Source organism: Odontesthes bonariensis, chromosome 15 (genome assembly GCF_027942865.1).
Source record: "Odontesthes bonariensis isolate fOdoBon6 chromosome 15, fOdoBon6.hap1, whole genome shotgun sequence".
NCBI lineage: Eukaryota > Metazoa > Chordata > Actinopteri > Atheriniformes > Atherinopsidae > Odontesthes > Odontesthes bonariensis.
The window spans coordinates 35,230,152-35,517,431 of record NC_134520.1 but is presented as its reverse complement, the minus strand read 5'-3'; the positions used below and the strand labels follow the sequence as shown (position 1 = coordinate 35,517,431).

Here is a 287,280-nt window from a genome sequence, read left to right as displayed (position 1 = left end):
GGGGGTTACCGTGGTGACCACACTTGGGTCAGAAGTTCAGGATTTTAGGTGCGTGGTCAACGTGTGTCGAGGTGGTTTCCACCAGAGAACGTTTTGGCACCTCAACACAGGGAGTGGAAGTTAGTTAACTTGTTAATTAACTAGTTAATTAGTTAACTAGTTAACTAACTAACTTAGTTAACTACAGTCAAGTTAAATGTGTGGAAACAGGAAACGATTAAAGCGTTCAAACCTGCAAACAGGAACTTCTCAAAAAGTTCAAATACATCAAAACTAGGGCTGGGCAACGATTAAAATGTTTAATCTAATTAATCACATGATTTCCCTGATTAATCACGATTAATCGCTTTTGTACGCAGAATCCAAAAATTTATCCAAAAGTAGCGTATAGCTTTTAGCATTTAGTTTTATTTTAAATGTGCTGCCATATGAATGAAAGTGCCATAACATTTGTTGTGCAAACACACTTTTAACATCAGCATCTTTCTGTAGTTTTTATGTAGAAGCCTCGCTCCACTGTCTGTTTCCTTGAATGACTTGCTGCTATCAGTTGTGTGTTTTGCCTTTAAGTGATATTTTAGACTGGAACTACTACGCTGAGAAGACAATTCAACTTGGCTGTAAATGCAGGAGTTTTTTTTTCATTTATTTTGAAATACGTGCTTTTATGTTGAAACAAGTAAAACAGGAAGTAGCGCCGGTTAGCTCCGTTAGCTTCACACCTGTAGCGGTGATGCTACCTGCTAGTTTATCTTTATTTTATTCCTCCATGCTTCGTGGTGTTTGCTGTAACTGTGTGAATGTGATGCATTCAACAGACTTTTACAATAATAAAACCTACGTTAATGCGCGATAAAATATTTATTGTTAAATAATTAACGAGTTAACGCGATAATAATGAGTTAACTCGCCCCAGCCCTAGTATTCTTTAATGTTTAAATTGCCAAAGATGATGATAAACAGGACAAATCGAGGCTTGAGGGCTTAAAACTGCCGTTAGAGTTTCTGTTTAAAGGCTCCGAACTGAAAATGAGTCGGCAGATAAAAACATGACAGAATCAGAACAGCACTTTTCTTTTCTAGGAAGGCAAAATAAACGGAAACTGTGTGTGATGTCAGGCTGCTGGTTAGTGCAGCAAACTGGCTGCAGATGGCAGGACGAGAGGCCGGCGATGGAGATTAAAGAACTGAGAGGAGGCGCCCTGACCGGTGAGAGGGACGAAGGCCGAGGGGTCAGCCTCTGCTCTGCGTACAGATGTTTTAAACAGCAATTAGAAAGCAGCTCCTCCAGCTCAGAGCCACACTGACCCCCAATCATCCTCAATGTTTTCCAGCCTGCGACTCTCTGATGCTCGTCTCCTCAGAGCCGCTGTTTATGTTTTACTTCCTGTTTCCAGTGTGTGAGGACGGCATGGATGGCAAAGCTGCTGTGCACGTGTTCAGCCGTGCACGTTCAGAACGAGTCATCGAGCTTCGGCGAAATCAATCTGCGTGTTTTCGGTCAATAATGGTGATAAACGAGGGACGTTATCCCAGTAAAACATGTGCGAGGAAGTTTTAGAGAAGCAACATTTAGGTATCAGACGTCGGGCCAAAAGAGGAGAGAATGCTGTAGCCTCAGCCTGGTGCCGAGATATCGGTGTCTCCTGAGGGACAACCCCAAACAATGCAGTCAATGGGACCAGCCGCGGCTATTCAGAGACATCACGGGAAGCCGGACAGCCTCTCCCATTCTCTGGCCAAATTGCTCCATCTTCAATGTTAAATTGACGATAAAACAGTTATTCACAAAACACAAGATATGCCCAATACTGCATTTACTTTCATAACTACAACATGTTGTCCTGTAGCTTAATGAAGTGATTTGTTCTGAAATCGCCGCCGTTCACTGAGGAAATCATGTTATGAAGCCGCCACTAACAGCCGGGCTTCCGAGCCGGGGGCTGCCCGGCTTCAGGAGAGTCGAGTTTTTTCTACAATTCTAGGTCATCATTGGCTAAATCGACAAAAAACTCATCACTTCCGAGGCTGCCCGGCGTCTCTGGGGGTAGATTAGACGTGGGCGTGTCAATATGAGGGGCTGTGTCGTGATGTTCGGAGTTAGTGTTTGTCCATCATGAGAGATTCTGTGGCAGCCGAACTTTTAAGCGGGGAGAAGCACGCTGGAACTTCAGTCCCAAAGCAGATACCAAAGAGACTGGTTATCTGTGAAAGTGCTGTCGGCGTTTCACTCATTTCCCATCGTTTCCATTTCCATCCTCACACACATACACTTTTGTAAATATTACACTGTAAATAAGAAACACATCCTTGTTGTTTAGAAGTTTTGTCAATCATATTCCTGTTGTGCATTTGTTTGTCGTGTTAGCTAGTAGTTTCGTCACAATGGCGTAATATGGGCTTCCCCTGTTTTAAAAGTCAGCAGTCGCCACTGGTTGGGACTGATGGCTTTATTACACATATATGAAAATGTATCGAATATACACGTCCAAAATAGAGACAGTTTCGGGCAAAGCCAAAACATGTGACTGAGGCCAGCTGGGTCCTGCCTGCATCTGATGCAAGTTGGGTCTAAACCAGGATAGAGTTTGGCTAGTTTACCTGCAGATAAATGGAACCTGTGTTAGTGGTATTATAGCAAAGTGGAAGTGGTTGGGAAAGACAGCAGCTCAGCCAGGAAGTGGTCGGCCACGTAAAATGACAGAGCGGGGTCAGAGGTCGCCAACTTTCTGCAGAGTCGGTTGCTGCAGACCTCCAACCTTCATGTGGCCTTCAGATTAGCTCAAGAACAGCGAGTAGAGAGCTTCATGGAATGGGTTTCCATTAGTGATGGATGTTAACACTAACTGTGTTCAGCTGCTGAAATGTTTGCAACCATCTAAAAGTCCTGGGACACTCCTTGATTTTGCATCTATTTGATCCATTCATCCATTTTCGTGGCATCTCTCATGATATCCTGCTTTGTTACATTGCAGGCCTAAAAAAACTATCTACAGCAGACTTATTCTAACCTTTAAAGTGTCCTAATCAACAGGTCTGCAGCTTCCTGAAGCTCTTTCAGAGTTTCTCTTTGGACATTTTCTGCTTCTTCCCTCATCTTCAGTCCCATTTCTTTAGCTGCATGTGTGAAAAACAGCAAAGATAACACAGTGTGACAGACAGAAAACAGGATTTCTGCAGCAACAAGGTGATTCCCAAAGAGCTGTCAGCTGAAAACTTGGCATATCTCAGCATGGTGTGCAGCGTGTCCTTAAAACATTTGAGGAAACTGGACAAGTGGAGGACAGAAGAAGAAGTGTCAGGCCTAAAGAACTATCTACAGCAGATGAACAGGATCTGAAAGTGATGTCCTTAAGAAAGAGGAAAACATCCAGCAAAGACCTGACACAGGAGCTGAGAGATGCATCTGGACCTTCAGCTGATCCATCTGCTGTTGGCCCAAGCCTTATCAGAAATGGGCTCCATGGAAGGGTGGCTGTCAGGAAGCCGTTCTTAAGGAAGGGAAACAGGGAGAAAAGGCTGAGCTGTGCCAAATGTAGGGTTGCAAAATTCACGGAATTTTCAAAGACATAAACTTTCCATGGGAATTTATGGGAATTTAAGGGAATTAACGGGAATTTATGGGAATAAACTGGGAATTTTCAAAATTGAAGGTTGGCTCTTCTAGGGAACTTAAATATAGTTGAGGAAAGTATATTTTAGCATAATCATGACTTGAATCTGAGGCCCTGGCACCTGTAGCCTCCATCATCCTCCAAATCCCACACTTTTGAATGAGTGGGGTTAGGGGATGGGTAATATTGAACCCAACACTCCTGTTTTTGTTCATCCATGAAACAAGTAATTAGAACGTGTTCTACTCTACTTATAAATAAATCTGTTGAAAACATTTTGTATGGATGTTTTCTTATGACTTCTGTTTATATTTATGCTTGGATGTAATATATTCCCAGTTAGTTCTCCTAAATTCCCATTAGTTCCCATAATTCCAATTATTCCCATGGAAAGTTTCCAATATGGAATATATCCAAAATTCCCAAGCTTAACTTCCTGTGGAAATTTACCGAAAATTTTCCGCCCCTTTGCAACCCTACCCAAAGGACACAAGAAGTGGGCTGAAAATCAGTGGCAGCGGGTCTGATGGAGGGATGAATCCTCCCCAGAGCCCGGAGCTCAACATTACTGAAGCAGTGTGGGATCATGTTGGCAGAGAACGCAACAAAAGGCAGCCCACATCCAAAGAAGAGCTTTGGGATGTCCTTCAAGAAGCCTGGAGAACTATTCCTGAAGACTCCTTAAAGCGGCAGTAGGCAACTATTTTTTAGTCATATTAGCTTGAACTGTCATGGGATTCTGGAAGTAGAATATTAAATAGGCTGTTTAGGAAAAATAACGAAATCTGTAGCTCCCTCTGAAGCCTGTAATCATGCTTGCAAAAACCGAGCGCTCCCGGCTGTTTTTAACCAATCACGTTAAACGGGTGGAGGAATCCTACCTGTCAATCACAGCTTGTGCACACGCTGCTGAGCGTGAGTCTGCCCCGGCTTGTGTGCGCTCACACTGGTGTGAACTCACGTGCACAACCTCGTCCACAGAGGGGGAGGGGTTCGGGGGACGATTCGTAGCTTGTTAGAGGTTGGGGGAGGGACCTGAAAGTTGTATCAGTTCGAATTTTCCGACTTTAGACTCGTTATTTTGAAAACTTGCCTACTGCAGCTTTAAAGAAAGGACAGAAAGCTCGGATCCAGACTCACACAATCCTTCATCTAGCAATGGGAAACGTGTTAATCAACATGCTTTAGATAGATAGATAGATAGATAGATAGATAGATAGATAGATAGATAGATAGATAGATAGATAGATAGATAGATAGATAGATAGATAGATAGATAAGTACTTTATTCATCCCAATTTGGGAAATTGTTGTGTTGCAGCAGCATACAGTAAAATATATGTAAACAATTAAAGTAAAAACAAGCAAATAAAATTAATAAATAAATAAATAAATAAATAAAATAAAATAAAATAAAATAAAATAAAATAAAATAAAATAAATAAAATAAAATAAAATAAAATAAAATAAAATAAAATAAAATAAAATAAAATAAAAATAGTGAATAAACATTAGCTATAAATGTATTACCGGGCCCAACACCTCTCTTCTTTCTTGTTATTCTAATTGGGTTTAAATTGGTTTTACCTAATTTTTCTGAAGCTCAAACCTATCGAATGTGAGAATAACAGCCTAACCTGAGCTCCTCCACCATCATCACCAGAACATTTCCCCAGACTTGGCTGTCAGTCCGTGTTGCACCAACCTCACGCCAAGCCCCGTTAATGTTGTTGGAGGGCGTCCCTGCTGCGTCTGAACAGAGGTCTGTGCTGCCCGCTCTGAGGATTCCCACCTGCTGGAAGGAGAAACAGGACCAAACAATGCTTCCCTTTCTGACCTGCCGACCGGCTCTGTTTCCCCTGGCTCTCAGTTCTACGCACCGGGGAGCTTGGACGTTTCAACGGTCTGACGTCCAAACGTCCGAGCTCATCCCGGGGGCCGAGCCCCAGCTGCCGCCCCAGCAGCCAGCAGGGAGTATGGGTGTGAGCCAACAGCAAGGCCGGGCTGTCACTTTGTGTTGAGGTGAAAAATGTGAGCAGTCAGGTGAGACGGGGGCTCTGACAGAGAGACACATGGGAAGGCCTGAAGAGGGTCCTGAAGCTGTGAATCTGAAGCCTCCTTCCCAGCAGAGCTCTTAGATCCAAGGACTCAGGTCAGCTGGTCCAGTCCAGAGTCCAGACTAAACATGGAGAAGCAGCATTTAGCTGTTCTGCTGCAAACAAGTGGAACAAACTGCCAGTGGAGATTAAACTTTCACCAAATGGAGACATTTTTAAATCCAGGTTAGAAACATTTCTGTTCTCATGTGTCTATGCATGAAATATCTTTGAACTTATCTGGACTGTTGCTTGTTTTTAAATTCATTTAAATTATTTTATTTGTTTCTCTTTATGTTATTTTATGTATTTTTAATGCTTCTTCCACTCCCTGCTGCAATGCTTTTATTTTATGTGAAGCACTTTGAATTGTTTTGTACATGAAATGTGCTACAAATAAATTTTATTTGATTTAATTTAATTTAATTTAATTTAATTTAATTTGATTTGACCTGATTTGATTTGATTTGATTTGATTTGATTTGATTTGATTTGATTTGATTTAGGTTGTACTCTTTCCTCTGATTAAAAGTTAAACTGCACACAGTTTCAGACACTTCTGATGGTTGGATCTGTATTCATGAAACATCTTCAGATATTTGATTGTATCAAAATATTCCACAGCCAGACTCATGTAAACACCTTCAGCCAGAGATGGGGACTCGAGTCGACTCGAGTTGCTGTTTTGATGACTTGTGACTTGACTTGACAAAAAACAAAAGACTTGAGACTCAACACGGACTTGGAAGTTAAAGACTCGGCACTTGACTTGACTTGAGACACGATGACTTGAATGACTTGAGTGTTAAGCATCTAGCATAACTTCCAACTTTGTTCGTCATTTGAAGATCCATTCTGACCAGTAAGTGCTCGTCAAATTAGCTAATATTAGCCTGTTAGCCTAGTCGGTAGTTAGCTAACGTTAGCTTGATATGATACGGGGTGGACAGGTTGGACACATTGGCCAATGATGTTTACTGACAGTTACTTATATCTTTGTGTTTTCACTTTATTAAGATCAGATTCTGCAGGTAAAATTGCAATAATAAGGTGACTTGACTTGTCCAAGAAAAAATTACTTGAGACTTGAAAGCTAAGACTTGAGACTTGCTTGAGACTTGAAAGCTAAGACTTGAGACTTGCACATGTGTGACTTGGTCCCATCTCTGCCTTCAGCCTGCAGAGCCCTGGACTTAAAGAGGTCCTGTCTCGCTTTTCCTTTATTTCATCATTATCACCACAGAGCCTTTATCATTCTCAGCTGGTTAGCTTATGAAAGGGCATGTTGTTCATGCTAGTAATGTTGACTTAAGCATAACTTGCAAACGCTATTTAATATTCTATTAGTTCTGGTAACGTCATGGCATATGTGCCGTTTTGTTAATAATTATTTCTCGGTGGACATTTTTAATAAGTGACATATTGCAGAAGTTCAGAGTGTGTTTGGGATTTCATTGTTCAGGAGGAAAGCAATCATTTTACTTTTGTTAAAGCATGTTCAGTAGCTATTTATTTTGGCTATCATATATATTTTTAATTATTTATTCTGAGTGTAAAGGTTGAAATACTTCACTGCAGTTCTCTGGCGTACGTTTGTCCACCATAGTGTAATAGCATATACCATGTAGTGGCATGTTTAGTTTAGTTTAAAATAATATAGTATTTTAAATGTGTAAGTCAGTCATTAATGTGTTCACTGTTCAAACGTTGATGTTGGACAGAAAAGTAGCTTGTTAAGCTAAAGCCAACATGCTAACAGAATGTGCTCATACTCGCTCTGTTGTAATTTGCTCAAACAGCAGAAAGGAGCAAGCTGCTGAAAGTTAAACCATAGTGAGACCCAGCTGGAACATTATTCATCTCTTTCCCAGATTTTTGTAGATTTTCGCCGTGCTATCGGTTCACTATCGAGGTATTTATGGCAGGTATCGTATCCAAGTCACAATGTTGGTATCGGAACAACACTAATCATCACCGTTATTAGTTTTGAATAAACATAAGTTTTATATTCCCCATTTGTTCTCCAGCCTTTCCTTTGTGTGATGACATCATGGAACACATTTGCATATGGCCGGCTGGTTTGGCGCACAGAAAATAAATGGGTTGCGGCCTGTAAACAGGAGAGAGAGAAGTTGAAAGTAAAAAAAACAATAGGGCTGGGCAACGATTAAATTTTTTATCTCATTAATCACATGATTTCCCTGATTAATCGCGATTAATCGCATTTGTACACAAAATCCAAAAAAAGTGTATAGCTTTTAGCATTTAGTTTTATTTTGTAAAAGTCTGTTGCTCACAGGCTTTTATTTTGTAAAAGTCTGTTGCTCACAGGCTTTTATTTTGTAAAAGTCTGTTGCTCACAGGCTTTTATTTTGTAAAAGTCTGCTGCTGTCTGCTGTGGAACAGGAAAAGAAAGTAATCGGCGGATCCACCAAACATGGAGAAGGGTACGGAACTTTTACTCGGCCATTTTCATGTTAAAGTTCTTCCAGACGGCGGAGTCGACAGAACCAAAGTCATCTGTAAACACTGCCAAGTTGAATTGTCTTCTCAGCGTAGTAGTTCCAGTCTAAAATATCACTTAAAGGCAAAACACACAACTGATAGCAGCAAGTCATTCAAGGAAACAGACAGTGGAGCGAGGCTTCTACATAAAAACTACAGAAAGATGCTGATGTTAAAAGTGTGTTTGCACAACAAATGTTATGGCACTTTCATTCATATGGCAGCACATTTAAAATAAAACTAAATGCTAAAAGCTATACATTACTTTTGGATTTTGCGTACAAATGCGATTAATCGTGATTAATCAGGGAAATCATGTGATTAATTAGATTAAACATTTTAATCTTTGCCCAGCCCTGCCTGTAATTCTATATTTATTATATATTTATATAACTTCAGGTTCAGCTGTCATTTGACATGTTTCCAGTGCAGAGAAACCAATCTACGAGCACTAACGCGCATGTTAACGACGCACGTCTTTCTTTAATTTGGCGGAGGAAACCGATGCGATTGTGAGGCTGCCCTGCTAACTACTGCACCATTTAAGCCTGTAAAAACCAGTAAAATGCAGCTCTGATGGAGCGTTATTTGCGCTGGGTGCCATGACTCAGAAGGCAGACGGATAAATATTTAATTTCTCCCTGTACACGGGGTCCCAAACGGCCGGTGCCCCCCTGACAGATGCGGCTGATGGATGGACGGAGCCGGAGACACTTGCTGATCCGGGCGGGTTGCGGGGTTTTGACTCGGGACTGACCCCGGCTGAACCCGACTAAACACAGTCAGAATGTTTGAGACTTTTTAAACAGGCAATCACATAATGTGATGACAACTGATCCAGAGAGCCCGTAAAAAGAGCTCCAACCCAGGTCTGGATGCTCGTTAGAGGGGAAAAGAGCTCAAATAAAGACGCAGCTGTCTCCAGCGTGGCCGACAACAATTTGGCCCCAAACTGGGATTCTTAATCAAATTATTTTTAGCTATGGCACATTTAATCCGCTGTTGTTTTATTCATTAGCCGTTCCACAGATTTATTGTGGCTCCGGCGGCCCCGCTGTCTCTCATCTCGGCCGTTTCCCAGAGCGAACGCACCCGCACATCTGGTCCCAATCAGGCGGCGGGAGTGGGAGAGAAATGCCTATTAGCAGCCTCTGGCATGGCTGCACCCTGAGAACAGCGGACTTTCTGCTACTACACGAGCTGGGGCTCAGCCCCCCATTACCTGGCTGCACCAAACCGAGCGGGGGTGGTGGATGCGGGCCGGTTCTGGGCCGGTTCTGGCCGTCCTGGAGGCGAACAGCCCCGCGCTGAGAGCAGGGCGCACAGATTTATGGCACCGAAATGTCAGGCCTCGGCTGACTTAATCACATTAAATCCAAGTCTGGGTCGTGTTTGTGGACATGCAAAGCAATAATGAGTCATTGTTCCAAACAAAGAAGCTGTGATTATTACAATAATTTACGACCCTCCCTCGTTAGGAGGTTTTTTATGTTCTTCATAAACAATTACATAAAACTGATTAGATTATTTTGAAAATCAGATTTTATTACGCTCACTGGATTGGAAACCTACACAAATGTGGGTTGAAGACACTTTAAAGCGGCAGCCAGGCGGTGAATGCTGCTCCGAGACTCTTTTGTCTTTCGAACATCTGCTTGGATTCGAAACTGTTTAGACACTTTTTTGATTTCTTATACAGAGAATCAGACGTCTGGAACAAATAAATGATCAGAAGACGTCATGAACTGAGTCCAAAGAATGAATGTTTTGATGGTGATGAACTCTCAACCCCAACACCACAGTGACCAAAACCACATCCACTCACACAATTCTTCTGCTAACCTCTGACCTTCCACCCAAGCCAAGTCAACTCCGGCTCTTTGGAGGCCAGACAGAACACACTCCCACTGTCATTATGGCCAAAATGTATTTCAAAAACCCATCCACACATTTAATGTAACGAGTTTGATTCATTTACTCAAATCATTCAGTTCATTTCATGCATTCAGAATGAAAAACATCACATTTGAAGAGTGTAAGTGATAAAACTGGATGAAAAAGGCCAATTTAATACACTTATTTCCTCTTTTTAAGCATTTTATTGTTATCGTTCACTGTTACTTTCTCCAAAACTGTTTTCACACCCAACAAATGTGTTTATAAACACTTCATTTTCAATAACTTCCCATTAAAAGCAACGATATTACCTTCCCATGTGGTGTCATGTTCCCCAAAATGGGGAGAAATCTGAGTTCCCTCCTCACAATCACTTTTAAAAGTTCAATGCATGTTAAAAAATTGCATAATGTGAAATGGACTAATTTGAATTTCAATTAATTTGATTTTATTGAATCATATTCGGATGACAATGAGCATTCATTAACTTCCTCTTATCAAAGGTCGGATGGTGGGGAACACAGCATCCCTCAAGATCTTCATGGCCTGAAGAAGCCAACAGAACCACATCATCTGCATAAAGCAGAGCTGGAACCCTGAGGTTCCCTCCTCCCCCGGACTGCACCTCCCTTCCTTTTCCCTTCCTTAAGAACGGCTTCTTGACAGCCACCCTTCCATGGAGCCCATTTCTGATGAGGCTTGGGCCAACAGCAGATGGATCAGCTGAAGCTCCAGATGCATCTCTCAGCTCCTGTGTCAGGTCTTTGCTGGATGTTTTCCTCTTTCTTAAGGACATCACTTTCAGATCCTGTTCATCTGCTGGAGATAGTTCTTTAGGCCTGACACTTCTTCTTCTGTCCTCCACTTGTCCAGTTTCCTCAAATGTTTTAAGGACACACTGCACACCATGCTGAGATATGCCAAGTTTTCAGCTAACAGCTCTTTGGGAATCACCTTGTTGCTGCAGAAATCCTGTTTTCTGTCTGTCACACTGTGTTATCTTTGCTGTTTTTCACACATGCAGCTAAAGAAATGGGAACAAATCTTAATTCCAGTCTAAAACCCACAAAGAGCTTCTAGATTATTCATTTCTGGTGGCATAAAGCAGTTTAATCATTTCATTTATATGAATTGTTCCATAATTAGTCATTAGATTATATCTTATATTCCTTTTTTTAAGATTTAAATTGAATCTTGTTTACTTTTTCTTGATGTTGAATAACATATAATTCTTATTATTGTCTGTTTTTTTCCTACTTTTAGACGTGATAACGTTCATTATTTTGGGATCAGGATTTTTTTTAAACTGAATTTCTTTTATTAATTTGACTCTTTTGGTAACTGAAAGCAGTTTTAAACGTAAATGTACAAAAAAGTTGAAACTATGAAGCTGTTTTTCACAGATGCAGCTAAAGAAATGAACAAATGATGTGTCTCTGTGACAGGCTGCTGGGAACAAAGTGCCTAAAGATCCAGTTTAAAATGTGGACACAACACTGGTTCATCCCTTGAGTTAGGAGCCTTTTTCCTGCCTGAATGTTTCATAGCTCAGAGTTAAGTGGCTTAATGAAGAAAAACTGGACTGAAAATGAGGAAAAAAGCAGAAAATGTGCAAATAAAAACCATGAAAAACCTTCAGAAAGTGTTGAAACAATTGCTGAAGATCACTTAAGCTGCTTGGATGCAAAACATAAAGAAATAAGAGGTGTCTCATGACCAAAATGCTTCAAAAACCACATAAAATACTTAATATAGCTGTCAAAATCATTCAAATGTGGTTGGAAATGAATTGTTATACAAGAAATTATAATTAAATGTGTGTTTCTGTTCATTTTAGGCCACTATCAGAGTTAAGTGGCTTAACAAAGATGGGGGGAAGGGGGGACGACGTAAAAGAGCGACACTGATCAAGACATTCATTCACAAACACACAGTTAATTGGATCCAGAGGCCAGATCCACCGAGCTTTCCCCCTCAGAAACCACCTCCATATTTTGTGGGCCTGTTTCTAAACACCAGGCTGCATTTCGCTTGGTGCGACACATTCCTGAGCTGCATCATGGAACCGCAGCGGGCCAGCTGATACCGGCGGACTGGGAACGTGGTGATGTGATGCCATGGGAAGCAGTCGCAAAGATCACACTCGTGCACTCGCTCGTGCACACCAGAGACAGCAATGAAAACAAACTGAAGCAGGGCCGCGGGCTGTTTGTGTGTTTATTGTTCATGAACATACTTAAGCCTCCACTCTGGGCAGCGTGCCCGTTTGAAACCAGGCTCGTGCACGCATTCAGATGCCCTTTAACCCCTTAACGCCTATTGTTGCACATATGCTACAAACCGTTTGACTCAATCAACCAGCTGAGATAGCATCTTTATTCCCCCAATGCCGGTTAGTCCATATTCACTACGGACCTAGGAACCTTTATATAAATAAAATGTAAAAAAAAAAAGGGTGAATAAAAAAAACATTGTTTTTTCACTGTTATATTACTGTGTTGTTATTATCTTATTATTTTTTTATTTATTTTTATGAAGTGTATACAGGAATAGAAGTAATTTTCTTTTTTCTTTACCCAAACAACTTAAGAACTTGTGTACAACCCACCCTCCCCTCCCCTAGGTCTTTTACATGTTGTAGGATTTCACAGATAAGTAAATAGTTAAATAAAGACAAAAACAACAACAATTAAGAGCGCCAAGGATAATTAAAATAAATAAATAAATAATAAAAAAGGAGGTAGACAAATAAATACTATAATAATAATAACAATACGTAATAATAATAATAATAATAACAATAAAAATACATAGGAATAATACTACTAATAATAACATAAACAAATACAAACGACTAAATAAATGATACAACGTGCTAATACTGATCTTTACATATACTGTTATCTTATTATTGTCCATTATGCCTGTCGTCGCAAATTTGCCACATACCAAAATTTCTATTTATTTTTTGTGCAAAAGTGAAATTAATAATCTCAGCATTATTTACTATCTACTTAAAGGCTAAAACACACACAAAACATTTTTTTTACATACAGCTATATAAATTCAGGCGTTAAGGGGTTTAAAAAAAAGATCAGGAACAGTGAAATCTGCTGCTGCTTCTGTTGTTTTATGAGTTTTTACAACTTTCTGTGTTATCGATCGACTTGTTGTGAACAGTTTGGAGCAGCACGGAGCCCTGGAGAACGCAGAGAGACGTTTGTTTATCTCCTCTGAGTTACAGCCTCGTAAATGTATCTGCTGTCGCCACCGCAGCAGTTTTTCTTAACACCCGTCTAAATTTATTCATGAAATGAGGCGTTTGAATCTGCGGCCAAAGGCCTTTCATCAGCGCGTTTGTTGGTGTAGATCGTCTCTCCCCGTTTGTCTCCGTTTTCTTCAGACACGATTACCACGGCACCACATCAGAGCTCAGTTATGTCCCACATTTAACGTAAACAGGAGGGGTTGCCATGGCGAGGCTGGCAGAGCGGCCCGCTCATGCCCGCTTTCTTTCCTACCATCATCATCATTATCACCTCGAATGTTCCACCACGGCTCCTGCCAGAGATACACAACCATTACTTAGTTTTTATGTCACTCAAACACTCCTGATACAACGCTTTTTAAATCCAGTGGGCCACAAAGTTCTGCTCGTTCTGTTATCCAATCTGATGTCATGGCAGAAGACTTTTCAGCACTGAGTCATTAGAGCTTGTCCACGCAAATGTTACATATCTCGATGTCTTTAGGAGGATTTTCACATTGCTTTTTAGAAAGTTAGTTCCTTTGAACAACCATCGGAAGATGGGAAGAAGAAAGCCGGTTAATTCAAGAAGAACAATACAACAACTAAGTGATTCAAAGGGTTTCACAAAGAGCATGAAAGTATTAAAAATGAATTTTCAAGAACATGGTATGACAGAGTGAGAGGTTTAGTGAAAGTCCTTTCTGAAGATCTGATATGAAACCAGTTAAAGCTTCAGAAACCAGCAGAAGATCTGAGATGAAACCAGTTAAAGCTTCAGAAACCAGCAGAAGATCTGATATGAAACCAGTTAAAGCTACATAAACCAGTTAAAGCTTCATAAACCAGCAGCAGATCTGAGATGAAACCAGTTAAAGCTTCAGAAACCAGCAGAAGATCTGAGATGAAACCAGTTAAAGCTTCAGAAACCAGCAGCAGATCTGAGATGAAACCAGTTAAAGCTTCAGAAACCAGCAGAAGATCTGAGATGAAACCAGTTAAAGGTTCATAAACCAGCAGAAGATCTGAGATGAAACCAGTTAAAGGTTCATAAACCAGCAGAAGATCTGAGATGAAACCAGTTAAAGGTTCATAAACCAGTTAAAGCTTCATAAACCAGCAGCAGATCTGAGATGAAACCAGTTAAAGCTTCAGAAACCAGCAGAAGATCTGAGATGAAACCAGTTAAAGGTTCATAAACCAGCAGAAGATCTGAGATGAAACCAGTTAAAGCTACATAAACCAGTTAAAGCTTCATAAACCAGCAGCAGATCTGAGATGAAACCAGTTAAAGCTTCAGAAACCAGCAGAAGATCTGAGATGAAACCAGTTAAAGCTTCAGAAACCAGCAGAAGATCTGAGATGAAACCAGTTAAAGGTTCATAAACCAGCAGAAGATCTGAGATGAAACCAGTTAAAGGTTCATAAACCAGCAGAAGATCTGAGATGAAACCAGTTAAAGCTTCAGAAACCAGCAGCAGATCTGATATTAAACCAGTTAAAGCTTCATAAACCAGCAGATCTGAGATGAAACCAGTTAAAGCTTCATAAACCAGCAGAAAATCTGAGATGAAACCAGTTAAAGCTTCAGAAACCAGCAGAAGATCTGAGATGAAACCAGTTAAAGCTTCATAAACCAGCAGAAGATCTGAGATGAAACCAGTTAAAGCTTCATAAACCAGCAGAAGATCTAAGATGAAACCAGTTAAAGCTTCAGAAACCAGCAGAAGATCTGAGATTAAACCAGTTAAAGCTTCATAAACCAGCAGATCTGAGATGAAACCAGTTAAAGCTTCATAAACCAGCAGATCTGAGATGAAACCAGTTAAAGCTTCATAAACCAGCAGAAAATCTGAGATGAAACCAGTTAAAGCTTCATAAACCAGCAGAAGATCTGAGATGAAACCAGTTAAAGCTTCATAAACCAGCAGAAAATCTGAGATGAAACCAGTTAAAGCTTCATAAACCAGCAGATCTGAGATGAAACCAGTTAAAGCTTCATAAACCAGCAGAAAATCTGAGATGAAACCAGTTAAAGCTTCATAAACCAGCAGAAGATCTGATTCCTTTGTGTAATCTGAGTCAGTTTGAGCAGGTAAATGATGAATAAAAGGGGTCCCAGAATGAAACCCTGAGGAACTCCACCTGCTTGTTCTTGTCTGATCAGATGTGTGATCACCCGGAGACACAAAGTAGTCTGTTTGTGTTTAATATGATGCTTTTTAATGACTTTAACAGGACGAGTCTCAGTGCTCAGAGTTAGTTTAGCTTTACCTAAGATGGGAATGTTTGATATCGGCCTGGAATCATTCTTGTGTTGATGTTTTTCCGTTTTAAGGATGTTTTATAATGTTTTTTTATAAAAGATCTTTTAGAATTATCTGCAAACGTATGAAAGTGGCCTCACCGTGGTCGCACCTTCACCTCCTTCTTCACGCTCCCACCATCAGACCCTCATCACGCCGGTCCTCTGGAGCCGCTTTAATGAGCATGCGTTAGTAATTACATCCAGTGACTTAAAGGTGCCCTGGCACAGAAGCACTGGCAGCCGCCGCTTCTACCTTAATGTTTACGCCTCCTCCCGTCCCTCAACACGCCACCACGCCAACCCCTGCACCCAAAATAGTTTAATGAGTAGCTTTTTAATGCCTTTATTATCACAGAAACTGGCACCGGCACCCGGAGCCCAACGCCTCGCCCGCAGGACTCGGGAGCATTTAAGGCCCGTGCTGCCATTTTGTTTTTTTTTATATTTTAACCCTCGACCGCGCTCTCCCCGTTACCTTTGCTAACATCTTGCTCACGAGCCAAAAAATACTTTCACGCACAAACACAATCCCATACACAGCTGTGTGATCAGGCATCCTCAGGGGCGGTGATTTACGACCCAGGACTATTTTATTAGTTTAATTAGACATTTACAGTCATTCCTCTCGGAGCAAAACAGGGAGAAAAGTGCTGCCTGTGTGTTTTTGTGCAGAGGCAGCCAATCATGTTTTATTTTACGGCCGAGAGAGAAAGATGTTGTTTTATTTTACGAGTGGCCCGGAGGTTTCCTTAATGTGTCAGAAACACAAAGGGTGTGTCCTGTAAAGCAGAGCCCTTTAATGCTGTTTTGTTTGCTTTATTCTCTTTAAACTTCCACCAACCCATCGACGGAAACGACCACTCGCTGTAAAACAAACTCAAGAAACTCCTTTTCTTTCATTTCATTTTTCAACTCGGGCTTTCTGTCGAGGTTTCTAATCAGGTAGCTTTTATGTGACCTGAAGAAGAGTGGGTTTGAGTCACAGTGGAGTCCCCCAGGGGTCAATTCTGGGACCTCTTCTGTTTAACTTGTATATGCTCCCTTTGGGTCAGATATTGCAGAACTTTAACATCAATTATCACAGTTATGCAGACGATACACAACTTTATGTGTCTGGAGGAAGTAAACACCTGGATGAGAGAGAATTTTCTACAATTAAATGAAGACAAAACTGAGATAATTCTGTTTGGGAGCAAAGAGAAGAGGGTCAGCGTTGGTAAATATCTTGAGACTCGGGACCTTCCAATCACTGACCAAGTTGGTAACCTCGGAGTGTTGATAGACTCAGATCTGACTTTCAGCAGCCACATCAAAGCTGTCACCAAGGCAGCTTTTTACCACCTCAGAAACATCAACAGAATTAAATCCAGTCAGTTACAGAATAGATTTTAAAGAAAATGAATTTTACCAACATGTAGTTGGTGAGAGTTCATGAAAGAAGTCGTACGAATGTCGTGCTGAATGTCGAAGCTCTCAGAAAAACTTCTGTTCTTCCTCTGAGGCTCAAAACTTGTTTTCCCCAAATTCCTGTTCCAAACCCACTCAAGTCCCATCAGCTCCCTCTGACGTGAAGAACGAGTCTGACAGAACAGAAAAGACTTCAGGGCGAAAGAAGGCGTTGCTGAACTCGTGCTGCTGGTCCTGATCCTGAATCCCAAGCAAAGAACGGGCCCATCACACCAATCATCTCATCACCTTCCTCCGTCGGGGCCGGTCACATGTGCCTGCCGCTAGCATGCGCGGATCTGTCGTTAGCATGTGGTCGTTAGCGCGCAGGGAGGTTGGTCTGTGGTGGAAAACACCAGCCGGCCGCCAGCGTCTGACAGAGCTCATTACTCACGTTACCGGCTGACGATGGCAAGCAGCCTCAGCTGCGAGTCAACCCGTCCAGCATCGCCTGTTATTCGGGGCCCTTAAAGTGCCGGGGCAGAACACACACAGACGGGGGCCGAACACAGCTAGCGAAGCCAGCAGGAATGTGTTTTTGCCTTATTTCTGTCCATGTCTAAAAGCAGCATCTGTGTCAGTTTTCCCTGAAACCCAATCCGTGCTGAACAAGCTTTAATGCTTTCATTACCCGGGACGTCTCATTGGTGCAAATCAAATCCACTGGCATGGAGAGGGAAACAGATACGGCAGACGGTCTGCAGAAGTGTGTACAGTCTGAGGGCCGGAGGGGAAAACAGAGGGACTCATACACTCAGGGATGGGGCTTACTTTGAGTCCCACCGGCTGACGTAGGAGGGATGCTCCCCCAACACGGACAGCCTGGCAGACACTGGAGGTATAAGGCAGCAGCTATGCCGACCATAGAGCTTAACAATACGGAGCCTGAATCACGGTCTGTGGTTCTGGTTTCTTTGTTTCTTTCTTGTAGTTTGTACTTTGGTTTCGGTCCATTTTTCAGTTTTTCCACTTACCTGCACTGGAAAAAAATGCCCCTCCAAAAATAAGTAAAAAAAACAACAAATAAAAGACGTTTTTGAAATAAGCAAGAAAAATCTGCCAGTGGAACTAGGGAAAATCGGCTTGTCAAGATTTCTTGAAGTAAAATGTGATATTTAGGACTTTTGAGATAAAAGTGATCTTGAAATTAGCTTAAAAACCTCTTCAAATGTAAAAAAAAAAAGCTTGTTTCATATGATATGTGACTCAAAACTATTTGTTTAAGACTTTTTCATTTAACAAGATATTCCAGATGTATTGTATTAAAACAAGTCCCTATATCTGGCTGAAATGGTGCTTGTTAGGCAGTTGTGTCTGATATTAAGTGTAATGAGATATTTTGACTAGAAATGAGACAAATATACTTGGTAAGACTTTGATTTTTTCCAGTGTGAGTTCCCTGGTATTTTCCCTTCTTACTGCCAGGTCCTGGGGTCCGTTTCTCCTGCCCCGTCACCAGACTGGTTTTGGACTCGTGTCACGTCTACTTTAGTGAAAGTTCATTAATTACAGTTGTTGCTTTCCTTTCCCGGGGCTCACACCTGTGTCCTCAGCCCAACTCCACTGTGACACGAGGCCGTTTTCACCAGCTTTTCTCAGGATGGGGGACAGATTCTGATCAGGCATCCCTGAGGCAGGCCTGAGAGGTTGTTTGGGACCAAAAGGTTCACAGGCGGTCCTGGCTAGATTTACGCCCTGGGCGAACCATCCCTTGCTGCCCCCCCCCCCAAAAAAAAAAGACTTTCCCCGGCACCAACACAACAACATATTATATTATTTGTATTATTGTATTATATATAATCTTAAATACAAAAAGAACTGAGAAAAAACACGATAAATAAATGAAATACAGAATATAAATATCAATCACAAATCCTTAAATAACCTCAAAATCCTAAAAAATAACTGAAGAAAGCTAAAAAAATATATAAATAAATAAAGGCTTCTCTATGGAGCATAAAAAAAAATATTCCTGCAGTTATGATACCAACAGAGCTCAGACTGTAGCAGCTGTTTTCACCCTGTTTACAGCTGGCTTTAGAGGCGGTCCTAGCTAGATTTACGCCCTGGGCGAACCATCCCTCTTTCACCATGATTGTAGGAGCTATTTGTTATTTTGTAATATTTGGCTCACTCATTATTTAGTTATCTTTTGGGGGTTTAGTTTGGGGAATAAACCTTTTTTGGTCGTTTATGATATTTAGTATCGTTTGAGTTAATTTGGGTATTTCATTATGCTTTTATTTTGAAAGCACTGGTTAGCTGGGGCGCACTGGGAGAGTTTATTTAGATGAGCAGGCACCTGGGAGGGCAAATAGGTTATTTTACCAGGGCAAGAGAGGCGGCAAAGGCCCATTGTTCTTTGTTTGTTTGCTTGGTTGGAGAAATAAACCTAAAGAAATCAAATTTTTTGCCTGGACAATGGACTCAATTTACCTGCGTAAATTCCCTCCCATGGTGTCTCAGTGGCCGTTTGATTTCATTTAGTTTATTATGGTTTTGACATTTTTTTAGTTTTGATTATTGACACAAGAGGACGAATAGCCACTACATAAAGTAAAAAACTATTAGCCCTACCAGGTACATTTTCGTGCAAATGTCCAGTTTTCTTTTCTATAACGAGTTAACTCGCCCAGTCCTAAAAAAAGATGCCGCTGAGGCCGCTGGGAAACCGGGCTTTTCAGGAAGAGTTCCACCCTGTCAGGTGGAGCATGTAAATATGCGTCGACAGACAGCTTCCAGCCGGCCTTTTTATTTGAACTTTAAGATCGCATCAGGGGGGCATTTATTAGGTTAATTATGGGGGCTTTCAGGCACTTTGTCCAACCAGAGGGCAGTTTGGGCCACGCCGCTCGGTAAGTGAGGTAACTTTTCCTAACTTGCACAACAGAAGAGCACTTGTGTCCTTATTTAGGCCGAGTTTTGCTCCCACTGACACAGAAAAACAAACAGAAGGCGCCCGCCAGCTCTGCTGCGATGGCAGGAACCATTACACCGAACAACAACACCTGCTAACATTCATACGTGTTGCTGTGTGTGTGGAAGGCCTGAAAAACCCTTTCCCACCATCACAACATTACTCATTTCTGGCCCGCAGAAGGCAGATGGTTACGAGAGTTCAGCTTAATGAGAACAGACACGCATGAAGCCGTCACAGGAAGAAGGAGTCGCAGCATCCTCTGCGAGTCAAACGCGGGATATGCTTTATGAGGACGGGGGGGAAACGAAAGCACATGGGCCCTGTTTGATTCTATAATTGGAGGATTGTTGAACGGTCACAATAAACACACTTAATTCCACCAGTTTGCTCCCGACTAGCTTTTATCTGCGATGGGAACACATGACACCAGGTTTAAAAATCGCTGCTTTGGCTCCCCGTGAAATAAATATTAAATATTTATTTTTTAATTATTTTTAGGGCTTGGCGAGTTAACTCATTAATTATTTAACGCAGATAAATATTTTATCGTGCATTAGCTCACAGGCTTATATTTTGTAAAAGTCTGCTGCTCACAGGCTTTTATTCTGTAAAAGTCTGTTGCTCACAGGCTTTTATTCTGTAAAAGTCTGTTGCTCACAGGCTTTTATTTTGTTGCTTACAGGCTTTTATTCTGTAAAAGTCTGTTGCTCACAGGCTTTTATTTTGTTGCTTACAGGCTTTTATTCTGTAAAAGTCTGTTGCTCACAGGCTTTTATTTTTGTAAAAGTCTGTTGCTCACAGGCTTTTATTTTGTTGCTTACAGGCTTTTATTCTGTAAAAGTCTGTTGCTCACAGGCTTTTATTTTGTAAAAGTCTGTTGCTCACAGGCTTTTATTTTGTAAAAGTCTGCTGCTGTCTGCTGTGGAACAGGAAAAGAAAGTAATCGGCGGATCCACCAAACATGGAGAAGGGTACGGAACTTTTACTCGGCCATTTTCATTTTAAAGTTCTTCCAGACGGCGGAGTCGACAGAACCAAAGTCATCTGTAAACACTGCCAAGTTGAATTGTCTTCTCAGCGTAGTAGTTCCAGTCTAAAATATCACTTAAAGGCAAAACACACAACTGATAGCAGCAAGTCATTCAAGGAAACAGACAGTGGAGCGAGGCTTCTACATAAAAACTACAGAAAGATGCTGATGTTAAAAGTGTGTTTGCACAACAAATGTTATGGCACTTTCATTCATATGGCAGCACATTTAAAATAAAGCTAAATGCTAAAAGCTATACGCTACTTTTGGATTCATTTTTGGATTCTGCGTACAAATGCGATTAATCGTGATTAATCAGGGAAATCATGTGATTAATTAGATTAAACATTTGAATCTGGCCCCCCTGCTTCCTGTCTCTCTGAACTTTCATATCCATTAAAGGCACATAAGCCCCCCCAAAAAAAGAAATTAAAAAAAAATATATATTTTTTTTTTAAAACCTGCGTTAATGAGCGATAAATTATTTATCGGCGCTAAATAACTAACGAGTTAACTCGTCCAGCCCTATTGATTTTACTATGTAAAGCACTTTGTGCTGCTTTTTACTATGAAAAGTGCTTTATAAATAAAGTTTGATTTGATTTTATTTGATGGGAAAAGTTTGGATCAGTGTGTGTTTCAGGAGAAGGTTTCTGAGTGAAAAGACATCCACATGGTGTGTTTCTGAAAGCTTTAAAGAGCTTTTCTGCTCCACTCTGTCAGAATGAGAAAGAAATCGTGTGAGACTGTTGGCTGCTCCCTCTCATGGCAGAACAAAGGCGTCATCACACCTCATCCATCCATTAGAAGGCTGCTGGACAACTGCCCCCCCCCCCCCCCCCCCCCTCTCAGGCTCAGGCCTCATCCAAGCCATTTCTGGGCTGGTTTTCCACATCCTCCAAACGTCCAGATGTGCAGAAAGTGAAACTCAGATTACAGGGAGGAGAACATGTTGTTGTGGCCATTTATGTTTGCAAACATAAGTTCTATCAATTTAGTTTCCTTTGGGCAGTTAGAATATACTTCAGTTAGTTTGGAATTAAAATCTGTAATTCATTTGAAATTGTTTAGATTATTTTGGTAACTTTTAGACCCTCCCATTAATTAGAGAGATTAAGAACACACCGGAGGGGCGTGTTGGAGAAGCTTTTTGTTTGTCTAATGTCGGGAGGTTGTGGTTAAATGATTTTTGACCACTTTTAGAGCTTGTTAAATCAGATTAAGTTAACTTTCGTTTTTCATCTAAATTGTAGGAGATTTTTAGTTATTATTTTGTTCATATTTTTTGTTGGAAATAAACTACATATATTTTTTAAAACAATCAAGTCTGAAGTGGGAGAATCAAACCACCTGTTGCCCCCCACGGCCTTTCTTAGAGGCTGGAACTCTGCTCACAGGACGCAGCAGGGGGTAAGAAAATGTTCAGAAATGATGTTGCTGATATGGGATGTTACACAGCTTCATGTCAGAAGAGGCGAACTGTCCCTTTAACTAACCAGGTCTGCTCCTTAAGGCCTCGGTATGCTTCTCCGTCGCTATCCACCAATCCGACTCCGTGGTCCCTCAGAGGCTGTTAAACCTTTCGAAGTTCTCCGTCGGGATGTCGTATACCCAAGGCAGTTCACCTCCCGATCAGTAGGCGGCGCTATGTTAGACGACCCAATCTCTTACGTCTATGGTGAAAGTGGTTGATTGGTTGTTCACCCTCCGGCTCCGTTCCTCCTCGCAGTGAACGATGGCGACTCTGTAAACTTTAGCAACATTTGAAACATTTTCAGGTGAGAAAGTAGTCGTTTAGATCCCCAACGTGTTGAAAACCTGACAAAATACCGGCTGTTTACAATTTTGTTCCCACGAATTCGGCGCTACTAAAGCTAGCCGCAGTGAGCAACGCACTTCCTGTTATTTTCACAAAATAAAATACCCGTTGCCTTTTATCATAGGGAAAGCCATTACCATACAATTGGTGCTTTTGTTTTGAAAACAGGAAGTGAACCTACCCTCGTTGTAGCTAGCTTGAAACTGCCGTTTTGACAGAAAATGACGATCGACGACGTCACGTTACGTTGCATCTTGGGTAGTTTGAGTATGAGTAGTAACCTCATGATGCACACCCAACATTTAGGAGAATCTAGTATGCATCCGGGATCTTCTGCTTACTCAAACTCGCATACTAACTCAAAAAGTTAGTATGAGTAGTAGGAGAAGTATGCGGTTTCGAACACAGCCAAAGACTGTTGTTGGAGTTGGAGCTTGTTGATGTTGAAATGCAAATAATTTTGACCAAATGTTGACCGGCACACAGTAAACTCTTTCAGAAATGGTGGTGTTGTTGTTCTGAGAGGAAGGAGCTAAACCGGAAAAGTGATTCAGGAAATTATGCTGTTAGCCGACCAATCACAACCCTTGCAGTCTCCGCGAGTCTCCGCCTCCTCGACGGATAGATAGAAATGTTGGCCGACGCACGCAATAGACGGAGAGCGTCTCGGGGAGGGTCTCCGAAGCTCTCCGACGCTCTCCGACGCTCTCCGTGGCCTTTCCCGGACGAAACTTTTTGCAAAGTTTGGTCAGTTCCTCCTCTGCTCTGCACAGATCTATGAACACCGCTGTTTCACCCACCTGAACGACCTGCATCCGGCCCCTCGACCCCAGAATCCTGCATCTGTCCACTTCAGAAGCCACATCCAGAGGAGAACCGGTCCACACCACACCTGGAGAATCCTGCAGAGCTTGTTCTGGCTTAACTTTAAGAATAATTATTTACCTGCTGATCCCCCTCTCCTGAGTCGCTGTTTCACCATTCTGTTCTCTGCTCGATCCGTTTAATGGACGAGGAGCTTCCAAAGGTCCTCACTGCCCTGAATGTGAGATGTTAGATGGATCTGTTGCCGTCTCATATTACCAAGTTTAGCACATCTGGGCACCACTTCCACAGTTGTGTAAGTCTCAGACACCAGAGGCTTGGACAAAAACAACAGTATTTGTCCAGATGATGCAGATGTGGCCTAAAAAAACACAAATCGCATCAGTGACAACTTTACTGCCACGTCCTGAAGTTTGAGGTTTGAATTGAATTCAACTGAGATCTGATCATTTAAAGGATTTATTAAGTTATCAGGACAGCTCCACTTGCACCAAAGTGTTGATAATAACAGAAATGACATGTTAGTTTAAACATTAAATGCAGTAAAGTTGCATCTTTTCTCCATCAGCACCACCAGGGAAAAATGGAGAAAAGTGTCTCTAAAGAGCTAAATATTTCAGGTAATATTTCAGGTAATATTTCAGGTAATATTTCTTGTTTTTCTGGCATTAAACCCATTTAAAACTTACTCTGGTGAACAGGCTCAGTCAAACGTTTGGGAACACGTTTCATTCTGAACAGCTGTTCCCATCGCAGTGACATGAAGCTCCTTAAACCTTTTCAGAAACACCTTCACGATGATCCTGCTCAGTCTGAATGAAACGATCTGAATCATGGCATCGCAGAGTTTGGGACAGTCGAGGTGTCAGAGTGTTTATTCTGGTTAAAAAACAAAAGGATAAATCCTCCTCTAATGCCAGCTGATGCTTACACAAGCATCCGCCTGCAGCTCGGGAGGAAGAGCAGCCACCGACCAATCAGAAGGCCCGTGGTCAGACTGCGAATGTGCATGAGCGCGTGCACGAAAATGTGCTGTGTCAGCGGACGTGGCATGGAGTGTTTTTTTTTAAATATTTCTTTGGGGCTTTTGTGCCTTTAATGGACAGGATAGTTGAAGAGAGACAGGAAGCAGGGGGAAGAGAGAGGGGGAACGACATGCAGCAAAGGGCCGTCCGATAAGGGACTCGAACCAGGGACTGTAGCGCCTGCTCAACTCACTACGGCACCAACCACCCCCATTTTGTTTTGACATCTTCTGATAGTTTCAGGCAGAGATGGGGACTCGAGTCGCTGTTTTGATGACTTGTGACTTGACTTGACAAAAAATAAAAGACTCAAGACTCGACTCGGATGTTAAAGACTCGGCACTTGACTTGACTTGAGGCTGAGAATGGCGTCATGATTGGATCCCTACCCTGTCAGTCAGCCATGCCCTCTACATACCTTAGTGTTTATTGGAGAGAATAAACTCACATCAGATGTGCATCAACATGTCAGCGGGACTGAGAGTCGTTGTCTTCGGCTTTCATAATCACCATTTTGACGGCAAAAGACGAACAGCTCAGTGCAAGACATGCGGCATCAACATCTCAGACAGCCACACGACAACTTCCAACTTTGTTCGTCATTTGAAGATCCATTCTGACCAGTAAGAGCTCGTCAAATTAGCTAATATTATCCTGTTAGCCTAGTCGGTAGTTAGCTAACGTTAGCTTGATATGATACGGGGTGGACAGGTTGGACACATTGGCCAATGATGTTTACTGACAGTTACTTATATCTTTGTGTTTTCACTTTATTAAGATCAGATTCTGCAGGTAAAATTGTAATAATAAGGTGACTTTACTTTGACTTGCCCAAGAAAAAATAACTTGGGACTTGAAAGCTAAGACGGGAGACTTACTTGAGACTTGCACATGTGTGAATGAAACTATCTCTGGTTTCAGGCCACGCCCACTGCAGGCCACGCCCCCTCGTGCACTCTGCTGTCACACCTCTGTTGTGTTTGATTCCCTCAGAATGAGCTGATCACCTGCATGTATTCTGACGCGCTAACTTGCTTCATGATTTGAAAAGTCAAAGTATATCTGAGCTGAATGCACGGTTCTGTGCACGTGTTGCGCGTGCACGTGTGCGTGCACATTGTTGGTTGGCTGCACAGAAACCTCAGCAGAGCGGTATTGCATCACTGCGGTAGGAGCTCGCTCCTCACCACATCTCCCCAGTGATGATGGTGGATCTCATGCTTCTTGGCACTGTGCGTCTCCATGGGAACCCCACAAAGTCTGGCAACCTCGCAGAGCGCAGCAGTGCCCCCTCATTTTTACAAGAATAAAAGCTTTGAGTTGTCAAAAAAAAGCGCCCATCTGGAGCCAGAGAAAGAGGCTCCATTGTTCTCCCTCGCTCCACCTCTCCTCCGCGACCCCATCTTCCTGTTGTGCTGGCTTGGCGGCGAGGAGGGGATTTTTATTTTGGTTTCTCTGCTGGAGGTCAAAGTTCCCGGGGATGTGGAATCAGAGGAGATGTTGCCATGTTTCCCCCTGACTCCCTTTTCAACCCTCCCAGGAGGCCGGTCGGGGCGGCCGTGGAGCACATTCAGTCTCCTTTGAAAAATGGCATCGAACGTCTGGGCTGAGGCCGCTGATCTCACAGCAGGCTGCTCGCCATCACACGTGATGCACGTGCGTGCAAACAATCCGATGTTCACACTCACATCCTGCAGAGTGTTGCACTGATTCATATTATTGTTACGGTTCAGTTTTAGTTGTGGAAGTTTTGTATCACAGCGGCTTTGAGGTGAAAAAACCCCAAACCCCAAATGTTACACTTACAGGAACTAAATTCCAACATTTTAGAAAACACCAACAACCCAATGTCACGTCCATGGGGGTTTCCCCATGTTTTTAGTTCTTAGTTTTGTGTTTTATCATGTTTTAGTTGATTTCATGTCTTGGTTTTTAGTCCAGGTATTTAGTTTAGCCATGTTTTCCCCACAGTTTATGTTGCTCATCCATCACCTGTAGTTTTCCATCAGCTGCACTCATTCACCAATCACCCAGTCAGTATGTAGGCGGTGTTCCAAACCGCATACTTCTCCTACTACTCATACTAACTTTTTGAGTTAGTATGCGAGTTTGAGTAAGCGAGAAGTTCCCGGATGCATACTAGATTCTCCAAAATGTTGGGTATGCATCATGTGGTTACTACTCATACTCAAACTACCCAAGATGCAACGTAACGTGACGTCGCCGATCGTCATTTCCTGTCAAAACGGTAATTTCAAGCTAGCTACAACGAGGGTAGGTTCACTTCCTGTTTTCAAAACAAAAGCACCAATTGTATCATAATGACTCCGTCGTCTGGAAGAACTTTAACATGAAAATGGCCGAGTAAAAGTTCCGTACCCTTCTCCATGTTTGGTGGATCCGCCGATTACTTTCTTTTCCTGTTCCACAGCAGACAGCAGCAGACTTTTACAGAATAAAAGCCTGTGAGCAACAGACTTTCACAATAATAAAAGCCTGGGAGCAACACAATTTTACAAAAATAAAAGCCTGTGAGCAACAGACTTTTACAAAATAAAAGCCTGTGAGAAACAGACTTTCACAATAATAAAATAAATAGTAAAGCCTGCGCTAATGCGTGATAAAATATTTATCGGCGTTAAATAATTAATGAGTTAACGCGTTATTATCGCGTTAACTCGCCCAGCCCTAATAATAATAAATGCATAAGTGTGTAAAATGATGCTTTTGATCATGGAGCGCATGCAGCAGCAGGGATTCAGTGTCTCTGCAATTAAGCTGCTGTGTGAAATGTTATCTTAACCAATAAGAATAATGAGGAAAACCAGCAGATCTTTACAAAAACACCATTTTTCTCTGCGTCTCTGGCAGTGTGTGATGGAGCTCTTTAGGGGCCCGGACCAATTACATCATTATCTTAACCGAGCCGACCGAGGGGAGGCCTTGGGACCTTTTCCCCCCAACACAATCAGAGCAGCATTCATCACAGCGGCCGGTCCTTCCATCTTGTTGCCTGCTGAGGTGACGCGCCTCCACGCGCTGCCAGGTGAGCAGGAGGCTGCAGACGTGGCCGTCAGCAGCAGCGTCAGCAGCAGCGTTCCAGCTCAGATGACTCGGCCTTGTTGTTGTGCAGCAGAGGATGAGTCATTAAGGCTTTTTAGGAGGCCGGTTTAGACGTCTGCCCCCCCACCCCCCCACCAGCGTCCTCCTGCTTCAGCCCGGCTGCTCACTGAGAGTTAGGGGGTTTAATATTTTCCATGCACTGTGTCCAGGACATTTACAGTTGGCGTCAGGGTACGCTGTTGGTCTGAAGGGAGGCACTTTGAAGTGTTTGCGGTTTTGCCACATCTGCAGGCAAGATGTGCACACAGGGCTGGTGGTACGAGGGGGGTGGAGAGAAGGGGGCGGAGGCTTTCTATCGGCGCTCCTAATGTCATGTGACAATGAACAACATCTCTTAACTCTTTCCCAGGATCGCTCATACATGGAGGCAGCCAGCGGTGCGGCAGACATTTAAAGGGACAGTTCGCCTCTTCTGACATGAAGCTGTGTAACATCCCATATCAGCAACATCATTTCTGAACATCTTCTTACCCCCTGCTGCGTCCTGTGAGCAGAGTTCCAGCCTCGTTTTGGTGTTGATGAAGGTAGTCCGGCTAGTTGGCTGGGGTTTAAAAAATAAAGCGTTTTGCTTCTCAGAACAATATGCGTTCAACAGAGTAATACATTTGCATCACAAAATGGTTCTCCAGGAAAAAGTCAGACCTCACAATCGCTTGGCCCTATTTTCTCTCCCTTCGTATCACTGCTGTCACGTCCATGGGGTTTTCCCCATGTTTTTAGTTGACAGCCGCGCCTGTTACGGTGTTTCCTGCTCGGTCTGCACAGCAGGCAGTGATACGAAGGGAGAGAAAATAGGGCCAAGAGATTGTGAGGTCTGACTTTTTCCTGGAGAACCATTTTGTGATGCAAATGTATTACTCTGTTGAACGCATATTGTTCTGAGAAGCAAAACGCTTTATTTTTTAAACCCCAGCCAACTAGCCGGACTACCTTCATCAACACCAAAACGAGGCTGGAACTCTGCTCACAGGACGCAGCAGGGGGTAAGAAGATGTTCAGAAATGATGCTGCTGATATGGGATGTTACACAGCTTCATGTCAAAAGAGGCGAACTATCCCTTTAAATTCCCATCTCCAGACAGACAGACAGACAGACAGCAGGAAGAGGAGGACCATGAGGCTGAGCTGGGACTTTCCCAACATGTGTCTCCGCCGTTCTGCTGATGAATGCTCCGCTTTCAGCATCCAGGCTCCACACAAGAAAGCTGCTCGACCTGATTAAACGCTTGTTAGTACAAGTTACCAGCAGAGTCATTATTTTCAGATTGTTTCACACATTCTAAATATAGCAGAAAAAGCTATAAAAGCCGAGCAGAAACATCAACACGGTGGGTTCATGCCTCCGACCGCAGATCAGGATGGCAGCCAGGGTGGTGCCCCATTAAAGCGGGCCGTGGCCCCCGTTAAAGCTCTCATCAGACTCCCATTAAAGCGGGCCGTGGTCCCCGTTAAAGCTCTCATCAGACTCCCATTAAAGCGGGCCGTGGCCCCCGTTAAAGCTCCCATCAGACTGTCTCGGCCTGCTCCTCTTCTTCTGCAGAAGTAGGCCACAGCTACATCGGTTTAATCAGCAGTTTATGGAGCTGGATTTGGTTGAGCCTATGGTCGCCGCACCCACAAGTATTTCCACATTTCACGAGCTTTTTGCCAGGGTGGAGGACAGAGGCAGAGGGAGCCGGTGTTGATCCCGGGCGCAGGAATCCTGACTTCTTTATTTTCCACTTTCATTCCTCACCCTCGCGTGCTCCCAGATGCTGGCGCTGCCATTTGCAGCCATTATTAAAGTCATATTTCACAGCTTAGTTCATAAAATCGCCCAACTTGCTTCAAATTAGTAGAATTGCTTTGCTGCTGCCTCCGCCGTCCACCCCCAGCCTTAAGTCTCTGCAGCCCCTCCCTGCAGACGGCGCAGGATGATGGGCTGGTTCCACAGGGCTGGAGCTGCCATCTCAGGTCAGGATCACTCAGCCCACATCAGGCTCAGGTTCGAGTCCTGGCTTCTGTACACAAGGCAGCAAATTTCCTCACACCATAAATATGGTGGTGATTGAGACTGTAAGTGTGACAGAGTTGCTGCCTGCACGCACGGACACAAGCCTGCTGCTCAGGCTTTCTCCAACCTGCCGCACGGTGGAGAATTTATCCCCGAGAACAACGCTTTCTCACATTTCATGTACAAACAGTTCAAAGTGCTTCACATAAAATAAAAGCTTTGCAGCAGGGAGTGGAAGAAACATTAAAAATACATAAAAGAATATAAAGAGAAACAAATAAAACAACTAAAATTAATTTAAAAACAAGCAACAGTCCAGATAAGTTCAAAGATATCGTGCAGATTTCATGCACAGACACATGAGAAAAGAAATGTTTTTAACCTGGAATTAAAAATGTCTCCATTTGGTGAAAGTTTAATCTCCACTGGCAGTTTGTTCCACTTGTTTGCAGCATAACAGCTAAATGCTGCTTCTCCATGTTTAGTCTGGACTCTGGACTGGACCAGCTGACCTGAGTCCTTGGATCTAAGAGCTCTGCTGGCTTTATATTCTCTGAACATATCACAGATGCATTCTGGGCCTAAACCATCCATCCATCTATGAATCTGAGCGAGTGGCCATGACTTGTGGAGTCCCCCAGGGGTCAATTCTTGGACCTCTTCTGTTTAACTTGTATATGCTCCCTTTGGGTCAGATATTGCAGACCATTAACATTAATTATCACAGTTATGCAGACGATACACAACTTTATGTGTCTCTGTCACCATGGCGACTGCAGCCCAGCAGACGTACTGTGTCAGTGTCTGGAGGAAGTAAACACCTCACAGATGGATTCTGGGCCTAAACCGTTCTGGGGTTTGTAAACCATCAGCAGGCTTTTAAAATCTATTCTGTGACTGACTGGAAGCCAGAGTAAAGATTTTAAAGCTGCTGTGATGTGTTCAGATCTCTTAGTCCGGGTTAAAACTCCAGCAGCAGCGTTCTGGATGAGCTGCAGATGTTTAATGCTCTTTGTGGGAAGTCCAGTTAAAAGAGCGTTACAGTGATGGAGTCTACTGGAGATGAATGCATGGATGAGTTTCTCCTGGTCTGTTTGGGAGAGGAAACCTTTAATTCTGCTGATGTTTCTGAGGTGGTAAAAAGCTGCCTTGGTGACAGCTTTGATGTGGCTGCTGAAAGTCAGATCTGAGTCTATCAACACTCCGAGGTTACCAACTCGCTCAGTGATTGGAAGGTCCCGAGTCTCAAGATATTTACCAACGCTGACCCTCTTCTCTTTGCTCCCAAACAGAATGATCTCAGTTTTGTCTTCATTTAATTGTAGAAAATTCTCTCTCATCCAGGTGTTTACTTCCTCTAGACACATAAAGTTGTGTATCGTCTGCATAACTGTGATAATTGATGTTAAAGTTCTGTAATATCTGACCCAAAGGGAGCATATACAAGTTAAACAGAAGAGGTCCAATAATTGACCCCTGGGGGACTCCACAAGTCATGGCCACTCGCTCAGATTCATACAAAAACCTTTCCTCATCTAGACTCTCAGCCGAACTCAGTCTTATCTTTACAGCTTTTATAAATTAGAACTTTAGAAAGATAAATACTCTGGAATGAAAAAAAGTTTTTAAACACTTTCGTCAGAAAAAACAGCATCAGTGCCACATTACAGGATTTACATGCACACTTGGAGCGGAACAAACCATCCGTGATCGTATCCAAATCAGACAGGTTACTCTGATCACAAACACCAGTCAGACATGGATACTTTGATCTGTTTAATTCAGCTTTTGGCTTATTGGCTGAGTTATAACAGTATGCTCCAGCTGGAGCCTGAACAAGAAAAAAAAAAGCTGCACAAGGTTCCTCTCGGTGTTATTTATATGTTGGCATCATGCTGGTGGAGAATATATTTGAAAAAATACATCAACTTTCCTAAAGAGTTCCATCTGAAATGCTCTGGTCAGCTCTGTGCCTGTGACATCTTTCATTTTTATGGCTTTTTCTGCACTTTTTTTTATTAAAACCTTGACAGCTAAGTTGTATTTTATATCATATCTTATTACAATAGGGTGATATAATACGTGTAATGTATCCTCGGTGATATGATGTGATAAGAATACATTAGCTGAAGTACATAATGCACTTTTTGTGAGTTATTATTCAAACATCTGTGGATCCAGTACTGCAAACCCACACCAAAAAAGTGTGGTCGGATGCTTGTTCCAGCTCGACATCTTGAAAGTCAGTGTTGGGGGGCCGTCGCACACAATGCTGCTTGTTCAATCCTCAGCTTCCCCAGTCTACATTACGAGGTATCCTTGGGCAAAATACCCAAGGATGAACATCAAATGCTGAAAATGCCGGTGAAAGACAGCTCGAACCACCAAGAGGACGACCACAACCGATTTACCCACAAAGAAGAGCAAAGACACATGGGTGATAAACACAAAGAATGACTGAAACTGACCATTTATGCTTATTTTTACACAAAAAAAAGCACAAAGCATTTCCATTTAATGGCTTGGCAAAAGTAAAGAACAATAGCAGCCTTTCTGTCAGGTTGGTCCACGTGTTTTTGAGACTGTCCTAAGTGGAACAGGAAGCTACAACAGGAACATGAAGGTTAGCAAAGCTGAGCATCAACATTAAAGGACTAGACCATTTTTTTGATATTGGGCCCTTGATTTCACATTATAACATGATGTTCTACTCACCCCTGCTTGTTGTTGAACATTTGGAGCTGTTCCGAAGATATTCGAGAGGCGTCTGGCTGCTCTCTTGAGATATTCGGCCATGAAACGGTTTCCTATGGGCAAGCTTATACAGGCACAAACTATGCTGTTTATAATTTATTAATTACTCTACACTAGCACTGACAACGTGGAGGTGCGTCGCTTACTTAAAAAAATCCGGGTTACTGTAATTTAGAATTTTTGTCGTAAAGTGGGTGTTACTGACGTCCTCGTCGTGCTACTGCCACAGACAGCCCACAGACCTGCTGCCTATTTATCCATTCGGCTAAAATTCAAAATTACAGTAACCCAGATTTTTTTAAGTAAGTGACGCACCTCCACATTATCAGTGCTGGTGTAGAGTAATTAATAAATTATAAACAGCATAGTTTGTGCCTGTATAACGTTGCCCATAGGAAACCGTTTCATGGCCGAATATCTCAAGAGAGCAGCCAGACGCCTCGCGAATATCTTCGGAACAGCTCCAAATGTTCAACAACAAGCAGGGGTGAGTAGAACATCATGTTATAATGTGAAATCAAGGGCCCAATGTCAAAAAAACGCTCTTGTCCTTTAACCCAGAACAGAAGCAGAACCCCTTCTCCTTCATCCAGTCATCCTACTTCTCCTACGACTCCTACTAACTTTCTGAGTTAGTATGCGAGTTTGAGTTACGTCAACGTAACGTGACGTTTCAAGCTAGCTACAACGAGGGTAGGTTCACTTCCTGTTTCCAAAACAAAAGCACCAATTGTATGGTAATGGCTTTCCCTATGATAAAAGGCAACGGGTATTTTATTTTGTGAAAATAACAGGAAGTGCGTTGCTAACTGCGGCTAGCTTTAGTAGCGCCGAATTCGTGGGAACAAAATGGTAAACAGCCGGTATTTTGTCAGGTTTTCAACACGTTGGGGATCTAAACGACTACTTTCTCACCTGAAAATGTTTCAAATGTTGCTAAAGTTTACAGAGTTTAGAGCTTAAGGGAAATCAGCTTCAGGCCGGCTGATTTCAGCTCGGGCAGGAGCGAAATGCATTGTGGGTAAACGCTCTGCATACTGTCTGATCCATGAGTATGTAGTATGTGGTATGCGGTTTCGAACACAGCCTCCGTCTCCTCGACGGATAGATTGGAGAGCGTCTCCGGGGGTCTCGTCGACGACCATAAATCAGCCTTAAGGCCTAAAGCTATTTATTTTGGTCATGAAATGACTCCTGAGGTCCATCAGGCTGGAGCTTAAGGAGTCCAATGTGCATAAAATGGTCATAAAATGGTCGTGATCAAGTGCCCTGATGCACCTAGTGGTTTGCATTAACCCATCTAAACAGTGGGGTGATCGTTTCCTTGCCATTGCTGCTCCTAGACTGTGGAACAAACTGCCCCCTGACATCCGCACCATCACTGATCTCGGCCTTTTTAAATCGAAGCTTAAGACCTTTTTAGACTGGCGTTCGAACTCCGATTAGGACCACTATGCATCCATTCTATGCGCTCTTTTTTAATTATCTTAATTTTATCTTAATTTTATTCAATTCATTTTATTGCACTTGTGGAAGGCTTTTAATGCCCTGCAGCACTTTTAGCACTTTTACCATTTCTGAATCGTGTTTTATGTTTTGTTTTATGTTTTGTTGTTTTTATCCTGTTGTAAAGCACTTTGAGCACCAGTTGGCTATTGTAAAGGGCTATATAAATAATGTTTGATTGATTGATTGATCAAGTGTCTATTCTTAAAAAGTGGCCACGTATCTTTCTGTGATTTAAAACTAGCGGGACTTTAACATTCTCCTTTTAACAGCCTTCAGCTTCTTTCTTTATTTCCTTCACGTGTCAGAAATCCAACAAACCGTTTGTGACTGTTTCTCAGTATCAACAGGCAGGAAACAGGTAGTTCTTCCCCACATCAGTCAGAATGTCAGCTGGGAAACATGTTGGAGCACGTTTTACCATCACAATTAGTGCCGCTTATTGTTTTAGTGACATTTAAACCGACTCGAACGCTCTTCCTGCCTTGGATAAGTTGGCCCATATGAGAAGCAAATTACTGTTAGGTTTGACTAAAAAATGGCACCCACGTGAGTCCAATAAATTTCCTGCTCACATCTTAACCGCCTGGGTGTTTCAGCTTGTATACAAGTCCAGGAACACAACTGAACAATGTGTCCCAGCACCACAAACTGCTTTAGTGTGGTCTTTAAAGTTCACATCCTGTTTTCCTCTGAACACAAAATGCTTGAGGTTTGGTCTTTGCAGGGAAAAAAAAAACACACAAAAGACATTTTAAAGATACTGTCTGTTTCAGTCTGAAGAGGTGCTCGCTGTCTGCTCTCACAGCATCCACTCAAACCCCAAAACACCAAAAAAACACCAGAGTTTCTGTTAATCTGAGAAGCAACGCGTTGCAGCCAAAGAGGGAGGAGCCAAAGAGGGAGGAGCCAAAGAGGGAGGAGCCAAAGAGGGAGAAGCCAAAGAGGGAGAAGCCAAACCAAAGAGGGAGGAGCCAAAGAGGGAGAAGCCAAAGAGGGAGAAGCCAAAGAGGGAGAAGCCAAAGAGGGAGGAGCCAAAGAGGGAGGAGCCAAAGAGGGAGAAGCCAAAGAGGGAGGAGCCAAAGAGGGAAGAGCCAAAGAGGGAGAAGCCAAAGAGGGAGGAGCCAAAGAGGGAGAAGCCAAAGAGGGAGGAGCCAAAGAGGGAAGAGCCAAAGAGGGAGGAGCCAAAGAGGGAGGAGCCAAAGAGGGAGAAGCCAAAGAGGGAGGAGTCAAAGAGGGAGGAGCCAAAGAGGGAGAAGCCAAAGAGGAAGAAGCCAAAGAGGGAGAAGCCAAAGAGGGAGAAGCCAAAGAGGGAGAAGCCAAAGAGGGAGAAGCCAAAGAGGGAGGAGCCAAAGAGGGAGGAGCCAAAGAGGGAGAAGCCAAAGAGGGAGGAGCCAAAGAGGGAAGAGCCAAAGAGGGAGAAGCCAAAGAGGGAGGAGCCAAAGAGGGAGAAGCCAAAGAGGGAGGAGCCAAAGAGGGAAGAGCCAAAGAGGGAGGAGCCAAAGAGGGAGAAGCCAAAGAGGGAGGAGTCAAAGAGGGAGGAGCCAAAGAGGGAGAAGCCAAAGAGGAAGAAGCCAAAGAGGGAGAAGCCAAAGAGGGAGAAGCCAAAGAGGGAGAAGCCAAAGAGGGAGAAGCCAAAGAGGGAGGAGCCAAAGAGGGAGAATCCAAAGAGGGAGGAGCGATGATGATACAACCTGTCAGGTATGAGACCGCTGTGCACGGGATGCAGGAACCCATGGCCGTCAATTAGGTATGGCAGCTGCAACACCTTGGCTCCAGGGGAAAATGTAAATGTCCGTTTTTCTTTCTTTTAAAATACATTTATGGAATTACTCTGTGTCAATTTGTATTGATTATTCTATTGTTTAATACATATAAATGAACTACAAATGAAATTCTGAACACAATCAATTTATCTAAGTATCATCTTCCCCAACACTTGTATCCCCTTTTGAAATGTGGTATCTCCCAGCCCCCCCCCCCCCCCCCCCCTCCTCCCTCCCACGAGATGACGGAGCCTGGAGGTCAAAGCTGATGTTATTAGCGGGATTTGTTGTTTACTAATTAATGTAAAATATGAAAAGGAAACAGAAAACTTTTGATTTATTTATCACCAAAAAAAGGGCAGGTGATGATGGGTCCAATGTTGGCCCAGCGGCAGAGGAAGGAGGACCAGGTAGTGAAGGCGGATTCAGGCTGTTAGCCGCTAATGCTAATTTAAAAAAAAAAAATTCATTTAAATTATTTTATTTGTTTCTCTTTATATTCTTTTAAGTATTTTAATGCTTCTTCCACTCCCTGCTGCAATGCTTTTAGTTTATGTAAAGCACTTTGAATTGTTTGTACATGAAATGTGCTATATAAATAAATTTAGATTTGATTTGATTATGCTAATGCTAACAGGGAGACGGAGACGAGTCCATTGTTATGCTATGTGAGTGAGACTGCATTTGCACACAGATGAGCTACATAGCAGACTTTTGTGGTGATTATTTGCTGGGCATGTATATTTATTGTTTGATACTGTGGTCATGTGACTGTAGTGACCTTGCCATACCTTAGCTTTGGCTGAATTGACGCTGCTGCAAGAACCACCCGTAAGTCCTGACTGAGCAGTTTTTGTGCATCCCACCATGCTTTAATCTCCCAAAAAACCCATGAATCATGCAGGGAAATCCCCGAGGAGGAGAACTGAAGTGCAAAACAAAGTGGAGAGAGCGTCTGTCAACTCAATTTGGGATAAAATCAGAATTGTTTTACATATTAGTGAAGCTAAATAGGAGAAATTACAGTGACATCAGTCAGATTTTTCCTAAAAACTGTCAGCTGGGGTGGTAGAAGGACGCGGACTTTCAAAAAAAGAGGCTTGATTATTTATTTAAAAAACAAGGTTAACATAAATTGCGGCTGAGCCGGAAGACGAGATCCAGACTGTGGAAAAACCAAAAACATGACTAAGACAAAACAAGACAAGGAACATGACGTGGCAGAACTGGAAAGTACTTATCGTGGCTGAGGTGAAGGATGTAAGGATCTCACAATGAATGTGAGAAACCAGAGAGACTAAATACTGAGGGAACTGATGAGTGACTGGATGCAGCTGATGAGAACTTACAGGTGAAGTGAAAGAACTGATGACCTGAACATGGGGACTGAGGACACAGAAACTGTGGGGAAATAATGGCTAAACTAAATACAAGACCTGAACTAAGAAAACTAAGGCATGAAATAAACTAAAACATGATAAAACACAAAACTAAGACTCAAAACATGGGGAAAACCCCATGGAAATGACACCAAAAATAACGGCGGTACATTTTTATTCAGTATAGTATATAAGCTAGGGCTGGGCAACGATTAAAATGTTTAATCTAATTAATCACATGATTTCCCTGATTAATCACGATTAATCGCATTTGTACGCAGAATCCAAAAATGAATCCAAAAGTAGCGTATAGCTTTTAGCATTTAGCTTTATTTTAAATGTGCTGCCATATGAATGAAAGTGCCATAACATTTGTTGTGCAAACACACTTTTAACATCAGCATCTTTCTGTAGTTTTTATGTAGAAGCCTCGCTCCACTGTCTGTTTCCTTGAATGACTTGCTGCTATCAGTTGTGTGTTTTGCCTTTAAGTGATATTTTAGACTGGAACTACTACGCTGAGAAGACAATTCAACTTGGCAGAGTTTACAGATGACTTTGGTTCTGTCGACTCCGCCGTCTGGAAGAACTTTAACATGAAAATGGCCGAGTAAAAGTTCCGTACCCTTCTCCATGTTTGGTGGATCCGCCGATTACTTTCTTTTCCTGTTCCACAGCAGACAGCAGCAGACTTTTACAGAATAAAAGCCTGTGACCAACAGACTTTTACAAAATAAAAGTCTGTGAGCAACAGACTTTTACAGAATAAAAGCCTGTGAGTAACAGACTTTTACAAAATAAAAGCCTGTGAGCAGCAGACTTTTACAATAATAAGATAAATAATAAAACAGGGGTGGTTTGTGGCGTAGTGGGCTGAGCAGGCGCCCCATGTACAGAGGCTACAGTCCTCGCTGCAGCTGGTCCCGGTTCGAGTCCCACATCGGACGGCCCTGTGCTGCATGTTGTTCCCCCTCTCTCTGCTTCCTGTCTCTCTGAACTTTCCTATCCATTAAAGACACAAAAGCCCCAAAAAATAATAAAAATTTGAAATAAAAAATAAATAAAACCTGCATTAATGCGCGATAAAATATTTATCGGTGTTAAATAATTTACGAGTTAACTCGCCCAGCCCTAATAAATCTAAATAACTCTTAACCTGAACTTAACCTAAAGTATATATAATATAATAATAATAAAAATAATAATAATAATAATATATATATATATTTTAAATGAAAAAAAAAAACCAAAAAACTTAATGTGTTAACGCGATAATAACGAGTTAACTTACGCAGCCCTACTAATCAGTAATTTCCTGTCCCATATATCTCTTAGTTTGTCCAGGAGTCTGATTCCTCTTCTGCACCTTTGAACAGAAACCATGCAGTAGATGTGAGCCATTAAAGTTTGTTTTATGAAATAACTGCCTGCTGACTCTAAAATAAGCAGGAAATCAAACTAGTTTGTATTAATTTGATTCATCGTTTGCATAAAGAGAGAAGTTGGTTAGTGCAGCTGTGAGGAGGTGTTTTTTCTTTTATTAACAATGGCTGTATTATGCTGCAGTTGTTTTCCAAGAATACTGCGGTAACACTTGATTAAAAAATGGCCGTAAATAATGAAGCATGTTGCAGTTTGTGTAATGTGAGGTTTTACAAAATCATCCAATTACAAAAGTTGGCAGGCGAGGCTCTCGCTGTAGAGAGCGTTCACACGCACACACACACACACACACACACACACACACACACACACACACACACACACTCTGGGCACCGCAAAATGAAACTGAATAATAAACTGTTGGCATCAAACCGCCACTTATTACGAGGACCGAACCCCCGCCGGCAAAAACGAGCTCTGCCTCCCAAGATCAAGAGGCAGGAAATACCTGCCGCTGAAGGGCCGGCGCGCTCAGGTCCCGGCAGATTTACTGCTGCAGCTAATGGCTCCAGCAGCAGTTTCCCTGCCCGGCTTCTCATGAATGCATCACACGTCACTCACAGCCAGCACAAACACACACAGACGTGTTAAAAAAAGGTTGTTCAATTATAATGTTTTATGCATCAGAACATGAGAAAAAAGAACTCAAACTAACAACACACACATGTTACGCTGAGTCCTTATTTACTGGATAAAAACTGAGACAAAACTCTGATTAACTGATCATCAGTCAGTGGCTGTGTTCCAAACCGCATACTACATACTGCATACTACATACTGCATACAGCGTACTGCGTACTGCATACTGCGTACTGCGTACTGCATACTACATACTGCATACTACATACTGCATACTACATACTGCATACAGCGTACTGCGTACTGCATACTGCATACTGCGTACTGCATACTGCATACAGCGTACTGCATACTACATACTGCATACTACATACTGCATACTACATACTGCATACAGCGTACTGCGTACTGCATACTGCATACAGCGTACTGCATACTGCTTACTGCATACTGCATACTGCGTACTGCGTACTGCGTACTGCATACTACATACTACATACTACATACTACATACTGCATACAGCGTACTGCGTACTGCATACTGCGTACTGCATACTACATACAGCGTACTGCATACTGCATACTGCGTACTGCGTACTGCATACTGCATACTACATACTGCGTACTGCATACCGCATACTGCGTACTGCGTACTGCATACTGCATACTACATACAGCGTACTGCATACTGTATACTACATACTACGTACTGCATACTGCATACTGCATACTTCATTCTGCATACTGTATACTTCATGCTGCATACTGCATACTGCATACTACATACTACATCAGGGCCAGTTCTTCCTACAGGCCACGAAGGCGGCTGCCTAGGGCGCCAAATTGGCAGGTGGCGCCCCCTTGTTTTTTTTTTTTTTTTTTTTTTTTATTTATTTATTTATTTTTTTTTAAATTTTTTATGCCTTTAATGATTGTAGACAGTTGGAGAGAGACAGAGAGATGGGGAAGACATGCAGCAAAGGGCCGCTCGGAACGGGGCCAGCTGCAGCGAGGACTGTAGCCTCTGTACATGGGGCCCCTGCTTAACCCACTACGCCACCGACCGCCCCATAAATCTTTGTTTTAACAACATTGATTAACTAAACATTTTTTAAAAAGCATGGGCAATAAAACCCTCATTGAATTAAATGAAAATGCCCCAAACCATATTTCGAATGAAAATGTAATATTATATTACATAAAATATGTGCATGGGTGTCGTCATGACGATGCAGTTGCAAGTCACAGCCACACTAGAACTAGATCACGCTAACGGTCGTAGAAGGTCAACTAGCGACATGAAAAGGACCAAACTGTCTGGTGCACAGGGGCGAAAAGGAAAAAAAGATGAGGAGGAGAAGAAAGCCCATTATAGAGGTATGTATTTTCATCTCAGACATTAGTTCTAAAGTTTAATCAAAATTGTGTTTTCTGTCACTGTTCATGGTTGACGTTTCATTGTAGAAGCTAGCTATCGCTGCATAACGTTACTCCGCTAGCATTAGCTATTTCTAGAAAGCTTGTGGGCTATCGTTTAGCCTGCTAGCTTAATCCACAAGCTGTCTTTCACAGGCAACAAAATCGTTTTTTTTAAAGGAAACTAAAAACCCAGAGTTAGTCTTGTAACCCAAACTACTTTAAGAAATAGCCTAGCTAGTTTTCTTTTGTTTTATCATTTAACATTTGTCGAGCCTTCCAGCTAGGTAAACATTCAAAGTAATCAGAGAAATTAGTTAATTTGCTTGGAAATCTTATGGAAAAATGGCTTATGTAGAATCTGCTACGGTCATGTAAATAGTAGATACATGTGAATACACAATTGTAATAAATGTGATTGTGTTGGTGAGTGGTGTGTTATGCTCATATTATTTTATATTTTAAAATGTCTAGGTGCACTCCAGAGATTTTTGCAGAGACCCTCACCTGAAGAAAGCTCAGCTGATCTCCCAGGTTCACCTCTCTCTGAATCTTGTAAGTTTATTTATTATAGTTTTTGGTAATAATAGCATTTGTTTTAGTAGTAGTGGGCTATACATAATAAAGCTATAATCATCTGTTATAGGAATATGTTAATACAGTCAAAATATGAACTCACACTTCCAGTCATTGTAAAACTAATTCCCTGATTTGTCAAAAGCTGGCATGACCACTATGGATCTTCTAACTTTCTTATACGAGAAGAAATTAGGAGAAATCTTTCCAAACATCAGAGTTGCTGCTACCCTTCCAGTAACAGTAGCTTCTGCAGAGAGAAGCTTTTCCAAGTTAAAGTAGATAAAAACATACCTGAGGTCAACAATTAGCCAAGAACGTCTCAGTGGGCTTGCTCTTATAAGTGTAAACCAAGACGTGTCAAGCCAGATATCATTCGATGACACCATTGATGAATTTGCGATTAGGAAGGCTAGGCGTGTTTCATTGTGAGCAGTTGGTTGTAAAAGTTCCAAAGTTTCTAAAAATAAAAATGTTCTGAGACCATTACCTTGCTTGTAGTTCATGTATCAAATATAAATATACAGCATAATACATATAACATAGTGTACCTATATCAGAATGATTACATGTATTTTCTCTTTTGCTTTTTCCCTTTTTCATTTTCATAATTGTACTTTTACGTTTGTGTGTTTTGTTGGCTTATCCCTTTAAGGGTGGGGGGTGGGATTGCTGCTCAAAAGAAAAATTGCAAAATGTAAGACTGAATATATGTGTGCTGAATGGCTTTCTTTTGTGATATAAAAAGATACTTTAAAAAAAAAAGAATGTGGTTGCAAAATGTAATTCTCGCCTAGGGCAGCCAATGGGCTAGAACCGGCCCTGTACAACATACTGCATACTTCATACTTCATACTGCATACTACATACTACATAATACATACTGCATACTACATACTGCATACTGCATACTACATAATACATACTGCATAATACATACTGCATACTGCATACTGCATACTGCATACTACATACTACATACTGCATAATACATACTGCATACTGCATACTACATACTGCATAATACATACTGCATACTGCATACTACATACTACATAGTACATACTGCATACTGCATACTTCACACTGCATACTTCATACTACATACTACATACTTCATACTGCATACTGCATACTGCATACTACATACTACATAGTACATACTGCATAATACATACTGCATACTGCATACTACATACTACATAGTACATACTGCATACTGCATACTTCACACTGCATACTTCATACTACATACTACATACTTCATACTGCATACTGCATACTGCATACTTCATACTTCATACTGCATACTTCATACTGCATACTGCATACTGATTAGCATGTTAAAGGTTAAAGGTCACCCCAAGGTCAGAAACCCAAGAGCTACATCTCAGAGGCTGTGTTCAAAACTGCTTACTTCTCCTACTAACTTTTTAAAATGCTTGAAATGCTCCAAAACTTACAAATATTGTTTTTAAATGTTCTGACTCAGGCACAGCGCTATATCAACAACTCACAATCTGAACAATATACGGTCAAACATAAAAAAATAAAGGTATTTCCATCGCAAATGACCGGCTAACTCAGAACTTTAGTTTAATTTAGTTGCGTTTTGTTGCCGTAAAAGCTGAGCCAGGTTCAACTTTTCTGCCAGAAGACAATAAAAATCCCTCTCTGCCAGAAACCTGCTGGGAAGTGGCCCCACTGGAATGGCTTAGGTGGCTCGATTTTGTTTTAATACACGGCCGTGCACGAGGTATGTGTCAACGTATCAATTTCAAAACACTTATTTCAAAGAAAATATGTCTAATTTACCTGAAAATTAGTCTTGTGCTTTTAAATCAGTAGAAGAAGAAATGAAAGAAGAGCAGAAAGGGGGGGAAAAGGAAAGAAGGGAGAATGAAAAGTAACTTTTATTGAGTTAAACAAGAATAAAGTCCTCAACATTAAATATCCCCGGCAGAAACGGAGCTGCTCTCTGGCCCTGATCCTCAGCACACACTCCCTGAAGACACACAGCGAGCTCCAGGCCTCGCCTCGCTCTGACTCATGTAGGAAAAAAGATTTAATCATGAGTAAATTGGCTCGCTGGAAAATGATTCGTCGGGGCATAATGTGCATGTGTGAGCCATTTTGACTCATTACGCCGTGATCTGAAAGGTTATGGAATTGAAACCAGCACGAAGGACGAAGCTTCCAAGGGCACCGGGAGCGCCGGGGCCCCGAGAGCGGCTCCACATGTTGTCAGACAACACGCTGCCATGGCAGCGTGGGAGGGGGAGGTGCATTCTGGGTAAATCTAATTGAGTGGCGCTGCTCTTAAAGCTCACCCAGCAACGAATGAAACGAGGTGTTTGTTGTACCAAATTACTCACGATTAATGGATGCAGTTGCACACACATGTGGTCATATTTCCATCACTTCAGTCCACTTTACATGCACTTACATCTGTACCTCGAAACTCATTTAGACTGTAACACCTCCCTTTAAGTTCTGTTTGTTCCTGTTGTCAACAAATCCCACGAAAAGAACAAACCAAATTCTTGCTGTGCGTCTGGGACTTGATAAATGCTGATAAATGCTGCCACCCATCACTCAGTGGGGTTACATGGCTCTGAAAGGATCAGATTATTGGCTAAATTACAATCAGACTGAGTTATTAAGTGCATGTAGACACCTTAATCTGACTAAGAATTGGATCGGATCAGATTATTGGCTAAATAACAATCAGACTGAGTTACTAAATGCATGTAGACACCTTAATCTGACTAAGAATTGGATCGGATCAGATTATTGGCTAAATAACAATCAGACTGAGTTATTAAGTGCATGTAGACACCTTAATCTGACTAAGAATTGGATCGGATCAGATTATTGGCTAAATAACAATCAGACTGAGTTATTAAATGCATGTAGACACCTTAATCTGACTAAGAATTGGATCGGATCAGATTTTTGGCTAAATAACAATCAGATTGAGTTATTAAGTGCATGTAGACACCTTAATCTGTCTAAGAATTGGATCGGATCAGATTATTGGCTAAATAACAATCAGACTGAGTTATTAAATGCATGTAGACACCTTAATCTGACTAAGAATTGGATCGGATCAGATTATTGGCTAAATAACAATCAGACTGAGTTATTAAGTGCATGTAGACACCTTAATCTGACTAAGAATTGGATCGGATCAGATTATTGGCTAAATAACAATCAGACTGAGTTATTAAATGCATGTAGACACCTTAATCTGACTAAGAATTGGATCGGATCAGATTATTGGCTAAATAACAATCAGACTGAGTTATTAAGTGCATGTAGACACCTTAATCTGACTAAGAATTGGATCGAATCAGATTATTGGCTAAATAACAATCAGACTGAGTTATTAAGTGCATGTAGACACCTTAATCTGACTAAGAATTGGATCGGATCATATTATTGGCTAAATAACAATCAGACTGAGTTATTAAATGCATGTAGACACCTTAATCTGACTAAGAATTGGATCGGATCAGATTATTGGCTAAATAACAATCAGACTGAGTTATTAAGTGCATGTAGACACCTTAATCTGACTAAGAATTGGATCGGATCAGATTATTGGCTAAATAACAATCAGACTGAGTTATTAAGTGCATGTAGACACCTTAATCTGACTAAGAATTGGATCGGATCAGATTATTGGCTAAATAACAATCAGACTGAGTTATTAAATGCATGTAGACACCTTAATCTGACTAAGAATTGGATCGGATCAGATTATTGGCTAAATTACAATCAGACTGAGTTATTAAGTGCATGTAGACACCTTAATCTGACTAAGAATTGGATCGGATGGGATTCAGACCCCGAGATAACTGGGTTAAAGTCACTCTAAACCTGCTTGTAGACGCTGAAGCACGTGGTGAATCAGACTTTGCGTTCTGCGCATGCTCCAGATGTTTTCCCGGGGTCGTGACCCGGAAGTCAAAGGAGACGATATTCCTGTTGTTGTCGCCGTCAGAAAGAAACAAACAACGCGATGGAGAATGCTCCGTTGGGCATCGAGTTTGTGCAACAAGCAGCTCATCACAGACCAAATGTAGAGGGACGTAGCTTCATCTGGCTCTGCGTTCTCCATCTTTCTCCAATGCCTGAGTTTGTTGTTGTTGTTGGTGGTGAAGAGGTCAACAGGAAGTGGCTCTATTAGCAACAGCTGGAATGGGTACAGCGCCACCTATCATACCGGGGTATGACACGCTTTGTGCCTCTGATCCCATTCTTTCACCGCCATATATCCAAGGAGAATTACCCCCGCTCAGCTCATTCTGATTGTAATTTAGCCAATAATCTGATCCTTTCAGGGCCATGTGACCCCACTGACTGAGCCATGTTGTGCTCCATGTTCTCGCATTGTGAATAATTTGAGCTCTGCAGGTAAACAGCACCGGTCGCTCTCCGTGTCCCGGGGACAAACAGAGTGGTTCTGATGCTGAAAAATGTAGGACTCGTTAAAATATAAGAACCAAGCTGTTCAAACCTCGTCATTAGCGCCCCATAAAATATGAGCAGAATACAGGCTGTTATAAGCAGCTAATGCAGCCAAAAGTTACACAAAGTGAGTGATCTTTAAAGAGAAGATGTCAGGAGGAGCAAATGTTTCAAGTCATTTGGTTCGGCTTTTAGAAAAGTCACTCAAATCTCTAATGAATCAGCATGAATACATGTTACATGATACACAGAATGTTTTAATCAAAGGATGTTCATGTGCTGGGAAACAGATCCTCGTGTTCTGAAGTGATGAACAGAAGTGTACAGATGTTCTGGTGTCTCGGTAGGAAGCTCCACATGCACACAGCTATTTTTAAAAAATGCATATTTTTCTATGTGTTTGGGCAGCTGTGTTCTATACCACAAACTGTAGGACGCTCACAACAACCAAAACTATGAGCACATTCATAGAATTAGAGGAAAAATAAAGCAGTAAGCAACAAGTAAGCTAACTTTAAAGGTTTATTCAGCTCCCATGTTCTTCCTCTGACAGCTGGACGGTGATTGAAAAGGAAAAATAAAACCAGCCGAACACACGGCTTCCTTTTTCATGATGGTTTCATGTTGATACCAACAATGTTACCTGGAGGTCGGCGTGTTATGATGCCAGCCTTCTGCAGATGGCACCTTAGGCCCTGATGTCAAATCTGAGGAAGACCTCTGATTAGAGATGGGAATCAAAAACCGGTTCTTGTTGAGAACCGGTTTTCAGTGTTTCAATTCCTTGGAATCGTTTGGTGATTTTGCAAATGATTCCCTTATCAATTCCAGTGGGCGCGAATGACGTCACCACGCAGCGTTGCGTGGCGAGTCCAGCGCAGCCAGCAGCCAACAGTAAACATGGCGCCCAAGCGGTACAAACGCTCGAAAGTTTGATTACACATCCCTAAAAAAGACGACAACAGGGCAACTTGCAAAGTTAATATTTCACCAAAGGGAGGAAATACTACCAACATGCAATAACTATGAATGAATGATTAACGTTGGTGAATCTGAACCCAGCAACGTTAGCAACGTTAGCATGTCCTCGGCTAACACTGCAGGTCACTAACTAACTAACTAACACTGCCTATCATGTTAGCACCATTTGCCTGATTGTAAAAGCTGCTGTTAGTAACGGTTAAGGTTAAATGAATGCCTTCTCAGGCATTACATTTAGATGAAATCATGAGAGACAGAGCCTGACTGGCTCAGAGCCAGAGGCTGGTGGTACTACCCCCAGTTCACCTCTACCTCCAGCTTCTCCTTTCACCAGAGCAGGAAGAGCTAAATTACCCAGGCCAGGATAGACCAATGTGGACCTCACCGTTGTTGGGTTTGTAAGGTCACGACTCGTGTTACTTCTAAACTAAACAAAGTTGATGCTGATCGACCGGTTTGTTGTCCTTTTTCTCCAAATGAGAATCGATAAGGGAACCGACAAAGAACCGAATCGTTAAGCAGAATCGAAAATGGAATTGGAATCGTAAAAATCTTATCAATTCCCATCCCTACCTCTGATACAACATCTGCAACATCTGCAGCATCTGCAGCATCTGCAGCATCTCTGCACACCTGAGGGTCACCTGGGTGTAGGGATGTCCCGATCCGATCACATGATTTCAGACTTGATCGGAATCGAACGTTTCATCCCGATCAGCGATCGGATATGTAGCCTATCTATAAATGTACATTTATTCTCATTATTTATTTTTATCAGAACTATAATATTTCAAAACAAATGGGAATAAATAACAGCTTAGTATTTCCTGGTATGTGGTGGTACAGAGTCAGACCGTCTCAACCACAGACATAATATATGTAGACGCCTCATAGACTGACGTATCAGCGCAGCCGCCATCTTGGATGGACTGAGGAAGGTGTTTATCCCCAACTACAATAATCATAACTCCCTGAATTCTTATGTCTCTGGTCTGAACTCCACACAGAAACCACGCATGACGTCACACGGCAGCAGCTTGAAGCTGGGGGCCGAATGTCCGCGGTGTGGAGGGATTTTAAGGACATGGCTAACATCCCTGATGAAAACAGGAACAGGATCCAACCTGACATGGTAGAGATGTTGGCTTTCATCAAGAAAAACGTACATTTCCTTCTGTGCAGCCAGAGGAGGAGAGTAAGAATTAGGAGTTAAAGCACATTACTGCCTTCCTTTAGAACACTGTGGCACTTTTATTTGCTTATTTGTTTACATGCCTGCAGGTTTTTCAGGTTTTTATATTAGATATTGTTGCACTAAACTACAATGTGAAGAATTTGTTTATTACTTTTTTTGTTTGAGCTACCTCACAGAAGTGCTCTGTTTATAAGTGTTAAATGATAAAATAAGTGAAGAAATGAAAAAATCATGGACATCCTGGATCTGTTTCTTCGCCGTTCTTCATATTTTTAATGTAATGTAGACATATAACTATCGGATCGGGACTCGGTATCTGCAGATACTCTAAATCAAAGGACTCGGAGGCAAAAAGACCTGATCGGGACCTCCCTACCTGGGTGTTGGTGACCTTCAGCCTGGCTGATGTCAGAGAAACTTCTCTGACCTGTTCCCATGCTGGAGCCGTGCAGCCGGGGTCCACTTTACCAACATCTGAGCAGCAGAACTCAGAAACCCAACGGGCGGTTCTGGGGTTTTTGTGTTTGGGACGTCTTGGTTTTCCGTCTTGTTATTTCCTGTCTTACTTTGGTAGATCCTGTTCTTTCGTTCACTTCATTTAGTTTCACAGCTTCTGTTTTCGTTGCCTCACCTGCCGCTCATTTTCTAATCAGCATCTATCCTCCAGGTTTTCCTTTGAGCTGTGCCAGGTTGTTGTTTTTGTCTTGTTCTGTTGGTCTTTTCTGTTTAGTAAAGCTTCTATGACCACTTGCTAATCACCACTTCTGTGGCCTCGTCCTTCTGGTGGTTCTGCGTTTGGGTCCAGATTTCAGTGAAGCTCAAACCGTGACGGTATCTTTACCAACTGGCCCGATCAGTCATGAAACTTCTGCTGCATGAGTACAAAAGCATATTCACTTTGGACATCCGTCTGTTTTCTGAGATACCCAAACCTTTTTCGGCAACTACTCAGATCCAAGTATCGGCATCGGTACTCGGCAGAGATGGGGACTCAAGTCACTGTGACTTGGACTCGAGTCGACTCGAGTCGCTGTTTTGATGACTTGTAACTTGACAAAAAACAAAAGACTTGAGACTCGACGCAGACTTGGAAGTTAAAGACTCGGCACTTGAATGACTTGAGTGTTAAGCATCTAGCATAACTTCCAACTTTGTTCGTCATTTGAAGATCCATTCTGACCAGTAAGTGCTCGTCAAATTAGCTAATATTATCCTGTTAGCCTAGTCGGTAGTTAGCTAACGTTAGCTTGATATGATACGGGGTGGACAGGTTGGACACATTGGCCAATGATGTTTACTGACAGTTACTTATATCTTTGTGTTTTCACTTTATTAAGATCAGATTCTGCAGGTAAAATTGCAAAAATAAGGTGACTTTGACTTGCCCAAGAAAAACTTACTTGAGACTTGAAAGCTAAGACTTGAGACTTACTTGAGGCTTGAAAGCTAAGACTTGGGACTTACTTGAGGCTTGAAAGCTAAGACTTGGGACTTACTTGAGACTTGAAAGCTAAGACTTGAGACTTACTTGAGACTTGAAAGCTAAGACTTGGGACTTACTTGAGACTTGAAAGCTAAGACTTGAGACTTACTTGAGACTTGAAAGCTAAGACTTGGGACTTACTTGAGACTTGCACATGTGTGACTTGGTCCCATCTCTGGTACTCTGTATCGGCAAGTACTCAGATCCAAGTATCGGGATCGTATCGGTTTGAAAAAGAGTGGTATCGCTGCATCCCTAGTAGAAACACTTAAAACAGATTAACTTTTGGCTTGAAAAGAAGTCCTAGGACACCATCAGTCTCAGGTTACAGCATACATGGAAAGCTCCTGCTCTAATTTCTCAGAGGTTTCGCTTTACTTATGAAACCCCCAAACTGATTCACACACATTACGGTACGTAGAAGAAATGTTGCCCCGGTCCAGGCCTGAGGAATTAGGCCTTAACTCATAGCCAGGAACTCGCTGGCCCGGCGTTGCTCCATCATAGTCACAGTGAATCAGACACACACTCACGCCATCGCTTTCAAGCCAGGTCCAGATGGGGAGAAATTCCTGCTCTTTGGTTGTAATGAGCAATGTTTTCCATCAATATCTGCTCAGCAGGAAGGTCGACGTCGGGAGTAGAAGCGTTTCTCTCCCAGGGGGCGGTTTTAATCTTTATGGTGTATTAGGCAGAAGTTAGGGCATTCTGTGTGCGCTCCAAAGCGGTCAGGATGTCGTCATCTGTCATCGTTTGTTCGGCTCGGAGATTAAACCCTTACAGTCAGCAGCACCTGATCCAGGCTGCAGGATGAAATATTACATGTTCGGGACCTGGGCCTGTAAAAACTCTGAAACTAATCCCTGCCCTCCGAGTCGAGGAGAGCTGAGTGGGGCAAAAAGAAGCAAAAAAAAAAAAAACCTCTGAGACCTTAGACAACATGTTGAGAGAGTTAAAAGCCTGAAAAAAAAAAGCAGCCAAAGAAAGAGCAGCCCGAAACTCATCAAGTGTATTTTTTTTCACTGACATGATTTACTGTGAGAACTGGAGATGAAGAGAAAGCACATTCCTTGGGTAAGAATCCTCTCAGGGAATGGAGGTTAGGCTGAAACCGTCCCGGCTCCGGAGGCCGACTGGCTGAGGTTTCCCTCAACAAGACTCCACAAAGGCCGATTCTGCTGGGAGCTGGAGCTGCCCGGCTGATCCGGGGGGTGCTGACCGTCTGCACGGGAGGTGGGAATCCACCGTGAAGCCTCCGCACGACCAACCTGAAGCTGCTGTAAAAAGGTTAGAGCCTTGTTAGCAGCCTCTAGGGACCCCAAGTGGTTATTACATCCTCCGAGACTATGCTGCAACACAACAGAGCCTCACAGGGAAAGACGTGAAGAAGAAAACCGACACGTTAATCTGAGGCGGCGCGCAAAAACACGGGGGAAGACACGCTTCAGTTTCATACTGAATACACATATATATATAGATATATATATATATATATCTATATATATAATATATATATCTATATATATATATATATATATAATATATATATCTATATATAATATATATATCTATATATATATATATATATATATAATATATATATCTATATATATATATATATATATAATATATATATCTATATATATATATATATATATATATATATATATATATATATATATATATATATATATATGTATATATATATATATATATATATATATATATATATATATATATATATATATACATACATATGTGTGTGTTATATCATTCACATATATATAATGTGTGAATGATGTGGGTAATTAGCCAAAATAAAATGAAATAAGTTAAAATAAAGGTAAATAGAAAATAATTAGTGTCGAGATCAGCAGATTTTCTCAAAATTTTGTCTGAAAAATTACTTAAGATTTTGACCTAATTTCCAAAAGATTGGGAAGTTTGTTAAAATAAAAAAGTCATATCTTGTAAAAATGAATTACTTTACAATTTGGTATATTATAAATAACTGATGAAAATGAATTAAAATGTTTATATTTTATCTAAAGAAGTGATGCAGTATCTTCAAATTTTGAGATTTTATTTAGAATAAAGAAGTTTGTCTGTTAAAAATAATGAATTAGAACCTGATTATGATGAGTAATGATAGTTAGAATGTTGTTAAATATTATTGTTAAATATTGATTTAAAACATGAAAGTTATTGATGGAAGATAAGGCAGCATCTTAAAATGATAAGTTTACCAGAATAATGATGTGTCTCAACATTTTGAGTAAATATTTGTTTTAAAGTATCTCTAAATAACGAGTATTTTAAAAAGAGTGTTTCTTAGTATAATGACTAAGTATCTTAAAATTAAGTAAAATAAATGTGAGTAAATCAAAATAAAAACGTTATTTCCAATACAAGCTCCTCCTGACTATCGAGTCCATAACCTGCCCAAAATCGCTTCAAATCGCTCCTGAAAACCGTCCTGTACAAACTGGCTTTCCTTTAATGTGTGTGGTTTTTTTTTGTTGCACGTGTTAAGCGTCTTTGAGTGTCCAAAAAAGCGCTTTTTTATTATTATTATTATTATTGTTGTTGTTGTTGTTATTGTTTTATTATTATTTTGTATTTGTAATTGTGTTATTATTGTTATTATTTTTATTCTATTATTGATTATTATTATTATTATTACTGTTGTTATTATTATTATTTATATTATTATTGTTGTTATTTTTTGTTTTTGTATTTTTATTATTGTTGTTATTATTTTTATTTTATTATTAATTATTATTATTATTATTATTATTATTATTATATCTTAATAATTATGTATCACTAAATAACAAGTTAGTACATCGAATTATTGATTAACCACAGGAAAAGTGACTTGTTTTTAGTACAAAATAATCTAACATGTGAAAAGTAGTGACTGTGTTCAAAGCTTAAAATATTCTTCTTCTTCTTCTTCTTCTTCTTCTTCTTCTTCTTCTTCTTCTTCTTCTTCTTCTTCTTTCGGCCTCTCGCTTTTTCAGGGGTCGCCACAGCGGCTCGACCTCGCGTCATTGATTTGGCGCACATGTTTCACGCCGGATGCCCTTCCTGACGCAACCCACATTCACCCGGCCTGTGGAAACACACTGAAACCAGCTGAAAACGAGCCACTGGTGCAAAACATGACTTATTATTTTGTCTGTCAACACTTTAATTTGTTATTTCAAAGTAAGCGTTAGATATTCATTTAACACATGGAAATGGGCAAAATAATGACGCAGCATAAATCCCATTATATCTCAACAATTTTAGATGTTATTGTCTCAAAAATAATCAGTTATCGGCTTAAAATCTGAAGTCTGGGTCTGAGAAAACAGGGCCTGACCTCAGTGTCATGATTAGCAAAAAGAATAGTCAGAACCTTTTAGACACAGTCTAATATATATTATATACAGTTAACTCATTATTATCACGTTAACTTTTTCATCAATATTGATATTAATATTTAATATTTTATCACGCATTAGCGCAGGTTTTATTATTTATTTTATTATTGTAAAAGTCTGCTGCTCACAGGCTTTTATTTTGTAAAAGTCTGCTGCTCACAGGCTTTTATTTTGTAAAAGTCTTGCTCACAGGCTTTTATTTTGTAAAAGTCTGTTGCTCACAGGCTTTTATTCTGTAAAAGTCTGTTGCTCACAGGCTTTTATTCTGTAAAAGTCTGCTGCTCACAGGCTTTTATTTTGTAAAAGTCTGCTGCTGTCTGCTGTGGAACAGGAAAAGAAAGTAATCGGCGGATCCACCAAACATGGAGAAGGGTACGGAACTTTTACTCGGCCATTTTCATGTTAAAGTTCTTCCAGACGGCGGAGTCGACAGAACCAAAGTCATCTGTAAACACTGCCAAGTTGAATTGTCTTCTCAGCGTAGTAGTTCCAGTCTAAAATATCACTTAAAGGCAAAACACACAACTGATAGCAGCAAGTCATTCAAGGAAACAGACAGTGGAGCGAGGCTTCTACATAAAAACTACAGAAAGATGCTGATGTTAAAAGTGTGTTTGCACAACAAATGTTATGGCACTTTCATTCATATGGCAGCACATTTAAAATAAAGCTAAATGCTAAAAGCTATACACTACTTTTGGATTCATTTTTGGATTCTGCGTACAAATGCGATTAATCGTGATTAATCAGGGAAATCATGTGATTAATTAGATTAAACATTTTAATCGTTGCTCGGCCCTATTATGAAGTCAAGCGATGGGAAAAAAATGTGGTAAACAAATAGTGTTCTGACAACTAAAACTAAGAACAGGGGAGTCGTATTTATTATTGGCTTTTTAACAGTGACTTTAGAGTTCTTCTCAAATTGATTGATTTTTTTTAATTTATTTAGCCCTAATTATTAATTATACATAATATATATTTAATTTAATAACCCTTTGTAGTGGATTAGCTGTTGTACAGTGTGAGTTAGGGCAGAAACAGGCTCTCATAGCTCACTGCTGCTGGTGGTTTAATCCAGAAGGTGATGGGGCAGGAAGCGGTGGTTCCCATGGTAACGTCCTCCCGGCCTGCCCTCTCACACCGGCAGCGGCGGATGATGATGACGACGTGCGGACACTTTCTGGGACTCCGAGCAAAGCAGATGAAGTCAAACAGCCTCTTTTTATTCTGAACAGCGCCATTAGAAGACAGCCGATCATTTGTGATTTGCAGCATTTTGATGTTTTCTTTGGGCCGGTTGATGTTTCTCATTAGGAGCCGAAACTGTTTCCAGCCCCTGAACCCGGTGTCGGTCACCACCTCTGTCTCTGATACACTCATAAAAATAAAAAAAAGCTCTGCCTCTGCCTGACGTGACTGGACAAATTAGTGTAACTCCATCTAATGTATTGGCGCGGCTGCAGAGGACGTTGAGCGCTATTAGAGATGATGGCTGTGAGTGTCAGCGGCGCTAACCGCTCCTGAAAAGGTGACAGCAACGTTTGGCCGGCTGAGAAGAAAAGCACCTCCAGGTTTAAAGCCGGAGCATTTGGATCTTTAATTCATATGGGATGTGGAAAATGTGTTTGGTCTGTTCACGTCTGTAAAGGAGCATCTCACGCCACCGCGCCTTTAACACTTTGATGGGTTTTTGTGTTTTCTCAGCACCAGAATTCCTTCTAACAAACTGTCCTTTCATGCAAAAAAAAAAAGCTCAGGGAGCAACAAGACCGCCGCAGGCCCGCCGGGCGCTCACGCACGCACAGGCTGAATATGTTGTGGCGACTCCTGGACGTGTTTTCCGCAGACAGCATGTGACAGGCCTGAAGTGAAGCCAGGGCAGATATGAAAACAGGCAGAGTCTGTCAGAACCAGGAAATAATCAGGCCCCACGTCCACCTCCGGGGCCCAGCTGAAAGCCATTAGCCCAGAACAATGTGCTGCTCCTGCTGCTGCTTTTAGAAAACAGAATAACAGTGATGATGCTTGGGAGGATCACTCTGAGAGGATCTAAGTGATCTGGTGGCTGTGATGTGTGTTGATGGGCTGTAGGACCGTTCAGGGGAAACTGGCCGGCGTTTATGTCCCAGCCTCAGCAGTAATTACCCATCTTTAATCCTGTTGGCCTTTATGTGAGACGTGTGATGAGAAACTTTATGCCCGTGAACAACCAATGCAACCGCATCCATGTGCTTCTGAGTGTAAAACCCAGTTTATACCAGTTTTACACCAGTTTTACACCAGTTTAACTCAAGTTTAACCCCAGTTTACCCGTTTTACCCAAGTCTTACCCCAGTTTACACCAGTTTTACCCCAGTTTTATCCTAGTTTTACACCAGTTTACACCAGTTTTATACCAGTTTTATACCAGTTTAACCGATTTACCCCAGTTTTACCCCAATTTTATCCTAGTTTCAGTTTTACACCAGTTTTATCCTAGTTTTACACCAGTTTTACACCAGTTTTATCCTAGTTTTACACCAGTTTTACACCAGTTTAACCCCAGTTTACCCGATTTACCCCAGTTTTACACTAGTTTTACCCCAATTTTATCCTAGTTTCAGTTTTACACCAGTTTTACACCAGTTTTATCCTAGTTTCACACCAGTTTACCCCAGTTTTACCCGTTTTACACCAGTCTTACACCAGTTTTACACCAGTGAGTGAACAACCAATAAAACCGCATCCAGATGCTTCTGAGTTCTGAGTACATGAAAGTATTTTACGGTCCAATGCACCAAAACACAGCAAGTAAATCACATTTATTTAACACATTCAAGCTTTACACAGGCACATGTGTAAAAATGACACATCCATTAATGAGCAATATCAGAAGCAAAGGTAAAAAACACATTATTACATAAAAACCAAGATATTTACACCTGATGCATTCAATTAATTCAATGGGAAACAATAGAAACGACCTTTTGTGCTGAGAGGGGACATTAAAGGACCAGTGTGATGGATTTAATGACATTTAAAGCAAAAACTCTAAGTTTTGTCCCTTCTGGGCCACTGTAGTTGCATGATAGAGCATGAAGGTGAAGCCTGAGGCTTAAATTCTGAATTTCACAGGATTCAACACCAATGAAAACATGCTAAATGTTACATTCAGATGTCGTCTGTGTCTGGATATCTGTGTCCAAGCTCTAAGGTGAGTTACGGCTCAGTCATTCTTGCTTTAAGGCAAAGATTTGCTGCCATTTAATCGCCTTTAAACACCGTCTGCATCAGACTTTCAGGAGAAATCTTACTTCTGGAGGCAGTGAAGCTGCCGGGAGGTTTCTAACTCAACCTTTCCAGCGCCACCAACCTTCATAGAGAGGCTAGAGGCGAGATCTGCTGGGCCCAGCAAATCGTTTGGTGATAAAGGATCAAAATCAGTGACCTGTTGTGTCTGGTTTCTTACACAGAACCATCACCAAATGGAGACATTTTTAAATCCAGGTTAAAAACATTTCTGTTCTCATGTGTTTATGCATGAAATCTGCACGATATCTTTGAACTTATCTGGACTGTTGCTTGTTTTTAAATTATTTTCTTTGTTCCTCTTTATATTCTTTTATGTATTTTTAATGCTTCTTCCACTCCCTGCTGCAATGCTTTTATTTCATGTAAAGCACTTTGAATTGTTTTGTACATGAAATGTGCTACAAATAAATTTGACTTTGACTTTGACAGTGGACAGAGATGCATCTAAAACCTTCACCTCATCAGAATGGATGGACTGAGCAACTCAGAGGAACTATTCACAAAGGCCACTTTGGGAAAATTAAACCTTTACCTCGTCTTTTAAATGATTTTCAGATTAAAAGCCTCGTCACTCGATGGTAAATTTAAGAAAATGAATGTTACCAATATGTATCAAATCAAATCAAATTAAATTTATTTGTAGCACATTTCATGTCCAAAACAATTCAAAGTGCTTCACATAAAATAAAAGCATTGCAGCAGGGAGTGGAAGAAGCATTAAAATACATAAAAGAACATAAAGAGAAACAAATAAAATCATTTGAATGAATTTAAAAACGAGCAACAGTCCAGATAAGTTCAAAGATATCGTGCAGATTTCATGCATAGACACATGAGAACAGAAATGTTTTTAACCTTTTTAATTAATCTGGACTGTTGCTTGTTTTTAAATTCATTTAAATTATTTTATTTGTTTCTCTTTATATTCTTTCATGTATTTTAATGCTTCTACCACTCCCTGCTGCAATGCTTTTATTTTATGTAAAGCACTTTGAATTGTTTTGTACACGAAATGTGCTACAAATAAATTGGATTTGATTTAATTTGATCAGATAAGATCCCAGAAACCACTGCCAGCGGTGCCGGCTGATAGAATCTAACTCAGAGAACGTTTACAATTAGATCGGCTCTCTGCAGATATGGATTAATGTCTTAATCTTACTCTAGATGCAGAGGGGGGTAGTAACGAGTCACATTTACTGGAGTAAGTTTTTGAAAACATTATACTTCCAGGAGTAGTTTTAAATCTCTATACTTTTTACTTTTCCTTGAGTAGATGTGTGCAGCAGAAACTGTCCTCTTACTCCGCTACATTAGGCTACAATGAGCTGGTTACTTTTCTTCTTACCTCTTTGGTATTCTACGCCTCATTATTTTTATCCCCCTGCGTACGCCTCATTTTAATGTTTTATTCTGACAGAGAGAGAGACTTCCGCCAAAGGCTCTACCACCTGACTGTGTTCCACCAATCAGACGCAGCCGTGCGGTCTGGTCACGTGACCGTACTCGATCTCAGCGGCGGGACGGGTTAGCTTTAGCATTAGCAGTCGTAGCAAACAAAGAAAGAAACAGATGAAAAATGTCAGAACCAACGGTGGGAAATGAAGACGCAGACGAGGCCTCATACTGAAAGCATGTTTACCTTACAAAGAGTGAGAAACAGCAGCTACATTATGTGTCTTCTGTGTCAACCAAAACAAACGCACATTTCAGCAGAAACTCAACATCTAACTTGAGGAAACATGTAGCGCTAAGTTTCCTAAACTCGTTTTTCCCCCCATGGATAGGTGAATGTTTGTTTTTTAGGTTACATATGGGTTACATATGTTTTAAACATTTCCTAAGTCTCTTTTATTTTTTATTGAAGTTCTTGAATTTACCTGGATTATTCTAATTTAAGATATTTTGTAATTAATTAATTCATTTTAATTTATTTTATCAATTGGATGAACTCTAATTGGCCTAAAGATGATTATTTAGTATTTTTGTCTGTCTGATTGAATGCTTGTGTTAACAAATAAATCAGACGTTACTCAACAGTTACTCAGTACTCGAGTAGTTTTTTCACCTTTTTTGCTCTTACTCAAGTAATTATTTGGATGACTACTTTTTACTTTTACTTGAGTCATATTATTCTGAAGTAACAGTACTTTTACTTGAGTACAATTTTTGGCTACTCTACCCACCTCTGTGTTGAGTTGAACAGATTTTGGCATTAATTACCTTAAAGTAGCATCTTTGTTTTTGATTGATACGCAAACCTTCTGACAAACTTGTTAAATGCGCATCATGAGTTGCCATAACTGCCAAAAGATGGCCGATAAGTGCATTTTTCACCTCATCATAGGCTCAGTTTGATGTTATTGACCCGTCTCACCATCCCTGGATTTTCTACCTCTCGTTCCAAACTCAGATCAAGGTATTAGCATGTTCAGAAAGGTAGTCCAGGTTTCACTCAGCAACATTTTCCATGTCCTTAAATGGATTCTTTCCCGCACATTCTGGATCTATGACAGGGTCGACTATCAGTTAGGAATGCCTGTAAGTCCTGTAAGTGGAAGGGCAGCCAAGACGGATCGGGTGCTCCACGCGGGGCATCGAAAACGACGACCCAAACATCCAGAAAATCTTCTGTTTTCTGTCAACCTAAAGGTGCTGTGACCCAGATATCCAGACACATCGTGCACGCTCAGCGAAACAACCTTTAAACTCTAACCTGCCCCGTCTAACTGTCCAAAGTCTAACGTGAAATAGTGTTATGCCTTCGTTCTGTAATGTTTGATTTAGCTCGCTGCTACGAATAACTCACTCAGAGGTCAAATCCTACACGCTGCTCCGGTAATCCTCGAGTTTCAAACTGGAACAAACCCCCCCCCCCCCCGGAGCCAGGAGGCTCTAATCTTTAATGTCATCGAGATATAAACCCTGGAGGTGTTGGGCTGACGGTAACTCTCAGTCTGCTGCTGAAGGAGGTAAATATCCTGCTGAAAGCTTTATTTCATCTCGGCACAGAGCGGGGAAAACCACCTGGGTGCCATCAGCTCGTCCAGGATTTATCTCTTGATGACATCGTGGAGATTTCTTACCATGTTGTTGTACTTTAGATGCAATCGCAAATCAAGTTTAGGAACCACAACAACACGTGAGTTCGGCTTGGGGTTGGATTTTCTTCTCGGTGAGAGCGTTCTCGCTGCAGATGCGTGAGCTTCTACTTCATGGCGATCATCCACACGGGGATGATGGCCTCGGGGAAGCCGTCCTGCTTCTCCACGGCCAGGATCTCCAGGCCCGCCTTGGCGATGATGACCCTCATGATGTCCAGGTGGCGGCTGATGCTGCTGTCGATGGGGTCCAGCTTGCAGCCCTGCCGCGCCATGTTGTCCTTCATGATGATGACGCCGTTGGGACGCAGACTCTTCTTACAGTTGAACAGGAAGGTCATCAGGTCCTTGTCTGTCAGATGGCCTGAGCAGAAAGGCAGAAAAACAGAAAAACAGCCACGTGACATCACTGGCAGACGGGTCCCAGGAAGGTTAAACTGATGCTGCTCGGTCTGACCAACAACAACCTGCTGGTCAACACAGACGGACACCAGTTTAACCCCAGTTTTACACCAGTTTAACCCCAGTTTAACACCAGTTTAACACCAGTTTAACCCCAGTTTAACACCAGTTTTACCCCAGTTTAACACCAGTTTAACCCCAGTTTAACACCAGTTTAACCCCAGTTTAACCCCAGTTTAACACCAGTTTTACCCCAGTTTTACCCCAGTTTTACCCCAGTTTAACCCCAGTTTTACCCCAGTTTTACCCCAGTTTTACCCCAGTTTTACCCCAGTTTTACCCCAGTTTTACCCCAGTTTAACCCCAGTTTTACCCCAGTTTAACCCCAGTTTAACCCCAGTTTTACCCCAGTTTTACACCAGTTTTACACAAGTCTTACACCAGTTTCAGTTTTACCCCAGTTTAACCTAGGGGTGTGCAAAATAATCGTCATGACGATGCATCGCGATTAACAAATAATCAATAAATACAGTTATGAATTGATTTGCTTTGAGTTATGTATCAATTGAAGACACTGTCCAGATCATACACAACCAGTCAGCCACTGGTAATGGCTGTATATTTTTTTTTAAGTATGTTCAGTGAAAATATCGCAATGCATCGCAATAATTCACGTATCGTGATGCATCGTGATAGAATCGCATCGTGGCATGTGAATCGTGATTCAAATCGAATCGTGACTTCTTTGCCAATACCCACCCCTAGTTTTACCCCATTTTAACACCAGTTTTACACCAGTTTTACCCCATTTTAACACCAGTTTTACACCAGTTTTACCCCATTTTAACACCAGTTTTACACCAGTTTTACCACATTTTAACACCAGTTTTACACCAGTTTTACCCCATTTTAACCCCAGTTTTACACCAGTTTTACACCAGTTTTACCACATTTTAACACCAGTTTTACACCAGTTTTACCCCATTTTAACCCCAGTTTTACACCAGTTTTACCACATTTTAACACCAGTTTTACACCAGTTTTACACCAGTTTTACACCAGTTTTACCCCAGTCTTACACCAGTTTCAGTTTTACCCCAGTTTAACACCAGTTTTACACCAGTTTAACCCCAGTTTTACACCAGTCTTACACCAGTTTTACACCAGTTTAACACCAGTCTTACACCAGTCTTACACCAGTTTAACCCAAGTTTTATCTCAGATTTACCCCAGTTTTACAACAGTCTAACACCAGTTTCAGTTTTACCCCAGTTTAACCCCAGTTTTACACCAGTATTATACCACATTAGCCCCAGTTTTATCCCACTTTTACACCACTTTTACCCCAGTTTAACCCCAGTTTTAAAGTAAGCTGTTGGATTTCATGACTTGTTTTTGACCTGAAATGAGTGGATCGTCTGAACCTTTTAAACCATATCCAACAGGCTTTAGTTAGGCTTTAGACAGTTCTCAAACATATATAAAGTAAAACATATGAAGTATATCTGTACAACAGTTACTCATCAGAAGACAACCCTAACCCCATCATACTTACATGCCACCCACTGCATCCAGACGACATCATATTTGTTTTTGGGGGGCGTGAACTCCTGCAGGTTGTAACAATAGTAGGTCTCAATGCGGTCAGCGTCGTCGCCCAAATACTCCTCGTGTGCGTGGAGCAGGAAGTGCTCCATCATGTCCGCCAGCTCCATTTTCTCAAACACGGGCAGAAGGACGCCTTTGCTCACGCGTCCGATCCCGCATCCACAGTCCAGAGCAAAGTGTGTGCCGGCCTTCCCGGGACCCTGACCGGAAAAAGAAAGGTCAAGGGTTTCATAAATGTGTCACATTTAAACCTTTAGATGTTTTTATCTGGAGGATAAAGTTAGCCAAAAGCCTCAAAGTGAAGACGATAATCTGTAATAAAACTAAGCAGCCAATAATACTCACATTGTATATGTAAAGATCAGTATTAGCACGGTGTATCATTTATTTAGTGGTTTGTATTTGTTTATGTTATTATTATTAGTATTATTCCTATGTATTTTTATTATTATTATTATTATTATTATTACATAGTGTTATTATTATTATAGTATTTATTTGTCTACCTCCTTTTTTATTATTTATTTATTTATTTATTTTAATTATCCTTAGCGCTCTTATTGTTGTTGTTTTTGTCTTTATTTAACTATTTACTTATCTGTGAAATCCTACAACATGTAAAAGGCCTAGGGGAGGGGAGGGTGGGTTGTACACAAGTTCTTAAGTTGTTTGGGTAAAGAAAAAAGAAAATTACTTCTATTCCTGTATACACTTCATATTTTTGTCTTGCATTTGATAAATAAAATAAAGAAATAGATAAAAAAAATTTAAACAAACTGAGGAATCCCTCAGAAATAAGACGTTAAGTTTAATTTCCCCGCTGAATGTCATATCCAGAAGTGATAGATGGCTCTGTACATTGTTTTTTTGTGTTAGCAGATGTCAGGCTTCAGCGCTTACGAGCACCGACAGCACAAACAAGTCGACCTCAGTTCCTCGGGGCAACAAGGCAGTGAACTTTACCACAGGGGAGCAAAGAGTCACCTCACTACAAACAGGCTGGTTTTTACTCTTTTTCATTTGGTATTCTGACCTCAGTCCAACCCCTCCACATCAGGGGCCCCAGAGTGGGATTTTATGAAAGAAGGGGGCCCCGAGGAGCTCTGTTACAGGAGGCTTCCTGGTTCTGGTGAATTACTGCCACATTGCTCTGTGCGTATGTACATCTGTTTGAATCTGGATGTATTCTAAATCTTCTCCTGCCACACTTTTTCGTTTTTTCGTGGAGATGTTTGCTTTGAACAGAAGATGATCTTTCTGCTTCATCTTTGCATTAAAGAGAGCGATTAAAAGGGAATTTCTGGATACACACAAACAAGTTTCCTAATTTAACTCCAGTCGCTTTTATGGTTGGAGCCTCAGATGGGGAGCATTAAGTGGGGATTCTCTAAAGAGACAAAAGAGAAGTAAAAATGTGAAGAGAACTGTGTTTGAACTTGATTATGTGTCACTGGACAACATTAAAAGATCATATCATTGGGTGAGGAAAGGGGAATCGATTAATACAGCACGATTAAACGTAAAAGTATAAAAGTAAAACAGAGGGAGGTCAATTACTCATCAAAGTCCTTCAATTCAATTAAAAATCAATCAATTAAATGCAGCGTTGAACAGGAAAGTCTTCAGGTTTGATTTAAAAGAAGAAGAGTTGGCTCAGACCTGCAGTTATCTGGACTTTGTTCCAAATATATGATTCATAAAAACTGAAAGCAGCTTCTCCATGTTTGAATATAACTAAAAAAAGCAAACCTGTTCCTGAAGCTTCATAAACCAGCAGAAGATCTGAGATGAAACCAGTTAAAGCTTCATGTACCAGCAGAAGATCTGAGATGAAACCAGTTAAAGCTTTATAAACCAGCAGAAGATCTGAGATGAAACCAGTTAAAGCTTTATAAACCAGCAGCAGATCTGAGATGAAACCAGTTAAAGCTTCATAAACCAGCAGAAGATCTGAGATGAAACCAGTTAAAGCTTCATAAACCAGCAGAAGATCTGAGATGAAACCAGTTAAAGCTTCAGAAACCAGCAGAAGATCTGAGATGAAACCAGTTAAAGCTTCAGAAACCAGCAGAAGATCTGAGATGAAACCAGTTAAAGCTTCATAAACCAGCAGAAGATCTGATATGAAACCAGTTAAAGCTTTATAAACCAGCAGCAGATCTGAGATGAAACCAGTTAAAGCTTCAGAAACCAGTTAAAGCTTCATAAACCAGCAGAAGATCTGAGATGAAACCAGTTAAAGCTTCAGAAACCAGCAGAAGATCTGAGATGAAACCAGTTAAAGCTTCAGAAACCAGTTAAAGCTTCATAAACCAGCAGAAGATCTGAGATGAAACCAGTTAAAGCTTCATAAACCAGCAGAAGATCTGAGATGAAACCAGTTAAAGCTTCATAAACCAGCAGAAGATCTGAGATGAAACCAGTTAAAGCTTCATGTACCAGCAGAAGATCTGAGATGAAACCAGTTAAAGCTTCAGAAACCAGCAGAAGATCTGAGATGAAACCAGTTAAAGCTTCATAAACCAGCAGAAGATCTGAGATGAAACCAGTTAAAGCTTCATAAACCAGCAGAAGATCTGAGATGAAACCAGTTAAAGCTTCATGTACCAGCAGAAGATCTGAGATGAAACCAGTTAAAGCTTCAGAAACCAGCAGAAGATCTGAGATGAAACCAGTTAAAGCTTCATAAACCAGCAGAAGATCTGAGATGAAACCAGTTAAAGCTTCATAAACCAGCAGCAGATCTGAGATGAAACCAGTTAAAGCTTCATAAACCAGCAGAAGATCTGAGATGAAACCAGTTAAAGCTTCAGAAACCAGCAGAAGATCTGAGATGAAACCAGTTAAAGCTTCAGAAACCAGCAGAAGATCTGAGATGAAACCAGTTAAAGCTTCAGAAACCAGCAGAAGATCTGAGATGAAACCAGTTAAAGCTTCATAAACCAGCAGAAGATCTGAGATGAAACCAGTTAAAGCTTCTTAAACCAGCAGAAGATCTGAGATGAAACCAGTTAAAGCTTCAGAAACCAGCAGAAGATCTGAGATGAAACCAGTTAAAGCTTCATAAACCAGCAGAAGATCTGATATGAAACCAGTTAAAGCTTTATAAACCAGCAGCAGATCTGAGATGAAACCAGTTAAAGCTTCAGAAACCAGTTAAAGCTTCATAAACCAGCAGAAGATCTGAGATGAAACCAGTTAAAGCTTCAGAAACCAGCAGAAGATCTGAGATGAAACCAGTTAAAGCTTCAGAAACCAGTTAAAGCTTCATAAACCAGCAGAAGATCTGAGATGAAACCAGTTAAAGCTTCATAAACCAGCAGAAGATCTGAGATGAAACCAGTTAAAGCTTCATAAACCAGCAGAAGATCTGAGATGAAACCAGTTAAAGCTTCATGTACCAGCAGAAGATCTGAGATGAAACCAGTTAAAGCTTCAGAAACCAGCAGAAGATCTGAGATGAAACCAGTTAAAGCTTCATAAACCAGCAGAAGATCTGAGATGAAACCAGTTAAAGCTTCATAAACCAGCAGAAGATCTGAGATGAAACCAGTTAAAGCTTCATGTACCAGCAGAAGATCTGAGATGAAACCAGTTAAAGCTTCAGAAACCAGCAGAAGATCTGAGATGAAACCAGTTAAAGCTTCATAAACCAGCAGAAGATCTGAGATGAAACCAGTTAAAGCTTCATAAACCAGCAGCAGATCTGAGATGAAACCAGTTAAAGCTTCATAAACCAGCAGAAGATCTGAGATGAAACCAGTTAAAGCTTCAGAAACCAGCAGAAGATCTGAGATGAAACCAGTTAAAGCTTCAGAAACCAGCAGAAGATCTGAGATGAAACCAGTTAAAGCTTCATAAACCAGCAGAAGATCTGAGATGAAACCAGTTAAAGCTTCACAAACCAGCAGAACTTCTTTTCTACTCTTGTTTTAGATTCATCAAATCCAAATTCAGTTAACATCTGTTACTCCATCTATTTGTGGTCATGTTAGTTTATTAATCTATTTAAATTTAAACTAAATCACGAGTATAGAAGGTTTCTTCCCTTAAAACTGAACATTCTCTGGAACATCTTCAGCATGAACCAACTGAAAGGATTTGTTTCTTTGCTGTGATAACGTCCTGTTCATGGCAGCCTGTTGTGGACAGAAGAAGACTGTCAGAGCATAAAACTGACATTTGATCATTTCGGCGTGCCGTATTGTGTCAGCCAGCAACAGTAAACACTGCGCCGCGGCTCGGCTGCGTTAAATCCGACACCTTCTGTTTACGTTAGCGCCACAGGAAAAGCTGTTGTTGGCGGTTTATATTTAGAGCGCCTCTGAAACTGATCCTCCATGTAAACGGGGTCTCTGGGCCAAACATTTCCCTCTGAATTAGCAACAACATCTATAAAAAACCTCTCCAGCTCGTGCTTTCAAGTGTAATGTGCACATGTGCATATAAATACTAGGATATAAATGAGTTTTAAACGTGCAAGATGATGCATCTTTGGTTCATTTTGCACATATAAAAATTTAGCTGCAAGCAGCGATGGGGGAGCCTACCTCAAGAAGGCGCCACGAGTCTATGCACCAAGTTAGGCATCGTTATATCAGTGCATCGCAGAGATACGGCCTCACTTCCTGTTTGCGAAAGACGCACAAAACACGTCCACAGGAAGGCGGCCATTTTGGATGGAAGGTGAGTTTTCGTGCCATTTTTGACCGATTCCACACCTTGCATATGATCGAACTCCTCCTACAGATTTAATGCTACAGACTTCAAACTTGGCCAGGTTACTCTTAAGACATGGGGGGAAAATTAAAGCTCAAAGGGCGTGGCAACGCCTCAAAGTTCGATGACTCGCCATCACTCGCCCCAAAAAATGAAGTCGCTTATAACTCCCACATACATTATCCAATCTGTCCCAAACTTCATACGGTGAATGCTGGACCCAGCCTGAATACGGACATATTATCATAGTGACATCCACCTATAGCGCCACCTGCTGGTGGTTGGAAATCCTACAAGCTTCAATCTTGGCCAGGTTACTCTTAAGACACGGGGGGAAAAAATCATGGAGAAACTTTTCCAAACTCTGAACGGTGTGGGCGTGGCCAGGCGGTGAAAATCGTGTGATGGCGTTTGTGGTTTGAAAGCCTTATCATCATCGCAAAGTCATGAAACTTTGCATAGTATGTAGTTTCGAACACAGCTATAGACTTCAATTGCAGTCGAAATGGATCAATAATAATAGGAAAAGCTACTAACACCCAACTATGGATGTTTCCAAATGAAAGCTTGTTCAGGAGACCTTACAGAGTGACGGGCAGCTGATGGCTGGGTGTTTATGGGCTGAGCTACTATTAAAAACTGCACATGAAACAAGGTGAAATTCCTTTTGTACAGTCAGGATGATGAGCTGCTCAACCTAAAAATAGACGCTGGCTTGTTTAATCAGAGTCAGCCACACCGGTGTAAATGGATACTGTGGTGGGCAGTAATCAGAGGCCACAGCAAAGAGCCGACGATGGAGCGGCAGCAGAGCTTCTCCGGTGTTACCGGGTTCGGTTCCCCAGAGAGACTCACCACAAACCGCTTCAGAAACTGACGGGAACCCTCCAGATCAACGTTGGATAGGTCAACAAAATCTCCCATCATGCCTTCCTCCGAGGCGGGGACGTCCTCGTAGAACTTCTGAGCTCTGTAGTAGAACTGCTTCTCTCCTTTGATGTACTCGCAGGTGACCGGAAACAGCTTCACTGCGGGAACACACAGACAGACGTGGAGTTTATGAGCTCCGAGACTAAACACAAACACTCAGTGGGGTTACATGGTGCTGAAAGGATCGGATTAAGGGCTAAATTACAATCAAACTGAGTAATTAAATTCATGTAGACGCCTTAATCTGACTATAAATTGGATCGGATTAAGGGCTAAATAACAATAAGACTGAGTTATTAAATTCATGTAGACGCCTTAACCTGACTAAGAATTGGATCGGATCGGATTAAGGGCTAAATAACAATAAGACTACTGGCGGCCTGTCCAGGGTGTAACCCCGCCTCTCGCCCGATGACCGCTGGGATAGGCTCCACCCCCCCGCGACCCGACTGACGGATTCAGTGGGTATAGAAAATGGATGGATGGATAACAATTAGACTGAGTTATCAAGTTCATGTATACACCTTAATCTGACTAAGAATTGGATCGAATCGGGTTACTCGCAGTCGGATTAAAGGCCTCGGTATGCTACTCCGTCGCTATCCGTCATTCGGACTCTGTGGTCACGGAGAGGCTGTTAAACCTTTCGAAGTTCTCCGTCGGGATGTCGGATACGCAAGGCAGTTCCCCTCCCGATCAGTAGGCGGCGCTACGTCAGACGACCCAATCTCTTACGTCTATGGTGAAAGTGGTTGATTGGTTGTTCACCTTCCGGCTCCGTTCCACTCCTCACAGCGAATGATGGCGACCAAGAGAGAAAGACTGTTGTTGGAGTCGGAGCTTGTTGATGTTGAAATCCAAATGATTTTGACCAAATGTTGACCGGCACAGAGTAAACTCTTTCAGAAATGGCGGTGTTGTTGTTCTGAGAGGAGCTAAACCGGGAAAGAGATTCCGGAAATGATGTTGTTAGCCGACCAATCACAACCCTTGCTGTCTCCGCGAGTCTCCGCCTCCTCGACGGATAGATAGATAGGAATGTTGGCCGACGCACGCAAGCGACGGAGAGCGTCTCCGTTGGCCACCATAAATCAGGATTCAGACCCCGAGATAACTGGGTTGAAAGTCACTCTAAACCTGCTTGTAGACGCTGAAGCTCGTGGTGAATCAGACTTTGCGTTCTGCGCATGCTCCAGATGTTTTCCCGGGGTCGTGACCCGGAAGTCAAAGGAGACGATATTCCTGTTGTTGTCGCCGTCAGAAAGAAACAAACAACGCGATGGAGAACGCTGCGTTGGGCATCGAGTTTGTGCAACAAGCAGCTCATCACAGAGCAAATGTAGAGGGACGTAGCTTCATCTGGCTCTGCGTTCTCCATCTTTCTCCAACGCCTGAGTTTGTTGTTGTTGTTGGTGGTGAAGAGGTCAACAGGAAGTGGCTCTATTATATTTGATAATATTGTAAATTGTATTGATTATTATATACTCCATATTATTCTGAAGTAACGGTAATTTTACTTGAGTACATTTTTTTGGCTGCTCCACCCACCCCTGCTCAGATCCCACTGGACCACTTGTAATCGGGATACTTCAGTGAGGAAAGATGGTTGAAGATGTTTGGTGACAGTGAGTGATTGATAAGGAATGAGAAACAGAGATTCACAACATGACAGCAGGCTGCTCTGCGTGGAGAGAGTCACCATCTCAGAGAAATGTAGGACGTTAATTAGATCAGCAGAAACTATAAATAAGCCTCTGCTGCTCAGCTGTCACACCACACAATTCAACACTTCGTGTCCAGAGTTGTGCATTCATTGATGTTTTCAGATAAAATAAGTGACCAGAAGCTGAGAATAATAATAATAATAATCATGTTTTAAGAGGCTTACATGGATGTCAGCGACATGGTAAAAGTTAAGAAGCGGCTTCAGATACAATCCCAGCCCTTCACCGCCTCTGTTCTGCTGAGCTGAAATAAATCCCGCAGGATGGAAGCAGCATTTCTGACAGCTTAGCCGACACGTTACACCGCCGGGGTCCGGGCAGGAGGTGGGAACGTCAGGCCTCTTGTCAAAGATCACCAGAGACAGAATTCATGACACCACAGTGAAATATAAAGAAGGGGGATTTTTTTTTCCTGATGGAAATATCAGTGGAAAAGGGCTAAAAACGAGACAGACGGAGCCTGCTGGGACTTTCAGGCCCGCGTTGACTGCTCCAAATACGTTCTGAACACCTTGATTGGGTCGGTACGTGTCATGTGACACCCCAGGATGGCATTTGGAGGAAGGGTATGTATAGAAACACGAAGCAGGACAAAGACGGAGGGGCGACAGCGTGATGACACCACTAGCACCAACATCTCCATCCGTCTCCCGGCTTCAAAGTTGACCCGCTCATTAGAGGCCGACCTTTGGACGTCTTTGGACTTTTGTCCAACAGAAAAAGACCTTTGATTGATGACAGCGGCTTAAACTCACATCTCCTTCAGCGTTGGTCCTTTACCAGATTAAAATAAAGTGAAAATGTGTTTCGTTCAGCGCACTGAAAGCTGTAAATAACCTGACCGCCGTGTTCATCACTGACTGACATGATGTGGGCCTGCATGCTCGTATCGGGTCGGCGCTAAGAACGTGGTCAACGGGTCGGGGTCTCCGGTTTCTGCTGCTCGCGGTCTCATGAGGGGCAGAAGAATGTTCTGGACTCTGGGACTCAGACTGTTGTGATAATGGTTGTATATCTAAGTATTCTTCAGCAAACACTACCCAGATCCGCCCTCTGAGGACATCACCTGTTTCGTCCCAGCTCCTTACGCGCTCATTGGTTTCCTAAACTGTCTTTGTTTCCTAAACTGTCTTTGTTTCCTAAACGGTCTTTGTTTCCTAAACTGTATCTGTTTCCTAAACTGTCTTTGTTTCCTGAACTGTCTTTGTTTCCTAAACTGTCTTTGTTTCCTAAATTGTCTTTGTTTCCTAAACTGTCTTTGTTTCCTAAACTGTCTTTGTTTCCGAATTTGTCTTTGTTTCCTAAACTGTCTTTGTTTCCTAAACGGTCTTTGTTTCCTAAACTGTATCTGTTTCCTAAACTGTCTTTGTTTCCTGAACTGTCTTTGTTTCCTAAACTGTCTTTGTTTCCGAAATTGTCTTTGTTTTCTAAATTGTCTTTGTTTTCTAAACTGTCTTTGTTTCCTAAACTGTCTTTGTTTCCTAAACTGTCTTTGTTTCCGAAATTGTCTTTGTTTCCTAAATTGTCTTTGTTTCCTAAACTGTCTTTGTTTCCTAAATTGTCTTTGTTTCCTAAATTGTCTTTGTTTCCTAAACTGTCTTTGTTTCCTAAATTGTCTTTGTTTCCTAAACTGTCTTTGTTTCCGAAATTGTCTTTGTTTCCTAAACTGTCTTTGTTTCCTAAATTGTCTTCGGTACCTAACTTACTGCACTTACTATGGCACTAGTTCTGCTCTTAGCTGTTTGGTTTTGGAAGGAAATGCACTTATGATTTCTTGTGACTTGAAGTTCTTTTGCCTACCGATGTTGAACACACTTATTGTAAGCTTTGGATAAAAGCTTCTGCAGAATGACCGTAATGTGATGTGATGTAATGTGATGTAAGTCACCTGGTGTCCAAACAAAGGAAGGAACTGGAAAACTTTATGTTACCTTCCCTAAAACCCCCAATGAGGACGTACAGTCTGTTAAATCTGGTTGACAGTTCACTCCCTGGCATCGTCAGTGATAGATTTAGTGCTCTGGAGTCGTACCAGCACATATCTTCAGCTAACTAAGAGGTGACGTGATTAATGTTGCTTATCTCGTTAACTGGGACCAGTGGGGAAGTGTGGGCAGCGATTTAACATCAGTTTGGGAAGCAGGAAAGAAAGAAAGAGCATCTGTTCATCAGCAGTTTACCTGAAGGCTATGAAAGAAACAGGCATGGATCCTAAGCTGGGATCATTTTGTACTATTTAACAGAGTTTAACTGGAGGTTTCTGTAGCTTCCAGTGTGCTTTTCAGAGAAATTAAACCTTCTTATCTCTGTGTGCATCTTTGCCCGTGATGGAACCACTGCCTTCTATGAAAAGATGAGGAAAAAGTGGTCTATTGAATCCAGTTTTCCTTAATTTAAACTTCAGCTTGTACCACCAACCCCTCTTAGAGACGTTCACTGATGGCAGTGACCTCTTTCAACTGATCCATTCTTCCTCTTAAACAGTTCAGGATGGATTTGAGGAACACGACAAAGCATTTGTGTCGTTAGCTTCCAACCGACTGACTTCACAACACACAAGATCTGACCTGACAAGTGAAAATCTTACATGTTATACAGGGAAGGTTTTATCCATCCCTATAATATAGATCAGTGAGCAGTGCTGACCACCATATCATTGGGGTCATCAGGTGGGAACCTCCTTTCATCAGTGTTTCGTCTAGTTGGGCCCACGACACCTCCAGGAGGCTAGAGAGTGATCACTGGTGTCCCAGAGTCACCCCCCTAATGCCAACCAACACTGCTCCTCACACCACAACCATAAACTACCCCAGCCTCTCACCAACTGCACACCAGTCACAGCGGGTCATGTTCCTTGTTTTGTTTTTCCTTAGTCGTGTTTTATTTTCCACAGTTTGGTTTTTTGTCAACTGGCCTTTTGTTGAACTTTTGTTTGTAAAATAAACCAAGTTTAGCTTTTTACACCTCTGAATCCGCATCCGTGTCCTGCCAACCCACCAACAATTATTGCTTCTTAGGGTCAAAGTGAACATAAAAAACACAAATAAAAAGTATGGCAGACCATGTCAGGTTCAACCCATTTTTGAGACTTTGGCTGTGTTCGAAATTACATACTTCATACTTCCATACTGAATACTCCTCGATCAGACAGTATGCAGAGCGTTTACCCAGAATGCATTTCGCTCCTGCCCGAGCCGAATTCAGCCGGCCTGAAGCTGATTTCTCTTAAGCTCTAAACTCTGTAAACTTTAGCAACATTTGAAACATTTTCAGGCGAGAAAGTAGTCGTTTAGATCCCCAACGTGTTGAAAACCTGACAAAATACCGGCTGTTTACAATTTTGTTCCCACGAATTTGGCGCTACTAAAGCTAGCCGCAGTGAGCTAACGCACTTCCGGTTATTTTCACAAAATAAAATACCCGTTGCCTTTTATCATAGGGAAAGCCATTACCATACAATTGGTGCTTTTGTTTTGAAAACAGGAAGTGAACCTACCCTCGTTGTAGCTAGCTTGAAACTGTCGTTTTGACAGGAAATGACGATCGGCGACGTCACGTTACGTTGCATCTTGGGTAGTTTGAGTATGAGTAGTAACCTCATGATGCATACCCAACATTTCAGAGAATCTAGTATGCATCCGGGAACTTCTCGCATACTCAAACTCGCATACTAACTCAAAAAGTTAGTAGGAGTAGTATGCGGTTTGGAACACAGCCTTAGGCTCCCCGACTATAAGGACCCAAGCTCTCTCTGAGCTCCTTACCCACGGGGGTCTTCTCCAGCAGGTACAGGTAGCTGGCGAAGAACTCGCTCCTCAGCGTGTGGTGCAGGTGAAAGGACATGCTGTGGCGACACATGCTGTCATCCGTTCCTTTCCAGCGATCCTTGAACGCCTGGTGAGCTCCTTTGTACTCTAAGTTTGCCGATTTGTTTTCATCTTCGAGCGTAATCTCCATTCTTTGGGCCTGTTGTCCAGACGCAGAGCGAGCAGAGGGTGAAGGACACGAGGACTCTGAGGACGCTGCAGCTCCCGTTTGGGACTCTGTTTCTGCAGCTGCTGCTATATCTGTGTTCGACACAGCTCTGCCAGCGTTCAGCGATCAGCACGGATCCTTTACACCTGCTGTGGACTCTGGGAATGAGAAAGAGGAGTGGCTGAGTGGCTGAGCATGGAGGGAGAAGCCTTGTGTCTAAAAACTCTCATGACCAGCGAGCATGAAGTCAGCGGTTGCACGGGCTTCAGATTCCACCGCAGAACATGAGAATCCATACATCTGACCTTAAGCACCGGCCCCCATAACTTTAACACGGCCTTAAACTCAGCTGTGTCATCCTGTGTGTATATACGGGACTTTCTTTTCATCCCGAACCACCTTTCCCCCTGAACAGATGAACAGATCAAGGTAAAAAACCAGGTGATTTATTCCAGCTGCAGGAGGTTCTGTGCACTTTCCACCAAACTGAGGTCAGAGGTCGCTTTGCCTCCTCCAGACGGTTCAGAACTCGTCTTATAGACTCACAACTGAGACTAAAAAGGCACAAACCCATCACTCCTGTGCCTCGCTGTAACATTTGCACTGATTTTTAAACTTTTATTACATCTCAGACCTGATTTTATAGAAGTCTGAAGCCTCTGTGCGTCCTGTTCATAGAACCTTTTGGGTCAGCTGTGCTGAGGCTGCATGTTGCACATGTTTACACTGCAGAGGTTTATGGGTTGTGGGGATTTTCCTGCAGATTCTCTCCTCAAAACAAGCGTCCATGTTGCTCTGCTTCTTAAGTAGAGTTAACTCGTTATTATTTAATGCCGATAAATATTTTATCGCACATTAACGCAGGTTTTATTTTCTTTTTAATTAAAATAAACAACTATATATATATATTTTGGGGGTGCTTTTGTACCTTTATTTGGATAGGAAAGTTCAGAGAGAGGGGGAACGACATGCAGCACAGGGCCGTCCGATGCGGGACTCGAACCGGGGCCAGCTGCAGCGAGGACTGTAGCCTCTGTACATGGGGCGCCTGCTCAACCCACTACGCCACGGACCGCCCTGTTTCATTATTTATTTTATTATTGTAAAAGTCTGTTGCTCACAGGCTTTTATTTTGTAAAAGTCTGCTGCTGTCTGCTGTGGAACAGGAAAAGAAAGTAATCGGCGGATCCACCAAACATGGAGAAGGGTACGGAACTTTTACTCGGCCATTTTCATTTTAAAGTTCTTCCAGACGGCGGAGTCGACAGAACCAAAGTCATCTGTAAACTCTGCCAAGTTGAATTGTCTTCTCAGCGTAGTAGTTCCAGTCTAAAATATCACTTAAAGGCAAAACACACAACTGATAGCAGCAAGTCATTCAAGGAAACAGACAGTGGAGCGAGGCTTCTACATAAAAACTACAGAAAGATGCTGATGTTAAAAGTGTGTTTGCACAACAAATGTTATGGCACTTTCATTCATATGGCAGCACATTTAAAATAAAGCTAAATGCTAAAAGCTATACACTACTTTAGGATTCATTTTTGGATTCTGCGTACAAATGAGATTAATCGTGATTAATCAGGGAAATCATGTGATTAATTAGATTAAACATTTTAATAGTTGCCCAGCCCTAATTAGTATCATTACTTTGTTCTTTACTATCACAAACAAACTGAGGAATTTCTACATATGTGTTTTTCATGGCCGGCACCAGAACGATGGCAGTGTTGGCGTTTGCATGAGGGACGGCCATCTTTTGGAGGTCTTATTTCTGTGTTAGGGTTTCTGTCGCCCTGTTGCCGGGCAGAATCACCTAACGCACTGTGTGGGGTCTGATTTGTGACCTCACACGTGATTATCTCCGGTTCAGAAAGCATCGCCGTGACAGCAGGCGCGTTCAGGACCAGAAACAAAGACACAACAACCAAAAACAGGAAGAAAAAATGTCCGTTTGCATCAACAAATTGTAAATGTGAAAATTCAGCATGTCACCAGTGAGTGGAACTGATATGGTAACACGGTAAATCTGCAAGCATTTGCTTGTCTCAGCACCAGTCAGGCCCCCTGTGTGACAGCTGATGTCACTTCTCTATATTTAGCATGTGGCTCGTGGGGAATATGGCAGAAAATGATTTGTGTGAAGGGTCAAAAATAGCCACAAAAAGCTCGTCTTTAGCACTTTTGTGCTTCGTTTCAGGACAGATTTACAACAATTACGGTTTAAACTTGTTTCCAGCGAAGCCGGGAATGGAAACAACTAACAATGCTTGTTAACACTGAAGATGTGACCATGAAGAAATGAGTAAAAGTGACTCAGAGCAGGAGGGAAATTAACTTTAGATCTGACCGAAGCAAAGATTATAACCTTTAAAGGTCGAAACTTTTGCTCTTCTCACGCAGAGCTGCAGCAAAGGGGCGCTTTGGTCTGCTTTCCCTCATGAAGTCCGACCAAAAAGGGTCAGAATAAGGCAAATTAAGTGTTAAATAAGCATGCTGCTACTGCAGAAGAAGCACGGTAATCTTTAAATCCGCCTCACAGACGCACATTTATCACTCTAAAGAGTTGGTGCTCTAAAACATAAATCAAATCAAATCAAATCAAATTTATTTGTAGCCCATTTCATGTACAAACAGTTCAAAGTGCTTTACATAAAATAAAAGCATTGCAGCAGGGAGTGGAAGAAGCATTAAAATACATAAAAGAATATAAAGAGAAACAAATAAAACCATTTAAATGAATTTAAAAACAAGCATGGCCAAACTTTTCTAAAAATAGGAATAAGAAGTCGATAATTTGAGTAAAATTTTTCATAAAAATGTTACAAACTGCTTTACGTGAAGAAATAAAGGTAATTTCAGTCAAATAGGGGTTCACAAATTTAAATCTAGATTTAAAAAACGTCTGATTTACTGTAAACAAAACAGTTTTCAACTATGAAATTCACAGTTCCTAAAAAAGCATGCCGTAATATCTTATACGGTCACCATATTTATTACGGTAGTTTACTATAAAATAGTTTACAATTTACCTGTTATTTTTACAGAAAAAACTGTAAATAGGTTCATGATATATAATTTTATATATATATTTTATTTATATATATATATAATTTTTCAGTAGTATTTTACTGTAAATAACACCATTTTCAACCTTGAAATTTACAGTTCTATAAAACCATTCCGTAATGTCTTAAACATGGTCACCATATTTTTTACGGTAAAATTCTGGCAACCACAGCTGCCAGTACTTTACCGTAAAATATTGATCCGTGCCCGGATCAATCCAGATTAGGACTGGGCAACGATTAAAGTATTTAATCTAATTAATCACATGATTTCCCTGATTAATCACGATTAATCGCATTTGTACGCAAAATCCAAAAATGAATTCAAAAGTAGCGTATAGCTTTCAGCATTTAGTTTTATTTTAAATGTGCTGCCATATGAATGAAAGTGCCATAACATTTGTTGTGCAAACACACTTTTAACATCAGCATCTTTCTGTAGTTTTTATGTAGAAGCCTCGCTTATTTTACAAAATAAAAGCCTGTGAGTAACAAACTTTTACAAAATAAAAGCCTGTGGGCAACAGACTTTTACAATAATAAAATAAATGATAAAACAGGGGTGGTCCGTGCTATAGTCCTCGCTGCAGCTGGCCCCGGTTCGAGTCCCACATCGGACGGCCCTGTGCTGCATGTTGTTCCCCCTCTCTCTGCCCCCTGCTTCCTGTCTCTCTGAACTCTCCTATCCATTAAAGGCACAAAAGCCCCCCCAAAATAATTTTTTATAAACATTTTTATATAAAAATTTTCAAAAACATTTTTTATATTAAAATTTTTAAAAACATTTTATATAAACATTTAAAAAAAAGAATTTTAGTATAAAAAAATTTTTAAAACATTTTTATATAAAATTTTTAAAAACATTTTTTTGTAAAAAATAAATAAATAAAACCTGCGTCAATAACGTTTATCGCGATAAAAACGAGTTAACTCACCCAGCCCTAATAATAATTAACCATTTTGTTCTCCAAATAAGACAAATTTCCTTGTTTTATTGGTGAATAATACACTAAATTACCCGATAAGATGAAGGTTTTTGTAGGTTTTAGTCATGTTTTCTGCTGATAAATAAACCAATGCTGTAAGTAATAAACCCTGAGGCTGGATGAACTTACTGAACTCCCAGTAAAAATATCCCAAAGAAGATTTAAACCCCACGGATCCTTTTGGCCTCCCTGAGGTCATGCACGGTGATGCCTACAGTAACCCCGGCTCACCTTCCCGACCTCTGGGACTCCAACCTGCCGTCGGATCGTTCATCACAGCTGCAGAAGGTGAGGAAGTTTGGCTTCGCTCGTTGTCACTAAGCAAATGTTTGTGGCTTCTTCTGTGGTTCACATTTATTAACAGTGGTGGGCTGAACGTGCCCTGTAATCTTTACCCATAAATCTGCATGTATCTATCATTAAAAAGAGCATCTGCTGCGTATTAATCAAAGGAAGTGGAATGTGTCCTGTGTACTTACTGGAAGCAAACATTTTAAATGTCTGGTCCTGTTTACTTATTGCAGAACAATGTAATACAGTGACTCTAATGTTGAGTAAAATAATTCAGGGAGGGCATTCCTGGTTCCCACAGGATGAGTTATGGTGACTTCTTCGTTGGTTTTGAGTGAAACATCTGAACCATGATTGGTTGGTTTTAATTGCCACAAAATTTGATGAATGTTCCCAAGAGACTGAAATCTTTAAATCTCCTACAGTTGTACTTCTTTCACAACAAATCCTGCAATTGAAACACCCCTCAAATACGACCCTGAGGGATGTCCCTGTAAGAAGCGTCGCCAAGACTTCTCCACCCAAACACGACCCCTTATATTAAAAAATATGCAACCTCTTCGTGGCTTCTTGTCCAGTTTCCTCAAATGTTTTAAGGACACACTGCACACCATGCTGAGATATGCCAAGTTTTCAGCTAACAGCTCTTTGGGAATCACCTTGTTGCTGCAGAAATCCTGTTTTCTGTCTGTCACACTGTGTTATCTTTGCTGTTTTTCACACATGCAGCTAAAGAAATGGGAACAAATCTTAATTCCAGTCTAAAACCCACAAAGAGCTTCTAGATTATTCATTTCTGGTGGCATAAAGCAGTTTAATCATTTCATTTATATGAATTGTTCCATAATTAGTCATTACATTATATCTTATATTCCTTTTTTAAGCTTTAAATTGAATCTTATTTACTTTTTCTTGATGCTGAATAACATATAATTCTTATTATTGTCTGTTTTTTTCCCACTGTATGACCCGAAATGATCAGATTCCTGTTCCTCCTCCTGGCCTCCAGGGGGCAGCAGTGGCGGTCAGCCGTACATGAGCAGCCAACAGCCGCCTGTTCTCCTTGGCAACAAGCTGGAGAGGAAAACAACATCCGCCCCGCCTTCATCTGCATCAGCTGTTATCAATCGGAGAGAGGAAAAAGCAGAGTGATTAGGCTTTGATATCTAAGATAAGATGGAAAACTTTCAGGCGGGAGACCCGCGGTACCTGAAGAGGTAACGGCTGCTAGCATGATTTAATGTTAGCATGATTTAATATTAGCAGGATGCTCAGCTGTCGGGTTTTTAAATTAATTACATGAAGCTAACGGCTTCTCATGGAAGCAATTCTGATTTTAGACATATTTACAGTTGATTTTCAGTCAATAAGGGCCGTGATGGTTGAGTTAGCTCACGGCTGCTACCCTTAAATCTCTGTAAAAGAGTGTAAATAATCCATTAACTCTGATTCTCCTGGATGTTAACGGATTGTTAACTGATATGACGTTTTGAAATGTGTTGATTTTAAAGCTGCTGTAGTATGAAGATGTGTTTTATTGTGTTTATAATGTTTTAAAAGTGTGAGCTTACTCACTGATGACTGGATCGTTTGAGGTTCTCGGGTTTATCGTCTTATTATCATCTTATTATCATCCTCATCAGGTCCTAAAATGAGGTGAATCCAACCTCAGAGTAACAACAACACACGTGTTACACTGTGTCCTTATTTACTGAAGAAAAACTGAGACAGAACACAGAAGCAGTGAGTGAAAAGACAAAAGTTGTGTCATGTAGGACAGCTGAAATTGGGCTAAAAACTGGGCTGACACTGGGCTGAAAATGGGCTGAAACTGAGATAAAAACTGTGCTATAAACTGCTGAAACTGGGCTAAAACTGAGCTTAAAACTGGGCTGAAACTGGGCTAAAAAATGGGCTGAAACTGGGATAAAAATGGGTTGAAACTGGGCTAAAACTGGGCTGAAAATGGGATAAAAACTGCTGAAACTGGGCTGAAAATGGGCTGAAACTGGGTCAATGATCCCAAACTCAGCAGAAAACGAGTCACCGGGTGGATTTAGTTGGATTAATTTTTTCATTCTTTTATGAAGAGCCACAGTGTTTCTTTCAGCCGTCAACGATCTTCTATTAAGCAGTGGTTGGCCCAAACTTTTAAATGATGACTGTACTCATTGTGTTTGGGGACGCTGTGACGGCCGGCTTTGGCGCCTCGTCTTCAAAGCTCAGTTCAACCGTCAGAAATCTGGGAGTGACCTTTGACCTTTGATCTGAGGTCGGACAAACAAATGAACAATGTCGTCAGGACTAGTTTTTTCCAGCTGCGTCTCCTGGCCAAAGTTAAAATGTTTTTAAGTCGTCATGACCTTGAGAAATAAGTTGAAGGTCAGACTGTTTTAATGCTCTTTATGCGGGCGTCTCCCAGTCTTCTCTGTCGCCTTCAGCTGGTGCAGAACGCTGCTGCCCGTCTTTTAACCAACACCAACAGACGTGTGCGCATCACTCCTGTTCTTAACTCCCTCCATCGGCTTCCTGTCCTTTATAGAACTGATTTTAAACTTTTAATGTTTGTTTTTAAAGTCTAAGGCTAAAATCTGGGCTAAAAACCTACTTATTTAGGATGGCTTTAATACCCAGTAGTATGATGACACTTTTATCTTATTTTATCTTTTTAGATTTTGTTGTATTTTATTGCTTTGACTGTTCTTTTATTGTTTTTATTTGTTTTTACTTATTCTTCTCTTTATTTATTACCTGCTGTAAAGCACTTTGGTACACCGTAAGGATTGTCTGTAAAGGGCTGTATAAATAAAGCACATTTACATTTATAAGTATGAGATTGAAGCATAATTTGGCTCTCCTTTATGTTCTGCCTTTGAGCAACAGGAGAGTGAAGGGTTGCACGCTGGATGTCCACCCGACCGAGAAGGCGCTCGTCGTTCAGTACGAGGTGGAGGCAACTATCCTGGGCGAGCTGGGCGAAGCCATGGTTGGAGAACGCAAAGAGTGTCAGAAAATGTGAGATCCATCATTAATTTTACGTTGTGTAACCTCCGAGTAACAACAACACGTGTTACACCGTGTCCTTATTTACTGAAGAAAAACTGAGACAGAACACAGAAGCAGTGAGTGAAAAGACAAAAGGTTTGTCATGTAGAACAGCTAAAACTGAGCTGAAACTGGGCTAAAAACTGGGCTGAAACTGGGTTAAAACTGGGCTGAAACTGGGTTAAAACTGGGCTGAAACTGAGCTGAAACTGGGCTAAAACTGAGCTAAAAACTGGGCTGAAACTGAGCTGAAACTGGGCTGAAACTGGGCTACAAATGGGCTGAAACTGGGCTGAAACTAGGCTGGAACTGGGCTGAAACTGGGCTAAAACTGGGCTAAAAACTGGGCTGAAACTGAGCTGAAACTGGGCTGAAACTGGGCTAAAAACTGGGCTGAAACTGAGCTGAAACTGGGCTAAAACTGGGCTGAAACTGAGCTGAAACTGGGCTGAAACTGGGCTACAAATGGGCTGAAACTGGGCTGAAACTAGGCTGGAACTGGGCTGAAACTGGGCTAAAACTGGGCTAAAAACTGGGCTGAAACTGAGCTGAAACTGGGCTGAAACTGGGCTAAAAACTGGGCTGAAACTGAGCTGAAACTGGGCTAAAACTGGGCTGAAACTGAGCTGAAACTAGGCTGAAACTGGGCTAAAACTGAGCTGAAACTGGGCTAAAAACTGGGCTGAAACTGAGCTGAAACTGAGCTGAAACTGGGCTGAAACTGGGCTAAAAACTGGGCTGAAACTGGGCTGAAACTGGGCTAAAAACTGGGCTGAAACTGAGCTGAAACTGGGCTGAAACTGGGCTACAAATGGGCTGAAACTGGGCTGAAACTAGGCTGAAACTGGGCTGAAACTGGGCTAAAACTGGGCTGAAACTGGGCTAAAAACTGGGCTGAAACTGGGCTGAAACTGGGCTAAAAATGGGCTGAAAATGGGCTGAAACTGGGCTGAAACTGGGCTAAAAACTGGGCTAAAACTGGGCTGAAACTGGGCTGAAACGTTCCAATCCTCAATGTTTCCTCTGTTTAATTATCTGTCTGCTTCCTGAAGTATTCGCCTGAAAAGCTTGAACGCCAACACGGACACGTCCTCGCTCGCTCGGAAGGTGGTGGAGGAGTGCCGTCTGATTCATCCATCGAAACTCCGCGAGGTGGAGCAGCTGCTCTTCTACCTGCAGAACCGCAAGAACTCAAACGGTACCGAAGCGCTCAGCACCGAGCTGTCGTTACGAGTCGCTGCGGGAGAAGGTGGTCATGATGGCAACTCTTTGTTTTTGACAGACAACCAGGAGAAGAAGCGCGTCTCGCCCCGAGACTTTGCTGCTTACGCCGGAGTGGAGGTGGGCACCGGCTTTGTGTGAGTGCTGTGGTCCTGATGCTGAATCTGAATCTTCCCTCTCTAACTCGGGACTTTTGCTCCAGCTGGACGAGGAGGCGAGCATCGGCAGCATCGACGAGTACGTGGAGCTGCTGTACGAGGACATCCAGGAGAAGATCAGGGGAGCCACGCTCATCTTCCAGCTGGCCCGGAACCCCGACAACCTGGAGGAACTCATGGAGAACGGTAACTGCCTGGTGTCTTTTCCAAACACTTTACCTGAGATGTTGAGCTGTGGAACAGACTGAGTTATTAAAGGGACAGTTCGACTCTTTTGACATGAAGCTGTATGACATCCCATATCAGCAACATCATTTATGAACATTTTCTTGTTTCTTGTTTTGAGAAGCAAAACGCTTTATTTTTTAAACCCCAGCCAACTAGCCGGACTACCTTCATCAACACCAAAACGAGGCTGGAACTCTGCTCACAGGACGCAGCAGGGGGTAAGAAGATGTTCAGAAATGATGTTGCTGATATGGGATGTCACACAGCTTCATGTCAAAAGAGGCGAACTGTCCCTTTAAAGAGGTGTACTGTCCCTTTAAGTGCATGTAGACACCTTAATCTGACTAAGAATTGGATCGGATCAGATTATTGGCTAAATTACAATCAGACTGAGTTATTAAGTGCATGCAGACACCTTAATCTGTCTAAGAATTGGATCGGATCGGATTAAGACCCCGAGATAACTGGGCTGAAAGTCACTCTAAACCTGCTTGTAGACGCTGAAGCACGTGGTGAATCAGACTTTGCGTTCTGCGCATGCTCCAGATGTTTTCCCGGGGTCGTGACCCGGAAGTCAAAGGAGACGATATTCCTGTTGCTGTCGCCGTCAGAAAGAAACAAACAACGCGATGGAGAATGCTCCGTTGGGCATCGAGTTTGTGCAACAAGCAGCTCATCACAGAGCAAATGTAGAGGGACGTAGCTTCATCTGGCTCTGCGTTCTCCATCTTTCTCCAATGCCTGAGTTTGTTGTTGTTGTTGGTGGTGAAGAGGTCAACAGGAAGTGGCTCTATTAGCAACAGCTGGAATGGGTACAGCGCCATCTATCATACCGGGGTATGACACGCTTTGTGCCTCTGATCCCATTCATTCACCGCCAGATATCCAAGGAGAATTACCCTTAATAACTCAGTCTGATTGTAATTTAGCCAATAATCTGATCCTTTCAGGGCCATGTGACCCCACTGAGTTAGGCTCTTCTCCTCAGTGATTACAGAATCTGGTCACGGCTGCATTGTTGAACCTTCCTGATTGTTTCCTTCACAAGTGATGTAACATTAAGACGTTGTCGGTCTCTTAAAGGGAGCCACGGTGCAAGATGTTCCGTTCACATCGAGTGAGGTGAACCCCTAAAGAAGCTGATACATTTCAGGGTCTCAGCAAGGCGATCTTTGACTTCTATCTGCAGACTTTTACCTTTTTATTTTGAGCTTATGTATATCTGATTATCCCAGATTCAGAAAACTGATGTTTCTGTCCTGACTCCGTCACTCAGGTATTTTACAGTCGCTGCCCTTATCAAGTTTTCTTCTACTCCACAGATTTAAACAAATCGGTGAATTTATGGAGCAGTAATCTCCCGTAAATCTAATCTGACGGAGCACAGGGGCTCTGCCAGGATGAGGCTCCCACATCTTGTTTTTATTGTTGTTTTTGGAGCTTTCTGATCGGTATTGGCTCGGCTGCAGGGACGATGACTCATCAGCCGTTTCAGCCATTTAATATTCGTCCAGTCACACGGGCCAGGATTGCCAAAAAGGCTCCGGCTCCTCCAGCTTTATTCGATAACTCGACCTTCGGTCTTCTCAGAAAGTGATTCCCATAAATCTGTGAGGAAAGTGATGCAACAGCATCTGCTGAGAAAGACCCCGAAGCAGGACGGGGAGCTTCATTAAAAAGCTTTTCATTTTCGAGTCGCTACACTGGAAAAAATCAAAGTCTTACCAAGTATATTCGTCTCATTTCTAGTCAAAATATCTCATTACACTTAATATAAAACACAACTGCCTGACAAGCACCATTTCAGCCAGATATAGGGACTTGCTTTAATACAATACATCTGGAATATCTTGTTAAATGAAAAAGTCTTGAAAATAAATTGTTTTCAGTCATATTTCATATGAAACAAGCTTTTTTTTTTACATTTGAAGAGGTTTTTAAGCTAATTTCAAGATCACTTTTATCTCAAAAGTCCTAAATATCACATTTTATTTCAAGAAATCTGGACAAGCCGATTTTCACTAGTTCCATTGGCAGATTTATTTAGCTTATTTCAAGCAAAAAACGTCTTTTATTTGTTGTTTTTTTTAACTTATTTTTGGAGGGACATTTTTTTTCCAGTGTATCTTTGAGGTTTTCTGGAAGTGGAATTCTTTTCAAAAAATATCGAGACGGCTCGAGGTGATTCTGCACTCGGATGAAAATTGTTCGGACGGCTCGGAGTTGTTCCAGCGGGTGTTATCTGCTCCTCTTGGACGTGGAGAGAAAACATGGCTGGTCTCCATGACGACCTGAGGGTTTTTTCCACGCCGGCGCGGATCCATCATCCTGCGCAGCCTTCGCCGGACGGCCAGCTTCGGTTACTCCTGACGGGAAGCACCGCTCGCTCCCTCCGTCTGTCGCACGCCATCAGCCGCTGCCGCCCTGATGGGAGCCGAGTGTCTGCGGGGATGGAGGGGCCGGGGGTCGGCGTGGAAACGGGATACGGGTCCCGGGACGCACGCCTCTGCACTGAGAAGCACCCGCGGCTACAAACATCCGCAGCAGCTGACCTGCTGCTGGACCCCTCCACTCGCACTCTGTGTTTTCCTCTTTCTCGTCTCCGTTAACTCGTGTTTTTTGTTTCTGTTCTCAGAGGCGGCCCTCGGCGCTCTGGCCAGAGTCCTGAGAGAAGACTGGAAGCAGAGCGTGGACCTGGCAACGACCATCGTCTACATCTTCTTCTGCTTCTCCAGGTGAGCGGGCTGTGTCCTTTTGGTGCAGGGTATCACGTTGCTGAGGGTTCGGAGGGGGATCAGAAGAAGATCTGCAGGTCGAACATGTGATAAGCCAGCCAGGACCGACACGATGCTCCATCCATCCACTGAGCAACATGCTGCATCTGCGTCAGAACTCTAATGACCTCTAATGACCTTAAATGATCTCTAAATTACCTGTAATGACCTCTAAATGACCTATAATGACCTCTAATGACCTCTAAATGACCTATAATGACCTATAATGACCTCTAAATGACCTATAATGACCTATAATGACCTCTAAATTACCTATAATGACCTATAATGACCTCTAATGACCTCTAAATGACCTATAATGACCTATAATGACCTCTAATGACCTCTAAATTACCTCTAATGACCTCTAAATTACCTATAATGACCTCTAAATGACCTATAATGACCTATAATGACCTCTAATGACCTCTAAATGACCTATAATGACCTATAATGACCTCTAATGACCTCTAAATTACCTATAATGACCTCAAAATGACCTCTAAATGACCTATAATGACCTCTAATGACCTATAATGACCTCTAAATTACCTATAATGACCTCTAAATGACATCTGATGACCTCAAATAACCTCTTAATGACCTCAAACTACGTCTGATCTCTAAATGACTTCTAATGACCTCAAACTACCTCTAAATGACATCAAATTACCTTAAATGACCTCAAATGACCTCTAATGATCTCTAAATGACCTATAATGACCTCTAAATGACCTTGTAGTGATACGAAGGGAGAGAAAATAGGGCCAAACGATTGTGAGGTCTGACTTTTTCCTGGAGAACCATTTTGTGATGCAAATGTATTACTCTGTTGAACTCATATTGTTCTGAGAAGCAAAACGCTTTATTTTTTAAACCCCAGCCAACTAGCCGGACTACCTTCATCAACACCAAAACGAGGCTGGAACTCTGCTCACAGGACGCAGCAGGGGGTAAGAAGATGTTCAGAAATGATGCTGCTGATATGGGATGTTACACAGCTTCATGTTAAAAGAGGCGAACTGTCCCTTTAAATAAACTGGAGTATCTTTAGAAATAAGAAAAGTGTGTTTTTAGTGTTCCTTCTTTCCATTTGAAGCTCAAACCCGGCTTTTCCAGTCTGAGCTCCGCAGACTTTCTGCCTAATTGTTTCCTTTGGTGGAGCGTCTGACTCGGCGTTCCCTTCGTTCTGTCCGCGGCGCTCCGTCTCTCCTACGGTCGCCGTCCATCTGTGGCAGCGTGCCAATGTCGGACTGAAGTTTCACCAGAATCAGCTCTCGGTGGAATAAAACATAAACGTCTGTCAGAGCTGATTCAGGCCGTGAGAGGACGCCTGGAAACGGATAGTCGTGGTTGGCTGGCCTCCACCTCCGTGTTATGTTTGATTGTGGGACGGTGCGAGCCTGGCTGATTAGACTTTGACAGGTTACTTTGTAAACCACTTCAGGGGTGACGGACGGGGTCGTTTCAGTGACAGCTCCCGGCTGGAACACCGTTTCTGTTCTGAAAGTCCACTCTTGGATAAATGGAACTCTTTTTTTTCCCCTCTCTCCTTCAGTTTCTCCCAGTTCCACGGCCTGGTCACACATTTCAAGATCGGAGCCCTCTGCATGAACATCATCGAGCACGAGCTGAAGAGGTTCGACCTCTGGCAGGAAGAGCTGCAGAAGAAGAAGGCGGCCTATATCCTTCAGCTGATTTCCCTTAAGCTCTAAACTCTGTAAACTTTAGCAACATTTGAAACATTTTCAGGTGAGAAAGTAGTCGTTTAGATCCCCAACGTGTTGAAAACCTGACAAAATACCGGCTGTTTACAATTTTGTTCCCACGAATTCGGCGCTACTAAAGCTAGCCGCAGTGAGCTAACGCACTTCCGGTTATTTTCACAAAATAAAATACCCGTTGCCTTTTATCATAGGGAAAGCCATTACCATACAATTGGTGCTTTTGTTTTGAAAACAGGAAGTGAACCTACCCTCGTTGTAGCTAGCTTGAAACTGCCGTTTTGACAGGAAATGACGATCGGCGACGTCACGTTACGTTGCATCTTGGGTAGTTTGAGTATAAGTAGTAACCTCATGATGCATACCCAACATTTAGGAGAATCTAGGATGCATCCGGGAACTTCTGCTTACTCAAACTCGCATACTAACTCAGAAATGTAGTATGAGTAGAAGGAGTAGTAGGAGAAGAAGATGCGTGTAATCTGTTGCTGAGGAAAACTTTGGGATGAATCTCAGTTGTACTTTTGAGTTCCTTGACCTATCGTCACGTGAAGAATCCTCAGAGAACCAAAACCTGAAGAAGGAACATGAGAAGTCTTTCAGGAAGTACCAGAGCCTCCTGACCAAGCAGGAGCAGCTTCTCAGAGGTGCTGAAACCTTCTGCTTCCTCTTGTTCTACTTAGATTTATCAGCTGGGTGGCATAAAACAGTTTCATTTATATTAACTGTTCCATAATTAGTCATTAGATTATATCTTATATTCCTTTTTTAAGCTTTAAATTGAATCTTATTTACTTTTTCTTGATGTTGAATTTAATTCTTATTGTCTGTTTTTTTCCTACTTTTCTACTTTTAGACGTGATAACATTCATTTTTTGGGATTAGGATTTTTTTAAACTGAATTTCTTATATTAATTTGACTCTTTTGGTAACTGAAAGCAGTTTTAAACGTAAATATAGAAAAAAGTTGAAACTATGAAGCTGTTTTTCACACATGCAGCTAAAGAAATGGGAACAAATCTTAATTCCAGTCTAAAACCCACAAAGAGCTTCTAGATTATTCATTTCTGGTGGCATAAAACAGTTTAATCATTTCATTTATATTAATTGTTCCATAATTAGTCATTAGATTATATCTTATATTCCTTTTTTAAGCTTTAAATTGAATCTTATTTACTTTTTCTTGATGTTGAATAACATATAATTCTTATTATTGTCTGTTTTTTCCTACTTTTCTACTTTTAGACGTGATAACATTCATTATTTTGGGATCAGGATTTTTTTAAAACTGAATTTCTTATATTAATTTGACTCTTTTGGTAACTGAAAGCAGTTTTAACGTAAATGTAGAAAAAAGTTGAAACTATGAAGCTGTTTTTAACACATGCAGCTAAAGAAATGGGAACAAATGATGTGTCTCTGTGACAGGCTGCTGGGAACAAAGAGCCTAAAGATCCAGTTTAAAATGTGGACACAACACTGGTTCATCCCTTGAGTTAGGAGCCTTTTTCCTGCCTGAATGGTTCATAGCTCAGAGTTAAGTGGCTTAACGAAGAAAAAAGGTACAAGGACTGGACTGAAAATGAGTGAAACAGCAGTTAATGTCCAAAGTAAAACTTTGAAAAGCCTGGAGAACTGCTGATCAGGACCACTTTAAAAGATTATAAGAAAGTCTGGCTGCTTGGAAGAAAACAGAAAGAAATATTTTGTCCTCCACTTGTCCAGTTTCCTCAGATGTTTGAAGGACACACTGTATTGAATGTGGCCTGCTCCCAGCTACGGTTCCAGTCCCTCTGCACTCAGATTAAGATTTCAAAGTCTTTTTAACTCCAGCTGAATTTTTGTAAGCACTGGAAAAAATGCCCCTCCAAAAATAAGTAAAAAAAACAACAAATAAAAGACGTTTTTGCTTGAAATAAGCAAAGAAATCTGCCAATGGAACTAGTGACAATCAGCTTGTCAAGATTTCTTGAAATAAGATGTGATATTTAGGACTTTTGAGATAAAAGTCATCTTGAAATTAGCTTAAAAACCTCTTCAAATGTAAAAAAAAAAGCTTGTTTCATATGATATGTGACTCAAAACAATTTGTTTTCAAGACTTTTTCACTTAACAAGATATTCCAGAAGTATTGTATTTAAACAAGTCCCTATATCTGGCTGAAATGGTGCTTGTTAGGCAGTTGTGTCTCATATTAAGTGTAATGAGATATTTTGACTAGAAATGAGACAAATATACTTGGTAAGACTTTGATTTTTTCCAGTGAGTGTGCCATAGAAATACTCTGTCCATTAATGCATGTTTTTCCTCACTCCATCAGTAGATGTTTCATTAAAAATTTAAATAAAAATATTTATATAATTTTATTTATATATTATTATATTTATATATAATTTATATGTATGTATTATTATATTTATATAATAATATTTATATATTATTAATAAAAATATTTTTTTATAAAAATTTAATTTGAATGATAGATGAACATTCGTTTCAGTTCATCTTTAAACCCTTTATCCTGCAGTTGCTCTGTGCCTGCTGCTGAATCTGGCTGAAGACACCCGCACGGAGCTGAAGATGAGGAACAAAAACATCGTCCACATGCTGGTGAAGATCGTGGATCGGGAGGACGAGGAGCTGCTTCTGGTGGCCGTCTCCTTCCTGAAGAAGCTCTCCATCTTCCTGGAGAACAAGAACGACATGGTGAGAAAGGAGGCCGTCGTTTCACATTGCAGGTGAACGTGATGGACCGTAGAGAAGTTTAATTTTCCCTGAAAACATCGTTTTGGAAGTTTCTTTCTTTACTTCTTCCAGTGAGTAAAACAGCTCTAATGTGTGTCTGTGCGACACCAAGCAGTTTGTTCTGACTCGGACTCTGATGACACTGACTCGGACTCGGACTGACTTGGACTCGGACTTGGACTCTGACTCTGCCTTGGACTGACTTGGACTCTGACTTGGACTGACATGGACTCTGACATGGTATGACTTGGACTCTGACTTGGACTCTGACTTGGACTGACTTGGACTCTGACTTGGACTGACTTGGACTCTGACTTGGACTGACTTGGAGTCTGACTTGGACTGACTTGGACTCTGACTTGGACTGACTTGGACTGACTTGGACTCTGACTTGGACTGACATGGACTCTGACATGGTATGACTTGGACTCTGACTTGGACTCTGACTTGGACTGACTTGGACTCTGACTTGGACTGACTTGGACTCTGACTTGGACTGACATGGACTCTGACATGGTATGACTTGGACTGACTTGGACTCTGACTTGGACTGACATGGACTCTGACATGGTATGACTTGGACTCTGACTTGGACTCTGACTTGGACTGACTTGGACTCTGACTTGGACTGACATGGACTCTGACATGGTATGACTTGGACTCTGACTTGGACTGACATGGACTCTGACTTGGACTGACTTGGAGTCTGACTTGGAGTCTGACTTGGACTCTGACTTGGACTGACATGGACTCTGACATGGACTGACTTGGACTGACTTGGACTCTGACTTGGACTGACTTGGACTGACATGGACTCTGACTTGGACTCTGACTTGGACTGACTTGGAGTCTGACTTGGACTGACTTGAACTCTGACTTGGACTGACATGGACTCTGACTTGGACTGACTTGGACTCTGACTTGGACTCTGACTTGGACTCTGACTTGGACTGACTTGGACTCTGACTTGGACTGACTTGGAGTCTGACTTGGACTCTGACATGGACTCTGACTTGGACTGACATGGACTCTGACATGGACTGACTTGGACTGACTTGGACTCTGACTTGGACTGACTTGGACTGACATGGACTCTGACTTGGACTCTGACTTGGACTGACTTGGAGTCTGACTTGGACTGACTTGAACTCTGACTTGGACTGACATGGACTCTGACTTGGACTGACTTGGACTCTGACTTGGACTCTGACTTGGACTCTGACTTGGACTGACTTGGACTCTGACTTGGACTGACTTGGAGTCTGACTTGGAGTCTGACTTGGACTCTGACTTGGACTGACATGGACTCTGACATGGACTGACTTGGACTGACTTGGACTCTGACTTGGACTGACTTGGACTGACATGGACTCTGACTTGGACTCTGACTTGGACTGACTTGGAGTCTGACTTGGACTGACTTGAACTCTGACTTGGACTGACATGGACTCTGACTTGGACTGACTTGGACTCTGACTTGGACTCTGACTTGGACTCTGACTTGGACTGACTTGGACTCTGACTTGGACTGACTTGGAGTCTGACTTGGACTCTGACATGGACTCTGACTTGGACTGACTTGGACTCTGACTCGGACTGACTTGGACTCTGACTTGGACTGACTTGGACTCTGACTTGGACTGACACGGACTCTGACATGGACTGACTTGGACTCTGACTTGGACTCTGACTTGGACTGACTTGGACTCTGACTTGGACTGACTTGGAGTCTGACTTGGACTCTGACATGGACTCTGACTTGGACTGACTTGGACTCTGACTCGGACTGACTTGGACTCTGACTTGGACTGACTTGGACTCTGACTTGGACTGACACGGACTCTGACATGGACTCTGACTTGGACTGACTTGGAGTCTGACATGGACTGACTTGGACTCTGACTTGGAGTCTGACTTGGACTGACATGGACTCTGACTTGGACTCTGACATGGACATCTAAAAGAGACTTAAGGGATGGTCCGTGGCGTAGTGGGTTGAGCAGGCGCCCCATGTATAGAGGCTACAGTCCCGAGTTTGAGTCCCGCATCGGACGGCCCTTTGCTGCATGTCTTTCCCCCTCTCTCTGCCCCCTGCTTCCTGTCTATCTCAAACTGTCCTGTCCATTAAAAGGCATAAAAGCCCCCCAAAAAAACAATAAATAAATAAAAGAGACTCAACAATGGAAACCAGGCTACTGACGATGTAAACATTCAAACTGAGATGTTTACGTCTTTACCAGGAATAATTTGGCCCCTAAGATTCCCACCATGTAGAGTAGTTTTAACTGAAATTTAGGACCAAAAGTCGTTCAGCCATCTCTGTTGAAATGAGCCTGAAACTGTTGCTAATCCGTCCCCTGATGAGGAATGGCTGTAACCTGGGTTCGTTCGGCTTCCTCATCAGTCACTTATGGCCAGAAAGCTATGTTTGCTTCATCTATCAGGACTAATGTGGATATTAACCACAGTTCTTACATGAAAAGATGATAAAACCTACTAACATGTGTGGCTACAGCCCACTTTTTCTTTTAAAGACGCTCACTGACCAACTGTAACATCCCAAAATGGCTGCTCTGAAACTGACGGCAACAACAGAAGACTGGCTGATTTTACTGTTAGATGTTTTGTTCTTATCAACGCCGATCAGAGCTGGAGCAGATGCATGCCAGCTACTACTGCAGAGTCATCTGAGGTGGGAAGGATTGTAGGCTTTCCCATTTCCCTTAAAAGCCAGATGTAAGCAGTAGGGCTGGGCAACGATTAAAATGTTTAATCTAATTAATCACATGATTCCCCTGATTCATCACGATTAATCACATTTGTACGCAGAATCCAGAAATTAATCCAAAACTTAATCGTAAACATGAAGGGCAGTGGGTCCCGATGACCGGAATTGAGAAACACTGCCTAGGGTTAATTATTGGACCTAAAGGTACCTATATGTACCCTTTGGACCCTCAAAAAGGTACATATAGGTACCTTTTACCACTTGAGTACCTATATGTACCTTTTTGAGGGTCCAAAGGGTACATATAGGTACCTTTAGGGCCAATAATTAACCCTAGGGGGTACATTAGTATAGATTGTACCTCAGGGAACAAAAAAGGACTCGTACTGTACCCCTATTTCCTGAGAGTGTATAGTTAATGTTCACTTTAACGGGAATGTTTTGTTTTTATTACCCGATTAATCATGGGAAAAAATAATATTTATTGGGTCTATTGAAACATTCCCAAAGGTCACTTTGACAAATAGCTGCTGCCATCTGCAGTGCAAGTACAAACGACGCTTATCAGATTTCAGCGTCTGAAATGCTTGAAAAGTCCCAGAGCGCTCACCGTGTCGGCTTCCCCCCCGATCCCGACCCACCTGCTTCCAATCTCACTCAGTTCGTGGGGTCTTTATCAAAGCCAGACCCCCGTTAGGAGCTGGTTTTATCTCCGTGTTTCCCGGCGTGTCTTTTGATTGAGATTAAAGCATCCTTCAGCTCCGGGTCCAGCAGGAAGATGTCGGCCTCGACACTTTGACTCGGTGTCGGTTTACACGAGGGACAGACGTGGGTGTCTCATTAAGGAAAAAGAGCGATCACGTTATGATGCGGAGCTGCGTGTCATCAGGATTTGTTTACTCAGCAAACATGCTGTGACTTTCTCTTCGTCAGATAAGACTGATTCGGTTTGTCTGCCAGCTGCTGTCACTAATGGAAGGGGGATGTTGGCGGTAATTGACGTAGGCTGCAGTTGATTAAGCGGCTGGAGGTCTGGTTTGTGACGGTGTGACTGGAGCTGGTTGTACACAGTAGCAGCGAGTGCGTTTTTAACTGGGACCAGGTTGCGTTGTGCAGGGAGACCACAGGAGACGGAAACATGTCGGCCGGTGTTATGCCGAAAAGTGCATTGCCTGCCTGTAATGGCAATTCGTCCTCTTGTGTCAATAATCAAAACAAAAAAAAAATCAAATGGCCACTGAGACAGCTAGGGAGTGAAGTAGAATTATTTTTATTGGATTATTTTATTATTTTTTTTATTTTATTATTCTTAATTGGATTATTTTACAAATAATTATGATTACAATTAATTGAATTCCAATTGGCTTGAATTGGACTTTATTATCTAAGTGCCTTGAGATGACATTTGTTGTATTTGGCGCTATATAAATAAAATTAATTGAATTGAATTTACGCAGGTAAAATGAGTCCATTGTCCAGGCAAAGAATTAGCTTTCTTTAGGTTTATTGCTCAAACCAAGAACAATGGCCTTTGCCGCCTCTCTTGCCCTGGTAAAAAAAAAACATTAGCCCTCCCAGGTGCCTGCTCACCTGCCCATCTAAGTAAACTCTCCCAGTGCGCCCCAGCTAACCAGTGCTTTCAAAATAAAAGCATAATTAAATACCCAAATTAACTCAAACAATACTAAATATCAGGGATGCACCGATACCGATACTGGTATCGTGTATCGGGCCAATACTATTCTAATATACTCGTACTCGTTAAAGTTAACCGATACCATGAACTGATACCAATTTATTGCATGAAGACCACGATCAGAGGGTGTTTTGTTGTATTTTTTTAGATTGGCAGCTTGGGGAGATGTCGAGCTAAACAAAAACAGTGAAGTTAGACTAGTGAGACCGAAACCTGTCTTCCATTTCATTGCATTTTTTTTGTGGTAGAAGTATCGGCATCGGTACTCGGTATCGGTAAGTACTCAGATCCAAGTATCGGTATCGTATCGGTTTGAAAAAAAGGGGTATCAGTGCATCCCTACTAAATATCATAAACAACATCATGTACGCAGAATCCAAAAATTAATCCAAAAGTAGTGTATCTAAAGATACTTCTAAAGCTGCTGTACTTGATGATACATCACTGATGATAGTGGGAAGGAGAGCAGAGCTCGGACTCTTAGTCAGACTGGCTACAGCGCTGAAGAGAAACCTGGGATTGTTCTTATTCTCTTCTATCAATGATGAATAATAAGCAGTTCTAGCTTTACGAAGGGCTTTCTTATACGTTATTAAACTGTCTTTCCAGACTAATTGAGACTCTTCTAAAATAGAGGAACGCCACTGTCTCTCATGCTTTCTTGCAGTCCGCTTTAAAGCAGCTGAATTATACCAAGGAGCCAACCTCTTCTGACTGATTACCTTCCTTTTCAGAGGGGCAACATTGTCCAGTGCTGTCAACAAGAGAGTCAAGTGTTGCTGGAGTAAAGTTTAGGTAGTCGTCCTCTGTCATATCTGCACATGGCAGTGAAGGATGATGGAAAAGGATGATGGAATTAACTCTTTAATCTGGTTACAGCATCCTCTGATAGACACCTTCAAAATGTAAATTTCTTCTCAGAAGCTGTATAAAGTTAATATTATGGCTGTTATTTTCAACATTTCCAACTTTATCTGTACTCAGCACTAACTGTGATTCAGAAACTCTGAGAGTTCAGACAGAAACTCAGAGTAAGGGCCAGGTGGACGATGCACAAAAACCAGTAGAAGCGTTGTTTTTTTTTACATTTCATGCAGACAGTTAGCAGTTTTAGCAGCTGGACTGCTGTCTTGTGAGTTTCACTGCTGTTTGATGCATTTATTTCCTGCTCCTTTTCCTCTCCAGGCGGAAACCTTTGCGGTGGAGAAGCTGGCCCGGCTGGTTCCCTGTGAGCACGGGGAGCTCCTGAGCACCACCTTACGCCTCCTGCTAAACCTGTCCTTCGACACGTCCCTGCGCAGCCAGATGGTTCAGGCCGGGCTCGTTCCCAAGCTCTCCTCTCTGCTAGGTAATCGCTCTGTGTCTTTGGTTTGCTTCTGTTCCTGTGGATGTTTACCCGGGATGCTTGTTCCTGTGGATGTTTACCCGGGATGCTCGATCCTGTGGATGTTTACCCGGGATGCTTGTTCCTGTGGTTGTTTACCCGGGATGCTTGTTCCTGTGGATGTTTACCCGGGATGCTTGTTCCTGTGGATGTTTACCCGGGATGCTTGTTCCTGTGGATGTTTACCCGGGATGCTTGTTCCTGTGGATGTTTAACCGGGATCCTTGTTCCTGTGGTTGTTTACCCGGGATGCTTGTTCCTGTGGTTGTTTACCCGGGATCCTTGTTCCTGTGGTTGTTTACCCGGGATGCTTGTTCCTGTGGATGATTACCCGGGATGCTTGTTCCTGTGGATGTTTACCCGGGATGCTTGTTCCTGTGGTTGTTTACCCGGGATGCTTGTTCATTTGGATGTTTACCCGGGATGCTTGTTCATTTGGATGTTTACCCGGGATGCTTGTTCCTGTGGATGTTTACCCGGGATGCTTGTTCCTGTGGATGTTTAACCGGGATCCTTGTTCCTGTGGTTGTTTACCCGGGATGCTTGTTCCTGTGGTTGTTTACCCGGGATCCTTGTTCCTGTGGTTGTTTACCCGGGATGCTTGTTCCTGTGGATGTTTACCCGGGATGCTTGTTCCTGTGGATGTGTACCCGGGATGCTTGTTCCTGTGGATGTGTACCCGGGATGCTTGTTCCTGTGGATGTTTACCCGGGATGCTTGTTCCTGTGGATGTTTACCCGGGATGCTTGTTCCTGTGGATGTTTACCCGGGATCCTTGTTCCTGTGGTTGTTTACCCGGGATGCTTGTTCCTGTGGATGTTTACCCGGGATGCTTGTTCCTGTGGATGTTTACCCGGGATGCTTGTTCCTGTGGATGTTTACCCGGGATGCTTATTCCTGTGGATGATTACCCAGGATGCTTGTTCCTGTGGATGTTTACCCGGGATGCTTGTTCCTGTGGATGTTTACCCGGGATGCTTGTTCCTGTGGATGATTACCCAGGATGCTTGTTCCTGTGGATGTTTACCCGGGATGCTTATTCCTGTGGATGATTACCCGGGATGCTTGTTCTTGTGGATGATTACCCGGGATGCTTGTTCCTGTGGATGTTTACCCGGGATGCTTGTTCCTGTGGATGTTTACCCGGGATGCTTGTTCCTGTGGATGTTTACCCGGGATGCTTATTCCTGTGGATGTTTAACCGGGATCCTTGTTCCTGTGGTTGTTTAACCGGGATGCTTGTTCCTGTGGATGTGTACCCGGGATCCTTGTTCCTGTGGTTGTTTAACCGGGATGCTTGTTCCTGTGGATGTTTACCCGGGATGCTTGTTCCTGTGGATGTTTACCCGGGATGCTTGTTCCTGTGGATGTGTACCCGGGATGCTTGTTCCTGTGGATGTGTACCCGGGATGCTTATTCCTGTGGATGTTTACCCGGGATGCTTGTTCCTGTGGATGTTTACCCGGGATGCTTGTTCCTGTGGTTGTTTACCCGGGATGCTTGTTCCTGTGGATGTTTACCCGGGATGCTTGTTCCTGTGGATGTTTACCCGGGATCCTTGTTCCTGTGGATGTTTACCCGGGATGCTTGTTCCTGTGGATGTTTACCCGGGATCCTTGTTCCTGTGGATGTTTACCCGGGATGCTTGTTCCTGTGGATGTTTACCCGGGATCCTTGTTCCTGTGGTTGTTTACCCGGGATGCTTGTTCCTGTGGATGTTTACCCGGGATGCTTGTTCCTGTGGATGTTTACCCGGGATGCTTGTTCCTGTGGATGTTTACCCGGGCTCGTTGTCTCAGGCAGACGGCTCGCCATCAGACGGCCTTGTCCAAACCCCGCTGGGGTTGGAGCTTTTTCATTCGTTACTGCTGAGGCGTGTTGCAGGTTCTGGTTTTAGACGAGCGTCGAGCTTAAAACTCTGCCATTCGTGGCGCGTCATCTGCTCTAAAGGGTCGTGCGACACGGTCAGCAGCATCACTGAAGGCGGCTTTGAAGCCTCGGGGGGGTGGCTCTGGTAACGCAGCATAATTAATATAATATATTTGTTAGAATAACATGCCAGAGCCTCTGCACAAATGTTGTTTTTGCAGGAGAGGTGCAGGAGAGGTGCAGGAGAGGTGGAGGGGTCTTGGGAGATTTGGGCAGGGCTGTTTTTTTGGGAAGTGGCAGGAGGGGGTTGCTCATTCAGGAAGCCCGGCACACACGCATAATATAACTTAACACTGAAATATAAGGCCTGCTCACAGTTGTGACACTGTTGAGTTTGCCTGTATTTGCGTGTGTGCTCTCGGCTCTTTATGCGAGCGGAGGGTTCATTAATCATCCGCTCCCTGCCGGCTGTCCGCTCTCCGCCTGACGCGCTGCGTGAAGGCTCTGCAGTTATCTCTAAAGGTAGAAGACGCCGTTCTCCGGGTCCAGACCTGACCCCGGGGTCACGGCGCCTAGCGATAAGATGAAAGCGGCGTCATCTTCACCTCCTGCCACGGCCGGTCGAGCACATCTGAAGTCCGTTCTGAAGCAGGCGGCTTAATCAGCTGACAGGATCTCAGCAGCAGCTCAGTCAAACCTGGTTTTTCAGCTTTGAACAGACAGAAAACAGGACATCTGAAGGGTTCTGTTCCATCATCAAAAACAGTTTTCTTTCTTCTAGTTCAAGATTAAATGTTGTAATCAGAAAGTTACTCAACACATTTATAGATGAAGCCAGTTTAACTGGCCATTGCTAACTCAGGACACGTTGGAGACGTGCAGTCATAACAACGAGCAGGAAATCTCAGACAACCAGAGCCTGAGTTGTTTTTGGAGAGACTCTGGACATACCTGCAGAGAAAGCTGGAAAATATTCCCTTTTTCATGCTGCTGTTATCAGAACGTCAGATTCTGGTCTGATAAATCACATCTCTGGTCCTTCAGATGGACGCAGAGACCAAAATAAAGATCCAGATGTGTTACCTTTGGGCTGGGTTTTATTCAGTGGGGTCACATGGTCCTGAAAGGATTGGATTATTGGCTAAATAACAATAAGAATGAGCTGAGTAAGGGTAATTCTCCTTGGATATATGGCGGTGAATGAATGGGATCAGAGGCACAAAGCGTGTCATACCCCGGTATGATAGGTGGCGCTGTACCCATTCCAGCTGTTGCTAATAGAGCCACTTCCTGTTGACCTCTTCACCACCAACAACAACAACAAACTCAGGCATTGGAGAAAGATGGAGAACGCAGAGCCAGATGAAGCTACGTCCCTCTACATTTGGTCTGTGATGAGCTGCTTGTTGCACAAACTCGATGCCCAACGGAGCATTCTCCATCGCGTTGTTTGTTTCTTTCTGACGGCGACAGCAACAGGAATATCGTCTCCTTTGACTTCCGGGTCACGACCCCGGGACAACATCTGTAATTTAGCCAATAATCCGATCCTCTCAGTGCCATGTGACCCCACTGAGTGTCTCTTTAGGACAACTTCAGCAGAGTAGAAAGTGCACAGCAGGATCTCTCAGTTTCCAGTTATCGTGACGTTACGTAACAGTTGATGCACACAAGCGAACTCTGCTCACAGGATGCAGCAGGGGGTAAGAAAATGTTCATAAATGATGTTGCTGATATGGGATGTCAGGCGAACTATCCCTTTAATAACTAGAACTAGTAACTTAGAACAAATCGTCTTGAGACTTGCATCCAGTTTTAAGTGGATAAAGATCATAATTTATCACTAGAAAGAAGTTATTTTTCAGTTTCCAACCTCTGAAATCACATGTTTGTACATTTCATGTATAAAACAATTCAAAACGCTTTACATAAAATAAAAGCATTGCAGCAGGGAGTGTAAGAAGCATTAAAAATACATAAAATAACATAAAGAGAAACAAATAAAATAATTTAAATGAATTTAAAAACCAGCAACAGTCCAGATAAGTTCAAAGATATCGTGCAGATTTCATGCATAGACACATGAGAACAGAAATGTCTTTAACCTGGATTTAAAAATGTCTCCATTTGGTGAAAGTTTAATCTCCACTGGCAGTTTGTTCCACTTGTTTGCAGCATAACAGCTAAATGCTGCTTCTCCATGTTTGTAAATGTAAAATCCTTTGGTCTTTGTCATTAATTTAGTGTCACTTTGGGGGAATCTGCTCATTTTTGTGCTGCTGATTGTATGAAACATGAACAGAAAGCCCCATCAGTGACACTGACATCACTGCCTGCCTTTAAACTGCACAAACAAATGAGTTTGCTTCAGAACAGCTTGCTCTGGATGGTCTGTAAAAGCCTCTCGGCTTGTTTTGTGGTGAGCAGAGCCACCGAAGACCAAAACCCAGCCTGCTTATTTACCCAGAAACTGCAGTAACAGCGTCCCACAAACTGAGGCCAGACGCGCCTTAATGTGCGCGGGTGTGACTTTACGGAGGCGGGGCGGCTTTAAACGGGGCCGGGGTGTAATTGGGCTGCAGCTCTCCCACTAACTGCCCTTGAACGGTCTAGTTAATCCCTAACAGCTCCCCTCCACCGGCTCTCTCTGCTGGTTTTTGAACATTTAATGGGATCTCTCTGCTCGCCCATAAAGGATCCTCCGCGCTCCTACCAGCAGAAGCAGGGCGGCTGTTTTCAGGCGCTGGCTGGGCTGCAGCTCTGCTAATGAGAAGCACATGTTCTGGTCAGCGGACGGGGCCAGAGCGGCGAGCGGCGTGGCTCTAACTTATTAAAGGCAGTAAAAGTGATGCTTCCTCCTGTTTTCCCAATTAAAGCCTGGAGTCGCCTCTCCCCATCTCCCTCCTGTGATTCCGACGGTTCACCGGCCACATCTGGATTTGATGCCGGGCGATAAGGCTGCCTGTACGGCCCGAGCGCGGCTGGGACCGGTTTTAACCGGACCCGGCTGGTGGGCATCACAGGAGGTCTGTCAGTGGTTCTGGTCCAGCGGAGAGCCTCTTTCTTAACACTTCCCTTAATGAAAACTCCCTGGGTCAGACTCCAGCCTGAACTCTATTAATTCTCCTCCTCCTCCCGGCCTCCGGCGCCCCGACCTGGGTCAGAGGTCAAACTCATAAAGGTCCTGGGCTCACTGACAGTCTAACACTTAATCCATCCCACTTTCAGAGGGTTGATCAGCACGCAGATCTGCAGCAGCGGGGGGGGAAATGAGCTCTTATTGTTGGACAAATCCAGAAAAAACAGATGAAAATCAGTTCAGATCGATTCTTATTGCAGATTTCACACTAATTTAGTTTAATCCAGAATTTTAAAGGTGAGTGAACATGTAAAAAAACAACACTTTTAGAGTCTAGTGCACAGATGACAAGTTAAAAAGTAGATCTAACAAAACATTAAAATGTTAAAGAGTAAATATTGTGATATTAGGGAAGAATTAATGAAATGTAGGAGCAGTACGGTGCTTAAAAGTCTAGATATAGATGGAAATTTAAAAAAAAACAACACTTTAGAGTCTAATGCTCACATGAGAAGTTAAAAAGTAGATCCAACAAAAAGAAGTGAAATGTTAAAGAGTAAATCTTGTGATATTAGGGAAGAATTGATTAAATGTAGGAGCAGTACGGTGCTTAAAAGTCTAGATATAGATGGAAATAAAAAAAGAACAGGATACTTTATCATCCTTATTTGTATTCAGTTCAGTTTTATTTATATAGCGCCAAATACAACAAATGTCATCTCAAGGCACTTAAATAATAAAGTCCAATTTAAGCCAATTGGAGTTCAATTCATTGTAATCATAATTATTTATAAAATAATCCAATTCATTCATATAGAGCCAATTCAAAAACAGTTTCCCAGCTAAGGAAACCAACAGATTGCACAGAAACTTGGGGAAAAAACACTGTAACACCATTCAAAGGATACCTGTTGGAACAGGGAAACACGAATTAATGACCACAATAATGTCACATTTACATAATATCATCTGAGAAATGAGTAAAGTGAGTGTGCATGTAAAAAACTAACTTTTAGAGTCTAATGCTCACATGAGAAGTTAAAAAGTAGATCCAACAAAAAGAAGTGAAATGTTAAAGAGTAAATCTTGTGATATTAGGGAAGAATTGATTAAATGTAGGAGCAGTACGGTGCTTAAAAGTCTAGATATAGATGGAAATTAAAAAAGAACAGGATACTTTATCATCCTTATTTGTATTAGATGGAATAAATGAACTCGTGGAGAATTAAACACCAGACGTTTGGTTTGAACTCTGAGCTCAGGAGGCGGCTCCGGCACATGTTTTACAAAGATGGAGGATCTGAGGCCGCCTCCGGGCTCATAACCCGAGGCGTTTCTGAGGCCTACGACGATGCAGGCAGCGCTCCTGACAGGTAACCTGTGTAAAGACTTCAGAACGGATTCAGCATGTGAGGGATCTGAGCTCCTCGGGAGCCTTGGAATTAAAATCTGACTCCAGAATCGCCCAACGATCCATAACTTGGATTTATTAAACCACAGTGGTTAGTTTGTCCTGACCAGGCAACGTCTTTACGGTCCTGGTTTCCCTCAGGAGTTCTGGGGTGTTAGCTTCTGCTCATGGACAGCAGTGACGTCCAGACTTCGTCTCATTGTTGCTGTTAGAAACACCAGAATCGAATCTGTTTCTTACTTTGCCGACGATCCGACTCTCTACCAAGTTTCAGGCCAATCGGCAGCTTGGTGAAGCGTCTCCTCGGACAGTGATACTCGCTATTATTTCACAAGAGCCACATTGGCAGCAAAATCAAGGGAAGAGCCACTTTTACCACAACATACTAAAGTCCCCTTTTACAAATATGCATTTCTACATATAAAACATCCCACAAAAAAGAAACAACACAGCCAATACATTTTCAATTCAGACCACATTTAGCTTAATACTGGGATGAGCGGAAGCTGGCGTGCATGTCCTCGACTTTCTTCATGTTGTATTTGTAGTTTGTTGTTGTAATCATAGTGAGACATTCAGGATGAGCATGGTCTTTGTGCTGGTTTTTGCCTTTTTTTAATTAAAAACCGATCCATTGTGCCTGCATCTCGCGCTGGCTAAAGGAGCAAGCGTGTGCTGGCTAAAGAAGCTAGCGTGCGCTGGCTAAAGGAGCTAGCGTGCGCTGGCTAAAGGAACTAGCGTGCGCTGGCTATAGGAGCTAGTGTGCGCTGCCTAAAGGAGCTAGCGTGCTCTGGCTAAAGGAGCTAGCGTGCGCTGGCTAAAGGAACCAGCGTGCGCTGGCTAAAGGAGCTAGTGTGCGCTGCCTAAAGGAGCTAGCGTGCTCTGCGGTCAAGTGTGACGGTGGTTTAAGCGGGCTGCGTTGCCAGGTTTAACAGTTCCCCCTTTAGGAAACACCATTAAGCCTTAATTAATACTTAATAAAATAGTTAATACCACAAAAACGCAAACTTGATAAAAATATTTAATACTGTGCAGTATTCGCTGTGTGTCATTTGAAAAAATGTATCGTTATTGTTACCATATTATAAGCTATTATGCAATGAGTATCTCTGGTGTAGAAAATCAAACACCTGGATGTGGATGTTTGGTTTCCAGCAGACGCAGATATTATCATATTATCAGTGGCAGAACGATGGCGGCAAAGTTGGAAATGTGCCTTTTTAGCTTAAATTTGGGGCGAATTGTCCCTTTTTTAAGCTTTCTCAGTTGTTGTACGTTTGTCTGCTTAGCTGCCGGCTGACAAACCGCAGTCGACCGATTCCACCAGCTTAAAAAGGCCTTTCAGCCCATTAATACTCCTGAAAAACAGGCGGCCCTGCCTGATGTGGTCATTGGCGTCCTGCGGAGCGTTACGGCACAACCGGTCATTCATGCGTCGCCTTCCCTCCTCCCCCTGTGTTTATGTTGCAGCTGACGAGGCCCAGAGACAGCTCAGCATGTGCATTCTGTACCACATCACCATGGAGGACAGATTCAAGTCCGTGTTTGCCGACACAGACTGCATACCGCAGGTAAGACTGGCTAATGTACGCCGCCAGCAGACCAAAGCACACACGTTTGCATCAGCGGTTAAAGATAGCTGTGGACGAATGAATGGGAGGGAGGGACGCCACCAGAGGACGGCTGTTCAGTCTTCTGCCATGACAACTCTGTTTTCCTTTCCACCGAGTCCCTTAAAACGTCCCCGTCTTATTAATGCTTCACTGGGAGGAAAACTTAGTCATATTCAAATGGTCTATTAAGACCTATTATCACTGTATAAACCTTAATATTTCCTCTCGGATGAAAGTTTTTTTTATCCAAGTTAAATAATAGACCTTAAAATATTCCCATTAATTTATAGATCATCGAACGGCTTTTTAAATGCTTCTTCTTAGAGGAAAGCTTATCCATGTTTCTGATCTTATTAATGCTTCACTAGGAAGCAACAATTCAAATGGTCTATTAAGACCTATTACCACTGTATCAACCTTAATATTTCCTCTCAGATGAAAGTCTTTTAAAGATTTGTTATCATTCATTATATCAACCGTTCTATTATTACCTCCGACCAGGAGGTTATGTGATCGCCCGAGTCTGTTGGTTTGTCTGGATGTTTGTCTGTTCGTGCTGCAATCTTGCGACCTGCCACAAGGTGGCGACAAAGCTTCCTTGGCGGAGGTCTGCACTCTCTGAGTGCATTTCTAGTTAGCTATATTTTTAAATGACTCCGCTTAGAGGAAAGTTTATCCATGTTTGTTAGCTTTTAGTTATACCGATCCTACTATTAGCTAAATTTACTTTAGCTCTGTTATAGTTATACCAATCTTACTGTTAGCTAAAATTACTTTTACTCTGTTATAGTCATACCAATCTTACTGTTAGCTAAATTTACGTTTGCTCTGTTATAGTTATACCAATCTTACTGTTAGCTAAATTTACTTTAGCTCTGTTATAGTTATACCAATCTTAATGTTAGCTAAATTTACGTTTGCTCTGTTATAGTTATACCAATCCTACTATTAGCTAAATTTACTTTAGCTCTGTTATAGTTATGCCAATCTTACTGTTAGCTAAAATTACTTTTGCTCTGTTATAGTTATACCAATCTTACTGTTAGCTAAAATTACTTTTACTCTGTTATAGTTATACCAATCTTACTGTTAGCTAAATTTACGTTTGCTCTGTTATAGTTATACCAATCTTACTGTTAGCTAAATTTACTTTAGCTCTGTTATAGTTATACCAACCTAATGTTAGCTAAATTTACGTTTGCTCAGTTATAGTTATACCAATCTTACTGTTAGCTAAAATTACTTTAGCTCTGTTATAGTTATACCAATCTTACTGTTAGCTAAAATTACTTTAGCTCTGTTATAGTTATACCAATCTTACTGTTAGCTAAAATTACTTTAGCTCTGTTATAGTTATACCAATCTTACTGTTAGCTAAAATTACTTTTGCTCTGTTATAGTTATACCAATCTTACTGTTAGCTAAAATTACTTTTGCTCTGTTATAGTTATACCAATCTTACTGTTAGCTAAATTTACTTTAGCTCTGTTATAGTTATACCAATCTTACTGTTAGCTAAAATTACTTTTGCTCTGTTATAGTTATACTAATCTTACTGTTAGCTAAAATTACTTTTGCTCTGTTATAGTTATACCAATCTTACTGTTAGCTAAAATTACTTTTGCTCTGTTATAGTTATACCAATCCTACTGTTAGCAAAAATTACCTGATTGATGTTCTGTATCTGTATTTCTGTGTTTGATTTTTTTGATGTTTTCATTTAAAGCACTTTGGATCGCCTTGTTGCAGAAAAGTGCAATATAAATAAATTTCACTTTCACTTCACTTCACTTAAAACGTCCTTTTTCCATCTGCGTCGGCACGGAAACGGACCCGTTAGCTCTCCTCGTTGGGGAAAACGATCCCCCTTCCCTCCCGATGGAGCCAACCCGCTGCGATTAGCTGGATGTGCGCTGTGTTTGTTTGCTGAGTTTGGGTGTAAATGTGGGCCAGATGTGGCGGTGAGTGGGCTGTTTGTCCAGAAGGTCAGATCTGAACCTCGGGGTCTGTCAGGGCCGAAGGGAGGCAGGCCAGCAGCGTGACCAGGATGTGACCTCCGACCCCGCCCTGATGTCCACTCAGCTCTCTGATCACTGGAGCACTCGGCCTCCATGCTGAGCCACATTATTAAACCGGTTATTATCATTATCTTAATACGCCGCGGTCCACCCGAGCATTTTCATCCCTTTACGTCCAAATTCTCTTTTTACGTGCGCTCAGTTTACTGTAATTTCACTTTTCTTGTGTTCATATCACAGGATTGGGTTGATTTGAGGTTCCCTTTTTGGCTTCTGGCTGCACTGAAGGCTTTAAATCTAATTAATCACATGATTTCCCTGATTAATCGCGATTAATCGCATTTGTACGCAGAATCCAAAAATGAATCCAAAAGTAGTGTATAGCTTTTAGCATTTAGTTTTATTTAAAATGTGCTGCCATATGAATGAAAGTGCCATAACATTTGTTGTGCAAACACACTTTTAACATCAGCATCTTTCTGTAGTTTTTATGTAGAAGCCTCGCTCCACTGTCTGTTTCCTTGAATGACTTGCTGCTAACAGACGAGCTCTAACAGCTCTAACAGACAATCTCTAACAGATGAGCTCTAACAGACGAGCTCTAACAGCTCTAACAGACGAGCTCTAACAGACGAGCTCTAACAGACAAGCTCTAACAGCTCTAACAGACGAGCTCTAACAGACGAGCTCTAACAGACAAGCTCTAACAGCTCTAACAGACGAGCTCTAACAGACAAGCTCTAACAGCTCTAACAGACGAGCTCTAACAGACAAGCTCTAACAGCTCTAACAGACGAGCTCTAACAGACAAGCTCTAACAGCTCTAACAGACGAACTCTAATAGCTCTAACAGACAATCTCTAACAGACTAGCTCTAACAGATGAGCTCTAACAGCTTTAACAGAAGAGCTCTAACAGATGAGCTCTAACAGACGAGCTCTAACAGCTCTAACAGCTCTAACAGACGAACTCTAACAGATGAGCTCTAACAGATGAGCTCTAACAGACGAGCTCTAACAGATGAGCTCTAACAGCTCTAACAGACAAGCTCTAACAAACTAGCTCTAACAGCCCTAACAGATGAGCTCTAACAGACGAGTTTTAACAGGAGCTCTAACAGAAGAGCTCTAACAGACGAGTTTTAACAGGAGCTCTAACAGATGAGCTTTAACAGACGAGTTCTAACAGATGAGCTCTAACAGATGAGCTATAACAGACGAGTTCTAACAGATGAGCTCTAACAGCTCTAACAGACGAGTTTTAACAGGAGCTCTAACAGATGCGCTTTAACAGACGAGTTTTAACAGCTCTAACAGATGAGCTCTAACAGATGAGCTCTAACAGCTCTAACAGCTCTAACAGATGAGTTTTAACAGGAGCTCTAACAGATGAGCTTTAACAGACTGGCTATAACAGATGAGCTCTAACAGACGAGCTCTAACAGAAGAGCTCTAACAGACGAGCTCTAACAGCTATAACAGAAGAACTCTAACAGACGAGCTCTAACAGAAGAGCTCTAACAGATGAGCTCCAACAGACGAGCTCTAACAGGTGAGCTCTAACAGACGAGCTCTAACAGCTCTAACAGAAGAACTCTAACAGACGAGCTCTAACAGCTCTAACAGAAGAACTCTAGCAGACGAGCTCTAACAGATGAGCTCTAACAGCAGAACTCTAACAGATGAGCTCTAACAGATAAGCTCTAACAGCTCTAACGGACGAGCTCTAACAGATGAGCTCTAACAGAAGAGCTCTAACAGACGAGCTCTAACAGCTCTAACAGAAGAGCTCTAACAGATGAGCTCTAACAGACGAGCTCTAACAGCTCTAACAAAAGAACTCTAACAGACGAGCTCTAACAGCTCTAACAGAAGAACTCTAACAGAAGAACTCTAACGGACGAGCTCTAACAGAAGAGCTCTAACAGAAGAGCTCTAACAGAAGAGCTCTAACAGACGAGCTTTAACAGAAGAGCTCTAACAGATGAGCTCTAACAGATGAGCTCTAACAGCTCTAACAGCTTTAACAGACGCTTCAGGAGTGTTGACGCAGCTCTGACGTCTCACTTCTTCTGTGGTTTCCTGGTGAGGTGGTGTTTTTCATACCTGTCAGTCAGACGCTCACCAGAGGGCTTCAGCTGACCGCACGCCGCCTCGGACCATGTTTTATGTTTGCTAGTGAAAGGAGGAGGAAGAGAGGAGCAGTTCATGATATTTCTGTATTTGGTGCGGACGCATGAAAAACAAACCAGAAGGTATTTAAAGGCCAGCGTCGGTCCACCTTTCTTCTTCTTCTTCTTCCCTTATTTGACCTAAAGCCACAGATCACCCCTCCACACACACCTGATATCTTCATGCCCCCCCTGTGTCCCGGTGGGTAAATCCCACCCTTAATTAACTGCTTTGCCACAGTTATCGCCCCCTCTTCATCCTCTAAGCCCCCCTCTATTTTCTCACTTTCCCAGGCCAGTGGCCGGCCTGCCCCTTTGCCCCTCTGGGTCTTTTAACGGGGTCACCGTTTGGTGCTGGGCTCTGCGGGGAGGGGCAGTTCCAGAGGTGGAGGTCCGACTGCGGCGTGGCGCTGCGGGCCTGACGGGGGCCTCCAGCGGCTGTCTGTGGTAAATAAGCAGAGGCAGGTGCCAGAGAGTCTAGACGGGGCTGATTTGGGGTCCGGGGCCCCTGGTATGTGATACCTAACCCAGGCCCAGCCCAGCGTTTCTCTGATTCCTGACTCCTCGCAGGGCAGCAGTGCAACTTTGCCCCCCGCCACCACCCTCAGCTCAAAGCCTTTCCTGTTTAATGTTGAATCAGCAGAGGGGAGACGGACGGACTGAGGGGAGGCCGGGAGGGGGGGGCCGAGGCTCTGCGACAGAAAAATCACAAAGTTTTGAGCAAAAAGTGTCTGAAAGCCCCCCCGGTGTAGCTTCTTCACACCTCTGACCTGCACTGGAAAATTTGCCTCTCCAAAAATAAGTAAAAAAACAACAAATAAAAGACGTTTTTGCTTGAAATAAGCAAAAAAATCTGCCAATGGAACTAGTGAAAATCGGCTTGTACAGATTTCTTGAAATAAGATGTGATATTTAGGACTTTTGAGATAAAAGTGATCTTGAAATTAGCTTAAAAACCTCTTCAAATGAAAAAAAAAGCTTGTTTCATATGATATGTGACTCAAAACAATTTGTTTTCAAGACTTTTTCACTTAACAAGATATTCCAGATGTATTGTATTAAAACAAGTCCCTATATCTGGCTGAAATGGTGCTTGTTAGGCAGTTGTGTCTGATAGTAAGTGTAATGAGATACTCAATGAGAAAAATATACTTGGTAAGATTTAGATTTTTTCCAGTGTGATTAAGAGTGCCGATGGAGCAGAATCAGGCACGTTTATTCCTCTCTCATCCCACAGCTTTAAGAAAACCCAAACCAGACGATAATCCACCACTTCTGGAAGACTCAAAGACTAAAAGCTGCGGCATATTTCCACACAGGGAACACATTTCCCTCCAAAAATAAGTTAAAAAAAACAACTAGGACTGGGCGAGTTAACTCGTTATTATCGCGTTAACTTGTTAATTATTTAATGCCGATGAATATTTTATCGCGCATTAACGCAGGTTTTATTATTCTGTAAAAGTCTGTCGCTCACAGGCTTTTATTTTGTAAAAGTCTGTTGCTCAGAGGCTTTTATTTTTGTAAAAGTCTGTTGCTCACAGGCTTTTATTTTGTAAAAGTCTGCTGCTGTCTGCTGTGGAACAGGAAAAGAAAGTAATCGGCGGATCCACCAAACATGGAGAAGGGTACGGAACTTTTACTCGGCCATTTTCATGTTAAAGTTCTTCCAGACGGCGGAGTCGACAGAACCAAAGTCATCTGTAAACTCTGCCGATATGCCGCCCATTGATTGGATGCGAGACTCCGGTTCTTTTCACAGATGTTTATTAACGCCACATCAACACCCTAGAACTAAATGTTCGAGTAAACAAAGTAAAAGACGATATTAGTTGTTGTAATCATTAAAGAAATAGCATTCTTAGCATTGTCGCTGGTACCAATAAATAATCAAAGTAATACTGGCCACTTTAGCTGCTTCTCAACCAACGGCAGGGTCATTCCCCAGAGGCAATCTGCAGGGTCAGAACTAGGATTCTTTAACTTCCACTTCTCCTCTGCATCACATTCACACAGTTACAGCAAACACCACCAAGCATGGAGGAATAAAATAAAGATAAACTAGCAGCTAACATCACCGCTACAGGTGTGAAGCTCACGGAGCTAACCGGCGCTACTTCCTGTTTGACTTGTTTCAACATAAAAGCACGTATTTCAAAATAAATTTTAAAAAAAAGAGTCCTGCATTTGCAGCCAAGTTGAATTGTCTTCTCAGCGTAGTAGTTCCAGTCTAAAATATCACTTAAAGGCAAAACACACAACTGATAGCAGCAAGTCATTCAAGGAAACAGACAGTGGAGCGAGGCTTCTACATAAAAACTACAGAAAGATGCTGATGTTAAAAGTGTGTTTGCACAACAATTGTTATGGCACTTTCATTCATATGGCAGCACATTTAAAATAAAGCTAAATGCTAAAAGCTATACGCTACTTTTGGATTCATTTTTGGATTCTGCGTACAAATGCGATTAATCGTGATTAATCAGGGAAATCATGTGATTAATTAGATTAAACATTTTAACAAGATTATTCATGTGTTTATTCTGCATTCATTCAGGTTATTTTACTGTGGGATCTTTCAGTGAATCCCTCCAGAAATAACAGGAAGGTTCTGTGTTCATTTTCCTCTCTCCATGTTAAAAGTTCCCGTCTGTCGGCTCACATTTCTCTAAAGATCTTTATTCCACCACCACGAACACACGCTTTCCTGCATTAAGTGTCGGTTTGATGCCGTGAGCTGCTAACTGACCGACAGTCTGTGACCCACAGCTCATGAGGATGGTGTTCGACTGCGGGGAGGAGAAGATGGACGTGGAGCTGGTGTCGCTCTGCATCAACCTGGCTGCCAACAGGAGTAACGCTCAGGTGGTCTGCGCAGGTAAAAGAAGCAGAGGAACACTTTTTAATCTCAGTCTCAGACCCTGAATTTATCCCGTTCCCCTCCTCCCTGCTGCAGGTAACGGGCTGAAGATGCTGATGAAGAGGGCTCTGAAGCTGAAGGACGTTCTGGTGATGAAGATGATCAGAAATCTCTCTCAACACAACGGACCGACCAAGGGCTTGTTTCTGGTCAGTATGCACACCTGATGCACACCTGGCCCATTCTCTGGGACCCAAACTGTCATTAAAATCATGTCATCAGAACCTGAAAACACAGTTTGAATTAACCAATTAAGATGTTTTCAATGGCACAATATGCAGCTTTATTTCATGTAACTTTCCCCCTTTAAATGTGGGCTTTATCTTCCTTTTAATGATGAAAAATAAAAGGGCTCACTCCCATCGTTTGGGCATAGAAAGCTGACCTGTTCCCTCCATACTGACAGAAGCAGCCCCTCACTACTGGCTCTGCTTCTGACATATTTTAAAAATGCTCATAATTCTCAGCACGAATCTGATCCATTCAGGTCAGTTTCATGAATGAGTTGCTGGATCATCGAGCATCTCAGGGAACTTTCATCTCAGGTCTACACCATACTTTTCATTATATTCATTCTAATAATCTTCACTCAGTGAGTAACCCTACCTGCCCTCTCTGGACCTGTGGGCTCATGGCTGCTGCTCGGTGCTTCTGACTCTGATTCTGCTTGGTGGCGTCGCTTTAGCCTGGCTGACGCGTCCACATCTCGATGAGATGGTGGTCTGGGAACTAGGTGTGCATTTTCTCGTATTTGAGGCGTGGTTTACGAATGCCTAGAGCCGTTTATTGGGCGCTACGAATGTCTATCAAATGGCGTCTGGTTCTTCCCATGCTGCTTTGCGCGCGATTCATAGCCAATTGTATCACTTATACCAGATGACGTATGTAGAGCGACAGAAATTCGACCGAATGAAATCTTTCAACGCCAAACGTTGCTCTTTTTTAAAAGTAAACTTGCGTTCTAAGCTACTTAAACACTTTCTAAGGCTGCATCGAACGGTAACGTTGTGTCCGCTGCCATGTTGGATTAACACTCTACGAGCTTCGGTGTCGCGCTTAGACGTCGTCATCGTCTTGCTGCCCCCCCGTTCTGTGATTGGTTCCCTAACTCAGGCAAAAGTAAGGGCGGTGGTTTCCAGGCTGACTTTGCAGTGTGAATGAAATTGCGCGCAAAGCAGCATGAAAATTCCCAGGCTAGCGTCGCTTCATACTTTTATTTAAATTATATAACGTCACACAATTCATTGCCTTGATAATTAATTAACATGAACGGTGGTTTGCAGGCAGAGTTCCACATATTTCCCGTTTCTTCGTCCTTATTTGGCGTTAAAAACCGCTCGTTTTAGGGAAAAAGTTTCCAGTTTTTGCATATTTAGCTGCGTCTGTTTCCAGAGCTTTCCTCGTTTTAATTCTGGCCTTTTCCGCGCCAACCTTGCCTTTTCTACTTTCCATCTTTCAAACACCACTGACCGAGCGCACTGGCGTTTAACGTCAGAGGGCTGGCTGCTTCCTTCCCAAGCAGCCGGGGTTTCTGAATGTGCAGAAAAATGAGCTGTTTCCATCTAAAAGGTGTAGCTTTTCTGCGCCTGAACACGGTGTAATCCCTGAGGTAAAAGGGAAATCTGCTGGAATCTGCCCACAGGACCACGTTGGAGACCTGGCGGCTCAGATCAGCGACGACGAGGCCGAGGAGTTCGTGATCGAGTGCCTGGGAACGCTGGCCAACCTCACCATCCCCGACCTGGACTGGGCGCTGGTGCTGAAGGAGTACAACCTGGAGCCCTACCTGAAGGAGCGACTCAAACCAGGTGTGTGAAAGGACATCCAACACATAGTTAAATTAAGATGAGACGGGTTTGAACCGCACAGATAACCTCCACCTGCCTGAGAACCAGACCTCTCCCAGGCCCCCCGTTAACCTCCAGCTCCTCGCCCTGAATCACTTATCAGCCACTCGGCCCTTGATGATGTGAGGACAGAGGCCGCACATGCTTTTTAATCTTATCTTCGCCTCTCATGGCCGCTGACCTCTGAACCCTGGCTTCTTCTGTTTAATCTGGCTGCAGAATTTAGTCGGTTTGAAGCCGTTTGGTGTCGTTACCTGATGCCGAACAGTCAGAATGACTCAAAGAAACATCTTTAACCCTCCTGTTGTCCTATTTAACCTTCCTGTTGTCCTGTTGTCCTGCTTAACCCTCCTGTTGTCCTGTTGTCCTGCTTACCCCTCCTGTTGTCCTGTTTAACCCTCCTGTTGTCCTGCTTAACCCTCCTGTTGTCCTGTTTAACCCTCCTGTTGTCCTGCTTAACCCTCCTGTTGTCCTGTTTAACCCTCCTGTTGTCCTGTTTAACCCTATGTTGTCCTGCTTAACCCTCCTGTTGTCTTGTTTAACCCTCCTGTTGTCCTGCTTAACCCTCCTGTTGTCCTGTTTAACCCTCCTGTTGTCCTGTGTAAACCTCCTGTTGTCCTGTTTAACCCTCCTGTTGTCCTGTGTAAACCTTCCTGTTGTCCTGCTTAACCCTCCTGTTGTCCTGTTTAACCCTTCCTGTTGTCCTGCTTAACCCTCCTGTTGTCTTGTTTAACCCTCCTGTTGTCCTGTTTAACCCTCCTGTTGTCCTGTTTAACCCTCCTGTTGTCCTGCTTAACCCTCCTGTTGTCTTGTTTAACCCTCCTGTTGTCCTGTTTAACCCTCCTGTTGTCCTGTTTAACCCTCTTGTTGTCCTGTTTAACCCTTCCTGTTGTCCTGTTTAACCCTCCTGTTGTCCTGCTTAACCCTCCTGTTGTCTTGTTTAACCCTCCTGTTGTCCTGTTTAACCCTCTTCTGTCCTGTTTAACCCTCCTGTTGTCTTGTTTAACCCTCTTGTTGTCCTGTTTAACCCTCGTGTTGTCCTGTTTAACCCTCCTGTTGTCTTGTTTAACCCTCCTATTGTCCTGTTTAACCTTCCTGTTGTCTTGTTTAACTCTCCTATTGTCCTGTTTAACCCTCCTGTTGTCTTGTTTAACCCTCCTATTGTCCTGTTTAACCCTCCTGTTGTCTTGCGGGTCAAAAGTGAGCCACTACCATGTTTAGCTGTAGAAAAAATACCTTAAACTATCTTTTTCCAACTTGAAATGTTATGACTTTTCCTAAAGGGACCCCATCATTAGAAAAAGTCAGACTTTATTTTTGTTTATGTTTCCATGTGGGCTGTACACCACTAGGGTACAAAGATTGTCTTATGGGTCATTTTTGACCCGTGAATTATAAAAACATTTAAACACCAGAAAAAAGTTCACAGTTTTTTTCCCTTTCAATATAATTAATTCAGAAGTAATTACTTCACATTTATATAATAGCAATAATAAACCTTTATTATGTAAAAGAAAACTGAGAAAACAAGAAAACTGTTGGTCCAACTGACAGTTGGTTTGAGGTTAAAAAAAAAAAAAGTGTAATCCTGAAAACTGGTGATTGTCTTTTTTGTATTGTGTAACAAAAAATATATAAAAAATGTATTGAATTGAGTTGAATAGATAAATAACAGGTGGTTTGATCATACAAAATAGATTTGGGATTTAAAATTCAATTAAGTTGCTTTATTTTGGGGCTTTGGTAGGACAAAGGGGAGTAAACACAACGTTAAGACCGCACATAACAACGTTAGACGAACGGTTTCCTGCATCTTTGAAATGAAAGTGGTGCATCTGGGCACAGATTTAAGAGGGAACAGAAGATGTTTTCTCTGATGTCAGGCCTGGCGGAGGACGACCTCATCCTGGAGGTGGTGATCCTGATCGGCACGGTGTCCACGGACGACTCGTGTGCAGCCATGCTGGCCAAATCCGGCATCATCCCGGCGCTCATCGAGCTGCTCAATGGTGAGAAACTCCAGGTTCTTCTTTAGTTCTGCTGCACACCAAACTTTATCTCAGAGGCTGATTGCTTTAACTGAGCCATGTTACACCGACTGGCTTTCACACTTTGGATGCTTTTTTTTTAGGAAAAAGGTTGAAAAATGCTGGTATTTTCCTTTAAAGATTGATTGAAATTGCAATGTTTAAATGCTAATTCACTCTAAATGAATGTTAATGTTGCTCGCCTTTTATTTGAGCCGATGTTTGGTGGGCAGAGGAAGCAAATGTGTTCGTTTTGAGGCTATTTTACATGTAAAAGAGAGAAAACTGTCACAAAATTAAGTAAAAAGTAAGTTAATTTATACATGTTTGTTACTGTTTGTCTTTAGAGAGATAATTTAATTATTCCTTCTGTTTCTGTGAGTGAAGTGAAGTCAGCACACTTCTTTAAGGCCTGAACAAGGTTTCCTGATGGGTCTAAAATGGACAGGAAGGATGGAAAAACAGTGAATCTCATTAATAAACGATGGTTTCTGTCGTTGTTTACATCTCATTGATTGAAATTGAAGGTAATATTTAAATGCTAATTCACTCTTAAATGATTATTAATGTTGCTCGCCTCTTATTTGAGCCGATGTTTGTTGGGCAGAGGAAGCAAATGTGTTCGTTTTGAGGCTATTTTACATGTAAAAGAGAGTAAACTGTCACAAAAACGGGTTAATTTTCACATGTTGGTTACTGTTTGTCCTCATAGAGATAATTTAATTATTCCTTCTGTTTCTGTGAGTGGAAGTGAAGTCGGCACACTTCTTTAAGGCCTGAACACGGTTTCCTGAAGGATCTAAAATGGACAGGAAGGATGGAAAAACTGGGAATCTCGTTAATAAATGTCGTTTTTTGCATCTCAGCCCAGCAGGAGGACGATGAGTTTGTGTGCCAGATCGTTTACGTCTTCTACCAGATGGTTTTCCACAAAGCTACGCGGGACGTCATCATCAAAGACACGCGTATCCTTTGCTGCCCATCAGTCTGACCCGGCGCTTCCTCTGGAGCTGCCCTGGACACGGGTTTATGTTTCCATAGCAACGTCTTTAACCCCTTAATTAGATTTTTCAAACTCTCCCTGTAATCGTACACAGTTGTGGTCGGTGGCAGCTGGTGACAAATTACAAATATGCTCCGTGTCAGCGTGTTCTGATGGATGTTCAGCTTTCTGTGAGGAGAGAACTCGCTGCTTCACGTGCTGATGGGCGGCGGCGGCGGGGGGGGGGGGGGGGGGGGGCAGGCAGTGTCACTTTACAGCAGAAAGTTGTTCAGCCACAGAGCATTTATCATGGTTAACATTTGTAACCGGAGCAGCATGGAGCTCCAGGAGGAAAGCTTTTCTTTCCTTATTCCTGACGCCAGAGGCCCCGGCTTACCTCATCGACCTCATGCACGACAACAACGCCGCCATCCGCAGAGTCTGCGACAACACGCTGGACATCATCGCTGTGAGTATCTGAGCATCCGTTCACCGGTTTACCGCCGATAAGGTCCTGTTGAAGTGAACGGGATCAAAGCAGGACTTCAGCTGCAGCAGGACGGTCGCTCAGTCAAAGATTCATGATGAAAATCTACTAAATCTGCCAAACTTAAATGGTTTGTTAAAGTAGAACCTTAAAGAAAACTCAGTTCAAACTGCACAGAAGGTCAGTTTATTTCAGGTGATAATGTGCAGAAGTTAGCAATAATCAAGCTAAATGATCATTAAATCCATCACAGTGTGTGGGACTCAGTCAGATCAACACTCAGTGGGGTCACATGGCACATGGAAAGAAAGTGAAAGGATAGAAAGCGAAAAGGTAGAAAGTGAAAGGATAGAAAGCGAAAGGATAGAAAGCAAAAGGAAAGAACGCGAAAGGATAGAAAGCGAAAAGGTAGAAAGCGAAAGGATAGAAAGCGAAAGGATAGAAAGCGAAAAGGTAGAAAGCGGAAAGGATAGAAAGCAAAAGGATAGAAAGCAAAAGGATACAAAGCAAAAGGATAGAAAGTGAAAAGGTAGAAAGCGAAAGGAAAGAACGCGAAAGGATAGAAAGCGAAAGGAAAGAAAGCGAAAAGGTAGAAAGCGAAAGGATAGAAAGCGAGAGGAAAGAAAGCGAAAAGGTAGAAAGCGAAAGGATAGAAAGCGAAAAGGTAGAAAGCGAAAGGATAGAAAGCAAAAGGATAGAAAGCAAAAGGAAAGAAAGCGAAAAGGTAGAAAGCGAAAGGAAAGAACGCGAAAGGATAGAAAGCGAGAGGAAAGAAAGCGAAAAGGTAGAAAGCGAAAGGAAAGAAAGCGAAAGGAAAGAAAGCGAAAGGATCTGATCCCATTCATTCACAGCCATATATCCAAGGAGAATTACCCTTGCTCAACTCATTCTTATTGTAATTTAGCCAATAATCCGATCCTTTCAGGCCATGTGACCCCACTGAGTGAGGCACACCGAGCACATTACCAACCACAGGAGGTCAAACCAGAATCAGGTCTCATGACCTCTCTGCGTCTCTTTAAGCTGTTTGGACACACTGAATCAGAAGTATAAAACAAGCACATCTGCACTGATCATTTGATCTGAATGACCCGTTAAGCAGCAGTTAAAGTCCAAAATAAAACCGTTATTGGGTGAATCCTCCTGAACAGAAGATGCACAGGAACACGTCCGATATGTCTGAGATCAGATGGATTTATTCTGCAGATCGGTGCAGAAAAACCTGAGCAGGAGGAGAGTTTCTGTCTGATCCTGCTGTTAAACATCATGTGTGAGTTCACGTTTTCTCTCATTAACGCGACTCGCTGGCAGTCAAAGAGCCTCTGTTGGGATCCGATCTGCCACCGGCGATTAGCGGGCCGCTGACTGACAGGTGTGGTCAGCGTGTGATGGCTGCCAGACCTCAGGCCGGCGTAATTACTGCAGATTACAGGCGGGCAGCGCGGCGGGGCGAAAGGAAGTGTTTCATTTGGATTATCAGCCGGTCCTATTAAGCTGGGAGCCACATGAAAGGCAGCCGGCCGGCTCTGGAGTCTGTCAGCGGGGGGGCGGCGAAGGTGCGAGAGAAAGCAGAGCCGAGGACTCGCAATCAGGAGTCCTCAGGCCGTCACCGTGCAGCCCTGCAACGCTTCGAGCGTCTGCGAGGCCTCATGAGGAGCTTCTGTGGAGGCTCCGGGTGGGACCAAGGCCTGACTCACAGCGACATCCTTTTGTTTTTTGTAAATATGTTTTATTGATTTTCTGGACATTTTTACCCCACAAGAATACAGCACATGTACATGTTATTTCCATTTACCAGAGATGGGGACTCAAGTCACTGTGACTTGGACTCAAGTCGACTCGAGTTGCTGTTTTGATGACTTGAGACTTGACTTGACAAAAAATAAAAGACTTGAGACTCGACTCGGACTTGAATGACTTGAGTGTTAAGCATCTTGCATAACTTCCAACTTTGTTCGTCATTTGAAGATCCATTCTGACCAGTAAGTGCTCGTCAAATTAGCTAATATTATCCTGTTAGCCTAGTCGGTAGTTAGCTAACGTTAGCTTGATATGATACGGGGTGGACAGGTTGGACACATTGGCCAATGATGTTTACTGACAGTTACTTATATCTTTGTGTTTTCACTTTATTAAGATCAGATTCTGCAGGTAAAATTGCAATAATAAGGTGACTTCACTTGACTTGCCCAAGAAAAAATGACTTTGGACTTACTTGAGACTTGCACATGTGTGACTTGGTCCCATCTCTGCCATTTACAGTCATTTCCAAAACACAGGGTACAATGTTCATCAGTTACATTGGACAATTGAGTTCACCCTATCCTTCTTACCCCCCCACCTTATAGGGCTACAGGTTACCAAACACACCTAATTTACTTAAGCAACCAAATGAAAACTAGAAAAATAAAAGAAGACAACCAGGAAACAAGAAAAAAAAGGTAAATAAATACATACAAACCTGAAATAATAGAAGGGGGAAAATTCCACCAATGAAAAAGGTCATTTATATGTTCAAGTCTACTCATTATCAAGGGGTTCTTTGTAAGGAGTCATAATAATCAAGAAAGGGCCTCCATACCTTGAGGATCCTTTAAGTGTGGACTTGATTTTTTTCTAACTTTAAGAAGTACATGACATCTTTGACCCAGTGAGAAAAGGATGGAGGTGTGTGTTGCTTCCATTTGAAAAGGATCAAGCGTCTCGCAAGGAGTGAAAGCTATGACAACATAGGCTTTAGTTGGTCGGGCAACTAAAGGGAAAGCCATTAGGATACAATTGGTGCTTTTGTTTTGAAAACAGGAAGTGAACCTACCCTCGTTGTAGCTAGCTTGAAACTGCCGTTTTGACAGGAAATGACGATCGGCGACGTCACGTTACGTTGCATCTTGGGTAGTTTGAGTATGAGTAGTGACCTCATGATGCATACCCAACATTTCGGAGAATCTAGTATGCTTCCGGGAACTTCTGCCTTACACAAACTCGCTTACTAACTAAAGTTAGTATGAGTAGTAGGAGAAGTATGCGGTTTCAAACACATTTTTTACCGAACATTTTCTTTGTGCGCTCGCTTGATTGACAACGATTCATTCTTGTGCTTCTGTTCCAATGCATCTTTTCTGTGCTCCTCAGGAGTACGACGAGGAGTGGGGCAAAAAGATCCAGACGGAGAAGTTCCGCTGGTACAACAGCCAGTGGCTGGAGATGGTGGAGAACCGTCAGCTGGACGAGGCGGCCGAGGCCTTCCTGTACGGCGAGGACGGAGAATCCTTCCTGGGGAACGGAGACGTCCTGGAGAGACCCGACCTGTTCTACTCTGCAGGTACTGAGCGCACCAAAGGCAACGTTATAAAGCCAGCAGAGCTCTGAGATCCAAGGACTCAGGTCAGCTGGTCCAGTCCAGAGTCCAGACTAAACATGGAGAAGCAGCATTTAGCTGTTATGCTGCAAACAAGTGGAACAAACTGCCAGTGGAGATTAAACTTTCACCAAATGGAGTCATTTTTAAATCCAGGTTAAAAACATTTCTTGTGCTGTGTGCTGACTTCACTTCCGCTCACAGAAACAGAAGGAATAATTAAATTATCTCTCTAAAGACAAACATGCAACAAACATGTGAAAATTAACCTACTTTTTACTTAATTTTGTGAGTTTTCTCTCTTTTATAATGTAAAATAGCCTCAAAATGAACACATTTGCTTCCTCTGCCCACCAAACATCGGAGCAACATTAATATTAATTTAGAGTGAATTAGCATTTAAATATTACCTTCAATTTCAATCAGTGAGATGTACACAACGACAGAAACCATCGTTTATTAATGAGATTCCCAGTTTTTTCATCCTTCCTGTTCATTTTAGACCCATCAGGAAACCTTGTTCCGGCCTTAAAGAAGTGTGCTGACTTCACTTCCACTCACAGAAACAGAAGGAATAATTAAATTATCTCTATAAAGACAAACAGTAACAAACATGTAAAAATCGACCCGTTTTTATGACAGTTTTCTCTCTTTTACATGTAAAATAGCCTCAAAACGAACACATTTGCTTCATCTGCCCACCAAACATCGGCTCAAATATCTTTGAACTTATCTGGACTGTTGCTTGTTTTTAAATTCATTTAAATTATTTTATTTGTTTCTCTTTATATTCTTTTATGTATTTTAATGCTTCTTCCACTCCCTGCTGCAATGCTTTTATTTTATGTAAAGCACTTTGAATTGTTTTGTACATGAAATGTGCTACAAATAAATTTGATTTGATTTGATTTGATCGCCTCTCATGTGCTGTGCCCTAACTCTCACGTGAGGCCCTGAGTTTTGACCCTAGTTTCTCCTGTTTGGTTCAGATGGGATCATCTCAGCAGACGGTGCCATCAGTCCAGACTTCTACGATGACTTCCAGAGCGGAGATCTGGGACGGGCCGGATTCCTGAGCAGGTACTGAGTCCCAGCAGCTGCTGTCACACATCATCACACCTTTCTCTTTCTGCCCGTTTCCCTTTAGCTTCTGTTGACTGTTTAAGGCGAGACACTACAGGTGAATAGGGTAACATTTTAAAATAACAGATATCACCATGAAACTTCCTCAAGTATGGAAAAAAAAAATGTGTTACAAGTTTTAGAAATTTTTATGTTTAATTATGCAAATGAGGCATTATCTCATTAAATATGCGCACATTTGCATATATTTACAGAAGCTAGATCTGAACATATGATAAAGCCAGGTGCAAAATTCTTTTTTCATTTTGTTTACACACAAAATGAAAATAAAATTATGGAGGGATTTCAGGATATCTGCTTTCATTTCCTAGGAAATCAAAATATACTGTCCATAGCCTAAAAAACATCGATTTTCACAAATTTTTTTTATTATAATGTGACATAAATCAGGCCAGGAATGATTTATCAACAAATCCTTCTGTAAATATCTTCAGAATACTGCTAAGTGTATAACTGTAAAGTTTGGTGTTAGTAGGTGCTCCATAGGCTGAGATATGGATACTGGAAAAATACAAAAAACTGATTTTAAGAAAACGGCATTTAAAGATTTAAATAGGGGAATTTAATATATTTGTATTGGAAACAATTGCTCAAAAACAGAATAAATGCTCAGGCCCTTAGTAATACTAATATTGAATAAAATAATCTTATTAATAAAGAATACAAGCTCAATAACATACAGTAAAAGATCACTGTCATTAACTCCCCTCGGTTTCCTAACGACAGTTTACGGTCAGCTGTGCTGCTTCCCGAGGCTTCATCAGCTGATCTAATAGATTTTCTAATAGATTTTCTTTTATTGCATCTTGCAAAGCGCAGTTGTTGCTTTCTTTTCTTTGAAAGTTGCCGTTTTATGGGGCATTTTTGGAGCGTCAGAGTCCACCACGTGATGCGTCTGAGCGAATCACGTTAGCAGAAACGAGCAGCAGCCAATTAGATTCTGTCATTCGCTATAAATCCGCCTTTAGACATTCACGATTGGTTACTGATAGAAAGGAAATGCCGTTATTTGGGTGACATATCATTGGCTGTGTTCGAAACCGCCTACTACATACTTGCATACTACATACTGCATACTCATCGATCAGACAGTATGCAGAGCGTTTACCCACAATGCATTTCGCTCCTGCCCGAGCCGAAATCAGCCGGCCTTGAAGCTGATTTCTCTTAAGCTCTAAACTCTGTAAACTTTAGCAACATTTGAAACATTTTCAGGTGAGAAAGTAGTCGTTTAGATCCCCAACGTGTTGAAAACCTGACAAAATACCGGCTGTTTACCATTTTGTTCCCACGAATTCGGCGCTACTAAAGCTAGCCGCAGTGAGCAACGCACTTCCGGTTATTTTCACAAAATAAAATACCCGTTGCCTTTTATCATAGGGAAAGCCATTACCATACAATTGGTGCTTTTGTTTTGAAAACAGGAAGTGAACCTACCCTCGTTGTAGCTAGCTTGAAACTGCCGTTTTGACAGGAAATGACGATCGGCGACGTCACGTTACGTTGCATCTTGGGTAGTTTGAGTATGAGTAGTAACCTCATGATGCATGCCCAACATTTCGGAGAATCTAGTATGCATCCGGGAACTTCTGCTTACTCAAACTCACATACTAACTCAGAAAGTTAGTAGGTGTAGTAGGAGTAGTATGCAGTTTCAAACACAGCCTCAGAGCTTTACAACGGTACCGGTCATGACAGACTTCAGTAAATAGACAAAGCTCGGCATGGCACGTTGGAATGCTAACTTTTTGGTAAATTCGGGCGAAACGTGCTTCCGCGAGTAAACAAAATGTCATAAAATAAACATTTTAATTTATGTTTTCAACGTTTTCTTTATAGCAGGTTGAAAGAACACATATTGAAGGAGTAGATTGGCCCAAAATCTCAGAATTGACCCCCAGAAACTGTAAAACTGCCGTCATAAAGCCACACAACAGGGACCCCGTGGATCCCCATGTGAGCCTGTGATGGAGGCTGTCAGCAGGGCAGGTTGTTTCTGTCCAGAAACACTGGCTGTCAGACAGGAAACACTAAACTGCCGGTGTTTACCCACCAGCCAGCGCTGCCCTCTCACATATTGATATTCTGAGTCCCCATTGGCTGAACCGGGCCGGTCCTGAGTCAACAACCCTGGGCCAATCCCAGAAAGCATCGCTCCACCCTCAGCAGCAAACACTCTCCGGCTGTCTGAGGCTCCACGTTCTCCTCTCTCTCTCTCACAGCCTCCATATTTTCCTCAATCCCCTGACATCGACCGCTCCGGTCCCAATCCGGCTCCGACATTCCACGGTGAAACCTAAAACTGGAGCCCGGGAATTAAAAAATCAGTCCTGTTGTCACCGAAGCCGGCCGAGTTTCCTCTGCGTCCGACTCTGATCCCCAGAATCAGGCAGCCGCTGATTGGATGCAGCGCTGAGATGATGAACAGCGAGAGAAACGCAGAGTCGACTCAGAGTCATTCGTCTTATTTATTATCAAACCGCTCCTTGCGTGCGATAAAACTCTCGTCACTGGATCCCCCCGCCCTCGCCGGCAGGAATGTTTAGCTTGGCTGCTGTTGAACATCTGCGACAGTCTGAGGAGACGATCCAGAGAGAGGAACCCCAATCAGTGCTCACCTCGCCCGGTTTCCCTCTGATTCTATAAAAATATTCTATCTATTCTACTGACTCTCCCTCTGATTCTATTGAATTCTATAAAATATTCTATTCCACTGATTCTCCCTCCGATTCTAATGAATTCTATAAAAATATTCTATTTTATTCTATCTATCCCACTGATTCTCCCTCCGATTCTATTGAATTCTATAAAAATGTTCTATTCTATTCTATTTGTTACCGATAGCTTTCAAACGCGCCACGAACATGGGAGGGTTCTGAGCACTCTGAGTGATCCGGGTTAACACAACAATCAAAGCCGCTTTAAGCTGTGTGTGAAGCGTGGTGTGAAAGTAAAAAACCCGACTCGCTCCCGTAGAGTCACCTTTCTGCGTAAATGTAAATGTACTTTATTTCTACAGCCCTTTACAGACAATCCGTACGGTGTACCAAAGTGCTTTACAGCAGGTAATAAATAAAGAGAAGAATAAGTAAAAACCAACAAAATCAAAAAAGATTAAATAAGATAAAAGTGTCATCATACTGCGGGGGAATGTTTCAGAGACCCGTTTTTTGTTTCAGCACTAAACTAATCTGCATGAACACCAAACTATTTCAAATCCCTTCTGTCTACATACAAGCAGGAAAAGATGACCGGATCAGGTAGAACGTGGAGCAAAGGCTTTCATGGTGCCCTACATGTGAAGCACGGCAGTGGTGGCGTCATGATTTGGGCCTATTTTGCTGAGTCAAGGCCAGAGTGGCTTTAATGACACAAATTACATCAGCGAATATTAAACACAGACGTCAGCACATGAAACTCCTAAATAAGAAATGTGGTCTTTTAACCAACTACAGTAATGTTTTGGGTAGGGCTGGGCAAGTTAACTCGTTATTATCGCGTTCACGCATTAATTATTTAACGCAGATAAATATTTTATCGCGCATTAATGCATGTTTTTTTTATTATTATTTTAAAAAAAATTAATGGAAAAAAACAAACATTTTGGAGAAATAGTTCATGGGTTCGTAATATTACTCAACAAAAGAAAATGATGTTGGATCAGAGGTCAGAGTTGAATCGTAGAACATATTTCTACTTTATCACCTTTTATTTTGTGCCTTATTTAAAAATGTCCGTCCTGAAACTCTGGGTTTGGAACAGAATCTGCGTCTGAATCTATAGAAATTTGTACAAAGCGTTGTGAAAAACGGCGTCCGTCCAAAAGAAAGGGGCGTGAGGAGCGAACAGCGTGCGACTGTGAACACGAACACGCCGACGGGGGCCTCAATGAGCGCTTTGAGACGTGGTCAGGATGCGATGAGGCGCCCGGGACCGAAGGGAGGCGAAAATAAAGGAAGGAAAGGAGAAGCGGAGCGGCGCTGCAATCAGGTGAGACGTGGAGGGGGCGGGGCCGGCGTGCTGCTGGGACATAACCTGAGCGGTGACGGCGAGGACGGATCAAAGCGAAGGGGGAGGGAGGGTCGCTCCGAGGGAGGAAAAGGGCTCCGTTCCCTTTCCTGTTCACTCCAGAGGAATGTTGGCGGCGGGATCGCAGTCGCCGCTCAGCCCGCTGCCTCCAGCGCCGGCTCCTCTGGGGCCGAGCCGGCATCTGTGGGAACAGTGGGGCCCTTTGTCTCCGGGGCCCCCGGCCGGCCGCGCTGCTCATTTAGCTGGCGTGTCACGCCACGTAGCGAATAAGGTGGCAGACAGGTTGATCTGCATGTTTCATGATGAGAAATATCAGAGCTGACAGCAGCCGTGTCCAAAGCTGCAGGAATGGAGTCCAAACACGTCCTAAAGGGGTTCCCCAAAGAACCCTGAACAACATGAAGAGGAACCCAAAGCAACCTGAGCAACATGAGGAGGAACCCAAAGCAACCTGAGCAACACGAGGAGGAACCCAAAGCAACCTGAGCAACACGAGGAGGAACCCAAAGCAACCTGAGCAACACGAGGAGGAACCCAAAGCACCTCTGAGCAACACGAGGAGGAACCCAAAGCAACCTGAGCAACACGAGGAGGAACCCAAAGCAACCTGAGCAACACGAGGAGGAACCCAAAGCAACCTGAGCAACACGAGGAGGAACCCAAAGCAACCTGAGCAACACGAAGAGGAACCCAAAGCAACCTGAGCAACATGAGGAGGAACCCAAAGCAACCTGAGCAACATGAGGAGGAACCCAAAGCACCCTGAGCAACATGAAGAGGAACCCAAAGCAACCTGAGCAACACGAGGAGGAACCCAAAGCAACCTGAGCAACACGAGGAGGAACCCAAAGCAACCTGAGCAACACGAAGAGGAACCCAAAGCAACCTGAGCAACACGAAGAGGAACCCAAAGCAACCTGAGCAACACGAGGAGGAACCCAAAGCAACCTGAGCAACACGAGGAGGAACCCAAAGCACCCTGAGCAACACGAGGAGGAACCCAAAGCACCTCTGAGCAACATGAAGAGGAACCCAAAGCACCTCTGAGCAACATGAAGAGGAACCCAAAGCACCTCTGAGCAACATGAAGAGGAACCCAAAGCACCCTGAGCAACATGAGGAGGAACCCAAAGCACCCTGAGCAACATGAGGAGGAACCCAAAGCACCCTGAGCAACATGAGGAGGAACCCAAAGCACCTCTGAGCAACATGAGGAGGAACCCAAAGCAACCTGAGCAACATGAAGAGGAACCCAAAGCACCCTGAGCAACATGAGGAGGAACCCAAAGCACCCTGAGCAACATGAGGAGGAACCCAAAGCAACCTGAGCAACATGAGGAGGAACCCAAAGCAACCTGAGCAACATGAGGAGGAACCCAAAGCACCCTGAGCAACACGAGGAGGAACCCAAAGCAACCTGAGCAACACGAGGAGGAACCCAAAGCAACCTGAGCAACACGAGGAGGAACCCAAAGCAACCTGAGCAACACGAAGAGGAACCCAAAGCAACCTGAGCAACACGAGGAGGAACCCAAAGCAACCTGAGCAACATGAGGAGGAACCCAAAGCAACCTGAGCAACATGAAGAGGAACCCAAAGCAACCTGAGCAACACGAGGAGGAACCCAAAGCAACCTGAGCAACACGAGGAGGAACCCAAAGCACCCTGAGCAACATGAGGAGGAACCCAAAGCAACCTGAGCAACACGAGGAGGAACCCAAAGCACCCTGAACAACATGAGGAGGAACCCAAAGCAACCTGAGCAACATGAAGAGGAACCCAAAGCAACCTGAGCAACATGAGGAGGAACCCAAAGCACCCTGAGCAACACGAGGAGGAACCCAAAGCAACCTGAGCAACACGAGGAGGAACCCAAAGCACCCTGAGCAACACGAGGAGGAACCCAAAGCAACCTGAGCAACATGAGGAGGAACCCAAAGCACCTCTGAGCAACATGAGGAGGAACCCAAAGCAACCTGAGCAACATGAAGAGGAACCCAAAGCAACCTGAGCAACACGAGGAGGAACCCAAAGCAACCTGAGCAACATGAGGAGGAACCCAAAGCACCCTGAGCAACATGAGGAGGAACCCAAAGCAACCTGAGCAACATGAGGAGGAACCCAAAGCAACCTGAGCAACATGAGGAGGAACCCAAAGCAACCTGAGCAACACGAGGAGGAACCCAAAGCAACCTGAGCAACATGAGGAGGAACCCAAAGCAACCTGAGCAACATGAAGAGGAACCCAGAGTCTCGTATGATCTTATTTATCTCTGTGAGACGGTGTTTGCTGCATAAATACACCTGAAAGGTCAAAGGTCATCTTAGATTTCCCCCAGTTGTTATCTTCCAGCAACGAACCTTAAAAGTCACACTTCGTGATTTATTTAAGCTCTCCTCCCTAAATGTTGCAGTCTGAAAGGGAGACTCCCGTAAGTGCACGTGCAGCACAGCACGTGCACGTTTTCAAGGGGTTAACGGTCACTTTGCCTTTTTATCAGCTGGCCCTGAATAAAATATAATATCAGTTTAAATCATAATGTGTCCCACAGAGGTGCAGTTCTGCATTTACAGAGTTATATTTAAGCTATAAAAACCCTTTGGGTTGGAAATTGGGTTTGATCGGCGTGTTTCTCTCTGGAGTTGTGGCTCTAGCAAGCTGCATATTTACAGCAGCGATGTCAGCCATTCGTCTGTCTGCACGTTCTCGGAACACACGCGCTCTTCCAAGAGCCTGATGCGCTAAAGCATCCGAAAGTAGCAAGTCAGCCGCTGGTTACACTTCCCATTGACCTTGTTATATCCAGAGTCAGATTAACCTTCAATTAGTGCATAATTTAAGTCCAACAGAATAATGTCAGCATCATTATGGGGTATAATGTATATTTATTTATGTTTGCTTCAAAGTAATTAAATATACAATCCATTTGTCAAGCAAACTTGATTTGAATAACAGCGGACTATTTTAGGAAACTCCTACAACAGGTCTGGATCACTTGTAAATTCCGCTCGTACCTGAAAGAAAACGTAAAATACGAAAAGATTGGTGAATGCACAAATTGTACGGACGATTTAAGAACAAATCTGTGCGTACGAACGGTTCTTGCATGAGGCCCGATGTTCTGAGAAGCAAAACGCTTTATTTTTTAAACCCCAGCCAACTAGCCGGACTACCTTCATCAACACCAAAACGAGGCTGGAACTCTGCTCACAGGACGCAGCAGGGGGTAAGAAGATGTTCAGAAATGATGCTGCTGATATGGGATGTTACACAGCTTCATGTCAAAAGAGGCGAACTGTCCCTTTAAGTACGAGCTGTAGCAGCAAGAATATCTCTGCTCAGATTTGGAACATCAAAAAGACAAACTGACAAAGAAAAACCTGTTGAAATTAAGGTAATTAAGCTGATGTTCATGATCAAAATCAACAAACTGGCTTCTGAAGACCCTCAACTCAGTTTTATTTAAAAAGCGCCAAATTACAACAAATGTTATCTCAAATTGCTTCAAAGGTAGTCCAATTCAAGCCAATTACGATCTAATTCATTGTAATATTATCAAATTAAATTAATTAAATTCCAAATTAGTCCAATTCACACAGAGCCAGTTAAAAAAAAGAAAATGTTCATCAATGATGTTGCTAATATGGGATGTCATACAGCTTCATGTCAAAAGAGGCGAACTGTCCCTTTTAAGATCCAAACTGAGACCGCGTTCAACCTGGTAAAGTTTTATCTCGCGGCCTCGTGTACTGGCATTAACCTTTTTTTAGTTTATTTGGGTTAAAACCTGCGTATCGGAGCTGGGACCAAACATGGGGACTCAGTCGGGTCCTGAAGGTCTGGAGTGAAAGCAGAAAGTCGGAGGCTGGCTGGCAGGAGGAGTGACTCAGATCTGCAGTGTTCCTCCTTAGCCTGCCTCTCAAATCCCCCCCGACAGGCGTAGCGTGCGGAGGAGAAAAAGACATATTTCTGCCCAGAGAGGAGGGAGAGGAGAGGGCGGCAGGGGGCAGAAGGGAAAACAGAGGGGGTGGAGGTGGAGGGGTACGCTGCGAGATGTGTAAGTGATCGCTGGAAGTGATTTGGCTAAAAACAACACGTCATTACAGGCGCTTGCTGGGGCAAAGCAAACAGCTCGTATTTTAGAGGCCGCCAGGCTCGGGCCGCGCGCTCTCTTCCAGAGAATGTCAGGATCCGTGTGAGATGTGGCGTCATCCATCACGCGCCACGTTATCCTGATGAGGCCGCCGCGCCCACAGCGGTGACCCCGTCAGCGCGCAGCTGCTCAGAAGATGGAGCGTGAAATCCTCCTCCGCCCTCCACCTCCACGTCCCCATGGTAACTGATTTATACGCCGCAGATACGGGCGCTCCATCATCCCCCTGAACAGGCCCCTGTTGCTGGGTGGATGTCGGCCAGGTCCTCCAGGTCTGGCCGTCCGCCTCCATCCTCATCACGGCGTTGTTGTGACATGGCTCCGCCCTTTATGGCCCCGGCTGCTCCGCTGTTTACCCCCGGCTGCTCTGCTGTTTACCCCTGCAGCCATTAGCAGTCTGTAACTCCCACACTTATTGTGGAAGTCCAACACCTGCAGGAGTTCATACGAATATTAAGTTTTTACGAGCCTCTTTCTGTCCAGAGACTGAGCGACCGGTCGGGCCCTCGGGTGGCAGGGGAGTTCATCTGGGGATGGGTGGTGTCAGAGCTCCACCTGGTGGAGCTCCACATTGGCACTCAGCCACTTTAGTTATGTACTTATTTCCACCTGTGTGTGTGTGTGTGTGTGTGTATATATATATATATATATACACACATATATATATACATGTGTATATATATGTCGCACATTTCACTTATTTTTATGCACAGTTAAATTTGTTTTGGTTTTTTTATGCACAATTTTTCTACTTTATCTTCTTCCTTGGTTTTCATTCACCCTTCTCAATTTATTTAATGCTGTTGGCGACGCCTCGTCACCAAGAATTTCAATGTATGACCCAGTGTCTCTGTACAAATGACAATAAATCTTGAATCTGAATCTGGTGGTGTCAGAGCTCCACCTGGTGGTGAGGAGTCTTTAGCCCTGATTTTTAGGGACCGAGCAGTGAAACTTCAAGGACCCTGTTGTATCTGTTGGAGTTCTTCTTCTTCTTTGCAAAAGGTGCTCAAAAACTCATGAAATTTTGCGAGCGCCACCTGCCAGTCGACGACATGAAAGAATCTAAACTTTACATTTTTGGGAGTCGCTCATTGACTCTGTAGTGCCCCCTACGATGCTTAAAAATGGTCCCGCATTGGGATTCGTTTCGCGTGGGACGTCGAAATTGGGTACACTCATTCATCATGCCCAGACGCACAAAAAAGTCTCATGCCGCCATGGTCCCACGTCCACAGGAAGGCGGCCATTTTGGATGGAAAGTGCGTTTTTGTGCTATTTTTGCCCGATTCCACGCCTTGCATAAGATCGAACTCCTCCTACAGATTTAATGCTACAGACTTCAAACTTGGCCAGGTTACTCTTAAGACATGGAGGGAAAAATTCATGGGAAAACTTTTTCAAAACTTAAAGGGCGTGGCCGTAGCGACGCCTCAAAGTTTGATGACTCGCCATCACTCGCCACAAAACATTAAGTTGCTTATAACTCCCACATACATTATCCAATCTGTCCCAAACTTCATACGGTGAATGCTGGACCCAGCCTGAACGCGCACATATAAAATAGTGACATCCACCTATAGCGCCACCTGCTGGTGGTTGGAAATGTCTTCTTTTTTTTTTTCACACTTCACATATAATCGAACTCCTCCCACAGATTTAATGCTACAAGCTTCAAACTTGGCCAGGTTACTCTTAAAGGATAAGACCGGTTTTTTGACATTGGGCCCTTGATTTCACATTATAACATGATGTTCTACTCACCCCTGCTTGTTGTTGAACATTTGGAGCTGTTCCGAAGATATTCGAGAGGCGTCTGGCTGCTCTCTTGAGATATTCGGCCATGAAACGGTTTCCTATGGGCAACGTTATACAGACACAAACTATACTGTTTATAATTTATTAATTACTGTACACTAGCACTGATAACGTGGAGGTGCGTCGCTTACTTAAAAAAATCCGGGTTAATGTAATTTTGATTTTTTTGGTCGTAAAGTGGGTGTTACTGACGTCATCGTCGTGCTACTGCCACAGACAGCCCACAGACCTGCTGCCTATTTATTCATTCGGCTAAAATTCAAAATTAGTAACCCGGATTTTTTTAAGTAAGCGACGCACCTCCACGTTATCAGTGCTAGTGTACAGTAATTAATAAATTATAAACAGCATAGTTTGTGCCTGTATAAACTTGCCCATAGGAAACCGTTTCATGGCCGAATATCTCAAGAGAGCAGCCGGACGCCTCGCGAATATCTTCGGAACAGCTCCAAATGACCAACAACAAGCAGGGGTGAGTAGAACATCATGTTATAATGTGAAATCAAGGGCCCAATGTCAAAAAAACGGTCTTATCCTTTAAGACATGGGGGGAAAAATTCATGGAGAAACTTTTCCAAACTCTGAACGGTGTGGGCGTGGCCAGGCGGTAAAAATCTAATGATGGCGTTTGTGATTTGAAAGCCTTATCATCATCTCAAAGTCATGAAGCTTGGCACACACGTCCAGCCTGACGACCTCGTACGTATGTAAAGGGTATCGTGTGTGGGCGGAGAAAAATGGCTCAGTGTCGCCCCTAGAAATTTTGCGCGACTACGGAGTCCAGCGCATGCCCCTATGTGCGCACATCTCGGTCCCGCTCAATTATTATTTATTTTAGTATTATTATTGTTTTAAATTATATAGCTGTTTTATGTCTTTTAAATTCATTCTTGCATTTTATTCTGTTAATTTTTTGGTTTTATTTTTCAGCACTTTGGTCAACTGAGGTTGTTGTAAAGTGCTTTATAAATAAAATTGGATTGATCCTAAACCTCCTTTTCTCTCACACATGTGGCTGAAAGTATGTGAACCCCTTCCATCCCAGATCAGAACTGCAGTCCCATACTTATGGAAATCTTTCTTCCCTTTTGTCCTTCAGTGCATCGGATCAGCGCGTCCCATCGGCTCAGATTGCTGCAGATCGACCCGTCAGTGCCTACGGCTTCCGGCCCGACGAACACTTCTTCTTCAACTGCTCCGCCTCCTCCCGGTAAACCTGGAGCCTCTTTGCACATCGTCCTGTACGCTCAGCAGCTGTTTCCCTCGGCCCAGCATCTAAGAACTGTTACCTCTCGTTTCCTCTCACTGCAAAGAGCTTAAGTGTCCATCTTTAATCAGCTTTACTGAATTCTGTTTGAGGCAGAGCGAATAGATGGATGAATACACGCTGTGAACTAATCCCATATGAAGAGAATTCAACGTTTCCTCACACTCTAAGGCGAAGCTGAAACTCAAAGGAACGCCACGGTGTCTCAGACAAAGTGCCTTAAATGCACTGATGGTTGTTGGGGTAGGTTAAATGAAGCACTGACTTTTACCACTAAGCCCAATCTGCACCCAAAAAACACCAACTTACACAGTGAATTCCTTCACGCCGGCTGATGTCACCAATTTGAAATAATTTTGGGGCGTCGGCCTCATTGCAAGAAGAAGTCGACACGAGGCTTTAAAAGTTTGGTAAAAATCCGTTTCTCGTCTAACAAAGATGAGATTTTTGAGGCTTTTTTCCCCTCGAGATTAAAAATTTCCTGTAATTTAAAAAGAAATGGAAAGAAAACGCTGTCTCCTTTAATCATCCTGGGACCCCTCTGGGGACCATCCTGGGACCCACTGAGTTACGTTCGAGTTGCATTCGTTTGAATTACAAAAGGATTTGTTCAAGTCTATCCAGTAAAACAGCTGCACAAACTGTAATTTGGTGCTAATTGCCAGGAAAAGTACACGATTCAGCATGTTTGAGGAGTAAAGTCGAACAATAAGTTCCAGAACTTTCTGTTTTCCTGATAATTTTGGCCTTGTTCCACACGTCTTTCAGCACATTTGGGTGTAAGGAATCGATTATCTCCACGTTGGGTTGGTTTAGGCATCATGTCGTTCAACTTTAATCATCCTGGGACCCCTCTGGGGACCATCCTGGGACCCACTGAGTTGCATTCGTTTGAATTACAAAAGGATTTGTTCCGTCTGTGCAGCTGTTTTACTGGATAAGCTGTGTAATTCGGTGCTAATTGCTGGGAAAATACAGAAAAGTACACGACTCAGCATGTTTGAGGAGTAAAGTCGAACAATAAGTTCCAGAACTTTCTGTTTTCCTGATAATTTTGGCCTTGTTCCACACGTCTTTCAGCACATTTGGGTGTAAGGAATCGATTATCACCACGTTGGGTTGGTTTAGGCGTCATGTCATTCATCTTTATTTATCTGAATGTAAGTTAAGGAAAGATTCTAGCTGCCTTTACTGCGTCGTGTTTGATAAATGTGTTTTAAATGTGAGCACTTTTTATTCTTTCCTCGCTGTGCCTGGAGCTCTGCTGAAATGTGAAACTCAATCTATCAAATTAATGGAACAAACGTTGTTTTTGGTGTTTAATCCGTCTCAGATGCACGTCTGTCATGTTTCTCAAAGCGCTCTGTGTGTGTGTGATTGTTTAAAAGTTGTTGTGGACCATAAATAAATGATCAAACCAATCCTGCCGCATTGGCTTTTTTGGGAAAATTGAACTGTTTATCGTTGGTTTTATTCTCCAGGACAGAGAGACAGAAAGTTTGTTACAGACTGTTTTTATTCTGAATATTTTCACACGGTTTCCATGCAGCTACAGTTTACAGAGAAACGTTCCGGGTAACAGGCACTTAACGGAGAGGATGCAGGTGTCCACGGACCCCCGGACCCGTCTCCACGGCAACAGCATCCACGTGCCAGAGGCTGGACCCCTTGTGTTGTGAGGTCTCTGAGAGAAACCCTTCATCAGGTTAAAAAAAAAAAGTCTGTTTTAGTCCCAAATGATCGAAAAGAATTTATTTCCAGAGGATTTTAGAGAAGATAACCAGTTAATTTGTTTAAATATTAGATGTTCAGATGGATTCAGTGCTTCCCAAGCTTAGCATAAAGGCTGTAAACCTTAAACCTCCCATTAAATCAGATCAGATGCGTTTGTATGTGCAGTCTGCATCCCTCTGACTCTGGTTTCTGATCCAAGCACCCAGGGGCAGCTGAATATTTCATGATACGGAAACGTGTCGACGTGTTAAACGCTGCAAAGCCACAAGGGAGTGTTTGCTGGAGCTGCTGTGAAATTCCCTCCTTTTCTGAGTAGCTTTTAGCTTCTTTTAGCTTCAGCCAACCTGTCAGGAAACCCGATTCCATAAAGCAGGGATGTCCAAAGTTGGTTTTAGGTGTTTTTCCTGCTTCAGCACACCTGATTCAGCATCATTAACAGGCTTGTGGAGAACTTCAGAGATGCATTTCATCTGAATCAGGTGTGTTGAAGCAGGACAGCGGCCCTCCAGGACCGACTTTGGACATCCCTGCTTTGACTGCTCATAAGTAAAGCCCACAGCCCAGTTTAAAGAAGGTGGGCATGAAATAAGACTCTGAAAGCGCTCTTCTGGGTAAAATCCTTCCCTGTACTTTCAGCTGGTGAAAGCAAAGGTTAATGGAAGTTGATTCTTGGATCCTTTAACTGTGGCGAAGCTGCCAGGCTTCCAGTCTTCATGCTAAGCTGAAGGCTGGAGGCTGAATGGAGGATGGAGCTGGAGGTTATGTGCATCAGGGCGCTGAGGGAAAGCTCAGCTCCTCCAGATGAATTAAACTTCACCGCAGCACGAAGCGAGTCCCAGAAACTGTTCTCCGTGGGGGAGAACAACACGAAAATCTCAGGTTTCTGTGATGTTTAAATATAAAATCGTCCGGAGTCACTGCGGGAGGTGGAGCAGCAGATATCTGGTGATCTATAAATAAGTTGCCATCATGCATATTTGGTTAAAAAGGTTTTTCTGTGTCTGCTCTCTGATATGAACTTTACTCCTCGGGAGCTTCATCTGGATAATGCTGCACCGGCTGCTCCACCTCGATCACCTCCACCACCAGGTTACGGATCTCCTTGATGCAGTCCAGGGCCCGGAGGCCCGGACTGGGAGGATGGGCTTCAGCAGCGGGGACCGACTCCACCCGAGTCTCCAGATTCTCAGCGGCTTCACGGTCAGCGACGGTGCCCACATCTGAGCTCGCAGCCTCCGCCTGGATCGGAGGGGACGGGGTGGCACCTGCGGTTTTGTCCTCAGCCGTTTGGTCTGAGCTCGGGGCCGATTCAACGACCTTCAACACATCAGAGGTTGATGAGACTTCACCTGAAGCCCCCAGCTCTGAGGGAGGAGACTCACTTCCCACCGACACGCTCAGAGAACTGAGGTCTGAGACGGGTTCTGCTGCCTCTTCACCACCAGAGGGAGCCTCTGCTCCAGGCTGGGATCCCTCTGCTGCAGGATCAGGACTTGGTGCTGGAGCTTCTGCTGCTTCAGACTTGATCCTTTCTACAGAAATCGGAGGCTCTAACAGAGGGATCACTGCTTCTTGTAGAGGATCCGTTCTCTGCATTTCAGGCTCAGCAGCAGGCTCGGCAGCAGGCTCGGCAGCTGGCTCGGAAGCTGGCTCGGAAGCTGGCACGGCAGCTGGCTCGGCAGCTGGCTCGGCAGCTGGCACGGCAGCTGGCTCGGAAGCTGGCACGGCAGCTGGCTCGGCAGCAGGCTCGGCAGCAGGCTCGGCAGCTGGCTCGGCAGCTGGCTCGGCAGCAGGCTCGGCAGCTGGCTCGGCAGCTGGCTCGGCAGCTGGCTCGGCAGCAGGCTCGGCAGCTGGCTCGGCAGCAGGCTCGGCAGCTGGCTCGGCAGCTGGCTCGGCAGCAGGCTCGGCAGCAGGCTCGGCAGCAGGCTCGGCAGCAGGCTCCTCTGTAGGGACAGAAATCACTTTCTCCTGGGACCCGGTCTCTGGAGCTGCTGCTTCCTGAGTCTCAGCTTGGACCTTATCTTCTGTTTCCTGAGCTGGAAGCTCCGCCTCCTCGCCATCTTCCCCTCTTTGTTGGACCTTCCCCAGCGGCGTCTCCATCACTGTCACACCGGTCAGAGCTCTGCTCGTGTTGTCCTCTGGCTCCTGCTGCTCCTCCTCCAGGGGACTCTGCAACAAACCGTTGACCGCCAGAGGAGATGGAGGCTGGGGCTCGGTGGAGACTTTAACGGCGGAGGCTTTAACGGGGGAGGACAGCGCGGGGCTGCTCGGGGTGGAGGCGTTTGGGGAGGAGAGGCTGGACTGGCTGAGCAGGTCTCTGCTGTCGGTGAACAGGTTGTGCTTCTTCAGGCTGGCTGCCTCCTTCACCACTGCAGGAAACAGGAAGCATTAGATGGAGGGATGGAGGGTGTGTGGTTCTGCTGCCATCAGCAGGGTGTGTGTTCTACCTTTGGAAACCTCCTTGTCCAGGATCTGCAGGAGAATGCCCTCATAGACGTTCTCAACATGGAGGAAGCTGGAGTGGTCGGCGTAGATCGTTGTTTCCAGACTCTGGAGCTCCTGCACAGACGGACAGAACCATGAGGGTCATGGAGATGTTTTAGGGTCATGGAGACGTTTTAGGGTCATGGAGATGTTTTAGGGTCATGGAGATGTTTTAGGGTCATCGAGACGTTTTAGGGTCGTGGAGATGTTTTAGGGTCATGGAGACGTTTTAGGGTCATCGAGACGTTTTAGGGTCGTGGAGATGTTTTAGGGTCATGGAGATGTTTTAGGGTCATCAAGACGTTTTAGGGTCATGGAGACGTTTTAGGGTCATGGAGACATTTTAGGGTCATGGAGACATTTTAGGGTCATGGAGACATTTTAGGGTCATGGAAATGTTTTAGGGTCATCGAGACGTTTTAGGGTCATGGAGACGTTTTAGGGTCATGGAAACGTTTTAGGGTCATGGAGACGTTTTAGGGTCATGGAGACGTTTTAGGGTCATGGAGACATTTTAGGGTCATGGAAATGTTTTAGGGTCATGGAGACATTTTAGGGTCATGGAAATGTTTTAGGGTCATGGAGACATTTTAGGGTCATGGAGACATTTTAGGGTCATGGAAATGTTTTAGGGTCATGGAGACGTTTTAGGGTCATGGAAATGTTTTAGGGTCATCAAGACGTTTTAGGGTCATGGAGACGTTTTAGGGTCATGGAAATGTTTTAGGGTCATGGAGACATTTTAGGGTCATGGAAATGTTTTAGGGTCATGGAGATGTTTTAGGGTCGTGGAGACGTTTTAGGGTCATGGAGATGTTTTAGGGTCATGGAAATGTTTTAGGGTCATGGAGATGTTTTAGGGTCAAGGAGATGTAGACATTTTAGGGTCATGTAAAATGTTTTAAGTTCGTGGAGACGTTTTAGGGTCGTGGAGACGTTTTAGGGTCATGTAAAATGTTTTAAGTTCATGGAGACGTTTTAAGTTCGTGGAGACGTTTTAGGGTCATCGAGACGTTTTAGGGTCATCGAGACGTTTTAGGGTCATGGAAATGTTACAATTACTGCGGTTTAATGTATCTTTTTTAATCATTTAATTATTATTTCCTTTACTGCCATATGTTTTGGATGTTGTTATATTAACATGAAAAACCAATAAATATGTGTTATATATATATATATATATAAAAAAAAAAAGTTTGAGTCAAATGTTTCTTCCAAACTTGTAAATCTGGTGTGACTGAGCCGGGTTTGGTCTTTATTTCCTCTGCTTCTCACATGATTCCACAGTGACTCATGCCTATAAAACACATCCATGTGTCTGTAGGGGGGTCAGAAGCCTCAAAAATGTGTCTGTAAACTGTTTTAGTGAGGGGGTGGGGGGGTGTTTGCACGTGGTTGTGTCATGTTGGGGGATGAGGAGCGAGGGAATCATGTTCTGTTTGGGATGTCTGATGTCCACCAGGAGCAGTTCTGAACCTGACCACCGGGGGGCAGCATGAACACGGTCAGAGAATAACCACGGTTCAGAAGATGATCGCCATCTTTGGCTGCAGGTGATGTATATTTTTCAAGGCAGACACACAGAACATGAAGGTAAGCTGCATCGGTTCTGATGAACATCTGGATCCGGCCCAAAGTCGGACCTGCTGGGTTTATTTAAGGTTTTAAAGAGCAACAAAGAATCAGTTCTGACAGGGAAATGTGACGCCATATTAGAGTTATTATAATAATATAACAATTATAATAATTTATTTATATAGCACCTTTCATACACAAAATGTAGCTCAAAGTGTTTTACAAATAAGATCAATATACAAAGTAAATAAAGTAAAATAACTACAAGAATAACAAAATAGAGTACAATAGAACATGTTACTCGGGGGGAGATAGATATAAATTAAAGATAAAGTACTAAAAATAGAAAAATGAATTTAACAATAAATGTAACATAAATAATAATAGAATTTATAAAACTAGCAGAAGGCGAGGGTGTATAGATGTGTTCTTAGCTGCTTTTTAAAGTTTGTAATATCTGTTGACTGACACTGGTAGAGAGTTCCAGATTTTTGGTGCATAAAAACAGAAAGCAGCTTCACCCGTCTTTTTATATTTCATTTTAGGAATATTTAATAAAGTAGCACCTGATGATCTCAGAGCTCGATTTGGAACATGTTCTGTGAGTAGTTCTGAAATGTACGGAGGTGCTAATCTATTCAGAGAGAATATTTTCCGTTATATTAACGGTAAACACGAAGATGGAAGTGTTAATCTGGTGCTTGGGAGCGGGAGCCTCACCGTTTTGCAGGTGGGAGCCAGGTTCCTCTTGATGAACGGCAGCGTAATGGACACCAGCGCATCCTGGAAGATCCTCTTCCTCACCGTGCTGCTGTCGTAGTCGTATTGCTGCAGGAAGACGGGTCAAAGGTCAGTGCAGCAGGACTTATTCTACATTTTTCACTTTCTTTACTCTGTCACATTCCAGGATAACTTCTGATGCATCGTCACCTCGGGGTCACACAGAAGTTAATAAAGCTGCATTTCAACTCCAGGAGCCAAACTGTTCAGGGAAACTTTAGTGATTGAAAATGTATCTCATGTTTAATATGTATGACGGCATGTAAAATCCCTTTAAACTGTAAAGCAGCAACAGTCTGTCTGCAAACTGCATTAAAACTCTGTTAATGTGGTTTTAAACTGCTGGAATCAGGGCAATAAATCACTCTGATTCTTCCACAGTGGCCTCAACAATCCTGCTTTGCTGATTCTACCCTGTAGAGATAAAGTGATGCTGACGAATCCAGAAAAACAGTAAAAAAAACGTTAAAACTCCAACAACACGCCGTTTTCTCAAAATCAGTTTTGTGTATTTTTCCAGTATCAATATCTCAGCCTATGGAGCATCTACTAACACCAAACTTTCCAGTTATACACTTAGCAGTATTCTGAAGATATTTACAGAAGGATTTGTTGATAAATCATTCCTGGCCTGATTTATGTAACATTATAATAAAAAATATGACGAAAATCTATGTTTTTTAGGCTATGGACAGTATATTTTGATTTCCTAGGAAATGAAAGCCGATATCCTTAAATCCCTCTGTAATTTTCTTTTCATTTTGTGTGTAAACTAAATGAAAAAAGAATTTTGCACCTGGCTTTATCATATGTTCAGATCTTGCTTCCGGAAATATATGCAAATGTGTGCATATTTAATGAGATAAGGCATAATTTGTATGATTAAACATACAAATTTCTAAAACTTGTAATACATTTTTTTTTCATACTTGTATAAGTAATCAACTGAGGAAGTTTCATGGTGATATCTATTATTTTAAAATATTACCCTATTCACCTGTAGCGTCTCGCCTTAAATGTAATGAGATACTTTGACTAGAAATGAGACAAAAACACTTGGTAAGACTTTGATTTTTTCCAGTGTAACTGGTTTCTGCTGATGGCTGCAGGCACAGGACAGATGTTTAGTCCTGAGGAGATGCTTTAGGAGCGTAACGTCCCATCAGAAATGGGTTTCTGACCTTCAGCACTCTGTGTTTGACCTTCTCGATGGCGGACTGGGTGTTGTCTGGGTTATCCTGGATGGCTTTGTAGAGCAGCAGCCTGAAGGTGTAAGCTGCGTTCTCCATCAGCTGAAAGCAGAGTGATGAAAGTGATGAGTGAGTGAGGAAAGGCGTCGGCCCGCTCTGTAAGTAAAGCAGCGAGCTGCCGCCCACCTGCTGCAGGTCGATCTGAGCGCTGTGGATCACAGCTGAGATGTTGGAGAAGCCGAATCTCTGCCGCAGGTGCTGCAGCCTGTCCTGCAGCGAGCCCATCTTCAGGTAGCAGCTCAGCAGGTTCGGTTTCTCCATGTTGGCCAACGCCTGAACAAGGTGGAAGAAGTTCAGCTCGGCTAAAGAAGGGGAACAGCTGAATGTGGCTGTTTAATATCAGGTGAAACAGACTGTGGGCGGGCTTAATCCGATCCGATCCAGTTCTTAGTCAGATTAAGGTGTCTACATGCACTTAATAACTCAGTCTGATTGTAATTTAGCCAATAATCCGATCCTTTCAGGGCCATGTGACCCCACTGAGTTGGAGGGATACATCTTTAGCTTCCCCCGTACTTTGGCTGTGTTCCAAACTGCATACTTCTCCTACTACTCCTACTAACTTTTTGAGTTAGTATGTGAGTTTGAGTAAGCAGAAGTTCCCGGATGCATACTAGATTCTCTGAAATGTTGGGTATGCATCATGAGGTTACTACTCATACTCAAACTACCCAAGATGCAACGTAACGTGACGTCGCCGATCGTCATTTCCTGTCAAAACGGCAGTTTCAAGTATGTAGTATGCAGTATGTAGTATGCAGTATGTAGTATGTAGTATACAGTATGTAGTATGGAAGTATGCAGTATGTAGTATGCAGTATGTAGTATGGAAGTATGCAGTAAGAAGTATGTAGTATGCAGTATGTAGTATGCAGTATGTAGTATGCAGTATGCAGTATGCAGTATGTAGTATGTAGTATACAGTATGTAGTATGGAAGTATGCAGTATGTAGTATGCAGATTGTTGTATGCAGTATGTAGTATGTAGTATGCAGTATGTAGTATGGAAGTATGCAGTGTGTAGTATGGAAGTATGCAGTGTGTAGTATGTAGTATGGAAGTATGCAGTAAGAAGTATGCAGTATGTAGTATGCAGTTTTGAACACAGCAAGAAGTTGGACCCTGTGTGTGCCGCCGCCTCAGAGCAGCGAGGAGGAACCGACCTTCTTCAGCTGCTCGTCCTCGGCTCCCTGCAGGAAGTCCTGGCACACCTGGTCCATGGCGGCTTCGCTCAGCTGCCGTCCCTCCAGGAAGCCGGAGCTGACCGGCTCCATCAGCTCCTCCAGGACGGAGCCCAGGTACGGCTGGACGGACTCAGAGCACAGCCGCTCCGCCGGCTCCGACACTTTAGCTGGAAGCACAAAGAAACCGCGTGAGAAACCGAGCTTCCTGCCTTCAGCGCCGCAGGCGGGCCGGAGCAGAGCCGGAGCAGAGCCGTACCTCGGATGTTCTCCTCCAGCCGCCGCCTGGAGTGCAGAATCTGGTCCATGTCGGAGTGGATCTGCACTTCCTGCTGCCGCGCCGACGTCCGGCACTCCTCCTTCAGCGCCGACAGCCCCTCCAGCAGATGCTCCTGGACCAGGATGTACGCCGCCTCCACCGTCTGGGAAACAGCAGCAGAGATGGGACCGAGTCACACATGTGCAAGTCTCAAGTCTTAGCTTTCAAGTCTCAAGTAAGTCTCAAGTCTTAGCTTTCAATCTCAAGTAAGTCTCAAGTCTTAGCTTTCAAGTCTCAAGTAAGTCCCAAGTCTTAGCTTTCAAGTCCCAAGTAAGTCTCAAGTCTTAGCTTTCAAGTCTCAAGTAAGTCTCAATTCTCAGCTTTCAAGTCTCAAGTAAGTCTCAAGTCTTAGCTTTCAAGTCTCAAGTAAGTCTCAATTCTCAGCTTTCAAGTCTCAAGTAAGTCTAAAGTCTTAGCTTTCAAGTCTCAAGTAAGTCTCAAGTCTTAGCTTTCAAGTCTCAAGTAAGTCTCAATTCTCAGCTTTCAAGTCTCAAGTAAGTCTCAAGTCTTAGCTTTCAAGTCTCAAGTAAGTCTCAAGTCTTAGCTTTCAAGTCTCAAGTAAGTCTCAATTCTCAGCTTTCAAGTCTCAAGTAAGTCTCTAGTCTTAGCTTTCAAGTCTGAAATAAGTCCCAAGTTTTAGCTTTCAAGTCTCAAGTAAGTCTCAAGTAACTCTCAAGTAAGTCTAAAGTCTCAGCTTTCAAGTCTCAAGTAAGTCTAAAGTCTTTGCTTTCAAGTCTCAAGTAAGTCTCAAGTCTTAGCTTTCAAGTCTCAAGTAAGTCTCAAGTCTTAGCTTTCAAGTCTCAAGTAAGTCTCAATTCTCAGCTTTCAAGTCTCAAGTAAGTCTCTAGTCTTAGCTTTCAAGTCTGAAATAAGTCCCAAGTTTTAGCTTTCAAGTCTCAAGTAAGTCTCAAGTCTTAGCTTTCAAGTCTCAAGTAAGTCTCAAGTCTTAGCTTTCAAGTCTCAAGTAAGTCTCAAGTCTTAGCTTTCAATCTCAAGTAAGTCTCAAGTCTTAGCTTTCAAGTCTCAAGTAAGTCCCAAGTCTTAGCTTTCAAGTCCCAAGTAAGTCTCAAGTCTTAGCTTTCAAGTCTCAAATAAGTCCCAAGTCTTAGCTTTCAAGTCTCAAGTAAGTCCCAAGTCTTAGCTTTCAAGTCTCAAGTAAGTCTCAAGTCTTAGCTTTCAAGTCCCAAGTAAGTCTCAAGTCTTAGCTTTCAAGTCTCAAGTAAGTCTCAATTCTCAGCTTTCAAGTCTCAAGTAAGTCTCAAGTCTTAGCTTTCAAGTCTCAAGTAAGTCTCAATTCTCAGCTTTCAAGTCTCAAGTAAGTCTCAAGTCTTAGCTTTCAAGTCTCAAGTAAGTCTCAATTCTCAGCTTTCAAGTCTCAAGTAAGTCTCAAGTCTTAGCTTTCAAGTCTCAAGTAAGTCTCAATTCTCAGCTTTCAAGTCTCAAGTAAGTCTCAATTCTCAGCTTTCAAGTCTCAAGTAAGTCTCTAGTCTTAGCTTTCAAGTCTGAAATAAGTCCCAAGTTTTAGCTTTCAAGTCTCAAGTAAGTCTCAAGTCTTAGCTTTCAAGTCTCAAATAAGTCTAAAGTCTTAGCTTTCAAGTCTCAAGTAAGTCTAAAGTCTTAGCTTTCAAGTCTCAAGTAAGTCTCAAGTCTTAGCTTTCAAGTCTCAAATAAGTCTCAAGTCTTAGCTTTCAAGTCTCAAGTAAGTCTCAAGTCTTAGCTTTCAAGTCTCAAATAAGTCTAAAGTCTTAGCTTTCAAGTCTCAAGTAAGTCTCAAGTCTTAGCTTTCAAGTCTCAAGTCTTAGCTTTCAAGTCTCAAGTAAGTCTCCCAAGTCTTAGCTTTCAAGTCTCAAGTAAGTCCAAAGTAATTATTTCTCGGTCAAGTCAAGTCAAAGTCAAGTCAGCTTATTATTGCAATTTTACCTGCAGAATTTGATCTTAATAAAGTGAAAACACAAAGATATAAGTAACTGTCAGTAAACATCATTAGCCAATGTGTCCAACCTGTCCACCCCGTATCATATCAAGCTAACGTTAGCTAACTACCGACTAGGCTAACAGGATAATATTAGCTAATTTGACGAGCACTTACTGGTCAGAATGGATCTTCAAATGACAAACAAAGTTCAAAGTTATGCTAGATGCTTAACACTCAAGTCATTCAAGTCATCGTGTCTCAAGTCAAGTCAAGTTCCGAGTCTTTAACTTCCAAGTCCGAGTCGAGTCTCAAGTCTTTTATTTTTTGTCAAGTCACAAGTCATCAAAACAGCGACTCGAGTCCCCATCTCTGAACATGAGGGATAGAAACGGCGCCCGTGGCGCCGCATGGTAACAGATGTCTGAGGGGGGCTATAATGAGGAGACCACTCACAGCGAACCAGACCCTCTTCTTCTCATTCTTCTTGGCTTTGAGGCGAGGCAGGATGTCCTTCTCCAGAGAGGGCAGCAGGTGCTCCATCACCAGGTTGGCCATCACCTGCACAGAAGTTATCATCATCTTTAATTCATGAACTTTGTTTAACAAACCATCCGATTCACTGTCAGATGCTCTTATTATACGTTCAAAGTGAAAACTTATTTCTCTATGACGTCACCGCAGGAACAACAATCTCCAGCTTCTTCCTTATGGAGGACTGTAACCGTACATTTATTTCCTTTGTTCTCAGTTTTAATTCTTATTTTAATTGGAAAATATAACTTATTCAAGTGTTCTTTTTAGGGCTGGGCAACGATTAAAATGTTTAATCTAATTAATCACATGATTTCCCTGATTAATCATGATTAATCTCATTTTAATCTTTATTTTACAAAATAAAAGCCTGTGAGCAACAGACTTTTACAAAATAAAAGCCTGTGAGCAACAGACTTTTACAGAATAAAAACCTGTGAGCAACATACTTTTACAAAAAAAAAAGCCTGTGAGCAACAGACTTTTACAAAAAAAAGCCTGTGAGCGACAGACTTTTACAGACTAAAAGCCTGTGAGCAACAGACTTTTACAAAATAAAAGCCTGTGAGCGACAGACTTTTACAATTATAAAATAAATCATAAAATATGCGTTAATACGCGATAAAATATTTATCGCCGTTAAATAATGAACGAGTTAATGCGATAATAACTAGTTAACTCACCCAGTCCTAGTTATTTTAATTGGAATATATAACTTATTCATTTGTTTATTTTAATTTGTATTATGCAAATGAGGGGGGCGGTCCTTCAGACAAACTTCCTGCCTTCAAAAATCAGAGAAAAAAAAACATTCAGATTTATGAGTCTGCAGCAGCTGAGAAATATTTGTCGTTTCTGGAAAAAAGTCCCTGATGTTGAAGGATAAAACACACACACACACACACACACTCTCATACTTATTGCGGAGTAAGGACCGAGTAAAACCACTCACAAAGTGAGGACCAGTATTTCTAGTTCACTTTGAAACAAACAGTGTCATTCCAGACACTCGGTGGCATAGTGATCCAATACACTGCTTCAGATTTTGGGAAAGCACAAAAGATTCAGAAAAAGATTTTAATCTGTGTTAAACTTTAGGGGTGAAAAATTGACACTGAGGACATTCTGACATTCCTACTGAGAAAATTAGAGGATAGCATCTATATAACCAGAGGAGGTCATCGAGAAGGGAAACAAAGTGAGGACCGGCCAAAATGTCCTCACTTTGTAAAAATGTCCTCACTCTGTTGGTTAAAAACTTAACTTGGTCCTCACTCAACAGTAAGTGCAAGAACACACACACACACACACTTCCTATAAACTCAACAGTCCGGTCTGTAACTGGAGTTTTGCAGCTGTGATCATAAAACTGAGTGAAAACATTTGTGTTGCATTGCTGACGCCATTCATTTCTCAGCTGTGTGTGTGTGTGTGTGTGTGTGTGTGTGTGTGTGTGTGTGTGTGTGTTAAATGAAAGCTCGTGCGCTGCCATGAACAACAGGAAACATGCGACTCCGCACCGGCTTTACTTTAAATGGTTTGTGTTCATGATGCACTGATGAGGGCGACCTCAGCAGAGACTTCCTGCAAACTTCCTCACGAGTTCCAACAAACAATGCGAGCGACCAGCAGCAGCACAATGGAGCGTTTAGCCGGCATGTGGGCGGGTTCCGGCGCCGCGGACCATCAGAGGAAGCACAATCAAAGCAACCGGGGGCCAAAGATGAAGGTCCGAGCGAATAAAAAGCTCCCCTGCTGTCGGGCTCAAACAGAAGTGGCTAAAGAGCTGCCACAGCCTCCATGTGAAAGTCATGCAAATAACGCCCTGCAGGATCCCACCGAGGCCAGAGTTTCAGCCTCAGAGATTCTTTCACTCATGCCTGACATTAAAGGGACAGTTCGCCTCTTCTGACATGAAGCTGTATCACATCCCATATGCCGACAGCCGCGCCCGTTACGGTGTTTGCTGCTCGGTCTGCACAGCAGGCAGTGATACGAAGGGAGAAAAAATAGGGCCAAGAGATTGTGAGGTCTGACTTTTTCCTGGAGAACCATTTTGTGATGCAAATGTATTACTCTGTTGAACGCATATTGTTCTGAGAAGCAAAAGGCTTTATTTTTTAAACCCCAGCCAACTAGCCGGACTACCTTCATCAACACCAAAACGAGGCTGGAACTCTGCTCACAGGACGCAGCAGGGGGTAAGAAGATGTTCAGAAATGATGTTGCTGATATGGGATGTCATACAGCTTCATGTCAGAAGAGGCGAACTGTCCCTTTAATGGAGCATACGTGTGATTTAAGGGTCCAATGGTTAGTAATTAGCTTACATTCTGAGTCCTGCAACCTTACAAGTGTTAACCCTTGTAGGGTCTTCACTTTTGGGACCCTCTGGTGTCCCTCGGGTCAAATTGACCCGGGACATATTTGGGGCTTTAAAAACAATTCTAACATAAAATTTTATTTCATAAACCATTAACATATATCGTCTTTATCTCAATTTCAAACAACTGAGATGACATTTATGTTTAATGAACACAATCAGTCTCTGCTGGAAGCGTGACTACTGTTTTTGTCATCAGGTCATAGTTGATGTTAAAATCCACTATGCTCAGGACTTGGGTGTCATAAATCATGCTTATCTTGGACAAAAAATGCATCATTATTATTATTATTAGAGTTTATATTATAAAAATGCGTTGTAGGCTGAAACATCCAGCATGTTGTAAAATGTTGTAAATCTGACAATGTTTAAATCCAGGCTGAAAACAGTTCTATTTAGCTGTGCATATGACACCTGAAAGTATTTTATCTGCACTCTTCACTTTTAAATTAATTAATTAATGATTATTTTTAATGTTTTTTTATTTATTTATTTATTATTTTATTTTTATTTTTTTATGATTTTATTGCGTTCTTGTGATTTTATGTAGCTTTTTTTCTTTTTTTGTACATGTTTATCACAGAAAATAAGCTAAGGCCGTCGAGTTTCAGGTTGAAAAAATGTATACTTGTAGCATTTTTCTTCTTTTAAAAATTTGAAACGGGTCAATTTGACCCGAATACCATGCAGGTGTTCAGAAACTGCAGATTTGAGCTGAACTGAGCAGCAGGTGTGTGTCTGAGCTGCTGCTGAGCAGCGTTCAGGCGAGGCCGTACCCTGACGTCGCTTCCTATCAGCATGTCCCAGGACTCGTAGCTGCCGCTGTCCTGCCGGTGCAGCTGCACGGCTTTCAGGAAGGCCTGAACCTCACACGTCTTCTGCCTCAGGAAGTCTGGAGAAGAAGAAGAAGAGAAGAAGGAGAGAAGAAGAAGAAGGAGAAGAAGAAGTCTGTTATTCTGTTATGAAGCATTGCTCACAGAGACGTGACCTTCACCGGCTGAATGAAACGCTTCAGTGACACAGACTCGGCTTATCCGGGGTGAGTCTGTTGCCATGGCAACTGCCTCGGGGAAGCGTTCCGACTGATGTCGGGGATTGAACGCCGCCACACCAACCTGAGTAACGACCGTGATTCTCCTCTAACGGAACGTTTCCCGTCCGCTGAACCGCAGCCGACAGATTTAATCGCAGCAACACATCACAGAACATGGAAATAAGCAGAAAATACGAGGCCTCGCTCTGGATTAAACAACTCAAACTGAAGCAGACAGTGGAGCGAGGCTTCTACATAAAAACTACAGAAAGATGCTGATGTTAAAAGTGTGTTTGCACAACAAATGTTATGGCACTTTCATTCATATGGCAGCACATTTAAAATAAAGCTAAATGCTAAAAGCTATACGCTACTTTTGGATTCATTTTTGGATTCTGCGTACAAATGCGATTAATCAAGGAAATCATGTGATTAATTAGATTAAACATTTTAATGGTTGCCCAGCCCTAGTGTAAATATTCGCCGGCTTGTGATTATTGTCCGTGCGGTTGTACCTTGGTTCTGGTGCCTGATGCAGTCCGACAGGATGGACATGAAGGTGGCCTGTTTGGCCTGCTGCCTGAAGCAGAAGTACGAGTCCCTCCTGTAGGGCAGGCGCAGGTAGACCGGAAACTCACCCGGCATCCCCGACAGGGGGGGCTCAAATTCCTCCTTCACACCTGAAACGCAGGGAAGGGCAGAGTCTGCATTTATTCATCAAACCACAGGATGAGCAAAGCTTAAAGCAGGTGGAAGCAGGAGAGGCAGATTTATCCACCCAGCATCAGGATTACAGTCAGACTCATCTGGGATAACTTCAAACTTCCAGGATTTATTCACACGAGACAAAGAATCCAACATATTTACAGCATTTACAGGAGGAAACGTGAGACTTTCAGCTGAGAATCCTCTTATTTTGAGAAGATGAAGCGCAGAAGAAATCAGATTTATTGAACTAAAAAGCTGTAGCATCTTATTAAAACGTTCAGATGGAGACTTAATGTCTGCGTTTTACTTAGTTTATTATTATCAATCATCTCTGTCACCAAAACACAGAAATGTGCTCCGACATTTACAAGAAAATAAGTTTTTACTGTTAAATTTCTAATAGTATCTTCAGATAAGAAGCTATCTGACTAAACACCCAGAACGGACTTCCATAAAAAAAACTGATCCACCCATAGAACAATACTTGACAAGGATACAAAGAAAGAGAGCATCCTAGGAGACCGATATCTGGTGTATACAATACGCTGTCGAGTATGAAACCAGAAACTGCTCATTTTGCACAAATATCATCATAGTACAATATAATGTAAATTATCCATATACCCTATATTTCTTATTGGTTCAGTCTGCTCAGTTAAATGTATTTATTTTTACCTTTATTGTTAAATATGCAAATCTGTTTTTATTTAGTTTACTGATGTTTATTATTATTATTTACCCTACTCTTCATACTGTAGACTTGTTTATAGCTGATGTTTATTCTCTATTTTTATTCTATTTGCTTGTTTTTCTGTACGCTGCTGCAACACAATAATTTCCCAAATTGGGATGAATAAAGTATTTACATATTAAACAAAAATGGGAAACAGAACTTGAACTAGAGATAAGCATGGAGGTCTGGGACAGTATTTCGTCAGAAGTGCATAAAGTTAAAGTTGAGCAAACCTATGGAGAGAGTTCCAGTGGAAAACAGTCCATAGATCCTTAATGGATCCCAGTCAAACGGGTTCATGCTGGAGATGAGTCTGCTAACCACACACATATTTTGGAAGTGTTCCCCTTTTAGACAATTTTTGGAGGGAGAAATTTGATTTATTGGACAAAATATTTGCTTCTCAGCTGCCTAGGAATCCCCGCTATTCTGTTTCCCAGTTTTATCCCTACGATCCTGCTACATTCTGAGCAGGAATGTACTTTATGAGAGCCTACATTTGCTAGGTGTTTATTTATTTATCTATTTTCCCCTTTTGGGTGGATCGGATGCATATGTACTTGCGAGTATGCACTTATATATGGGTACATGTGTATATGTCTGTATAAGTATGGATATATTTATGTGCGGGAGTATGAGTGCATCCATGTAACTAGGAATGTGCAGGTGTAAGAACATGTCTTCTTTTGTTTTTGGATTGAAAGTACACATATTGTGAGTTTACATGTTTAAGAAGGTATATACATTGTTGTGTTTTGTTTGTTTGTTTTTGGCCTTGTGGGAGTGGGTGGGCGGGATTGGTGTATTGTTTTGTGTTCTGTAAATTGAAAAAGGTCTATAAATAAAGATACATTTTTAAAAAAAAACAATACCCCCCAACACTGGATACATGGCAGTCAGTAGTTAGGAGAATTTAAATAATGGACAAAATAACTTTTATGTTGAGACTCCAAAATACACAATTTACAGACCGTTGGGGACCTTGGCTCTTACTCTTAAACCCACCCCTCCGGCCCTACCCTTCCCCCCTTCTTTTCTCTTGTTAAGCGACCTTGGGTACCCTGAAAGGCGCTATATAAGTCCAAGTTATTATTATAATTATTATTATTATTATTATTATGGCTGGAACGTGGTTAGGTGAGGGTGGAAAACTCTTAAAGTAAGAACACTTTCTTTTACATCGTTGTTGTTGTCTTTGTTTTATGATCTAGCAGAATGGGGAAAAACAAACAAAAAAAAAAAAAACTGACTCCTCGGACTGTGACGGTGTTGTTCAATAAAAAATAAAGTTAAAAAAATAATAATTCTAATCGAATTTAACATGATTCACTCAAGTCCAAAATGATCATTTCACTCTGAGCCGTTTGAAAGCAGAAGTAAAGCTGAAGGGATTCTGCAGCTGTATTTCAGGTATCTGCAGTAAACATCTGGCTCTTCTTTAATGGCTCCAGCTGACCGTCCTTCAGGTATATTTACATTTTATTTGCCTTTATGCTCCCCGCCGGCTCCGATAAGCAGGAAGCTTGGTGTCAGTGATGTCTTCCACATATCCAGAAATATATCTTCCACTGACCCCACCTGACTTTAAAAACAACATCCGTCAGATGTTTTATTCTTCTTTCAACTTGATTTTTTTTCTTTTACTCAGAAGAATAATGAACAAATGATCATCTCTGAAATGAACTTGTTTACTTAATCAGATACAAAGCTCAGCGGGGCTCTGACGTGGAAAACTGGACTCAGTTTCTGTGCTGGTTGTTGGAACCATGAGAGAGATTCTTTACACCTCTCCTCCAGGTGAGACGCTGAACTCCATCCGGTCACACGGCTGTCCAACAAAATCTGTGAAATATTTCCGTCAGTTGGACACAGGAACGTGGCGGGAGTCGGCAGCATGAAGCTCAGGCTCTGACTCGTGAGGCGGAGGAAAAGTACCGGCGGTGTCGGGTTGCAGAACACCTGCAGGAACACGCAGGTGAGGGTTCCCCCAGAGCCCGAGGAACATGGAACAAACACGGCAGCATTAAAGCCTTCAGACGAGCGACACAAAGCAGCAGAAATATCCCAGGAAGTTACAACAGGTTTCAAGCCACTTTAGTATTTGTAAAAATATAGGTTGATGGGTAGCTTAATTTTGTGCAACAGGACAGGCTTAAATGTAAGCATTACGCTTCAGCCTGTGAACACACAGGACGGCCTTAAAATGGAGCGTTTAATAACCTCTCCTTGTGTTTACTTCATGCTTTACGGACGCGTTTCTGTCGGCTCAAAACGTACTGAAGCGACTGTGGAAACAGAACCTGGGTCAACATTTGTGTCTGAAGCTAAAAGTAGCTCCAGAGGGAGTCTGAGCAGCAAAGACGAGCGAAGAAGCAGAAGAAGAACTGGGAGCCGTCCCAAAAGCATTTTTATTTTAAGGTTTTTCTCCAAAACTGCAGACGGAGGAGGTGTTTCTCCATAAAAATAACCCTTTCATGCCCTAAAACAGCTCAGATTGTCTTTGTTTTTCTATTCACAAACATATATCTGGTTCTGTGTGAGCAGATTAATACAGATCTGGTTCTGTGTGAGTGTGAGCAGATTAAAACAGATCTGGTTCTGTGTGAGCAGATTAACACAGATCTGGTTCTGTGTGAGTGTGAGCAGATTAACACAGATCTGGTTCTGTGTGAGCAGATTAACACAGATCTGGTTCTGTGTGAGCAGATTAACACAGATCTGGTTCTGTGTGAGCAGATTAACACAGATCTGGTTCTGTGTGAGCAGATTAACACAGATCTGGTTCTGTGTGAGCAGATTAACACAGATCTGGTTCCGTGTGAGCAGATTAACACAGATCTGGTTCTGTGTGAGCAGATTAACACAGATCTGGTTCTGTGTGAGCAGATTAACACAGATCTGGTTCCGTGTGAGCAGATTAACACAGATCTGGTTCCGTGTGAGCAGATTAACACAGATCTGGTTCTATATGAGCAGATTAAAACAGATCTGGTTCTGTGTGAGCAGATTAACACAGATCTGGTTCTGTGTGAGCAGATTAACACAGATCTGGTTCTATATGAGCAGATTAACACAGATCTGGTTCTGTGTGAGTGTGAGCAGATTAACACAGATCTGGTTCTGTGTGAGCAGATTAACACAGATCTGGTTCCGTGTGAGCAGATTAACACAGATCTGGTTCTATATGAGCAGATTAAAACAGATCTGGTTCTGTGTGAGCAGATTAACACAGATCTGGTTCTGTGTGAGTGTGAGCAGATTAACACAGATCTGGTTCTGTGTGAGCAGATTAACACAGATCTGGTTCCGTGTGAGCAGATTAACACAGATCTGGTTCCGTGTGAGCAGATTAACACAGATCTGGTTCCGTGTGAGCAGATTAACACAGATCTGGTTCTGTGTGAGCAGATTAACACAGATCTGGTTCTGTGTGAGCAGATTAACACAGATCTGGTTCTGTGTGAGCAGATTAAAACAGATCTGGTTCCGTGTGAGCAGATTAACACAGATCTGGTTCTGTGTGAGCAGATTAACACAGATCTGGTTCCGTGTGAGCAGATTAACACAGATCTGGTTCCGTGTGAGCAGATTAACACAGATCTGGTTCTGTGTGAGCAGATTAACACAGATCTGGTTCTGTGTGAGCAGATTAACACAGATCTGGTTCCGTGTGAGCAGATTAACACAGATCTGGTTCCGTGTGAGCAGATTAACACAGATCTGGTTCCGTGTGAGCAGATTAACACAGATCTGGTTCCGTGTGAGCAGATTAACACAGATCTGGTTCCGTGTGAGCAGATTAACACAGATCTGGTTCCGTGTGAGCAGATTAACACAGATCTGGTTCTGTGTGAGCAGATTAACACAGATCTGGTTCTGTGTGAGCAGATTAACACAGATCTGGTTCCGTGTGAGCAGATTAACACAGATCTGGATCAAAGAAACCAGCTTTGCTTTGTTGCTTTGCTGCTAACAACACATGCAAACCTAAAGCAGTTTTATATTTATATCTCAGAGGAAAGAAAGAGCTAAAATGCTCTAAAAGCACTTCGTCTCATGTTTAATTTGATAAATAATAACCAATTAAATCAGTAAACTGATTTTTTTTGTCCCATTCTCTTTTTCCCAGATTTCCCAGAGGTCAGTGAGTGCAGCTGAGCCTGAACAGCCATAGGTCGTACGTTTGGAAGCTTTTCTGTTGGATCCATCATGATGCAGAGCAGCACAGTTAAAATCAGCAGCATTTCTGAATCTTTAACTCATTTTCAAGCGGTTTGGGCGGTTACGAATGCCAAACATGTATTTGTGATAAAAAACAACCTCTGAGTGATTTCTCAGTCCATGTTACAGACTCAGTGAGCTGATAATCTTCTCCTGAACGACTTCTCTAAGGTTAGAAACTCTTCTGTTCACAACCAGCAGCTGTGAGCTTTGCACCATCCTGAGATGCAGGACCGACTCTGAGACACTTTGAATCTGGAGTCTGTCAGCGACGCTCTGCAGCTGCAGGATGGAAATCACTCCCGCTTCATCCTCTCATGCACTGAAAAAAGAGACTTTTTTGGTGAAGTCAACTCTCTTACAGTAACTGTATTTTTAAGATTCAGTAAGAACTCGAGCTTCTTAAGTAAAATTAAACATTTTATTAACGTAACACATGAATTATGGAGGAAGAGTAAGTTTTACTTAGGTTTCCTCATACAATTTAAATGTTTAATAGTTGTATGTACATAAACCTAGAAATACTACATAAACTTTACTCTGAAAGTGTATCGTTAAAATCTACTAAGTTACTTCATAACAGCAAATACTACAGATTTATAAAATTTACTTAAAATGTTGAGTAAAATGATGTTCCTGCCTATGAAAAACACTTTACTTAATTTGTTTAAATAAATATAACTTAAAACTTAGATGTAATTAAGTAAATGTTACTTAATATCTTCAAAACTGTTATGTTTTATGGTAAGTAAAATTAAATATTGCTTAAATCATTTGAGTGCAAATACTTACTAAGTGTTTTTTAAGTAAATCTTACGAGTTGTTTTTTTTTCAGTGTATAAAAACACAGCAGGAAATCTCTGTAGTGAAGACTTGGAATGAATTCATTCCCCGACATTAAGCCTGTTTTCAGTCATATAAATATAGATCCTGATAAGACTTCTAAAACATGGCTGCCTCTCGGTCCTCTTCCACCGGCAGCATCACATCTGACCGAAGGAGACTTAGGGTCACCACCAAGTGTTTGAGCAGAAAATCCTGAGGTAATCATGAATGTGATGGCAAGCCACACCCTTCCACAATTTGGTTTCTTTAACTTACTTTGTAATTATTACTTTGAATATTCTTTAATTATATAATGTGTTGTAGTTTGTTACTTTATTGCCTTGCAGTGCATATGGAGTGCACACACTCCATATGCACTGCAAGGTAAATTCAGTTTTACGTTGTATTAATACTTTCTTTCTTTGTTGGAGTTACCTGGGTTTGGTGTTTGGCTTCCCCTTCCTGATGGGCAAAAGGTGTGGCTACAGGCTGAGATGCAGGAAGTACTGCTGATGGCCTGATTGGACTGAACCAATGCTTCATGTCAAGTGGGGGGAACTGAAGGGGGTGTTTAGGTTCATCTCAGTGTGGTTGTGTTAGTATTTATGTGGCAGCCTTTTTGTTTTCCCCTATTGTGTGTGAATGGTTTAGTTAGATAGTATCTAAGGGCCCCTATGTGTCATTTCATTAGGTCAGTTTTTTGTCTGTCTGTCTGAGTCCTGTCAGAGTCCTGTCAGTGATGTTTTTTGACTTAGTATCTTGATTTGACCTCTTTTATTGGCATGCCGGTTCAGTTGTTGATTTTGTTAATCTTTTTTCATGTTTTGGGTAAATAAAAACCCACATTGAGCTCAACACCTGTGTCCTCCCCTCTGTCCTGCTTGGTATCCTGCACAACTGGTGTCAGAAGTGGGATTCAACTCACTGCGAGACACAGGTGTTAATGGTTTCCCCTTTTGCAATTTTTTGGGATCTTGTTTTTTTTCCCCCCTCTCTTTAACGAAGAAGGATGGCCATTTGTAGCGAAGGGGAGTAGAGTTGCGCCGCTGGGACTCGAACCCCGGCCTTCTGGGTACTAAAATGGGGCTCTGACCACTACACCAAAGAGCCAGGCTCATTGGCGTGACAGTCAGAACACACCCACAACCCTAGTGATGGTCACTCCATCACAATGAAAGATAGCATTTATCTCTAAGCTGTTAAACATCTTTACACGAATAAAACAATCGGGTCAGATTCTGTCACAATAAGGAAACAGATTATTGAGTCATGGCCAAAAACTGTTGAAACTGATCAGTTCACGGCTGTTTCCATGACATCATGAGAACGGGGGGGGGAGCTGATTCTAACTAAAGGCAGGCAGGTCTGAACAGGCTTTGAGCCGAACTGTTTCCTCTGTGTTTGTTTAGTTTCCCACAGAGTGGATGCCTGAATGAGATGATTTCTCACTCCTCCTCCTGGTAATTACCTCCATCAGCTCAGCTGGTCCTCACCTGAGGCTAAAACTATCAATAAATACACTAAATGATGAGTTTAGAGGCAGGCCAGTATGATGACTGCAGGGAGAAGGTTTTAACTAAATATTTTAACTTCTTAATAAAGTTGTTGAGACGTTTTTAGTCCAAATTTAACCCCTTAACGCCTGAATTTATATAGCTGTATATAAAAAATGTTTTGTGTGTGTTTTAGCCTTTAAGTATGTGGTAAATAATTATTAATTTCACTTTTGCACAAAAAATAAATAGAAATTTTGGTATGTTGCTTATTTGCAACATCAGGCATAATGGTCAATAATAAGATAACAACAACACAGTAATATAACAGTGAAAAAACTGTGTTTTTTATTCACCCTTTTTTTTTTTTTACATATATATTTATATAAATCTGCAACAGGAAATAAGTCCGTCACTTTGCGGCCGTAGTGAATATGGACTAACCGGCATTGGGGGAATAAAGATCCTATCTCAGCTGGTTGATTGAGTCAAACGGTTTGAATCATATATGCGACAATAGGCGTTAAGGGGTTAAAATGTGTTTTTGTGACCTTTCATGTCTGATGATACTCGTGTGCAGAGGTGGGTAGTAAAGACTTACATTTACTTGAGTAAAAAATTATACTTCTAGGAGTAGTTTTAAATCTCTATACTTTTTACTTTTCCTTGAGTAGATGTGTGCAGCAGAAACTGTCCTCTTACTCCGCTACATTAGGCTACAATGAGCTGGTTACTTTTCTTCTTACCTCTTTGGTATTCTACGCCTCATTATTTTTATCCCCCCGCGTACGCCTCATTTTAATGTTTTATTCTGACAGAGAGAGAGACTTCCACCAAAGGCTCTACCACCTGACTGTGTTCCACCAATCAGACGCAGCCGTGCGGTCTGGTCACGTGACCGTACTCGATCTCAGCGGCGGGACGGGTTAGCTTTAGCATTAGCAGTCGTAGCAAACAAACAAAGAAACAGATGAAAAATGTCAGAACCAACGGTGGGAAATGAAGACGCAGACGAGGCCTCATACTGAAAGCATGTTTACCTTACAAAGAGTGAGAAACAGCAGCTACATTATGTGTCTTCTGTGGCAACCAAAACAAACGCACATTTCAGCAGAAACTCAACATCTAACTTGAGGAAACATGTAGCGCTAAGTTTCCTAAACTCGTTTTTTCCCCCATGGATAGGTGAATGTTTGTTTTTTAGGTTACATATGGGTTACATATGTTTTACACATTTCCTAAGTCTCTTTTATTTTTTATTGAAGTTCTTGAATTTACCTGGATTATTTTAATTTAAGCTATTTTGTAATTAATTGATTCATTTTAATTTATTTGATCAATTGGATGAACTCTAATTTTCCTAAAGATGATTATTTAGTATTTTTGTCTGTCTGATTGAATGCTTGTGTTAACAAATAAATCAGACGTTACTCAACAGTTACTCAGTACTTGAGTAGTTTTTTCACCGAGCACTTTTTTACTCTTACTCAAGTAATTATTCGGATGACTACTTTTTACTTTTACTTGAGTCATATTATTCTGAAGTAACAGTACTTTTACTTGAGTAGAATTTTTGGCTGCTCTGCCCACCTCTGCTCATGTGCTTCGTATAAAAGATGGACTGAAACTCATCAGGAAATGTTTAAAACCACTGATGGCCAATAGGTGCTGCAATCATTTAGAATCTTTTATCCAAATTTAGTCACTTCTGCCTGAAAATAGATGAACAAGCAAACACAGAAGTCGAGGCTTCACAGCTGCAGCTGAAAATCCAGCAGGAGACAAAACAGTGGCTTCATCTTCTTCTTCGTTCACTTAATCTAAATCTACTCCCGGCAGGCTACAGTCGGAGCTCCATGATGAAAACAAAAAACTTAAATATTTTCACCTGAATTCCTTAATACACAGAGAGAAATGCACTGAAAACACAGGAAGACTGAGCAGGTGTAACAGCTGTACTCACTGGTGTCACCAGGGAAGCATTTGTCCACCATGGCCATGTAGGACTCATCTGTGGTGAGAACAGTGCCCCCTGTAGGCAGCAGCTTGTGGCGCGGGGGAACCCCTTTAAAAAAAGTCTGAAGAAGAAGAAGAGTAAGAAGAAGAAGAAGAGTAAGAAGGAGCTCACCCAGTCTCCCTTTCTGCTGCTTTCTGAGTGTGTGACGGCGGATTTAAAGGGACAGTTCTGTTGACTTTTTCCTGGAGAACGATCTTGTGATGCAAATGTATTACTCTGTTGAACGCATATTGTTCTGAGAAGCAAAACGCTTTATTTTTTAAACCCCAGCCAACTAGCCGGACTACCTTCATCAACACCAAAACGAGGCTGGAACTCTGCTCACAGGACGCAGCAGGGGGTAAGAAGATGTTCAGAAATGATGTTGCTGATATGGGATGTCATACAGCTTCATGTCAAAAGAGGCGAACTGTCCCTTTAAGGCTCACCTCCAGGCTGTCGTGGCACTCCAGGCAGTAGTTGGCTCTCACCACCACGTACCTCTTCCTCCACTTCCTCATGTCGTCGAAGTAAAAGACGGCCTCCTCGTACAGCAACTCGCCCTCCTCCGGAGTCGCCTGGTGAACACAAAGTCAGAAACAAACATGGCTGCATTCCAATCATTTCATTCCCAATCCTAACTTTGCATCCTTCACATCCGTGGTTAAACATCACCAGCATCTGTGCCACATTACAGATGACGTCGCCATCAGTTCCTCTGTTTTTATGCACACTCCCATGTTAACTCCGTGTTTCTGAGCAGTTGTAGAAGCAACAAACGTATCAATAAAAAGTCCTTTCATCCCTCTCTGGCTGCCTGTTGACTCAGTGTAACCATCTTATTTGTAGGACTGGGCGAGTTAACTTGTTGATTATTTAACGCGTACTAACGCAGCTTTTATTAGTTATTTTATTATTTACTTTACTTTTTGTAATAACGGTTTATTTGTCTCATGCCAACACAACACAGACTCGTGCCCTTTTAGTGTTGGAACAGCCCCCACTTTAAGCTTCAGTCTCTCTGCTTTGTTTAAACACTGCAAATGAGCCAGAAAATATGGAAAAGGAACATAAAAAACAAGCATGATTTCTCCAGGAAGTTCAGCCGTTTTTTTTATTGGGAAATGACCAAACAGCACGAGTGTCGAGTTCGACAAAGATGCTGTTAAAGGGATCGTTTTCATGTTAAACCTGAAGATGACCCATTCAAAGCAAACATCATATTTCATTATTCATGACCTGCTGCACCACTTTAGCTTCTGACCATAAGTAGGACAAACTGGGGCGATAACAACCTGTGTTTTTACGTGCATTCATTATTTATTCAGAGGTTTGTTTTTCCAGTTTCCCATCAGTACTTTCATCTAAAGTGGAGACCAAGAGCTTCTTCCCATGAAACTTCTCCTTCATGCTCTGAGAGTTTCTAATAATGGGACAAAGCTTTTTCAGACCGACCTTCTGTTTGAGCAGCTGTGTGATTTTCTCTTTGTTGTGTTCCAGGTCATCTTCCACCTGAGCCAAGCGGGCCACAGAGAACTGCTTCCTGTAGTGCGGACTGAACCCCTTCAGCTCGTTCTCGGCCTGGCCTGCAGGGACACGGAGAAATGGGAAATAACAACAGTTAATCAGAGCTTTGGATGAACATTGTCCCGATGAGCCCGGTCCACACATTAGAAAAAGAACCTGGACCAGGAAGTTAGTAGTTTCTCACTCACTGCTGCTACCAGCTGCTGGATCAGGGGTTCACTCAGTTTCTCACACACTGCTGCTACCAGCTGCTGGATCAGGGGTTCACTTAGTTTCTCACTCACTGCTGCTACCAGCTGCTGGATCAGGGGTTCACTTAGTTTCTCACTCACTGCTGCTACCTGCTGCTGGATCAGGGGTTCACTTAGTTTCTCACACACTGCTGCTACCAGCTGCTGGATCAGGGGTTCACTCAGTTTCTCACTCACTGCTGCTACCGGCTGCTGGATCAGGGGTTCACTTAGTTTCTCACACACTGCTGCTACCAGCTGCTGGATCAGGGGTTCACTTAGTTTCTCACTCACTGCTGCTACCAGCTGCTGGATCAGGGGTTCACTCAGTTTCTCACACTGCTGCTACCAGCTGCTGGATCAGGGGTTCACTTAGTTTCTCACTCACTGCTAACAGCTGCTGGATCAGGGGTTCACTTAGTTTCTCACTCACTGCTGCTACCAGCTGCTGGATCAGGGGTTCACTTAGTTTCTCACTCACTGCTGCTACCAGCTGCTGGATCAGGGGTTCACTTAGTTTCTCACTCACTGCTGCTACCAGCTGCTGGATCAGGGGTTCACTTAGTTTCTCACACACTGCTCCTACCAGCTGCTGGATCAGGGGCTCACTTAGTTTCTCACTCACTGCTGCTACCAGCTGCTGGATCAGGGGTTCACTTAGTTTCTCACTGCTGCTACCAGCTGCTGGATCAGGGGTTCACTTAGTTTCTCACTCACTGCTGCTACCGGCTGCTGGATCAGGGGTTCACTTAGTTTCTCACTCACTGCTGCTACCGGCTGCTGGATCAGGGGTTCACTTAGTTTCTCACTCACTGCTGCTACCGGCTGCTGGATCAGGGGTTCACTTAGTTTCTCACTCACTGCTGCTACCAGCTGCTGGATCAGGGGTTCACTTAGTTTCTCACTCACTGCTGCTACCAGCTGCTGGATCAGGGGTTCACTTAGTTTCTCACACACTGCTGCTACCAGCTGCTGGATCAGGGGTTCACTTAGTTTCTCACTCACTGCTGCTACCAGCTGCTGGATCAGGGGTTCACTTAGTTTCTCACTCACTGCTGCTACCAGCTGCTGGATCAGGGGTTCACTTAGTTTCTCACTGCTGCTACCAGCTGCTGGATCAGGGGTTCACTTAGTTTCTCACTGCTGCTACCAGCTGCTGGATCAGGGGTTCACTTAGTTTCTCCCTCACTGCTGCTACCAGCTGCTGGATCAGGGGTTCACTTAGTTTCTCACTCACTGCTGCTACCAGCTGCTGGATCAGGGGTTCACTCAGTTTCTCACACACTGCTGCTACCAGCTGCTGGATCAGGGGTTCACTTAGTTTCTCACTCACTGCTGCTACCAGCTGCTGGATCAGGGGTTCACTCAGTTTCTCACACTGCTGCTACCAGCTGCTGGATCAGGGGTTCACTTAGTTTCTCCCTCACTGCTGCTACCAGCTGCTGGATCAGGGGTTCACTCAGTTTCTCACACACTGCTGCTACCAGCTGCTGGATCAGGGGTTCACTTAGTTTCTCACTCACTGCTGCTACCAGCTGCTGGATCAGGGGTTCACTTAGTTTCTCACTCACTGCTGCTACCAGCTGCTGGATCAGGGGTTCACTCAGTTTCTCACACTGCTGCTACCAGCTGCTGGATCAGGGGTTCACTTAGTTTCTCACTCACTGCTGCTACCAGCTGCTGGATCAGGGGTTCACTTAGTTTCTCCCTCACTGCTGCTACCAGCTGCTGGATCAGGGGTTCACTTAGTTTCTCACACACTGCTGCTACCGGCTGCTGGATCAGGGGTTCACTCAGTTTCTCACTCACTGCTGCTACCAGCTGCTGGATCAGGGGTTCACTTAGTTTCTCACTCACTGCTGCTACCGGCTGCTGGATCAGGGGTTCACTTAGTTTCTCACTCACTGCTGCTACCAGCTGCTGGATCGGGGGTTCACTTAGTTTCTCACTGCTGCTGCTACCAGCTGCTGGATCAGGGGTTCACTTAGTTTCTCACTGCTGCTACCGGCTGCTGGATCAGGGGTTCACTTAGTTTCTCACACACTGCTGCTACCAGCTGCTGGATCAGGGGTTCACTTAGTTTCTCACTGCTGCTACCGGCTGCTGGATCAGGGGTTCACTTAGTTTCTCACACACTGCTGCTACCAGCTGCTGGATCAGGGGTTCACTTGGTTTCTCACTCACTGCTGCTACCAGCTGCTGGATCAGGGGTTCACTTAGTTTCTCACTCACTGCTGCTACCAGCTGCTGGATCAGGGGTTCACTTAGTTTCTCACTCACTGCTGCTACCAGCTGCTGGATCAGGGGTTCACTTAGTTTCTCACTGCTGCTACCGGCTGCTGGATCAGGGGTTCACTTAGTTTCTCACACACTGCTGCTACCAGCTGCTGGATCAGGGGTTCACTTAGTTTCTCACTGCTGCTACCGGCTGCTGGATCAGGGGTTCACTTAGTTTCTCACACACTGCTGCTACCAGCTGCTGGATCAGGGGTTCACTTGGTTTCTCACTCACTGCTGCTACCAGCTGCTGGATCAGGGGTTCACTTAGTTTCTCACTCACTGCTGCTACCAGCTGCTGGATCAGGGGTTCACTTAGTTTCTCACTCACTGCTGCTACCAGCTGCTGGATCAGGGGTTCACTTAGTTTCTCACTCACTGCTGCTACCAGCTGCTGGATCAGGGGTTCACTTAGTTTCTCACTCACTGCAGGAACAGCTCTGACAGCTCTCTGCTCAGCTTTAAGACTATCCGGGCAGACAGAGACTGCAGACAGAGCGCTAACAGGAAAGCAGGAGGATCACAGAGCTGGTTAACAGAAGCTGATCTTTGATAATAATTTATCCTGCAGGGATATTGTTTACCTTCAGGGATCAATAAAGTTTTATTGAACTGAAGTGTTTTTGTCTGATCTCTGGAATCATGAACAGCTCAGACTCTATTTCAGTTTGTGTTGATCTCAGAACTCTGACTTCATCTTTTATTTAACTTGGTATCAGAGTTATTTTTATTGTGTCTCATTGTGTTTTACTGCAGTTTCTTTTGCAGTTATTTAATTTCCTTCATTGTTTTATGGTCTGTGGCTTTTATTCTACAACTTTGGTTCCGCTGCTGGATTTAGGTGTAGTTATCAGAACGGGTTAACACAGAAAACACTCGTTTTCCTCCTCCTCCTGCAGACAGACACCAGATGAAATGGGAGGTGATGGCAGTATTTTGCACTAATCGGGTCACTGAGGCGTCTGCCTGGACCGTATGAGTCATCTCTCTCCGGATCGGATTCTGTCCAAGTCTTCGAACACTCGAGGCCGGATGGCTTTCTTCACTCGGCCTCTCCTGTGGTTTGTCAACCTACGACGGCTGGCAGAACATCCAGATGATTTCAGAGGAAAGAACGAGCTCTCGGGTTTCGGTCGGTTCCCGGGTAAACCGGGCCAGACTCCTGGTGCAGAGGAGTCGAGTTTCAGAGGCAGAAAAAGGAAAACAAAGAGGAAATGTTCCCATTTTTGCTTTCTGTCATCCCCCTGCAGCCCTGCAGACTTCATTGTTTCCACCACAGAGAGGAGGGGAGGACTGGATTAAAGCGATGCTCAGTCCAGAAACTATTACAGGTGATTTAAGTCTGCTACTGAAGGGGTGAACGTCTTCCTAACGCACAGCCAGGTTCTGCTGGTGGGCCGAAGATGGAGTCAGGATGCAGAGAAGCCTTAAATGGGCTCTTCTATAACTGATTATAACATCTGGAATCAGTCTGACGGGTTTCATGGTAAAATTCATGAAAAGAAATCCCAGTTTGAGTCCATAAACACCCAAAGATGTCCGCTGTATTTGGGTTTATTCCATAGGATTTAATGTAGCCGACTGGATTTCATTTAAAAATGAGAGAATTTAGCTTCTTTACGGGAGGTTTTCAGGAAAATGATGTATTTTCTTACTAAAAGATAAAACAAAAAGAAGCCAAAACTAACCTGGAACAGCAGCCCACAAACAACTCAAACCTCAGAGTCAAACTATTTCATATAGAAGAAAACTTAAGACACATATACTATACTACTTAGAGCTGCTCGTTAGAAATAAGGTTTATCTGATGAGATTATCTCTCAGCTTTTCTTGGGCTTTTGTGCCTTTAATGGAAAGTTCAAAGAGACAGGAAGCACGGGGCAGAGAGAGGGGGAACAACATGCAGCACAGGGCCAGCTGCAGCGAGGACTATAGCCTCTGCTCAACCCACTACACCACGGACCACCCCTGTTTTATTATTTATTTTATATTTTTATATTATCATTTAACCGGAAAAGAAAGTAATCGGCGGATCCACCAAACATGGAGAAGGGTACGGAACTTTTACTCGGCCATTTTCATGTTAAAGTTCTTCCAGACGGCGGAGTCGACAGAAACAAAGTCATCTGTAAACACTGCCAAGTTGAATTGTCTTCTCAGCGTAGTAGTTCCAGTCTAAAATATCACTTAAAGGCAAAACACACAACTGATAGCAGCAAGTCATTCAAGGAAACAGACAGTGGAGCGAGGCTTCTACATAAAAACTACAGAAAGATGCTGATGTTAAAAGTGTGTTTGCACAACAAATGTTATGGCACTTTCATTCATATGGCAGCACATTTAAAATAAAGCTAAATGCTAAAGGCTATACACTACTTTTGGATTCATTTTTGGATTTTGCGTACAAATGCGATTAATCGTGATTAATCAGGGAAATCATGCGATTAATTAGATTAAACATTTTAATCGTTGCCCAGCACTAATAATTCTCCTTGGATATCTGGCGGTGAATGAATGGGATCACAGGCACAAAGCGTGTCATACCCCGGTATGATAGGTGGCGCTGTACCCATTCCAGCTGTTGCTAATAGAGCCACTTCCTGTTGACCTCTTCACCACCAACAACAACAACAAACTCAGGCATTGGAGAAAGATGGAGAACGCAGAGCCAGATGAAGCTACGTCCCTCTACATTTGGTCTGTGATGAGCTGCTTGTTGCACAAACTCGATGCCCAACGGAGCATTCTCCATCGCGTTGTTTGTTTCTTTCTGACGGCGACAACAACAGGAATATCGTCTCCTTTGACTTCCGGGTCACGACCCCGGGAAAACATCTGGAGCATGCGCAGAACGCAAAGTCTGATTCACCACGAGCTTCAGCGTCTACAAGCAGGTTTAGAGTGACTTTCAACCCAGTTATCTCGGGGTCTGAATCCCATCCGATCCAGTTCTTAGTCAGATTAAGGTGTCTACATACACTTAATAACTCAGTCTGATTGTAATTTAGCCAATAATCCGATCCTTTCAGGGCCATGTGACCCCACTGAGTGTCCTGGATTCTCCTCCCAGTCAGACCAGCAAACACACCAGACCAGTTTTCACACAGCTGAAGCTGACGAGAGAAGAAAAATGCCATAAAATCCTGTAGAATTCCACTTCCAGAAGTTTCCTCAGAGCTTAAAAATGTGAAATTAATCTGTGTCCTTTTAAATGTCTTTAATCTAATAAACCTGAACCAAAACCCTTCAAATATTTAAAGTCTCTTATTACGCAGATGATGACCATCGGTTCAGGGATGAATGAAAGATCTTTAAAAGGTCTTCTGAGTGCCAGTAATGGCTGCTTTTTTTTTTTATAATGCAGCAGCTGCAGCAGCTCATGAAGCATCTCAGGAGACCTTCTTGTTTTTTCCTCACTCCCAAACAATACAGAGCGTAAAGGTTAGTCCCGTCCGTCGTCTCCTCGTTGACCCCGAGAACAGCCAATCAGAGTGGATATCCTCCTCCCACTCAGGGAGTCGGTTTCCCTCGGCTGAAATGTTTCCCTGCAGGTGAACGGTGATGCTGCTCAGCCAAACAACAACAGGACAGGAGTCGTGTTGCATTTAGCTTCACAGAAGAGGAGCGTTTTAAAATCAAAAAGACAAGAAAAAGAGGAAAGAGGGTCAGAACTGGCACTAAAGTGAAGGTTTCAGTTTCACAGACCCTCAGATCCTGTTGATTAAACCTTTAAATTCAGCCCAAACTTAACTGGGATCGTTCACAAGGACAAACTGCATCTGTCCTGCCAGGAAACAAAGGATTCTCAGTAGGGATGGGAATTGATAAGATTTTTACGATTCCAATTCCATTTTCGATTCTGCTTAACGATTCGGTTCTTTATCGGTTCCCTTATCGATTCTCATTTGGAGAAAAAGGACAACAAACCGGTCGATTAGCATCAACTTTGTTTAGTTTAGAAGTAACACGAGTCGTGACCTCGCAAACCCAACAACGGTGAGGTCCACATTGGTCTATCCTGGCCTGGGTAATTGAACTCTTCCTGCTCTGGTGAAAGGAGAAGCTGGAGGTAGAGGTGAACTGGGGGTAGTACCACCAGCCTCTGGCTCTGAGCCAGTCAGGCTCTGTCTCTCATGATTTCATCTAAATGTAATGCCTGAGAAGGCATTCATTTAACCTTAACCGTTACTAACAGCAGCTTTTACAATCAGGCAAATGGTGCTAACATGATAGGCAGTGTTTGTTAGTTAGTTACCTGCAGTGTTAGCCGAGGACATGCTAACGTTGCTAACGTTGCTGGGTTCAGATTCACCAACGTTAGTCCGGAGCGGATCGAAAACGCGACATTCATTCATAGTTATTGCATGTTGGTAGTATTTCCTCCCTTTGGTGAAATATTCACTTTGCAAGTTGCCCTGTTGTCGTCTTTTTTAGGGATGCGTAATCAAACTTTCGAGCGTTTGTACCGCTTGGGCGCCATGTTTACTGTTGGCTGCTGGCTGCGCTGGACTCGCCACGCAACATTACGTGGTGACGTCATTCGCGCCCACTGGAATCGATAAGGGAATCATTTGCAAAGTCGCCAAACGAGTCCAAGGAATTGAAACACTGGGAACCGGTTCTCAACAAGAACCGGTTTTCGATTCCCATCCCTAGTTCTCAGGCACATCTTTATGTAGTAACTGAAGTTACTGCAGCTGCCTCGTGCACAGATACAGAATACTGTGTGTGAGTGTCTCCCTGTTTAGTCTGGACAAACGCCCACAATGGTTCCATCATCTGTAAGTAAACCGGTTTGCACCGAATAAGACCAAACCTTCAGACACTCTGAGGTGAGACGGCCCGCTGGCCTACTTCTGCACAACATGGCCGGAGCTTCACCTTCCTGCAGCCTTTAGGAGGAGCAGGTTTCATCTTACAGATGCTGGACGAGTGGAGCAGCCTCAGTCCCAGAGAGGACTCAGGAAAATGCATTTATCCGTCAGCTGGTTCGGGCCTTCGGCTGTTCTGCCTGCCAGCTGTTTGACACACACACGGTTTCTGTTACAACGCGCTCGTTTTCTAACACAAACAGAGTTCATCTTGGTTCAGGCTGCTCACGGGAGCATCTGCCCTGATACCGAAGCTCTGCTGCAGCTTATGCAAAACATCTGCAGCCGCAATTTGTTTAATATATTCTCTTCTGAGGCCGTTTGACTGCTGAACACTTTGTCTTGTGCCTTAGGAACCGGAGAATTTGGATTAAATCATCTAAATGTAAATACTTTCTCAGTTTTTTGCTGTGAAACAGACTCGACTTTGTTTTATTTGACCATCATCGGGGGACTGTCGTGCCGCTTCTTCTCAAAAATCTGGTCAAAAGTAGTGAAAACAAAGCTGCTGTTTCATAAAAGCCAAACATCACATTTAATCAGCCCAGTATGCTCTTTTTCTAAACCCCCGACAGGCCAATAAAGTGATATTTCCACACAAACACAATAACAGGATTCACTAAAAGGAGGTTTTCTGAGCGACCCGTCTGCTTCTTCGTTCAGGCACAAATAAAACACTCGAACATCAATAAAAACTGAATGTTTTTAGCGGCAGAACACACATTAAGTGACTGTAAAAGCCGTATAATTATATCATAAAGGGAAAATTAACCACACGACAGCCGTCGTTAACTGCCTGCTTATTTCAGCACACTACACAAATCTCTGTTTTGTATTCCTTTCATCATTGCTGCTACTTGCGTGATTTTACGGATTATTTTAAGTATAAATAAATATATTTATTTCCAAGTTTAAGTTTACAGATTTCTCTTTTTTTTTAATCTGATTAACATCTAGATGGTTATTAAATGGTTTAAAAATCCAAATATTAACACGTTACGGTGCATTTTGACTGTATTACAATAATTATAATAATGTAGGATAGTTTTACTTTTAATCGATTAAAACAAAATCAGAAAAATCCCTGATAAAAGTACTTTAATATACCTTAATGTTGCCCAATATTGGCCAAAGAAATCTGACCAATGTTCAGCTTCTCGTTTAAGCAGCAAATAAAAGTTTTGCTAACTTTGCTGCCTAAAAGCTAACAGATGTTGCCCTTTCTGCTGTTTCCACCCAACATAAAGAACACGCACTGTTGGACTTTGGTGCATTATTAGGTCTTACTGCCTCTGTTTTGCTTCATTTATTCACAGAATCCACAATGAAAGAGGCTGTAAAGTTCAGGTTCATGGTTGCATCCTGCAACCATCCCTTTCTGAGCGGAGCTGCAGACGGCTTTTTAAAGGAGCATGACGCCAGCTTTAGCTGCCATTTTAACCCGATCCAACACTCCTGCACAATAAGAATGTCTGAGCTGGTTCTAAACTGTGGAACGACCTCCCATTGCACATCAGACAAGCCCCTTCACTTACCATTTTTATTCGCTGGCTTTTAACCCAGCATGAGACTCTGTTTCTGTTATTGTTTTTATCCTTTTAATATTGTTATTTTTAGGGACGGAGCAGTGAAACTGCAGGGACCCTATTGTATCTGTAAGGTTTATTATTCTTTCTTTCTTTCTTCTTTGCAAAAGGTGCTCGAAAACTCTTGAAATTTTGCGAGCGCCACCTGCCAGTCGACGACATGGAAGAATCTAAACTTTATATTTTTGGGAGTCGCTCATTGGCTCTGTAGCGCCCCCTACGATGCTTAAAAATGCTCCCCGCATTGGGATTAGTGTCGCGTGGAACGACGAAATTGGGTACACTCATTCATCATGCCCAGACGCACAAAAAAGTCTCATGCCGCCATGGTCCCACGTCCACAGGAAGGCGGCCATTTTGGATGGAAAGTGAGTTTTCGTGCCATTATTGCCTGATTCCACGCCTTGTTTATTATTTTTTTTACATTGTTCTTGTGTTTTATGCCTTATATTTCGTGTTGTTACTCATGTACAGCACTTTGTTTCAGCCACAGCTGTTTTAAAGGACTTTATAAATAAAGTTGAGAGCTGTAAAATGGTTTAATTTTAAGTTAAGATCCGTTTCAGAAGCTGGGGAAGAAAGGTTTAAGAGAAAACTCAGGTTTCAGGAGGCCTTTAAACGCTTCTCTACCACCGCTGGTCACCTCACGTCTCGATGGTTCTTTCTCTTTTTACCGTATCTCAGCAACGCGTTTGTTTTGGGTCGTCTCCATGGAAACGGTGACAGTATCTACCAGGGTTCAGGACTTCACACCTGTTACTCTTGTTGAGCATCACCTGGATACTGAAACCTGAGGAGCCACGCCTCCAGGTGAGGCGCAAACCCAGAGAATAACCTGCTTAAGTCTGCGATTTCACTTTTTTTCCCTCTACAGATCACACCCAGAGGACGATGTGGGATCAGCTTTGTGTTAAATTACAGTCGATAACAAGCAGCTCAGAAGATAAACGTGATGTAGACAACAACCTTCTCAGGGAACTTGGACAGGAGCCCATCCCTAATCAGAGAGGTATGTCGGTATGTGAGCTACGAGTGCTGCCCAGCAGCAAACCCCAGTTCCACCGGAGAGACCGGCTTTTCCAGCCTAAACATCAATAACGCTGCAGGACAATAAAACAGCCCGAGCTGAAATCATTTCGTGATTTCACGAATTCGGCGCTACTAAAGCTAGCCACAGTGAGCTAAAGCACTTCCTGTTATTTTCACAAAATAAAATACCCGTTGCCTTTTATCATAGGGAAAGCCATTACCATACAATTGGTGCTTTTGTTTTGAAAACAGGAAGTGAACCTACCCTCGTTGCAGCTAGCTTGAAACTGCCGTTTTGACAGGAAATGACGATCGGCGACGTCACGTTACGTTGCATCTTGGGTAGTTTGAGTATGAGTAGTAACCTCATGATGCATACCCAACATTTAGGAGGATCTAGTATGCATCCGGGAACTTCTAGCTTACTCAAACTCGCATACTAACTCAGAAAGTTTGTATGAGTAGTAGGAGAAGTATGCGGTTTGGAACACAGCCGCAGAGTTATCCCAAAGGATGAGATGAATGGTTGCCATGCCAACTATCTCACTGGGAAACGATGAGCAGAAAACATGTCCTCACAAATAAATACACGTTTGATGATAAAAATAGATAAATTAAGTCAGTGCAGACGTTCTGAGCGGCTAATACACGAGAGTATGATGCACTAAATCAGACTCCAAACAAGTCTCCAGTGAAAACATGAAGGAAAATCATTGGATTGGCCCAAACAGCGCGAGGTTTGGTTTGAGTAGAAGCGCCTCATGCGGTAAAAACGATGAATGCTGTGACGGGGGCCGTTTAAGCTGAGTCAGGCGTGTTTTCCTAACCATGACTGGGCTCTTTCTCATGCCTAAACCTAACCGAAGTGAGTGAAAAGCAAGAGGAAACGAACCTGAAACTGAAACGACAGGAACCAGCGACACGAGAATGTTAGAACTGTGGAAGATTTCTAACCAAAAACTGCGATTGGCAACATGTGGACCGAAGCGTTCCCCAGGTGAGAGTGCAGGAGAAAAGGGAAGAACTTCTGGATTTACAGGCTGTAATTACAAGCAAAGAGGAAATAAAAGTCCCTAAATACACAAAAAGCAGATTCAGACACGTAGAATTTCTGATGAGGCGAGCAGCTCCAAACAAACGCAGGTTACAATTAGCAGCAGGTGCGTTCCCGGCCCTGTGAGAGTTTGTGGACTGTTAACATCAGCAGGACGTAGAAAGTGGACGTCACATGTAGGCACACGTATGTGCTGACAGACTGAAGCTTAAGCTGAGCAGACGCTTCCTGCTCTGTCATGAGGTCGGGTTGAAATAAAGTAGATCGGCTCAGACAGGGAGTCTCCTTACAGCCCAGACTGCTGCGATGCGTCCGTTTATCTGCCGAACACCGAAGCCAAAGGCTTGTCCAACGGCTGAAATCAACAGATAAACATCTGGAACAAACAGAAAGCTCCACTCCTGCTTCAGAACACGTTATTTCTTCGTTGCTTTTCAGTTAAATCCATCGAGTCCTGACCTCTCAGTGTGACCCCGACTGGTTTCAGTCTCCTTTAAGATCCGTTCTGTCTGTGATTTTATTTCTTTTTATCAATAAGTGACCTACAACCTGTGCTAGGACTGCCGTCTTCTGGGAAGTTTTCAGCCAAATAAAATCAAATCTGGAACACTTCTGGAGCGAGATGAATAACAAAGATCTTTGAGAACAAAAGCCACCAAAACCAGTCAATAACGTGCAGGAATTTTAAGCTCAATAAGTAAAACAAATAGGGAGTAAAGAGAGTGTTCCTGTGTGTGTGGAGCGTTAGCATGTCAGCGCATGTTGCTCATGTGTAACACCATGTGTAACACCATGTTTGTTACACATGAGCAACATGCAAACAAAGAGGGAATCAGCTCGTGTTCGGGGCACTTTTCTCCACATTCACAAAAAAAAAAACCTCCTAAAATGGCTGAAAATCTTTATGATCATTCAGAGTAAAACAAATACATTAAATAATTCAGAAAAACTAAATATCAAAGGCCTTTTCCTCACTGGGTTTGCACCACAGTGAGCTGTGAGTCATCAGTCTGGAAAAACCTGAGACACAAAGCGTGTCGCTGCAGGGCAGAGGGTGGGGGGGTGAGAAACATCAGAATTCCCCAACACACACCCAGGAAAGGTTTCACTCAGCGTCCATCACACGGCGGTCGTATCCGCTGCTGCAGAATGATTCAGTCACAGAACGCTCAGTTTCCTCTTCCTGCTCTGATTGTTTCCACCTGATCCGACTCCGAGTCGGCTGAAAGCCTCGCAGCTTCTGGTGGAAACGTCACAGAACACAAATTAATGCCTTAAAATGGCCTCAGTTACTCAACTTTAATGTAAACACCTAAAAGATCTAAAAGATCCGAACTCTGCAGTCACAGAGAGGTTTCCAAAGTCCTGAGAGATGTTGTTTTTAACATTTTACATATTCAAGGAGCCTCAAACTCATCCTAAATCTATCTGAGAAACAACCCGTCTCTGGTTTTGATAGATCTGAGCTTTGTTAACGTAACTACGGTGGCCCTGAAGCACAAAAAGGATAAGAAACACTCAGGAACAAACTGTACGATTACATTTTGGGGCTTAAATTATCTTCATATTAACAAAAGCAATTTATAGATTAGCGGGATGAGTCACATGTCAGAGCAGATTTTATAGAGGACTCAACCTCGATAGCTTATCTTTAACCTCATATTTCAAATCAAATTTATTTATGTAGCACATTTCATGTACAAACAATTCAAAGTGCTTTACATAAAATAAAAGCATTGCAGCAGGGAGTGGAAGAAGCATTAAAATACATAAAAGAATATAAAGAGAAACAAATAAAATAATTTTAATGAATTTAAAAACAAGCAACAGTCCAGATAAGTTCAAAGATATCGTAAAACCGGCATATTTGAAGTTCTGAGATCTATATTCGAGTCTTCAAACTACTTTTTGTGTTATAATCAGCATTATTTTAAGAGACTTCTCCACAAATGCTGATTGTTGTGCAGTTTTTTTGCACTTCAGGGCGACTACAGGTGAATCCTCTTTAATCAGAGGTCAGTTTTACAGTTATTTACATCTGAAAATCATCAATGCACTGGAAAAAATGCCCCTCCAAAAATAAGTTAAAAAAACAAAACAAATAAAAGACGTTTTTGCTTGAAATAAGCAAAAAAAATCTGCCAATGGAACTAGTGAAAATCTGCTTGTCGAGATTTCTTGAAATAAGATGTGATATTTAGGACTTTTGAGTTAAAAGTGATCTTGAAATTAGTTTAAAAACCTCTTCAAATGTCAAAAAAAGCTTGTTTCATATGATATGTGACTCAAAACAATTTGTTTTCAAGACTTTTTCATTTAATAAGATATTCCAGATGTATTGTATTAAAACAAGTCCCTATATCTGGCTGAAATGGTGCTTGTTAGGCAGTTGTGTCTTATATTAAGTGTAATGAGATACTCAATGAGACAAATATACTTCATAAGATTTAGATTTTTTCCAGTGTATGATCTCTTCTGTGGGATGAAATGATATTTTAATGCCACAGAGGCACAGAAGTGTTAAAATGTATCTACTCTTGGTGGCTAATTAGTTTCCTCCTGGGTGTAATTTCCTAAGGTCTTTAGAAAGGCTGCCCTTTAAATGTGTTCACCATGGCAGAATACAAGATTATTTTGGCAGTTTCATTGACTCAATGATAATTATTGCTCTCCAGAGAGAATATTTTTACCACAGAGGTCAAAAGAGTCTTAGAGAAATGAAGAAATCTAAGTCTTTTTCAGTGTGATTTACAGATAAAGTCGGCAGAACTGGTTAGTGGTGACAGAAAGCTGCATTGTGTTTGACTCCTGACCTCTGAAAGCAAACAGGTTTTACTGCTCTGATTTGAGCACTTTAAACATGCGACTCTCAGTCCCCCCGATCACTGGAAAAAATCTAAACTAAATCTAACTGCCTAACAAGCACTATTTCAGCCAGATATAGGGACTTGTTTCAATACAATACATCTGGAATATCTTGTTAGTGAAAAAGTCTTGAATATTTCACATGAAACAAGCTTTTTTTTTTCATTTAAAGAGGTTTTTAAGCTAATTTCAAGATCACTTTTAACTCAAAAGTCCTAAATATCACATCTTATTTCAAGAAATCTTGACAAGCAGATTTTCACCAGTTCCATTGGCAGATTTATTGCTTATTTCAAGCAAAAACGTCTTTTATTTGTTTTGTTTTTTTAACTTATTTTTGGAGGGGCATTTTTTCCAGTGTATTGATGATTTTCAGATGTAAATAACTGTAAAACCGACCTCTGATTAAAGAGGATTCATCTGTAGTCGCCCTGAAGTGCAAAAAAACTGCACAACAATCAGCATTTGTGGAGAAGTCTCTTAAAATGATGCTGATTATGACACAAAAAGTAGTTTGAAGACTAGAATACATATCTCAGAACTTCAAATATGAGGTTAAAGATAAGCTATTGAGGTTGAGTCTTCTATCAAATCTGCTCTGACATGTGACTCATCCCGCTAATCTACAAGTTGCTTTTGTTAATATGAAGATAATTTAAGCCCCAAAATGTAATCGTACAGTTTGTTCCTGAGTGTTTCTTATCCTTTTTGTGCTTCAGGGCCACCGTAGTTACGTTAACAAAGCTCAGATCTATCAAAACCAGAGACGGGTTGTTTCTCAGATAGATTTATTTGCCACAGCCAATCAGAATTATTTAATGTGTTTGTTTTACTCTGAATGATCTATAAAGATTTTCAACCATTTTAGGAGGTTTTTCTTCTTTTGTGAATGTGGGGAAAAGTGCCCCGAACACGAGCTGATTGTGGTGGAAACCTTTAATATTTAGTTTTTCTAAATTATTTAATGTGTTTGTTGTAAATCACACTGAACAAGACTTAGATTTCTTCATTTCTCTAAGACTCTTTTGACCTCTGTGGTAAAAATATTCTCTCTGGAGAGCAATAATTATCATTGAGTCAATGAAACTGCCAAAATAATCTTGTATTCTGCCATGGTGAACACATTTAAAGGGCAGCCTTTCTAAAGACCTTAGGAAATTACACCCAGGAGGAAACTAATTAGCCACCAAGAGTAGATACATTTTAACACTTCTGTGCCTCTGTGGCATTAAAATATCATTTCATCCCACAGAAGTGATCATACACTGGAAAAAATCTAAGTCTTACCAAGTAAATTTGTCTCATTGAGCATCTCATTACACTTAATATAAGACACAACTGCCTAACAAGCACCATTTCAGCCAGATATAGGGACTTGTTTTAATACATCTGGAATGTCTTGTTAAATGAAAAAGTCTTGAAAACAAATTGTTTTGAGTCACATATCATATGAAACAAGCTTTTTTTGACATTTGAAGAAGTTTTTAAACTAATTTCAAGATCACTTTTAACTCAAAAGTCCTAAATATCACATTTTATATTAAGAAATCTGTACAAGCCGATTTTCATTAGTTCCATTGGCAGATTTTTTTGCTTATTTCAAGCAAAAACGTCTCGTATTTGCTGTTTTTTTACTTATTTTAGAGCTGAGAAGCCGTTTCAGACGGGCGTCGCTGATCGTGTGCTCTCCTTAAACAGTCGTAAACCGATCCACCTCCCAGAGACGAGCTGCAGAGCCTGTTTGCATGCCATCACACCTACAAGACCTAAAGCTTTCAAGGTCTTGGCATTTTTGTGCACATTCCTCATGCTTATAGTCACCACCACCTGCACACAGACACAAACTCACAATGGAAACTGTGAGCATTACAGACTGCATTTGCCCTTTTCCAGCTGTTTATACAACAAAAGTGTAAACTGATCATAGCGTTTAGTGGAAAAGTTCACTTTTAGTCTAAAAAGTTGTCATCTTTAGTTCCAACTTCTTGTTGGTGCTTTTAAATCATTATATTGTTCAATATAAAAAACAGAAAAATGGTTACATCCTAACATTATAAAGGCATAAAAAGCATGAACACGTCCTGTATCTTCTGAGCTGTGTGGGCAGAGCAGGGCCTTGGTACCGCTCGAACATTACGTCGAATATTGTCCAGGGTCAGACAAAGATGTAGCAGCACAGACACGGTGGCGCCCGACAGAGATTGGGTCTGGGCCACATACATGGGGAATGATATCAGGAAGTGTAAAAGGATCTCACAAACTAAGGTTGTTGGGGATTTCCATGTATGCTGCCATGTTTCTATGTCGTTCCAATTAATAAATTCCCCATAAAAGGCTGCAAAGGTGAATATTTTTACCGATATTTGTTCATTATGCTGAAAAATGTGGCACCATTACATGATATCATGATGTAGATGCACAGAAAGCAAACATTTAATCTACAAAAGCAGGAAAATAAATGTGCATTCTGTACTCCAAATCACATGCAATATTTGCATTTTTAGACGTGCACATGTAAATATGGGTCAAAAACAAATCAACATCCTGTCGAGGCTTAATGGTCAATTTGCTTAAACTCTGAATAAATCTACTCTGGTTTCTGCATTGGTCCAAACAAGCTGAAAAATGGCATCCCTGCAGGGCCCCACCAGTGTTAGCACGTTAGCACGTTAGCACAGAAATTAAGATATTTGTCAGCAGACATCTTTTTAACTTTTAACTGAAAGGACCACATTCTCTGTGGAGCTGCTAGCATAACTGTTTTACATTTTTAATTACTGTTTGTGAATATTTAACAAAGAATTGGCACATTTTTCCACAAAGTTTTTAAGCTAGCCTGTAGGCTATCATAACAATGACAATTTGCACAACTGCTCATTTTGCACTAATAACATTTGCACAAATATCACAAATATCATCATAGTACAATATAATGTAAATTATCCATATACCCTTTATTTCTTATTGGTTCAGTCTGCTCAGTTAAATTTATGTTTTTACCTTTATTGTTAAATGTACAAATCTGTTTTTATTTTATTTTATTTAGTTTACTGATGTTCATTATTATTATTATTATTATTATTATTATTTACCCTATTCTTCATACTGTAGATTTGTATATAGCTAATGTTTATTCTCTATTTTTATTCTAATTCTATTCTCTTTGCTTGTTAAATGTGCGCTGCTGTAACACAATAATTTCCCAAATTGGGATGAATAAAGTACTTATCTATCGATCAGTTGAGACTAACTTTAGCGGCAACCTTAGCTAGCAGAGCTAACCAAATTCTTAAAATGGACAAATTCAGTCCGGCCCTGTAATTGGAGAGCTATTTGAACATTTAGGTCACTATGACACTAAATTTCCTGTTCAGGCGCTTCTATCTGATCCGTCTTGAACAGTACTGTGTCAGTATCTGGCCCAATAAAGGTAGTTTTATGGGAGAGTTTTTGATTTTTCTCTGAAAATGTCGACGGCTCATCCTGCACTTCGGGGGGCTGCACTAATTAAGCATCTAATTTAAATGTTTTCCTCCATTTTGAATGCTTGCTAGTGCAGTAAACCAACCAGAGCAGACTTTTGAGGAAGATGCAGTGTCTCTAGAATCTGATTTTTACAAGAAAATGTCTTAATAACCGGAGATAACCAGCTCCCCACAAGTCCTTAACCGGTAGGAATGTACTTCCTGTCACACAGATTCAGGTTTAGTTGCATTAGTACTTCATGTATATTCTGTTTTGTTTCTATTTTCAGTTTTTTTTTTTTTTACAGTTGGACGTCTCCATGGCTGTAGATTTCCGCCACTCTTTGAAACGTGCTCTGTGGGCAAACAACAGGTGGGTTTCCAGCTGAGAGCCTGAGCACCAGTTTCCTCTCTTTGTTGAGAGCAGTGCATTGGGATCTCACAGTTTCTCTCAGCTCGTCTGAATGTCTGAGCAGTTGTGTAATGGCAGCTGGAAGCAGAGTGACACAGCATGAAGAATGGCACGCTGACTGCAAAAACAAAGACTGGGAACGCTAGGATCTCAACAACTGTTGCAGCCATGTTAGGAACTTTCAAAGGCTGCAATAAACCCTGTGCATGCAATCTTTAAAAAATCTTATCATCACAAAGATGCACAATTTGTGGGTTATAATGATGTAGAATGTTTTGGACAACTCCACATTTGCCTGATTTTTAAAGCGTTTAAGGCAGCGGTTGCCCCAGTAATCAGGTTGGGGGTCACATCATGAGATAAATCTTGTTTGTAAAGTGTTCACCACGTCAGAAATAATTGAAAGAGTGCTTCTGGCCTTCAGTCAGACGGTGCTCATCACCAGAACATCAGTCAGTGTGAAAGATGATAAGGTATACAACCCAAACTTTCCACTCAGACCAATGAATTTAGTACCAGAATCAATTTTAAGAACCATTTTTCATGTGTTTCAGCCTCAAATCAGCAAAGTACATCTCATGGGCTGTGTTCGAAACTGCCTACTTCTCCCACTACTCATACTAACTTTAACTTTTTTAAGTTCCCGGATGCATACTAGATTCTCCTAAATGTTGGGTATGCATCATGAGGTTACTACTCATACTCAAACTACCCAAGATGCAACGTAACGTGACGTCGCCGATCGTCATTTCCTGTCAAAACGCCAGTTTCAAGCTAGCTACAACGAGGGTAGGTTCACTTCCTGTTTTCAAAACAAAAGCACCAATTGTATGGTAATGGCTTTCCCTATGATAAAAGGCAACGGGTATTTTATTTTGTGAAAATAACCGGAAGTGCTTTGCTCACTGTGGCTAGCTTTAGTAGCGCCAAATTCGTGGGAACAAAATTGTAAACAGCCGGTATTTTGTCAGGTTTTCAACACGTTGGGGATCTAAACGACTACTTTCTCACCTGAAAATGTTTCAAATGTTGCTAAAGTTTACAGAGTTTAGAGCTTAAGAGAAATCAGCTTCAGGCCGGCTGATTTCGGCTCGGGCAGGAGCGAGATGCATTGTGGGTAAACGCTCTGCATACTGTCTGATCGATGAGTATGTAGTATGCAGTATGCAGTATGCAGTATGTAGTATGCAGTATGCGGTATGTATGTATGTAGTATGTAAGTATGTAGTATGAAGTATGTAAGTATGTAGTATGCAGTATGTAAGTATGTAGTATGTAAGTATGCAGTATGTAGTATGCAAGTATGCAAGTATGCAGTATGTAGTATGCAGTATGTAGTATGCAGTATATAGTATGCAGTATGTAGTATGCAGTATGTAGTATGTAGTATGCAAGTATGCAAGTATGCAGTATGTAGTATGCAGTATGCAGTATGCAAGTATGTAAGTATGCAAGTATGCAGTATGTAGTATGCAGTATATAGTATGCAGTATGTAGTATGCTGTATGTAGTATGCAAGTATGTAAGTATGCAAGTATGCAGTATGTAGTATGCAGTATGTAAGTATGCAGTATGTAAGTATGTAGTATGTAGTATGCAAGTATGCAGTATGCAGTATGTAAGTATGTAGTATGTTGTATGCAGTATGTAGTATGTAAGTATGTAGTATGAAGTATGTAAGTATGTAGTATGCAGTATGTAAGTATGTAGTATGTAAGTATGCAGTATGTAGTATGCAAGTATGCAAGTATGCAGTATGTAGTATGCAGTATGTAGTATGCAGTATATAGTATGCAGTATGTAGTATGCTGTATGTAGTATGTAAGTATTAAGTATGCAGTATGTAGTATGTAGTATGCAGTATGTAAGTATGCAGTATGTAAGTATGTAGTATGTAGTATGCAAGTATGCAGTATGCAGTATGTAAGTATGTAGTATGTTGTATGCAGTATGTAGTATGTAAGTATGTAGTATGAAGTATGTAAGTATGTAGTATGCAGTATGTAAGTATGTAGTATGTAAGTATGCAGTATGTAGTATGCAAGTATGCAAGTATGCAGTATGTAGTATGCAGTATGTAGTATGCAGTATATAGTATGCAGTATGTAGTATGCAGTATGTAGTATGCAGTATGTAGTATGTAGTATGCAAGTATGCAAGTATGCAGTATGTAGTATGCAGTATGCAGTATGCAAGTATGTAAGTATGCAAGTATGCAGTATGTAGTATGCAGTATATAGTATGCAGTATGTAGTATGCTGTATGTAGTATGCAAGTATGTAAGTATGCAAGTATGCAGTATGTAGTATGCAGTATATAGTATGCAGTATGCAGTATGCAGTATGAAGTCTGCGGTTTCGAACACAGCATGGTTTACTGATTACTGAGGGATGTAAGTTTGGAAAACATCTGCAGACACTATAACGCTCCTCAGACGTGCAGAATGTGAGCTCCAGAATCTCTTTATAGAGTCTTTAAGAGTCTCTTTAGAAAAACCTTTAACACACCTGTCTGTAAGGTCTGTGAGAACACATTTCCTTCTGATCTGGAGGATCTGATCAGAAACTGGAAACAAACGCGTGTTTAAGCTCTGAGAGAGTAGCTGCGGGAGGTTTAAATATAACTTTTACTGCAGCCAACATGTCTGATCAGTGGAAGCAGATGTGGATACATCTGGACTGATAACAGTTTGAATCTAAATTGTTTTACATTGACGGATGCAACCCAAGCTGCTGTTCACATGTTCCATCAACCCCTTCAAAGCAAGAAATAAACGTCACTTTGCATTTTCTCGTCTCCTTTGTACCTCAGAGAAATCGACACTCAGTGGTGAAATGATGAAAACTTTAAACAGTGATGGCAGAACATGTCCAACCTTTAATCATTTCATGCTTAAACTGAGTGATGGAGCTTTACTTCCACAAATCTTTAATGAGACAGTAAAATCTGCTCTTCCAACTGAGAGCAGGACATTAATTTTAGGTTTTATTGCTAATAGTTTTTTAATTACTTAGAAAACTACTCAATTTGCTTGATTTACTCAACCAGAGCTCCACATTTCAAAGACAATAAATTTCCTAATACACTAAATTAAGTAGAGCAGCAAATCTGGAAGAGGGACATTAGCTCATCTATGTGAGGAGAAGACATATTACACTGGAAAAAATGCCCCTCCAAACATAAGTAAGAAAAACAGCAAATACGAGACGTTTTTGCTTGAAATAAGCAAAAAAAATCTGCCAATGGAACTAGTGAAAATCGGCTTGTCAAGATATCTTGAAATAAAATGTGATATTTAGGACTTTTGAGACAAAAGTGATCTTGAAATTAGCTTAAAAACCTCTTCAAATGTAAAAAAAAAAAAAGCTTGTTTCATATGATATGTGACTCAAAACTATTTGTTTTCAAGACTTTTTCATTTAACAAGATATTCCAGATGTATTGTCTTCAAACAAGTCCCTATATCTGGCTGAAATGGTGCTTGTTAGGCAGTTGTATCAAGTGTAATGAGATATTTTGACAAGAAATGAGACAAATATACTCGGTAAGACTTTGATTTTTTTCCAGTGTATTGCTGCCTTCCTTTCATTTGAAACTAAAAAGGTTTGATTTTATTTAAAATATACCAAATGAGAGGATCTGTGTCCTTTAAAGGGTGACTTTTGCTTTTATACATGAAGCTGCACCCCAGAGCCTGTACCTCTTTCCTTTTAAAATGAGTTAATCAGTTTTATTTGGTATCATATCCCACAAAGAGCATTAAACATCTGCAGCTCATCCAGAACGCTGCTGCTGGAGTTTTAACCCGGACTAAGATCTGAACACATCACAGCAGCTTTAAAATCTTTACTCTGGCTTCCAGTCAGTCACAGAATAGATTTTAAAAGCCTGCTGATGGTTTACAATCTGTGATCTGTTCAGAGAATATAAAGCCAGCAGAGCTCTTAGATCCAAGGACTCAGGTCAGCTGGTCCAGTCCAGAGTCCAGACTAAACATGGAGAAGCAGCATTTAGCTGTTATGCTGCTAACAAGTGGAACAAACTGCCAGTGGAGATTAAACTTTCACCAAATGGACCCCACTGATTGTCCCAGTTTCTGCTTCAGATTGTTCTGATTTGTGGTTGAAACGGTTAGAACTCTGCAGTTGGAACGTTGTGCCTGTGGCTATTCGATGTGATTTACAGTGTCTGATAACCTTTAAAACATAATTTCTTTCTTAAAAACTGGACTGAAACCACACACCCAGCAGCACAACCCTGTTTTCACTCTGAACACGAAATAAGACGAGTTATAAAACATGTGGGACCGAGTTAGAAACAGTAAATCTTCCTGCTTCCCTGCGCCAGAGGACTGACCTCCATCAGAACTGGACTGATGTCAGCTCATGAGTCACCCAGAATGAGCCGCCTCATCCAGCCCAACCCTGGAAACCCGCCGGATTCCCACCCTGCGCCGTCATCCCACCGCCGCACGGTGACAGACAGGAATGTTTCCTGCATGAGGAATGGATGCTCAGTGTCGCAGCTTCGGCCTCACAGTCTGAGTTCTGACCCTCCGCTCAGTGGGAGCCAGGAAAAACTGAGCAGGCCAACATTAAAAAAGCACAGATGAGTCCCCGAGTCTGCAGACTGAGGCTGCTGCAAACAGCTTTTACAGAGCTGCAGGAGACAAAAAGCATCCAGAGACCCATCAGCCTGCAGACTGAGGCTGCTGCAAACAGCTTTTACAGAGCTGCAGGAGACAAAAAGCATCCAGAGACCCATCAGCCTGAGGCTGCTGCAAACAGCTTTTACAGAGCTGCAGGAGACAAAAAGCATCCAGAGACCCATCAGCCTGCAGACTGAGGCTGCTGCAAACAGCTTTTACAGAGCTGCAGGAGACAGAAAGCATCCAGAGACCCATCAGCCTGCAGACTGAGGCTGCTGCAAACAGCTTTTACAGAGCTGCAGGAGACAGAAAGCATCCAGAGATCCATCAGTCTGCAGACTGAGGCTGCTGCAAACAGCTTTTACAGAGCTGCAGGAGACAAAAAGCATCCAGAGACCCATCAGCCTGAGGCTGCTGCAAACAGCTTTTACAGAGCTGCAGGAGACAAAAAGCATCCAGAGACCCATCAGTCTGCAGACTGAGGCTGCTGCAAACAGCTTTTACAGAGCTGCAGGAGACAAAAAGCATCCAGAGACCCATCAGTCTGCAGACTGAGGCTGCTGCAAACAGCTTTTACAGAGCTGCAGGACACAAAAAGCATCCAGAGACCCATCAGACTGAGGCTGCTGCAAACAGCTTTTACAGAGCTGCAGGAGACAGAAAGCATCCAGAGACCCATCAGTCTGCAGACTGAGGCTGCTGCAAACAGCTTTTACAGAGCTGCAGGAGACAAAAAGCATCCAGAGACCCATCAGCCTGCAGACTGAGGCTGCTGCAAACAGCTTTTACAGAGCTGCAGGAGACAGAAAGCATCCAGAGACCCATCAGCCTGCAGACTGAGGCTGCTGCAAACAGCTTTTACAGAGCTGCAGGAGACAGAAAGCATCCAGAGACCCATCAGCCTGCAGACTGAGGCTGCTGCAAACAGCTTTTACAGAGCTGCAGGAGACAGAAAGCATCCAGAGACCCATCAGACTGAGGCTGCTGCAAACAGCTTTTACAGAGCTGCAGGAGACAAAAAGCATCCAGAGACCCATCAGCCTGAGGCTGCTGCAAACAGCTTTTACAGAGCTGCAGGAGACAAAAAGCATCCAGAGACCCATCAGCCTGCAGACTGAGGCTGCTGCAAACAGCTTTTACAGAGCTGCAGGACACAAAAATTATCCAGAGACCCATCAGCCTGCAGACTGAGGCTGCTGCAAACAGCTTTTACAGAGCTGCAGGACACAAAAAGCATCCAGAGACCCATCAGTCTGCAGACTGAGGCTGCTGCAAACAGCTTTTACAGAGCTGCAGGAGACAAAAAGCATCCAGAGACCCATCAGTCTGCAGACTGAGGCTGCTGCAAACAGCTTTTACAGAGCTGCAGGAGACAAAAAGCATCCAGAGACCCATCAGTCTGCAGACTGAGGCTGCTGCAAACAGCTTTTACAGAGCTGCAGGAGACAGAAAGCATCCAGAGACCCATCAGTCTGCAGACTGAGGCTGCTGCAAACAGCTTTTACAGAGCTGCAGGACACAAAAAGCATCCAGAGACCCATCAGCCTGCAGACTGAGGCTGCTGCAAACAGCTTTTACAGAGCTGCAGGAGACAAAAAGCATCCAGAGACCCATCAGCCTGCAGACTGAGGCTGCTGCAAACAGCTTTTACAGAGCTGCAGGAGACAAAAAGCATCCAGAGACCCATCAGTCTGCAGACTGAGGCTGCTGCAAACAGCTTTTACAGAGCTGCAGGAGACAAAAAGCATCCAGAGACCCATCAGACTGAGGCTGCTGCAAACAGCTTTTACAGAGCTGCAGGAGACAAAAAGCATCCAGAGACCCATCAGCCTGCAGACTGAGGCTGCTGCAAACAGCTTTTACAGAGCTGCAGGACACAAAAAGCATCCAGAGACCCATCAGCCTGAGGCTGCTGCAAACAGCTTTTACAGAGCTGCAGGAGACAGAAAGCATCCAGAGACCCATCAGCCTGCAGACTGAGGCTGCTGCAAACAGCTTTTACAGAGCTGCAGGAGACAAAAAGCATCCAGAGACCCATCAGCCTGCAGACTGAGGCTGCTGCAAACAGCTTTTACAGAGCTGCAGGAGACAAAAAGCATCCAGAGACCCATCAGTCTGCAGACTGAGGCTGCTGCAAACAGCTTTTACAGAGCTGCAGGAGACAAAAAGCATCCAGAGACCCATCAGCCTGCAGACTGAGGCTGCTGCAAACAGCTTTTACAGAGCTGCAGGAGACAAAAAGCATCCAGAGACCCATCAGTCTGCAGACTGAGGCTGCTGCAAACAGCTTTTACAGAGCTGCAGGAGACAAAAAGCATCCAGAGACCCATCAGTCTGCAGACTGAGGCTGCTGCAAACAGCTTTTACAGAGCTGCAGGAGACAAAAAGCATCCAGAGACCCATCAGCCTGCAGACTGAGGCTGCTGCAAACAGCTTTTACAGAGCTGCAGGAGACAAAAAGCATCCAGAGACCCATCAGACTGAGGCTGCTGCAAACAGCTTTTACAGAGCTGCAGGAGACAAAAAGCATCCAGAGACCCATCAGTCTGCAGACTGAGGCTGCTGCAAACAGCTTTTACAGAGCTGCAGGAGACAAAAAGCATCCAGAGACCCATCAGACTGAGGCTGCTGCAAACAGCTTTTACAGAGCTGCAGGACACAAAAAGCATCCAGAGACCCATCAGTCTGCAGACTGAGGCTGCTGCAAACAGCTTTTACAGAGCTGCAGGAGACAAAAAGCATCCAGAGACCCATCAGCCTGCAGACTGAGGCTGCTGCAAACAGCTTTTACAGAGCTGCAGGAGACAGAAAGCATCCAGAGACCCATCAGACTGAGGCTGCTGCAAACAGCTTTTACAGAGCTGCAGGAGACAAAAAGCATCCAGAGACCCATCAGCCTGCAGACTGAGGCTGCTGCAAACAGCTTTTACAGAGCTGCAGGAGACAAAAAGCATCCAGAGACCCATCAGCCTGCAGACTGAGGCTGCTGCAAACAGCTTTTACAGAGCTGCAGGAGACAGAAAGCATCCAGAGACCCATCAGTCTGCAGACTGAGGCTGCTGCAAACAGCTTTTACAGAGCTGCAGGAGACAGAAAGCATCCAGAGACCCATCAGTCTGCAGACTGAGGCTACTGCAAACAGCTTTTACAGAGCTGCAGGAGACAGAAAGCATCCAGAGACCCATCAGCCTGCAGACTGAGGCTGCTGCAAACAGCTTTTACAGAGCTGCAGGAGACAAAAAGCATCCAGAGACCCATCAGCCTGCAGACTGAGGCTGCTGCAAACAGCTTTTACAGAGCTGCAGGAGACAAAAAGCATCCAGAGACCCATCAGCCTGCAGACTGAGGCTGCTGCAAACAGCTTTTACAGAGCTGCAGGAGACAAAAAGCATCCAGAGACCCATCAGCCTGCAGACTGAGGCTGCTGCAAACAGCTTTTACAGAGCTGCAGGAGACAGAAAGCATCCAGAGACCCATCAGCCCGAGTCTGAGCTCCGGTTTCCTCCATCCTCCGACACACGGAGCATCAACGTTCACTTTGAATCTGTAGGATTTCAGAAGCACATTCATTGTTTTACTCGTCTATTTCCCACCGAACATATGCGGCTGTGTCCTGTTGCCACAGCAACAGCAGAGGTGATGTCCTCCCCGGTAACAGACAGTGTTTTCACCGAGCATCACTCCTCATATCACAGGAGTGTCCACTGAAACCACAACTTTCTGTAGCTTTCTGCATTCAGCTTCTATGCTCCACATGTCTGGAACAAACTCCCAGAAAGCCTCAGATCAGCAGGAACACTCAGTGTGTTTAAGTCCAGGCTGAAGACACACCTATTTTCAGCTGAATAAAGCTCCAAATCTGAAGCTTGAGTTTCAAAACATAATCACATTTTAACTCCTGATTTTACCCATTGTTCTTATTTCTTTCTTTTTTGTTTAAAATGTAAATCATGCCTTGTTTTCTACTGTTCTAATGCATCTGTAAAGCACTTTGAATCGCCCTGTAGTTGAGTTGTGCTGTACAGATAAACCGGCCTTGCCTTGACGTTTCACCTTCATTCTGTTTGTTTCCTGCACACAGGGCTCCGCCGGGCGTTGAACTTGTTGACCTTTCCAACTCTGACGGCTCACACAGCGAGGTGCACAAAGCCTGAATCCAGGGGGATCCAGGGGACTTTTTAAGATATTCAACTTTTATTCAAATTTTCCCGTCATTCAAATAAATAGAAACTGCTTTCAGCTCTTCTAAAACTTCCTCCTCTTTCCAACCTAACTACTTCTGCATGCTTTCAGCTAGAGACACCATTCAAACTTTAAATGGGTCACAAGACATTCAGCTATTATCTAATTGTTTCAGCTTTTTAAAATCTTCATCCAATTTTGAAATATGACAGTTTCAAAAACATGAACATTTTGCTCCTTCTTGATTTTTATGAATGAGCACACAGTTGAGTGCGTGCTGATATGTTTCAAATTTTTCAGTTTTTTCAAACAAATTCCTCTAACTTTCATACAGTTTAACTTAGAGAAACAAATGATACCTTAAAATGTAGGAAACTTTGTCCTCTTTCAGCCAATGTAACTACTAAAGAGCTCACATTTACAGAATTTCAGCTATGAGCCTTGAACCGAGATCAAACTCTCAAATTCTATGACTAACTCCAATGTTAAGTTTGGTAGTGCACAAAAAAAAAGTCACAAAATTCCTTCAACCAATACCTCAGCAACAGTTTTTACTGTTTGCATGGTCAGCTATCGCCATTCAGCTCATTAGCATTCTCACTGCTGTTTCACAGGAACAGCTCTTTCTAGTTATCATTATTATTATTATTAAGCTCGAGAAACCTTCAGATTCATGTTTTTTCCTTCAATCTAGTCAACTTGCACATCTGATACTCATTTAAATGAGCTAATGAATAGCTTTAAAAAAACACCCAAGCATGATTTACGATGAGCTTAAATTCCAGGATGCTTGAAGCTGTCACGCCGGGTGTGGTCGCTTAAAGGAGCTTTGAAGCTCGTCCTTGGCATCTCACAGATTTGTTTTCTAACAGATCAGGAACATCTTTTGACAAATGAATGGATTTAAATGTCCCTGGAGCTCTGGCTGTGTCCTCTTTGCTCCCTCTGATGTCATAACAACCCCCCCACCTGCCGTCCCAGGTGTTAAAAACAGCCTCATTCAACCCAAAGTGACAGAAAATAGAAATGAACCAACATCTAAATATCAAAAGTGTCCTAAATACCAAATATTTGCAGCTGCCGGCCAACACATGAGGAGTCAGAGGTGGCGTGGATCCAGTTAAATCCAGACTGCAGCAAACTGGAGCATCACAGCTGCTTCACATTGGATCCTGATGAGCTGTAACACAGCCGGAGTCTGGAAGAACCCGCCTCCCTTTACAGGCTGCCTGTCAGGTGAGTGAGTTCAGCCGGTCAGTGCTGAGGTTTAATCATCCTGTTTAAATCTGTTTGGTTCAGTTAAACCAGCTCAGAGTCACAGATCCTTCATGGAAACGCAGCCGTGGAACACCGTCTCCCCAACATGTTGAAGCCCTGAAGGAGCCTGTTAATCAACATGTCCACAGAGTCTGAGAGTGAGGAGCCACACAAAGAAAAACACAGATTTCTGACAGCTTTCAAAGTATATTTTCAGTCTATTTTACTTTCATCTTGTCGAGATTGAAAATAAGAATAAAAAACGGCGAGAAACTTAATCAGCAGCGACAGGAAAGGAGACGTTCTGTCTTTGGACATGAGCATCTAAAAGCTCAGCTTCTTCTTCCTTGTTGGCACCACACAGCCTCCACTTTAAAGGGACAGTTCGCCTCTTCTGACATGAAGCTGTATGACATCCCATATCAGCAACATCATTTCTGAACATCTTCTTACCCCCTGCTGCGTCCTGTGAGCAGAGTTCCAGCCTCGTTTTGGTGTTGATGAAGGTAGTCCGGCTAGTTGGCTGGGGTTTAAAAAATAAAGCGTTTTGCTTCTCAGAACAATATGCGTTCAACAGAGTAATACATTTGCATCACAAAATGGTTCTCCAGGAACTTCGGTCTGCACAGCAGGCAGTGATACGAAGGGAGAGAAAATAGGGCCAAGAGATTGTGAGGTCTGACTTTTTCCAATGTAAGCCATACTCAATGCATGGCCACTCGCTCAGATTCATAGATGGATGGATGGTTTAGGCCCAGAATGCATCTGTGATGTGTTCAGAGAATATAAAGCCAGCAGAGCTCTTAGAGCCAAGGACTCAGGTCAGCTGGTCCAGTCCAGAGTCCAGACTAAACATGGAGAAGCAGCATTTAGCTGTTATGCTGCAAACAAGTGGAACAAACTGCCAGTGGAGATTAAACTTTCACCAAATGGAGACATTTTTAAATCCAGGTTAAACACATTTCTGTTCTCATGTGTCTATGCATGAAATCTGCACGATATCTTTGAACTTATCTGGACTGTTGCTGGTTTTTAAATTCATTTAAATGATTTTATTTGTTTCTCTTTATATTCTTTTATGTATTTTTGCTGCAATGTTTTTATTTTATGTGAAGCACTTTGAACTGTTTTGTACATGAAATGTGCTACAAATAAATTTGATTTGATTTGATTTGAAGTTCAGGTATTAGAGCTGAATTTTAACTCCTGAAAGTCACATTTCTAATGTTTTTTAAACTTTTATTTCACTCATTTCGAAGAAGAAAAAGGAGAAAACGCTGTTTGGGCTCAGAAATAAAAGCTCTACATTGAGTGGAACAACCACTACATGGATCAGATTTCCCTGCAGCCCAACAGAAAGCTTCTGGAGGCTCAGATGTCGACACATCGCCCTGATTCCCCTCAGGTTTGGGGACCAGGTTCCCCGCAGGAGCACCTGCTGACACGCACACCCATCGTGCGCTCCGCAGCTCATTTACACACGATAAAGAGATGCTTGTTTGCTGCTCTCTGCAGACACACCCAGCGGCAGAGGAGACAAAAGACCCAACTCTCACTTTACCCTGCCAGACTGAAAAGGCAGGAGCGACCCGATGATATCCGCAGATAACCGGCCTGAAAACATCCCCCGAGTCCATTATCCGCCCCGCAAACTGCCCGGAGACCCGTGTCTGGGAGCAGCCATTACCGCGGAAAAGCGCTCTAACAACCGGCCGGACAGGTTTCAGGCCGCCTGGCACGGATTCAGATCTTTGGAGGCGAAACTCCGAGATAAGTCAGCTGGTTTTTTCCACGCAAACTTCCAGCTGACTCACACTTTCATGTCCAGAAACCTCCAGCATGACGCGCCCCTTCAGACCACCCTGAGCGGAAACATCCAGAGCGCAGCGCGCACATGAATCTGCCCAAAGTCCGTGGCAGCACGGCGGCTGTCTCAGGGAAGTTTGCCGGCGGAGCGACGCGCCGTCCCCGGGCTGCTTGGACGCGCGGTGCCGGTGCGTCAGCGCCAAACCAAACGCGCACAGAATCTCTGATGTGGAACTCAGCTGCTGGAGCTTTCTCACCTTTGATGTAGTCGGATTTGGCTTCATCCAGCAGGCTGGACGCGGAGATCCCCATGGTGCTGCTGAGAGGAGAGGATCCACAGGTAGGGCTCAGTCCTCAGGTACACAGCGGCGGCACAGCGATGTGCGGCGGCGGAGGGAGGGAGGGAGGGAGGGAGGGAGGAAAGAAAGGGAGGTGTGCTCCTCCCTCCTGTGAAGGCTCATCCAGTGACGCGCAGCCAGATCTGCCAGCTCACTTTCTGTCCCCAAAGGCGCCCGATGATCGAGATGCTCAGAGCTGAATTCCAGCTGTTCAATCCGGATATAATTCAGCTCAGCAGTCATTGGAACAGCGATCAGAAACATCTGCAACCAGAACCCTGCACCGGGGTTCCTGTAACGTGTCTTTAAAGGGACAATCCGCTGATTTTACGGACATGTTTCTTTTATTTTCATCAGCCTGTTGGCATCTGTACAGATGTGTGAGGAATCAAAGCCCCCCCCCCCCCCCCCCCCCCCCGAGCTGTTGAGCCCCCCAAACCTCCTCATTTTAGCTTAACTTGTGCTTCTTCTTGGTTTCCTTTTAGCAGAACTCATGTTGGACTTGGTTGTTTTCTCAGTATTTACAGCAAAATGCTCTGAAAACCTGTAAAGAAGTAAAATACCTCAGTGACTGACATGGTGACGTCTCTCTTGGATTAATAAAAATGAATTCATTTAGTATCCGGTTCTGTTTCTTTGAGCTGTTTTTGGATCCTGTCCTAAATAAATTGTGTTTCTTTGTCATTATTTCGTGTCTAAGCTGTTATATTTTGTTCATCTTCTTTTCACCTGTTTTTCACCTTGATGTTTCAAACTCCTTTGGAGTCATTTTGTGTCAATTTAAAGTCATTTTGTGTCATTTAGAAGTCATTTTATGTCATTTTGAGGTAATTTTGTCATTTTGAAATCATTTTGTGTCAATTTGAAGTCATATGCAAAATATGTTTTGCATATTTAATGTAGTTCCTCTCTGTGTCTTTGAGCACATGTTTGTATTCTTCCTTATTTAAAATGAAAGCCAGCCGTTGCTTCAGACGTGTAATTCCTCTTTCCCACCAGGACTGAAGCTGCGGTTTTTACTGTTTGTTCTATTCAAACACTAAAAATCAGACATTAAAAGGCTCTGGAGAAAACATTTATTGTGTTTTTATTACAAAATAAGGAGCAAAAGAGAGAAATAAGCCAAATGTGTACATGTGTATTTCCGAGAGAAATAAATAGTGACGTGAGATCAGATGAAATCAGAATAAAAACTAAGAGGTCTCCACACCGAGCGGCCTCCGTCAGAGGTTTGGAAGGGAGAGCACAGCCGTCCTGCCTGCCGGCCTCTCCTTCTCACGGGGTTTTCTCGCTGCTCACGCTGGTCTGGGCGCCGCCGGCGTTGGTGTAGGTGGGGACGCTGTACTTGGTGAGGACGGATTTAAACTGCTGCAGCGTGGCGTCCGTTCGGACCCCCGTCGGGTCGAAGTGGGTCCGGCTCACCCTGAAGCCGGCCTCCGTCAGGTACTGAAGGAACTTGTTCAGCCTGCAAATAATCCACATTTACAGGATCAAAAGGTGTTGATAAACTTCGTTTTACTGTTAAAGGAGACTCCAGAGGATCATTAAGCCGACTTCCATGTGTTTAATCGTCTTCTTCAGCCTCATCATGGCTGATTTATGCCGTTCCTGTCGAGTCTGCGACTGTTTGACGTTACTTTGTGTTGGTTTTGGGGCAAATTTTGAAGTTCGAAAGGAGCTTTTTTTAACTTTTCTCACCTGTGATTTCACAGCTGATGGCAATAAGTTGAGATATTTTCCTTTCTAAAGCATTCCCAAAGCAAACTGACAGCTTTTCCTTAACCATGAGCCCAAAACTGAATATTCTCCAGCAGTTTCTGCAGGTCTGTGCAGCTGCTCTGCACACAGAAACCTGGCTCCCTCTGTCTGATGTTTCCTCCTCAGACTCTGAAGTCACGTCTAGTTTCTCACAGTCTAACCTCAGAAACCTTTCACAACTCGGGGCGGTCAGTGGCGTAGTGGGTTAAGCCGGAGTTATAGTTGACACGTCTGTCACGGCGGTGTCGCACCGTGACGTCAAAATGACGTTTCAGGCATGGCGCTTTGCCTTGAAAAGACGGCGCAGCGCGTTGTCGTGCACCACTCGATTTTTGTAACTTGGCGGCGCCACCAACAAAAAACCGGATGGACCGATGTGAGACCGGCTCAGTGAGGAGGTGCGTTTGTACAGCAGCTGTACGAAAGTGCAGGGAAACAGCACAGGGAGCACGTAAACTCCCAAAACTGGTGCACAGAGATGGGCAGAACTTTGGGGAAAGAGGGAGAGTTCTGTAAGAATGTGTGGAAGAAGCTACGGGACAGATACGTGAAGGCAAAGAAGAGGGCAGGGACTCTGTTCATGCCGGGGGCTTCAGACCTTCACCTCTTTTAACTGAATTAAAAAATTAAAATGATCCGAATACTGCAGCAGTATAATTAATTACAGTGTTCCAGCTCTTCATTGTTTTCTTCTCCACTTTCCTGGTTGTAGAGTAGCGGTAACCTTCACGTAGCAGCGCCACCTCTGTGACGGAGAACATTGCAACTACTGGCGCATCGACTCGCGCCGCCGTATACAGCCGGCACAAAATCGTGACGTCATCAACACCGCTCGCGCTAGCAGACGCAGCAACCATGCTAGTGGGCTGAGCAGCCGCCCCGTGTACAGTCCTCGCTGCAGCTGGCCCCGGTTCAAGTCCTGCACCAGACGGCCCTGTGCTGCATGTTGTTCCCCCTCTCTCTGCCCCCTGCTTCCTGTCTCTCTACAACTGTCCTATCCATTAAAAGCATAAAAAAGCCCCCCCCAAAAAAAAGAAACCTCTCAGAACTCGCTGTGAACACACTCGAACTGTTGAAAACAGCTGGGAAACTATCAAGAAATCAAAGGTAAGAAAAGACAAACTGATGGACCGAAAACTGAAACTTTTGAAAACGTGTTCAGATTTGGATGGAAACGGTTTGAGCACTCTGAGCTCTGAGTGTGTTTAACCTTCAGAAATCAGGTTTCTCCCCTTTAAACAACGGTTTAACCTGGGGGGAAGGCTCCCCAGAGGTCGGAGGTCACTCACTTGGGCATGTTCATGCCTCGGATGCTGTGGCGGTGGATGCTGTAGTAGAAAGGCGGATGCTCCAGAGACGCGTCGGGCTTCAGCTTCTTCACCACGTTCACGGACTCCTCGCCGCTCTTCCTCTTTCCTGCAGGTGGAAAAATTAAACTCAAAGAAGGAAAACGTTGCAGAATATATCTAAATAAAAAGCTTGTGACTTTAAAGAAGTGAATCTTTTAAAGTTTTGCTGCCAGTTCTTTGCAGTAAAACGGAGCAGCGCTGCCCCCTGCAGGCCGTGCGCAGACTCACAGGTTTTTAATCTGGCTGAAAACTCAAATTAATTAAAAATGTGCTTTTTCAACTCTCCTTGCCCAGAGAGGAATCCTACTGGAGTAGAAATCAGCTCATCCACCCAAAGCCTGCTCCTGGTTGAAAGAACTGATTCTATTCCTTAAGTTAGAAAAGATCAAATATATTGTATTAGAGGATCGACCCAAAAATTCCACGAAACTTGGGCCCCACTTTTATCTTATTTTGAGAAGCTTGAAGCCCTCATGATGATTGAAAAGTAAACGGGAATGAAGACTCAGAGACCTCAGAAGACCGGTGTAGTGACAAATAAAGAAAGCAAATGGCCTACTGGTACTGTCCTGAATATCCACTTTTTCTTTATTTTTTTTATTATTATCTTTTTTTTTGTATCATTGTCTTTTTTTTAAATTATTTTTTCATTATTTTGTATCATTGTCTTTTTTTAAAATGATTTTTTCATTATTTTGTATCATTGTCTTTTTTAATTATTTTTTATCTTTATTTTGTATCATTGTCTTTTTTATTATTTTTTTATTTTATTTTTTGTATCATTATCTTTTTTTAATTTATTTTTTATTTTTATTTTGTATCATTATTCTTTTTTTAACATTTTTTTATTTTGTATCAGTCTTTTTAAAAAAAAATTAAATTTTGTATCATTGTCTTTTTTAATATTTTTAATTTTAAATCATTATTGTCTTTTTTAATTAATTAATTAATTTTATTTTGCATCATTATTGTCTTTTAAATTATCTTTTATTTTTATTTTGTATCATTATTGTCTTTTTTTAATTATTTTAATCTTTAATCTCTTCAATATTTTCATGTCTAACTTTTTTCTAGTGTAACATTTGGGGTGTACTTTTCACTCACTATGTTTATTTTTATTATTCAGCTTATTTATTTGTATAGGCAGTATAGTGGGGTGGGGTGGGGGGAAGAAAATAAGAAAAAATATGTATATTTGATCTTATAACTTTGATCAATGCTCATTCTCTCAAATAGAAAAATGTTAAAAAACAAAATAAAAAAGAAGTCGCTCTGCATTTGTAGGCTGGTCGTGTCATACAGAACAGACAGAAAGAGAAAGCAGAAACTGGTCAGCTGATGGACCCACCTGACTGATCAGCAGGCCCCGCCTCCCTGCCGCTCTGCAGGGTCTTGATGACGACGCCGCACTCCACTGCAGAGGAAACATAAGACTCAGTGAGCTCTCGGTCCGTCCTGCCGACACCGGACGGGCCGCAGGACGGACGCTCACCCTGGTTGGTCAGAGGGGACGACCCGTGGACCAGAGACTTCAGGGTGGTGCACTCGGACTCGCAGATCAGAGTTTTGACGAGCGGCTGGATGTCGTCCATGCTGTGCTGCACGGCTGCAGACAGCATCCTCCTCAGGAAGCCCGTGTTGAAGAGAGGACCCGACCTGCACACAGAACAGTGTTGGGTCGACCAAGTTTCAGCCCAGCTTCAGCTGTCGGACAGACATCTGACTCTAGAACACTTTAAAACATTTACACAAATTTAAAAACATACACACAAATAAATGTGGCCCTAAAATTGAGCCCTGAGGTATCCCACAAGTGATGTGTTGCCTTAGAGAAGGATCTACCTGTTAAATAGGAGCTAAAACATGACAGCTGGAATGATTTATGTCACAAAAATACCAGCAGCAGAACCACTTGTCTTGTGTTTGAAGCTAGCTTTCGACATCCATCCTGAACTAAATTCATCTCCTTGGCCCCACCCATCTTATTTTACAGGAATAAAGTGTTTCTTTTCCTTTGGGATCGGTTAGACGTTGGTTTGGTATCCAGAGGAGTTCATGGTGGACTCAGTGGCTGCAAGGTGGCCAGGTGCTGTGGCTGCAGAACCAGCCCAGATCATCAGCCCTCCACCACCGTGCCTGACAGCTGGTGTGAGGTGTTTGTGCTGATATGCTGTGTTTGGTTTCCTCCAAACGTGCTGCTGTGCATCATGAGCAAACATCTCCGCTTTGGTCTGCTCTGTCCAAAGGACATTGTTCCAGAAGTCTTGTGGTTTGTTCAGATGCAGCTTTGCAAACCTAAGCTGTGCTGCCATGTTCTTTTTAGAGAGAAGAGGCTTTCTCCTGCAGCCCTTCCACACAAGCCATACCTGTTCAGTCTGTTTCTAACTGTGCTGCCATGACCTTTAACCTTTAACATGCTAACTGACGCCTGCAGAGTCTTCTGTGTTTTGTCTCACTTTTTGTTCCGTAAGTAATGACTCTAACTGAAATGTCCGGTTACTCTGAGGTTGGACGAACAACAACACGACATGTGATGCAGCTGACGGATGCTGCTGTGTGCAGATGTTTACCACAGGTGTCCCAGCTGAACTGCAGTCTTTCCGGGCAGACTTCCATGACAGTTACAGGGCAGCGTGTCTGAAAGAAAAGCGGCATCAGAACAGGATTTACTCTCCACAGCTCAAAACACTCTTCAGGCAACATCACAATTCATTCAGCTGCTGCTGAGGACGTCTGTCCACAGGAGGTTTCCCTTCGTCTAAAATCTCATGAATGTGTAAAGATATCTGCTCACCGTCCACCATGTTTCCCAGCTTGAGGAAGACTCTCTCCTCGCACCACTGACAGTGGACCAGTTTGCGCAGCTTCTTGGCCGACTCGTCGGCCTGCGTTGGGCTTCTGAGGACTCTCGCCACCACCAGCACGAAGTGCTCCAACGCCACGGCGAGCAGCACCTCGATGCCTTTGTTACAGCGGGCCGCCGCTCTGCAGCAGACAACAGAACTTAAAGGGACAGTTCGCCTCTTTAAAGGGATAGTTCGCCTCTTTTGACATGAAGCTGTATGACATCCCATATCAGCAACATCATTTCTGAACATCTTCTTACCCCCTGCTGCGTCCTGTGAGCAGAGTTCCAGCCTCGTTTTGGTGTTGATGAAGGTAGTCCGGCTAGTTGGCTGGGGTTTAAAAAACAAAGCCTTTTGCTTCTCAGAACAATATGCGTTCAACAGAGTAATACATTTGCATCACAGAATAGTTCTCCAGGAAAAAGTCAGACCTCATAATCTCTTGGCCCTATTTTCTCTCCCTTCGTATCACTGCCTGCTGCCGACAGCCGCGCCTGTTACGCTGTTTGCTGCTCGGAAGCAGGGGACTGCTCGCTCTGCACAGCAGGTACACAAAAGGAAAGGAAAGGAAACAAAAGGAAAAGAGAGGGAAAGGGAAAGGGAAGGAAAGGAAACAAAAGGAAAAGAGAGGGAAAGGGAAAGGGAAAGGAAACAAAAGGAAAAGAGAAGGAAAATGAAAGAAATGAAACAAAAAGAAAGGAAAGGAGAAGAGAAGGAAAGGGAAAGAAAGGAAAGAGAACAAAAGGAAAGGAAACAAAAGGAAAAGAGGAAAGGAAAGGAAACAAAAGGAAAAGAGAGGGAAAGGGAAAGGGAAAGGAAACAAAAGGAAAAGAGAAGGAAAATGAAAGAAATGAAACAAAAAGAAAGGAAAGGAGAAGAGAAGGAAAGGGAAAGAAAGGAAAGAGAACAAAAGGAAAGGAAACAAAAGGAAAAGAGGAAAGGAAAGGAAACAAAAGGAAAGGAAAGGAAACAAAAGGGAAAGAGGAAAGGAAAGGAAACAAAAGGAAAGGAAACAAAAGGGAAAGGAAAAGAGAAGGAAAGGAAACAAAAGGAAAGGAAAGGAAACAAAAGGGAAAGGAAAGGAAAGGAAACAAAAGGGAAAGAGAAGGAAAGGAAACAAAAGGAAAGGAAAGGAAACAAAAGGGAAAGGAAAAGAGAAGGAAAGGAAACAAAAGGAAAGGAAAGGAAACAAAAGGGAAAGGAAAAGAGAAGGAAAGGAAACAAAAGGGAAAGGAAAGGAAACAAAAGGAAAAGAGAAGGAAAGGAAACAAAAGGGAAAGGAAAGGAAACAAAAGGAAAAGAGAAGGAAAGGAAACAAAAGGGAAAGGAAATGAAACAAAAGGAAAGGAAAGGAAACAAAAGGAAAGGAAAGGAAAGGAAACAAAAGGAAAGGAAAGGAAAGGAAACAAAAGGAAAGGAAAGGAAAGGAAACAAAAGGGAAAGGAAAGGAAAGGAAACAAAAGGGAAAGGGAAGGAAAGGAAACAAAAGGGAAAGGGAAGGAAAGGGAAAGAAAGGAAAGAGAACAAAAGGAAAGGAAACTAAACAAAACAAAGGAAAGGTCTGACTTTTTCCTGGAGAACCATTTTGGGATGCAAATGTATTACTCTTTTGAACGCATATTGTTTTGAGAAGCAAAACGCTTTATTTTTTAAACCCCAGCCAACTAGCCGGACTACCTTCATCAACACCAAAACGAGGCTGGAACTCTGCTCACAGGACGCAGCAGGGGGTAAGAAGATGTTCATAAATGATGTTGCTGATATGGGATGTTACACAGCTTCATGTCAGAAGAGGCGAACTGTCCCTTTAATGAGGCGAACTGTCCCTTTAATGAGGCGAACTGTCCCTTTAACCTCTGATCAGACCTACCTGGCCACCGTGGCCACCACCATGCGTGCAGCCAGCTCTTTGTAGTACTCGGTGCGTACGATCTGGCAGCCGTAGTGCCGCAGCGTGACGTTGGGCGACTTGGCGTAGAGCGAGCCCGTGTCCGTGGACGTCACCGAGACGATGCCGAGGTTCCGGGCGTTTCTGAAGGCGGCGTCCAGGTAGTTGACGGCCGTGCCGAAAGGATCCAGGTGGCTGCGGGCGGGAGGACTGAATGAGTTACGCCACGGCGCTCGGCCTGATTCCTGAGCTTTCCCCGGATACTCACATGTAGTCAAAGGGCCGCAGGTGCATGATGACGTTGGCGTCCATCTTGACGACCTCCACGGCAGCGACGGGCAGCGCCTCGGCCTCGCCGCCGGCCCTCTCGGGCCCCCGGGGGCCCCGCGAGCCTCCTTCCACGCGGATGTGGTTCAGCTCGCAGTTCTCTTTGATCATCTTGACACACGTGTCGCTGATGTCCGTGATGGTCACTTTGACGGCGCTGCGGAGGTGCTTCGCCCACTGGAGGCCCATGATGCCTGCAGGGGGCGCCACAGACAGCAGAGAGGGGGGGTCAGTTTAAAGCATGTGTGCTGAAACATGCTGCAGAGAAAATCTGTCTAAAGGAGTTCAGCCTCAGGTTCAGCTGCCAAAACTCCTTAAAGGGACAGTTCGCCTCTTTTGGCATGAAGCTGTGTAACATCCCATATCAGCAACATCATTTCTGAACATCTTCTTACCCCCTGCTGCGTCCTGTGAGCAGAGTTCCAGCCTCGTTTTGGTGTTGATGAAGGTAGTCCGGCTAGTTGGCTGGGGTTTAAAAAATAAAGCGTTTTGCTTCTCAGAACAATATGCGTTCAACAGAGTAATACATTTGCATCACAAAATGGTTCTCCAGGAAAAAGTCAGACCTCACAATCTCTTGGCCCTATTTTCTCTCCCTTCGTATCACTGCCTGCTGTGCAGACCGAGCAGCAAACAGCGTAACAGGCGCGGCTGTCGGCAGGCGTCTTTCCTTTCCTTCTCTTTCCTTTTCTTTTGTTTCCTTTAGTTTCCTTTCTTTTCTTTTCCTTTCCTTTTGTTTCCTTTCCTTTCGTTTCCTTTGCTTTCGTTTCCTTTCTTTCCTTTGCTTTCCTTTCCTTTTGTTTCCTTTGCTTTCCTTTCCTTTCTTTCCTTTGCTTTTGTTTTTTTACTTTTGTTTCCTTTCCTTTCTTTCCTTTGCTTTCCTTTCCTTTTGTTTCTTTCCTTTTGTTTCCTTTGCTTTGCTTTCTTTTGTTTCCTTTCCTTTGCTTTCCTTTCCTTTTGTTTTCTTTGTTTTCTTTTGTTTCCTTTCCTTTCCTTTGCTTTCCTTTCCTTTCCTTTGCTTTCCTTTCCTTTTGTTTCCTTTGCTTTCTTTTGTTTCCTTTCCTTTCCTTTGCTTTCCTTTCCTTTCCTTTGCTTTCCTTTCCTTTTGTTTTCTTTGTTTTCTTTTGTTTCCTTTCCTTTCCTTTGCTTTCCTTTCCTTTCCTTTGCTTTCCTTTCCTTTTGTTTCTTTCCTTTTGTTTCCTTTGCTTTGCTTTCTTTTGTTTCCTTTCCTTTGCTTTCCTTTCCTTTTGTTTCCTTTGCTTTCTTTTGTTTCCTTTCCTTTCCTTTGCTTTCCTTTCCTTTCCTTTCCTTTGCTTTCCTTTCCTTTCCTTTGCTTTCCTTTCCTTTTGTTTCCTTTGCTTTGCTTTCTTTTGTTTCCTTTCCTTTGCTTTCCTTTCCTTTTGTTTCCTTTGCTTTCTTTTGTTTCCTTTCCTTTCCTTTGCTTTCCTTTCCTTTCCTTTGCTTTCCTTTCCTTTTCTTTGTTTTCTTTTGTTTCCTTTCCTTTCCTTTGCTTTCCTTTCCTTTCCTTTTGTTTCCTTTGCTTTCTTTTGTTTCCTTTCCTTTCCTTTGCTTTCCTTTCCTTTCCTTTGCTTTCCTTTCCTTTTGTTTTCTTTGTTTTCTTTGCTTTCTTTTGTTTCCTTTCCTTCTCTTTCTTTCCTTTCCTTTTGTTTCCTTTCCTTCTCTTTCTTTCCTTTCCTTTTGTTTCCTTTCCTTTCCTTTGCTTTCCTTTCCTTTTGTTTTCTTTTGTTTCCTTTCCTTCTCTTTCCTTCCTTTCCTTTTGTTTCCTTTCCTTTCCATTTCTTTCCTTTTGTTTCCTTTGCTTTCTTTGCTTTCCTTCTCTTTTGTTTCTTTCCTTTTGTTTCCTTTGCTTTCTTTTGTTTCCTTTCCTTCTCTTTCCTTTTGTTTCCTTTCCTTTGCTTTCTTTTGTTTCCTTTCCTTCTCTTTCCTTCCTTTTGTTTCCTTTCCTTTGCTTTCTTTTGTTTCCTTTCCTTCTCTTTCTTTCCTTTCCTTTTGTTTCTTTCCTTTTGTTTCCTTTCCTCCCTTTCCTTTCCTTTCCTTTTGTTTCCTTTCCTTTTGTTTCTTTTCTTCCCTTTACCTGCTGTGCAGACCGAAGTGCAGACCGAGCAGCAAACACTTTAACAGGTGCGGCAGCAGGCAGTGATACGAAGGGAGAGAAAATAGGGCCAAGAGATCATGAGGTCTGACTTTTTCTTGGAGAACCATTTTGTGATGCAAATGTATTACTCTGTTGAACGCATATTGTTCTGAGAAGCAAAACGCTTTATTTTTTAAACCCCAGCCAACTAGCCGGACTACCTTCATCAACACCAAAACGAGGCTGGAACTCTGCTCACAGGACGCAGCAGGGGGTAAGAAGATGTTCAGAAATGATGTTGCTGATATGGGATGTTACACAGCTTCATGTCAAAAGAGGCGAACTATCCCTTTAAAGAGGCGAACTATCCCTTTAAAGAGGCGAACTATCCCCTTAAAGAGGCGAACTATCCCTATCACGATATTTTTTTCTGAATGAAACTCCTCCTGACTGCAGAACTAAAGCAGGTGTGAGTCAGTTCATCTTAATGGTTTTATTTTACAGCGCAGACGCTCACCTGTGGCTCCAAAAGCATCCAGACACTCGATGGGGCTCCTCTCCTCGGCCAGAACCGCTAACGAACAGAACACCAGCTGCCTGAAGCAAACACACAAAGTCATGTTCAGCCTCAGAGCGACACGGATCCGTCCCGAGCTTCTCTCCGTGTGTGTTCATGGCGACCTGTTGGTCTTCATCTTCCGGTTGAAGTAGGTGTCGCTCTTCTGCGGGGTGGTGTGGTTTGGGAGCAGCTGGACGTTGGTTCCCAGTTCTTTCATGATCTCGTAGGCCTGACCCGACGGAGCTGCTGACACATTAACGCAGGCAAGAGATGAGCCGAGGAACGTGGGCATCTTTTTACATTTCTATGGCACCTTGTCTCGTCTCCTGTGGAGTCCCTCAAGGAACTATTCTTGGCCCGATCCTCTTCTCATTGTACATGCTACCACTTGGGTCAATTATAGCCAGGCACAACCTTTTTTTCCACTGTTATGCAGACGATTTACACATTTATCTACCATTGAAGCCAAATAGTAACAGTGCGCAATGTTCTTTGTTTAAAGCTGCAGTCGGCAGGTTTTCAAATTGCGAGTCTAAAGTCGGAAAATTCGAACTGATACAACTTTCAGGTCCCTCCCCCAACCTCTAACAAGCTCCGAATCGCCCCCCAAACCCCTCCCCCTCTGTGGACGAGGTTGTGCACCTGAGTTCACACCAGTGTGAGCGCACACAAGCTGGGGCAGACTCACGCTCAGCAGCGTGTGCACAAGCTGTGATTGACAGGTAGGATTCCTCCACCCGTTTAACGTGATTGGTTAAAAACAGCCGGGAGCGCTCGGTTTTTGCAAGCATGATTACAGGCTTCAGAGGGAGCTACAGAATTCGTTATTTTTCCTAAACAGCCTATTTAATATTATACTTCCAGAATCCCATGACAGTTCAAGCTAATATGACTAAAAAAAAGTTGCCGACCGCAGCTTTAATTGTATTGCTGATATTAAGCACGGGTGAGCCTTTTCCGTCGCTGCCCCCAGGCTCTGGAATAAGCCCCCCGTCCAGCTGCGTCTTATTTCTGACCTGAGCCTCTTCACATCTAGGCTAAAAACCTGCTTATTTAGGATGGCTTTAATACCCAGTAGTACGATGACACATTTATCTTATTCGATTTTGTTGTATTTTATTGCTTTCACTGTTCTTTTATGGTTTTTATTTGTTTTTACTTCTTCTTCTCTTTATTTATCACCTGCTGTAAAGCACTTTGGTACACCGTAAGGATTGTCTGTAAAGGGCTGTATAAATAAAATACATTTTATATTTACATAAACTGACAATTCGATCTCAGCGCATCCTGTTTCAGAGAAACGACTGCACACACACAGTGATGGAGGTTTCCTACCCGGCTCTTCCACCTGCACGTCCGAGCTCCCCGAGTAGCTGGCCTCGGTCTCTCCTTTGTTGACGTGGCGTTTAAGGTGGCTGACCATGTCGGTCTTTCGAGCGATGGTGACGGAGCACACCACGCAGTGGTAGTGAGCCATGTGTCTCCCCGACGCCTGCAAGCAGTCAAGGCAAAGGTATTCAAACCTTTCCCACAAAAACATCTGGGTTCTTTAAAGTAAAACCTCTCAGGAATATGGGGAAGCAGCTGGATCTGCAGACGCCGCCTTAATGTCTCACCTGGTCTCCACTGAGGCTCGGCTTCAGGGTCCTGCAGGGCAGGTGGCAGATGCACATCCTGTGGCCTGTTAGGAGAGAAGAAAGAGCCCAAAGTCAGCAGCTCATCTGGAATCAGGTGGCAGCAGTAAAGCAGAGTGGGGCTGAGTCCCACCTGAACACCTTAATCTGACTAAGAATTGGATCGGATCAGATTATTGGCTAAATAACAATCAGACTGAGTTATTAAGTGCATGTAGACACCTTAATCTGACTAAGAATTGGATCGGATCAGATTATTGGCTAAATTACAATCAGACTGAGTTATTAAGTGCATGTAGACACCTTAATCTGACTAAGAACTGGATCGGATCGGATTCAGACCCCGAGATAACTGGGTTGAAAGTCACTCTAAACCTGCTTGTAGACGCTGAAGCACGTGGTGAATCAGACTTTGCGTTCTGCGCATGCTCCAGATGTTTTCCCGGGGTCGTGACCCGGAAGTCAAAGGAGACGATATTCCTGTTGTTGTCGCCGTCAGAAAGAAACAAACAACGCGATGGAGAATGCTCCGTTGGGCATCGAGTTTGTGCAACAAGCAGCTCATCACAGACCAAATGTAGAGGGACGTAGCTTCATCTGGCTCTGCGTTCTCCATCTTTCTCCAATGCCTGAGTTTGTTGTTGTTGTTGGTGGTGAAGAGGTCAACAGGAAGTGGCTCTATTAGCAACAGCTGGAATGGGTACAGCGCCACCTATCATACCGGGGTATGACACGCTTTGTGCCTCTGATCCCATTCATTCACCGCCAGATATCCAAGGAGAATTACCTCTGCTCAGCTCATTCTGATTGTAATTTAGCCAATAATCTGATCCTTTCAGAGCCATGTGACCCCACTGAGTAACTCCCCAGAGCTCATGAAGAGGGCTGGGTATCGTCGCCAATTTCCTAAATGGATTCGATTTCGATTCATAAGGTTCTGAATTAATTATTCACGATTCAATTCAATTCAATTCAATCTGCTCTTAAATAATGAAAATGGCTCAACTGTGTTACAAAATACAAATGTATTTTATTTGATTTATTATTTTCACCATAAAGAACAGGTTTTAAGTGCAAACTTGTGAATTGGACAGTTTAAACTTCAGTTGTAAACACAACTGTCTCAAAAGTGCCATTTTTAAACTATAAAGGAAGTGAAAGTAAAAGTGTGCTTGAGCGTTTACCCACAATGCATTTCGCTCCTGCCCGAGCCGAAATCAGCCGGCCTGAAGCTGATTTCCCTTAAGCTCTAAACTCTGTAAACTTTAGCAACATTTGAAACATTTTCAGGTGAGAAAGTAGTCGTTTAGATCCCCAACGTGTTGAAAACCTGACAAAATACCGGCTGTTTACAATTTTGTTCCCACGAATTCGGCGCTACTAAAGCTAGCCGCAGTGAGCAACGCACTTCCGGTTATTTTCACAAAATAAAATACCCGTTGCCTTTTATCATAGGGAAAGCCATTACCATACAATTGGTGCTTTTGTTTTGAAAACAGGAAGTGAACCTACCCTCGTTGTAGCTAGCTTGAAACTGCCGTTTTGACAGGAAATGACGATCGGCGACGTCACGTTACGTTGCATCTTGGGTAGTTTGAGTATGAGTAGTAACCTCATGATGCATACCCAACATTTCGGAGAATCTAGTATGCATCCGGGAACTTCTGCTTACTCAAACTCGCATACTAACTCAAAAAGTTAGTAGGAGTAGTGGGAGAGGTATGCGGTTTCGAACACAGCCGCTGAGAGGAGCCTTTTCCTGCGACCCCTCCAGCATTTATGGACGTTTACATGAGTGAAAGCAGGCCACAGGAAACTCGTGTTACGCTTTCGTACCTTCAAACTCCACGTAGACCTTCCAGTGGAGGTTCTGCAGGTGTCGGCGCAGTTTGTGGCTGTAGCAGGCTTTGAATTTCTCCTCAGGACAAAGAGGACACGACTTCCGCCCCGCTGGAAGGAGAAAACACAAGAATCACTTCCATCCGTCTTTTATACCCGCTTAATACATTTTAGGGTCGCAGGGGGGAAGCTGGAGGCTATCCCAGCTGCCAAAAAACCATCCACACTCACTCCCAGGGTCCATTTAGAGACACTAATCAAGCTAATATGCATGTTTTTGGACAGTGGAAGGATTCTATTTGAGTTTTTTTCTTGTAATGAATCTGAGAGTCTGAAAGAGCCAAATAAGTGCTTAAAAATGCCAATCATGGACTCACATAAAGGATGATTCTTGTTAATTACCCGTGTGTCTATCGCCTCTCTGTGGCTCCTCCTGACTTTGCAATCTTTATCTCACTTAACGTTTATGTTTTTGTTTGTTTTTTTAATTATATTTTGGGGGCTTTTTATGCCTTTAATGGATAGGACAGTATGAGGAGAGACACACCCAGCTGAGAAACCCCAACAGGCCAGAGAACCGTTTGAGTCGATATTCAATAAGAAACATCTGCACCCAAACCTGTGGAATAGATCTTGACACTAATGAGTAAGCTAGGGCTGGGCAACGATTAAAATGTTTAATCTAATTAATCACATGATTTCCCTGATTAATCACGATTAATCGCATTTATACGCAGAATCCAAAAATGAATCCAAAAGTAGTGTATAGCTTTTAGCATTTAGCTTTATTTTAAATGTGCTGCCATATGAATGAAAGTGCCATAACATTTGTTGTGCAAACACACTTTTAACATCAGCATCTTTCTGTAGTTTTTATGTAGAAGCCTCGCTCCACTGTCTGTTTCCTTGAATGACTTGCTGCTATCAGTTGTGTGTTTTGCCTTTAAGTGATATTTTAGACTGGAACTACTACGCTGAGAAGACAATTCAACTTGGCAGTGTTTACAGATGACTTTGGTTCTGTCGACTCCGCCGTCTGGAAGAACTTTAAAATGAAAATGGCCGAGTAAAAGTTCCGTACCCTTCTCCATGTTTGGTGGATCCGCCGATTACTTTCTTTTCCTGTTCAGCAGCAGACAGCAGCAGACTTTTACAGAATAAAAGCCTGTGAGCAACAGACTTTTACAAAATAAAAGCCTGTGAGCAACAGACTTTTACAAAATAAAAGCCTGTGAGCAACAGACTTTTACAAAATAAAAGCCTGTGAGCAACAGACATTTACAAAATAAAAGCCTGTGAGCAACAGACTTTTACAAAATAAAAGCCTGTGAGCAACAGACATTTACAAAATAAAAGCCTGTGAGCAACAGACTTTTACAGAATAAAAGCCTGTGAGCAACAGACTTTTACAAAATAAAAGCCTGTGAGCAACAGACATTTACAAAATAAAAGCCTGTGAGCAACAGACTTTTACAAAATAAAAGCCTGTGAGCAACAGACATTTACAAAATAAAAGCCTGTGAGCAACAGACTTTTACAAAATAAAAGCCTGTGAGCAACAGACTTTTACAAAATAAAAGCCTGTGAGCAACAGACATTTACAAAATAAAAGCCTGTGAGCAACAGACTTTTACAGAATAAAAGCCTGTGAGCAACAGACTTTTACAAAATAAAAGCCTGTGAGCAACAGACTTTTACAAAATTAAAGCCTGTGAGCAACAGACTTTAATGCAAAGAACAAAGCAGAAGAAGAAGAATGACGGTTGGAACTCACCGCCGTTGAGGTCCACCAGCACCTCGAGGCCCTCCAGCTTCATCTGGATGGAGATGTGTCTCTCTGGGGGAAGAAAAGAAGACGTTTCAGCACATGAATGCAGGTCACATCCCACCGAGCGGGAAACGGGCGGAAACGGGCCTTCGGTCAGGGTACCGGCGGTGGTGGTGGAAGGTTTGGCGTCGTCGCCGTCGGCAACAGCTTCGCTCTGCTCGGGGAGCTGGGTAGCGTCTGCAGGCGCATCCTCCTCAGCGCCAGCACCTTCAGAGGGAAGACGGGGAAAATCTGTGCTGTAAGAAGCATCTAACTCAGGGTTCTACTGGGTTCTCCAACCACAGAGTAGAAAACACTCTGCTCAGTCAGCGGTTGTAGAATCCAGAGGTGACTGCTGTTTCTGCAGATGTTATTTTCTACTTTTGCTTAGTTTTCTCCTCATTATTCATACAGATGGAGTCCATCTGAGAGCTCAGCTACCAGAGTCGGGTTCTTTAAAATGTTTATAAGATGATGTCAGCCATGTTTTTGTACATGATTTAAGGCGAGACTCTACAGGTGAATAGGGTAATATTTTAAAATAACAGATGTCACCATGAAACTTCCTCAGTTGATCACGTATACAAGTATGGAAAAAAAATGTATTACAAGTTTTAGAAATTTGTATGTTTAATTATGTTCCACCATCCGGGGGGAGGAGCTCCACCATCCAGAGGGAGGAGCTCCACCATCCAGAGGGAGGAGCTCCACCATCCAGTGGGAGGAGCTCCACCATCCAGTGGGAGGAGCTCCACCATCCAGAGGGAGGAGCTCCACCATCCAGTGGGAGGAGCTCGGAGTAGAACCGCTGCTCCTCCACATTAGCCCCTTTCACACTGCCGAATAACCCGCGTTTAATCCGCAAATTTAGTGTGTCCGCTGTTGCGTTCACACTGCCGACCCGGGCTGCCGCGTCAACTCGACTCGCCTTTCGACCCGCGTCGGACGTGAGCGTGACGTGAGGAGTTTAAAAGACAGAATGGACAGCTGATTCAGAACAACAGCGACAGGTGAGGACAAGTTTCACTCTGTTTTACATCAAGTTCGAGACATTTTTGAAGATGGCCAACTGGGGAGACAAGGAGGTCCGCGAGCTCCTCAGCCTCCGAGCAGAGGACGTTATTTACCGCCACATGTCGGGGACTATAGTGCTCTTGTATTCTCCGCATATGCTCTTCGGCGGCATCCCACGTTGTAACCATCCACACCCCGTAAAATAACATCTCCATGAACTGCATATACAATTGCACAAACGAGTCCTCAAGGTGTATTTAACTCTACCTCCGATGCATGGCTTGTGCCTACGTCATTGTACACGCCCAGCATTTTATGTGTTTCGTGTGATGCTCTGCCACTAGGCCACGCCCCCTGAACTCGGCTTCAGGCGACACGGGTCACCAACACGCCAAGCGTTCACATTGCTCGACGCGAGTCGAAGGTGCAATTTGGACCCGCTAAGGTAGCGGGTCGCAGTGTGAAAGGGGCTACAGAAAGGAGTCAGCTGAGCTGGTTCCTCTGGTTAGATGCCTCCTAGGAGGAGGCCCCGGGTCAGAACCAGAACTCTCTGCAGGGATCATACATCCCATCTGACCTGGGAACCCCTCATGCTGCGTGTACACCAAGAGCGACCTACGCTACCTGAGCGCCGGAAATAATTATTTCTCTATGGAGGGTGAGCTAACTGCGCTACCAGAGCGGATTCCAGCGATTAAACTCAAGCTAACTTTATGGTAATGAGCTATGACGCGTTTCGGCGAAAACCAATGACAATCCGCGGGGTTCGCGGAAACAGACGTGTAAACTTTAGTTCCTATCCAAACAACAGTCGTTTAATCCTGAGACTGTTGCAATTGCCGTGTCGAGTGCTTCAATACAATAGTGTAGTCACCCCACGCATACCTTTCTCACTGCAATTAAGTTTTATTTCGGATTTTATTTCGAATTTAGTTTATTTTCACAGCTGCCTCTGCTATCCCTGCTCTTCTCAGGTGTACCTAATGTAGTTTTACATCATTTGTAATGTGATGTATATCCTGTATAACAAATTGCATGGTTACACCAAGAGCGACCTACGCTACCTGGTAGCGGAGGTAGCTGGAGAAGCTTCGCTTGAGAATTCGCTTTGTTCGCTCGTGACGTCACATTTAGAATTTTCCATTTTTAAAGGCCCCGCGGCTGTGCAGCACCCCCGCGGAAAAGAACATGAGGAAAGAGAGGGCAGGGACACGAATAAACGTGTTGTTATTTACAATTTGTTATACAAGATATACATCACGTTACAAATTATGTAAAACTACATTAGGTACACCTGAAAAGAGCGGGGGGGGGGGGGGGGGGGGGGGTTACCTGCTGGACCTGTTGGCTCTGACCTCAGATAAGATGAAGGAGAAACTCTGATGGAGAAACTCTGATGGAAACTGACTCAAAGTCTGTGGCGGCAAACTGGATTTTTCTCTGCTCATCGACACTAAATGTGCAGAAGCTTTCAGGTTTATTATTAAACCTAATTATTATTTATTACTAAACTAATCAGGCAGCTTCTGGTCACATATTCAGGCTCATCCTTTCTGAGGGTTAGAAACAGAAAAACTGCGCATTCTGAAGCCAGCGGCTCCGCGCACACGCACAGTTTGAGGAGTCCAAACTGTGCAGCTCCGCGCTGAGGCCGTTTCACACCAAACTGCGGGACAAACAACCCGAAACGCCTTTTAAACCCTCTCTAAAGGCTCTCCATGTCCATGTGAGCAGCCGCTAGCCGCCGCTCAGCTCATCTCTGCCCCGGCGCCCGCCTCGCTGCTGTTGTTGACTGTTTAGGTCCTGTGGCGGAGCTCCGTGCTGAGGCCCTCGTCCAGTTTCGCAGTTACAAACTGAAATTCTCCGTCAGTTCACGGCGGAGCGTGAATGATACCCGACGTATAATTCAAGGAGCTTCTTACAGCCACAAAATGAAAGCGTGAACTCGTAAAAGGAGCGTTTAACTCACGTTTGATATCGACGGCCTCCTGGTGAAGCTGGGCAGCGGCCGCCTCTCTGAGCTCCGCCATTTCCAACTGCCGCAACATTCAGGAAACGTTCTGACGTACGTTCCTTTTACGCAAAGTGCGCAGATTCTAACGTAGCCGGCTGTTATGGCATTTCCTTAACAGTGAATGGGACTTTCTGGTAACATATTATTATTCGGAAGATATTTCATACATAAATGTAAATATATGAATGTAAAACCCAGTTTTTTTCCTTTACCAACGCCCTTAATATTATAAAAAGTAAAAATGCTATGAAACTTTTTATTTATTATTTATTTATTCATTATTATTATTATTATTATTATTTATTTTTGTTATTTTTTTCTATTTTTATTATTATTATTATTATTATTATTATTATTAATTTATTTTTAGTTTTTTTTTTTCGGAAGATATTTCATACATAAATGTAAATAAATGAATGTAAAACCCAGATTTTTTGTATTTCATAAAGATTTTCTTTCCTTTACCAAAGCCCTTAATATTATAAATAAGTAAAAATGCTATGAAACTTTTATTTTTGTTTGAAAAACACGATTTGCGACAAAAGCCCTAGCAAACATTATGTTGTCTTTATCTATTTTATTATGCATTCTTCATATGCACCTGCTCCTTTAAAATGTAAATAAGACCCTATATAATATACCAATATACCCTATATTTCTTATTGGTTCAGTCTGCTCAGTTACATTTATTTTTACCTTTATTGTTAAATGTAAAAATCTGTTTTTATTTAGTTTACTGATGTTTATTATTATTACTGTTATTATTATTATTTACCCTAATCTTCATACTGTAGATCTGTTTGTAGCTGAGGTTTATTCTCTATTTTTATTCTATTTGCTTGTTTTTCCTTTAATTGTTTACATATATTTTATACTGTATGTTGTTGCAACACAATAATTTCCCAAATTGGGATGAATAAAGAATTTATCTATCTATCTATAAGATGATGTAAGCCATGTATTTTGTACATGATTTAATAAAAAATAAATAAAAAGAAGGCGCATTTCCTGAGGAAAACACAATGTTGTCATGACTTTTTGTGATTCTGTGGAACAGGAGATACACGGTGGGAAATGGGACGGGGGACGCTTCAGAAGGAGCTTAACAACCATCACGTTTTTAACGTTTCCTCTCATCCTTCAACCATCTAAAGATGGTTTTCCCTCTTTCAAACATACAAAGTGAAGAGAAACGTTCATTGGTTAATTCGGCGAACAAATGCAATTACGTTGAGCTCGTTTTTTTTGTTATTTGTGAAATAATGCGACTAAATAATTGAACATAAATGTGGGTAAATGTATGGCTGCGGGATTAAGGCAGATGTGACAGTAAAACAGATTCAATTTTACATTTTCACAAACGAACTGCAGCTTTGCTCATAAGCCTGTTCAGGATGGTCAATAAAAGTGGCACACCTGTGCGATTACATAACTGCATTAAAGCGATACTCCGGAATTTTCGACATTGGACCTCATTTCCGAGTCAACCAGAGTGTAAGAAATGTGTACAGATGTTTTGTTTTGTTTTTTTTTAAATTCCATGCAGCCCTTGTGAAACCACTGGTCGCTGTTGCTAAGCTAGCGCAAGTGATCCACTTTTGGTAGCCTGCCACAAGAAAACAGTTTTGCCCAATTCAATAAACACTCAAAGCACATCAATTGTTATGTCAGGCAGTGGATGTAAAGGTTTGTGGTGATAGAGTAATGTTTGAAATAAAACTGACCTTGCATTACATGGATTTTTATCATATGAGGGACTAGTTTATAGAGGTCAGCGGAATTGTACCTTACTCTCGGCAGTTGTGATGTAACTAACTCAGCTGCTAGTTCTGCTGCGTTTGGATCGAGCGAGTTTGCTGCGAGCGGATTATAAACCAACAACGTGGCAACATGGTAAACCAGTGTGCCTTTGCTAATTGCAACAATAGAGCCCATAGATGGGTTCCGAAAAGTTTCCATTATTTTCCAATAAAAGATCCGGAAAGAACAAAACTCTGGCTCCTAGCTGCAGGATTAGACGTACAAACTCCGATGGAGACGCTGCGTATCCGGGTCACATTGTTATAAGTGCACATTATAATAGTTACACTGTGGACTATTAGTTATTATAGCTTACACGGTACGTTTTTTCATTCAACCAATAGATAACAAATCTCAACCAAATTTTGTTTTGGTAACTTACCGCAATGACAACTGGCCATTGGGTCCAGCAGGTCTGGGTCATTTTTTCCAGTTTATCTTATCGACTGAGAAGAATGTTGCTAGCACTCCGCGGTTGAGATGTGGTAAGAAGTCCTGGTGCTCCGTTATGCACACATGGGCGAAACCATAGTGTAGATATTGGGGGGGTCCAAATTAGAACTGTAGACCATATTCCAGCGGGGGATCTGGGGGTCCTCCCCCAGAAGATTTTTTATTTCTTAGATGCAATTTCCTGCATTCTAGTGCATTTTAGGGTGACCTGCACAAATCCTAAACCCATGAAATATATACTGTATAGAGCAGTAGATTTAGATGGGCGGGCGTGGCAGCTGTGGGAACTGTGGTGCTTGGAGTGACAACCGGGATAGCCAACGAATTCGTTCAAACGAATCCGCAACTTGACATTCTGGGCTAAACCAAGTTCACAACGGGGGAAGGGGCTCGCAATGTTTTTTCCCTTGATTGTTTGGTTGATTCGTTCTCGTTTCCCACATTGAAAGTAAATCTGGAACAGCGAGGGACTGATCTAGGAAAGAAGGAGGACTTTTATATGTCACATACTAGACAAAATATTGGAGGGGACAGATTGGTACTTTCCCAACATTGGGGGGGACGTGTCCCCCTCAATGTCTATGGTGGTTCCGCCCCTGCATCTCGAGATGTGCTATGGCCAGACAAATCTAGACTATGGAACGATGTATCAAGCTCCAGCTCTTCCATCTGTGGGATAACTAAGTCCCACTCTCGGCAGCAAAAGCATTCTTCCTCCGTCTCCATTGCTTTGCAATTTCGGCACCGACACCACCAATCCCCGGTTATTCTAGCAGCGGCTGTCTCTACAGACGCGCTCTCTCGTTCCATCTCTCTCAACTCTTCCTCAGTATATTCCGGCTCGTACAGGTGTGCTTCATTGGAAAAATTAAATGGCTCGTCCTCGTCATCAAAAGCACCGGGTTCTCCGAACATTGCCATTCTTTGATCAAGTTTTTGTATGCTCAAGTAGTTGTGACAGCATCATTCTTCACAAAACAAACTATTGGCAGCGAGAGCCGGTAAGATTGGTGCTAGATATTAGTCCGCGGCTGCCAAACTTTCAAACCAGGAAGCACGAATGGCTGCGGGTGATAACATATAATTGTAAGGTTGGTTTTACTCCCTAAATCTCTCTATCACCACAAACCTTTACATCCACTGCCTGACATAATAATTGATGTGCTTTGAGTGTTTATTGAATTGGGCAAGACTGTTTTCTTGTGGCAGGCTACCAAAAGTGGATCACTTGCGCTAGCTTAGCAACAGCGACCAGTGGTTTCACAAGGGCTGCATGGAATTAAAAAAAAAAACTAAAAAAACATCTGTACACATTTCTTACACTCTGGTTGACTCGGAAATGAGGTCCAATGTCGAAAATTCCGGAGTATCGCTTTAATGCATTAAAATCATTTAAAGGGGAACTCCGGGGCATTTGAAGCGCAGTCCCATTGCTAGAGGTTGTCAAATACTGATAGTAGGACACAGACAGGTGCAAATCTGCGCTCCCTGTGTGGAGATCGCGCTGTTCGCGTAGCCTGTCATGCTAGCCAAATACGTGGTGGCTAAGGGGCAACTGCTAACCCTTCCACGTAAAACAACAACTTGCACACAGCAGAAACGTCACACCACTTTATAAACCATCCGACAATAAAGTCACAAGCCTTACCATCAAAACCATATGCATGGTTCTCACATTACTGGCATGGGGACGTTACAAAACAACTTTGTAAACAGCATAGAACTCACCGGCTGGTTGTAGGCTCGCGCATGTGAAAGCCCAAAAGAGTCGATGGACGATAATCCCATATACAAAACAATTATATCCTCTAGAAAAACTGCGCTCAAGTATTTAAAATATTACAACAATATTACTGGGCATGTATAGCATGTAACTCACCAGCCGGTGAGTTCTATGCTGTTTATAAAGTTGTTTTGTAACGTCCCCATGCCAGTAATGTGAGAACCATGCATATGGTTTTGATGGTAAGGCTTGTGACTTTATTGTCGGATGGTTTATAAAGTGGTGTGACGTTTCTGCAGTGTGCAAGTTGTTGTTTTACGTGGAAGGGTTAGCACTTGCCCCTCAGCCACCACGTATTAGCCTCGCATGACAGGCTGCGCGAACAGAGCGATCTCCACACAGGGAGCGCAGATTTGCACCTCTGTGTCATACTATCAGTATTGGACAACCTCTAGCAATGGAAACGCGCTTCAAATGCCCCGGAGTTCCCCTTTAAGGTATTTATGAAGCGTGACTGTGACCGTTCCTGACTTCTTTTAGTGTATCCAGCTGATAAAAATGAACTGATTTTATTGTAAAAAAGAGGAAAATGGAGCGTTATGATTCTTTAAGATCATGTTAACTAATTACTTTTTGTTTATTACACAACATAACTGAAGGCTCTGCCTCCCATTCTGCTTTTAGAAACTCTGGGAACCTCAAGTAAGCAAAGTGCTCTCCTGGGAAAATATCCAACTGTGAGATGTTTAAGACATGCTGTATGCAGTATAAGTTATATCAATGTGAGGTTGTATGATGTCCGCTCCTTCTTCTGCATCTCTATAAAAGGATTCTTCCTGCAGCAGGATAATAAAACACACCTCAAAGCTTCTCACTTTGGCTGACCCCGCCGTTAAATAATGTTTCTGACACTTTAATGAACAGATTAAAATTAAGTACAGCTTGTCCAACTTCAGGTTTATCAGAAACAATCTAACTCTTGATCAGCAAAATTGTACTTTGACACTATGATCATGTCACACATGTCCTATTGTGTCACAAGTTGGGCATCGGCCTGTAAAACGACACTAAAACCGATTGAAATAGTTTATAAACCAGCTCTGATAGTACTAGATAAAAAACTAAGAACGTAAGATAATTGTCAGATACTAAAAAAACATGAGCTCTTTCACCGGACATCTTAAAGCTCGGCTGCTGGAGGAACAGCACTGCTGCCACAATCCTGCCTAAACATGTATATGTGTTTTATGATCCACTAAACTCTTCATTGTTCTTGCTTTTCTGTTTTATTTTCTGTCCTATTGTGTTTTCTCTCTCTGTAATTATTCCCTCTTTTCACACTGGCCATGAAGGCTAACTATTCTAACTGTTGTTACTGTTGTTTTATTGATTTTACCATCCTGTGTTGTTGACATCAATCTGCCGAAGGGACTAAAGATGGAAATAAGCCGTTGGCTTTAATCTTGCATATTTACATGTATATGTTCATTAATATGTATTGTCCCTGCCTCAACTCTGACAATGTTTAAATCCAGGCTGAAAACAGTTCTATTTAGCTGTGCATATCACACCTGAACGTATTTTATCTGCACTCTTCACTTTTAAATTAATTAATTAATGATTATTTTTAATGGGTTTTTATTTTTTAAATTTTTTAAAATTTTTATTATTATCATTATTATTTATTTTTTATTTATTTTTATTTTTTAATGATTTTATTGCCTTCTTGTGATTTTATGTAGCTGTGAAGCACTTTGAATTTCCATGTGTACGAATTGTGCTCTATAAATAAAATTGCCCTGCCTTTAAATAAATAAACTCAAACTCAATGAAACTGTACTCGTTTTGTTTTAAATATGAATTCTTTGCAGCTTAAACAACTGTATGAATCAGTTTCTGTTCCTTTTAAAGGGCGTAAGTTTCCATTCCTGGGAAACCCAAAGTTACCCTCGGCTGCAACACGAGTGACGTCACCTCCTCGGCCGCGCGAACCGGATCCAGATGTGTCGCAACTTTCTGTCTCAGATTAGCGTCTTCTCATTGGACTTTGGTCCGTTCAGGCTGTAAAATCGCACAGATAAGTCGCGAGACGCGTCTCCTGAGACTTCGCGCGACAACGCGCCGCCCATAAAAGCCTCAGAAACTGAGCTGAGATCCGCAGATGATCCGCAGATGATCTGAGACGCTGCAGAGGCTCCTGGTTTTATGCAAGAACAGCTCTAAAAGCGACAAACAATTCACACAGATTCCTATTTCCAAAAGAAGCTGAATGATGAGGTGAGTACCTGTAATCAGCGTAATTAATAACCTTATTAACCTCTTTCTTTACTCATTTTATGGAGTATGCATGCTTGTTTATTCCCTCCTGTTCAGAGTTAAATCTGTCCTGCCATATCCTCACATCGTCCGTCTGTTCGGTGTTTCTTATGAAAAGAAAAAGTTTAGTAGTTGGAATCTTTAAAGCATCGTCTGATAAATATTTCACCTCAAAACTACATTCAATGTTTAAATCCAGGCTGAAAACAGTTCTATTTAGCTGTGCATATCACACCTGAAAGTATTTTATCTGCACTCTTCACTTTTAAATTAATTATTTAATGATTATTTTTAATGTTTTTTATTATTATTATTTTATTATTATCATTATTATTTTTTTATTATTATTATTGTTGTTATTATTATTATTTTTATTATTATTTTCTTGCCTTCTTGGGATTTTATGTAGCTGTAAAGCACTTTGAACAACCTTGTGTGTACGAATTGTGCTCTATAAATAAAATGGCCTCGCCTTCATCAGATTCAGAGCGTTGTCACAGAAAGAGCTGATGCAAACGTCTTTTTAAAGTTTTCTTACAACTATTTTAGATTAGTTTGTTTTTAGATTGGAAAATATTTTATATCAGCTAATTACATGTTACTTACTCTGTTTTAAGTCTGATAAAAAAAATAGGCTCATTATTCTCAGTGTTTGTTCTTGTAACACTCAGCAGGGGAGCTGGCTCTGACCACCAGCTGTTTCCATGCTGATGACTGGACAGACTGATGGAAACATGCATCATTCATCAGAGTCATGAGTGCAGCAGTTCTGTAATCATTGCTGCAGCTGGCTTTAGTTTGGACTGTTGTTGTTGTGGCTCCATCTCCTGGTAGGGAAGAGTATTACAGAACAAAAGACGAGGAAAATTAGCTTCAGTTTGATTTCAGCCTCTTGGGGCTCATAGGGTGAAACAAAACTGTATTGTACGGAGCCCCTAAAGGGACATGGAGGGATTTTTTTATTTTTTTTATTTTTGCGAGATCTGGCCATTTGTCCATAAAAAAACAAATTAAACTTAAACCAAACAAAATCAAAAGACCACTGATGCATCATGGGGGATGTGGTTTAACGCAGGCAAAAGAAAATGAATTCTTGCGTTTTCTGATTATTTATTTCCAAACAATAAAACAAAGAAAAGAACAAAGAAAACCTGCTGCCGATGGCCCACCCAGGTGCATGCTGGGACTCCAGGTGCCCAGTGTGACCCAATTACCAAAAATATTCTAAACAAATAACTAACAAGGAATATTAGCAAAAAAAATCTAATCTAAATAAAGCACTGAAATTAATCAAATAAAGTTACTCATAATTAGCAAATAAAATTTTCCAACTAGAACCAAAAAACAAAAACTAACTTTACAAAATAGCTCCTAGAAAAAACTAAAGGTTTTCAGGGGAAAAATGGGACAAGTTTTTGGAAGCTTTTTTTTTTTACTTCTTTTCATTTAATTGAAGTTCACATCTGTGGTATGTATGTTGCTTTTATTTTCAGCATCATCAGAACTAGCATTCCACAGCCTCACATCCAGTTAGTGCTCATACTGACGTAAAGACAAAGACGTTTTTAAACTTGAACTCAAAGTTATCTGTTACATCCACTTGGTCCGTAAACAACAATATTCCTCCTGAGACCCAGAGAAAAAAAAAAGTTTTTGGTTTTCTTTTTTTTTTTTACACCACATAAGTCTTTGGGGTGAAAAAAACATTACGACAATAAAAAAAAATGTCAAAACATGTTTTTATTTTTTTTTACAGTATTTCCTTTGGAGAGGACATCGGGACTCCGTTATTGCAAATATGAACATATAAACACATTTAGAGTTGTACATTTGCAACTGAAGTCTTTTGAACCTTAGTTTTTGGTGCAAGGAATATTCCTGAGAGAGAGGTGATACTCAGCCAAAGTAACGTAGTAAAGTAACGTAACAAAGTAACGTAACAAAGTAACGTAACAAAGTAACGTAACAAAGTAACGCAACAAAATAACGTAACAAAGTAACGTAAGAAAGTAACGTAACAAAGTAACGTAACAAAGTAACGTAACAAAGTAACGTAGTAAAGTAACGTAACAAAGTAACGTAACAAAGTAACGTAACAAAGTAACGTAGCGTAACAAAGTAACGTAACAAAGTAACGTAGTAAAGTAACGTAACAAAGTAACGTAACGTAGTAAAGTAACGTAACGTAAAGTAACGTAACAAAGGTACGTAACAAAGGTACGTAACAAAGGGACGTAACAAAGGGACGTAACAAAGTAACGTAACAAAGTAACGTAACAAAGTAACGTAACAAAGTAACGTAACAAAGTAACGTCACAAAGTAACGTAGTAAAGTAACGTAACAAAGTAACGTAACAAAGTAATGTAACAAAGTAACGTAACAAAATAACGTAACAAAATAACGTAACAAAGTAATGTAGTAAAGTAACGTAACAAAGTAACGTAACAAAATAACGTAACAAAGTAACGTAACAAAGTAACGTAACAAAGTAACGTAACAAAGTAACGTAACAAAATAACGTAACAAAATAACGTAACAAAATAACGTAACAAAGTAACGTAGTAAAGTAACGTAACAAAGTAACGTAACAAAGTAACGTAACAAAATAACGTAACAAAGTAACATAACAAAGTAACGTAACAAAGTAACGTAACAAAGTAACGTAACAAAGTAACGTAACAAAGTAACGTAACGTAACAAAGTAACGTAGTAAAGTAACATAACAAAATAACGTAACAAAGTAACGTAACAAAATAACGTAACAAAGTAACGTAACAAAATAACGTAACAAAGTAACGTAGTAAAGTAACGTAACAAAGTAACGTAACAAAGTAACGTAACAAAGTAACGTAACAAAGTAACGTAACAAAATAACGTAACAAAATAACGTAACAAAGTAACGTAACAAAATAACGTAACAAAGTAACGTAATAAAGTAACGTAACAAAGTAACGTAACAAAATAACGTAACAAAATAACGTAACAAAGTAACGTAACAAAGTAACGTAACAAAGTAACGTAACAAAGTAACGTAACAAAGTAACGTAGTAAAGTAACGTAACGTAACAAAGTAACGTAGTAAAGTAACGTAACAAAGTAACGTAACAAAGTAACGTAACAAAGTAACGTAACAAAGTAACGTAACAAAATAACGTAACAAAATAACGTAACAAAGTAACGTAGTAAAGTAACGTAACAAAGTAACGTAACAAAATAACGTAACAAAGTAACGTAACAAAGTAACGTAACAAAGTAACGTAACAAAGGTACGTTACTTTGGCACAAAGGTAAGTAAAATGGCCACATCCTTTTTTTTAAGTATATTTTTTATTCAAGAAAGCACAAAGTAAGATTCATTTAAATACAATATCTTGAATTGGATTTGTTTTCTTTTTAACAAACAGAACCCACCCACCCACAACACCCATATACTGCCGTAAAGGGAAAAAAACAAAACACATATAAGCATAGATAGCAAAGTTAAATAAATGAACAATGCAATAAATTAAATAAATAAATAAAGGGAAAAACAGTAATAATGATAGTAGTAATGCTAGTAAGAATTAAAGTGTCCATACAGTGATGAGAAAATTGAGAAAAATAAAAAAATAAACAATAATAATAATAAAAATAATAATGACAGACAATGGGGGCATTACATATAATAATAATAATAATAATAATAATAATAATAATAATTTTTATTTATAAGGCACTTTATATTTACAATAAAATCTCAAAGTGCTATTCAAGTATATTCAAGTACATGTCAATAATTAGGCAAAATCCAATATATATCTCAGGGCTCCATAGGCTAACGTAACAAAGGTACGTTATTTTGGCACAAAGGTAAGTAAAAATGGTCACATCCTTTAAGCCAGTCGTTCCCATCACCTTATTTAACAAATCAAGAGCTAGCTGATTAGTGTAGTAGTTGAATCAGGTGTGTTAGTTCTGGGTTGGTTTTGGATTGTGGTACTCCGTGAAGCAGTTCTTCCTCTTTGAGATGCAGATATTTTACACTATTTTATTGTGTAAAACAGGTGAAATTAAAAGTTAGCACATCCTGATGTCTTCTATGGAGGACACACGTAAACAAGATATTTTTTTGGTGAAAAAAGAATTACACTCCTCTGAAAACTCATCTAAACTTTTCCTTATAAATTAATTTACTAGAATCAAACTGAATATTAAACTCACAAAGCTCGTTGTGATCGCAGCCATTTGGAAGAACCAGGAAGAGAATTCTGTCAAGACTCCAATCCAAACACATGTCATATCATTGAAAAGCCCAGGAAGTGCTCTGTAACTAAAGTAACTAAAGTAGTGATGCTCCGATCAGCATTTTTTGGACCGATCACTAAAATCATGATCTGCCCGATTGCCGATCACGGAAGGAATCGGACATTTCCATGCCTTTCATCTAGCAGAGAGTGCACCATTTATAGAAATTAAACCACCAGAGGTAGCTGGGGACATGTAGAACAAGAATCTGGTGGAGTTTGCAGAGAAAATTTTGATTTGGTTCTAAGTTAAGTTTTCAAATCTGACTATGCAGAAATGAGTTTGATTCTGAATATGCTTCAATAATTTTGTTCTATCATTTTGTTTTAATCATTAAAAAGAATGTATTAAAAAAACAACCAAGTAATGACAGGTGTATGTATTCCAACAAATGAAAAATCAACTTCGATATAGATTTCTGAGTTTACGGGGTGCACTCTGCACCATAAATCTGCTCACACGCTTTACCGTACGACGTGATGTAAACGGGCACTCGATTTTCAAGTGTAGCTAGCGCGACCGTGCCTCTCCGAAGCGCAGATGGCGTGACCGCAGCAAGTTTCACATCTTTCTGACACACTTTGAAGAAATTCCAGACAGGAGAGGTCATGTTGTCGAGATGCACTGTAGAGGTTTTGCCTGTTCGGTTCTGTACACACGTCACGTACCACATGAGAAAGTGGTCGCTAGTAATTTACGTCACGTGATCGGTTTTTTGATCGCATATTTTTCCGATCGCCGATCAGGCTATTTTTGGGAATTATCGGCCGATCATGATCGGCAGCCGATCGATCGGAGCATCACTAAACTTAAGTAATAATTTATGAGTAACAAACAACTCAAGTAAGTGCTTTCTCAAATGTCATTTCAAATACAAAACATAGAATCACTTTTATAAACACTTTCATGATTTACCTTTATTTAACCAGGCAAGCAATTAAGAACAAAAATTCTTATTTTCAATAGCAGCCTGTCTTTCAGATTCAGAACAGACAAACTTGTCTAAAGATAAATCCTCTTTTTTTTTTTTTTAACCGAGCACTCTTGTCAATTCTCAACTAATTCAGTCCATTTCACAGTGTATCAAAAGCCTCGTTTCCACTATGCAGTCCGGTACGGGTCGGGTTGGAACAATTCGCTTATTTCAGTGTTTCCACTACCAGGAAAGCGTACCGGTCCCATGGTACCTGTTACCATGGAACCCGTTACCATGGAACCCATGGTTCCCATGTCTGTGTAACCCTTTTGCTTGGGGTACCCAGCACCCAGGACCGGTTCCAGGCTCTGCTCTCCGTTGTCGGCGAGGAGGCTGTGCAGCGGGAGCTCGATGGCGCTGTGCCAAACCAAAAAGTTTTCCAGCCGATTGCCGCAAAAATGGCAGAGCGTGGTTTCAACCGGACCGCGAGCCGGTGTGGCGTTAAGCTGAAGAAGGCAAGGCAATTTTATTTATAGAGCACAATTCATACACAAGGCAATTCAAAGTGCTTCACAGCTACATAAAATCACAAGAAGGAAATAAAATCATTAAAAATGTAAAAAATAAAATAAAATAAATAAATAAATAAATAAATAAATAAAATAATAATAAAAATTTAAAAAAAAATTTTTTTTAAAAACCCATAAAAAATAATAATTAATTAATTAATTTAAAAGTGAAGAGTGCAGATAAAATACTTTCAGGTGTCATATGCACAGCTAAACAGAACTGTTTTCAGCCTGGATTTAAACATTGTCAGATTCCCATCCCTAGTAGGGGCAGTTGAACAGAAGGCCCTATCTCCATATGTTTTTAGTCTGGTGCGAGGAACGGAAAGTAGGTCCTTGTCTGAGGAGCGCAGAAGCCGCGACTGGGAGTAGGGGTGGAGGAGATCAGAGATGTACTCAGGTGCGAGTGAGTGGAGAGATTTGTAGGTGAAGAGAAGGATTTTATAGGTGACGCGTGCTTTGACTGGGAGCCAGTGAAGTTGCCTAATAGCTTCTCTGCTGCTAAAGCTGCGTCGACGTCACTTCCTTGATCTGGGAGCTTAAATGTAAGATGAGGGTTGATCTACTACTGTAGACAACAAAGTATATGCTATATTCTACATGATTTTTTATGAATTTTTATGTTGTAGAGTTGTGAATTTATTTTATCAATGGAGAAATTGAGCAGCCTTACTTTGTTGTCTACAGTAGTAGATCAACCCTCATCTTACTTTGAAGCTCCCAGAAGTGACGTCGACGCAGCTTTAGCAGCAGAGAAGCTATCAGGCTTGTGTTGATAATAATAAACTCCTGGACTATTTTCAAACTTCCAAATGCATCGTTTTGTGAGTACAGACCATATTTGTACTACTGTAAAAGTTTTGTGTCATGGCATGTGATTTTAGTGTGGTAATTTTGGAGATACTTCCAGGGTCCATCAGCGCTTGTGCTAAGCTATTCGGGATAACTCAGTATCTCAGCTGATGTTCAGCCAGGATCGAAAAAACTTCGGGTGGGCTACTTGGCTGGATGTCACGGTTCAAATGACCCTAGGGTGAATCTACTCCGAACCATCACTTTAAAGAAAACTGTTGAGCATAGAAGTGCTGAGTGTTTGAATTAAGACAAAATTGGGCGAACAGCAGCTTGTGTGATGTGTTGTGAAGCAGGTGGCTGTGAAGGAAGCCAGTCGTGCTGTGTTGTATAGGGTAGAAATTGTGAAGGACTAGTCGCTCAGCCCTGGCAGGAATAAGTCGATGAGCTTAAACTGGAATTGTGGATACGCTTTCGGAGCGGGCAGGGTGTCGTCAGAGTACGTAAATCATTCGCTCATGGTGATGTCTTGATGCCAACGGCCAACCTTTAATGCATTGAAGGGGGGATTACCCACGGATTAAGGCACACACTAGCTATTAATGCCAAGGCAATTCACCTCCCAATCAGTAGGCGGCGCTACGTTAGACGACCCAATCTGGCGACGTCTATAGTGAAAGTGGTTGATTGGTTGTTCACCTTCCGGCTCCGTTCCACTCCTCACAGTGAACGATGGCGACCGAGAGAGAAAGACTGTTGTTGGAGTTGGAGCTTGTTGATGTTGAAATGCAAATAATTTTGACCAAATGTTGACCGGCACACAGTAAACTCCTTCAGAAATGGCAGTTGTTGTTGTTCTGAGAGGAAGGAGCTAAACCGGAAAAGTGATTACGGAAATGATGTTGTTAGCCGACCAATCACAACCCTTGCGGTCTCCGCGAGTCTCCGTCTCCTCAACGGATAGATAGGACGGAGAGCGTCTCCGTCGAAGGAGAGGGCTCTCCATAGCTCTCCATAGGCGACCATAAATCAGCCTTAAAGGGATAGTTTGTCTCTTTTGACATGAAGCTGTATGACATCCTATATCAGCAACATCCTTTATGAACATCTTCTTACCCCCTGCTGCGTCCTGTGAGCAGAGTTCCAGCCTCGTTTAGGCGTCCACGAAGGTAGTCCGGCTAGTTGGCTGGGGCTTAAAAAATAAAGCGTTTTGCTTCTCAAAACAATATGCGTTCAAAAGAGTAATACATTTGCATCACAAAATCGTCCATCTAGAAAAAGTCAGACCTCACAATCTTGGCCCTATTTTTGCCTCCCTTGATATCAATGCGTCGAGCCACCTGCCGATAGCCGCGCCTGTTACGGTGTTTACTGCTCGGTCTGCACAGCAGGCAGTGATACGAAGGGAGAGAAAATAGGGCCAAGCGATGTGACTGAAGGCATCTTTGTGTGTATTACAAAAGGACCCTGAAAGGGCGAAAGGTTCTGACCACTTGTCACACCACACTTTGGTCCTGAGGAACTTTTTTGTTTTGTTTTTGACTGTAAGGGTTCACAATGTGATTATTGTAATCATCTATTTCTCTGAGCAGATTGTGTCATCTCTCTGGTCATTAATACATCTTTTTAAATGCTTTTCCATCAGTGCTGCTCAGAGTCAGTCCAAACTGGAAGCCCTGGAGTGTCACTTCACCTGGGGGCTGGACCCCAAAAAGAACAAAATTCTCCGTCTAAAGGGTAAGCTGGAGGACATCGGCACAGAGGAAGGAAACTGCTGGCTGGGTCACATTTACAACCTGCAGGGGTTCATCCAATACAAGTTGGGCTCCTTTGAAGAGGCCCGACGTCTCTTCAGCAGGGCCACGGAGGCCTTACACCAGCTGAGAAACACAGAGGAGGGTCCCTGGTTGGTGGTGAACTACGGGAACCTGGCATGGCTGCACCATCATCTGGGCGAAGAGGATAAAAGTCAAGATTACCTGTCAAAGGTGGAAGCCCTGATAAAGAAATACCCATCTCCACTACAGGATGAGCTCCACCCAGAGATCTTAGCAGAGAAGGCCTGGACTCTGATGAAGTTTGACAAAGACAAGCAGCTGCTGGCAGCAGATTACTTCCAGAGAGCCATCAGGATGAAGCCAGACATGGTGCAGTGGCAGACCAGCCGGGTGGTGGGGTTGATGAGTGTTCATAAGCACAGTGACACAGACCTGGAGGACGTCTTGGAGGAGATCAGAATGGCCAGAGAGGAGGATCCAGAGAACTTTTACCTCGCTGCTCGTGACCTGCACCAACGTGTCAGGAGAGGAGAGCAACTTGAAGATGAGGCACACGAGTTGGCAAAAAAGATTTTAATCAATCCTGTCAGCAGCTACAGCGGCATGAAACCACTGGTGAGGCTGTACAGAGAACTCAAGCTCTATGATGATGCCATTGATGTGGTAGAGGAGGCGCTGAAGAAGCATCCAGATGAGCCCTACCTGAAGAGGTGTGCTGCACTCTGCTACAAATGGAAAATCACTTCTTCCAGAGACGGCCGCCCAAATCAAAGAATGCTTGACAGAGCCATCGGTTTGACTGAGGAGGTGATCTCTCTTTACCCTCAAGCTTCATTATCCAAGAAGATCGACCTGGCAGCAATACATGCAAAGTCAGCTCGGGGCCTGACGAAAGCCGATCAGATATACAAGGAGCTGCTGGAGGCAGATCTGGACCCTCCAGAAAAACAGCTGATCTACAACGGCTACGCAAGATACTTGTTCTATGATCGAAAAGACAGACAGAAGTCGATTCGGTATAACATGAAGGCAGCAGAGATACCTCACCAGGGCTTCTACAGGCAGAACAGCATCAAAACGCTGCAGAAGATCGCAGAGCGAGGCAGGGACAGAATGTGCAGAGAAATCCAGGAGTTTCTGGCAAATCTGCAAGATTCTGAGTCTGAGTGAGTTCTTAAAGACACGGGCTCCAAATCTGAAGAGAAAGCTTTTCACATCTGTGTGTTAACAGCTGAGCTCAAGATGGAGGAGAGAAAATTTAATCTCATGCTCACAAAAAAATTTTTTTTAAAATAATACCATTTCTTAAATCTGTGGTGTCTGATATGTGATAGTTTTAGAAAGAAGACTGTAATGTTTGCAGTGTGACACAAAACTCAGTCTCTGCTTTTATAAACAGAACAGATGCAACTAGTTAGAGCATAAAATGCTGCTTTTAAGCTGTAATAACACTACTGAACAAATATGTTCATGAAAAATATCTTTTTCTGGTGACTGTACAAGAGTTTTATGTATTCAAACATTTTATGTGAATAAAATGTGCAAAACTTAACACGTCTGAATATTTGATGTTTCCTTTGATGTATCCGTTCAATACAAACTGTGAGCTGAATAAACTTTCTCATCAGGCATCTCTACAGAAAATGAATTGTTGGAAAAGAACAAACATTTTACTGGGTAAAGTTCAACTGAACCAGAAGCTCTAACAGCATCAAACTGATAAACAGCAGCAGCAGAAACTCCAGAAAGAACCAGAACAGAAGGAACATGTCTTGGGTCTCTGGGTTCAGCTGTGTTTTCCCCTCTTTGTGTTATTCTCCCTTTTCCATCCTGTGTGTGTGTGTGTGTGTGTGTGTTTGTGTTTGTGTTTCTTATTTCCCCCTGATTCGATATAATCTGTAATTGTGAGAATGTATAAAGCATTCTCACTATTAAGTTCCTGTTTCCCTTTATTATTATTATTCCGACAGTTTTTGGCACCTAACTACTTCTGCATACTTTCAGCTATTTCAACAATTTTGGTATCAAAATGTTCAGCTCTTTCAGCACATTCCTACTTTCATTTTTGGTGTTTCTAACTTTTACACTTTTTAATATATTCTACTTTTATTCAAATTTTCCTGTCATTCAAATGAATGGAAACTGCTTTCAGCTCTTCTAAAACTTCCTCCTCTTTCCAACCTAACTACTTCTGCATGCTTTCAGCTAGAGACACCATTCAAACTTTAAATGGGTCACAAGACATTCAGCTATTACCAATTGTTTCAGCTTTTTAAAATCTTCATCCAATTTTGAAATATGACAGTTTCAAAAACATGAACATTTTGCTCCTTCTTGGTTTTCATGAATGAGCACACAGTTGAGTGCGTGCTGGAAAGTTTAAAAATGTTCAGTTTTTTCAAACAAATTCCTCTAACTTTCATACAGTTTAACTTAGAGAAACACATTATACCTTAAAATGTAGGAATAATTGTCCTCTTTCAGCTAATGTAACTACTAAAGAGCTCACAATTACAGAATTTCAGCCATGAGTCTTGAACCGAGATCAAACTCTCAAGTTCTCTGACTAACTCCAATGTTAAGTTTGGTGGTACACAAAAATCCTTCAACCAATACCTCAGCAACAGAATTACTGCTAAAATTGAACTATTTTCAGCTTTTTTAGCATGGTCAGCTATCCCCATTCAGCTCATAAGCATTTTCACAGCTGTTTCGCAGGAACAGCTCTTCTAGTTGTAATTTTCTTTTCCACCTTAAAAAACAAACAAGTTGAATCCTAAACTTCAAGAGATGATAAACCATGAATGTCGTTCCCATAAACAATGCACATCAGTCTGTGTCAGTCAGTCCAGCAGCTGACAATTATTTCAACTGAGAAAAAAAGAGGTACTTAACATGTACAGCATTTTTTTAAGTTTACAGTTACAAAATTAATTGAAATTTCCACACAACACAAATTGGGCCAGTTTAAACATAACTTAATATAATCAATTGTTCAATATGTTCTTAAATGATAAGTAAAGTGCTCTGACTACTCAGTGCTCTCTGAAGTAGTGCTGTAAGATAAAAAAATAAAACACTTGGCCAAAATAAAGCCTCTAAAATAAATAAAAAATACAGCACAAATGTGAGCCTTGAAATTAAAATCACAACATCGCACTTGTCCTAGTAGTCTTGCTACAGCCGACAGCTTCAGTGCATGCTGGGAGACCAGGTTGAGGGTGTGCACGTAGCACTTGCTGTGGAGAAAGCCAGCTTCGGCTTCGGCACAAGCATCGGCTCTGAGAGCCTGCTCTTTGTAGTGAATCAGAAGAGCCGGCTCGCATCAAGTGAGAGCCGACTCCGAGCTTTAACAACATTATGAACCATCGTGTTTGATTGAATCAGATGACGACAGTAACAGCAAATTTATTTTTTGTTTGTTTGTTTTGAGTGGCACTAAGTTTCCATTCCTGATAAACCAGACAGACAAGTGTTGTGAGAAGCGTCTCCTGTGACTTTGCACAACAGCGCACCCGCTTATAAAAGCCTCTGCAAACTGAGTTGTGATCTACAGATCATCAAATACGTTGGAGAAGCTCCTGGTTTGATCCAAGAAAGATTCATATCTATCAAAAAAAGCTGAATGATGAGGTGAGGATAATTAATATTATTTTAAACCACTTTCTTTCCTTTTTTATTCTTTATTTAGTCTTTACGTTCTCTTGTTATTTACTTCCTCTTTCCTAAACTGCAGGTTTTATTTTTATGTGTATTCAGTGCTTCTTAAGTTCAGCAGATTAAATCTTTCAAGCTGAGTCTGTTAAATATTTTACTTCAAAACTACATTCATCACATCCAGAATGTTGTTAAAGGAAGTGCTCATGAAAACACATTTTCAAAAAGTATTTGATATGTTTCCTACAATCATTTTAAATACTTTGTTTTTCGATAATTAGATCACTATCAGTTAATTACATGTAATTTTTTGGGAAAAGAGGCTGTAAAAATGTCTCCTGTGTGCTTCCTTATATAAGCAGCAGCTCCTTCCTCTTTCGAAGGGGAGATTCCCTGCTTCAGCAGGAGAAACATGATCACAAACCTCTAGATCGGTTCTACTTGAGTCCCCTAAGATTTTCATCTCAACCAGTTTTTGCAAAACAATATTCTTAATTTCATGTTTAGCAACTTGTTTTTTCACAGGAATATCAAAATGTTCTGCAACTTACAACAAGTCATCTTTACGACAGAACTCTACCTTCTCATAACTAGGAGCCTGAATGAACTCCTTTAAGTCAAAGCTCATTTTCGAACAATTTAAAAAGACCTTCAAATTACTGTGGTTTTCTTCAGCTCAGGAATTATAGATCCCGGACGAGCCCCCACCTTCAGGTTCTCTTGTTATTTACTTCCTCTTTCCTTACCTGCAGGTTTTATATTTATGTGTATTCAGTGTTTCTTAACACATTGACTCCCAAGTCACGTAAAACTACGTTTTTACTGCCCATGCGTTGGCTCCCACATGGTAAAAATAGGTTTTTACGTTTTTTTTAATGGATTCTGAATCTATACATTCTAATGCACATTCTGTGCTATTTTTGTAAATATGTGATGAACAGAACTGACATAGATGGCAGTCAAAAACTGGTGTCATCATCTGGACATTTTGATCATTACGCCAATGGCTTTGCGTCAACTCAAAAACAATTTTGATAACGCTGCATTGATTGTTGTGCATTTCCGCATTTTGTCCAATCGCACGTGTCGGTTTCCAGAGGGTGGCGGTAAAGTAACATAAACAAACAACAAGAAGGAGAAGAAGACACGCGACAAGTCTAAGGAGGCGGTCTTATGAACAGGTTAGCTTAGCTTAGCTTTGCAACATGCGATCACGCTTGGAGGGAAAGGGAAGCCGATATCTCAGTTTGTTGTTGATTTTGGTGGATACCCGCCTTGGTTTAGCTAAGGATAGCTCGCTAATGGCGGCACCTAGAGACACGCAGGTTTGACCCACAAAGAGATTAAAGTCACAGCTTTCAAACGAGGCATAACATGTTTCAGTGGCCCTATCACATAATAAGCTGTGACTGTACAAAAAACATCAAAAAATGGTTTAGAACGCTGGGATTCTACGACATAATTCCGTAAACACCGCCGGTATTCAGTGTTAAGTTCAGCAGATTAAATCTTTCAAGCTGAGTCTGTTAAATATTTTACTTCAAAACTACATTCATCACATCCAGAATGTTGTTACAGGAAGTGCTCATGGAAACCCATTTTCAAAAAGTATTTGGTATGTTTTCTACAATCATTTTAAATACTTTGTTTTTCAATAATTAGACCTTTTATATCAGTTAATTACATGTAATTTTTTTGGAAAAAAGGCTGTAAAAATGTCTCCTGTGTGCTTCCTTATATAAGCAGCAGCTCCTTCCTCTTTCGAAGGGGAGACTCCCTGCTTCAGCAGGAGAAACATGATCACAAACCTCTAGATCGGTTCTACTTGAGTCCCCGAAGATTTTCAGCTCAACCAGTTTTTGCAAAATAATGGGCCTCATGCAAGAACATTTTCGTATTTTTATTCTAAATTTCTCTTACTTTTTTCATAAGAAGGTCTCGTACGAACACGCCACGTCAGATTCAACAAGCGCTCTTAACTTCGGAAAAAGTGTGTAAACGACCTGCGTAAATGATTAATCACACCTGTGCGTATCTTAAGTTCACGTGCACGAGGATAGTAGATTTGCATACTCCACGCCCAAAATGATACCATATAAGGAGCTGTGCTTCCTCTCTCCTGTGCCAGGAAGTGTTGAGTGTTGCGTCATGAGAATGGCATCAAGGCGCAAAAAGAACAACTTTACGGGCCCTGAGATTGAAGTTCTGCTTTCAGAGATCCAAAAAGAAAAATCTGTCATTTTAGCAGTGGAAGCAGTGGACGGGAACTGCTAAAGCGAAGAAATGGGAAGCAATTACGAGTGCTGTTACTACCATGTCAGCGAAATAAAATTTAAAAAAGTTTTTTTATGAAAATGGCTTAAAAAAAAAACGTCTCGCCATGGCCAGGCGCTCGATGACTGCAACTAAAGCTGTGCAATCAGTTGTTGCCTCATCATGATGGCACTTTGATGGGGTGGTCCATGAGGGGGGTCCTCTGGCATCACGCCTTCTGGTCTGCCTGGGCTGGTTCAGGTGGAGACCCTCGTTCATGGCAATATTGCGCCATGAACGAGGTATCGAGACACACCCACCTGCAGCTGCTCAGTGCGCTCCATGACAGCAGAGGGGCTTTGATGCGTATGTGTGTCTCGTGCTCCAATTATGATTGGCAGTCCTGCCATGGGATGAAAGTCCCTCTTAATTTGTACTTGTTTCACAGCGGTGTATGGGAATCTGATATACCATGGGTGATAAACTGATGAGAGTTTTGATGACCAAGGGGAGCGCACGGCTCACAGAGGACTGGGACACCCCCGATCTGTCTCCAATCTCCCTCTGAAAGGTTCCAGTGGCCAAAAATCCAAGGGTGTGTGGGGGAATTGGGTTTGATCGGCGTGTTTCTCTCTGGGGTTGTGGCTCTAGCAAGCTGCATATTTGTAGCAATCTAAATCGCGATCTCAGCCGTCTGTCTCCACGGTCTATTCCAAGAGCCTGACGCGCTAAAGACATCAAAAAGTAGCAAGTCAGCCGCTGGTTACGCTTCCCGTTATATACATATTCAAATTAACCTTCGATTAGTGCATATTTTAAGTCAAACAGAATAATGTCAGCATCATTGTTGGGTATAATGTATATATTTATTTATGTTTTCTTCAAAGTAATTAAATATACAATCCATTAGTCAAGCAAACTTGATTGGAATAACAGCAGACTATTTTACGAAACTCCTACGACAGCTCTGGATCACTCGTGAATTCTGCTCGTACCTGAAAGAAAACGTAAAATACGAAAAGATTGGTGAATGCGCAAATTCTCTTAAATCACTCGTACGGACGATTTAAGAACAAATCTGTGCGTACGAACGCTTCTTGCATGAGGCCCAATATTCTTAATTTCATGTTTAGCAACATGCTTTTTCACAGGAATATCAAAATGTTCTGCAACAAACAAAAAGTTATCTTTACGACAGAACTCCACCTTCTCATAACTAGGAGCCTGAATGAAATCCTTTAAGTCAAAGCTCATTTTCGAACAATTTTAAAAGACATTTAAATTACTGTGGTTTTCTTCAGCTCGGGAATTATAGATCCCGGACGAGCCCCCCACCTTCAGGTTCTCTTGTTATTTACTTCCTCTTTCCTTACCTGCAGGTTTTATTTTTATGTGTATTCAGTGTTTCTTAAGTTCAGCAGATTAAATCTTTCAAGCTGAGTCTGTTAAATATTTTACTTCAAAACTACATTCATCACATCCAGAATGTTGTTACAGGAAGTGCTCATGAAAACACATTTTCAAAAAGTATTTGGTATGTTTCCTACAATCATTTGAAATACTTTGTTTTTCGATAATTAGATCTTTTATATCAGTTAATTACATGTAATTTTGTTTGGAAAAAAGGCTGTAAAAATGTCTCCTGTGTGCTTCCTTATTTAATAATTTTCTACTTAATTTTCCTTTCACACCATTTATTATTTTCCCTCCTCTTTCCTTAGTCCCTACCTTACTCCTGTGCTGTCTTTTTATTGATCCTTACTTCATTTCTGAGAGTTTCTGAGCAGATTGTATCATCTCTCTGGTCATTAATACGTCTTTTTAAATGCTTTTCCATCAGTGCTGCTCAGAGTCAGTCCACACTGGATGCCCTGGAGTGTCACTTCACCTGGGGGCTGAACCCCAAAAAGGAAAAAATGCTCCGTCTAAAGGGTAAGCTGGAGTACATCGGCACCGAGGAAGGAAACTGCTGGCTGGGTCACATTTACAACCTGCAGGGGTTCATCCAATACAAGTTGGGCTCCTTTGAAGAGGCCCAACGTCTCTTCAGCAGGGCCACGGAGGCCTTACACCAGCTGAGAAACACAGAGGAGGGTCCCTGGTTGGTGGTGAACTACGGGAACCTGGCGTGGCTGCACCATCATCTGGGCGAGGAAGATAAAAGTCAAGATTACCTGTCAAAGGTGGAAGCCCTGATACAGAAATACCCATCTCCACTACAGGATGAGCTCCACCCAGAGATCTTAGCAGAGAAGGCCTGGACTCTGATGAATTTTGACAAAGACAGGAAGCTGCTGGCAGCAGATTACTTCCAGAGAGCCATCAGGATGAAGCCAGACATGGTGCAGTGGCAGACAAGCCGGGTGGTGGGGTTGATGAGTGTTCATAAGCACAGTGACACAGACCTGAAGGCCATCTTGGAGGAGATCAGAATGGCCAGAGAGAAGGATCCAGAGAACTTGTACCTCGCTGCTCGTGACCTGCACCAACGTGTCAGGAGAGGAGAGCAACTTGAAGATGAGGCATACGAGTTGGCAAAAAAGATTTTAATCAATCCCGTCAGCAGCTACAGCGGCATGAAACCACTGGTGTGGCTGTACAGAGAACTCAAGCTCTATGATGATGCCGTTGATGTGGTAGAGGAGGCCCTGAAGAAGCATCCAGATGAGCCCTACCTGAAGAGGTGTGCTGCACTCTGCTACAAATGGAAAATCATTTATTCCAAAGACGGCCGCCCAAATCGAAAAATATTTGACAGAGCCATCAGTCTGACTGAGGAGGTGATCTCTCTTTCCCCTCATTCTTCATTATCCAAGAAGATCGACCTGGCAACCTTACATGCAAAGTCAGTTCGGGGCCTGATGACAGCCGATCAGATATACAAGGAGCTGCTGAAGGCAGATCTGGACCCTACACAAAAACAGCTGATCTACAACGGCTACGCAAGATACTGGTTCTCTGATCGAAATGACAGGCAGAAGTCGATTCGGTATAACATGAAGGCAGCAGAGATACCTCACCAGGGCTTCCACAGGCAGAACAGCATCAAAGCGCTGCAGAAGATTGCAGAGCAAGGCAGGCACAGAATGTGCGGAGAAATCCAGAAGTTTCTGGCAAACCTGCAAGATTCTGAGTCTGAGTGAGTTCTTAAAGACACGGGCTCCAAATCTGAACAGAAAGCTTTTCACATCTGTGTGTGCTCAAGATAGAGGAGAGGAAATTTAATCTCATGCTCACAAAAAAATGTTTTAAAAATAATTCCATTTCTTAAATCTGTGTCTGATATGTGATAGTTTTAGAAAGAAGACTGTAATGTTTGCAGTGTGACACAAAACTCAGTCTTTGCTTTTATAAACAGAACAGATGCAACTAGTTAGAGCATAAAATGCTGCTTTTAAGCTGTAATAACACTACTGAACAAATATGTTCATGAAAAATATCTTTTTCTGTTGACTGTACAAGAGTTTTATGTATTCAAACATTTTATGTGAATAAAATGTGCAAAACTTAACACGTCTGAATATTTGATGTTTCTTTTGATGTATCCGTTCAATACAAACTATGAGCTGAATAAACTTTCTCATCAGGTATCTCGACAGAAAATGACACAAAAGCAGGCCTTCATGAGTTAGGTTGTTGGAAAAGAAAAAACATTTTACTGGGTAAAGTTCAACTGAACCAGAAGCTCTAACAGCATCAAACTGATAAACAGCAGCAGCAGAAACTCCAGAAGGAAACAGAACAGAAGGAACATGTCATGGGTCTCTGGGTTCAGCTGTGTTTTTCCCTCTTTGTGTTATTCTCCCTTTTCCATCGTGTGTGTTTGTGTGTGTTTTCTTATTTCCCCCTGATTCGATATAATCTATAATTGTGAGAATGTATAAGGCATTCTCACTATTAAGTTCCTGTTTCCCTTTATTGTGAGAATGCATTAAGCATTCTCACTATTAAGTTCCTGTTTCCTTTTATTATTATTATTCCGTCTTCCGCCGATTTTCGGCATTCAACTACTTCAGCATACTTTCAGCTATTTCAACAAATTTGGTATCAAAATGTTCAGCTCCTTCAGCTCTTTTCTGCTATTACTTCTGGTATTTCAAACTTTTCAACTTTTTAAGATAGTAAGCTTTTTGTTCAACTTTTTTTCCCTTTAAAAGTAATGGTAAATCTTCAAATCCTTCAAATCCTTTCAAATCCTTTCAAATCTTAACTACTTCAGCATACTTTCAGCTAGAAACACCATTCAAATTTTAAAATGTTCATAAGACATTCAGCTATTACCAAATGTGTCAGCTTTTAAAAATATTCGGCCAATTTTGAAACATGACAGTTTAAAAAATATGAAAATTAAGTTTATCTTCAAATCCTTTTAAATCCTTCAAATCCTTACAAATCTTAACTACTTCAGCATACTTTCAGCTAGAGACACCATTCAAATTTCAAAATGTTCATAAGACATTCAGCTATTACCAAATGTGTCACCTTTTTAAAATATTTGGCCAATTTTGAAATATGACAGTTTAAAAAATATGAAAATTAAGTTTATCTTCAAATCCTTTCAAATCCTTCAAATCCTTTCAAATCTTAACTACTTCAGCATACTTTCAGCTAGAGACACCATTCAAATTTTAAAATGTTCATAAGACATTCAGCTATTACCAAATCTGTCAGCTTTTAAAAATATTTGGCCAATTTTGAAATATGACAGTTTAAAAAATATGAAAATTAAGTTTATCTTCAAATCCTTTCAAATCCTTCAAATCCTTTCAAATCTTAACTACTTCAGCATACTTTCAGCTGGAGACACTATTCAAATTTTAAAATGTCCATAAGACATTCAGCTATTACCAAATGTTTCAGCTTTTAAAAATATTCGGCCAATTTTTAAATATGACAGTTTAAAAAATATGAAAATTAAGTTTATCTTCAAATCCTTTCAAATCCTTTCAAATCTTAACTACTTCAGCATACTTTCAGCTAGAGACACCATTCAAATTTTAAAATGCTCAAATTTTTTAGCTTCTTAAGATTTTTTAGCAAGGTAATTCAGCTCTTGCATTCTCACAGCTGTTTCGCAGGAACAGCTCTTTCTAGTTATTATTATTCCGACAGTTTTCGGCACCTAACTACTTCTGCATACTTTCAGCTTTTTCGACAACTTTGGTATCAAAATGTTCAACTCTTTCAGCACATTCCTGCTTTCATTTTTGGTGTTTGTAACTTTTACACTTTTTAAGATATTCAACTTTTATTCAAATTTTTCCGTCATTCAAATGAATGGAATCTGCTTTCAGCTTTTCTAAAACTTCCTCCTCTTTCCAACCTAACTACTTCTGCATGCTTTCAGGTAGAGACACCATTCAAACTTTAAATGGGTCACAAGACATTCAGCTATTACCAATCGTTTCAGCTTTTTAAAATCTTCATCCAATTTTGAAATATGACAGTTTCAAAAACATGAACATTTTACTCCTTGGTTTTCATGAATGAGCACACAGTTAGGTGCGTATTGATAAGTTTAAAATTTTTCAGTTTTTTCAAACAAATTCCTATAACTTTCATACTGTTTAACTTAAAGAAACAAATTGTACCTTAAAATGTAGGTAAAATTGTCCTCTTTCAGCTAATGTAACTACTAAAGAGCTCACATTTACAGAATTTCATTTATGAGCCTTGAACCGAGATCAAACTCTCAAATTCTCCGACTAACTCCAATGTTAAGTTTGGTAGTACACAAAACAAATCACAAAATTCCTTCAACCAATACCTCAGCAACAGAATTACTGCTAAAATTTAACTATTTTCAGCTCTTTTAGCATGGTCAGCTATCCCCATTCAGCTCATACGCATTCTCACAGCTGTTTCGCAGGAACAGCTCTTTCTAGTTATTATTCCTCCAGTTTTCGGCACCTAACTACTTCTGCATACTTTCAGCTATTTCAACAATTTTGTAATCAAAATCTTCGGCTCTTTCAGCACATTCCTGCTTTCATTTTTGGTGTTTCTAACTTTTACACTTTTTAAGATATTCAACTTTTATTCAAATTTTTCCGTCATTCAAATGAATGGAAACTGCTTTCAGCTCTTCTAAAACTTCCTTCTCTTTCCAACCTAACTACTTCTGCATGCTTTCAGCTTGAGACACCATTCAAACTTTAAATGGGTCACAAGACATTCAGCTATTACCAATTGTTTCAGCTTTTTAAAATCTTCATCCAATTTTGAAATATGACAGTTTCAAAAACATGAACATTTTGCTCCTTCTTGATTTTTATGAATGAGACATTCATCAGTGCGTGCTGATAAGTTTCAACTTTTTCAGTCTTTTCAAACAAATTCCTATAACTTTTCATACAGTTTAACTGACAGAAACAAATTATACCTTACAATGTAGGGATAATTGTCCTCTTTCAGCCAATGTAACAACTGAAGAGCTCACAATTACAGAATTTCAGCTATGAGCCTTTAAGCGAGAACAATCTCTCAAATTCTGACAAATTCTCTCGCTAACTCCAATGTTAAGTTTGGAAGTTCACAAAACACAGCTTCAAGTGTGTTCAACCTGCTGCTATTTTAATATCGTTCACTCAATTGAAATAAAAACTATATTGCAGCGTTCCTCTAAGCCTTCTGCTTCTGACGGTCTTCAAATTATTTTCCTCGCTCTTCAACTTTTGTCACAGGAGATCATTGTATACCATTTCTGCCCCTTCTCCTGCAGTTCTGCTGGGTTTGAGTTCGTTAAGCCGCACCTGTTACAAACATTGCTCTCACTGAGGACATCTCTCTTCAACTCCTGTGCTACATATTACACTGCAGCTATTTTAACTATTACTCATTTGACCTTCTTTATAGAATATTGTGCTAATTAATAATCCAGCAAATGCTTTTCTACTAATATTCAACGTTGCTTTTGCTACTTTGGCATCTTCAGGTGTCTTCATTACTTCAACCTATTTCACTCCAGCCCATTGTCTCTTCTCTCCAGTTTTCTGTCTTCATCTGGCTCCAGCTCCTTTCACAAATACCTTCCTGGCCTTTTACAACTTTTGGCTACATTTCCACACATTTCTACATTGTTCTTTTCACTTTTGGTTTTGTATTTCCCTTCTTTTCTTCTTCTCCTTCTGTTTTTTTAACCCTTCAACTTCTCTTCGCTGACACTTCTGCCATTTTCAGCCATTTAAACAGTTCTGCCTTTTTTCAATCAGCTTCAAATCCTTTCACTAATTTCTTTTTCAACTTCAACGTGTTCTCTGTATTCAACATAACTGTATTCGACATTTCTGTATTCAACGTGTTCTCTGTATGTTATCACATAGAGAGAACACGCTTATGGACTCTTAACATTTAATTTAAGGTTCCAATTAAGCCGGCATATCCATTCCATTACACCCTTTTAGAATGACTCAGCAAAATTTCAAGACTTTTCATTCTGCTTGATATCCTTTTGGTTTTTTTAACCCTTCACTGACACTTCTGCCATTTTTCAGCCATTTAAACAGTTCTGCCTTTTTTCAATCAGCTTCAAATCATTTCACTAATTTCTTTTTCAACTTCACAATTCATTCAACCAATACTTCAGCAACAGTTTTTACTGCTAATTTTTTTATTTGAACTATTTTCAGCTTTTTTAGCATGGTCAGCTATCCCCATTCAGCTCATAAGCATTTTCACAGCTATTTCGCAGGAACAGCTCTTTTTAGTTGTAATTTCCTTTTCCACCTTAAAAAACAAACAAGTTGAATCATAAACTTCAAGAGATGATAAACCATGAATGTCGTTCCCATAAACAATGCACATCAGTCTGTGTCAGTCAGTCCAGCAGCTGACATTTATTTCAACTGAGACAAAAAGAGGTACTTAACATGGACACCATTTTTTTAAGTTTACAGTTACAAAATTAATTGAAATGTCCACACAGCACAAATGTGGGCTAGTTTAAACATAACTTAATGTAATCAATGGTTCAATATGTTCTTAAATGATAAGTAAAGTGTTCTGACTACTCTTCATACGCACCTGCTCCTTTAAAATGTATATAAGATGATGTCAGCTATGTATTTTGTACATGATTTAATAAAAATTTTCAAAAATTTTAGAAAAAGAAGCCGCATTTCCTGAGGAAAACACAATGTTGTCATAACTTTTTGGGATTCAGCTCGTTCATGCCAGAACTATTTTCTTAGCCACCTCACAGCTGTGGATAAACTTCCGCTCTACAAAATGTCAAATAAAACACGACAGAAGCAACTTTTCGCAACGAAATTTGATATGGATTACCAGTGCACACCAGTAACCACTCCGGTGAGTTGATGATTTTGAAAACGGACGTTTATGGTGCTTTTACGGACCTTTTAGGACATGCACATGACTTGCCATTCTGAAGCAGGTTGAGATGAATCAAAATTAGGCAAATACCGGAGACAGCAGTAAAATTCAAAAAAGCGTTGAGGGGGGTTCTAAAACATTGCAGACGACTCAGAAAAGAGGCTTAATGTTGAAAATACCGCAGTTCTCCTTTAACAACCATCATGTTTTTAACATTTCCTCTCATCCTTCAACGATCTAAAGATGGTTTTCCCTCTTTCAAACATACAAAGTGAAGAGAAACGTTCATTGGTTAATTCGGCGAACAAATGCAATTACGTTGAGCTCGTTTTTTTTGTTATTTGTGAAATAATGCGACTAAATAATTGAACATAAATGTGGGTAATTGTATGGCTGCGGGATTAAGGCAGATGTGACGGTAAAACAGATTCAATTTTACATTTTCACAAACGAACTGCACCTTTGCTCATAAACCTGTTCAGCATGGCCAATAAAAGTGGCACACCTGTGCGATTACATAACTGCTTTCATGCATTAAAATCATTTAAGGTGTTTATTAAGCGTGACAGTGATCGTTCCTGACTTCTTTTAGTGCCTTCAGCTGATGAAAATGAACTGATTTTATTGCAAAACAGAGAAAATGGAGCATTCTAATTCTTTAAGATTAATTTAACTAATTATTTTTGTGATGTATTAAACATGATTGGGGATTGGTTAATTTCTAAGTCTATTTAAGGACACCTGGGACACCTGTACTGACTTCCTGTTTTGACCCCAAGTAAAGACAACTCACAGCAAAAGGGCTGGCTGTTTCCGTGTGCGTTATTCTGGAATGAAAATACATCACAGAAAACTGGCGACGAGAATAAAAACGGAAAGTCAAAGTGATGGCTTTAATTGGGACAATAGGAGAATTTGTCCCGAAGTCGGAGTCCTGGACAGCGTATACGGAAAGACTGGAGCAGTTCTTCCAGGCGAATGGAATTACAGAGGAGAAACAGGTGGCCACATTGCTGAGCGTAATGGGACCAACCACCTATGGACTTTTAAGAAATTTAGTGCAGCCAGCTAAACCGAAGGACAAAACATTTGCCGAAATTGTGAGTACATTGACCACGCATTTTGAGCCTGAGCCCCTACTGATAGCGGAGAGATTCCGTTTCAATCGCCGTAATCAGAAGCCAGACGAAAGTGTCACTAATTACGCAGCTGAGCTGAAGCAGTGCGCATTACATTGTCAGTTTGGTGCCACGCTAGATGACGCGCTACGGGATCGATTAGTGAGTGGCATAAGGAATGAAGCGTGCCAGCGAAAATTGCTTTCGGAAGATAAATTAACTTTTGCCAGAGCGTTCGAGATTGCTGTAAGTATGGAGACAGCCGCGAAGGACGCCGAGCAGCTCCAGAGACCAGACTCCTGCGCGGAGACCGTGCACAGGGTGGAGACACGTTCCTTCAACTCGACGGGGAGAAAGTGTTACCGGTGCCACGGTACAAATCACAGTCATAGTGTGTGCTACTTCAAAGACGCGAAATGCTACGGGTGTGGGAAAACCGGACATATTAAAAAGGCTTGCAGAGCTACAACTACTGCTGCTCAACCAAATAGGAGACGCCATGAAACCGAAAAGAACACAAAGTATGTGGAAGCAGAAGATGATGAATTGCCAATTTTCACACTAGCCAGTGGAGACTGCAAACAACCTTTCAACACGCACTTTAAAGTGAAAGGCCAAGACATCGAGATGGAAATCGACCATGGCGCTGCCGTGAGTATTATTTCTGAAACCATGTACTTGACGCATTTCCCAGAGCAACCGCTAGATGTCGCTAGTGTTAAGCTAAAAACATACACCGGAGAAACTATGCCTGTGGTAGGTCAGTTTGAAGCCACAGTTGGCTATAAGCAGCAAAGAGAGCAGCTACCACTTATTGTAGTGAAAGGTGCTGGCCCTGCACTATGTGGCAGAAACTGGCTACAGAAAATTATACTGGATTGGAAGGAAATAAAACATGTGAGTGAGATGCATGAACCAAGGTCCATAGAGGATGTGCTTCAGTTACACTCAGAAGTGTTTAACGAAGAACTGGGCACGCTGCGTGACTTCAAAGCTAAGATTCTTGTAAATCCAGATGTCCCCCCAAAGTTTTGCAAGAGCCGCTCATTGCCGTTTGCCATGAAAGCCAGGGTGGATGCAGAACTAGACCGGCTGGAGAAGGCCGGCATAATATCACCAGTTAAGCATAGCGAGTGGGCTGCACCAGTAGTGCCTGTAGTCAAGAAAGACAATACAATTCGCCTGTGTGGGGATTACAAATTAACAGTTAATCAAGCTGCTAATACTGAAACTTGCCCCCTGCCTCGCATTGAGGAGCTGATGGCGACCTTAAGTGGAGGAAAAATATTCTCAAAAATTGATCTGGCTGCAGCATACCAGCAAGTGCTGCTGGAGGAGGAGTCAAAAAAGCTACTGACCATCAACACACACCGAGGTCTCTTTGTGTACAATAGATTAGCTTTTGGAGTCAGCTCTGCCCCCTCCATTTTTCAACGCATTATGGAGAATCTCCTAAAAGATCTTGATGTAGTTACTTATTTGGATGATTTACTTGTAACGGGAAGAAATGAACGAGACCACTTGCAGAAGCTACAAAAGGTGTTACAGAGACTTCAGGAATGTGGCCTAAGAGTGAAGAAATCCAAATACGAGTTTGGGAAAAAGGAGATTGAATACCTGGGCCATGTACTGGATAGCCAAGGTCTTCATCCATCTCCAGATAAGGTAAAGGCCATCAAGGAGGCCCCAGCGCCCTCCTCAGTGAGGGAACTCAGAGCATTTCTAGGCCTAGTCAATTACTATTGGCGTTTCATGCCAAACCAAAGCACCGTGTTGGCTCCCCTCTACAGACTGTTAAAAGAACAAGTTAGCTGGGAGTGGAAGAAACCACAGCAAAAAGCCTTTGAGAAGTGCAAAGAATTGTTAGCAAGTGATCAGGTACTCATGCACTACAATCCAGACTTACCTCTTGTACTGGCCTGTGATTCATCAGCCTACGGCATAGGGGCTGTCATTCAACATGAATTGCCATCAGGAGAGAAGAGGCCCATTGCATATGCATCTCGTACGCTGGCCCCTGCTGAAAGAAACTACTCCCAAATAGAAAAAGAGGGATTGTCTGTGATATTTGGAGTAAAAAAGTTCCACCAGTACTTATGGGGAAGGAGATTTAAAATAGTTACTGACCACAAACCCTTGCTGACTCTTTTTGGAGAGCACAAATGTTTACCCACTATGGCTGCAGCACGAATTCAAAGATGGGCAATCATACTGTCTGCTTATGACTATACCATTGAGTACTGTGCATCTGAGAAACACAGCAATCCAGATGGACTGTCAAGAGTCCCTTTACCAGAGACAAGTGATGCCAGAACAGCAGCCATCTCAGAGAGCATTCATGGACTGTTAACTGAGCACCTAGAACAAGCACCCTTGGATGCTGACCAAGTAGCACGCGCCACACGGACAGACGTGGTGCTGTCCAAAGTTCTGAAATTCATCATGAATGGTTGGCCAGCGATCGTGGATGCTACTCTGAAAGCCTTCCACTCACGCCGATGTGAACTGTCCATTGAACGTGGATGCGTCCTATGGGGAACCAGGGTCGTGCTACCAGAGAAACAGAAAAAAAACGTGCTAAAGGAGTTGCACTCTGGACACCAGGGTATTGTGAAGATGAAAGACCTCGCACGCCAGTACGTGTGGTGGCCCAAGATTGATGGAGATCTAGAACAGGTATGCAAAGCCTGCCAGTCTTGCCAGATGGAACAACGGATGCCTCGCCAGGTACCATTACATCCATGGGAGTTTCCTGGCCAGAGCTGGAAAAGACTACACATAGACTTTGCTGGCCCCTTCCTAGGTCACACTTTTATGATAGTGGTGGATGCCTATTCCAAGTGGCTGGAGGTGTTCAAAATGCCATCCCTCACCTCACAAGCCACCATCACCAGACTGCGTAGACTGTTTGCAGCATACGGGCTTCCTGAGCATGTTGTCACGGACAACGGAACACAGTTCACATCTGAGGAATTCAAAACCTTCATGAGACAGAATGGAATTCTACACTCCACCAGTGCCCCTGGTCACCCTGCCAGCAATGGCCTCGCCGAAAGGTACGTGCAAACATTTAAAAATGGAATTAAGAAACTTGGACAGACTTCCATGGATTTAGAGGACAAGATCTCTGTGTTTCTAATGCAATACCGCAGTACTCCTAACTGTACTACAGGCCAGTCACCTGCAGATTTGTTTTTGAACAGGCACATGCGCACCCGCCTGGACCTGATTCATCCCGATACAGCACTCACAGTTCGCAAGAAGCAGTACATGCAGAAGTTCTACCATGATCGACGAGCAGTGAGTAGATCTTTTTCTCAGGATGACCCTGTGTATCTGCAAAATACAGCAGGGGGAAGAGAGAAATGGATTCCAGGAGTGATAGTGGAGCAAACAGGACCAGTGTCTTACAGAGTTCAGGGGACAGACAGAGACATTACCTACAGGAGACATGGGGATCAGTTGAGATCTCGTGTCACAGCCGAGGAGCTGGATCTGAATACGGACTGTACACCTGCTGACATTGCTGACCAACCCACATCCGACCAGCCCAGTGTTCAGCTGGACATGCCAGCAGATGATGGTCCTCTGCACATGGACAGTGATGAGGTGCCAACTGCATCTCCAGGCTTGCGTCGCTCAGGCAGAGAACGGAAGCCACCTGAGCGTTATGTTCCTTAATCTGCATAGTTACTTTTGCAGGAATGGATTCTACATTGGACTGCTTTTCTGTAACACAAAGTCCTTTTATTTAAAAGGGGGGTGATGTGATGTATTAAACATGATTGGGGATTGGGTAATTTCTAAGTCTATTTAAGGACACCTGGGACACCTGTACTGACTTCCTGTTTTGACCCCAAGTAAAGACAACTCACAGCAAAAGGGCTGGCTGTTTCCGTGTGCGTTATTCTGGAATGAAAATACATCACAATTTTATGTTTATTACACAACATAACTGCTTTAATGAATTAAAATCATTTAAGGTATTTATTAAGCGTGACTGTGATCGTTCCTGACTTCTTTTAGTGTCTTCAGCTGATGAAAATGAACTGATTTTATTGTAAAGCAGAGGAAAATGGAGCATTATGATTCTTTAAGATCATGTTAACTAATTACTTTTTGTTTATTACACAACATAACTGAAGGCTCTGCTTCCCATTCTACTTTTAGAAACTCTGGGAACCTCAAGTAAGCAAAGGGCTCTGCTGGGAAAATATCCAACTGTGAGATGTTTAAGACATGCTGTATGCATAAGTTATATCAATGTGAGGTTGTATAATGTCCGCTCCTTCTTCTGCATCTCTATAAAAGGATTCTTCCTGCAGCAGGATAATAAAACACACCTCAAAGCTTCTCACTTTGGCTGACCCCGCTGTTAAATAATGTTTCTGACACTTTAATGAACAGATTAAAATTAAGTACAACTTGTCCAACTTCAGGTTTATCAGAAACAATCTAACTCTTGATCAGCAAAATTGTACTTTGACACTATGATCATGTCACACATGTCCTATTGTGTAACAAGTTGGGCATCGGCCTGTAAAACGACACTAAAACCGATTGAAATAGTTTATAAACCAGCTCTGAAAGTACTAGATAAAAAACTAAAAACGTACCATCATTGTCAGATACTAAAAAAACATGAGCTCTTTTACCGGACTTCTTAAAGGGATAGTTCGGGATATTTGACATGAATCTGTATGGCATCACCATAACCAGTGTCGTGCATTCAAACTGACTTACCCCCGACAGTGTCCTGTGAGCCGAGTTTTTGTCCAGTGCTGGTCAAGGCGAAAGTAGTCCGGCTTGTTTGCTGGGGTCAAGAAATTAGCGCGTTTTTCTTCCCAAAACAGTACGTGTGCTAAAGAGTGATTTATTTCATCACAAAAACCGAAGCCGGCAAAAGTCACTCCTCGTTATCACTTGGGCCCTATACTGTCTCTCATTGTGTATCAGTGCGCACGTCATTCTGACCGCGAGCTGTGCGCACGAGTTCACTTTGTTTACTGCTCGGGAAGATGTCTGACAACGAGAGCGACGAGGAACATATTGACTTCCGTTCAGAGCCAAGGGGGTATCTTTATGAACCCGTTTATACTGAGGAGGAAGTTCGCCAAATGGACTTAGATCGGGCAGAAAGAGAGAGGGTGGACAGAGAAGTGATGGAAACAGAAGCTGGAGCCAGTGCTGGAGCTGCGATACCCAGGGTGGCCGACAAATCCTGGTGCACTTGTTTGAAGTGCGAAGTAATGCAGACAGAGGTGGAATGTTACTGCTGCCACGAGTGGGATTTAGTTATGCCCCAGATACAAAACCTTTCCATAGATGAGGATGTCGGCGGCCGCAGGACGGCTGCTGCCTGCATCACAAATAACGGTGACTTCCCTGCACTCCTGAATGCAGGCGTCTTGAGAACTTTTTTCCATGTTCCCAAGATCAACTGGAAGAGGCGTCCCAGACCAGCTGGACCCGATGGCCAGTTGTCTGCAGAGTAAGTGTTGAGCACTGCCAAAGAACAGAAAGACTCGTGCGCACAGCTCGCGGTCAGAATGACGTGCGCACTGATACACAATAAGAGACAGTATAGGGCCCAAGTGATAACGAGGAGTGACTTTTGCCGGCTTCGGTTTTTGTGATGAAATAAATCACTCTTTAGCACACGTACTGTATTGGGAAGAAAAACGAGCTAATTTCTTGACCCCAGCAAACAAGCCGGACTACTTTCGCCTTGACCAACACTGGACAAAAACTCGGCTCACAGGACACTGTCGGGGGTAAGTCAGTTTGAATGCACGACACTGGTTATGGTGATGCCATACAGATTCACGTCAAATATCCCGAACTATCCCTTTAAGTAGCCTAACACAGACTGTCTATTGTACCCCAGCATGTAGAAAAAAAGGTACATATATGTACCTTTTACCACTTTAGTAGTACATATATGTACCTTTTGGACCCTCAAAACAAAAGGGTAAACAGTACACGCAGCCAGAGGCTTCTCATGGGCGGGGCGGGGCGTGGCCAGCAACAGCTTATTTGCATAAAAGTGACAGAGCCCTTTAAACGGCTCAATTTGGGAGAGACTGAAACTGGCAAGAATGGAGCTGGTGAAATCTCTTTATGTGAGAGTGATTTTGTGCAAAGAACTTCATGAACATGTTTTGTATAGCACATAGACCAATTCTAAATGGTTTAAATAGGTAAAATATGTCTCCTTTAAATATGAATTCTTTGTAGCTTAAACAACTGTATGAATCAGTTTCTGTTCCTTTTGAGGGGCGTAAGTTTCCATTCCTGGGAAACCCAAAGTTACCCTCGGCTGCAATGCGAGTGACGTCACCTGCTCGGCCGCGCGAACCGGATTCAGATGTGTCGCAACTTTCTGTCTCAGATTGGCTTCTTCTCATTGGACTTTGGTCCGTTCAGCCTGTAAAATCGCACAGATAAGTCGCGTGACAACACATCGCCTATAAAAGCCTCAGCAAACTTAGCTGAGATCCGCAGATGATCCGCAGATGATCTGAGACGCTGCAGAGGCTCCTGGTTTTATGCAAGAAAAGCTCTAAAAGCGACAAACAATTCACACAGATTCCTATTTCCAAAAGAAGCTGAATGATGAGGTGAGTGCCTGGAATCAGCATAATTATTAACCTCTTTCCTTACTCATTTTATGGAGTATGCATACTTGTTGTTTTTTCCCTCCTGCTCAGTGTTAAATGTGTCCTGCCATATCCTCACATTGTCTGTCCGTTCGGTGTTTCTTATGAAAAGGAAAAGTTCAGTAGTTTGAATCTTTAAAGCATCGTCTGATAAATATTTCACCTCAAAACTACATTCAATGTTTAAATCCAGGCTGAAAACAGTTCTATTTAGCTGTGCATATCACACCTGAAAGTATTTTATCTGCACTCTTCACTTTTAAATTAATTATTTAATGATTATTTTTAATGTTTTTTTATTATTATTTTATTATTATTATTAGTAGTAGTATTATTATTTTTTATATATATTTTTTTTTTTAATGATTTTATTGCCTTCTTGTGATTTTATGTAGCTGTAAAGCACTTTGAATTTCCTTGTGTGTACGAATTGTGCTCTATAAATAAAATTGCTTCGCCTTCATCAGATTCAGTTACCTGACTCCCGCCCTCCTGTATTCGCATACCATCTGGGACGAGCCCACAACTGACATGATTTCAAATGGGGCTATTTTTTCTAAAACTCGTGCATGTGATTGGATGAAGAATCTGTCCGTCATCTTGACTGCCACTTCAGCCACTCCCAATGACTCAACCCGTGACGTAGCTCAGAGCTTACCTGACTCCCGCCCTCTGGAGCATGAATGGGCGGCCGTAACGCCGCCCATTCATCCAAAGTCCCACCCAGCGATTAATAATTGGCTCTGATCAGTGGTGTAGTCTACCTTTTTGATTATTTTCTTATCGGACTAAACACATATGACTCCCAGGCTCCTCAGATGGTTGTGTGAGGAAAGGGAACGCCCCCGCGTGTAGTTGGTGAACGCAGCCAGATGACGTGAGTCAGGTTACAGATTCAGAGCGTTGTCACAGAAAGAGCTGATGCAAACTTCTTTTTAAAGTTTTCTTACAACTATTTTAGATTAGTTTGTTTTTAGATTGGAAAATATTTTATATCAGCTAATTACATGTTACTTACTCTGTTTTAAGTCTGATAGAAACATTTAAAAAAAGATTAATGAGTCACACTATGAGTCCTGATAGGCAAAAAAAAATATTATTCTCAGTGTTTGTTCTTGTAACACTCAGCAGGGGAGCTGGCTCTGACCACCAGCTGTTTCCATGCTGATGACTGGACAGACTGATGGAAACATGCATCATTCATCAGAGTCATGAGTGCAGCAGTTCTGGAATCATTGCTGCAGCTGGCTTTAGTTTGGACTGTTGTTGTTGTGGCTCCATCTCCTGGTAGGGAAGAGTATTACAAAACAAAAGACGAGGAAAATTGCTTCAGTTTGATTTCAGCCTCTTGGGGCTCATAGGGTGAAACAAAACTGTATTGGCCATTTGTGCATAAAAAAACTAATTAAACTTAAACCAAACAAAATCAAAAGGCCACTGATGCATCATGGGGGATGTGGTTTAACGCAGGAAAAAGAAGATGAATGTCCAAGATGAATTCTTGCGTTTTCTGATCATTTATTTCCAAACAATAAAACAAAGAAAAGAACAAAGAAAACCTGCTGCCGATGGCCCACCCAGGTGCATGCTGGGACTTCAGGTGCCCAGTGTGACCCAATTACCATAAATATTCTAAACAAATAACTAACAAGGAATATTAGCAAAAAATCTAATCTAAATAAAGCACTGAAATCAATCAAATAAAGTTACTCATAATTAGCTAATTAAATTTACAACTAAAACCAAAAAACCAAAACAAATTTTACAAAATAGCTCCTACAAAAAACAAAAAGTTTTCAGGGGAAAAATTTTGTGTGACGAGTTTTTGGAAGCTTTTTTTACTTCTTTTCATTTAATTGAAGTTCACATCTGTGGTATTTATGTTGCTTTTATTTTCAGCATCATCAGAACTAGCATTACACAGCCTCACATCCAGTTAGCGCTCATACTGACGTAAAGACAAAGACGTTTTTAAACTTGAACTCAAATTTATCTGTTACAGCCACTTGGTCCGTAAACAACAATATTCCTCCTGAGACCCAGAGAAAAAAAATTGGGTTTTCTTTTTTTTTTTTTTTTACACCACATAAGTCTTTTTTTACAGTATATCCTTTGGAGAGGACATCGGGACTCCGTTATTGCAAATATGAACATATAAACACATTTAGAGTTGTACATTTACAACTGAACTCTTTTGAACCTTAGTTTTTGGTGCAAGGAATATTCCTGAGAGAGAGGTGATACTCAGCCAAAGTAACGTAGTAACGTAACAAAGTAACGTAACAAAGTAACGTAGTAAAGTAACGTAGTAAAGTAACGTAACAAAGTAACGTAACAAAGTAACGTAACGAAGTAACGTAACGAAATAACGTAACGAAATAACGTAACGAAATAACGTAACAAAGTAACGCAACAAAGTAACGTAGTAAAGTAACGTAATGTAACAAAGTAACGTAACAAAGTAACGTAGTAAAATAACGTAACGTAACAAAGGTACGTAACAAAGTAACGTAACAAAGGTACGTTACTTTGTTACGTTACTTTGGCACAAAGGTAAGTAAAATGGCCACATCCTTTTTTTTTTTTTTTATCCAAACTTTCTTTATTGGTTTTTTCTTTCTTCACACAACATTCAGGATCACATTTTTACAAAAGACAGTGGTTCAGAGCAGGCTAAGATCCTATTCACCACCCACCCGCCCACCCACCCTATACTACACACATTCCATCCATACACACTCACAGCATACATGTACAAACACGGATTATAAAGGAATCAAAAAATAATAATTAACCATGATACTAAGGAGAAATATAGATACACAATAGTTACATAATGGAGCATGATTACAAACAAGCAGGTAAGAAAAAATGAATGAATAAATAAATAAATAAATAACAAAACAAAAAACACAGGGGGGGGGGCTCAGTTGATTTCTGCAACAATCGTCAGAGAGTCAATGTATGTGATGAAGGGCTGCCATATCTTAAAGAAACTGCCTGAGGACCCTTTTAAAGAAAGCCTAATCTTCTCTAGTGTAATGTACTGCAATATATCCTGAATCCATTTATTGTGAGTTGGGGGGGAAGAGTGAGACCATTTTAAGAGAATGAGTCTTCGAGCAAGTAAAGTGGTGAATACAATGATTTTTCGTGTGGACTTAGGCACATTAGGTGGGGAGTACAATCCAAAGAGGGCAGTGAGGTGTTCGAACAGTATGACTTGGCCTGTTACTTTACTAAGTGTTTCAAATATTGCTGCCCAAAATTCAGATAACTTAGGGCAAGATAGAAACATGTGAACAAGATCAGCAGGAGCCTGTCTACATCTGTTGCATGTGTCTGCTCTATCAGGGTAGATCTTGGCTAGCTTGGCATTAGTGAGATAAGCTCTATGCAGAATTTTACATTGGAGAAGGCTATGCCTCGCACAAATAGAGGACGAGTGAACATTATTCAATATCTCCTCCCATTGCTCGTCGCTTAAGGGAGCTCCAAGGTCCTGACCCCAAGCAGCTCTTAGAGAGATTAGATGATTTGGGGATAGCGTGAAAATTTGTTTATATGTGATCCCTATAAGTTCTTTCTTCCTGGCGTTGAGGGTTAAAAATTGGTCTATAAGAGAGTCGGGGGGACTGCTAGGAAACTGGGGGAAGCAAGATTTCACAAAATGTCTTATTTGAAAAAATCGAAAAAGGTGAGTGTTAGGAAGATTAAACTTTGCTGCCAAGTCAGTGAACGAGGAGAAGACACCATCAATAAAAACACATCCTTTTTTTTTAAGTATATTTTTTATTCAAGAAAGCACAAAGTAAGATTCATTGAAATATAATATCTTGAATTGGATTTGTTTTCTTTTTAACAAACAGAACCCACCCACCCACAACACCCATATACTGCCGTAAAGGAAAAAAAAAACAACACATATAAGCATAGATAGCAAAGTTAAATGAACAATGCAATAAATTAAATAAATAAATAAAGGGGAAAAACAGTAATAATGATAGTAGTAATGCTAGTAAGAATTAAAGTGTCCATACAGTGATGAGAAAATTGAGAAAAATAAATAAATAAACAATAAAAATAATAATAATAAAAATAATAATAATTACAGACAATGGGGGTATTACATATTCAAGTACATGTCGATAATTAGGCAAAATCAAATATAAATCTCAGGGCTCTATGGGCTAACGTAACAAAAGTACGTTATTTTGGCACAAAGGTAAGTAAAATGGCCACATCCTTTAAAGACCTCATGACACCTGGAAAATACTATAATATACATAAACACATTGAAAGTACACATACAAAATAGTCACTTGAAGCTGGTTTTAATCATTATGATAGAGAAATTGAGTTTGTACGGCCTTTTAAAAGTGCGATTTTTGCGATCTGCTGGCGAGCTTCCTATTAGTCCGTCACGTGACCTATGACGTACACTCCGGAACGATCCTGACACCTGTCATAGCTACAACAGGGATTCTGACAACTCCTCCGAATCATCCTCGGATGCTGACACATTTTTCGAAGTGGCAGAGTCCGACCCAATGCTGGAGGACAATGTGAGGGGCGTTATGCCCTATAGATATGAGCCATACCTGGATGAGTTGGAGCCACACGGTTCCACGGAAAGTTCGGATGGCGAGGCGGAAGGCGCTGTTGCTCATATGCTATAGCCTAGCTCCTGACCAGTGGACAAGTTCTGTGACAATTGTAAGATTATTTCAAGCCCCTTGCCTTTATCTGTTATATTTTAGGTCAGGGGTGGCCAACCCGCGGCTCCTCAGCCGCATGCGGCTCTTATGTTCATATAAAAATTTGTGTTTGTGTTTTTTTTTTTTATGTGCGTGTTCGCTTCGTTTGAGTTCAATACGGCAGCGGTCTCCAACCTTTTTTGCTCCATGGGTCGGTTTAATGTCAGACAATATTTTCACGGACCGGCCTTTCAGACGTGGCGGATAAATACTACAAAAATAAAATGATACAACCAACACAGACTCTGTGGTATTTAGTAAATATGATATTAAACTTGAATCCACTGTGTACTTGTATGTAACTTTATTAGCAGCGTCCTCCCGATATAACGACTCTGCCTCCTAACGCTCTCTGGTCGCTATGGTAACGCTGAAACATGTCTTCAAAATGCAGATTTCTTTCTTTAGCCTCTTCCTCTGTCTCCTCGCTGGGAAGAAGCTTTCCAAACACGCCTGTTTTGGACTCATTTTGCTCGGTTCGTGGGTTTAATATCAGCGCTGATGTGACCGAGACGAGAGCGAGTCAAGAACAGACGGATGGAACGGAGAGAATTCGGTCATTTTTCAAAATAATGTGGCTCTTTGTGGTAACACAGTAAAAAATGCGGTTCTGACCGGTTGGCCACCCCTGTTTTAGGTGTTCTTGTGGGAGGTGTGAGCCAATGCAAGTGGTAGATGAGTCGGTGTGCTGCCGCGAACAGTCTAAAGTGTGCGAGAGGAGAGAGGAGGAGGGAGCAGACGTTCCGGAGCATACTTCATTTTTATGACGTAAGCTCCAGGGACACTGGCCTGTGGATTTCAGTGGCAACAATATTGTTGTAATATATTAATATAGCAGGTGGCTGTGAAGAAAGCCAGTCGTGCTGTGTTGTATAGGGTAGAAATTGTGAAGGACTAGTCGCTCAGCCCTGGCAGGAATAAGTCGATGATCTTAAACTGGAATTGTGGATACGCTTTCGGAGCGGGCAGGGTGTCGTCAGAGTACGTAAATCATTCACTCATGGTGATGTCTTGATGCCAACGGCCAACCTTTAATGCATTGAAGGGGGGATTACCCACGGATTAAGGCCCACACTAGCTATTAATGCCAAGGCAGTTCACCTCCCAATCAGTAGGCGTCGCTACGTTAGACGACCCAATCTGGCGACGTCTATAGTGAAAGTGGTTGATTGGTTGTTCACCTTCCGGCTCCGTTCCACTCCTCACAGTGAACGATGGCGACCGAGAGAGAAAGACTGTTGTTGGAGTTGGAGCTTGTTGATTTTGAAATGCAAATAATTTTGACCGAATGTTGACCGGCACACAGTAAACTCTTTCAAAAATGGCGGTTGTTTTTGTTCTGAGGGGAAGGAGCTAAACCGGAAAACTGATTCTGGAAATGATGTTGTTAGCCGATCAATCACAACCCTTGCGGTCTCCGCGAGTCTCCGTCTCCTCGACGGATAGATAGGAATGTTGGCCGATGCACGCAAGCCACGGAGAGCGTCTCCGGGAGCATCTCCGTTGATGGAGAGGGCTCTCCGTAGCTGTCCGTAGGCGACCATAAATCAGCTTTAAAGGGATAGTTCGCCTCTTTTGACATGAAGCTGTATGACATCCCATATCAGCAACATCATTTATGAACATCTTCTTACCCCCTGCTGCGTCCTGTGAGCAGAGTTCCAGCCTCGTTTTGGTGTTGATGAAGGTAGTCCGGCCAGTTTGCTGGGGTTTAAAAAATAAAGCGTCTTGCATCACAAAACAATATGTGTTCAAAAGAGTTATACATTTGCATCACAAAATGGTTCTCCAGGAAAAAGTCAGACCTCACAATCGCTTGGCGCTATTTTTGCCTCCCTTGATATCAATGCGTCGAGCCACCTGCCGATAGCCGCACCTGTTACGGTGTTTGCTGCTCGGTCTGCACAGCAGGCAGTGATACGAAGGGAGAGAAAATAGGGCCAAGCGATGTTACTGAAGGCATCTTTGTGTGTATTACAAAAGGACCCTGAAAGGGCGAAAGGTTCTGACCACTTGTCACACCACACTTTGGTCCTGAGGAACTTTTTTGTTTTGTTTTTGACTGTAAGGGTTCACAATGTGATTATTGTAATCATCTATTTCTCTGAGCAGATTGTGTCATCTCTCTGGTCATTAATACGTCTTTTTAAATGCTTTTCCATCAGTGCTGCTCAGAGTCAGTCCAAACTGGAAGCCCTGGAGTGTCACTTCACCTGGGGGCTGGACCCCAAAAAGAACAAAATTCTCCGTCTAAAGAGTAGGCTGGAGGACATCGGCACCGAGGAAGGAAACAGCTGGCTGGGTCACATTTACAACCTGCAGGGGTTCATCCAATACAAGTTGGGCTCCTTTGAAGAGGTCCGACGTCTCTTCAGCAGGGCCACGGAGGCCTTACACCAGCTGAGAAACACAGAGGAGGGTCCCTGGTTGGTGGTGAACTACGGGAACCTGGCATGGCTGCACCATCATCTGGGCGAAGAGGATAAAAGTCAAGATTACCTGTCAAAGGTGGAAGCCCTGATACAGAAATACCCATCTCCACTACAGGATGAACTCCACCCAGAGATCTTAGCAGAGAAGGCCTGGACTCTGATGAATTTTGACAAAGACAAGCAGCTGCTGGCAGCAGATTACTTCCAGAGAGCCATCAGGATGAAGCCAGACATGGTGCAGTGGCAGACCAGCCGGGTGGTGGGGTTGATAAGTGTTCATAAGCACAGTGACACAGACCTGGATGCCATCTTGGAGGAGATCAAAATGGCCAGAGAGGAGGATCCAGAGAACTTGTACCTCGCTGCTCGTGACCTGCGCCAACGTTTCAGGAGAGGAGAGCAACTTGAAGATGAGGCACACGAGTTGGCCAAAAAGATTTTAATCAATCCTGTCAGCAGCTACAGCGGCATGAAACCACTGGTGAGGCTGTACAGAGACCTCGAGCTCTATGATGATGCCGTTGATGTGGCAGAGGAGGCCCTGAAGAAGCATCCAGATGAGCCCTACCTGAAGAGGTGTGCTGCACTCTGCTACAAATGGAAAATCATTTATTCCAAAGACCGCCCAAATCAAAGAATGCTTGACAGAGCCATCAGTCTGACTGAGGAGGTGATCTCTCTTTACCCTCACGCTTCATTATCCAAGAAGATCGACCTGGCAACCTTACATGCAAAGTCAGTTCGGGGCCTGATGAAAGCCGATCAGATGTACAAGGAGCTGCTGGAGGCAGATCTGGACCCTCCAGAAAAACAGCTGCTCTACAACAGCTACGCAAGATACTTGTTCTTTGATCAAAATGACAGGCAGAAGTCGATTCGGTATAGCATGAGGGTAGCAGAGATACCTCACCAGGGCTTCTACAGGCAGAGCAGCATCAAAGTGCTGCAGAATATCGCAGAGCGAGGCAGGGACAGAATGTGCAGAGAAATCCAGGAGTTTCTGGCAAATCTGCAAGATTCTGAGTCTGAGTGAGTTCTGTGTGTTAACAGCTGAGCTCAAGATGGAGGAGAGGAAATTTAATCTCATGCTCACATGTCTTTCTAAAAAAAAAAAATGTTTTAAAAGTACTTCCATTTCTTAAATCTGTGTCTGATATGTGATAGTTTTAGAAAGAAGACTGTAATGTTTGCAGTGTGACACAAAACTCAGTCTCTGCTTTTATAAACAGAACAGATGCAACTAGTTAGAGCATAAAATGCTGCTTTTAAGCTGTAATAACACTACTGAACAAATATGTTCATGAAAAATATCTTTTTCTGGTGACTGTACAAGAGTTTTATGTATTCAAATATTTTATGTGAATAAAATGTGCAAAACTTAACACGTCTGAATATTTGATGTTTCGTTTGATGTATCCGTTCAATACAAACTGTGAGCTGAATAAACTTTCTCATCAGGCATCTCTACAGAAAATGAATTGTTGGAAAAGAACAAACATTTTACTGGGTAAAGTTCAACTGAACCAGAAGCTCTAACAGCATCAAACTGATAAACAGCAGCAGTAGAAACTCCAGAAGGAACCAGAACAGAAGGAACATGTCTTGGGTCTCTGGGTTCAGCTGTGTTTTCCCCTCTTTGTGTTATTCTCCCTTTTCCATCGTGTGTGTGTGTGTGTGTGTGTGTTTCTTATTTCCCCCTGATTCGATATAATCTGTAATTGTGAGAATGTATAAAGCATTCTCACTATTAAGTTCCTGTTTCCCTTTATTTTTATTATTCCGACAGTTTTTGGCACCTAACTACTTCTGCATACTTTCAGCTATTTCAACAATTTTGGTATCAAAATGTTCAGCTCTTTCAGCACATTCCTACTTTCATTTTTGGTGTTTCTAACTTTTACACTTTTTAATATATTCTACTTTTATTCAAATTTTCCCGTCATTCAAATGAATGGAAACTGCTTTCAGCTCTTCTAAAACTTCCTCCTCTTTCCAACCTAACTACTTCTGCATGCTTTCAGCTAGAGACACCATTCAAACTTTAAATGGGTCACAAGACATTCAGCTATTACCAATTGTTTCAGCTTTTTAAAATCTTCATCCAATTTTGAAATATGACAGTTTCAAAAACATGAACATTTTGCTCCTTGGTTTTCATGAATGAGCACACAGTTGAGTGCGTGCTGATAAGTTTAAAAATTTTCAGTTTTTTCAAACAAATTCCTCTAACTTTCATAAAGTTTAACTTAGAGAAACAAATTGTACCTTAAAATGTAGGTAAACTTGTCCTCTTTCAGCTAATGTAACTACTAAAGAGCTCACATTTACAGAATTTCAGCTATGAGCCTTGAACCGAGATCAAACTCTCAAATTCTCTGACTAACTCCAATGTTAAGTTTGGTGGTACACAAAAATCCTTCAACCAATACCTCAGCAACAGAATTACTGCTAAAATTGAACTATTTTCAGCTTTTTTAGCATGGTCAGCTATCCCCATTCAGCTCATAAGCATTTTCACAGCTGTTTCGCAGGAACAGCTCTTTTAAGTTGTAATTTTATTTTCCACCTTAAAAAACAAACAAGTTGAATCCTAAACTTCAAGAGATGATAAACCATGAATGTCGTTCCCATAAACAATGCACATCAGTCCGTGTCAATCAGTCCAGCAGCTGACATTTATTTCAACTGAGAAAAAAAGAGGTACTTAACATGTACAGCATTTTTTTAAGTTTACAGTTACAAAATTAATTGAAACGTCCACACAACACAAATTGGGCCAGTTTAAACATAACTTAATGTATCAATTGTTAAATATGTTCTTAAATGATAAGTAAAGTGCTCTGACTACTCAGTGCTCTCTGAAGTAGTGCTGTAAGATAAAAAAAATAAAACACTTGGCCAAAATAGAGCCTCTAAAATAAATAAAAAATACAGCACAAATGTGAGCCTTGAAATTAAAATCACACATCGCACTCGTCCTAGTAGTCTTGCTACAGCCGACAGCTTCAGTGCACGCTGGGAGACCAGGTTGAGGGTGTGCACGTAGCACTTGATGTGGAGAAAGCCAGCTTTCAGCCAACTGTGCAGCAACGGCCACATTAGCTGCGTTGTCTGTGACTGAGGCAGCATCTTTCTCTGAAATGTCCTACACGGCTGCTACGTTACGAAGAAGCTCAGCAACGTTTGCCCCTGTGTGACACTCTGATATGGCCCTTGTTTGGAGGACGTGAGAGGACAATGACCAATCTTCTGCGATGTACTGGGCTGGGAAGGTGACATACGACTCTGTTGCCCGTCAGGTCTCTGCGTCGCAGGGAAGAGCAACTCCTTCAGCTCTGCTCAGCCTGTGATAGAGGAAATGTGCCCGTGAGCAACGAAGTATGTAGGCAGTGATATTAATGTGAAGAGTCACTTACGTCACTCTTTGCTGCTGGACTTTGTGTTCCTGTTGAAACCTGCAGTAAAGTGTATTGGTGATAATTGGGCCTATTGGTACAGAATAGTGTAGCAAACTCCAGTGTGGAATTAATACGACTTAAACCTTTGGAAGACACAAAAATTCCAGTAGGGGATGTTTTTCTGGGTAGGGACCAGATGTGGGAAGTCTACACAAAGGAAAAGACTGATCGCCTAATTTACAACTGACCTATACCATGAACTAGTGATGGGTTATGCGCACAAGCATCGGCTCTGAGAGCCGGCTCTTTGTAGTGAATCAGAAGAGCCGGCTCGCATCAAGTGAGAGCCGACTCCGAGCTTTAACAACATTATGAACCATCGTGTTTGATTGAATCAGATGACGACAGTAACAGCAAATTCATTTTTTGTTTGTTTGTTTTGAGTGGCACTAAGTTTCCATTCCTGAGAAACCAGACAGACAAGTGTTGTGAGAAGCGTCTCCTGTGACTTTGCACAACAGCGCACCCGCTTATAAAAGCCTCTGCAAACTGAGTTGTGATCTACAGATCATCAAAGACGTTGGAGAAGCTCCTGGTTTGATCCAAGAAAGATTCATATCTATCAAAAAAAGCTGAATGAGGTTAGGATAATTAATATTATTTTAAACCACTTTCTTTCCTTTTTTATTCTTTATTTAGTCTTTACGTTCTCTTGTTATTTACTTCCTCTTTCCTAAACTGCAGGTTTTATTTTTCTGTGTATTCAGTGTTTCTTAAATTCAGCAGATTAAATCTTTCAAGCTGATTCTGTTAAATATTTTACTTCAAAACTACATTCATCACATCCAGAATGTTGTTACAGGAAGTGCTCATGAAAACACATTTTCAAAAAGTATTTGGTATGTTTCCTACAATCATTTTAAATACTTTGTTTTTCGACAATTAGATCACTATCAGTAAATTACATGTAATTTTTTTGGAAAAGAGGCTGTAAAAATGTCTCCTGTGTGCTTCCTTATATAAGCAGCAGCTCCTTCCTCTTTCGAAGGGGAGACTCCCTGCTTCAGCAGGAGAAACATGATCACAAACCTCTAGATCGGTTCTACTTGAGTCCCCTAAGATTTTCAGCTCAACCAGTTTTTGCAAAACAATATTCTTAATTTCATGTTTAGCAACATGCTTTTTCACAGGAATATCAAAATGTTCTGCAACAAACAAAAAGTCATCTTTACGACAGAACTCCACCTTCTCATAACTAGGAGCCTGAATGAACTCCTTTAAGTCAAAGCTCATTTTAAAACAATTTAAAAAGACCTTTCAATTACTGTGGTTTTCTTCAGCTCAGGAATTATAGATCCCGGACGAGCCCCCACCTTCAGTTTTCTCTTGTTATTTACTTCCTCTTTCCTTACGTGCAGGTTTTATTTTTCTGTGTATTCAGTGCTTCTTAAGTTCAGCAGATTAAATCTTTCAAGCTGAGTCTGTTAAATATTTTACTTCAAAACTACATTCATCACATCCAGAATGTTGTTACAGGAAGTGCTCATGGAAACACATTTTCAAAAAGTATTTGGTATGTTTCCTACAATCATTTTAAATACTTTGTTTTTCGATAATTAGATCTTTTATATCAGTTAATTACATGTAATTTTTTTGGAAAAAAGGCTGTAAAAATGTCTCCTGTGTGCTTCCTTATATAAGCAGCAGCTCCTTCCTCTTTCGAAGGGGAGACTCCCTGCTTCAGCAGGAGAAACATGATCACAAACCTCTAGATCGGTTCTACTTGAGTCCCCTAAGATTTTCAGCTCAACCAGTTTTTGCAAAACAATATTCTTAATTTCATGTTTAGCAACATGCTTTTTCACAGGAATATCAAAATGTTCTGCAACAAACAAAAAGTCATCTTTACGACAGAACTCCACCTTCTCATAACTCGGAGCCTGAATGAAATCCTTTAAGTCAAAGCTCATTTTCAAACAATTTACAAAGACCTTTCAATTACTGTGGTTGTCTTCAGCTCAGGAATCATAGATCCAGGACCAGCCCCCACCTTCAGGTTCTCTTGTTATTTACTTCCTCTTTCCTAAACTGCAGGTTTTATTTTTCTGTGTATTCAGTGTTTCTTAAATTCAGCAGATTAAATCTTTCAAGCTGAGTCTGTTAAATATTTTACTTCAAAACTACATTCATCACATCCAGAATGTTGTTACAGGAAGTGCTCATGAAAACACATTTTTAAAAAGTATTTGGTATGTTTCCTACAATCATTTGAAATACTTTGTTTTTCGAGAATTAGATCTTTTCTATCAGTTAATTACATGGAATTTTTTTGGAAAAAAGGCTCTAAAAATCTCTCCTGTGTGCTTCCTTATTTAATCATTTTCGACTAAATTTTCCTTTCACACCATTTATTATTTTCCCTCCTCTTTCCTTAGTCCCTACCTTACTCCTGTGCTGTCTTTTTATTGATCCTTACTTCATTTCGGAGAGTTTCTGAGCAGATTGTATCATCTGTCTGGTCATTAATACGTCTTTTTAAATGCTTTTCCATCAGTGCTGCTCAGAGTCAGTCCAAACTGACACTACAAACCCTGGAGTGTCACTTCACCTGGGCGCTGTACGACAAAAAGGACAAAATGCTCCGTCTAAAGGATAAGCTGAAGGACATCGGCACAGAGGAAGGAAACAGCTGGCTGGGTTACATTTACAACCTGCAGGGGTTCATCCAATACAAGTTGGGCTCCTTTGAAAAGGCCCAACGTCTCTTCAGCAGGGCCACGGAGGCCTTACACCAGCTGAGAAACACAGAGGAGGGTCCCTGGTTGGTGGTGAACTACGGGAACCTGGCGTGGCTGCACCATCATCTGGGCGAGGAAGATAAAAGTCAAGATTACCTGTCAAAGGTGGAAGCCCTGATACAGAAATACTCATCTCCACTACAGGATGAGCTCCACCCAGAGATCTTAGCAGAGAAGGCCTGGACTCTGATGAATTTTGACAAAGACAGGAAGCTGCTGGCAGCAGATTACTTCCAGAGAGCCATCAGGATGAAGCCAGATATGGTGCAGTGGCAGACAAGCCGGGTGGTGGGGTTGATGAGTGTTCATAAGCACAGTGACACTGACCTGAAGGCCATCTTGGAGGAGATCAGAATGGCCAGAGAGAAGGATCCAGAGAACTTGTACCTCGCTGCTCGTGACCTGCACCAACGTGTCAGGAGAGGAGAGCAACTTGAAGATGAGGCACACGAGTTGGCAAAAAAGATTTTAATCAATCCCGTCAGCAGCTACAGCGGCATGAAACCACTGGTGTGGCTGTACAGAGAACTCAAGCATTATGATGATGCCGTTGATGTGGTAGAGGAGGCCCTGAAGAAGCATCCAGATGAGCCCCACCTGAAGAGGTGTGCTGCACTCTGCTACAAATGGAAAATCATTTATTCCAAAGACGGCCGCCCAAATCGAAGAATATTTGACAGAGCCATCAGTCTGACTGAGGAGGTGATCTCTCTTGCCCCTCACTCTTCATTATCCAAGATGATCGACATGGCAACCTTACATGCAAAGTCAGTTCGGGGCCTGATGACAGCCGATCAGATGTACAAAGATCTGCTGAAGACAGATCTGGACCCTGCACAAAAACAGCTGATCTACAACTGCTACGCAAGATACTTGTTCTGTGATCGAAATGACAGGCAGAAGTCGATTCGGTATCACATGAAGGCAGCAGAGATACCTCACCAGGGCTTCTACAGGCAGAACAGCATCAAAACGCTGCAGAAGATCGCAGAGCAAGGCAGGCACAGAATGTGCGGAGAAATCCAGAAGTTTCTGGCAAAGCTACAAGATTCTGAGTCTGAGTGAGTTCTGTGTGTTAACAGCTGAGCTCAAGATAGAGGAGAGGAAATTTAATCTCATGCTCACGTCTTTTAAAAAAAAAAAAAAGTTTTAAAAATAATTCCATTTCTTAAATCTGTGGTGTCTGATATGTGATAGTTTTATAAAGAAGACTGTAATCTTTGCAGTGTGACACAAAACTCAGTCTTTGCTTTTATAAACAGAACAGATGCAACTAGTTAGAGCATAAGATGCTGCTTTTAAGCTGTAATAACACTACTGAACAAATATGTTCATGAAAAATATCTTTTTCTGGTGACTGTACAAGAGTTCTATGTATTCAAACATTTTATGTGAATAAAATATGCAAAACTTAACACGTCTGAATATTTGATGTTTCCTTTAATGTATCCATTCAATACAAACTGTGAGCTGAATAAACTTTCTCATCAGGTATCTCGACAGAAAATGAATTGTTGAAAAAGAACAAAAATTTTACTGGGTAAAGTTCAACTGAACCAGAAGCTGTAACAGCATCAAACTGATAAACAGCAGCAGCAGAAACTCCGGAAGGAACCAGAACAGAAGGAACATGTCATGGGTCTCTGGGTTCAGCTATGTTTTTCCCTCTTTGTGTTATTCTCCCTTTTCCATCGTGTGTGTGTGTGTGTGTTTCTTATTTCCCCCCGATTCGATATAATCTGTAATTGTGAGAATGCATTAATGCATTGTCACTATTAAGTTCCTGTTTCCCTTTATTATTATTATTCCGACAGTTTTCGGCACCTAACTACTTCTGCATACTTTCAGCTATTTCAACAATTTTGGTATCAAAATGTTCAGCTCTTTCAGCACATTCTTGCTTTCATTTTTAGTGTTTCTAACTTTTACACTTTTTAATATATTCTACTTTTATTCAAATCTTCCCGTCATTCAAATGAATGGAAACTGCTTTCAGCTCTTCTAAAACTTCCTCCTCTTTCCAACCTCACTACTTCTGCATGCTTTCAGCCAAAGACACCATTCAAACTTTAAATGGGTCACAAGACATTCAGCTATCACCAATTGTTTTACCTTTTTAAAATCTTCATCCAATTTTGAAATATGACAGTTTCAAAAACATGAACATTTTGCTCCTTCTTGGTTTTCATGAATGAGCACACAGTTGAGTTTGTGCTGATAAGTTTCAACTTTTTCAGTTTTTTCAAACAAATTCCTATAACTTTCATACAGTTTAACTTAGAGAAACAAATTGTACCTTAAAATGTGGGTAAAATTGTCCTCTTTCAGCTAATGTAACTACTAAAGAGCTCACAATTACAGAATTTCAGCTATGAGCCTTGAACCGAGATCAAACTCTCAAATTCTCTGACTAACTCCAATGTTAAGTTTGGTAGTACACAAAAAAAAATCACAAAATTCCTTCAACCAATACCTCAGCAACAGAATTACTGCTAAAATTTAACTATTTTCAGCTCTTTTAGCATGGTCAGCTATCCCTATTCAGCTCATAAGCATTCTCACTGCTGTTTCGCAGGAACAGCTCTTTCTAGTTATTATTCCACCAGTTTTCGGCACCTAACTACTTCTGCATACTTTCAGCTATGTCAACAATTTTGGTATCAAAATGTTCAGCTCTTTCAGCAGGTTCTTGCTTTCATTTTTGGTGTTTCTAACTTTTACACTTTTTAATATATTCTACTTTTATTCAAATTTTCCCGTCATTCAAATGAATGGAAACTGCTTTCAGCTCTTCTAAAACTTCCTCCTCTTTCCAACCTCACTACTTCTGCATGCTTTCAGCCAGAGACACCATTCAAACTTTAAATGGGTCACAAGACATTCAGCCATCACCAATTGTTTCAGCTTTTTAAAATCTTCATCCAATTTTGAAATATGACAGTTTCAAAAACATGAACATTTTGCTCCTTCTTGGTTTTCATGAATGAGCACACAGTTGAGTTTGTGCTGATAAGTTTCAACTTTTTCAGTTTTTTCAAACAAATTCCTATAACTTTCATACAGTTTAACTTGGAGAAACAAATTGTACCTTAAAATGTGGGTAAAATTGTCCTCTTTCAGCTAATGTAACTACTAAAGAGCTCACAATTACAGAATTTCAGCTATGAGCCTTGAACCGAGATCAAACTCTCAAATTCTCTGACTAACTCCAATGTTAAGTTTGGTAGTACACAAAAAAATCACAAAATTCCTTCAACCAATACCTCAGCAACAGAATTACTGCTAAAATTGAACTATTTTCAGCTCTTTTAGCATGGTCAGCTATCCCTATTCAGCTCGTAAGCATTCTCACTGCTGTTTCGCAGGAACAGCTCTTTCTAGTTATTATTCCACCAGTTTTCGGAACCTAACTACTTCTGCATACTTTCAGCTATTTCAACAATTTTGGTATCAAAATGTTCAGCTCTTTCAGCAGGTTCCTGCTTTCATTTTTGGTGTTTCTAACTTTTACACTTTTTAATATATTCTACTTTTATTCAAATTTTCCCGTCATTCAAATGAATGGAAACTGCTTTCAGCTCTTCTAAAACTTCCTCCTCTTTCCAACCTCACTACTTCTGCATGCTAACAGCCAGAGACACCATTCAAACTTTAAATGGGTCACAAGACATTCAGCCATCACCAATTGTTTCAGCTTTTTAAAATCTTCATCCAATTTTGAAATATGACAGTTTCAAAAACATGAACATTTTGCTCCTTCTTGGTTTTCATGAATGAGCACACAGTTGAGTTTGTGCTGATAAGTTTCAACTTTTTCAGTTTTTTCAAACAAATTCCTATAACTTTCATACAGTTTAACTTGGAGAAACAAATTGTACCTTAAAATGTGGGTAAAATTGTCCTCTTTCAGCTAATGTAACTACTAAAGAGCTCACAATTACAGAATTTCAGCTATGAGCCTTGAACCGAGATCAAACTCTCAAATTCTCTGACTAACTCCAATGTTAAGTTTGGTAGTACACAAAAAAATCACAAAATTCCTTCAACCAATACCTCAGCAACAGAATTAATGCTAAAATTGAACTATTTTCAGCTCTTTTAGCATGGTTAGCTATCCCTATTCAGCTCATAAGCATTCTCACTGCTGTTTCGCAGGAACAGCTCTTTCTAGTTATTATTCCAACAGTTTTCGGCACCTAACTACTTCTGCATACTTTCAGCTATTTCAACAATTTTGGTATCAAAATGTTCAGCTCTTTCAGCAGATTCCTGCTTTCATTTTTGGTGTTTCTAACTTTTACACTTTTTAATATATTCTACTTTTATTCAAATTTTCCCGTCATTCAAATGAATGGAAACTGCTTTCAGCTCTTCTAAAACTTCCTCCTCTTTCCAACCTAACTACTTCTGCATGCTTTCAGCCAGAGACACCCTTCAAACTTTAAATGGGTCACAAGACATTCAGCTATCACCAATTGTTTTAGCTTTTTAAAATCTTCATCCAATTTTGAAATATGACAGTTTCAAAAACATGAACATTTTGCTCCTTCTTGGTTTTCATGAATGAGCACACAGTTGAGTTTGTGCTGATAAGTTTAAACTTTTTCAGTTTTTTCAAACAAATTCCTATAACTTTCATACAGTTTAACTTAGAGAAACAAATTGTACCTTAAAATGTAGGTAAAATTGTCCTCTTTCAGCTAATGTAACTACTAAAGAGCTCACAATTACAGAATTTCAGCTATGAGCCTTGAACCGAGATCAAACTCTCAAATTCTCTGACTAACTCCAATGTTAAGTTTGGTAGTACACAAAAAAAATCACAAAATTCCTTCAACCAATACCTCAGCAACAGAATTACTGCTAAAATTGAACTATTTTCAGCTCTTTTAGCATGGTCAGCTATCCCTATTCAGCTCATAAGCATTCTCACTGCTGTTTCGCAGGAACAGCTCTTTCTAGTTATTATTCCACCAGTTTTCGGCACCTAACTACTTCTGCATACTTTCAGCTATTTCAACAATTTTGGTATCAAAATGTTCAGCTCTTTCAGCAGATTCCTGCTTTCATTTTTGGTGTTTCTAACTTTTACACTTTTTAATATATTCTACTTTTATTCAAATTTTCCCGTCATTCAAATGAATGGAAACTGCTTTCAGCTCTTCTAAAACTTCCTCCTCTTTCCAACCTAACTACTTCTGCATGCTTTCAGCTAGAGACACCATTCAAACTTTAAATGGGTCACAAGACATTCAGCTATTACCAATTGTTTCAGCTTTTTAAAATCTTCATCCAATTTTGAAATATGACAGTTTCAAAAACATGAACATTTTGCCCATTCTTGGTTTTAAAGAATGAGCACACAGTTGAGTGCGTGCTGATAAGTTTAAAATTTTTCAGTTTTTTAAAACAAATTCCTACAACTTTCATACAGTTTAACTTAGAGAAACAAATTATACATTAATATGTAGGTAAACTTGTCCTCTTTCAGCTAATGTAACTACTAAAGAGCTCACATTTACAGAATTTCAGCTATGAGCCATGAACCGAGATCAAACTCTCAAATTCTCTGACTAACTCCAATGTTAAGTTTGGTAGTACACAAAACAAAATCACAAATTCCTTCAACCAATACCTCAGCAACAGAATTACTGCTAAAATTGAACTATTTTCAGCTTTTTTAGCATGGTCAGCTATCCCCATTAAGCTCATAAGCATTCTCACTGCTGTTTCGCAGGAACAGCTCTTTCTAGTTATTATTCCACCAGTTTTCGGCACCTAACTACTTCTGCATACTTTCAGCTATTTCAACAATTTTGGTATCAAAATGTTCAGTTCTTTCAGCAGGTTCCTGCTTTCATTTTTGGTGTTTCTAACTTTTACACTTTTTAATATATTCTACTTTTATTCAAATTTTACCGTCATTCAAATGAATGGAAACTGCTTTCAGCTCTTCTAAAACTTCCTCCTCTTTCCAACCTAACTACTTCTGCATGCTTTCAGCCAGAGACACCCTTCAAACTTTAAATGGGTCACAAGACATTCAGCTATCACCAATTGTTTTAGCTTTTTAAAATCTTCATCCAATTTTGAAATATGACAGTTTCAAAAACATGAACATTTTGCTCCTTCTTGGTTTTCATGAATGAGCACACAGTTGAGTTTGTGCTGATAAGTTTAAACTTTTTCAGTTTTTTCAAACAAATTCCTATAACTTTCATACAGTTTAACTTAGAGAAACAAATTGTACCTTAAAATGTAGGTAAAATTGTCCTCTTTCAGCTAATGTAACTACTAAAGAGCTCACAATTACAGAATTTCAGCTATGAGCCTTGAACCGAGATCTAACTCTCAAATTCTCTGACTAACTCCAATGTTAAGTTTGGTTGTACACAAAAAAAAATCACAAAATTCCTTCAACCAATACCTCAGCAACAGAATTACTGCTAAAATTGAACTATTTTCAGCTCTTTTAGCATGGTCAGCTATCCCTATTCAGCTCATAAGCATTCTCACTGCTGTTTCGCAGGAACAGCTCTTTCTAGTTATTATTCCACCAGTTTTCGGCACCTAACTACTTCTGCATACTTTCAGCTATTTCAACAATTTTGGTATCAAAATGTTCAGCTCTTTCAGCAGATTCCTGCTTTCATTTTTGGTGTTTCTAACTTTTACACTTTTTAATATATTCTACTTTTATTCAAATTTTCCCGTCATTCAAATGAATGGAAACTGCTTTCAGCTCTTCTAAAACTTCCTCCTCTTTCCAACCTAACTACTTCTGCATGCTTTCAGCCAGAGACACCCTTCAAACTTTAAATGGGTCACAAGACATTCAGCTATCACCAATTGTTTTAGCTTTTTAAAATCTTCATCAAATTTTGAAATATGACAGTTTCAAAAACATGAACATTTTGCTCCTTCTTGGTTTTCATGAATGAGCACACAGTTGAGTTTGTGCTGATAAGTTTAAACTTTTTCAGTTTTTTCAAACAAATTCCTATAACTTTCATACAGTTTAACTTGGAGAAACAAATTGTACCTTAAAATGTGGGTAAAATTGTCCTCTTTCAGCTAATGTAACTACTAAAGAGCTCACAATTACAGAATTTCAGCTATGAGCCTTGAACCGAGATCAAACTCTCAAATTCTCTGACTAACTCCAATGTTAAGTTTGGTAGTACACAAAAAAATCACAAAATTACTTCAACCAATACCTCAGCAACAGAATTAATGCTAAAATTGAACTATTTTCAGCTCTTTTAGCATGGTTAGCTATCCCTATTCAGCTCATAAGCATTCTCACTGCTGTTTCGCAGGAACAGCTCTTTCTAGTTATTATTCCACCAGTTTTCGGCACCTAACTACTTCTGCATACTTTCAGCTATTTCAACAATTTTGGTATCAAAATGTTCAGCTCTTTCAGCAGATTCCTGCTTTCATTTTTGGTGTTTCTAACTTTTACACTTTTTAATATATTCTACTTTTATTCAAATTTTCCCGTCATTCAAATGAATGGAAACTGCTTTCAGCTCTTCTAAAACTTCCTCCTCTTTCCAACCTAACTACTTCTGCATGCTTTCAGCCAGAGACACCCTTCAAACTTTAAATGGGTCACAAGACATTCAGCTATCACCAATTGTTTTAGCTTTTTAAAATCTTCATCCAATTTTGAAATATGACAGTTTCAAAAACATGAACATTTTGCTCCTTCTTGGTTTTCATGAATGAGCACACAGTTGAGTTTGTGCTGATAAGTTTAAACTTTTTCAGTTTTTTCAAACAAATTCCTATAACTTTCATACAGTTTAACTTAGAGAAACAAATTGTACCTTAAAATGTAGGTAAAATTGTCCTCTTTCAGCTAATGTAACTACTAAAGAGCTCACAATTACAGAATTTCAGCTATGAGCCTTGAACCGAGATCAAACTCTCAAATTCTCTGACTAACTCCAATGTTAAGTTTGGTAGTACACAAAAAAAATCACAAAATTCCTTCAACCAATACCTCAGCAACAGAATTACTGCTAAAATTGAACTATTTTCAGCTCTTTTAGCATGGTCAGCTATCCCTATTCAGCTCATAAGCATTCTCACTGCTGTTTCTCAGGAACAGCTCTTTCTAGTTATTATTCCACCAGTTTTCGGCACCTAACTACTTCTGCATACTTTCAGCTATTTCAACAATTTTGGTATCAAAATGTTCAGCTCTTTCAGCAGATTCCTGCTTTCATTTTTGGTGTTTCTAACTTTTACACTTTTTAATATATTCTACTTTTATTCAAATTTTCCCGTCATTCAAATGAATGGAAACTGCTTTCAGCTCTTCTAAAACTTCCTCCTCTTTCCAACCTAACTACTTCTGCATGCTTTCAGCTAGAGACACCATTCAAACTTTAAATGGGTCACAAGACATTCAGCTATTACCAATTGTTTCAGCTTTTTAAAATCTTCATCCAATTTTGAAATATGACAGTTTCAAAAACATGAACATTTTGCTCCTTCTTGGTTTTCATGAATGAGCACACAGTTGAGTTTGTGCTGATAAGTTTAAACTTTTTCAGTTTTTTCAAACAAATTCCTATAACTTTCATACAGTTTAACTTGGAGAAACAAATTGTACCTTAAAATGTGGGTAAAATTGTCCTCTTTCAGCTAATGTAACTACTAAAGAGCTCACAATTACAGAATTTCAGCTATGAGCCTTGAACCGAGATCAAACTCTCAAATTCTCTGACTAACTCCAATGTTAAGTTTGGTAGTACACAAAAAAATCACAAAATTACTTCAACCAATACCTCAGCAACAGAATTAATGCTAAAATTGAACTATTTTCAGCTCTTTTAGCATGGTTAGCTATCCCTATTCAGCTCATAAGCATTCTCACTGCTGTTTCGCAGGAACAGCTCTTTCTAGTTATTATTCCACCAGTTTTCGGCACCTAACTACTTCTGCATACTTTCAGCTATTTCAACAATTTTGGTATCAAAATGTTCAGCTCTTTCAGCAGATTCCTGCTTTCATTTTTGGTGTTTCTAACTTTTACACTTTTTAATATATTCTACTTTTATTCAAATTTTCCCGTCATTCAAATGAATGGAAACTGCTTTCAGCTCTTCTAAAACTTCCTCCTCTTTCCAACCTAACTACTTCTGCATGCTTTCAGCCAGAGACACCCTTCAAACTTTAAATGGGTCACAAGACATTCAGCTATCACCAATTGTTTTAGCTTTTTAAAATCTTCATCCAATTTTGAAATATGACAGTTTCAAAAACATGAACATTTTGCTCCTTCTTGGTTTTCATGAATGAGCACACAGTTGAGTTTGTGCTGATAAGTTTAAACTTTTTCAGTTTTTTCAAACAAATTCCTATAACTTTCATACAGTTTAACTTAGAGAAACAAATTGTACCTTAAAATGTAGGTAAAATTGTCCTCTTTCAGCTAATGTAACTACTAAAGAGCTCACAATTACAGAATTTCAGCTATGAGCCTTGAACCGAGATCAAACTCTCAAATTCTCTGACTAACTCCAATGTTAAGTTTGGTAGTACACAAAAAAAATCACAAAATTCCTTCAACCAATACCTCAGCAACAGAATTACTGCTAAAATTGAACTATTTTCAGCTCTTTTAGCATGGTCAGCTATCCCTATTCAGCTCATAAGCATTCTCACTGCTGTTTCTCAGGAACAGCTCTTTCTAGTTATTATTCCACCAGTTTTCGGCACCTAACTACTTCTGCATACTTTCAGCTATTTCAACAATTTTGGTATCAAAATGTTCAGCTCTTTCAGCAGATTCCTGCTTTCATTTTTGGTGTTTCTAACTTTTACACTTTTTAATATATTCTACTTTTATTCAAATTTTCCCGTCATTCAAATGAATGGAAACTGCTTTCAGCTCTTCTAAAACTTCCTCCTCTTTCCAACCTAACTACTTCTGCATGCTTTCAGCTAGAGACACCATTCAAACTTTAAATGGGTCACAAGACATTCAGCTATTACCAATTGTTTCAGCTTTTTAAAATCTTCATCCAATTTTGAAATATGACAGTTTCAAAAACATGAACATTTTGCCCATTCTTGGTTTTAAAGAATGAGCACACAGTTGAGTGCGTGCTGATAAGTTTAAAATTTTTCAGTTTTTTAAAACAAATTCCTACAACTTTCATACAGTTTAACTTAGAGAAACAAATTATACATTAATATGTAGGTAAACTTGTCCTCTTTCAGCTAATGTAACTACTAAAGAGCTCACATTTACAGAATTTCAGCTATGAGCCATGAACCGAGATCAAACTCTCAAATTCTCTGACTAACTCCAATGTTAAGTTTGGTAGTACACAAAACAAAATCACAAATTCCTTCAACCAATACCTCAGCAACAGAATTACTGCTAAAATTGAACTATTTTCAGCTTTTTTAGCATGGTCAGCTATCCCCATTAAGCTCATAAGCATTCTCACTGCTGTTTCGCAGGAACAGCTCTTTCTAGTTATTATTCCACCAGTTTTCGGCACCTAACTACTTCTGCATACTTTCAGCTATTTCAACAATTTTGGTATCAAAATGTTCAGTTCTTTCAGCAGGTTCCTGCTTTCATTTTTGGTGTTTCTAACTTTTACACTTTTTAATATATTCTACTTTTATTCAAATTTTACCGTCATTCAAATGAATGGAAACTGCTTTCAGCTCTTCTAAAACTTCCTCCTCTTTCCAACCTAACTACTTCTGCATGCTTTCAGCCAGAGACACCCTTCAAACTTTAAATGGGTCACAAGACATTCAGCTATCACCAATTGTTTTAGCTTTTTAAAATCTTCATCCAATTTTGAAATATGACAGTTTCAAAAACATGAACATTTTGCTCCTTCTTGGTTTTCATGAATGAGCACACAGTTGAGTTTGTGCTGATAAGTTTAAACTTTTTCAGTTTTTTCAAACAAATTCCTATAACTTTCATACAGTTTAACTTAGAGAAACAAATTGTACCTTAAAATGTAGGTAAAATTGTCCTCTTTCAGCTAATGTAACTACTAAAGAGCTCACAATTACAGAATTTCAGCTATGAGCCTTGAACCGAGATCTAACTCTCAAATTCTCTGACTAACTCCAATGTTAAGTTTGGTTGTACACAAAAAAAATCACAAAATTCCTTCAACCAATACCTCAGCAACAGAATTACTGCTAAAATTGAACTATTTTCAGCTCTTTTAGCATGGTCAGCTATCCCTATTCAGCTCATAAGCATTCTCACTGCTGTTTCGCAGGAACAGCTCTTTCTAGTTATTATTCCACCAGTTTTCGGCACCTAACTACTTCTGCATACTTTCAGCTATTTCAACAATTTTGGTATCAAAATGTTCAGCTCTTTCAGCAGATTCCTGCTTTCATTTTTGGTGTTTCTAACTTTTACACTTTTTAATATATTCTACTTTTATTCAAATTTTCCCGTCATTCAAATGAATGGAAACTGCTTTCAGCTCTTCTAAAACTTCCTCCTCTTTCCAACCTAACTACTTCTGCATGCTTTCAGCCAGAGACACCCTTCAAACTTTAAATGGGTCACAAGACATTCAGCTATCACCAATTGTTTTAGCTTTTTAAAATCTTCATCAAATTTTGAAATATGACAGTTTCAAAAACATGAACATTTTGCTCCTTCTTGGTTTTCATGAATGAGCACACAGTTGAGTTTGTGCTGATAAGTTTAAACTTTTTCAGTTTTTTCAAACAAATTCCTATAACTTTCATACAGTTTAACTTAGAGAAACAAATTGTACCTTAAAATGTAGGTAAAATTGTCCTCTTTCAGCTAATGTAACTACTAAAGAGCTCACAATTACAGAATTTCAGCTATGAGCCTTGAACCGAGATCTAACTCTCAAATTCTCTGACTAACTCCAATGTTAAGTTTGGTTGTACACAAAAAAAATCACAAAATTCCTTCAACCAATACCTCAGCAACAGAATTACTGCTAAAATTGAACTATTTTCAGCTCTTTTAGCATGGTCAGCTATCCCTATTCAGCTCATAAGCATTCTCACTGCTGTTTCGCAGGAACAGCTCTTTCTAGTTATTATTCCACCAGTTTTCGGCACCTAACTACTTCTGCATACTTTCAGCTATTTCAACAATTTTGGTATCAAAATGTTCAGCTCTTTCAGCAGATTCCTGCTTTCATTTTTGGTGTTTCTAACTTTTACACTTTTTAATATATTCTACTTTTATTCAAATTTTCCCGTCATTCAAATGAATGGAAACTGCTTTCAGCTCTTCTAAAACTTCCTCCTCTTTCCAACCTAACTACTTCTGCATGCTTTCAGCTAGAGACACCATTCAAACTTTAAATGGGTCACAAGACATTCAGCTATTACCAATTGTTTCAGCTTTTTAAAATCTTCATCCAATTTTGAAATATGACAGTTTCAAAAACATGAACATTTTGCCCATTCTTGGTTTTAAAGAATGAGCACACAGTTGAGTGCGTGCTGATAAGTTTAAAATTTTTGAGTTTTTTAAAACAAATTCCTATAACTTTCATACAGTTTAACTTAGAGAAACAAATTATACATTAAAATGTAGGTAAACTTGTCCTCTTTCAGCTAATATAACTACTAAAGAGCTCACAATTACAGAATTTAAGCTATGAGCCATGAACCGAGATCAAACTCTCAAATTCTCTGACTAACTCCAATGTTAAGTTTGGTAGTACACAAAAAAATCACAAAATTCCTTCAACCAATACCTCAGCAACAGAATTACTGCTAAAATTGAACTATTTTCAGCTCTTTTAGCATGGTCAGCTATCCCTATTCAGCGCATAAGCATTCTCACTGCTGTTTCGCAGGAACAGCTCTTTCTAGTTATTATTCCACCAGTTTTCGGCACCTAACTACTTCTGCATACTTTCAGCTATTTCAACAATTTTGGTATCAAAATGTTCAGCTCTTTCAGCAGATTCCTGCTTTCATTTTTGGTGTTTCTAACTTTTACACTTTTTAATATATTCTACTTTTATTCAAATTTTCCCGTCATTCAAATGAATGGAAACTGCTTTCAGCTCTTCTAAAACTTCCTCCTCTTTCCAACCTAATTACTTCTGCATGCTTTCAGCTAGAGATACCATTCAAACTTTAAATGGGTCACAAGACATTCAGCTATTACCAATTGTTTCAGCTTTTTAAAATCTTCATCCAATTTTGAAATATGACAGTTTCAAAAACATGAACATTTTGCCCATTCTTGGTTTTAAAGAATGAGCACACAGTTGAGTGCGTGCTGATAAGTTTAAAATTTTTGAGTTTTTTAAAACAAATTCCTATAACTTTCATACAGTTTAACTTAGAGAAACAAATTATACATTAAAATGTAGGTAAACTTGTCCTCTTTCAGCTAATATAACTACTAAAGAGCTCACAATTACAGAATTTAAGCTATGAGCCATGAACCGAGATCAAACTCTCAAATTCTCTGACTAACTCCAATGTTAAGTTTGGTAGTACACAAAAAAATCACAAAATTCCTTCAACCAATACCTCAGCAACAGAATTACTGCTAAAATTGAACTATTTTCAGCTCTTTTAGCATGGTCAGCTATCCCTATTCAGCGCATAAGCATTCTCACTGCTGTTTCGCAGGAACAGCTCTTTCTAGTTATTATTCCACCAGTTTTCGGCACCTAACTACTTCTGCATACTTTCAGCTATTTCAACAATTTTGGTATCAAAATGTTCAGCTCTTTCAGCAGATTCCTGCTTTCATTTTTGGTGTTTCTAACTTTTACACTTTTTAATATATTCTACTTTTATTCAAATTTTCCCGTCATTCAAATGAATGGAAACTGCTTTCAGCTCTTCTAAAACTTCCTCCTCTTTCCAACCTAATTACTTCTGCATGCTTTCAGCTAGAGATACCATTCAAACTTTAAATGGGTCACAAGACATTCAGCTATTACCAATTGTTTCAGCTTTTTAAAATCTTCATCCAATTTTGAAATATGACAGTTTCAAAAACATGAACATTTTGCCCATTCTTGGTTTTAAAGAATGAGCACACAGTTGAGTGCGTGCTGATAAGTTTAAAATTTTTCAGTTTTTTAAAACAAATTCCTATAACTTTCATACAGTTTAACTTAGAGAAACAAATTATACATTAAAATGTAGGTAAACTTGTCCTCTTTCAGCTAATATAACTACTAAAGAGCTCACAATTACAGAATTTAAGCTATGAGCCATGAACCGAGATCAAACTCTCAAATTCTCTGACTAACTCCAATGTTAAGTTTTGTAGTACACAAAAAAAATCACAAAATTCCTTCAACCAATACCTCAGCAACAGAATTACTGCTAAAATTGAACTATTTTCAGCTCTTTTAGCATGGTCAGCTATCCCTATTCAGCTCATAAGCATTCTCACTGCTGTTTCGCAGGAACAGCTCTTTCTAGTTATTATTCCACCAGTTTTCGGCACCTAACTACTTCTGCATACTTTCAGCTATTTCAACAATTTTGGTATCAAAATGTTCAGCTCTTTCAGCAGATTCCTGCTTTCATTTTTGGTGTTTCTAACTTTTACACTTTTTAATATATTCTACTTTTATTCAAATTTTCCCGTCATTCAAATGAATGGAAACTGCTTTCAGCTCTTCTAAAACTTCCTCCTCTTTCCAACCTAATTACTTCTGCATGCTTTCAGCTAGAGACACCATTCAAACTTTAAATGGGTCACAAGACATTCAGCTATTACCAATTGTTTCAGCTTTTTAAAATCTTCATCCAATTTTGAAATATGACAGTTTCAAAAACATGAACATTTTGCTCCTTCTTGGTTTTCATGAATGAGCACACAGTTGAGTTTGTGCTGATAAGTTTCAACTTTTTCAGTTTTTTCAAACAAATTCCTATGACTTTCATACAGTTTAACTTAGAGAAACAAATTGTACCTTAAAATGTGGGTAAAATTGTCCTCTTTCAGCTAATGTAACTACTAAAGAGCTCACAATTACAGAATTTCAGCTATGAGCCTTTAAGCGAGAACAATCTCTCAAATTCTGACAAATTCTCTCGCTAACTCCAATGTTAAGTTTGGAAGTTCACAAAACACAGCTTCAAGTGTGTTCAACCTGCTGCTATTTAAAAATCATTAACTCAATTTAAATGAAAACTTCATTGCCGCGTTCCTCTAAGCCTTCTGCTTCTGACGGTCTTCAAATTATTTTCCTCGCTCTTCAACTTTTGTCACAGGAGGTCATAGTATACCATTTCTGCTCCTTCTCCTGCAGCTCTGCTGGGTTTGAGTTCGTTAAGCCGCACCTGTTACAAACATTGCTCTCACTGAGGACATCTCTCTTCAACTCCTGTGCTACATATTACACTGCAGCTATTACTCATTTGACCTTCTTTATAGAATATTGTGCTAATTAATAATCCAGCAAATGCTTTTCTAATAAAATTCAACGTTGCTTTTGCTACTTTGGCATCTTCAGGTGTCTTCATTACTTCAACCTTTTTCATTCCAGCCCATTGTCTCTTCTCTCCACTTTTCTGCCTTCATCTGGCTCCAGCTCCTTTCACAAATACCTTCCAGGCCTTTTACAACTTTTGGCTACATGTCCACACATTTCTACATTGTTCTTTTCACTTTTGGTTTTGCATTTCCCTTCTTTTCTTCTTCTCCTTCTGTTTTTTTTTAACCCTTCAGCTTCTCTTCGCTTACACTTCTGCCATTTTCAGCCATTTAAACAGTTCTGCCTTTTTTCAATCAGCTTCAAATCCTTTCACTCATTTCTTTTTCAACTTCAACGTGTTCTCTGTATTCAACATAACTGTATTCGACATTTCTGTATTCTACGTGTTCTCTGGATGTTCTCACATACAGAGAACACGCTTCAGGACTCTTAAAATTCAATTTAAGGTTCCAATTAAGCCAGCATATCCATTCCATGACACCCTTTTAGAATGACTCAGCAAAATTTCAAGACTTTTCATTCTGCTAGATAGCCTTTTGGGTTTTTTAACCCTTCACTGACACTTCTGCCATTTTTCAGCCATTTAAACAGTTCTGCCTTTTTTCAATCAGCTTCAAATCATTTCACTATTTTCTTTTTCAACTTCACAATTCATTCAACCAATACCTCAGCAACAGTTTTTACTGCTAATATTTTTTTTTTGACTGTTTTCAGCTTTTTTAGCATGGTCAGCTATCCCCATTCAGCTCATAAGCATTTTCACAGCTATTTCGCAGGAACAGCTCTTTCTAGTTGTAATTTTCTTTTCCACCTTAAAAAACAAACAAGTTGAATCATAAACTTCAAGAGATGATAAACCATGAATGTCGTTCCCATAAACAATGCACATCAGTCTGTGTCAGTCAGTCCAGCAGCTGACATTTATTTCAACTGAGACAAAAAGAGGTACTTAACATGGACACCATTTTTTTAAGTTTACAGTTACAAAATTAATTGAAATGTCCACACAGCACAAATGTGGGCTAGTTTAAACATAACTTAATGTAATCAATGGTTCAATATGTTCTTAAATGATAAGTAAAGTGTTCTGACTACTCTTCATTTGCACCTGCTCCTTTAAAATGTATATAAGATGATGTCAGCTATTTATTTTGTACATGATTTAAATAAAAATTTTAAAAATTTTAGAAAAAGAAGCCGCATTTCATGAGGAAAACACAATGTTGTCATAACTTTTTGGGATTCAGCTCGTTCATGCTTGAACTATTTTCTTAGCCACCTCACAGTTGTGGATAAACTTCCGCTCTACAAAATGTCAAATAAAACACGACAGAAGCAACTTTTCGCAACGAAATTTGATATGGATTACCAGTGCACACCAGTAACCACTCCGGTGAGTTGATGATTTTGAAAACGGACGTTTATGGTGCTTTTACGGACCTTTGTAGACATGCACATGACTTGCCATTCTGAAGCAGGTTGAGATGAATCAAAATTAGGCAAATACCGGAGACAGCAGTAAACATCAAAAAAGCGGTGAGGGGGGTTCTAAAACATTGCAGACGACTCAGAAAAGAGGCTTAATGTTGAAAATACCGCAGTTCTCCTTTAACAACCATCATGTTTTTAACATTTCCTCTCATCCTTCAACCATCTAAAGATGGTTTTCCCTCTTTCAAACATACAAAGTGAAGAGAAACGTTCATTGGTTAATTCGGCGAACAAATGCAATTACGTTGAGCTCGTTTTTTTTGTTATTTGTGAAATAATGCGACTAAATAATTGAACATAAATGTGGGTAATTGTATGGCTGCGGCATTAAGGCAGATGTGACAGTAAAACAGATTCAATTTTACATTTTCACAAACGAACTGCAGCTTTGCTCATAAACCTGTTCAGGATGGCCAATAAAAGTGGCACACCTGTGTGATTACATAACTGCTTTCATGCATTAAAATCATTTAAGGTATTCATTAAGCGTGACTGTGATCGTTCCTGACTTCTTTTAGTGTCTTCAGCTGATGAAAATGAACTGATTTTATTGTAAAAAAGAGGAAAATTGAGCGTTATAATTCTTTAAGATCATGTTAACTAATTACTTTTTGTTTATTACACAACATAACTGAAGGCTCTGCCTCCCATTCTGCTTTTAGAAACTCTGGGAACCTGAAGTAAGCAAAGTGCTCTGCTGGGAAAATATCCAACTGTGAGATGTTTAAGACATGCTGTATGCATAAGTTATATCAATGTGAGGTTGTATCATGTCCGCTCCTTCTTCTGCATCTCTATAAAAGGATTCTTCCTGCAGCAGGATAATAAAACACACCTCAAAGCTTCTCACTTTGGCTGACCCCGCCGTTAAATAATGTTTCTGACACTTTAATGAACAGATTAAAATTAAGTACAGCTTGTCCAACTTCAGGTTTATCAGAAACAATCTAACTCTTGATCAGCAAAATTGTACTTTGACACTATGATCATGTCACACATGTCCTATTGTGTAACACGTTGGGCATCGGCCTGTAAAATGATACTAAAACCGATTCATTTAGTTTATAAACCAGCTCTGAAAGTACTAGATAAAAAACTAAGAACGTACCATCATTGTCAGATACTAAAAAAACATGAGCTCTTTTACCGGACATCTTAAAGCTCGGCTGCTGGAGGAACAGCACTGCTGCCACAATCCTGCCTAAACATGTATATGTGTTTTATGATCCACTAAACTCTTCATTGTTCTTGCTTTTCTGTATTATTTTCTGTCCTATTGTGTTTTCTCTCTCTGTAATTATTCCCTCTTTTCACACTGGCCATGAAGGCTAACTATTCTAACTGTTGTTACTGATTTTACCATCCTGTGTTGTTGACATCAATCTGCCGAAGGGACTGAAGATGGAAATAAGCCGTTGGCTATAATCTTGCATATTTACATGTATATGTTCATTAATATGTATTGTCCCTGCCTCAGCTCTGACAATGTTTAAATCCAGGCTGAAAACAGTTCTATTTAGCTGTGCATATGACACCTGAACGTATTTTATCTGCACTCTTCACTTTTTAATTAATTAATTAATGATTATTTTTAATGGGTTTTTATTTTTTTTAATTATTATTATTTTTTATTTTATTTTATTTATTTATTTATTTTTTAATGATTTTATTGCCTTCTTGTGATTTTATGTAGCTGTGAAGCACTTTGAATTACCTTGTGTACGAATTGTGCTCTATAAATAAAATTGCCTTGCCTTTAAATAAATAAACTCAAACTCAATTAAACTGTATTCGTTTTGTTTTAAATATGAATTCATGTAGCTTAAACAACTGTATTAATCAGTTTCTGTTCCTTTTGAGGGGCGTAAGTTTCCATTCCTGGGAAACCCAAAGTTACCCTCGGCTGCAACGCGAGTGACGTCACATGCTCGGCCGCGCGATCCGGATTCAGATGTGTCGCAGCTTTCTGTCTCAGATTGGCTTCTTCTCATTGGACTTTGGTCCGTTCAGCCTGTAAAATCGCACAGATAAGTCGTGAGACGCGTCTCCTATAAAAGCCTCAGAAACTGAGCTGAGATCCGCAGATGATCTGAGACGCTGCAGAGGCTCCTGGTTTTATGCAAGAAAAGCTCTAAAAGCGACAAACAATTCACACAGATTCCTATTTCCAAAAGAAGCTGAATGATGAGGTGAGTGCCTGGAATCAGCATAATTAATTACCTTATTAACCTCTTTCTTTACTCATTTTATGGAGTATGCATACTTGTTTATTCCCTCCTGCTCAGTGTTAAATCCAGGGGCGATTTTAGGATCTGGTCTTTAGGGGGGCCCAGCCCCCAGTGCTCACAGAGGCACATTATTTCTCACTAATTGAGGCGAACTAGTAGCCTGGGAATTCCCATGCTGCTTTGCGCTCGATTTCATTCTCACTGCAAAGTCAGCCTGGAAACCACCGCCCTTATTTTTGCTAGAGTTTGGGAACCAATCACAGAACAGGGGGGGGCAGCAGCAAGACGATGACAACGTCTATGCGCTACACCGAAGCTTGTAGAGCGGACACAACGTTACCGTTCAATGCAGCCTTAGAAAGTGTTTCGGAGTAGATTCACCCTGGGGTCATTTGAACCGTGACATCCAGCCAAGTAGCCCACCCGAAGTTTTTCCGATATTGGCTGAACATCAGCTGAGTTACTGAGTAATAGCTTAGTACAAGCGCTAACGGACCCTGGCAGTATCTCCAAAATTACCACACTAAAATCACATGTCATGACACCAAACTTCTACAGTAGTACAAATATGGTCTGTACTCACAAAACGATGCATTTGGAAGTTTGTACATAGTCCAGGAGTTTATTATTATCATCAACACAAGCCTGATAGCTTTTCTGCTGCTAAAGCTTCGTTGACGTCACTTCTGGGAGCTGGGAGCTTCAAAGTAAGATGAGGGTTGATCTACTACTGTAGACAACAAAGCAAGGCTGCTCAATTTCTCCATTATTAAAATAAATTCACAACTCTACAACATAAAAATTCATGTAGAATATAGCATATAGGCCTACTTTGTTGTCAGTTTAAGTAGCTTAGAGCGCAAGTTTACTTTTATTTTCCATTTTTTTCTTCTTCCTCGTCGAATTTCTGTCGTCATCTGGTATAAGTGATACAATTGGCTATGAATCGCGCGCAAAGCAGCATGGGAAGAACCTGACGTCATTTGATAGACATTCGTAGCGCCCAATAAACGGCTCTAGGCATTCGTAAACCACGCCTCAAATACGAGAAAATGCACACCTAGTTCCCAGACCACCATCTCATCGAGATCGTGGACGCGTCAGCCAGGCTAGCGAACTAGTACATTTATAAATTTTGGAGCCGTATTAGTTTTGCTTTGAGTAGTGTTTTCCCCTACAACATTCAATTTTGACCTCTTCATTTCAAAAGAATGTGGCTTGACAGGGATAACAGAGAGCCTGAGACAAATATTGAAGATAACCCATGGTCACTAAAATAATGCATCCTTCAGCAAAAAAATTGTGTTTTTGCATAATGTAATATTTTAAAAATGTGCTGAGCCAGGGGGTGCCGAGCTATCTCACGGTGGGGCCTTGGCACCACTAAAAATACCCTAGCATCGCCCCTGGTTAAATCTGTCCTGCCATATCCTCATATCGTCCGTCTGTTCGGTGTTTCTTATGAAAAGGAAAAGTTCAGTAGTTGGAATCTTTAAAGCATCGTGTGATAAATATTTCACCTCAAAACTACATTCAATGTTTAAATCCAGGCTGAAAACAGTTCTATTTAGCTGTGCATATCACACCTGAAAGTATTTTATCTGCACTCTTCACTTTTAAATGAATTATTTAAAAATTAAAAATTAATTAAAAAATGTATTCAATTATTAAAATTTTTTAGGCATCTTAGAAATTATATGGCAACAGAGGCTGCAAAAATGTACATGTTCTCTCTTATAATGTCACATATTAATTACTGTCTACCAACATGGGCCACTGCAAACTCCACAACATTAAAGCCGATAATATCTTTATATAAACAAGCTGTCAAGATTTTAGATAAAAAACCAAGATCTTTTCATCACTGTCCAATACTTAACAAATATAGGCTTCTAAGTTGGAACAATCTTGTTATGTTTAAAAATTGTTGTCTTGTATATAAAATCCGACACAGCTTAGCTCCACCACCACTCTGTAGCCTGCTGCAATTTAGATCATCTGTAACCAGTGTTACTAGAGGGGCTGCCATAGGTGATTGTGTAGTGCCTTACAAGAAATCAACTTTTGGTCAGTCAGTTTTCACTTATAAAGCAGCTGGTCAGTGGAATACAATCCCACAAAACATAAGAGTCCAGTTCTTATAGTTCATTCAAATTCAAATTAAAGAAATGGCTGATAGACAACCAAGTCTGTCAGCATTAGTGTATGAGATTAGAGGGGGGTGTGTGTGTGTGTGTGTATGCGTGTGTGTGTGTGTGTGTGTGTGTGGATCTCTGGTGTATGTGTGGGTGTGTGTGTGTGTATGTATCTTTTGTGGATGTGTGTGTGTGTGTGTTGGGTTTGGGTGGGTTGTAGACAGATGTGTAACACATCTGTTTTTTATATGTATTGTAATTGTTTTATTTTTGTTTTGCTTGCTTTTTTGCTGTAATTTATTCTTTTAATTAATAGGTAATTTTGCCATGCTCCAACTAGCCTTTTGGCTATAATTGGGTGCATTTAGATTTTCTTTGTAAAATGTCAATTAGTGTACACTGTCCCTCTATAACAAATAAAGTTATTATTAATAATAATAATAATAACAATAATAATAATAATAATAATAATTTAATGATTATTTTTAATGGGTTTTTTATTTTTTATTTCTTCTTAATGATGAAAGTTTTCTTACAACTATTTTAGATTAGTTTGTTTTTAGATTGGAAAATCTTTTATATCAGCTTACATGTTACTTACTCTGTTTTAAGTCTGAAAAAAAAAAAAAAGATTAATAAGTCACACTCTGAGTCCTGAAAGGCAAAAAAAATAGGCTCATTATTCTCAGTGTTTGTTCTTGTAACACTCAGCAGGGGAGCTGGCTCTGACCACCAGCAGTTTCCATGCTGATGACTGGACAGACTGATGGAAACATGCATCATTCATCAGAGTCATGAGTGCAGCAGTTCTGGAATCATTGCTGCAGCTGGCTTTAGTTTGGACTGTTGTTGTTGTGGCTCCATCTCCTGGTAGGGAAGAGTATTACAGAACAAAAGACGAGGAAAATTAGCTTCAGTTTGATTTCAGCCTCTTGGGGCTCATAGGGTGAAACAAAACTGTAGTGGCCATTTGTGCATAAAAAAACGAATTAAACTTAAACCAAACAAAATCAAAAGATCACTGATGCACCATGGGGGATGTGGTTTAACGCAGGAAAAAGAAGATAAATGTCCAAGATGAATTCTTGCGTTTTCTGATTATTTTTTTCCAAACAATAAAACAAACTAAAGAACAAAGAAAACCTGCTGCCGATGGCCCACCCAGGTGCATGCTGGGACTCCAGGTGCCCAGTGTGACCCAATTACCAAAAATATTCTAAACAAATAACTAACAAGGAATATTAGCACTGAAATCAATCAAATAAAGTTACTCATAATTAGCCAATTAAATTTACAACTAGAACCAAAAAACAAAAACTAACTTTACAAAATAGCTCCTACAAAAAACAAAAGGTTTTCAGGGGAAAAATTTGTGGGACGAGTTTTTGGAAGCTTTTTTTTTAACTTCTTTTCATTTAATTGAAGTTCACATCTGTGGTATTTATGTTGCTTTTATTTTCAGAATCATCAGAACTAAATCAAATCAAAATCAAATCCAGTTAGCGCTCATACTGACGTAACGACGTAAGCAGTACCTGCGAGCCTATACTGGCGTGATCTGAACATTACATCACTTCTTTTATTTTTTTTTCAAACTTGAACTCAAAGTTATCTGTTACATCCACAACAATATTCCTCCTGAGACCCAGAGAAAGAAAAGTTTTTGGATTTTTTTTTTTTTTTTTTTTACACCACATAAGTCTTTGGGGTGAAAAAAACATTACTACAATAAAAAAAATGTCAAAACATAGAATCACTTTTATAAACACTTTTAGATTCAGAACAGACAAACTTGTCTAAAGATAAAGTTTCTTTTTTTTTTAAACCGACCACTCTTTTCAATTCTTAGCTAATTCAGTCCATTTCACAGTCCTTTTTTTTTTTTTAGTCCATGTTGCCTGTTTTTTTTTTTTTCAAGCTGTATCAAAAGCCTCGTTTCCACTATGCAGTCCGGTACGGGTCGGTTCAGAACGGTTCCCCTATTTCAGTGTTTCCATTACCACGAAACCGTACCGGTCCCATGGAACCCGTTACCATGGAACCCATGGTTCCCATGTCTGTAACCCTTCTGCTTGGGGTACCCAGCACACCGGACCGGTTCCAGGCTCTGCTCTCCGGTGTTGGTGAGGAAGCTGTGCAGCGGGAGCTCGATGGCGCTGTGCCAAACCAAAAAGTTTTCCAGCTGATCGCCGCAAAAATGTCAGAGTGTGGTTTCAACCGGACCGCGAGCCGGTGTGGCATTAAGCTGAAGAAGCTTGGAGGCGGTTCCACATTATGGATGTTATTTGCTATTTACGCTTCGGCTCCACCCACCCCTGAGGGTCCCCTTTGTACAGCTGACCCCAAAGAGACCCGACCCGTACCGTTCTGAACCGACCCGTACCGGACTGCATAGTGGAAACGAGGCTTAAGTCACTAAGGCAAGGCAATTTTATTTATAGAGCACAATTCGTACACTAGGTAATTCAAAGTGCTTTACAGCTACATAAAATCACAAGAAGGCAATAAAATCATTAAAAAAAAACAAAAATAAAAATAAATAAATAAAAAAAACATAAAAAATAATCATTAATTAATTAATTTAAAAGTGAAGACTGCAGATAAAATACTTTCAGGTGTCATATGCACAGCTAAATAGAACTGTTTTCAGCCTGGATTTAAACATGGTCAGAGTTGTGGCCTGTCTCACATCTTCTGGAAGGCTGTTCCAGACTTTAGGAGCATAAAACTGAAACGCAGCCTCACCTTGTTTAGTCCTGACTCTGGGCCCCAGCAGGAGACCCCTCCCTGAGGCAGGAGACCCCTCCCTGAGGTTCTCAGAGCCCGAGTTGGTTCATATGGCTTTAACATGTCAGAGATGAGCTTTGGCGCTTGACCGTGAAGAGACTTGTACACAAGCAGAGCTGTTTTAAAGTCTATTCTCTGAGCGACAGGAAGCCAGTGCAGAGACCTGAGCACTGGACTAATATGGTCGTATTTCCTGGTTGTAGTCAGGACTCGAGCAGCAGCGTTCTGGATGTACTGCAGCTGTCTTACAGCCCGTTTAGAGCCCAGTGAGCAGGCCGTTACAGTAGTTTAACCTGCTGGAGACAAACGCATGGATCAGTCTTTCTAAGTCTGGTTTGGACACTATTCCTTTGATTCTGGCAATGTTTTTTAGATGGTAAAAAGCTGCTGATGTTATTGATTTAATGTAGCTGTTAAAGTTCAGGTCTGAGTCCAATATTACCCCGAGATTTCTAACTTTATTATTAGGTTTTAGAGAGAGAGTCTCAAGGTGACTGATAACACTTTCTCTTTGTTTCTGTGGGCCACAGACAATGATTTCAGTTTTGTCTGAGTTTAGCTGGAGAAAATAGTTTTGCATCCACACACTGATCTGTTCGATGCAGTGACACAGTGTATCTACAGGCCCGTGTTCTCCTGCCGTCAGTGACACGTAGATCTGAGTGTCACCTGCATAGTTGTGGTAGGACACATTATAGCTGCGTATTAGCTGGCCTAGTGGAAGCATGTACAGATTGAACAATACGGGTCCCAGGATTGACCCCTGGGGAACCCCACATGTCATAGCCATTTGGTCTGAGACACAGTTACCAATTTCAACAAAATATTTCCTGTCCTCCAGATAGGACTTGAACCAGTTTAAAGCACGACCAGAGATTCCCACCCAGTCTTCTAACCTCTGTAATAAGGTTGCATGGTCAACTGTGTCAAAGGCAGCACTCAGGTCCAGCAGAACTAAGACTGTGACTTTACTTGCATCTGTGTTCAGGCGGATGTCATTTGTCACCTTGATCAGAGCTGTCTCAGTGCTGTGGTGGGGCCTAAAGCCTGATTGGAAAGTATCAAAAGCATTGTTAGACAGGAGAAAGTCATTAAGCTGTTGGTATACAACTTTTTCTAGGACTTTGCCTAAGAATGGCAGGTTTGATATGGGCCGGTAGTTGTTCAGGACTGTGGCATCAAGATTGCTCTTCTTTAGAAGAGGCTTAATGACAGCGGTTTTTAAGGCCTTTGGAGATGTTGACTAGATGAGCGAGTTGTGGTAACAAACTGCTCAGCACAGACTTTAGGATTCTAGTGGGCAACTCATCAAGGCAGCACGTTGATGAACGTTGATGAACACTGAGGTACTGTGGAGGCTGTCGGTGCCTAGCAGGGTACCTTGCCCACACTGGGACTGCGTCTGCGGTGACCTCTGCGGTGATAATGGCGAAAACGAGGCGCCGAAAAGAGATTGGGTTTGGGTCACGTACGCATGGAATGTTTCGGGAGGGTATAAAAGATTGTCACAAACTGAGGTCAAAGGGAATTTCCGGCATTCTGAAATGTACACGTCTCTCTCATGTCTGAGCGAGTCCTCTGTGCCCCGGCAGCCGAGATCAGTCGTGAACGCCGGCAGGTAGGAGATCTTTTTCCTAACCATCAAAGCGGCAGATGTCTGCTGTTTGGGCATACAGTGTGACAGCTTTTTGGAGTTTTTCCCCAAATTAAAGAACACAGGAGATGGTGCGGGACCTGCCTCGTGAGTCTCTTATTGTTTCCTCTGCGCAGGGGGGGCTGCTGAAATTATTTAAAGAAAACTGTTGCGCATAGAAGTGCTGAATGTTTGAATTAAGACAACATTGGGCGAACAGCAGCTTGTGTGATGTGTTGTGAAGCAGGTGGCTGTGAAGGAAGCCAGTCGTGCTGTGTTGTATAGGGTAGAAATTGTGAAGGACTTGTCGCTCAGCCCTGGCAGGAATAAGTCGATGAGCTTAACCTGGAATTGTGGATACGCTTTCGGAGCGGGCAGGGTGTCGTCAGAGTACGTAAATCATTCGCTCATGGTGATGTCTTGATGCCAACGGCCAACCTTTAATGCATTGAAGGGGGGATTACCCACGGATTAAGGCCCACACTAGCTATTAATGCCGTCGCTACGTTAGACGACCCAATCTCACGACGTCTATGGTGAAAGTTGTTGATTGATTGTTCACCTTCCGGCTCCGTTCCACTCCTCACAGTGAACGATGGCAACCGAGAGAGAAAGACTGTTGTTGGAGTTGGAGCTCGTTGATGTTGAAATGCAAATCATTTTGACCAAATGTTGACCGGCACACAGTAAACTCTTTCAGAAATGGCGGTGTTGTTGTTCTGAGAGGAAGGAGCAAATAAGGAAAAGTGATTCCGGAAATGATGTTGTTAGCCGACCAATCACAACCCTTGCGGTCTCCACGAGTCTCCGTCTCCTCGATGGATAGATAGGACGGAGAGCGTCTCCGTCGAAGGAGAGGGCTCTCCATAGCTCTCTGTAGGCGACCATAAATCACCCTTAAAGGGACAGTTCGTCTCTTTTGACATGAAGCTGTATGACATCCTATATCAGCAACATCATTTCTGAACATCTTCTTACCCCCTGCTGCGTCCTGTGAGCAGAGTTCCAGCCTCGTTTTGGTGTTGATGAAGGTAGTCCGGCTAGTTTGCTGGGGCTTAAAAAATAAAGCGTTTTGCTTCTCAAAACAATATGTGTTCAAAAGAGTAATACATTTGCATCACAAAATCGTCCATCTAGAAAAAGTCAGACCTCACATCGCTTGGCGCTATTTTTGCCTCCCTTGATATCAATGCGTCGAGCCACCTGCCGATAGCCGCGCCTGTTACGGTGTTTGCTGCAGGCAGTGATACGAAGGGAGAGAAAATAGGGCCAAGCGATGTGACTGAAGGCATCTTTGTGTGTATTACAAAAGGACCCTGAAAGGGCGAAAGGTTCTGACCACTTGTTCCTGAGGAACTTTTTTGTTTTGTTTTTGACTGTAAGAGTTCACAATGTGATTATTGTAATCATCTATTTCTCTGAGCAGATTGTGTCATCTCTCTGGTCATTAATACGTCTTTTTAAATGCTTTTCCATCAGTGCTGCTCAGAGTCAGTCCAAACTGGAAGCCCTGGAGTGTCACTTCACCTGGGGGCTGGACCTCAAGAAGGACATAATTCTCCGTCTAAAGGGTACGCTGGAGGACATCGGCACAGAGGAAGGAAACAGCTGGCTGGGTCACATTTACAACCTGCAGGGGTTCATCCAATACAAGTTGGGCTCCTTTGAAGAGGCCCTACGTCTCTTCAGCAGGGCCACGGAGGCCTTACACCAGCTGAGAAACGCAGAGGAGGGTCCCTGGTTGGTGGTGAACTACGGGAACCGGGCATGGCTGCACCATTATCTGGGCGAAGAGGATAAAAGTCAAGATTACCTGTCAAAGGTGGAAGCCCTGATAAAGAAATACCCATCTCCACTACAGGATGAGCTCCACCCAGAGATCTTAGCAGAGAAGGCCTGGACTCTGATGAATTTTGACAAAGACAAGAAGCTGCTGGCAGCAGATTACTTCCAGAAAGCCTTCAAGATGAAGCCAGACATGGTGCAGTGGCAGACCAGCCGGGTGGTGGGGTTGATCAGTGTTCATAAGCACAGTGACACAGACCTGGATGCCATCTTGGAGGAGATCAGTAAGGCCAGAGAGGAGGATCCAGAGAACTTGTACCTCGCTGCTCGTGACCTGCGCCAACGTGTCAGGAGAGGAGAGCAACTTGAAGATGAGTTACACGAGTTGGCCAAAAAGATTTTAATCAATCCTGTCAGCAGCTACAGCGGCATGAAACCACTGGTGAGGCTGTACAGAGAACTCAAGCTCTATGATGATGCTGTTGATGTGGTAGAGGAGGCCCTGAAGAAGCATCCAGATGAGCCCTACCTGAAGAGGTGTGCTGCACTCTGCTACAAATGGAAAATCACTTCTTCCAACGACCACCCAAATCAAAGAATGCTTGACAGAGCCATCAGTCTGACTGAGGAGGTGATCTCTCTTAACCCTCACGATTCATTATCCAAGAAGATCGACCTGGCAGACATACATGCAAAGTCAGTTCGGGGCCGGATGACAGCCGATCAGATGTACAAGGAGCTGCTGGAGGCAGATCTGCACCCTGCACAAAAACAGATGCTCTACAACAGCTACGCAAGATACTTGTTATGCGATCGAAATGACAGGCAGAAGTCGATTCGGTATAACATGAAGGCAGCAGAGATACCTCACCAGGGCTTCTACAGGCAGAAAAACATCAAAGTGCTGCAGAAGATCGCAGAGCGAGGCAGGGACAGAATGTGCGGAGAAATCCAGGAGTTTCTTGCAAATCTGCAAGATTCTGAGTCTGAGTGAGTTCTTAAAGACACGGGCTCCAAATCTGAAGAGAAAGCTTTTCACATCTGTGTGTTAACAGCTGAGCTCAAGATGGAGGAGAGGAAATTTATTCTCATGCTCACATGTCTTTCTAAAAAAAAAATTGTTTTAAAAGTACTTCCATTTCTTAAATCTGTGTCTGATATGTGATAGTTTTAGAAAGAAGACTGTAATGTTTGCAGTGTGACACAAAACTCAGTCTCTGCTTTTATAAACAGAACAGATGCAACTAGTTAGAGCATAAAATGCTGCTTTTAAGCTGTAATAACACTACTGAACAAATATGTTCATGAAAAATATCTTTTTCTGGTGACTGTACAAGAGTTTTATGTATTCAAATATTTTATGTGAATAAAATGTGCAAAACTTAACACGTCTGAATATTTGATGTTTCCTTTGATGTATCCGTTCAATACAAACTGTGAGCTGAATAAACTTTCTCATCAGGCATCTCTACAGAAAATGAATTGTTGGAAAAGAACAAACATTTTACTGGGTAAAGTTCAACTGAACCAGAAGCTCTAACAGCATCAAACTGATAAACAACAGCAGCAGAAACTCCAGAAAGAACCAGAACAGAAGGAACATGTCTTGGGTCTCTGGGTTCAGCTGTGTTTTCCCCTCTTTGTGTTATTCTCCCTTTTCCATCGTGTGTGTGTGTGTTTCTTATTTCCCCCTGATTCGATATAATCTGTAATTGTGAGAATGTATAAGGCATTCTCACTATTAAGTTCTTGTTTCTCTTTATTATTATTATTCCGACAGTTTTTGGCACCTAACTACTTCTGCATACTTTCAGATATTTCTACAATTTTGCTTTCAAAATGTTCAGCTCTTTCAGAACATTCCTACTTTCATTTTTGGTGTTTCTAACTTTTACACTTTTTAATATATTCTACTTTTATTCAGATTTTCCCGTCATTCAAATGAATGGAAACTGCTTTCAGCTCTTCTAAAACTTCCTCCTCTTTCCAACCTAACTACTTCTGCATGCTTTCAGCTAGAGACACCATTCAAACTTTAAATGGGTCACAAGACATTCAGCTATTACCAATTGTTTCAGCTTTTTAAAATCTTCATCCAATTTTGAAATATGACAGTTTCAAAAACATAAACATTTTGCTCCTTGGTTTTCATGAATGAGCACACAGTTGAGTGCGTGCTGATAAGTTTAAAAATTTTCAGTTTTTTCAAACAAATTCCTCTAACTTTCATACAGTTTAACTTAGAGAAACACATTATACCTTAAAATGTAGGAATAATTGTCCTCTTTCAGCTAATGTAACTACTAAAGAGCTCAAATTTACAGAATTTTAGCTATGAGCCTTGAACCGAGATCAAACTCTCAAATTATCTGACTAACTCCAATGTTAAGTTTGGTGGTACACAAAAATCCTTCAACCAATACCTCAGCAACAGAATTACTGCTAAAATTGAACTATTTTCAGCTTTTTTAGCATGGTCAGCTATCCCCATTCAGCTCATAAGCATTTTCACAGCTGTTTCGCAGGAACAGCTCTTTCTAGTTGTAATTTTATTTTCCACCTTAAAAAACAAACAAGTTGAATCCTAAACTTCAAGAGATGATAAACCATGAATGTCGTTCCCATAAACAATGCACATCAGTCTGTGTCAGTCAGTCCAGCAGCTGACAATTATTTCAACTGAGAAAAAAAGAGGTACTTAACATGTACAGCATTTTTTGAAGTTTACAGTTACAAAATTAATTGAAATGTCCACACAACACAAATTGGGCCAGTTTAAACATAACTTAATGTAATCAATTGTTAAATATGTTCTTAAATGATAAGTAAAGTGCTCTGACTACTCAGTGCTCTCTGAAGTAGTGCTGTAAGATAAAAAAAATAAAACACCAAAATAGAGCCTCTAAAATAAATAAAAAATACAGCACAAATGTGAGCCTTGAAATTAAAATCACACATCGCACTCGTCCTAGTAGTCTTGCTACAGCCGACAGCTTCAGTGCACGCTGGGAGACCAGGTTGAGGGTGTGCACGTAGCACTTGCTGTGGAGAAAGCCA

The 287,280-nt window shown here is 41.7% G+C and overlaps 9 protein-coding genes across 12 annotated transcripts; 6 read left to right on the top strand and 3 right to left on the bottom strand.

The window, feature by feature from the left end:
* Positions 1-58,775: 58,775 nt before the first annotated feature.
* ntmt2 (N-terminal Xaa-Pro-Lys N-methyltransferase) lies at positions 58,776-72,711 on the bottom strand. The gene is made up of 4 exons (XM_075484514.1): positions 72,369-72,711; positions 66,806-66,978; positions 61,179-61,431; positions 58,776-59,585 (listed from the first exon to the last, which is right to left on the bottom strand). Exons 1-4 carry the CDS (start codon positions 72,559-72,561, stop codon positions 59,329-59,331), a joined length of 876 nt encoding a protein of 291 aa, XP_075340629.1. The 5' UTR covers positions 72,562-72,711; the 3' UTR covers positions 58,776-59,328.
* Positions 72,712-78,005: 5,294 nt separating this feature from the next.
* Positions 78,006-131,483, top strand: kifap3a (kinesin-associated protein 3a). The gene is made up of 20 exons (XM_075486067.1): positions 78,006-78,141; positions 79,808-79,939; positions 81,022-81,167; positions 81,252-81,310; positions 81,393-81,534; positions 84,212-84,311; positions 85,909-86,033; positions 86,623-86,721; positions 88,602-88,780; positions 94,429-94,591; positions 102,457-102,557; positions 109,557-109,665; positions 109,744-109,856; positions 111,350-111,515; positions 113,438-113,563; positions 114,448-114,546; positions 114,947-115,032; positions 118,183-118,372; positions 119,398-119,488; positions 130,652-131,483. Exons 1-20 carry the CDS (start codon positions 78,101-78,103, stop codon positions 130,764-130,766), a joined length of 2,382 nt encoding a protein of 793 aa, XP_075342182.1. The 5' UTR covers positions 78,006-78,100; the 3' UTR covers positions 130,767-131,483.
* An 833-nt stretch (positions 131,484-132,316) lies between these two features.
* Positions 132,317-187,578, bottom strand: niban1a (niban apoptosis regulator 1a). The gene is made up of 14 exons (XM_075486066.1): positions 187,446-187,578; positions 157,436-157,566; positions 156,430-156,558; positions 155,948-156,062; positions 146,520-146,684; positions 145,748-145,863; positions 142,511-142,615; positions 140,083-140,245; positions 139,806-139,993; positions 138,769-138,915; positions 138,574-138,684; positions 137,333-137,440; positions 135,001-135,112; positions 132,317-134,922 (listed from the first exon to the last, which is right to left on the bottom strand). The coding sequence occupies exons 1-14, from the start codon at positions 187,498-187,500 to the stop codon at positions 133,574-133,576; spliced, it is 2,994 nt and encodes a 997-aa protein (XP_075342181.1). The 5' UTR covers positions 187,501-187,578; the 3' UTR covers positions 132,317-133,573.
* A 999-nt stretch (positions 187,579-188,577) lies between these two features.
* Positions 188,578-206,677, bottom strand: trmt1l (tRNA methyltransferase 1-like). 4 transcript variants are annotated; one of them, XM_075484511.1, is made up of 16 exons: positions 206,612-206,677; positions 203,752-203,856; positions 203,596-203,658; positions 201,819-201,932; positions 199,965-200,029; positions 199,684-199,840; positions 198,471-198,594; positions 198,307-198,386; positions 195,636-195,888; positions 195,350-195,562; positions 193,428-193,618; positions 193,204-193,270; positions 192,126-192,289; positions 191,982-192,047; positions 190,574-190,700; positions 188,579-188,991 (listed from the first exon to the last, which is right to left on the bottom strand). In XM_075484511.1, the coding sequence occupies exons 1-16, from the start codon at positions 206,670-206,672 to the stop codon at positions 188,802-188,804; spliced, it is 2,040 nt and encodes a 679-aa protein (XP_075340626.1). In that variant the 5' UTR covers positions 206,673-206,677; the 3' UTR covers positions 188,579-188,801. The 4 variants fall into 4 exon arrangements, with proteins under 4 accessions (XP_075340624.1, XP_075340626.1, XP_075340625.1 ...); XM_075484512.1 differs by having other exon boundaries at positions 188,580-188,991; positions 198,471-198,591; XM_075484509.1 differs by having other exon boundaries at positions 188,578-188,991; positions 191,982-192,289.
* A 6,015-nt stretch (positions 206,678-212,692) lies between these two features.
* Positions 212,693-222,840, top strand: LOC142399949 (antiviral innate immune response effector IFIT1-like). Its single transcript, XM_075484508.1, has 2 exons — positions 212,693-212,909; positions 221,156-222,840. Exons 1-2 carry the CDS (start codon positions 212,902-212,904, stop codon positions 222,456-222,458), a joined length of 1,311 nt encoding a protein of 436 aa, XP_075340623.1. The 5' UTR covers positions 212,693-212,901; the 3' UTR covers positions 222,459-222,840.
* A 1,956-nt stretch (positions 222,841-224,796) lies between these two features.
* Positions 224,797-230,341, top strand: LOC142399999 (interferon-induced protein with tetratricopeptide repeats 2-like). Its single transcript, XM_075484557.1, has 2 exons — positions 224,797-224,921; positions 229,039-230,341. The coding sequence occupies exons 1-2, from the start codon at positions 224,914-224,916 to the stop codon at positions 230,339-230,341; spliced, it is 1,311 nt and encodes a 436-aa protein (XP_075340672.1). The 5' UTR covers positions 224,797-224,913.
* Positions 230,342-243,169: 12,828 nt separating this feature from the next.
* On the top strand, positions 243,170-251,852 carry LOC142399948 (antiviral innate immune response effector IFIT1-like). The gene is made up of 2 exons (XM_075484507.1): positions 243,170-243,267; positions 250,229-251,852. The coding sequence occupies exons 1-2, from the start codon at positions 243,260-243,262 to the stop codon at positions 251,526-251,528; spliced, it is 1,308 nt and encodes a 435-aa protein (XP_075340622.1). The 5' UTR covers positions 243,170-243,259; the 3' UTR covers positions 251,529-251,852.
* Positions 251,853-256,448: 4,596 nt separating this feature from the next.
* Positions 256,449-258,106, top strand: LOC142399947 (antiviral innate immune response effector IFIT1-like). The gene has a single exon (XM_075484506.1). The coding sequence runs from the start codon at positions 256,530-256,532 to the stop codon at positions 257,754-257,756; it is 1,227 nt and encodes a 408-aa protein (XP_075340621.1). The 5' UTR covers positions 256,449-256,529; the 3' UTR covers positions 257,757-258,106.
* Positions 258,107-275,700: 17,594 nt separating this feature from the next.
* On the top strand, positions 275,701-285,594 carry LOC142399946 (antiviral innate immune response effector IFIT1-like). The gene is made up of 2 exons (XM_075484505.1): positions 275,701-275,844; positions 283,918-285,594. Exons 1-2 carry the CDS (start codon positions 275,837-275,839, stop codon positions 285,215-285,217), a joined length of 1,308 nt encoding a protein of 435 aa, XP_075340620.1. The 5' UTR covers positions 275,701-275,836; the 3' UTR covers positions 285,218-285,594.
* The last annotated feature ends 1,686 nt before the right edge of the window (positions 285,595-287,280 follow it).

Coding starts and splice junctions, on each gene's coding strand:
- ntmt2 (XM_075484514.1), bottom strand. CDS start 72,561: ATGGAGATTACGCTCGAAGATGAAAACAAATCGGCAAACTTAGAGTAC. Junction 66,979..72,368: donor GCTGGAGAAGACCCCCGTGG/GTAAGGAGCTCA, acceptor GTGTTCCCGCAG/TGAAGCTGTTTCCGGTCACC. Junction 61,432..66,805: donor AGTTTCTGAAGCGGTTTGTG/GTGAGTCTCTCT, acceptor TTTTCCGGTCAG/GGTCCCGGGAAGGCCGGCAC.
- kifap3a (XM_075486067.1), top strand. CDS start 78,101: ATGGAAAACTTTCAGGCGGGAGACCCGCGGTACCTGAAGAG. Junction 109,857..111,349: donor CGACCAAGGGCTTGTTTCTG/GTCAGTATGCAC, acceptor ATCTGCCCACAG/GACCACGTTGGAGACCTGGC. Junction 119,489..130,651: donor CGGGCCGGATTCCTGAGCAG/GTACTGAGTCCC, acceptor TTTGTCCTTCAG/TGCATCGGATCAGCGCGTCC.
- niban1a (XM_075486066.1), bottom strand. CDS start 187,500: ATGGGGATCTCCGCGTCCAGCCTGCTGGATGAAGCCAAATCCGACTAC. Junction 140,246..142,510: donor AGAAGAGGGTCTGGTTCGCT/GTGAGTGGTCTC, acceptor GCTGTTTCCCAG/ACGGTGGAGGCGGCGTACAT. Junction 138,916..139,805: donor AGGACGAGCAGCTGAAGAAG/GTCGGTTCCTCC, acceptor CACCTTGTTCAG/GCGTTGGCCAACATGGAGAA.
- trmt1l (XM_075484509.1), bottom strand. CDS start 206,672: ATGGCGGAGCTCAGAGAGGCGGCCGCTGCCCAGCTTCACCAGGAGGCC. Junction 201,933..203,595: donor GCTGGTGGACCTCAACGGCG/GTGAGTTCCAAC, acceptor TTCTCCTTCCAG/CGGGGCGGAAGTCGTGTCCT. Junction 195,889..198,306: donor GGATGCTTTTGGAGCCACAG/GTGAGCGTCTGC, acceptor CGCCCCCTGCAG/GCATCATGGGCCTCCAGTGG.
- LOC142399947 (XM_075484506.1), top strand. CDS start 256,530: ATGCTCCGTCTAAAGGATAAGCTGAAGGACATCGGCACAGAGGAAGGA.